This window comes from Jaculus jaculus, chromosome 7 (genome assembly GCF_020740685.1).
Source record: "Jaculus jaculus isolate mJacJac1 chromosome 7, mJacJac1.mat.Y.cur, whole genome shotgun sequence".
NCBI classification, from domain to species: Eukaryota; Metazoa; Chordata; class Mammalia; order Rodentia; family Dipodidae; genus Jaculus; species Jaculus jaculus.
Window position 1 is genome coordinate 155,763,878 of NC_059108.1, and position 286,806 is coordinate 156,050,683.

A 286,806-nucleotide genomic window follows, 5' to 3' on the forward strand; every position below is an offset into this window, starting at 1 on the left:
GTTTCACCTAAAATTCATTTTTATTTTTATTTTTATTTTTGGTTTTTCAAGGTAGGGTCTCACTCTAGCTCAGGCTGACCTGGAATTCACTATGTAGTCTCAGGTTGGCTTTGAACTCAAGGCAATCTTCCTACTTCTGCCTCCCGAGTACTGAGATTAAAGGTATGCGCCACCAAGTGCTGGGATTAAAGGTGTGTGCCATCATGCCTGGCTAAAATTCTATTTTTTAAAAAATTATTTTGAGAAGGGGAGGTGGCGGGAAGATAGAGAATGGGCATGTCAGAGCCTCCAGCCACTGCAAACAAACTCCAGATGCATGTGCCACCTTGTGCATCTGGCTTATGTGGGTCCTGGGCAATTGTACCTGTGTCCTTAGTCTTTGAAGGCAAGTGCCTTAACCGTTAAGCCATCTCTTCAGCCCTAAAATTCATTTTCAAACATTTATTTAAGAGAGAGGGAGAGGGAAAGAATGGATGTGCCAGGGCCTCTAGCCACTGCAAAGGAACTCCAGACTCATGTGCCACCTTGCGCATCTGGCTTATATGGGTCCTGGGGAATTGAAGCTGGGTCCTTAGGCTTTGCAGGTGAGCACCTTAATCTCTAAGCCATCTCTCCAGCTCAGAAATAAAATTCACGCTTGGCATGCAGGTACACATCTTTAATCACAGCATTGAGGAAGTGGAGACAGGAAAATCCCTGCAAGTTTGAGGCTCTCCTGGTCAACATAGTGAGTTCCAGGTCAACCAGGGCTACATTGCAAGACGCTATCTGAAGAAAAAAAATCATAAGAGGAGGAAAAGATGATGACATCAAAGTAACGGAGGGACTGATTGAGATGGGGAGGGGATATGATGGAGAATAGTTTCAAAGGGGAAAGTGGGGGGAGGGAGGGTATTACCATGAGATATATTTTTATAATCATGGAAGTTGTTAATAAAAAATTGAAAAAAAAAGAAAAATAATAAAGACTGTTATTCTGAAAAAAAAAAAAAAAGAAAGAAAAAAAAATCCTGTCCTCTAGAAAAGAACACAAGAAGCTTCCCTGAAGTGGTAGGGGTCATGCAGCAGGGTCTCTCTTGAGCCTTCAGAGGACACAACCGGTTGGCCCCCTATGGTGGCCTCTGCCCCAGAACCATGAGAGAAAGGTTTTTGCTATTCTCAGCTCCTAAGATTGTGGTAATTTGCTCTGCAGTCCCAGGAGACACGCCCTTCCAGAATTAGCACTGAGGCGGCCAGCAGGAGGGCTCTGAGGCATGTGCAGGGAGGCAGGCTGATGCTCAGTCTGGGAGAGGAGAGGAGCTTCCTGTGTAGGGTGGGGTGGGAACGAAGCCTGCATGCTCAGCAGCTCCAGGAGAGAATGGCCAAATGGAAGCTGCTGCCTGAGGCTCCACTCATGGCCCACAGGAAGGGCTTCAGGCTTACTTCAGCAGTGATGTGATGTGACAAGCACAGGGTCTAATGTGCATATAGGAACAGAGACCTTGTCACTAGATGATAATTTCTGCCCATGAGAAATGGGTGTGGGGCAGTCTTTACCATATCCATGGCTACTGAGGAAGGCTCTGCAGAGGGACTTCCTGGGGCTGGAGCACTGGGCTTCCCCTGCGCCAGGCCAACATAGCTCCTGGGTTGCTTCGTGTGTGTGTGTGTGTGTGTGTGTGTGTGTGTGTGTTAGAGAGGGAGAGAGAGAGAGGAGAGAGAGAGGGAGAGAGAGAATTAGCAGGCCATAGTCACTTTTGCTTTGCAAGCATGTCCCTTTAACTGCTGAGCCTTCTCCCCAGCCCTGGATCTCGTTTCTGAAGACTGACATCTTTTTTCATATGTTCCACCTTAGCCTGTACAGAGCTGACTCACGGGCACATTTCCTTTCCTTCTGGCAGAGGCTGATTCTGGCTTGCAGGGCCAGGAAGGTGGGCACCATTAAGACTCATCATGAAGGCTGGAGAGATGGCTTAGTGGTTAAGGTGCTTGCTGGCAAAGCCAAAGGACACAGATTTGATTCCCCAGTACCCATGAAAAGCCACACACACAGGTGGTGCAAGTGTCTAGAGATTGTTTGCAGTGGCTAGAAGCCCTGGTGTTCCCATTCTCTCTCAAATATATTTTAATTTTTTTGTTTATTTTTATTTGTTTATTTGAGAGTGATAGATAGAGACAGAGAGGAGGCAGAGAGAGAGAGAATGGGTGCACCAGGGCCTCCAGCCACTGCAAACAAGAACTGGGGTCATTAGGCTTCACAGGCAAGCGCTGAACTGCTAAACCCTAAATAAAATATTTTTTTTTTTTTTGGTGAGGGTATTACCATGGTTTATTGTCTATAATTATGGAAGTTGACAACAAAATTTCATCCCAGAAAATAAAATCCATTTGGAAAGAATAAAATTACTATGTTTGTGTTTGTGAAGTCACTTTCACTGCCTGCTCCATGCAGCCATCAGCCCAGTGTGCAATGAAAGCCTGGGGAAGGTGGTGGGGGAGGACAAAGGAACATAATCCAGGAGCTAGCCTCCACCTTCAGGGAAGGGTGACTACAAAGACTGTGCAGGCTCTGAATAGCTTTGAGGACAGAGCAGAGAAATGTAGACCAACCACAATTAAACACAAGCCCAGTGAACATGCGTGCCAAAAAGGAAAAGGTTTTCTGGATCCTAATACCAAGTGTGACACAGCTCTGAGTGGTGAACGTTGTCCACAGCTTAGAGACAACGAAAGGAGAAACAACATGGCCCATGCCTCCACAGTGGGAATAGGAGCTAGGTTCAGTCTGTGAAGCCTCTAAAGCTGTAAACCAAAATAAACCCTTTCTCTTTATAAATTGTTTGTTTTTATTTTTTTGAGGTAGAGTCTCAATCCAGTCCAGGCTGACCTGGAATTCACTATGGAGTCTCAGGGTGGCCTTGAACTCACAGCAGTCCTACTTCTGACTCCTGAGTGCTGGGATTAAAGGTGTGCACCCCCATGCCCAGTTTATAAATTTATCTCAGTTGTGTTGCTGTAGTGACAGAAATCTGACCTAAGGGTAAGCAGGAATTTAGAAACAAATCTAGGATGTCAGTGCTTCCAGAGTGAAGCTTTGGTGTCTGGGGCACAGGAGAAGCAGTTCCCGGGACTGCTTGGTGACCACACCAGTTCAGATGAATGGATCTTCTGCTGGACTCTTTGCCCTCCAGATTATCTTCCCCTTGGGCAAACTCAACCAGAGCTGGGCTTGAAAGGAACCTCGGAGACCATGAAGCCAGGTGGAGAGGAGCAGCCTGACACAGAAAAGTCGGAGTGCCACTTTGATTGGGTTTTCTGTTAGATGCAGCCATGTCTCTATACAAATATAGAATTTGGTGCCAGGAATGGGGTATTTGAGGTAGAAAGACTTAACACACAGCATGAGCTGTACTATGGCGGGGGTGCAGGTAGAATGGCAGATGAAAGAAGCCCAGGCACTCAGGGTGGGCAGGGGATGTCAAGCATAGCAGCTGACCCAACCCCAGCCTCTGGTACATGCTGAGGCTGCAGCCCACAGGTGGCCTCTGGTGCTGGTTCCACAATATTTCCGCTTGGTGATTTCTTAGGCACACTAAGAATAGGTGCCCTGCTCTAGCACTTCAAAAAAAAAAACTGGGCATTGGTGATAGCACATGCCTTTAATCCCAGCACTTGGGAGGCAGAGGCAGGAGCATCCCCATGAGTTCAAGGCCACCCTGAGATGACACAGTGAATTCCATGTCAGCCTGGGCTAGAGTGAGACCCTACCTTGAAAAGAAATAAAATAAAAACCTTGTCTCAAAAACAAACAAAAAATAAGGTGGGGCAAGGAAGGCAAGTGCAATACTGCCACTTCATCACAGGGGAGCTCACCCTGGGCGACCCCTTCCTTCCCTTCAGGGTCTCAAGGTTCTCACTTGCTAACATGTACTTTCTCCAGCCTCAGGCCAGGTCACCTTGGGTTTTCTGTATCTGCAGAGCAGACAATGGGGAGGCTTGTTGACAGCAGACTGCTTTCACCTTCACTTTCTCTAGTGAATTTTCTTTTCTTTGGCAGATGATTTTCTAACAGAAGGTGCTAGCACAGGAGGCTGGGCAGAGGCCTGAAGGAACCCACTGTGTGACCCTTGATCCTTGAATGCTTTCTGCAAGTCTAAACACATCCCAAAGCAAAGCTTGTTAGTAAAGCAAAACCAGGGCTGGGAATGTGGTTTGGTTGGTAGAGTGCTTGCCTCAAATGCAGAAAGCCCTGGGCTCAGTTCTAGACACCGAATAACCTGGGTGTGGTGTGGTGCACGCCTCTAATCCCAGCACTCAGAAGGTGGAGGAAGGAGATTCAAAAGTTCAAGTTCTGGGCTGCAGAGACAGCTCAGCAGTTAAGGTATGTGAGGCATGCAAAGACTAATGGTCAGGGTTCGATTCCTCAGGACCCATGAAAAGCTAGATGCACAAAGTGGCACATGCATCTGGAGTTCATTTGCAGTGGCTAGAGGTCCTGGTGTGCCCATACTCTGTCTATCTGTAGCTCTCTGCTTGCAAAAAGAAAAATAAAAAAGGATGGCTTAGTGGTTAAGGTGCTTGCCTGCCAAGCCAAAGGACCTAGGTTCAATTTCTCAGTACCCACGTAAGTCAGATGTACAAGGCAGCACATGCGTTTGGAGTTTGTTTGCAATGGCTAAGGTCCTGGCATGCCCATTCTCTCTCTATTTGCCTCTTTCTCTTAAATAAATAAATAAAAATACTTAAAAAAAATCAAAGGTCAGGGGTGGGAGAGATGGCTTAGTGGTTAAGGCATTTGTCTGAGAAGCCAAAGGACCCAGGTTCAATTCCCCGGACCCACGTAAGTCATATGTACAAAGTGGTGCATGCATCAAGTTTGAGTACATTTACAGTGGCTAAAGGCCCTGGTGTTCCTGGTGTGCCCATTCTCTCTCTCTCTCTCTCTCTCTGCTTCTTTCTTTCTGAAGTAAATAAAATATTAAAAATAAACAAATAAATAAAAAATTAAAGGTCATCCTCAGCTACATAACAAATTTGAGGTCAGCTTGAGCCATATAAGATCCTGTCTCAATAATAATAAGGGCTGGGGAAATAGCTTAGCAGTTAAGGCATTTGCCTGCAAAGTCTAAGGACCTGGGTTCAGTTCCCCAGGACCCATGTAAGCCAGATGCACAAGGGGGCGCACACGTCTGGAGTTTGTTTGCAGTGGCTGGAGGCTAATCATGGTGATTATAGGAGGGTGTGTGAAGTTTGGAGATGGCCAAGAACGTCTGCTCTCGGAGCCCCTGCCTCACTGTGGCTGACCCTTATCACAGATTGTTCTGTATTCTGAAGGCAGCAGCCTTGTATTGGGTAGCTCTGGCTCTGAAAAGGAAAAACACCCTGGAGATCTCAGAAGTTCCATTTTTAGAATTAAAGCATGAGACCAGAAAGAAAGGGTGTGACTTGTAGGCAGAGCATGACAGGACTGAACCCTTATTAGCCCTGGGCCCGGATGCCAGGATGGGTGTGCCTGGTGGTGACTCCTTTCTAAGACTAGCACAGACCAGTTCTGCCTAGGCTAGGAGGGGCCCTGCAAACTGGGAAGGGGGCTGGACACCCCCAGCTGGCCAGTGCATCCCACCCTGCCAGCCACCTCTTGACCTAAACTAAGCACTGCTTCTCAGCCCAACCTCCCAGCAGCCTTCTTTTCTCTTCCCAATTTTTCCTATTCTCTTCCTTCCCTGCTTCCCTCCCCTACCTACCTCTCCCCTCCCCTTTCTGTGGTCTCCCTTTCCCCCCCTTTGTGTGGTGTTTGTGGACTGTATTTTCCATTGCACTGCAGAACCCCTGGGTGTGTGGTGGTGCACACCTTTGATCCCAGCACTGGGGTGGGAGGACACAGAGGTAGGAGGATCCTCGTGAGTTCAAGACCAGCTTGGATCTGGGCTAGAGTGAGACCCTACCTCGAAAACAAACCAATGTACATAAAATAATGACTTCAGTTCCACTTTCTACTAGGCACGTAAGAGTTTGCTTAGTTTGTGATCCTCCTGCCTCTGCCTCCCAAGTGCTGGAAGTGAAGACGTACACCTCCACTCCCAGTTTCCTATTTGTCCTGTTCCTAATTTGTACTAGGAACTACTAGTTGCAGGCTTGAGGCTGGGACGCCAGAGCCAAGGTAGCTGGGCTGGTGAGCAGGCAGCCTTGTGGGCTGGGACAAGAGGACCAGAGTTCACCAGACAGGTAGGAGGGACCACAAGAGGAAAAACACATTAGCACAACCCTACCTCAAAAAAACAAATAAATAAACACATAAATACAAATAAGTGGGCAACACAGTACACCTATGAAGTCTTCTCACCAAAACCACTGAGTCAAGATTCAGCCCAGCCTCTTAAGTCAGCCAGGAAAGGGGTGGACATTGCTGTAGACGCCCCACAGACACACAAGCAGCACTCAGAATTCGGGGTCTGTGGACTAATACTCTGCTTTTCTCAGTCACAGAGGGCAGGATGCACGGGGGAACCTGAGATCTCTGGAGGCTGGAAAGGTCTGTGATGTTCAGTGCATGGGGACCTTAGGTAGTAGAATCACAGTGTTTGCCCTTTTGGGTTCTTTTTTGTCTTTCTTCTTTTCTTCCTCCCTTCTTCCCTTCTTTCTTTCTTTCTGGTTTGTCGAGGTAGGGTCTTACTCTAGTCCAGGCTGACCTGGAATTCACTCTGTAGTCTCAGGGTGGCCTTGAACTCAGAGTGTTCCTCCTACCTCTGCCTCCCCAGTGCCAGGATTAAAGGTGTGCGCCACCATGCCCAGCTTGTTTTTATTTTTTGAGGTAAGGTCCCCAGGGCCCTATTCCTCTAGGATTACAGGGAAGGGCAGATAATGGGTCTGCTGCTGCCCCAAGCAGCCTGCTGAGACATCCTCACTGCAAAGGTCTTAGTTTTTGCAGAAGTCCGGCAGGGTTCTGTTGATTCCTCTCCAGGAGACAACCACAAACCACAGGGCTTGCAGGGCCTTGGCTGCAGCATCTGTAAAATGGGGATGACAGGGCTCCACTAACTGGCTGTGAGGGTCAGAGGATAGAGACTGTGGATATTGTAGGTGCTTGTTTCACAGAGGGGTCCTGGGTAGCAATGATTCACAGACTCCTGTGCTCCAGCTAAGCTACCACTCAGCTGTCCTGCCAAGTATTCAGAGCAACAGAACAGAACATCCATGCTTTTTGCTTTGGACAGCCCCTTGGGGGCCTAACCTCAGATATTAATGGCCCTAAGGATTGGCAGGGATTCCTGGAGGTCATGGCAGAAGTCAGGAAATTAAGGGGTCTGCGAATCTATTTCATGAGATGGGGTGGGGCAAAGGACACTTGGAGAAGGGTCAGCTTGACCTTCCCCTCTTACACTGGCTTCAGCTGTGTGTCTCCCAGCTTTGTGGCAGGTGTGGGCAGGGCTGTGTGTACCAGGACACCAGCTCTTCTTCCCCTGGTGCCATGAGGCCAAGGAGACAGGCAGTGGTGTACTGAGCACAATGTACATTAGGGGGAGGGAGAGGGAGAGTGTGGAGGAGGCATTGTGCAAGCTGGCATTGGCAGGTTAGGCTTCTTGGAGGAAGTGACCTCGCCTGAGTCTTGGGGTAACTGGGGACAAAGAAGGGGGAGAAAATTAGTTGTGGTGTAACTATTTCCTCTGAGACTAACATGACTGTCACCATTATGGAGCAGACTGCCGTGACCTACAGAAGACCGTTGCCCTGCCTGGCAGTGAGATGAGCAAAATGACATGGTGCTTCCTGAGTTTACGGTAAGGAGTCCTTAACACTCCCCAGTAGGAGGATTAGATCTTCTCACCTGACAACCAGCCACTACTGTCTTCTAGCTGCCTGTGGGGTGGGCTTTTCGTGACACAGCTGTTTTGAGTCACCTGTGCTCCTGTAAATAATCCTGATAACTTGTTGGTTCATCAAGGTGGGCTCAGGTGGAATCATTTCTGTAGTCTTGATACCCTATCTGGGATGAACAGGCATTTCTTTATATCTCTCCAGAAAAAGTCATGCCATGTTGTAGACAGGGTGGACACTGCACAGAGTGTGGTGGTGTGGGAAAGCGGAACAAACTTGGATAGGTGACAGCGTTCAGGGACAGGAGAATGGGGGGAAGGTCTGCATTACGAGGTCCTGTTGACCTTGTTGACCATGCTAAAAAGTTTGAACTTAGTGCAGAGAGTAGGTGTCAGGGTTCATGAATGACTTGGTCTTTCTCCCAACACTCCAGGGTCACTCTTGCCTCAGCACTTTTCTGGGGATGTTCTACCTGCTTTGTGGGGTTACTCCCTCCTTCTCGTTCATTTGATTGCCAGCCTCACAGTCAGAGTCCAGTTGTGTACTTTCCTCTCCCCCAGGGTCTGCGTGTTCATTGTCTTACTCTAATTTTTAGCAGGGACAGATACCTCCTTGTGTCTGTAGCTTGCCTCTCACTGGAACGGGAGCCTCAACTGCTCCTCCAAGTATCCAGCTCTTCCCATGAAGACCTTGGGAACTTAGCAGACATTGGCTGAAGGGACACAAGGACCAGGAGATGATAAAGCCCAAGGTGTTATCAGTGAGACAAATGAAACCAACATCCATCAAGGCAGAGTCTTAGCCTCTAAGTGAGGCATGTCAAAGCTCTTGCTGGGGTGACGGGGAGCAGGGGACAGTCGCTGAACACAAAGGTACAGAAAGAAATGGGCTCCTGTTCAACCCACTCTTCTCTTCCTGAGCACCGGGGCAGGAGCAGAAATATGCTTTGCCCTGCCTGCCCTATGGCAGTGGAGAACTGGTACTGCACAACCCAAAGCAGCATTTTGTCTGCAACCACTGACTGAGTGTGCAGGGGTGTGAACTGGCACCCTCCAACCCAAAGCAGAATTTTGTCTGCTACCACTGACTGCAGTGTGGAGGGTGTGAACTAGCCCTGTCCAACCCAAAGCAGCATTTTGTCTACAACCACTGACTGCAGTGTGCAGGGGTATGAACTGGTACTGTTCAACCCAAAGCAGAATTTTGTCTGCAACCACTGACTGAGTGTGGAGGGTGTGAACTGGCATCGTCCAACCCAAAGCAGCATTTTGTCTGCAACCACTGACTGTAGTGTGCAGGGGTGTGAACTGGTAATGTCCAACCCAAAGCAGCGTTTTGTCTGCAATCACTGAATGCAGTGTGGAGGGGTATGTTTGATCCTGACCACACACTATCTGTCTTTAGGCCAATGAACCACGTAAGAACAGCCCCCTCCTCTTAATAGCCCACACTTACATTCCCCTTCCCAAGGTAGGATCTAGCTCTAGCCTAGGTTGACCTGGAATCCACTACGCAGTCTTAGGGTGGTCTCAAACTCAAGTGATCCTCCTATCTCTGCTTCCCCAGTGATGGGACTGAAGACGTGCACCACCACGCCCAGCCCTCCTTTGCAGAGGTCAAAGTAACTGGACCTCCTTGTCAAGACCAGAACGACTGCCTGCCTGGCGCTGGCAGGTATGACTGGAGGGTGGTTCCAGGCTGCCAGGGTGCCTGGTGATACCACTGGAAGAGGGAGGCAGTTCTCAAAGTGGGGAGATTGGCACCTTCTCCGTACTCCTTAGTAATGCCACGAGGCCGCTCTCGGGACTTCTGCAGACACCTGGAGGGTTCCCAACCCAGTGGCAGGCAAGCTGAGCCTTGCCACTGACTCAGCGTACCCAGCAGCTGGCTGCTGAGTCAGGCCTGCCGGTGGGGTGCGGTACGGCAGTGCGGAGCCCAGGAGCTCTCGGACCAGGCAGGCCTGCCCTTCGGCCCGGGCTGGAGGTCGAGACCTGCGTGGGTCCCGGGTGCAAGGTCGGGCGCGGCGGCCGCGGTGCAGGCCGCAGCCAAGAGAGGCAGGGTCTGCGTGCGCGCAGCGGCCGGGTCTGCGGGCTGGGGGTCTCAGTGGCCCCGGAGAGATAGGGGTCCGGGTGGGGCCCAGGCCCTGGGTGACGGAGGACCCCGCACGCCGTAGGTCCAGACCAGGGGCCGTTCCCTCCGCCCGCCGCCTGCGCCGCCCCGGCCGCGCGCACGCGCATCCCCAAGCCGGACCCAGCGCGCGGGCCCCGCCCAGCGCCCCCGCCTCAGTTTCCCCGGAGCCCCGCCCGGCGGCACGAGGCGGTGACGTCACGGCGCGCGGCATTGTGGGGCGGGCTCGGCGCCGGCGACGCCATTTTCGGCGGCGGAGCGGAGCGGGTGACGCGGGGCTGCGGGCGGCGTGGCCGAGGATGCTGCGGGGCGGCCGAGGAGGCGCCGCGCCCCAGTGACCGCGCGACGGAGCGCAGCGCGCGGGACCGGACGGTGAGTGCGGCCCGGACGCCCGCCCGCCGTGGCGCGTGCGGCTCGCGCCCCTGTCCCCCGTCCCGGTCCCCACCCCGCTCCAGGGCTCGCGCCTTCTCGTCCGCAGCCCTCCGGGCTAGGCCCCTGTCCCCCGCCCGCCCGCCCGCATCCCCCGGGCCGAGCTCCTCCCTGCCTCCTCCCCTGGACCACGCTCCATCCCTGGAGCTCGGATCCTTGCTCCGGCCCCACCCTCTCTCCTTCCCTCCTCCGCGTCTGGTCCCTGTCGCCTCCGTTCTGGCGTCCCTGTCCACCCCCTGCGCCCGTGTCCCTCCCTCCAGGTTCACGTCCCGTCCCGGCCTAGGGCCCCGCCCGGCCCTGCATCCTCAGCTCGGCCCTGGCGGGTGGGGACGGCCGTTCCCGCGACAGCTGCGGGCCCCGAGCCGTGCGGCGGGGCCGCCGCTGCTTCCCCCGGCGGGCGGCGGGGTCGGCGGGCCGCGGGACCAGCCGGCTTTGTCCAAGACCTCTCCTCCCTTCCGGCCCCCACCTCTCCCCGGCACCGCCCTGGCCAGCGCGCTGTCATGCTTGTCGTCCGAGGCCGGCGGCCCTTCGCTTTCATTGACTGCGTCCACCGATGGTGCAGCGGCGGCTCGGTCCTGGAGTGTTTTTGCGTGTCACATGTGGTGCCCCTTCCCCAACACAAATTAAAGCGTTAAAAAAGTAAAATTAATGTGTGGTGCAGTGGATGGCTTTATCATCGGTGTTTATAGGCTGCTCCCAGGTAGTTGTGTAAGAATTCTTGCTGCCTGCTTTTGTTTTATTATTTCAATACGTCAAGAATTTACACATTAAGTGATGATCAGGTGTACTTGCAAAAATAGTCTTTTAAAAAGTGTGAGGGCAGAAAAAAATTGAGATACACTATTTAAACTGCTATCTAGGGGGGTAGTTGCGGTTTTCATTCTTTGTGTTAGTTAACTTCTAAGGCTTTTAATACAGCATGACTAAGCCTTTGATCAGAATTAGCTTGGAATACATTGTAATAGGTCAGTGAAAAACCCATTAGGAAATTGGACTGACCTTCAGTCTCCTAATCATATTACAGTTGGGGATTTATTTCTTTCAGGGACTGGCCACAGCCTCAGTTACAGTAGAAGATTTGATTCGCTGTTTGTTATTAAGTATTTGTAAGAATACAGTGAAACTATTCAAAATTTCAGAGTTACAGAGTTATATTTGAGAGAGCAGGCACTTCAGGGCATCAAAGAACACAACATCACGGTGCAGTTGACCCTGCCCCTGGAATAGGGGAAGCTGGGGTGGGACCTGGTGGGGTGGGACCTGGTGGAATCCTCCCTTGTAGCACCAGCTTGTTCACCTGGATTGGCAGTGCCTTATAAAAGCATAATGATAGCTATATAACAAAAGTATAGTCGAGTGTGGTGGCACATACCTGTAGTGTCAGCACTCAGGAGCCGGAGTCAGGAGGATCATGAGTATAAGACCAAACTGGGCTACATAGCAAACATTTTTGCCTCCTAAAATAAAAAGGGGCTGGAGAGATGGCTTAGTGGTTAAGGCGAGACCCTACTTCGAAAAACCAAAAGAAAAAAAAAAAAGAAATGGACCTTGAGCTGGAGACATGGCCCAGCCATTAAAGGGGCTTGCTTGCAAAGCCTGCTGGCCCAAGTTTGGTTCCCTATGTAAAGCCAGAAGCACCATGAGGTGTCCATTCCTTTGCAGCAGCAAGAGGCCCTGGTGCATCCATTCTCTCTCTCCACCTTTTTTCAAGAGTAGAAGCTGGGTGTGGTGGCTCACACTTTTAATTCCAGCACTTGGGAGGCAGAGGTAGGCGGATTGCTGTGAGTTCGAGGCCACTCTGATACTATATAGTGATTCCAGGCCAGCCTGGCCTAGAGTGAAATCCTACCTCAAAAAAAAAAAAAAAAAAAAAGGCATTGAAATACAGCCTGGGCTATAGGAGAGACACCCTGTCAAGGAATAAACAAAACACAAACATGTGCAACTAAGAAAAACATGCTAAAGAGCTCTTGCATCCAAAAGAATAAGAGACTGCTGATTGTGAGCCAGCTGCTAATAACTTTGGATGGGGAAAACACATCCAAGTTATTTTTTAAAAAAATTATTTTTTATTTTAGAGGGAGGGAGGGAGAGTGAATTGGCACATCAGGGCCTCAGCCACTGAAATGGAACTCCAGACTCTTGCACCACCTAGTGGGCATTTGCAACCTTGTACTTGCCTCACCTTTGTGTGTCTGGCTTATGTGGCATCTGGAGAGTGGAACATGGGTCCTTAGGCTTTGCAGACAAGCTCCTTAACCACTAAACCATCCCTCCAGCCCCAAGCTATCTTGAATAATGAATCTTTCACTGTGGGAACAGTAAAACTGACCTTTATAAGAAACAGGAGGGCTGGAGAGAGGGCTCAGTGGTTAAAGGTGCTTGCTTGCAAAGCCAGATTTGATTCTCCAGTACCCACCTACAGCCAGATGCACAAGATGGTGCATACATCTGTAGTGCATTTCCAGTGGCTGGAAGCCCTGATGCGCCCATTCTCTCCATCCCTCCCTCCCTGCCTACCCTCTCCCTCTTCTCTGGACCTGTCAAATTAATAAAGGCTGGAAAGATGGTTCAGTGGTTAAGGCACCTGCCTGCAAAGCTTAAGAACCCTGATTCAGTTCCACAGTACCCATGTAAGCCAGAGGCATAGGGTAGCAGTTTGCAGTGACTAGAGGCCCTGTCACACCTCTCGTTGTTTCTCTCCTAATAAAAAAAAAAAAAAATCTTTTTTAAAAGATTGCCAGGATGGCGGTGCACGGCTTTAATTCCAGCACTCAGGAGGTAGAGGTAGGAGGATCACTGTGAATTCATGGCCATCCTGAGACTACATAGTGAGTTCCAGGTCAGCCTGGGCTAGACTGAGACCCTACCTCAAAAAACCAAGGGGAAAAAAAATAGTTCTTAAACTTGGGTGTGGTGAGCCACACCTTTAATCTCATTGCTCAGGAAGCTGAGGTAGGATTGCTGTGAGTTTGAGGCCAGCCTGGGGCTACACAGTGAGTTCCATTCAGGTTAGCCTGGGCTAGAGTGAGACCTGCCTTGAAAAAAACAAACAAAAATTACTTCTTAGAGCCGGGCCTGGTGGCACACGCCCTTTAATCCCAGCACTTGGGAGCCAAGGTAGGGGGATCACTGTGAGGCAGACATAGGTGGAGTTCAAGGCCGCCCTGAGACTACATAGTGAATTCCAGGTCAGCCTAGTGTGAGACCCTACCTCAGAAAACAAAGAAAGGAAGAGAGAAAGAAAGAACGAAAGAAGCAGTGTATGGTGGCACATGCCTTTAGTCCCAGCCCTTGGGGGCCAAGGTAGGAGGATCACTGTGAGTTTGAGGCCAGCCTGAGACTACATAGTGAGTTCCAAATCAGCCTTGGGCTAGCTTGAGACCCTATGTCCAAAAATAATAAGCCAGGCATGGTGGCACATACATTTAATCCCAGCACTTGGGAGGCAGAGTAGGAAGTTCAAGGCCAGCCTGGGCCTAGAGTGACCCTACCTCGAAAAAATTAAAGAAAGTAATTAATATCCTCAATGAGAGGATCTAGGAAGTTTATATCGAGTTTTAGGGCAGAGAATAAAAATGACTAGCCAAGGGCTGGGAAGATGGCTCAGTGGATAAGAGAGGCTTGCTGGAAGGTTTTAGGTTGCCTGAATTGGATTCCTCAAGACCTACATAAACAGCCAGGTATGAACACATGCCAGTAGCCCCAGTCCTGTTGGGAGCAGGGACCAGAGAATCAATGGGGCTTGCAAAAACTGCTAGTTGATGAGTTGATAGAGACTATAGGAAGTATAGATGAGTGAGAGGAAGAACATATTATCCCCTGCCTCTGCTCAGTTCTACACACATTGGCACATGCACAGTGCACGCTTACCCATACCACAAGTACTACACATGAGAAAAAATGGCCAGCCAGCTGTGGTGACATAAATCTTTAACCATAGCACTCAGAAGGCTGAGGCAGGAGGATTTCCAGTTTGAGGCCAGCCTGGGCTATACAATAAGACCCAGTCTCAAAACAGAAAGAAGCCAGGAGTGGTGGTGCATGCCCGGCCAAGGTAGGGGGATTGCTGTGAGTTTGAGGCCAGCCTGAGACTACATAGAGCAAGATTCTACCTCAAAAAACAAACAGAGGTGGGAGAGATGGCTTAGCCGTTAAGCGCTTTTCTGTGAAGCCTAAGGACCCCAGTTCGAGGCTCAATTCCCCAGGACCCACGTTAGCCAGATGCACAAGGGGGGACACATGTCTGGAGTTCATTTGCAGGAGTCCTGGCGGGCCCATTCTCTCTCTGCCTATTTCTCTCTGTCACTCTTAAATAAAAACAAAACAAATCTTAAAAATTAAAACAAAACAAAAACAGGGCTGAAGACACAGCTTAGTGGTGAAGGTGCTTGCCTGCGAAGCCTAACCTGACTTTAATTCCCCAGTACCCACGCAAGCCCATTCTGTTTATCTATTTGCCCCCCCTCAAAATGAATACATGAAATATTTAAAACAAAACAAAAAACAACCAAAAAGAGCAGACTGGTGGCTCATGCTTTTAATCTCAACACTTAGGTGGCAGAGGTGGGAGGATTGTTGTGACTTCCAAGGGCAGCCTGGGACTACAGAGTGAGTTTCTGGTTAGCCTTGGCTAGAATGAGACTCCCCCTTGAAAAAAACAAACAACAAAAAGAATAAAAATTGGGTGAGAGGGCTCAGTGGGTCAGAGTGCTTCCAAAGCAAGCATGTATTTCCATTCCTAGAACCCATGTAAAAAGCTGGGTGTGGCTATGTGTACTGGTAACCCTAGTCCTGTGGGGAGCAGAGACCATGTTATTGTTGGGAGTGTTGAAAACTAGCTCTGGGAGTGTTTCAAGGAAATATGCAGATGAGTGATGGAGGGGCGTTACCCAGTGTTCTCTGGCTCCTGTGTGTGCCCTCATCATGTGCAATATACCTCACATACCCTTCCCCAAAACACATGCAGAAAAAAAGTCAGCCAGGCATGGTGGCACATGCCTTTAATCCCAGCACTTGGGAGGCAGAGGTAGGAGGATTGCTGTGGGTTGGAGGTCTTGAACTGCCGAGTGAGTTCCAAGTCAGCACGGCTAGGTTGAGACGCTACCTTGGGGTGGGGGGTGATGTCAAGATGGTGTAGAAGTGTGGCCTTAAGGGACCTTGACTGTTTAAAGCCCTGTATGGTGAAGGTACTATGCTACTGGGGATTCAGAGGTAAAATCTGGCAGCCTGGCCAAAGCAGGTCCCACAGAGGAGTTTAGACCTAATCTGAAAAGTGCTGAAGAGGCCATTCCTCAGACACTTGAAGGAAAATGCAAATTGCTTAGTGTTGAATGGCTTTGATGCTGTTGTCCTGAGGAGAGGAAATAAGGCCTGAAAGTGGGGTGTAGAGGGGTGTCCCAGTGAGATGGAGTGAGAGAAGATGGCTTGGGAAGGCTCTGAAGTTCCTGGGAGCTTGTTCCTGTTTTAAGGGTTGAGAGCCGATCAGAGGAGCTAGGTGGCATTTGGGGAGGGCAGGGCCAGTGGTGTGGGTGGTACTGTGAGCTGGATGAGCTAGGCTGGGAAGCATCCTCCCAAATTGAGGCCCGGGAGGCTTGGAATGAGGGCAACGACAGGAATTGCATAGGAGCAGCTGGATCAGGAGGATCTGCTCGGGGTAGGAGAGGGACAGCAGTTGGAGGGTGAGTTTTGAGAGGACTGTAGAATTGTGCTAGATCTTGTAAAAACTCTGTGTGTGGTGATTTGATTCAGGTGTCCCCCATAAACTTAGGTGTTCTGAATGCTAGCTTCCCAGCTGATGGAGATTTGGGAATTAATCCCTCCTGGAGGTGGGCTTATGGGTATTACAGCCAGTTTCCCCTTGCCAGTGTTTGGCACACTCTCTTGTTGCTGTTGTTCACTTTATGTTGGCCAGGGGGTGATATGCACCCTCTGCTCATGCCATCGTTTTCCCTGCCATCGTGAAGCTTCCCCTTGAGCCTGTAAGCCAAAATAAACCTCTTTTTCCCACAAGCAGCTCTTGGTTGGGTGATTTCTACCGGCAGTGTAAACCTGACTGCAACACTTTGTCACTCTGCCACCAAAGTTTTCACTAGGATCCTGTCCTACCCTATCTCCTTTGGCTGCTCTGGACCCATTCAAGCAAACCTAGGTACCTGCTGGGCTTTGAGCCACAGGTCTGCAGTCCTGTTCTGTTTTTCTTGATACTACTTTACTACAAGTGCTGTATTAATATTTTGTTTATTATCTGCTCATGCATTCCTCATCCACAAAGGCAGTATTCCGTCCACTGTGTGTGTTCAGGATCTCTGCCTAGTACATGACAGGCACTTGGTAAATACTGGTTGATGAAATACACCTGGAATGTGGCTTTCTTGTCTTTTGGTAACTCGCCGAATAGTGACAGCATAAAAACATGGAAAATTGGGCTGGAGAAATGGCTTAGAGGTTAAGGCGCTTCCCTGTGAAGCCTAAGGACCTACATAAGCCAGATGCACAGGGTGGCGCATGGGTCTGAAGTTCGTTTACAGTGGCTAGAGGCCCTGGTGCAGCCATTTTCACTTTCTGTCTCCCACTCCTGTCTCTGTCTCTAATAAATCAATAAATAAAAAGAAATAAATCCTTAAAAAAAAAACAGGAAAAATAGGAGGGGGAGATAATGTTTTCTGTGTGTGTTTGTGAGGTGGTAAGAGGACAGTCATTTTCCACTTTGTTTGAGGATTTGTGTCTCTGTCTTCTGCTGCGCTCACCAGGCTAGCTGGTGTTGGAGCTTCTGGGAGCTTCTCATACCATTCTTATCACGGTAGGCACACAGGGTTACAGGTGTTTGCATTATAGCAGCTACCTTTACCTGGGTTTGGGGGTCTGAATTCAGGTGTTCACCTTTGCAGGGCAAGCACTTTATCCATTGAGCCATCCTTCCCCTTCTCCCCTGATGCTTATTCCCCCCCCCCCCCCATTTTCCGAGGTAGTGTCTCAGTCTAGCTCAGGCTGACATGGAATTCACTATGTAGTCTCAGGATGGCCTGAATTGGTGATCCTCCTACCTCTGCCTCCCAAGTTCTAGGATTAAAGGCGTGTGCCACCATGCCTGGCGTTTGCTTTTGTTCATGATAAATCAAAGGTACTTAGTGGAGACCCAGTGGGCAGCTGGAATGTAGGTCCAGAGTCAAGACAAAGAGTGAGTCTGAAAGTGAAGATATGAGAGACCTTATTATGTTGAGGGCCATCAGCATCCTGCTACAACCACCTGATATAGACAGTGGAGTTCTGTGTGGGAAGAATGATTTGGAACTCTAGAGAAAGGAGCTAATTGTCGAGTTGGCTGAGATGTCAGAACAGTTAGGCAGAAAGTCTATTGGATTTAGGTCAAGGTTCAGTTGACTGTTTTCTTGCTCTTAGAGCATTCTTATGTCAAGTTCATGTAGCTTCCTGTTAGTACATATGGATTAGGAACAAATAGTGAAGCTGGGAATGGTGGTGCATGCCTTTAATCCCAGCACTTGGGAGGCAGAGGTAGGAGGATCACTGTGAGTTCGAGGCCACCCTGAGACTACATAGTGAATTCCAGGCCAGCCTGGGCTAAAGAACGATAGCAAAACCCTCCCCTCAAGGAAAAAAAAAAGGAGGTGTTGTAGCCAAGTATGCAGTACATTTCTGTAACTGCAGCTCCCAGGAAGTGGAAGGACCATGTACGTGAGACAAGGGCAGCCTGGGCAGCACGGAAGGACTGTCTCAGGAGGAGGAGGGCTGGGTATGTGGCTCACTGGGAGAATACTTGCCTGGCATGCACAAGGACCTGCGTTTGTCCCTAGTATTGTAAGAAACACAAACAAGTAACAAGTTGTGGTTTTGTTTTAGGTTGTTTTTTTTTTTTCGAGGTAGGGTCTCACTCTAGCTCAGGCTGACCAGGAATTCACTGTGTAGTCTCAGGGTAGCCTTGAACTCACAGCGATCCTCCTACCTCTGCCTCCCGAGTGTGGGGATTAAAGGCATGTGCCACCACACATAAATAAACTTTATTATATTTGTTAGAGAGAGAGAAAAAGAGGCAGATAGAGGGAGAGAGAATGGACGTACCGGGGCCTTCAGCCGCTGCAAATGAACTCCAGACGCATGCGCCACCATGTGCATCTGGCTTATGTGGGTACTAGAGAATCAAGAACCTGGGTCCTTAGGCTTCTCAGGCAAGCCTCTTAACCACTAAGCCATCTCACCAGCCCAATTTCCTTACTTCTAAAATACTCCCATTACCTAAATTTAAATCATGGTTTATCTTCTTTCTTCTGACAGTAGGAGTTGTGGCCATCCTGACTTTTTAAGACTGTGGCACATTAGGGAGGGTAGGCTGTGTTTTTTTTTTTACCCCAAGATAGCTCAAACTGACCTGGAATTTACTATGTAGTCTCAGTGTGGACTTGAACTCACGGTGATCCTCCTGCCTCTGCCTCCCGAGTGCTGGGATTAAAGGCGTGTGCTACCATGCCTGTCTCTGTTACTTTTTTTTTTTTTTTTTGGTTTTTCGAGGTGGGGGGTTCTCACTTTAGCTCAGGTGTTACTATTTTTTTTTGAGGCACGGTCTTGCTTTAGCCCAGACTGACATGGAATTCACTATGTAGTCTCAGGCTGGCCTCTCAACTCACAGCAGTTCTTCTACCTCTGCCTCTTGAGTGCTGCTGGGATTAAAGGCATGCATAGAGACCCACTTTTATTTGATGGACTTTTTTCTTGTTTTTGTGAGGTAGGGGTCTCACTTTGGCCCAGTCCTTGAACTCCCTTGGATCCTCCTACCTCTGCCTCCCGAGTGCTGGGATTAAATGCATGCACTACCCTGGCTGGCTCAGGCCCACATTTTTTTTACGAGAGAGAGAGAATTGGTGTGCTAGGGCCTCAGCCCCTAAAATCAAACTCCAGTTGCCTGTGCCACTTCGTGGGCACGTGTGACCTTGTGCTTGCCTCACCTTTGTGTGTCAGACCCACTTTTAAAGGGAAAGCAAGTGCCTTTAACCACTGAACCATCTTCCCAGCCCCTTATTGTTCAATTTATATCAGTTTTCCTGGGTGGTCTGCTCAAGTCTCAGATGGTACAGTCTCTAGTTCCTTGGCTCTCTGGAGCTCAGGGTGCTCATGAGTATTCTGGTGGTGACAATTCCATTCTGTTGGAGGAAGGACAGTGTGCTCCTTTTCTGTCTAGGTGTCTTCAGGGGTCTGTGCTCCTAGATCTAATTCCATCCTGTTCCCTGGCTCCTCCCATCTTCAGAGCCAAGAGTGGAGACTTCACTGAACTTGCATCTCAAAACTGACTTCCTGTTTCTGACCACCAGACTCACTTTCTGTTTTGTTTGTTTTCTTTTTCAAGGTAGGGTCTCACTCTGGTCCAGGCTGGCCTGGAATTAACTGTGTAGTCTCAGGGTGGCCTCGAACTCACGGTGATCCTCCTACCTCTGCCTCCCGAGTGCTGGGATTAAAGGCGTATGCCACCACGCCGGCTATTTTTTTGTTTGTATTTTTGTTTTTGTTTTTGTTTGTTTTTTGTTTTGCCTGTTTTGTTTTTGGGTTTTTGAGGTAAGATCTCTCTGTAACCCAGGGAGACCTGGAATTCACTCTGTAGTCTCAGGGTGGCCATGAACTCACAACAATCTAAAATCGTGCGCCACCACGCCTGGTGATATTTTATTTTTATATTTTATAAAAAAATTAAAATAAAGGAGAGCTGGGTGTGGTGGCATGTGCCACTATGCCTGGCTTATAATACCATTTTAAAAAAATTACTTGCAAGCAGAGAGAGAAGAGTGACAGACACAAAGAGAATGGGCACACCAGGACCTGTAGTCACTGCAAACAAACTCCAGATGCATGTGCCCTTTGTACATCTGGCTTTCTTGGGTACTGGGGAATTGAACCTGGGTCCTTTGGCTTCACAGGCAAATGCCTTAATGGCTAAGCCATCTCTCCAATCCATAGTACCATTTTTTATTTTTAGCCTTTTTATTTTAGTGTCTTTCAACTCCACGTTTTGTTGTTATCTTTCACAACCTTAGCATTTAGTTGCCCTGTGTGGTCCGTGCACACCAGACATGTTTATTCGTCTGGCTTGTGGTAAGCTCAACCTGCTCTGGCCTTTTAAAAAATATATTTTATTTATTTATTTATTTGAGAGAGAGAAAGAGGCAGAGAGAGAGAATGGGTGTGCGAGGGCCTTCAGCCACTGCAAAGGAACTCCACGTGCATGTGTCATCTTGTGCATTTGGCTTACGTGGGACCTGAAGAATCAGACCTGGGTGCTTAAGCTTCATAGGAAAGCACCTTAACTGCTGAGCTGTCTTTCCAGCCTGTTTTTTTTTTTTCTTTTCTTTTTGAGGCAGGGTATCACTCTAGCCCAGGCTCACCTATAACTCACTATGTAGCTCAGGCTGTCTTTGAACTCATAGTCATCCTATTTCAGCCTCTGGAATGCTGAGATTATAGATGTGAGCTATTGGGTTCAGCAGATACTAAGATTTTAAGCATGCTTTTCAGCCAGTTTGAACAATTACTATCAAGAAACAGGCCGGGTGTGGTGGCACACACCTTTAATCCCAGCACTGTAAGGCAGAAGTAGGAAGATTGCCATGAGTTTGAGGCCAGCCTGAGACTGCATAGTGAATTCCAGGTCAGCCTGGGCCCAGAGCGAAACCCTGCCTCGAAAAAAACAAAACAAAACAAAAAAAGAGCCCAGAAAATCAAGCCCCTTCTCTGTCATCGACCATGCTCCCTCCAGTCAGCCCTGATTTAGTTTCTCTCTACGTAGATTTATTTTTCTTACTTTAGTTATTTATATGAAAGATTACATGACATAGATGTATGTCTGGCCACTGAAAATCTTTAAGGTTTTTTTGGGGAGTGGTGGTGGTGGAATTGGGTCAAAAAAAAAAATCACTGTAGGAATAGAAATGTAGCTTCAAGGTAGAGAACTTGCTTAGCATGTCTGAAGTCCTGGATTCAATCTTAGCTGTCAAAAACAAACAAACCCACCCCTGTATGGGTGTGCTCCACTGCTCCCTCCAGGGCTCAGAATTCACCTCCACAGCCTCCCTATAATTGATTTGACAGAGAAAGAGGGGGAGAGAGAGAGAGAGCAAGATAGATAATGGGCATGCCAGGGCCTCCAGCCACTGCAGTCGAACTCCAGAGGTGTGTGTTCCCTTGTGTATCTGGCTAACCTGGGTCCTTTAGCTTTGCAGGCAAATGTCTGAACCACTAAGCCATCCCTCCAGCCCCCCAACGTAATCTTTTTATCATGTCTTGTGACCCTTGTGGTTTGAGTCAGGTGTTCCTCATAAACTTAGGTGTTCTGAATGCTATGTACCCAGCTGATAGAGATTTGGGAATTAAACCCTCCTGGAGGCAGTGTATTATTGGGGGCAGGTTTATGGGTGTTATAGCCAGCTTCCTTTTGTCAGTGTTTGGCACACTCTCCTGTTGCTATTGCCTACCCGATGTTGGCCAGGAGGTGATGTCCACACTCTGCTCATTCCATCATTTTCCCCTACCATCATGGAGTTTCTATTCGAGTCTGTAACTCATAATAAACCCTTTTCCCCACAAGCTGGTCTTGGTCAGGTGTTTTCTGCCAGAAGTGCAAACCTGACTGCAACAACCCTTAAGAAGGAATCCATGCTGACCAAAAATATACAAAAATCTGTGAAGTGAAACGTATTCAGTACAGTAACAGCTATTCTGAATATGCTTCCATTCTGAACATGTCCAACTACTGAAAACAACAGTGTCCCCTCTGCTTGCCTTTTGGGGCTGTGCTGCAGAGGCTTTTAGAAGCAGAGTGGGGCAGACAGCCTCCAGATGCTTTGATCCTCCAGCTCTACAAAATCTCACCTCACCTGTTTCATGGCGTGCTCATAATAACTCTTAAGCATTTTTTCAGAAATGCAAATGGGGGTGGGGTTCCTCAGTATTTGCTGTACCTCACTTCCCCAAACTAGTTGTCTGGTGCCATCCTCAGCTCTTAGAGGGCTCTTAACCAACCCAGCCAACTACTAGGGTCACTGACTGTACCATGTACCACCTCTTCTCAGAAGTAAAATCTGGTCAAGGTGGTGCACACCTTTAATCCCAGAACTTCGGGAGGTCGAGGTAGGATCGCTTTGAGTTTGAGGTCGGCCTGAGACTACATAGTGAATTCCAGGTCAGTCTGAGCTGGAAAACAATAAGATTTCAAGTATCTCTGGATCCATTCTCTTTATGGTTAAGCTCCCTCTCTGTGCCAGCCCCACCCTCTCCAAACCCATAGAAACATCTCAAGCTGGAAGTCTCCTGGGGAGGTGGCAGAGGGGTACTCAGTGGGTTATGTCCCCAGCCTGGGTTGTGCCGACAGGCAGGTCATTCTGGAGAAGGGTAGGCTGAGACTTTACCTGCAGAAGATGTAGTTTTGGCTGGGATGTGTTAGAGGAGGAATGCCTGATGCCAGCTTTTCTCTGGTACCTGCTACAGCCTGGCATCCCAGGATAGGCACCTGGCTTGAGGCCTGAGACAGTGATACACTTCAGTTGGTGGCCATTGCGTCTGTTGATGTGCTTATTGCAAGACGCCATCTTGTGCTTCTGTGTCTGGGCTGGGCTCCAGCTCTTCCTCCATATGTGTGGGCAACCCCTCCTCGTTGCTGTGCTTCTCCTGGGGTGTGCCTGCCTCAGAAGTTGTGTCCTCTTATGGGTTCCTACCTACCTACTGCCACCACTATCACTGCCGTCATTCTTCTTTTTGCTATCTGTGTCAACCCTTTTCTCTTCAGCAATCTGTTCCAAGTGACCCAACAATGCATTGGTGTTGAAGTTGACCTGTGTCAGTTGTCTTGATAGTCTGCAGCTTTTGAACTTGGTCTTGGCTGAGCCAGCAGTAATGGGTAAAGAGCTTGGAAGGTAGTTTTCACACAATGGATCAAAGAGACACTGACCTGGAGTCATTTCACAGGGAATGTTGTGGGCATTGGCACGGTGACAGGTAACCAGGGTAGTCAAAGAGCCTTGTGTAGCAGGTGCTGCTCTCCTCAGCCTGCAGGCGTGCCAGGCTTAGGCTTTCCAGTCATGTTGATGTCCCGGGTCTACTTGGCCAGCAGCTGCCCATTCTTTGCTAGCACTGCTGCCCTTGCATGCTTGTTGGCATACTAGACAAAGGCAGAGCCCTGTGCACAGTGCAGCTGGCCACATGCCGGGCTTGGAGAAGACGGTCTCCACATCTGCATTCTTCACCAGAGCTGCCTGTGGGCTCCCAGCGCAGACCCAGGCCTTGATGGATTTCACGTTCTGCTTGTTGCTTGCAATGCTTGTCTTCAGTGATGTGGGGTCGACCAGTAGGCTGAGCCTAGCCAGCTATTTCAGCTGTCTAGCAGCAACTATCTTTGGGAACAGGGCTTACCTGTGCCTGGAGGAGCTGGTGACACTGAAGGAGATGCTGTGACCCCATGCGAGCAGGCAGGGTGGAAGAGTAGAGGAAGTCAGGAGGAAGGAGGTCTATATGAGGAACATGAGCACACCCCTAGCTTTCCTTGACTCTGTGCCTCTTCTGATTGGGTGTGCCCCACCCCATTGACCCTCCAGTGATTCTTTTTTTTAAATTTTTTTTTATTTATTTGAGAGCGAGAGGCCGAGAGAGAGGGAGATAATGGGTGCATCAGGGCCTCCAGCCACTGCAAATGAACTCCAGATGTGTGCGCCCCCTTGTGCATTTGGCTAACGTGGGTCCTGGGGAATCAAGCCTCAAACGGGGCCCTTAGGCTTCACAGGCAAGCGCTTAACCGCTAAGTCATCTCTCCAGCCCTCCAGTGATTCTTTTTTGTTTTGTTTTGTTTTATTTTTGTTTTTCATGGTAGGTTCTCACTCTAGCCCAGGCTGACCTGGAATTCACTCTAGTCTCAGGGTGGCCTTGAACTCATGGTGATCCTCCTATCTCTGCCTTCCGAGTGCTGGGATTAAAGGCATGTGCCACCATGTCCGGCTCCTCCAGTAATTCTTAAGAAAGGCTAGGTGGGACTGGAGAAATGGCTTAGCAGTTAAAGATGCTTGCTTGCAAAGCCTCATGGCCTGGACTTGACTCCCCAATACCCACATAAAGTCAGATGCACAAAGTGACATGTGTGGGGTTTGTCTACAGTGATAAGAGGCACTGAAAGTACAAAATCATGAGCCACAAAAAAGCCCCACAAAAGCCTTTAACCTAGTTCTCAGTAGGCACAAGTGCGAGGATTGCTGTGAGTTTGAGGCCAGCTTGAGGCTGGAGTGAATTCCAGGAGAGCCTGGGCTAGAATTAGACCTTGCCTCAAAACAGACAGACAGACATTTCCTCCCCCCTTCAAAACAAGACGAAACAAATGCAGGGCTGCAGATGTAGCTCAGTAGGTAGATGCTTGCCTAGCATCTGTGAAGCCATGGGCTCAATCTCGGCTGTGGTGACTCTCTCCTAGAGTGGAGGCAGGGAGGATCAGGGGTTTGAAGTCAGTTTGGACTACATGAGATCTTGTCTAAAAACAAGCAAACAACCAAAATTTCACAGACTACAGAGATATGTGATACTTGTATATTCAGCCAAAGATGCCATGGTTTGAAAAAGGTTTGGACCCCTCCAGAAGACCTTTTTGGGTTGTTGGTTGTTGGAGTCATTACAAACCTTGACTTTATTGAAGTAAGAAAAGTACAGAGAGCTCCTGTCGTGTAGGGGGGATAGGGAGGGGAGGGGCCTTAGAGAGCCCATGTGGGAGTAAGAGTCCTCTCCCCTTATCCCAGCCCACCTGGGCTGGGCTAGCAGTGCTTACCAGAGTAGGAGCTTGGATGTTCAGGTGTCAGGAGAAAGGAGCAGCCAGAAGAGACCAACCATGTCCACCTGGTAAGCATCTATTTACAATCTATTCAGCTGGGCTTTACTCACACTCAGGTGAGTTCTGGATGAAAGGGATAGGTGTGGACTCTTGGGACCAACTCAGGAAGAGGCCAGCCATGGTACCATATTGATTTTGGGGCTGAGTTCAACCAACCACAATGCCAGGATCAGATTTAAAATTAATTTTTTTTGAGGCAAGCCCAACAGGCTGCCTTAAAATTTTATATATATATATATATATTTTTTTTTTCTTTCTATTTTTAAAACATATTTTATGTGTTTGAGAAAGATAGATAGAGAGAGAATGGGCATACCAGGGCCTCCAGCCACTTCAAACGAACTCCAGCTGCATGCGCCATTGTGTACATCTGGCTTACATGGATCCTTGGGAATAGAACTGGGATCCTATGGCTTTGCAGGCAAATACCTTAACCGCTAAGCCATCTCTCCAGCCTTTTTATTTTTTAAGAGAGAGAGAGAGAGAGAGAGAGAATTGGAGTGGCAGGGCCTCTAGCCATTGTAATTGAACTCCAGATGTGTGTGCCACCTTGTGTGTATGTGTGACCTTGTGCATCACCTTGTGTGTCTGGCTTATGTGGGATCTGGGAAGTGGAACATAGGTCCTTAGGCTTCACAGGCAAGTGCCTTTACTGCTAAGCCATCCTTCCAGCCCTCCTTACTTCTTAATTGTGAAATTGTGATTTTTTTTTGTAATTACTGCCATTTCTGCATAATATGCTTATTTTTCTCAGTTATTGACTCCCTTTGCTTAGTGCTTAGGATCTGCTCCTTTCCCTGCCCTCACGACACCTGTGCTTCCTGGGCCTCTCCTCCATTAATTACTCAAAGTAATTAGCACTGTAATTGAGGATAGATCAGTTTATATCTTTGTGATTCTTCAATGACTGAGTCATGTAATAAACTGGTTATTTCCCACTTAACCTTCTGTTTTCCTTGGAGCTAGTTTTTAGCTCCCTACTTTGTAAGGTTGGTTCCCATTTAGCCATGGAGTCTTTCACCTAGGTCCTCCTTGATGGGTGCTGCATTGACCCCACCCCTGATAACCCTTTTGTGACACGTCTATGTCCTGTAGGGTCTTCCTGATTGTGCATCTCGCTAAAGCATTTTCTGACTGGTCTGTCATTCTACTCTCATGGTTGGTTGAGTTTAGCTGGCTCTAGAATTCTCATGAAAAACAGTTTTCCTGCAGAATCTCTGAGGCATTTAATTGCATTTTCTTTACAGTATTGCTGTTGAGAACTGTAAAGCCATTTTTTTTTTTTTTTTTTTTGAGGTAGGGTCTCACTCTAGCTCAGGCTGACCTGGAATTCACTATGTAGTCTCAGGGTGGCCTCGAACTCATGGCGATCTTCCTACCTCTGCCTCCCAAGTGCTGGGATTAAAGGCGTGCGCCGCCACGCCCGGCTTAAGTCTTTTTTTTTTTTTTTTGGTTTATTTTTATTTATTTATTTGAGAGTGTCAGACAGAGAAAGAGGCAGAGAGAGAGAGAGAGAGAGAGAGAGAGAGAGACAGAGAGAGAGACAGAGAATGGGCACGCCAGAGCCTCCAGCCACTGCAGACGAATTCCAGACACCTGCACCCCCTTGTGCATCTGGCTAACGTGGGTCCTGGGGAATTGAGCCTCGAACCGGGGTCCTTAGGCTTCACAGGCAAGCGCTTAACCGCTAAACCATCTCTCCAGCCCTTAAGTCATTTTTTTAAATGTAAAGCCTTTAAAAAATTTTTTTTACTTTTATTTATTTATTTGAGAGTGACAGAAAGAGGCAGATATATATAGAGAGAAGGGGCACACCAAGGCCTCCAGCCACTGCAAATGAACTTCAGATGCGTGCGCCCCCTTGTGCATCTGGATAATGTGGGTCCTGGGGAATAAAGCCTTGAACTGGGGTCCTTAGGCTTCATAGACAAGTGCTTAACCACTAAGCCATCTCTCCAGCCCTATAAAGCCTTTTTTTGAGGTAGGGTCTCCAGGCTGACCTAGAATTCAATATGTGGTGTCAGTGTGGCCTCAAACTCATGGTGATCCTCTTATCTCTGCCACCCAAGTGCTGGGATTAAAGGCATGCGGCACCATGCTTGGCTCAAGACTGGATTCTAATCTGTACATCAGGCTTGTCGGAAACTCACTCTGTAGCCAATACTTAGGCATTCCCTGTTCAGTTACCATGAAGGTACAAATCCAACCTGGTAAGTATGTTGAAGGATTCATAATACAGAGACAGCTACCTTGTCTGCCGAACAGTTTATACCATCATTCATATATATATATGTATGTATGTATGTATGTATGTATGTATACATACAATGGGTGCTTCCAGGGCCTCCAGCCACTGCAAGTGAACTCCAGATGCATGCGCCCCCTTGTGCATCTGGCTAACATGGGTCTTGGGGAATCCAGCCTTGATCCGGGGTCTGTAGGCTTCACAGGGAAGTGCTTAACCACTAAGTCATCTCTCCAGCCCTATATTTTTAAAAAAATATATTTTATTTTGATCTATTTGTGAGAGAGAGAGGAAAGAGGTGGGGGGGGGGAGAGAATGGCTGCTTCAGGGCTTCTAGCCACTGCAGATGAACTCCAGATGCATGTGCCACCTTGTGTGCATGTGCAACCTTGCATCACCTTGTGCATCTGGCTTACATGGGATCTGGAGAGTTGAAAATTGGTCCTTAGGCATTGCAGGCAAGTGTCTTAACCACTAAGCCATTTCTCCAGCCCTTCTGTTTGTTTTTTTTTTTTGTTGTTGTTGTTTGTTTTTTTAGTTTTTCGAGGTAGGGTCTCACTCTAGTCCAGGCTGACCTGGAATTCACCCTGTAGTCTCAGGGTAGCCTCGAACTCACAGAGATCCTCCAGCTCTGCCTCCCGAGTGCTGGGATTAAGGCAGGCGCCACCATGCCTGGCTCATTTTTGGGTTTTTGAAGTAGGGTCTCACTGTAACCCAGGGAAACCTGGAATTCACTGTGTGATGGTGGTGATTGAACACAGGGCCTTTGCATGCTAGCCAAGCACTTTGACTGAGTCATGCTCCTGGCCCTAAAACCATCATTTTATCATGGCACTTTTGAAGTAAGCAGTGCTTTATGGGTCCTGGATGAGTCTTCAGAGAGAATGTGTATGAAGTGAGGAGCAGAGCTGGAAGCTACCTCCTCCTGCAGTAGCTCCTTCTGTGTGAGCCAGAGCAAGTAAAGTTAGAGTTTGTGAAGAAAAAGATGTTAAGGTCGATGTGGTAATATAATACTGTATTTCCAGCACTGGGAAGGCAGAGTTCAGAGGTCAGTCAGCTAGGACTGCATTGTAAGGCCTTACCATAATCAGTCAAACAAGCAAACAAACAAACAACAACAAAACCAAACCCACAACATGCTGGGCAGGGTAGTGCACACCTTTAATTCCAGCACTCGGGAGGCAGAGATAGGAGGATCTCTGTGAGTTTGAGGCCAGCCTGAGACTACATAGTGAATTCCAGGTCAGCCTGGCCTAGAGAGACCCTACTTTGAAAAAACAAACAAACAAAAAATAACAGGGTTAGAGGGATGGCTTAATGGTTAAGGTGTTTGCCTATGAAGCCTAAGGATCCCTGTTCGAGACTCGATTCCCCAGGTCCCATGTTAGCCAGATGCACTAGGTGGTTCATGCATTTAGAGTTGGTTTGCTGGAGGCCCTGGCGCGCCCATTCTCTTTCTCTCTGTGCCTCTTTCTCGGTCTGTCTGTTGCTCTCAAATAAATAAAAATAAAATATAAAATAAATGAAAATAAACCTAAAGGGGTAAGTGGGGGGGAGGGGGGTATCAATCATGGGGTATTTTTTATAATCATGGAAGTTGTTAATAAAAACATTAAAAATAAATAAACCCAAAATATGTCCAGTGTGGTGGTACATCTAGGGGCTAAAGTTGGAGGATTGTCATGAGTATGAGGCCAGCCTTGGCTACAGAGTTCCTTCCAGGTCAGTCTGGGCTAGAGCGAGATCCTGCCTTACAAAACCAAATCCAACCAACCAAACAAAACCCTCTACAGCACATTTAGAGTTGAGGATGTATGTCAGTGGTACAAGACGTGGTGATGGGTAGGAGTTTGGGAAATTAGAAAAGTTTGTAAACTCTATCCTTTCCTTGTAATTCAGTATTTGAAATGTTCTTGATGGAGTAGAAACATTTTGTGTTCATTTTAATCCATCAATAAATCTGCAAAGGAAAAAAAGAAATAACACATAATGTCATATTCAAGATTGAAAGTTGGAAATGTGCTTATTTATATTTTACATATGAAATAATAAAGTTTTCACTGTAAGGAAATGTCTGATTTTTTTTTCTTTTTGTGTTACAGAATGTATGACAACATGTCCACAATGGTGTACATAAAGGAAGACAAGTTGGAGAAACTTACACAGGATGAAATCATTTCTAAGACAAAGCAAGTAATTCAGGGGCTGGAAGCTCTGAAAAATGAGCACAACTCCATTCTACAGAGTTTGCTGGAGACACTGAAGTGCTTGAAGAAAGATGACGAGAGCAACCTGGTGGAGGAGAAATCCAACATGATCCGAAAGTCCCTGGAGATGCTGGAACTTGGCCTGAGTGAGGCACAGGTATGAGAGCTACTCAGTTATGAGTGGGAACATGAGCTCTGGCCAGCAGAAGGTCAGCCCCGTCCAGGGCCATATTGCTCCGTATGCTTGACTAAAACTGTTTCTGTCATGTTTGACATAGAGTTGAAAAACACTGCTAACACACAGATGTTTTTCCCCCTCATAATTTCTGGGTCTGCCAGTAGACCTTTGGTAAAATTCAGTATTTTGTAACTTCTTTCTTAGCTCTGCAGGTAGGTAGGGTCTCATTCTGGTCAAGGCTGACTTGGAACTCATTCTGTAGTCCCAGACTGGAATCAAACTCACAACAGTTCTCCTACTTTTGCCTTCCTAGTGCTGGGATTAGAAATGTGTGCTGCTGCCTGGAGAGGTGGCTTAGAGGTTAAGGTATTTGCCTGCAAAGCCAAAGGACCAGGTTCCATTCCCTAGGACTCACATAAGCCAGATGCATAAGGTGGCACATGCATCTGGATTTTGTTTGCAGCAGCTGGATGCCCTGGCATGCCCATTCTCTTTCTTTCTGTCAGTAAAATCAGTAAAAACTCTGTATATAAAAGATGAATACTACCTCGGTGGCTCTTTGGTCAACTTCCTGTTTAGTCAATGAATGAAACAGAAGGTGGGCTTATGGCTCATCACTTCTGGCTTTGGTAAAGGAAATAACAGTGTAGACCCCAAGTTGATTGGTTTTTTTGGGGGGGTTATTGAGGTAGGGTTTTGCTCTAGCCCAGGCTGACCTGGAATTCACTATGTACTCTCAGAGTGACCCTGACCCCATGGCAATCCTTCTACCTCTGCCTCCCAAGTGTTGGGGTTAAAGGCGTGCACCATCATGCCCAGCTTAGATCCCAATTTTAAACTGCTTTCATCCTCACTGTGCTATAAACACTAGTCATAATCCTCCAGCTGTTGGATTTAGTTAAGATTTTTTTTTTAAAGTTTTTTGAGGTAGGGTCTCTCTAGCCCAGGCTGATCTGGAATTTACTATGTAGTCTTAGGGTGGCCTCGAACTCAGTGCGATCCTCCTGCCTCTGCCTCTGCCTCCTGAGTGTTGGGAATAAAGGCGTGCGCCTCCACGCCTGGCAAAATTAGATTTTCTTTTTCTTTCTTTCTTTTTAAAATTTAATTAATTTGAGAGAGAGAGGGAGAGAGAGATGCATATAGAGAGAATGGGTGTGCTAGGTCTTCTAGCCACTACAAATTAATTGCAGACGCATGTACTACCTTGTGCATCTAGTTTATGTGGGTACTGGGCAATTAAACCTGGATCCTTAGGCTTTCCAAGCAAAGGCCTTAATCACCAAGCCATCACTCTAGCCTTTTTTTTAAAAATGAGATAGGGTATCACTCCAGCCCAGGCTGACCTCGAATTCACTGTGTAGTCTTTGGGTAGCCTTGAACTCATGGAGATCCTCCTACCTCTGTCTTTGGAGTACTTGGATTAAAGATGTATGCCACCACACTGGGCTTTTTGTTTTTGTTTTTGTTTTTGTTTTTATGAGGGAGAGAAAAAGAGAGAGAGAATTGGTGAACCAGGGTCTCTAGCCACTGCAATCAAACTCCAGACATGTGTGCCACCTTGTTCACATATGCCACCTTGTGCACATGTGTGTCCTTGTGTGCATGCAGTACTTTGTGCATCTGGTTTAAGTAGCTTCTGGAGAGTCAGACATGGGTTATTAGGCTTCAGGCAAGTGCCTTACTGCTGAGCCATTTCTCCAACCCTGGCTTGTTTTTTAAATGTGATTCATTTATTTATTTTTGATTTTTCGAGGTAGGGTCTTACTCTGGCCCAGGCTGACCTGGAATTCACTATGTAGTCTCAGGGTGGCCTTGAACTCATGGTGATCTTCCTACCTCTGCCTCTCCTCCTGAGTGCTGGGAAAAAAGGCATGCACCCACATGCCCAGCTTTATTTGTTTATTTTTTTTAATTTGAGAGGGACAAAATGGGCATGCCAGGGCCTCTAGCCACTGCAAATGAACTCTAGATGCATGTGTCACCTTGTACATTTGGCTCATGTGGGTACTGGGGAATTGAACCTGGGTTCTTAGGCTTCATAGGCAAGCATCTTAATCACTAAGCCATCCCTCCAGTCCTAGATTGGTTTGCCTTGTGAGGAGGAACCCAGGACCTCACATGTGCTAGGCAAGTACTTTACCACTGAGCTACATGTGTACCCCAGCCCCTAGAATTTTTGTTTTGTTTCTTTGTTTTCCAGGTGGGAGCCCACTGTATCCCTGGCTGACCAGGAACTCACTCTGTAGTACCAGGCTGGTCTCAAACTCATAGCAGTCCTCCTACCTGTGCCTCCAAAATGCAGGGATTAAAGGTGTGTGCCACCATGCCTGGCACCCCATAGGCACATTTGCACCACCTATTGCATATGTGCGACTGGGCACACTTGCATCACCTTGTGTCTGGCTTATGTGGGACCTGGAGAGTTGAAAATGGGTCCTTAGGCTTTTTTGCAGGCCAGCGCCTTACCACTAAGCCATCTCTCCAGCCCTATTCAATTAAAAAAAAAAAAAAAATTCTCATTAGAAACAGAGAGAACATGAGTATGCCCTGCTGCTACAAACTTCACACACGGGTGTTACCTAGTGTGTCTGGCTGCAAGTGGATACTGGGAACCTGAACTGGGGCCTTCAGGCCTTGCAAGCAAGTGCCTCCAACCACTGAGCCATCTGTCTAGCCTTAGTATTTTATTTTATTTTGCAGTTTTTGTTTGTGTGCATGTGTGTATATTTATGGGTATGCCAGGGCCTCTTGCTGCTGCAAATGAACACCAGACTCTTGAGCCACTTTATGTGTCTGGCTTATGTGGGTGGCTTAGGAATGAAACCTGAGCCAGCAGGCTTTGAAAGTAAGTCTTTAACCACTGAGCCATATTCCCTGTGCCCTAGTTTCATATTTTTTTAAAATATATTTTATTTTTATTTATTTATTTGACAGAGAAAGAGAATGAGAAAGGGAGGGAGAGAATGGGTAGAATGGGTGTGCCAGGGCCTCCAGCCACTGCATACAAACTCCAGATGCGTGCATCCCCTTGTGCATCTGGCTAACGTGGGTCCTGGGGAATTGAACCTGGGTCCTTTCGCTTTGCAGGCAAACGCCTGAACTGCTAAGCCATCCCTCCAGCCCTAGTTTATATGCCAACCTCCTCCTCAGTCAGAAATATGAACTGTTAATTTGCATAGTGCACTGGCTGAAACACCGTGGCTTCCTCTGCCTCTTTATTTTATTTTTTCTCCAAGGTAGGGTCTCACTCTAACCCAGGCTGACCTGGAATTCACTATGTAGTCTTTCAGGTTGGCCTCAACCTTATAGTGATTCTCCTACCTCTGTTTCCTGAGTGCTAGGATTAAAAGCATGTGCCATCATGCCCAGTTTCTCTTCTGTCTTTCTGCCTTTACACCCTAAGAACTTGCTGGTGGTCTTGGGCAGGTCTTCCCTAGAAGCCAAAGCACAGCACTGGTAGGGCACTGTAACAGTGCATTTGTGGGATAGAGATGGAGAATGTACTAGTGCTTTTAGAGATTTGATGGTAGTTAGATGATTCTTCTGTCTCGGTAGTGAGGAAGGTCTGCATGTTGTCTCCCCAGCTCCACCACTAGCTCCTCACCTAACTATGTGTTGCGCATGCGCACATACACACTCAGATTGGAAAAGACCCTCAAGCTAGGTTTGGCTGTCCATATGGACAGTAAAATGCATCAGAAGAAGAGACGTGTTCATTTCTAGTCCATTCTCTCAGAAGGGTGTACTCTTCTGAGCTAGTGATACTCCTCCTCATAGCCCAGTGTGTAGTCTGTGAAAGAAATTCCTTGTGTAAAGTAGGCCGTACTCATGAGTGTGAGCTGGAGCTGTGGCTCACATGTGTGGACAGGAAGGTTTCCTGCAGTGTGTTCTGTTCTGTTCAGGTGATGATGGCTCTGTCGAATCACCTGAATGCTGTCGAGTCAGAGAAACAGAAACTGCGCGCGCAGGTTCGTCGTCTGTGTCAGGAGAATCAGTGGCTGCGCGATGAACTGGCCAACACACAGCAGAAGTTACAGAAGAGTGAGCAGTCTGTGGCTCAGCTGGAAGAAGAAAAGAAGCACCTGGAATTCATGAACCAACTTAAGAAATACGACGATGACATTTCTCCCTCGGTGAGTGTTTTTTCCTGAGTGTGGTGCCTGCGCTGTGGTCAGGAAGAACTAAGATGGAGCTCTAAGAATGTTTTCTTCCCCAGTGACTGTGTTAAACAGGACCACTGCTGGGGATGTGGTAAATGGGGCCCTGGACAAGACAGCTATTTTTCTGCTGTGTAGTTTGTTTGTTTGTTTCTTTTTTTGTTTTTTCAAGGTAGGGTCTCATTCTAGCCCAGGGTGGCCTCGAACTCAGAGATCCTCCTACCTCTGCTTCCCAAGTGCTGGATTAAAGGTGTGCACCACCACACCTGGCTTAAATTGATTTTTGTTTTGTTTTGTTTTTCAAGGTAGGATCTCTCCCAGGCTGACGTTGAACTCTGTAGTTCCAGCCTGGCCTTAAACTCACAGTGATCCTTCTACCTCTGCCTCCTGAGTGCTAGGATTAAAGGTATGTGCTACCATGACTGGCACAATTATTTTATTGGTTTTTTGAGGTAGGGTGTCTCTCTAGCCCAGGCTGACCTCCTACCTCAGCCTCTTGAGTGCTGGGATTAAAGGTGTGTGTCACCATGCCCAGTCTATGTGTTTTTATTTTTTATTTGTTTATTTTAATAATTTATTTATTTGAGAGAATGAATAAACCAAAATGGGCATGCCAAAGTCCCTTGCCACTGCAAATGAACTACAGATGCATGTGCCACTTTGTGCATCTGGCTTTTTATATGGGTACCTGGGTCATTAGACTTTTTAAGCAAGGTCTTTAATCACTGAGCCATTTCTCCAGCTCCCCTCTACTTTAAAATAAATAAATAAACATATATATATATTTATTTGAGAGTGACAGAGAGAAAGAGGCAGATAGAGACAGACAGAGAATGGGCACGCCAGGGCTTCTAGCCACTGCAAATGAACTCCAGACACGTATGCCCCCTTGTGCGTCTGGCTAATGTGGGTCCTGGGGGATCGAGCCTCGAACCGGGGTCCTTAGGCTTCATAGGCAAGTGCTTTAACTGCTAAGCCATCTCTCCAGCCCTCCCCTCTACTTTTAAAGGCAGGGTCTCATTCTAGCCCAGGTTGACCTGAAACCCCACTGTAGCTCAGGCTGGCTTTGAACTTACAGCTATCTTAACCTTTAGAGTGCTTTTATTATAGATGTGAGCTCTTATTTATTTTTATTTTTTCTCTAGGTAGGGTCTTGTCGTAGCCCAGGGTGACCTGGAATGCACTATGTAGTCTCAGGCTGGCCTCCAACTCATACTGATCCTCCTACCTCTGCTTCCCAAGTACTGGGATTAATGGTACGTTCCACCATATCTGTATTTATTCTTTACTAACCTATTTATCAATAAGCCTTATCATAGATGATCTTCACTTGATCTTAAAGATTGGTGATCTAGGCTGGGTGTGGTGGTACATGCCTCTAATCCCAGCATTTGGGAGGCAGAGGTAGGATAGCTGTGAGTTTGAGGTCACTCTGAGACTACACAGCGAATTCCCGGTCAGCCTGAGTTAGAGTGAAACCCTACCTTAAAAAACAAAATAAATAACAACAAAACAAAAACTGGTGCTCTTAGCTGGGTGCAGCAAATTCCAGGTCAGCCTGGGCTAGAGTGAGACCCTACCTGGAAAACAAACAAACCTAAAAAAGAACAGGGCTGGAGAGATGACTTAGCAGTTAAAGCCCTCACCTAAAAAGCCTGAGAATGCTTGTTCAGTCTCCAGGTCCCACATAGCCACACACACAGTGAAGCAAGCATGCAGTGTTGCACATGTGCCACAAGGGGAATGTGCTTTTGGAGTTCATTCAAGGTGGCTGAAAGGCCCTGGCATGCCCATTCTCTCTCTGCCTCTTTCTCTAATTCTCACTTAAAATAATAAAAAAGAATAAAATATTCAAGCTGGTTATGGTGGCTCATATCTATAATAGTGTAGCAAAGGTTGAGATAGCTGTGAGTTCAAGGCTAGCCTGTGCTATAAGTGGGTTCCAGGTAAGCCTGGGCTAAAGTGAAACCCTGACTCAAAAAGTTAAAACTCAAAAAAAAAAAAAAAAATTAAAACTTGAGCTGGGTGGTGGTGTGCACAACTTTAATCCCAGCACTCGGGAGGCAGAGGTAGGAGGATCACCATGAGTTTGAGGCCACCCTGAGATTACATAGTGAATTCCAGGTCAACCTGGGCTGGAGTGAGACCCTACTTGGAAAAACCATAAATAAATAAACAAACAAAACAAAACAAAAAAACGCACAAAAACTTGAAAACTGAAACAGTACCCCAAGGGGCTGGGGAGATGGCTTAGTAGTTAAATGACCTTGCTTACAAATCCTGTTGGTCCAGGTTTGATTCTCCATCTACAACACAAAGCCTGATGGGCACTCATTGGCAGTAGCAAGAGACTCACACCACACACACACACACACACACACACACACACACGCACGCGCGCGTAAATAGATTAAAAACCTAAAAGAAAGAAAGATATACAAATATATGTTTGTTTGTTTTCAAGCTAGGGTTTCACTTTAGCCCAGGCTGACCTGTAATTCACTGTGTATTCTCAGAGTGGCCTTGAACTCATGGCAATCTTCCTACCTCTTCCTTCCAAGTACTGCGATTAAAGGCATGTGCCACTGTGCTTGGCTTAAAAGATTTTTTTTAAAAATATATTTTTATTTTTATTTACTTATTTGAGAGAGAGAGAAAGAAGTAGGTAGGTAGTAGGTAGATAGACAGACAGACAGACAGGAAGAGAGTGAATGGGTGCACCAGGGCCTCCAGCTATTGCAAGCAAACTCCAGACACATACATCACCTTGTGGTCTGGTTTACATGGGTCCTGGAGAGTTGAACCTGGGTCCTTTGGCTTTGCATGCAAGCGCCTTAACAGCTAAGCCATCTCTCCAGCCCCAAAACCAAAAGATTTTGAGGCAAGATGTGAGATTCTATAGAATGAAAGATGCTCTGGTCTCTCTTGTAGGAGGACAAAGACACTGATTCTGCCAAAGAACCCCTGGATGATCTCTTTCCAAATGATGAGGACGACCCTGGCCAAGGAAGTGAGTGTCAGATGATGGGACTGTGTTGTCATGTGTGGTAGAGCTGTCCCCCCGCAACATGATACACCTCTCAGAGTTGGTAGAGTCAGTGCAGTAGCCTGTCATGCCATGCTGAAGCTCAGCCCAGTAGGATTGCTGCTGACTTCTTCCCACTTCTCCCCCATTCACTCTCACTCTCTTTCAATCATTCACCCATCCATATATTTATTTCACCTATTTGTCATCCTCTTCCTTCCCTTCCTCCCTCCTTCCTGTCTTGCTATAGTCTGGGTTGGGCCAAAACACTTTTTTTGCATGTGAATGCATGTTTGTAAGTGGCTGCTAGAGTGTGTGCATATGTTTGCATGTGTATGTGCAGGCACAGAGGTTGCTCATGCTTAGGTGGCAAGCACTTTACCAACTGAGCTATGTCCCCAAACCCTTGTCCTAGGCCTCCTGAGCGTCCTGCCCAGCTTTCCCAAAGCTGGTAATTACAGGTGCGTGCCACCATCCCCAGCATATTGCCTTTGCTTTAAAGACTTTCAAGTCTGTGTGTGTTGGGAGGTTGTCGTATCTGGCTAGACTCTGGTAAACAGAAGTGGTCTGTGGGTCCTTCCAAGACGAAAGAGGTTAGAGTTACCTTTTCCTTAGTGTCACACCAGCTAAGTCAATGGTAGTGTCAGCCAACAGCACTGCATCTGAACAGGCTGTTGCTCTTCCTCAGCTTGCCCAGGGAGTGCCTGGAAGAGGCTGAATTAGCCTAGGAGCTCACTATGCAAACAAGCTGGTGGGGAAGTTTTGACTGGTGCGCCTGCAGTTGTCCTGATACCCTTGGATGTGCCTTTTCTGTGCAGTCCAGCAGCAGCACAGCAGTGCCGCCGCCGCCGCCCAGCAGGGTGGCTATGAGATCCCAGCACGGCTGCGCACGCTCCACAACCTGGTGATCCAGTATGCTTCACAGGGGCGCTATGAGGTGGCTGTGCCACTCTGCAAGCAAGCCCTGGAGGACCTGGAGAAGACGTCGGGTCATGACCATCCTGATGTGGCCACCATGCTCAACATTCTCGCCCTGGTGTACAGGCCAGTCCTTGGGTCTCTGCACCCAATTGTACCTAGAGACTACTTCTAACCAGCTTTGAATTTTTTTATATTCAAGGTGTAGGGTCTTATTCTAGCCCAGGTTGATCTGGAATTCACTATGGAGTCTCAGGGTGGCCTTGAACTCATCGTGATCCTCCTACCTATGCCTCCCTAGTGCTGGGATTAAAGGCATGCACCACCACACCCGGCATGAAATTTGTTTTATAAGTCTGTATACACTAAGTCCAAAATGATTAGGCAGCTCTGCGGCTGAGATTGCACTGAGCTGGAGCAGGAGCTGCTGAGCCAGTTTGTCTAGAGGAGCCTGTAATCCTTGCATTCCTGCCAACTCAGCACTTTGACCTTTTTTATTTTTTCATTAGACTATGTCCCAAGTTTTTTTGTCCTAGGATTGTATTTCTGCCTTGTCTGTTAGTGTCCTTCTCACCTTTTAAATTTATTTATTTATTTGAGAGAGAAAGGGGCAGATAGAAAGTGGGCGTGCTAGGGACTCTAGCCACTGCAAATGAACTCCAGATGCATGCATCACCATGTGCATCTGGATTACGTGGGTACTGGGGAATAGAATCTGGGTTCTTAGGCTTGTAGGCAAGCGCCTTAGCCTCTAAGCCATCTCTCCAGCCCCTTCCCACCTTTTTTTTTTTGCTTTTTTGAGGTAGGGTTTTGCTGTAGACCAGGTTGACCTGGAATTCACTGTCTAGTCTCAGAGTTGCCTTGAACTCATGACAATCTTCCTACCTCTGCCTTTGGAGTGCTGGGATTAAAGGTGTTCACCACTGTGTCTGGCTCAGATTTTTTGTTTTTAATTTGATTTATTTATTTATTAGAGACAAAAAGCTGGGCATGGGGCTGGAGAGATGGCTTAGCGGTTAAGAACTTGCCTGTGAAGCCTAAGGATCCCAGTTTGAGGCTTGATTCCCCAGGACCCACATTACCCAGATGCACCAGGTGGCGCATGCAACTTGAGTTGGTTTGCAGTGGCTGGAGGCCCTGGCACACCCATTCTCTCTCTCTCTCTGCTTCTTTCTCTCTCTGTCTGTCGTTCGCAAGTTAAAAAAAAAAAAAGCTGGGCATGGTGGTACACACCTTTAATTCCAGCTCTTGGAAGGGAGAGGTAGGAAGATCACTGTGTATTCAATACCAGCCTTTGACTACATAGTGAATTCCAAGTCAGTGTGGGCTATAAAACCCAGAGAGAGGGAGGGAGGGAGAGAGAGAAAAGGAAAAAGAAAGAATAAATAGACTATTCAAAGTAGGTTCTCTCTAGTCCAGGCTGACTGTAGTTCTGGGCTGGTCTTTTTTTGTAACTTTAATTTTAATTTTATTTAATTTTTTTGTTTTTGTTTTGTTTTTTCAAGGTAGGGTCTCACTCTAGCTAGGCTGACCTGGAATTCACTGTGTAGTCTCAGGGTGGCCTTGAACTCATGGTGATCCTCCTCCTCTGCCTCCTGAATGCTGGGATTAATATGCACCACCATGCCCAACCTTAATTTTAATATTTTGTTTTTAGGAGAGAAAGAGAGGAAGAGAATTGGTGCAGCATAGCCTTCAGCCACTGCAGTCAAACTCCAGATGCATGCTTCATCTTGTGCTCTTGTCACCTTGTGCATCTGGCTTATGTGGGACTTGGAGAGTGTAACATGAGTCCTTAGTCTTCGCAGGCAAGCGCCTTCGCCACTAAGGCACATACGTATTTTTTTAGGTGCATAGTTTGGGAGTTTTGGTCATCTGTGTCCTGTGTTCCAAAGTAGGGTCTCACTCTAGCTCAGGCTGACCTGGAATTCCCTCTGTAGTCTCAGGGTGGCCTTGAACACATGGCGATATTCCTACCTCTTCCTCCTGAGTGCTGGGATTAAAGGTGTGTGCCACCACACCTGGCTGTTTTTTACTTATTTATTTTTGTTTTTTTGATGTAGGGTCTCACTCTAGCTCAGGCTGACCTGGAATTCACTCTGTAGTCTCAGGGTGGCCTCGAACTCATGTCGATCCTCCTAGCTCTGCTTCCCCTCCCAAGTGCTGGGATTAAAGGCACATGCCACCATGCCCGGCTTCTTGTCATCTGAATTTTTGAGTTTTTTGGGTTTAGGGCCCACTGTGTTGGTCCCCGATCTCCACACCTCTTGTCTGGATGGATCTGAGCTGCTCTTTTTTTTTTTTTTTTCCTTTGGTTTTTGAAGTAGGGTCTTGCTCTAGTCTGTACTCACTTGGAATTCACTATGTATTCTCACACTGGCCTCAAACTAACAGCGATCACCCTATCTACGCCTCTGAAGTGCTGGAATTAAAGGTGTGCGCTGGTCACCGTGGCTGGCTAGATCTGGGCTTTTGCCGAGTTCTAGTCTAGGTCAGTGGGTCCTGGTGCCCTGCTCAAACATTGATATTCTGTCCAAATCTAGACACAGGTTCTGTCCTTTGCTGGCCGCCTCTGACTCTGGGTAGGAGCTCCCTTCAGGGTGGCAGTGTTGTGCTGTGACCTGCACAGAAGCGCCAAGTGCTGAGCCACCTGGTTTCACCTGCGTGCCGCTTGCTGTGCTTTTATCCTGATGCATTGCCTTACATGCTTCCTTCCCATGTACACAGTTATTTACTTAAAATATTTGGTGGCTGTGGTAGTACACACCTTGAATTCCAGCCCTCTGGAGGCTGAGGTAGGAGGATTATTGTGATTTGAGGGCAACCTGAGACTACAGAGACAATTCCAGGTCAGCCTGGGCCAGAGGAAGACCCTGTCTTGAACCCCCCCCCCCCAAAAAAGAAAGGAAATTCTGAACTTAATATTATTTCTATAATTTGAAATTCCATTTAAAAAGGTATTTAGGAAGCTGTTATAGTTCAGTGGTAGAGCACATGGCTGAGCCCTAGGTTCAATCTCCAATATCAGTAACTAGCTACCTGGCTAGTCTAATGGATTGATTGAATGCTTTCACCTAAACACCTGTGTCTCTTTTGGTTTAGGGATCAGAACAAATACAAAGATGCAGCCAACCTTCTGAACGACGCCTTAGCTATCCGCGAGAAGACCCTGGGGAGAGACCATCCTGCGGTTTGTATAGCTGCTTCCTTCACCCTTACATTTTATTTCCCTCAGTATGTGTTTGTCCAGCTCATTCCAGTGTCGAGTTCAACAGGGAGGGTCTGAGATCCACCTTGTCCCAGATGCCACAGGTAGGACTTCACCTTGGCTAGCATTGACAAGCTTCTGGGGCAGCAGCCATGACGTTCATACACCCGGTCACCACCTCACTGGATCACTGACTGCTCTTTGGCGCCCAAATCAACTTGCATGTCTGTCTCTAGATTTTTTCTCAAGAAGTACATTTATATTTTTAAATTAAAATCGGGATCAGATTCACACAGAAATCTGCTTTGCTTGTTTTTTTTTTTTGTTGTTGTTGTTGTTTCTTTGAGGTAGGATCTCACTCTAGCCTGACCTGGAATTCACTCTGTATTCTCAGGGTGACCTTGAATTTAATGGCAATCCTCCTACCAGTGCCTCCTGAGTGCTGGGGTTAAAGGTGTGTGCTGCTGTGCCCAGCTCTTCCCTTGCTTGTTTTTTGTGGCTTCCAGAGAGGGAAAAAAAGTCAAGATCATGTTGATTTCATTCTAGAGTTCATGTACTACAGAAGTATTTGTTGTGATCTGGTTCTTCGTGAATTGTTTAGTTCTTTTGACCTGAAATCCCATTCTCTCATCCAATGAAGAGTGCTTCACTGTGTGTACAGAATGTGTAGACCTGAGATGTGGGCTGCCTCTTACATTGGATCTTCTGTGGCCTTTTGACTTGGCAGGTAGCAGCAACTCTGAACAACCTTGCTGTACTGTATGGTAAACGAGGGAAATACAAAGAGGCGGAACCGTTGTGTAAAAGAGCCTTGGAGATCAGAGAAAAGGTATGAAACCACAAAGGGTTCTTATCTCCAAGTTTTGAGGAGTGGGCAGTGTGACATGTCACTACCAGGGACACAGCTCAGTGAATAAAGTGCTTGCCTTGTGGCATGAAGACCTTATTTTGATTCCCCAGAACACACGTGAAAATTCTGGGCATGCTTGTAATCCTGTCATTGGGAAGGATCCTTGAGGGCAGCTGGTCTGCTACTGTAGTCTAATTAATGAGTTAATGAGAGACCTTGAGTAAAGTATATGTGGACTGCCTGAGAGGAACCGTTATCTGAGGTGGTCCTCTGGCCTTCCCATGTGTGCATATCACATGCACATGTGTACACACACACACACACACACACACATGCATGCACAAAAGAATAATAAAGATGCACCAAATTTATTCATGTATTTCTTTTTCTTTTTTCTTGAGTAGAACTCAGCGATCTTCATGCCTTTGCCTCCTAGGTGCTGGGATTAAAGGTGTGCACCACCATATCCTGCTCTAGTATTTCTTTCTTTCTTTTTTTTTTTTTGGTTTTTGTGGCAGGGTCTCACTCTAGCCCGGGCTGACCTGGAATTCACTCTGTATTCTCAGGGTGGCCTCGAATTTATGGCAATCCTCCTACCTCTGCCTCCCGAGTGCTGGGATTAAAGGCGTGCGCCACTAATGCCTTGCTTACTCTAGTATTTCTTTAAGAACCCCTTGCTTTGCTAGAGTTTATCCTGGTAGTACAGTTCACGAGAAGACCTAGGGGACCGCAGAACATATCACATGTAGGATAGAACCATGGGAGGGGAGAGCGTGGAGAGTGTTGAGAGTTGTGGCAGCTTTCCAGAAAAGGGCAGTGTTTGAACTGAGTCTTGGTTAGTTGATTTCTGTTTGTGAGGCAGGAAAAGGTAGAGTATGGAAAGAGTGCAGAGGCAGCGTGCTTATGTGTGAAAGGACCAACGCTTGGTCAGATTATGGAAGGAGTGGGTATATTTTTGTTCTCTCCCTGCGCCGGGCACTCTTCTGTGGAGGGCTGTACAGTCAGGTTGCCGGAAGACAGACAAAGCTCTGTCCTTTGGGCTTTTGTTTAGGTGCAGGGGCTGCGTAGTGAAGGATAAAAACAGGGTAGTTTGGGCAAGTGAGACTTGTGGGGAGAAGGATCAGCAGGTGAGGGCTTCTTGTCACGGAGCTCCGGCAAGGGGATGAAATTCCTTCCTCCATGTTGCAGGTTCCTGAAAGGACTTTGGAGGATGAATCTAGATGGTGCATTTGAGAGCGTCCTCTGCTTCCTAGTGTGCGTGAGGGTTACTATAGGAATTAAAGCAGCCAAGGAGAATTGGATGGTGTGGCTCACGTCAGTAATCCCAGTGCTAGGGAGACAGAGGCAAGAAGATCTGAAATTTGAAGTCATACTCAAATAGTCTGGGGTTACAGAGACCATGTATTAAAAAATAACAGTGGGTAAAAAAATAAAAGAAAGAAAAATAACAAAAAGCCCTCTGGGTGTCCAGCACTTGGGAGACCAGTCTGGGACTGCAGCATTTATTCCAGTTCAACGTGGGTTAGATTGAGACCCTACCTCAAAAACAAAAAAACAAACAAACAAACAAACAAAAAAGCCAACAAGCTGGGTGTGGTGGTGCACGCTTTTAATCCCAGCACTTGGGAGGCAGAGTAGGAGGATCCCTATGAGTTCAAAGCCACCCTGACTTTACATAATGAATTCCAGATCAGCCTGGTCCACAGTGAAACCCTACCTTGAAAAACCAAAAACCAAACCAAACTCAAAGAGGCAGCTGTAGATACTGGTTACTCTGTTTGGCATGGGAGCAATTTTGAGGGTTTTAAGCTTTGGGGGGGAGCAATATTTATGTGTTAGAAGGACCCTTATGCCAGAAGGGTGGGCAGTGGATTAGATGGTGGCGACACAGTGTTTCTAATTTCCTGTTTAACTTCAGGTTCTGGGAAAGGATCACCCTGATGTTGCCAAGCAGCTAAATAACTTGGCCTTACTGTGCCAGAACCAGGGCAAGTATGAAGAGGTAGAGTATTACTACCAGAGAGCCCTCGAGATCTACCAGACGAAACTGGGGCCTGATGACCCCAACGTGGCCAAGACGAAAAACAACCTGGTATGTTGGGGTATGCCTAGGGCTGCTTACTCTGAGATCTGAATGCTGTGATTTCACCTGTGCATAAAATACATGCTTTATTTACATGGAAGGACACTAAATATTTTATTTTAAGGCATCCTGTTATCTGAAACAAGGAAAGTTCAAGCAAGCGGAAACCCTGTACAAAGAGATTCTTACTCGTGCACATGAACGGGAGTTTGGTTCTGTGGATGGTAAGAAATGTTGAAATGTTCTGTTTCTAAGCAGATAAAATGGCACATTGTATTGTAGAATGATTTCCAACTTAAACTTGGCAATAATGCCTAAGTTGTCAGAATGTTTCCTAGATAGAAATTTTTTGTGTTTTTTTTTTTTGTTTTAGGGTGTTTTGTTTTGTTTTGTTTTTACCCAGGTAGGGTCTCACTCTAGACCAGGCTGACCTAGAATTCACTATGTAGTCTCAGGGTTGTCTCAAACTCATGGTTATCCTTCTACCTCTGCCTCTTGGATATTGGGATCATTTTTCTCTATATATATTAATTTGAGAGAGATTGGGGGGGGAGAGAAAGGGTGCACCAGGGTCTGTAGCCACTGTAAACGAACTCCAGACACATGCACTACTTTGTATATCTGGCTTACGTGGGTCTTCGGGAATTGAACCTGGGTCCTTTGGCTCCACAGGCAAAATACCTTAACCACTAAGATCTCTCCAGCTCCAGTTTTCTAGAGTTTTGAGTTGTTCATTAAATCTAGGTCACCCCACACCATACAACTTGTCTGTCAAGGTTTACAGCAGTTTTCCCAGTTCTGAGAGGACTGATCGTTTCTGAGTCCTGAGTGTAACTTGGGCAGTGTTGTTGGAGTGCAGCTGTTTGTTGTCCCAGTGACACTCTGTGGGCATTAGCCAGGACATACATGCACCAGGGTATGATGCTGACAGAAGAGGGTTTATGTTTTCTTCTGTAGAAGGAGCTTTCACCAGCATCCTTTGTTTCTGTCAGTTCGTGGAGGGCTGTGTCTCACTGTGAGGATGTGGTAGGCCTGGGGCTGCCTTTCTGAGGGTCTGATGCAGCCGGGCTGCAGACGTTCCCAGTTGGCAGAACTCTCAGACTTACCCACTGTGAGAAGCTTTGCTGACTTTATTAGAGGTTCCAGGCTATCTCCGAATGCTTCTTTTAAAACAAAACTATTCCTGGGGCATTGCAGTTTATGTTTCTGTCTGTCCAGAATAGTGCTGTGATGAACAGTTAACTGGGTTTACTATGCTTGGATTTGTCCTTCATGCAAATGCCTAAATACACACTAGAAAGGAACTTTTTTAAAAGATATTTTATTTTTATTTATTTATTTCTTTATTTTGGTTTTTCGAGATAGGGTCTCACTTTAGCCCAGACTGACCTGGAACTCACTATGTCATCTCAGGGTGGCTTTGAACTCACGGTGATCCTTCTACCTCTGCCTCTGAGTGCTGGGATTAAAGGCGTGTGCCACCATGCCTGGCTTTAAGTATTTTATTTATTTATTTAAGAGAGGAAGAGGCACATAGAGAAAGATGGACACACAAACGAATTCCAGATGCATGTACATCTGGCTTACATGGGTCCTGGGGAATCAAAGCTGGGTCTTTTGGCTTTGCAGGCAAGCACCTTAACTGCTAAGTCATCTCTCCAGCCTGAAAGGAACTTTTAAAAATTTATTTATTTATTTATTTAATTTTTTGGGTTTTCAAGGTAAGGTCTTGCGCTAGCCCAGGCTGACCTGGAATTTACTATGTAGTCTCAGGGTAGCTTTTTAAAAAAAAAATTTTTTTTTTGGTTCATTTTTATTTATTTATTTAAGAGTGACAGAGAAAGAGATAATGGGCGTGCCAGGGCCTCCGGCCACTGCAAAGGAACTCCAGATGCTTGCGCCCCCTTGTGCATCTGGCTAACGTGGGTCCTGGGGAATCGAGCCTCGAACCAGAGTCCTTAGGCTTCACAGGCAAGCGCTTAACCGCTAAGCTATCTCTCCAGCCCTCAGGGTAGCTTTGAACTCATTGATCCTTCTACCACTGCTTCCCAAGTGCTGGCATTAAAGGCATGTGCTACCATACCTGGTATTTAAGTTTTATTATTTGTTTGTTTGTTTCTCTTTTCTCTTTTTTTTTGAGATAGGGTCTTACTATAGCCTAGGCTGACCTGGAATTCACTATGTAGTCTCAGGCTGGTCTTGAACTCACATCAATTTTCCTACCTCTGCCTCCCAAGGGCTGAGATTAAAGGCATGCACCACTGTGCCTGACCTTTTTTAAATTATTAAATATTTTATTTTTTAAAATTCATTTATTTGAGAGAGAGAGGGAGGGAGGGCCAGATAGAAAGAGAGAATGGGTACACCAGGACCTTCAGCCACTGCAAACGAACTCCAGATGCATGTGCCCCTTGTGCATTTGGCTTACATGGGTCCTGAGAATTGAACTGGGGTCCTTAGACTTCGCAGGCAAATGCCTTAACTGCTAAGCCACTTCATCAGCCCTAATATTTTATCTTTATCTAGTTATTTGAGAGAGAGAATGAGGCAGAGGAAGAGAGTGTGAGGAGGGGGGAGAGAGAATGGACACACCAGGGCCTCCAACCACCGCAAATGAACTCCAGGTGCATGTGCCATTGTACATCTGGCTTACGTGGGTCTTGGGGAATCAAACTGAGGTCCTTTGGCTTTGCGGGCAAGTGCCTTAACCACTAAGCCATCTCTCCAGCCCCTCTTTTGGTTTTTCAAAGTAGTGTCTTGCTCTAGCCCAGGTTGACCTATTACTATGCAGTCTCAGACTGGCCTCTACAGCAATCCTTCTACCTCTGCTTATCAAGGGTTGGGATTAAAGGCATGGGCTACCTATCATACCTGGGAGAGTGGGGATGGGGAGGGAGAGAGGGACAGTGGATACCCTCCAGCTGCTGTAAACAAACTCCAGATATATGGGTCACTTTGTGCATCTGGCTCCATGTGGGTACTGGGGAAACGAACTCAGGTTGTTAGGCTTTGCAGGCAAGCACCTTAACTGCTGAACCATCTCTTCAACCCAGGTTATAAAGGAATTTTTCTTTTTAGGTAAGACTTATCATATCATACATATCAAAATATTCTTGAAGAGCTGGGAAGATGGCGTAGATAGTAAAGGCTTGCTGTGTATGCGTGAGAACCTAAGTTTGGATCCCAAGTACCCAGATAAAAGTCAGGTGTGGCAGCATGTGTCTGTAATCCCAGCACTGGGGAGGCAGAGACATAAGGATCCTTTAGGGTTTGCTAGCTAGCTAGTCAGCCCAAACTAGTTTCAGCAAAGAAATCCTGTCCCAAAAAATAAGGTGGTGAGTGAGAAAGACATCTGACATTGACTTCTGTCCTCCACATGCATGTGCATATGAACACACCAGAAAATTTTTTTTTTTAGAAGATTCCTTTTTTTTTTTTCATGGCAGGGGTTTCTTGGTTGCCTAGTAGAATGTGCTAGTGTGTTGAAAACTTAAGACTGTTAGTATTTGAGAGTGGAGCATTGTGGGGCTATGTTCTTTAGTCTGTCCCAGCAATCAGGAGGCAGAGGCAGGATTGTGAGTCTGAGACAGCTTGGGCTGCAGAGTGAGAGCCTGCCTCTGAAAATTATGTTGAATGGTGTCCTTTATTTATTTTTATTTTTGCTTATTTATTTGAGAGTGACAGAGAAAGAGGCAAATAGAGAATGGGCGCACCAGGGCCTCTAGCCACTGCAAACGAACTCCAGATGCATGCGCCACCTTGTGCATCTGGCTTATGTGGGTCCTGGGGAATTGTGCCTTGAACCAGGGTCCTCAAGTTTCATAGGCAAGTGCTTAACCACTAAGCCATCTTTCCAGCCTGAATGGTGGTGTCCTTACTTTGTTCCATGATCCAATTAATTTTTCTTTTTAAATTTTTATTAACATTTTCCATGATTATAAAAAAATATCCCATGGTAATTCCCTCCCTCCCCTATTAATTTTTCTTAAGCTAGCTAATGTTGCTCAAATTCTAAATAACTTAAAGGGTTTTTTTTTTTTTTTTTTGTTTGTTTGTTTTTCGAGGTAGGGTCTCATACTAGCCCAGGCTGAACTGGAATTCAGTATGCAGTCTCAGGGTGGCCTCGAACTCACAGCGATCCTCCTACCTCTGCCTCCCGAGTGCTGGGATTAAAGGTGTGCACCACCATGCCGAGCTTTAAATAACTTCAAGGTTTAAGTGAGAAAAATTACATTACAAGGTCTGGCACCTGGCTAGCTGGGTTGCTTCTTGCATCTGACACCCTCAGTGCTAGACATGAATGACTGTCTCCTTCCTGCGCCTCCCATGGGCTTCCCGTCTACATAAACTCGATCTGTCCACGTTGTAAAACTTTACAGTTATTGATACCCGGCTGCTCAGTGGCTCCCTTCTTACAACTCTGATGTGTGAAATGTTGCTTTTTCTTCCCTAGATGAGAACAAGCCCATTTGGATGCATGCTGAAGAGAGAGAAGAGTGCAAAGTAAGGCTGCTCTGTTTGAGGGTTCTAAGTTGGGTACACTGCAGTTGGAATCTTTATTTATATGAAATTGTCTATTTAGGGAAAGCAGAAGGATGGGACATCTTTTGGAGAGTATGGTGGCTGGTACAAAGCCTGCAAAGTCGACAGGTAGGTCTTTTTAGCCAAAACATCAGAAAGCAGGGTAAGGTGACAGGACTCTAGGGTACCTAAAGACAGGACTTTCCTGGGCCTGGGAAGATAGCTAAGTGGGTAAAGTGGCCTTGCAAACATCAAAGACCTGAATTTGATCCCTAGAACTCACATGACAAAGCCAGGCATGGTGGCCCATGCCTGTAAGCCCAGTGCTGGAGAGGCAGAGACAGGTGGATCCCTGGAGCTTGCTGGCTAGCTAGTGAATTCCAGGCCAGTGAGAGACTCAGAAACTATGGACAGCACCTGAGGAACAGTGCTTGAGATTGTTCTCTGGCGTACCACACACACATAGACTTTCCATGGTATTGTGCTTCCTAGTCCTCGACTTTACTCAAGTTCCAGTGTAAAAACTTGACCATTTTTGTAAATGAGATCATTTGCATACATGCAGCCCACTAAGATAAAATGGATTCTGACCATTAACACTCATCAAGGGACAACTTCCCCATTAGCACTTGTTAAGGGCAGCTCCCTGGACAAAGGCAAAGGAGACATTCCTGAGGAAAGCAGCCTTCAGGCAGTTTACAGCACTCAGAATAAACATGCAGCAGGCTTTGAAAAGCCAGCCTGCAACCATTCCTTGACACACTTGTCACTGTGACCCCTTCTTTGCAGCTTTTTTTTGGGGGGAAGTGTGGGCTGCTGAGTTTGAGCTCCCCCCACACCCATGGCTGTGGCCCTGTCCTGAGACCACACGCCCCTGCTGTTTCTTGAGACCCAGGTCCTTTACTCATCTATTTCAGGAAAACTTGCTCATGTGTTTCTGTAACATAATATAACCATTAGATATGAAATATATATTCTTTCTTTCACTGTTGTTCCCTTGTCTCAGAGACATGCAGGACACCTTCTTTATTTCTATACCCAGGATGCCTATCGTAAGTGAGGGGAAAACACACCTCTTAAGTGCAGATCTGTACTAAAATAAATACCTTTTTTTAAAATAAATTATCTTATTGTTACTTATTTGACAGAAAGAGAGAGAGAGGGAGGGAGGGAGGGAGGGAGGGGGGGAGGGATAGGGGGAGAATGGGCTCGCTAGGGCCTCCAGCCACTCCAAGGCTTGCAACCCCTTGTGCATCTGGCTAATGTGGGTCCTGGGGAATCAAACCTGGGTCCTTTGGCTCTGCAGGCAAACACCTTAACCACTAAGCCATCCCTCCAGCCCTTTTTTTTCCTTTCTTTCTTTTCTTTTTTTTTTTTTTGAGGTAGGGCTTTACTGAAGTCCAGGCTGACCTGGAATTCACTATGTAGTCTTAGGGTGGCCTTGAACTCATGGTGATCCTCCTACCTCTGCCTCCAGAGTGCTGGGATTAAAGGTGTGTACCACCATGCCCCGTTAGATCTGACTTTTTTTTTCCAAGGTAGGGTCTCACTCTAGCTCAGGCTGACCTGGAATTAACTGTATTCTCAGGGTGGCCTCAAACTCACTGCAATCCTCTGACCTCTGCCTCCCCAGTGCTGGGATTAAAGGCTTGCGCTACCATGCCTGGCTCAGATCTGACTTCTTATCACTTCCCTTGATCTAGTTTTCCACAATCAACCTGGAACCCTCCTGGGAGGACTTCTTTCCTAGGATTTTTTGTTTTCTTCTTCTTCTTCTTCTTTTTTTTTTTTTGGTTTCTCGAGGTAGGGTTTACTCTAGCTCAGGCTGTCCTGGAATTAACTGTAGTCTCAGGGTGGCCTCAAACTCATCGTGATTCTCCTACCTCTGCCTCCCGAGTGCTGGGATTAAAGGCATGCGCCACCACGCCCGGCAGCCCTGGGTTTTTAGAGGTAGGGTCTTACTCTAGTTCAGGCTGATTTGGGATTCACTATGTAGTCTCAGTGCTGGGATTAGAGAAAGGCCTGTGCCACCACACCCAGCTGTTACTAATTCTTTTATTATTACTTTTTTTAGAGTCAGACCCTTGCTGTGTAACCCAGCCTGTCTGGTTTGTAGTCTTCTTGTCTTGCCTCCTTGCCGGGTCTGCGCGGCACACTAGCACACTCAGCTGTTTCTGACTTCTTAGCAAGACGTTTCTGTCAAGAGCGCAGCCCACTCTCATCCTGTCTCTAATTTCTTGTTTCTTTCTTTCTGGTTTTTTTTTAATTTAATTTTTATTAACATTTTCCATGATTATAAAAAAATCCCATGGTAATACCCTCCCTTCCCCCCCACACTTTCCCCTTTGACATTCTATTCTCCATCATATTACCTCCCCATCTCAATCATTGTACTTACATATACACAATACCAACCTATTAAGTGCCCTCCTCCCTTCCTTTCTCTTCCCTTTATGTCTCCTTTTTAACTTACTGGCCTCTGCTACTAAGTATTTTCCTTCTTACGTAGATGCCCAATCATCTGTAGCTAGGATCCACATATGAGGGAGAACATGTGGCACTTGGCTTTCTGGTCCTGGGTTACCTTACTTAGTATAATTCTTTCCAGATCTTTCTGGTTTTTTTTTTTTTTGAGGTAGGGTTTCACTCTAACCCAGGCTGACCTGGAACTCACTATGTAGTCTCAGGCTGGCTTGGAACTCATGAGGATCCTCTCTCTGCACTCAGGAGGCTGAGGTAGGAGGATCGCCATGAGTTCAAGGCTACCCTGAGACTACATAGTGAATTCCAGGTCAGCCTGAGGTAGAGTGAGACTCCATCTTGGAAAAAAAAAGGGGGGGGGGGAGGGGAAGGGAAAAACATAAAGCAGAAAATGAAGGACCATGGAAAGTTCACAGGTTGTCACCAAAACACGTCTGACAGAGCTGCTGTGCTGTTAGTGGTGGTGGCTGCCTCACCGTTCTGAATGTTCTGATTCTTGCAGTCCAACTGTTACAACCACTTTAAAAAACCTTGGAGCACTTTACCGCAGGCAAGGGAAATTTGAAGCTGCAGAGACATTGGAAGAAGCTGCCATGAGGTCACGTAAACAGGTGAGTCTGATTGATCCCTTGTTTCACTCATTAGACCTGTGTCGCAGGCTCTCATTGAAAGCTTGATTTAGAAATAGAATGTTCTGGGCTTGAGCTGTAGCCTAGTGGTACAGCATTTTCTTTGTCTACATAAGACATGCAGTTTGATCTTTGGCACTGTAGGGGAAAAATTATTTATTTATTTATTTATTTTATTTGTCTTTTTGAGGTAAGGCCTCACTCTAGCCCACGTTGACCTGGAATTCACTATGTATGTGGTCTCAGGGTGGCCTTGACTTCACGGCAATCCTCCTTCCTTTGCCTCCTGAGTGCTTGGATTAAAGGCATGTGCTAGCACACCCAGCTTTGATTTTTTTTTTCCTTTTTTGAGATCATCTAGCTACACACCCCTGGCTTGCCTGATAATCAGTATATGTAGCTCAAGCTGACTTTGAGTTTATGGCAGCTTTCCTGCCTAAGCCACCTGCATGCTAGGATTATAGACAGGTGCCTGTGTAAGAAGCTGAGGTCAATGTTACTGAATTAGTGTGCATTCAACAAGATGTTTACAATGGAATCACATGTAAGCCAGTGTAATCCAGTGTGTATGGCAGGTTTACAGAGTGTGACTACCTCAGCAGTGACAAAGTGCTGATTGTTCTAAGTATCTACAGTATGTTCTGTTGGATAAGGTTAGGGTTTTTGCATCTGAAAAATACCCCAAGCCTTTTTTTTTTTTTTTTTTTAATGTGGCGGAGAAGGAGAGAATATTGGTGTGCCAGGGCCTCCAGCCACTGTAATCAGACTGCACATGTGTGCGCCTCCTAGTGCGCATGTGCAACCTTATGCACTTGCGTCACCTTGTGTGTCTGGCTTATATGGGATTTGAAGAGTTGAACATGAGTCTTAGGCTTTGCAGGCAAGCACCTTAAGTGCTAAGCTTTCTTCCTAGCCCTTTTTTCTTTTTTTCTTCTTCTTTTCTTTTTTTTTTTTCAAATCCCACATTGTAAAGGTTTAGTTTCAGACTGGAGATATCGCTCAATGGTTAAATGTACTTCCTATACAAACACAAAGACCTTATTTATTTATTAGAGAGAGGGAAGGAGAGAGGCAGATAAGAGTGGATATGCCAGGTCTGCTAGCCACTGCACACTAACTCCAGATGCATGTGGATACTGGGGAATTGAACCTGGGTCCTTAGGCTTTGCAGGCAGTTGCCTTAACCACTAACCCGTCTCTCCAGCCCAACCTTGAGCTTCTGATTGTCTACGTCTCCTGAGGCTGGTGTTACACATCCAGTCGTATGTTTCAGGTTGGGAGTGTTAGACTCACGTTTTTCTGGATGAGTGCCGGTAAGTTATTTTGCTAGTTCATAACTACTTTAGGCTACTATTAAAAATGACTTACATGTTGGGTGTGGTGGTGCACGCCTTTAATCCCAGCACTTGGGAGGCAGAGGTAGGAGGATTGCCGTGAGTTTGAGGCCACTCTGAGACTCCATAGTGAATTCCAGGTCAGCCTGGGCTAGAATGAGACCCTACCTCGAAAAACAGAACAAAACAAAATGACTTTCATATATCTTGGAACTTTTCTGTCTTGCTTGCTTATGTCTTTCTTTCTTCCTTCCCCTCCCTCTCTTGAAGTAGGTCTCACTCTAGGTCAGGCCTAAACCTGGAACTCACTCTGTAGCTGAGGCTAGCCTCAAACCCATGTGATCGTCCTACCTCAGTCTACTGAGTGCTGGGATTAAAAGCATAGGCCACCAAACCCAATGTACTTATTTTTTCAACAGTCTCCCAGGGTGATGATTAGAGAAGAGTAATGAATCACAGGTGATGTTCTTGAGCCCCTGGCCCTGGGCAGAAGGTCTCTTCCAGACCCTCTTTAAGCAGGGCCAGCTCCTGAGCCCTCCCACTTTAAGCTGCTGTGTGGCATGCTTCCAAGGTAGAGCGGGCTCTTTTGGGCCCAGGATGCTGCTCCTTGGTTCAAGTGATGGGCACTGTGTGCTGTGCCTAGGGGGTCTGCGTCTCAGGCTTTCCTGTAGATTCCAGGTTGGGTTATAGCAGGGTGATCTGCAGCAGTTGTCCAGGTCCACTGAAAAGGGCTTGTGACTTCCAGGAAGAAACTGTAGAGTAGATGCTGCACCCACAGGAGGCCGTCACACCCCTGCAGTGTAGTCTCCACAAGAACATTCTGCATGGTTTTTCTGAAGGTGACGGTGGTGGTTTGATTCCGGTGTCCCACATAAACTTCGGTGTTCTGAATGCTAGGTTCCCAGCTGATGGGGAATTGGGAATTAAGGCCTCCTGGAGGCAGTGTGTTGTTGGGGCGGGCTTATGGGTAGTATAGGCAGTGTCTCCTTGCCCAGTGTTTGGCACACTCTCCTGTTGCTATTGTCTGTGTTATATTGGCCAACGGGTGATGTCCACCCTCTGTTCGTGCCATTGTTTTCCCTGCCATCATGGAGCTGCCCCTCGAGTCTGCAAGCCAAAACAAACTTTTTTTTTTTCCCCCCAAAGCTGCTAGTGGTTGGATGATTTCTGCCAGTAGTGCGAACCTGATGGCAATAGTGACATTTAGAAAGATTTCAGTAGGGATTTTAGAAATGCAGCTTACGGCATGTAAGAGAAACATAGAGGAAATAGTACAGAGCTCCTGCCCACGAGGAGGCAGGAACAGGGTTCCTGGAAATGGGAAGGTCTAGAGACTCGGATTTGGGTCTTAGAATTGAAGAGAAGGCAGGCAGGCAAAACTAAAACAGAGCCAGGTGTAGTGACGTGCACTTTAATCCCAGCACTCAGAAGGCGGAGGTAGGAGGATCACTGTGAGTTTGAGGCCAGCCTGAAACTACATAGTGAATTCCACGTCAGCCTCTGTTAGAGTGAGACCCAACCTTGAAAAACCGAAAAGAAGAAAAACAAACCTGTAAAACCGAATATCCCCTCCCCCGTTTTTTTTTTGAAACAGGGGCTTATGAATGGCAGGCTGTCCTCATACTCTTAAAATGATCTTGAATTTCTTTTTTTCTTTTGGTTTCGAGGTAGGTTCTCACTTTAGCCCAGGCCAACCAGAATTCTCTTTGTAGTTTCAGGGTGGCCTGGAACTCAAGGCGATCCTCCTACCTCTACCTCCCAAGTGCTGGGATTAAAGGCGTGTACCACCACGCCTTGTTGTTACATTATTTTTGAGAGAGTCAGGCAGAGAGAGAGAGAGAATGGGTGTCCCAGGACCTTTGAGTCACTGTGAATGAATTCCAGAAGCGCCCCCTGGTGCGTATGTGTGACATTGCCTGCTTGCGTTGTGTGTCTGGCTAGATGGGACCTGGATATTAGAACATGCATTCTTAGGCTTTGCAAGTAGTCCTTTAACCACTAAGCCATCTCTCCAGCCCTCTTCTTTTAAAAATTATATATTTAGCCGGGTGTGGTGGCACATGCCTTTAATCCCAGCAGTCAGGAGGCAGAGGAAGGAGGATCGTCATGAGTTTGAGACTACATACAAGCAGAGAGAGAGAAAATATGAGTGAATGGGAGCACCAGAACCTCCAGCCTCTGCAAATGAACTCCAGATGCCTGTGCCACTTTGTGCATCTGGTTTTAGGTGGATACTGAGGAATCAAACCCAGGTCATTAGGCTTTGCAGGCAAGTTCCTTAACTGCTGAGCCATCTGTCCAGCCCTTATGTCCTTTTTCTAATGCAGTGTGATTGATCTGTTATTGTTGCTTGTCTTGCTCTAGCCCAGACTGACCTGGAATTCATTATATCTCAGGCTGGCCTTAAACTCAACAGCAATCCCTCCTACCTCTGCCTCCAAAGTGCTGGGATTAAAGGTGTGTGCCACCATGCCTGGTGATTGACCTTTTTTTTAAAAAAAAAAAATTACTTATTTATTACTGAGAGAGAAAGGGGCAGAGAGACAGACTGACTGGGCACGCCAGGGCCTCTAGCCACTGCAAACCAACTCCAGACGCATGCGCCCCCTTGTGCATCTAGCTTACGTGGGTCCTGGGGAGTTGAACTGGGGTCCTTAGGCAACTGCCTTAACTGCTAAACTATTTCCCCAGCCCCAGTGATTGACTTTTATTAAAATCACATATCCGCCAGGCATGGTGGTGCACACCTTTAATCCCAGCACCTGGGAGGCAGAGGTAGGAGGATCACTGTGAGTTCAGGCCACCCTGAGACTACATAGTGAGACCCTACCTTGAAAAAACCAAACCAAAACAAAACAAAAAAACACATATCCACTTAAATTAGAGCAATAGAGTATTTTCTCTCCCTCTCTCTTTCTGTTGAGATAGGGTAGCACTCTAGCCCAGGCTGACCTGGGACTCACTCTAATCACAGGCTGGTCTTGAAGGATCAAGTGCTAAGTGCTGGGGTCAAAGGTGTGCACCACCACGCCCCCTGCAGGACGACCTTGAATTTTGATCCGCCTGCAGAGTGCCGGGAGTACAGGCCTGTGCCACTGTCCCAGCTTGCTCGCACCTCTTCAAGGTGCACATTTACATGGAGGAAGTGTGCAGTCTGTGTGGATTTTTTGAGTTTTAGTAGTGGGGATATTGTGTAACCCAAACCTCTCACAAACCTCTCACTGATGAGCTAGCAAGTCTAGCCCATCAGCGCCCCAAGGAACTACTGATCCAGTTTTGTCCTGGTATTCTTAGGTAGGTAGGGCACCTACAGAATGAGTCCAGGCCAGCTTGTGCTAGAGTGAGACCTGCCTCAAAACCCAACCAATCAAAAGCAAAACCTGTCCTTGGACTGGCACCTTGCTCAGTGGTTACAGCGCTTGCTTGCAAAGCCTGACTACCTGGGTTAGATTCCCCAGTACTCACATAACACCAGATGCACAAGTGGTGCATCCATCTGGAGTTCATTTGTGGTGGCAAGAAGCCCTATTGTGCCCATTTCCTCCCTCTTACCCTCTCTTTCTTTCTCTCTCTGTTCATCTCTCTGTTACAAAATATATATATATATATATGTATGTATGTATGTATGTATGTATGTATGTGTGTGTGTGTATGTCTGTGTGTGTGTGTGTGTGTGTGTGTGTGTATATATATATATTTTTTTTAAAGAACTGGTGTTCTTGTCCCTGGTGAAGCTGGGGTATGTGAGAAGCCCCTTCTGAGCTGTAAGTGCTAATGGGTCAAAACGTTCTTCCCCTGCCTGGCTCACAGGGTCTTGACACTGTTCACAAACAGAGAGTGGCTGAAGTGCTAAATGACCCTGAGAACATGGAGAAGCGAAGGAGTCGTGAGAGCCTCAATGTGGACGTGGTCAAGTACGAGAGTGGCCCTGATGGAGGGGAGGAAGTGAGTATGAGCGTAGAGTGGAACGGGGTAAGTACAGTACGCAGCTGGCCTCGCTGGGGCGGCCTGTTCACCCCCTGGCAGCACTTGCCAGCTGTTTGTCTTTTGCTAGACCCTCCACTTCTCTCAAGTGCCAGGGAAGCTTTCTGTAAGTTCCTAACTTCTGCTAATACTGAAGGCTGTATTGCTTGGAGTAGTTTTCTTTAGGAACCTATGAAAGCTGCCTGGCCTCCTGCTGAGCCCGTGCATGCTGATTGAGTGTCCTGGCTTTGTGAAATACAGTCCATACTCTGGTTTTGTGTTCCTCTAGGGATCAGTGTGGCTGACAACTAACTTGCTTCTCTAACTTGCCCATTTCACTGCTAACTCAGTGCTTCTAACTCCACTGAGCAAGCCGCCCTAGGGCTGTTAGCGAGTACCTTCAGAGGAGATGGATTAAGTGGAACTGCTTTCCCCTTAAGAACCATTCAGGTGGAAGCTCTTCCCTCATTCCTCTGCCTCAGGCCTAAACACCAGTTCCACTCAGTTCAGCCTTGCTGGTCAGAACCACTGTTTATGAAACGAGCAGAGCCCCAAGAGGCTGTGTGGGCCTTGCCTGCTCCCCCAGCTTGCTCTGGGAAGTCTCACCACCGCTATCTAGCTGGGGTTGTAGAGTGTGTGGCCTTCAAGTGGGTACAGTGAGCCAGTGTGGTTGGAAAGGCTGTCATCAGTGAGACGCACACGCAGCACTTAGCCAGCCAGGTGCACCATTGGCACTCTGAAGTTGTGGGGGTGCAGTAGAGTTAGTTGTCATGTGCAGTTTGGTCCAGTTGTAGTTTGGGACTTTCTTATAGTCACTCCCACTCTGAATGGATATACTCTTTAGAATTTGCTATAGCTGTTGTAGTTTGGGAGGAGCTAGAATCCTGACTAAACATTGTGTTAAAAAGTAAAGAAAAAAGCTGGGTGTGGTGGCGCACACCTTTAATCCCAGCACTTGGGAGGCAGAGGTAGGAGGATCTCTGTGAGTTCAAGGCCACCCTGAAACTACATAGTGAATTCCATGTCATCCTGAGCTAGAGCAAGACCCTACCACAAAAAGAACAACCCCCCCCCCAAAAAAAAAAAAGTTAGTAGCCAGATTTCAGGGGAAACACTCTTTCCACTGTGTATTTGGCAGCTTTCTTGCTTTGTATTTTTCTATGCCAAGACAGCCAATCAGCATTTGCTTTGATCACTCAAGCCCAGTTGGGCAGTGGTCCCAAACCTGCCCGTACCCCGTCCTGTCAGAGCCATATACTGTACTGTGGTTGGCCCGCTCTCATACCTGCATGCTTTCCAGAGGACCTGCCCTGCTTGGCCAGAGGCCTGCTTGCACATTTTAACTCTTGAATGAAGTTCTGGAGGAACTTGCTCTTGAGACAGTATTTCTAGGTCTGTAGTTAACATGAGTCCTGTGACAGTGAGATTGTCCACAGCCTAGTGTCCCCACCTACCTTGAGAGCACATGGGAAGGGAGTGTGCTTTTGTCTGCAGGCTGTGTGCGTGCGTGGGACTGTCTTGGCAGGCTGGGGTGGGCAGTGCGTGTGCTGTGTGCTGCTTCCCTCCATGCTCCCTCCCTCTCTCCTTTCCTCCTTTATGTTTTAACATTGTTGAGGCTAGAACTCAGGGCCTTGACATTCTAGGCAATTGCTGTACCTCTGACCTACATAGGCAGCCCTTTTTATTTTGAGGTATACTCTGTATATAGCCTAGTGGAATCCTCATGCCTCAGACTGCTTAGTGCTAAGTTACAGGCATGCACCACCATGCCTGGTTTCAAGTCACATTTTTCTAATTTGTTTCTTTGTTTATGGTACTGGTGACAAACATAGGGCCTCACATCTGCTCGGCAAGTGCTGTGTTACTGGCTGACACCCACAGCTTAGGCTTGCATTGTGTACTTCTGTTTCTGTGAAGCTCATGCAGCTTAGACTGCTCTTGCTGCGTAGCGGAAGATGACTTTGAACTCACAATCCTCCACTTCCCAAGTGCTGAGATTATAAGTGTGCACCTCATACCTACCTCATGATTGTAATTGTTATTAATTATATTTTTTCCAAGATAGGGTGTCACTCTAGCCCAGGCTCTCTTGGAACTCTCTCTGTAGTCCCAGCTGGGCTGGCCTCGAACTCACAGCGATCCTCCTGCCTCTGCCTCCCAAGTGCTGGGATTAAAGGCATGCACCACCACACCTGTGTAATTATTATTTTTATTTCTATTTATTTGTGGGTGGGAGTTGAGGAGAGAGAATAGGCATGCCAGGGTCTCAAGCCACTCCAGATAGCATGTACCACTTTGTCCATCTGCCTGGGTCCTTTGGCTTTGTAGGTAAGTGCCTTAACTGCAGGGAGAGAGTAAATGAGAATGGGCATGCCCGGGCCTCCTGGTGCAAATGAACTCCAGATGAAAGTGCCACTTTGTACACCTGGCTCTACGTGGGTCCTGGGGAATTTGGGGAATGGAACCCAGGCTGTCCGGCCTTACCAGCAAGTACTTTAATCTGAGCCCTCTCAGCCCATGTTTGTAATTTTTAACGTTTTTTTAAAATTTATTCATTTATTTGAGAGACAAAGAGGAAGAGGCAGATGGACAGAGAGAATGGGTACACCAGGGCCTCCAGCCGCATGCATCGCCTTGTGCAGCTGGCTTATGTGGGTACTGGGGAATCAAACCTGGGTCCTTAGGCATCACAGGCAAGTGTCTTAATCACTAAGCCATTTCTACAGTCCCTATGTTTGGTGGTTATTTTATTTATTTATTTATTTATTTATTTTGAAGTAGGGTCTCGCTGTAGCTCAGGATGACTCACTATATAGTCTCAGGGTGGCCTTGAAGTCATGGTGATCATCCCACCCCTGCCTCCTGAATGCTGGGATTAGAGGTGTGCACTACCACGCCCGACCCATGTTTGTAATTTTTAAAGAGGGTTTTAGTCGTCTTTCAATTGTTGACATTGATACTTCAGGAAAAGCCTTTGTTTTCTTTGGCATTCACAGCTTCAGCTGAAGTGATTGATCATGGGGTGAATGTGATGGTGATTGATTAAATCATAGCAGCCATTCACATCAAATACAAAACTTTTTTCTTTTTTGGTGGTAGGGTCTCACTCTAGCCCAGGCTGACCTGGAATTCACTATGTAGTCTTAGGGTGGCCTTGAACTCAAGGCGGTCCTCCTACCTCTGCCTCCCAAGTGCTGGGATTAAAGGCGTGTGCCACCACGTCCATCTTATTTATTTATTTGAGAGAGAGAGGGGGAGAATGGGCATGCCAAGGCCTCAAGCCCCTGTGAATGAATTCCAGACACCTGCACCTCCTTGTGCATCTGGGTTACATGGGTCCTGGGAACTCGACCATGGATCCTTAGGCTTCACAGGCAAGTGCCTTAACCACTATGCCATCTTCCAGCCTCTTAGCATTCTTAAATGCCATTTACAACAAATAAATGTGACTAAAGACAAGGTCTACTACAGTGTGATGTAGTTGAAGGCAAGGCCCACTGGGAACTGACTGTTGGCGTGTAGATGCTGGCCTGTTAGCTGTGTAGGCATGTGTGTCAGGAGAGGAGAGGAAAAGCAAGAGCAAGGGCATGTGGAGGGCTACAGGCCGCCTGGAAATGGACAGTCCTGTCCTCGTTAGTGCACTGTGACGATGCTGAGCACACTACTTGGGCTCACGTGGGTGGGACGTCTGGCTCTGGTAGGCCCCATCACAGCAAGTCTTTCAACGTTAGGATCCACTTCTGAGAATGCAGGTGCTTTGTGTTCATCTATCCTTTTTTTTTTTTTTAAATATATTCAATTAATTGACTTATTTGAAATAGAAAGAGAGAGAGAGAGAATGGGCGCGCCAGGGCCTCTAGCCACTATAAACAAACCCAGACGTGTTCGCCCCCTTGTGCATCTGACTTAAGTGGGTCCTTGAGAGTCAAACCTGGATCCTTTGGCTTTGCAGGCAAACGCCTTAACTGCTAAGCCATCTCTCCAGCCCTCAGCTCTCTTTTTTATAGGTAAAAGTGAATTTCCTTGGCCTTTATCTATGTGGTTTTGTGTCTGCTGGTGGTTTACAAGTGTCAGTCCTAGGCACTGGGTCCCCATGGATATGGTCATACTGTGCTGGCTACCTGTGTGGTCAGTGTTGGCGGCTGTCCTGCAGGTCACATAGGCAGCAGCATACGACTTAGGTCCTCGAGCTCAGCCTCCCATTGTTGTAGCCCTCTTCCCATGCTCAGGTTCTGAGTTTGTCCTGGGGTCCCTTAGAAGTAGTCTCCTGCCCAGTTCCCCACCCTCCGTGTGTGTGTGTGTGTGTGTGTGTGTGTGTGTCACTGATGGTTGAAGCACGCACATGCCGGCAATGCTGTGGCACTGAGCCCCAGCCTGTTGCTGCTTTGTTTTTTTGAGGCAGGGTAAACCTCAGGCAGAATTGGAACTCATTCTATAGCCCAGGCTGATCTTGAACTCAGGGTGATCCTCCTACCACAGCCTCCTGAGTGCTGAGATAATAGATATGAACCACCATGCCTGGCTCAGAATAGATTTTTTTTCTTTTTTTTTGGTAAAATTATACTAGGAAAACAACTAGAGTAAACCTAAAAAAAACCTACCTGTCATCCTATTTTGTGCATATAAAATAAACTAAGAAAAGAAATACCTACCACCCTGTTATGTGAAGATAATAATTACCTCAGATCATTTTAAAATCAGTACCTTATACATCTCATTTGTGTTCAGAAAGCCACTTTCCATATGACTACCTTTCCTGTTAGTGTGAAGGAGTGTCAGGATGCACGGGCTTCCCAGGCCCTTAGCCATGTTGACGGAGATCTGTCTGCCTGAGTTCTAGGCAGCTGTCATCCTTCCTTTAGACTCTTGGGTCCAAGTCTCAGGTGGCAAGTGCGAAGTAGACCTGCCTGCCACTTTTAGCTAGGCAAGGGCCTGACACAGAGACCAGCTGCCTGTACCAATTCGAGGCATGCTCAACTCACCTGTCACCTCGGTACTGAGAGAGCAGGAGTGACCTATGGAACCCATTTGGAACCTGAGGGTGGGGAGGAGTGGAACGTCCCTGCCCAGTGACAGGTGAGCACCCTGAGTGGAGCACCGCACCAGAGGACAGCAGCAGGATCTTGCTGTGCGGGGGCTTTGTGGCACTTAGCACCCTTGTGAAGAGGAGCGGGAACTGATGTGTTTTTGTCCTCAGCATTCATGAGGCATTGATAACAAGTTTTATTTTTCCATTTTAAAGATGAGAAAGATGAAGCTCGGGCTGGTTAAATGACTTGCTCAGCGTTCCATGGTGAGTGACTGGGCGGGGACAGGCCCAGATGTCTGCACTCCATTCCAGATGTCAGCTGCCACTCAGGCAGGACCCAGGAGTCATTGCTATTTGTGGAAACTCATTTTATTTGGATTGCCAACTGCATGTTTAAAATATGCTGTCAACTTTTGAAGTCACTGGGTCTTAATGTTTTTGAACTGCCTAAGATGTTAGTGTTTTTATGATGGAAGTCAAGCCTGATTTTACGAAGAATGTTACAGGGAAATACTAGGACAGAAGAAGGCTATATGGATGTGTCTTCCATATGTTGCCTTTATTTTGTTCCCAGTGTTGCTCACTGCCAAGTTTCCCGTATGTACAGTACTCATGACACCATTTACAGTAAGTATGAAGGAGATTGCTAAAGTGATGCGAGCCCATGCTCCAAAAGCGTTTACTTTCTCTGTGATGACTAGCAGCTGCAAATAGCCTAGATTCTCTAAGAGGCGTTCACGCACGCCTGTCATACGGCCTGGTGAGGCAGAGCAGGCAGAGCACAGGAGGAAGTCCCCAGGACTGAAGCCGCACACAGTGCTGCTCAGAGCTGTGACCTAGAAATACTGTGGCGGGGCTTGGGGGGCCGCGCGGTGCGCCTGGCTCACGTGGTTCTCTCCTTTCTGTCTGACAGGCCTAGCGCCGGCGCCTCCCTCGGCTCCTGCACGCCCGGGGCGGCGCCTCCGGCCCCTCCAGTGCCGCCCGCTGTGTCTAGCAGCCCCTGGGAGCTTGTCAGCTGCACCTCTGGGACTGGCCATTCCTTTTCGGTGCTGCTGTCCCTTTGGGGTTCCTGGTTTCTGGATACTTGTAGCTTTGCCAGATATGTACTTAGTAATATCAACTGTATTAATAAAACCCATTTACTGTGTAACACAAGTTTTAACAGTTAAGAGCGATTAACAGGTAGTTAGAGTGTCACACAGGTTTCTTACAGTGGCATGACAGTGGCCTGTGGACAGTCACTGAGCTGTTAGGAGTAAGGCATGTGCTGCACGTCCCTGTTGTCCTTAGAGACCAGCCAGTGCCCCGCCTGGGGTCGGTCCGGACATGCTGAAGTAGATCTGCTCTGTAGTCTCGGTGTGGAATTTTGGCAATTCTGCTTTTCTCTACTAATCTTTAAGTGCTCTGTGATGTGTGTATTTGTGTCTTTCTAACTTCTAATAAACTCACTCCAACTGACCTGTGTCTCGTCTGTCTCCTTGGCACACTGCTCACTCTCCTGTGAGACGCAGCACTGCGTGGACTCCAGCATTCAGGGGTTTCTGGGACTCCTCCCGAGGGCCTTCTCCGGGTAGACATCGTTGCACACACCTTCCCACTCTTCGATCCTGCCGGTGTTTCATTATTGTCTTAAGTGGTGATAGGGACATTTGGCTCCTCTTTTTACTTGCTTCCTACAGATGCCTCAGGATTTTTAGTTATTTGAGTAAAAATGAGGATTTTATTCAAAAATTTCCAGCCATAATTAAGTTGACATTGAATGAAGCCATCCTGTTAAATTTACTGAAGACACATCTGTTTAAGCACTTTCTTTGATGAAACTGTCCAGAGAAAGATGCCTCAGTGGATCTGAGGTCCCATGCTGACACCCTGGCCAGACATGCACATACTTACTGAATTCTGTTTTCTGACATTCCTGGACCTGCCCTCATTTCTCTTGTGACTGTGCAGTGTCCTTTGCCTCCCCCCAAATAGCAGTCAACTTAATTCTTTGGGAATGTGATTGTTTCTGTTTGAATGGACATCTTCCTGTCACATTTTCATGAACACTTGGCTGTCTTTAATGACATTAAAATGGATAGATTTTTCATGTGGCATCCTGGTGATGTCAGTAGGACTCAGTTGCTAGCAAATCCTTGGTGGCAGGTGGGGTCACCGGGCTGGAACTTCTTTGTAGCCAACTGAGTTCTAGGGCGGGAGGGGCGCCTGCAGCTTCACCTTTGTTCACGTGTTTTGCAGGATGGCACTGGATCTTTAAAGCGCAGTGGTTCCTTTAGCAAACTCCGGGCTTCCATTAGACGCAGCAGTGAGAAGCTGGTTAGGAAGCTGAAGGGAGGAAGTTCACGAGACAGTGAGCCGAGGAACCCTGGGTAACTATCTCTCCAGCTTGCCCTTTTCCCATCAGCATGCCTCACTGGCCTGAGATGACGTCAGCTCTGGGAAGTGTGTGACATTTTCTAGGACAGGTTGAGAAACAACTCGGAAACTGCCCAATAGTGGCTAAAAGGGTTGATGCTTCAAAAGAAATTGCCTCAGGCTGGGTATGGTGGCACACATCTTTAGTCCCAGTACTAGGAAGGCTGAAATAGGAGGCACATGGTGAGTTCAAGGCCACCCTGGGGCAGCAGAGTGAGATCCAGGTCATCCTGGGCTAGAGTGATACCCTACGTCCAAACAAACCAACCAACCCTTAAGCCTTTCAAAGTGAGATTTTAGCTATGTCCACAGTAGATCTCATACAGGTGTTCCTACTGGGAAAAGAACGATTTTAAATTTTACAACTTTATCATGAGGAGTTTCAAGACCTTAGGTTTCTATGTGCTTTCAGAAGGTCTAGGTTACAGGTCTTGGAGACGTCTCAGATATGACATGTCCATGTTGTCAAAGGGAGTGTCTACAAGGTGGGTCACTGGTTGGGCTCTTTCTCTCTTAATCCTGTAACCAGCCACCCAGAACCTGTTCCTTTGTGATACCACCTGCCCTGTCTGATAATTCTATAGAATCTTTTCATGCCATACGTTCTGGATGGTCCCAACTCATTAGAAATTCTTAGGGAAACCTGTTTTTCAAAGTTACTATCATTCCATGGATGAGAATTTGAATCAACTCAGGGCTGTGAATTCACCAGATGCTTATGGAAATATAAGTGATGTGTCTTTTCCAGTTGCTTTGTTTGTTACTTCTGTTTTTTTTTTTTGCTTTTTGAGGTAGGGTCTCCCTCTAGCCCAGGCTGACCTGGAATTGACTACATAGTCTCCGGTTGACCTTGAACCCACAGCGATCCTCCTACCTCTGCCTGCCCAGTGCTGGGATCAAAGGCATGTTTGTTTGTTTTGTAGGTAGGGTTTCACTTCTAGCCTAGGTTGACCTGGAATTCACTATGTAGTCTCAGGGTAGCCTAAAACTCACAGCGTACTGTGATTAAAGCCTGGCTTTGTTTATTACTTCTGAAAGCATGTCCACTTTCATCCCTTTGGTGTCACTTAATTTAGGACCTACACCTGAGGACATGTGTGGTCTCAGCTTGGTGTAGAGCTTTAAGGGCCCTAGGCCTGTCCTGCGCGCGCACGCACGTGTGTGTGTGTGTGTGTGTGTGTGTGTGTGTGTGTGTGTGTGCGCGCATGCGTGCATGATACTCTTGGCCACTGTGTCCCTCCAGGATCTCTGTGGTTTCTCTCAGTGGCTTTTGGGAGATAAATGGTCCTGAGGCAAGGGAAGCAATTTGGTTTTTTATAAGTAGTAGTTGTTTGTGCACAACTGCTTACCAACTGATTCTGTAGAGGGAGTCTGGGTTGCTCTTGATGTCCTAAAATGTGGAGAATCCAGAGTCTGAATTCTGCCTGTGGGGCTACGTGCAATTGTCTCCTGCTGGGCAGGTGCCACATGGCTGCCTGTTGAGGGAAGACAGGTGCTAGCTTGCCTGTGGGGTGACGTGCTATGACTGTGCCATGCTTATAGACCTCCAGACACATGTGCCACCTTGTGCGCATGCGTGATCTTGCGCTTGCATCACTGTGCATTTGGCTTATGTGGGATCTGGAGAGTCCAACGTAGGTCCTTAGGCTTCGCAGGCAGGTGCCTTAACTGCTAAGCCATTTCTCCAGCCCTGTATACTTCGTTCCTGAATAGGCCTAGGTAGAAAACACGTAAGAACCTCAGCAACATTTGGCTGTGCTTTGTTGAGCTGCTTCCAGTACACACAGTGCCCACTGTGTGTGTGTGTGTGTGTGTGTGTGTGTGTGTGTGTGCGCGCGCGCGCGCGTGTGCACTTCACTTCTAGAACTATAGATCTGCTGCCAATAGATTAATGACCCTCAGCATGACTTGTCTCAACTTGGTAGGGTCTGTAGCCCAGGTGGACGTGGAACTCACTCTAATCCCAGGCTGGCCTCAAACTTACAGTGATCCTTCTATCCCTGACTCCTGAGTGCTATGATTAAAGCATGTGCCACCACACCCAGCTCAGTAAAACAAAAAAGGGACCTGGTCTCAGTGGTTAAAGGTACTTGCAAAACCTGCTGACCTGGGTTCAATTCCCAAGCCACACATGTAATCCAGATTAAAAAAATGGTGTGAGCCTTTGGTGGTACTTACAGAGGCAAGATACCCCAGTATGCTCATACCTATACACACAGATTAAAGAAATGTGAGTTGGGCATGGCGGTGCACGCTTTTAATCCCAGCACTTGGAAGGCAGAGTTAGGAGGGATTGCTGTAAAATTGAGGCCAGCCTGAGATTCATAGTGAATTCCAGGTCAGCCTGGACTAGAGTTGAAATCCTACCTTGAGAAACAAAACAGAACAAAACAAAAATGATCTGGGTGTGGAAGCACACGCCTTTAATCCTAGCACTCAGGAGGCAGAGATAATCACCATGAGTTCGAGGCCACCCTGAGACTACATAGTGAATTATTGCAGGGCTTGGGCTAGAGTGAAACCCTACTTTGGAACCCCTCCCCCCAAAAAAGGTGCTTTATATGTGTATGTGTCTGTGGTCATAATTACTTTTAAAAATTTTTAAATATTTACTTGAGAGATACAGAAATAGGCAGGTAGAGAGAGAGAAAATGGGCATGCCAGGGCCTCCAGCCACTGCAAACAAACTCCAGATGCTTGCACTGCCTTGTGCATCTGGCTTACGTGGGTCCTGAGGAGTCAAATCTGGGTCCTTTGGCTTTGCAGGCAAACACCTTAACTGCTAAATCATCTCTCCAGCCCTGTGGTCATAATTATTAATTAAAGTGATTTTTAAGAATCTTCATGATTGAAGTTTAGGTCACAGTTATCAATAGGTCCTTCCATCAAGCAATTATTAATTTTTTTTTTTTTTAATTTTAGAGGGAGAGAGAGGAAATTGGCACACCAGGACCTTAGCTACTGTGATCAAGGTCCAGACACTTGCACCACCTAGTGGGCATGTGTGACCTTGTGCTTGCCTCACTTTTGTGCATCTGGCTAATGTGGGATCTGGAGAGTTGAACATGGGTCCTTAGGCTTCACAGGCAAGTGCCTTAACCACTAAGCCATCTCTCTCTATCCCTCATCAAGTACTTTAGATATCACTGAAAAGAAAAAAAGCAAATGTGTAAATCCTCATTTCTTTATATGTTATATATTTTTAAAAAATATATTTTTATTAGTTGAGTGTGGTGGTGCACGCCTTTAATCCCAGCACTTGGGAGGTAGAGGTAGGATCGCCAATGAATTTAAGGTCACCCTAAGTATACAATGTGAATTCCAGGTGAGCCTGGGCTAGAGTGAGACCCCACCTGGAAAAAAACACATATACATACATATATACATTCATCCACACACAAACATTTTAATTAATTTTTTTCGTTTATTTATTTGAGAGGCAGATAGAGAGAATGGGTATGTCAAAGCCTCTAGCCACTGTAAATGAACTACAGACATGCTCCCCTTGTGCAAATGGCTTATGTGGCTACAGGGGAATTGAACCTGGGTCCTTAGGCTTTACAGGCAAGATCATCTCTCTAGGCCAATATATTTCTTAATTTATTTATGAGAGAGAGTATGGACACGCCAGGGCCTCTGGCCACTACAAACCAGCTTCACATGCAGTGCTTCTGGCTTTACATGCTTACTGGGAAATCAAACCTAGGTCAGCAGGCTTTGCAGGCAAGCACCTTTAACCACTGAGCCATCTCCCTAGCCCTCTGTTTAAGCCATGGACTAGTCCATGCTGGCCTCAAATTCATAACCTGTTTCAGCCTCCAATATGCCAGGATCATGACTGTGTGCCACCATGCTTAGACCGTGCTCAGTTCTAAATTTTAGGTTTCTTCTTCTTCTTTTTTTTTTTTTTCCTCAAGGTAAAGTCTCACTCTAGCTCAGGCTGACCTGGAATTCACTATGAAGTCTCAGAGTGGCCTCAAACTCACAGTGATCCTCCTACCTCTGCCTCCCAAGTGCTGGGTTTAAAGGTGTGTGTCACTATGCCCAGTTTAAGTTTTAGGTTTCTAAGTAGAGAAATTATCTTGCTAATGATAAAATTGCTTTTCCTTACTATCAAGACTAAGAAAGACAGAATATATGTGTTCTTGTGGCCTTCACAATGAGCCTGGAGTGTCTCACTTGAGTGTTAGATCTGCCCCACTCACCTGATGAGGCAGCAAAGCCTTCCAGCCCTGGCTGCAGGTTCAGAAGAGGGAGGCAGGACCAGGCTGTTTTTGTATGGGCCATGTTAAGACATGCCAAAATTACACTGCAAAAGGTGCAGAGGAACTGAGAGTTGCTTTTGCCTCCTCAGACCCGTGGTCCTCATTACAACCCTCCCTCCCATAGCAACAGAGCCTTTGTGTTTCCTGTTTCTGGTTGACAATGTGCTGACCATTTGTCCTTGCATGTCTGCGTCCGGGTCTCAGCTTGAAGCGTGCCAGCTCTCTGAATGTTCTTAATGCGGGTGGCAAAGCCTCAGAAGATCGTTTCCAAGTAAGGAGCCTGCCCTGTTTGTGCCCTGGCAACTAGGCTGAGCAGGGCACCACACTGACAGCCTCTGCACTTGTGGTCTTGTGCTGTGCATACCCTCAGAACACCAGATGACTGATCACGTGATTAAAGAGTAGTGTGACCTCCTTCACTGAGATAGTGACGGCACCATTTGACTGGCTTTTGTTGCATATTTGCCTCTAGTAAGTTTACAACTAATCCAGTCCAGTTAAGCTGCTATCCGGTGCTTTAAGTGTTAAGACCTGAAGACCCTTGTTCCCGTGTCCAAGTCTCACACAGATGTGTCACAATGAGTTTATTTCACCTTTGCATTAAACATTTGGTCTCCCTTCTCCACCAAAAGTGGCCTTTCAGGCTGCAGACATGGCTCAGTGGTTTGGAACACTTGCTTGAGTTTGATTCCTCAGCAACTGTGTAAACAGCTGGGATGGCCCTGCATGCTTGTAACCCCAGTTCTATGGGGAGTAAAAATGGGAGAGTAGTTGGGGCTCATGAGGATGTCAGCTACAGGTTCAGATAGACTCAAGGAGACGCAGACGAGTGATACCTAGTTCTCCTCAGGCCTCCACACAGGTGTGTATGGGACACTCATCTGCACATAAATGCATAGACCCACACCATACCACACCACACACATGCACTTGTGTCCAAAAAATAAATAAAGCCCTTTCTAGTTTTCCCTCCTATTAAACATCTGGTATGGCCAGCGGATGTTGTCATCCCCTTGGTGATTGTAAAGCCTGACCCAGCAGATCGAGTAGCTCTGACTTCAGGCTGTCAGTGTCTGTGCAGCACTTAAAAGCTCGTCCAGCAGTGACAGACTCTGGTCACACCTGCTGAGGCAGTGCTCTCATAGTGGTCCTAAATCCCACTAATAAGATGTCCCCAGCCCCCTAGCAGAGAAGGCTTCCAGACACTGAAGACTCTGGGTGGTATGCTGTAGACACACCTGGTATGGAGGTGCTGGGAACAGACCGGGGCCTTGAGCCTGCTCAGGCATACACTGTAGAGCTTTACCCCCAATTTTGAGCTACATTTGTAGCCTCCAGACTGAGTTCGTTTTAGAGATCAGTGGTTGGCACATCTTTTTACTCTTAAGTGCCCCATGTTTCCATGTGCATAGTTGAGCACTGAGGGTAAGGTGACTTGAGGCTGGCATTCTTGCAAGTACTGGTTACAAATAATTTTTCCATTTGTTTTCTCACGCAGGAACGAAATAATTGTCTGGCAGACTCGAGAGCACTGAGTGCTAGCCACACTGACTTGGCCACTGAGGGCTGAGACAGAGCTAGATAGGACCCAAGAGTTACGGAACCCTGACGCCCTCGCAGCCCTCCAGCCTCCCAGGAGGGAGCTCGCCTCTGGCAGAACGGGCTTTCTTTCTAGATGGTGACGTCCACCAACATCTGGAGGCTTTAAAAACATTATGGGCTGCATGCCCTATAATTCAGTCTGCATGGAGCACCAAGGAGCTGCTGGTACCCCAGGGCCAGCAGGTGCCTTGGCGCAGGCAGGCGGGTGTGGTGGCTCAGGCGTGTTTGGATCGGCTGCTGCACGTGGACACTCTTGGCATTTATGCTAGCCACTCTTCTGCCATGACACTTCAAACTATTTAAAATTTTAATACTGTAATAAGGGAGCCAAGAATCAGAAACAAATTATTTCCAGACAAGGAGTCTGAAGTGTGTGGGTTAGAGATGGAGCAGTGTGTTGTGCACTGTGCCAGTGGTCTGGAATCCCAGCCCTTACCTTTGTAGCGAGCTTTATCTTTCCTCCTGTTGTCTCCTGTATGCCAAGCAGATAGCAGCAGCTTGAAAGCAGGGTGGGTTTTGACAGTTTCAGATCAATAGATCAATCCCAAGGCCATATGCAAGATTAACTTGCAGGCTGAGAAGATTCAGAACAGACGAGGTGAGTAGCGCCCACACGAGCCGGGCGAGAAGCCTGGAAGGTGGCAGGCTGCTCCATCTCCCTCGTCTGAACTCTGAACAGCTGGTCAAATGTGTTGCTTTGTATTAACAATGTAAGCGGTGTCACAGCAAAGCACTTCATTTTTGTTTACTTCCAGCCACACTGCAGTGTGGCCTTGGGGGCGGGGTCAGGGTTTGCTCACCAGACACCCATGTTAGTGCCCCCACTTTCTCCAGGCCCAGCAGGAGCATAAAGATAATACATGTAAAGATGGTGTTATCTGGGGTTTGTCATACATAGAACGTTAAACTGAGGTGTCCTAATGGCTCATGTAACAGTGTCATTACCCACAGTACTGGGGAGAGGCCTAAGCCTGCTCTGTGCCAGCAGTGTGGGCCCTAAGGGCTCAGGCCAGCTCCAGACTGACACTTTCCTCCCTGTAGGTCTCTGGAGGCTACTGATTCTGTATTAATTCTGTGGCTGATGGAACTTATCTTCCAAATTCTGTCTTCTACGGGTATTTAAGACAACCTGTGCCTATGTGTGTGCTCGAAGCAGGTCAGGAGTGCCCTTGTGTCCCGTCAGACGGCACAGCTCCCACCACTCCAGGCCAGGCCCTGCTTATTCCAGTCAGAAGCTGGAGCTGTTAAAACTTTTTTACTTTCTGGAAAAAGGGCCCACAGGAAATAAACCTGGTGCTGTCTGTGGACTTAAAGCTCCCAGATTGCTAGAGCAGAGGAACCTGGGTGGGGTCCCTGGGGAAACGGCCTCAGCCTGAAGTCCTGTGGGTTGAGGACGTGGAGGCCAGACAGCCTTCTGAAACCAGGGCACATGGGCGCTTCTGCAAAGGTGAGCTGTGCTTGGGAATTTGTGTGTCGTCTCCACCAGGTGGTTCTTTTAATGTTTCCAGGAGAGAAGTGGGGGTCCTGACCCTTCTCAATCTTTTCTTTTTCTTTTAATTTAAAGAAGATAAAGACTTCTAATTCATTTCTTTTTCTTTTTAATTTTTTATTTATTTATTTGAGAGCGACAGACAGACAAAGACAGATAGAGGGAGAGAGAGAATGGGCGTGACAGGGCTTCCAGCCTCTGCAAACGAACTCCAGATGCGTGCACCCCCTTGTGCATCTGGCTAACGTGGGACCTGGGGAACCGAGCCTCGAACTGGGGTCCTTAGGCTTCACAGGCAAGCGCTTAACCGCTAAGCCATCTCTCCAGCCCTCAATCTTTTCTTTGTGGCACTGTGACCACAAGTGAGAGTCACACCTGTTTCTTCATAGTTCATATCAAACCTAAGTTAAGTTTCCTACCAGTGCCAGTCGATGCACATGGCTCTCTGCCAGTGGTAGACATCAGGAAAACAGATGGGTGGTGAACACATGCCCAGCAGATGCTTCCTGCTGAGTGGGTGTACAGCGGAGGGGTTGGGATCCATTTTCTGGACATTGGTCAGAGAGCTGCTGTGACCATCAGGTCATTAGAAAGTTAATGTTGACAGGAATTAATGATCACCAGGGTGCATGTTTTCAGTTCCGATTCTCTGCAGTCGTGACCTCATGGACCCTTCTTTGGAAGCACGTGAGCTTGATGTCTGCTCCATGCCTGTCTGCACTTGATTGTGAGCAGTCTGTATTAACCAGAGCTGAGCCCTGGAAGGCAGGCAGGTGGGCCCTGCCCGCTGAGCACAGCCTCGTTTGTAGTCCAGACTGACTTCCTAAGCAGCTTCCAGCACCGGGCAAGAGTTTGCATGGTTTTTAGCATTTTAAAAGGTGATGAGAAGCCAGATGTGGTGGTGCATGCCTTTAATCTCAGTACTGAGAGGCAGAGGTAGGAGGATTGCTGTAAGTTCGAGGCCAGCCTGGGCTACAGTGAGCCCCTTGAAAAACAAGGAAAAGGGTGGTGAGGAAATACTACTTGGGCATTTCTTCGGTGAGCTGCTGGCAGAGGAGGCCCTGCAGTCTTGGGCCTGCCAGGAAGGATGGGCGCTTAGAGGATACATGATGGGGTGGCCCCTAAGCACACCCCTCAGTCTGATGGGGGCATGTGGGGCCTCTTCTAAGTGTGCCTATTTTGGAGCTGTCTTTTCTAATTGTCAACACACCTTGGGATTTAGAACTGTTACAAAAATAAAATATTTTATTTCCTGTTATAAAGTCCCTCTAGTTTTGCAGAAAAGATGTTTTATAAAAACCAATCCTGAACAGCTCTTTCCATCTTTGTGCCAGGGCTAACCTTTTGGGGCCACAGGTGGCTTTGAAGGTTGGGGCGGGGGGAGGTATAGTACAGGCTCCAGGCTCATGCTAGCCACTCCACCTTGAACAGATGTCTGCCTGTTTCCTGCCTTAATAGGGACAGTTATGCTGTTGAATACTCACCATGGGGCCACACTTGGTGAGGATGCACTGAGAATCCTTTTTCTTGTGTCCTTGTCATTACTTGCTTGAAGCTGCATGTGCCCTGGGGCTGGCCAAGGCAACTAGGTCAAGGCCAGCCCACTTCCTTCTCTGACTCTTGGAGTCTAAAGCCTGAGGTCAATTTGACATGTCTCTTCCATCTTGCTCCAAAATGAGGTTGTTTTGGGTCAGAGTATATATTTGGGGCCAAAGAGATGCCTCACAGTGGCCTGAGCAGCAGGGGAGGGCAACCACCAGGAGGGCTGCCTGTGCTTCTGCGGCTCCCAGGGAGTGACCAGAGACACATCACTGCCAGGTTCTGCTGGTGCAAGGGCCAGTGTAGGGCCAAAAGGCAGGGTGGGTGAGACCCATGGCGAGGAGAGGTGTCAGCAGGTGTTGGTGAGGAAAGTTTTGTCAGGACGTTCTTGGGACCTGGCCAGGCTGTTATAGGTGCCATCACATTAGCAGGATAGTCCCTGGCATCCCTCGAACACCTTCCTCATTGACTGTGTAGCAGCAAGAGGATGGGGGCAAATGGGGGGCGAAGAGTACCCGCAGAGTCCGAGCTGGGCCATTAGGCAAGCCCAGGGTGGCGTCCTCTTCACGGACCCTGCTGACCATCACCCTCATCAGAAGCTGGTTGGCCCAGGTGATGCCAAGGGCTGGAGACAGGTGCTCGTCCCAGGCCCTGAGAGGCAGACAAAATGGTTATTGCTGCCTCTGACCCCACCCCCCACCCTGCCATTTGTGCCCAGAACATTGGGAAGCCTACACGTACCCCAGTGATCCAGGTGCAGATTCCTGCTCCTTTACAGTTTCTGTGACCTGGAAGAGCCAAGTGGGATCAGCTGCAGCTCAGCCTCGCTGTCCCCAGGCTCACAGGGCAAACCACCGGCGGCCTCACCCACCTGGTTGATGCACAGCACAGGGCTCTGGAAAGTACTACTCAGCCGCCGCAGCGCAGCCCCCAGCGTCTGCAGGCGCTGGGCCCGAAGGGCTGAGGCCTGGCCATCAAACTCACAGCGGAATGGGGCTGCCACGGAGTCCACCACCACCAGTCGGGCCATGCCCTTCGACAGCAGAATGGGGACCTTCTTACTCACACACTCCAGCAAAGCATCCTGCAGGAGCCAGGGGACATATAGTTTCCACTAACCAGTGGCCCCCAGACCCCTTCTAGATGTCACAACCTTGCCTTGCAGCTTTTTGACAATGCATCCTGGCTACTTGGGGTGCAGACACCATACCCAGACCTTTCAGCCTGACTCGGTACTCTCTTCGTAAGTCCCCAATAGACACCCTTTCTGTGTGCTCAGCCTTCATCTCCTGAATTCTGGGTGGTCTGGCGTACCCCACCCAGCTGTAGTTCAGGCAAGCCTGGAGCAGCTCTGCTCCCCCAGTCTGAGTGTCCTTCAGGCTGTTGTGTGGATGAGCAGGGGCCAGCTTATTTCTGCTGGTGGGATGGGGCAGGAGTCTTAGGGTGTTCAGCACACAGCATATATCATCCTTGGTATGACGGGGTGGGGATAACCCTGACCCCAAGCCCCCTGCTGCCCCAGACCAGGGTGGAATGTGCCACAGCCTGCTTGGTACTGGGGTCAAGTGAGCCTTGATGTGGTAAGCGGCCTGACTGCAGAGACTCAGGTGAGGGTGCAGTGTGTGAGGCAAAGGGGCTATGGAGCAGGCAGGGGCCTTTCTGGTAGCCATGGGTCCACAGAGGGGAGCAGGTCTGAGGTGCTGCCAGGCCCTCTAAACCACCCCTAAGTTCAGGGTCTTCAGGCAGTCTTATCTAGTCAGAACGCTCATCCAACACCAGCTGTCATGTTTACACCTCTGAAGAGCTGCTGAGAGTCTGGTGTCTAGCCCTGAGTGAAATTCAGTCTGTACTTCTCTCCAGGGCATCCCCAGCAGAGCCTCTTTGTGTGGAAAACGACAGCAGCAGCCTAGAAGACGCTAGCACCAACGTGAGTCTCCACTCCTCCCCAGCCTGGGCACCTGGGGGCAGGAGGTGATGGCTGAGCACACAAGTTGCAGGTTGGGGCCTCATGGCCATATGTGTGCAAGGGGGAACAGGCATGACTCCCAGGGCTCTGCCTGTGTAGGACAGGGGAAGCTCTGTTTCCTAAAATCAAAGATACAGGGCCCCATGCCTTGAGTCCCAAGGAAAGAGGCACTGAGCCAACTCCATCTCTAAGTGGCTCCTGGGGCAGGAGAGGGAGGCCTCCCCAGAGCTGCTGCCAAATGGCAGCCTGGCTTGACCTGGCCTGACCTGCAGCCTTCTTTTGCAGTGACCCAAGCCTAGAACATCAGGATGCTGCTGTTGAGTGTGGCTCCGGAGCTGGTCCTGGGATGGCCAGGACAGGCTGGGCAGGCCCTCAGCTAGGAGCCTGCGGTGCAACTTGGTTCCCTGAGCACATGCTGTGGAGCACATACTAACACCACCACCACCAGGAAGGGCCTGGAGAGCACTGCTCATCCAGCTGGTGACCTGGCCAGCCCTGAAAATACAGCGCTCAGGTGTGGCCTGTCACCTTCTCAGGAGGAAACATCTGGGTCCCTCTGGCACTTCTCATGTTAATTTGCTGTGTTGTGTGTGGTGATGTATTTTACTGTACATTTTTTCAAGATTAAAAGTTTATATGCCTTCCTTTTTCTTGAATGAGTTTTTTCAAAAATTTAAAAAGTGGGTTCTAGGGGCTAGGGAAAAGATTCAGAGTGTTTTTTTTTTTAATTAATTAATTAATTGAGAGAGAATGGGTGAGCCAGGGCCTCTAGCCACTGCAAATGAACTCCAGATGCATGCGCCTCCTTGTGCACCTGGCTTGCATGGGTCCTGGGGAATCAAACTGGGGTCCTTTGGCTTTACAGGCAAACGCCTTAATCACTAAGCCATCTCTCCAGCCCAGAAGTTTTTTTTTTTTTTTTTTTTAAGTTTCATTTTGCTTTTCAAGGTAGGGTTTCACTCTAGTCCAGGCTGACCTCCTGGACCTCACTCTCTAGTCTCAGACAATTCACCTACCTCTGCCTTCTGCGTGCTGCGATTCAAGGCAGCCACCACTGTGCCCAGCATAGTAGTTTTAGGCACTTGCTTCCAAAGCCTGCTGGCTGGGGTTATTCCGTAGTACCACATAAAGACCAGATGCAAAGTGGCACATACATGCATCTGCGATCTCAATTCTCTGTGCCAATGAAAGGTGGAGCCAGGAGAACCTGAAGCTTGAGGACCAGGTAATTTCATGTTCCCTTGGAGTCTAGCAGTTTATTTGCAGAAGCAAGAAACTGTCTCCAAGAAGGTAGAGGACAGAAACCTGTGAGCTGTCCTCTGACTCTACATATGTGCCGAGTATCCACACCAATACACATACACACAAATGTTTTTAAAAAGTGGCTGTGCCCAACCAGTAACTCCTGGGTGGTTGTGGACAGAGGTGCTCCTTATACCCAAGCCACTATGTCATATCTGTATGTAGGTTACAGCTTTTATCCCACCTGCTCTTCTCTCCTGATTCGTCTGCACTTGTCACTCATCCCTGTTTGGTACAAAGACCTCTCTAAATTGACAGACTGTCCAGGGTATGACCTTGCTTCCTGCTGTTAATACCACTGGACCTGGTAAGCCTCTCCTGCCTGCCTCTCTGGCATCAGGACAGCACCAGGTCCCGGGCAGGGAGAGAGGTCTGAAGTGCTTGTCCAGGTTGGTTTCTGGCAGGCATGGGAGCCCTAGTCTCCCACGTGGGAAGACTTCCCTCAGAGGCAGAAGGCACATTCCACAGGCTCCTCAGATAGGTAAGTGGTTATTCTTTGGGCCCTGGTAACTAGAGGCCAGCAGCCATGTGAGGGGGCAGGAGCAGAAGGTAAGGAGCCCAGAGAATATTCTCACTAAATGCCTGGGGCACTCTTCCCCACTTTTCTCCAAAGTACGTTGACAGTTAACATAGGGCCAGTTACATTTAGATTATGACCTATTGAGTGTTGGACAGAGTATGGGGCAGACATAACATCATTTGACTTGTTACCGACTGAAATTCCCACATACTGAGGTGTCCTGGGAAGTGTGCTTAGCCCACAGGCAGCTCAGCTTCCTGCTAAGTCTTTAGAAAGAACCCGCCCTGCCCTTGCCATGTGTCACAGTGGGTACTTCGTCCTCCGTGTGGAGGCTGGTCTCTAGCCCCTTGTCGAAGTGGTTGTCCTGAATCCTGCAGTGATGAGACTCAGCTCAGGGGACCCAGCAGGCTCACTACCTGGGTCTTGCACTGGCAACAGCCTTGGCTGAGTCACTGGTCCAGTTGTGAACAGAAACATCTACTCACCACATCAGCCACATGCTCGATGAAGATCTGGTTGCTGAACCTGACCTTCTGGACCACTTCTCTTGGCACATCTGACCGAAGCTGCTGGTGCCGAGCGATGAGCTGCTGCAGCCGGGTGCTGGGGAAGACGCCTTCTGTGCAGATACAGACAGCCCCTAGGAAGCCAGAGAGCCCCACGTACGTGGAAGGCCAGAGACAGGCTCCTGGGCACCACTCCTTGATCCCTCACAGGCCCTTCACCTATGGCTGCAGGAGTGCAGCAGGCTGAGGCTAATGTCATCCCATCTGTGGCCACTTTACTGGTTCCTCAGATAGAGGCTGGGTCTCCAGTCTGACACATCCTCTGTCCTAGGCCAGAATGACCTGGGTGGGCTGCCCCATTGCTCGCTTCTGCTCTCGTGTCCTGTTGGGTGAGATTGGCAGGGCAGGAAGTAGATAACCAGAGCCAAGGGACTGCCAGAAATGTCACTCACATGCAGAATAACTGTCACATACTCTCATGAACAAAAGTTTCCTCTGTTCCACTCTCTTTTTCAAAAAAATTTATTTATTTGCAAGCAGAGAGAGAGATAAAAGACAGATGAATGGGCATGCTGCAAACTCCAGATGCATGCTCCACTTTGTACGTCTGGCTGTACCTGGTTGGGTTTTGCAGGTGGGCACATTAACTGCTGAGCCACTGCTCCAGTCCCCTCTGTTCTACTCTTCAGGGCCCATAATCTAGGGATACTTGGTGATGCCAGCACTTTTGTAGTAACTAGAAACAGTTATGAGCAACCGGGACACCGAGGGCTTGAACAGCCCCTGGGCAATGTGCTGTGAAGGCCCAGAACCTAAACCAGAGGGTGCAGAAAGCTGGGCTTTCTGCAGGAAACCCTATGCTTTTGAGCAATGGATTTCTAACAAAGATGCTAGGATGATTCAAAGGAAAAGATTTGTCTTTGCAGATATGCATAAACACGACTGAAAATGAGTCAAAATGAACCAAAGGGGAGCTCTAGGAAAATTCACAACTGGGCTGCAGAGATGGTCCAGTGGTTAAGGCACTTGCTTACAAAGCCTAACAACCCGGGCTCCATTCCCCAGTACCCATGTAAAGCCAGATGCTCAAAGTGGCGCATGTGCTATGCCCATTCTTTCTTCTCTCTCTCTCTGCTTGTAAATAAATACATATTAAAAAAAAAACAGCCGGGCGTGGTGGCGCACGCCTTTAATCCCAACACTTGGGAGGCAGAGGTAGGAGGATCGCTGTGAGTTCAAGGCCACCCTGAGACTCCATAGTGAATTCCAGATCAGCCTGGGCTAGAGTGAGACCCTACCTCGAAAAACCAAAAAAAAAAAAAAGAAAAAAAACAGCTGAGCGTGGTGGTACATGCCTTTAATCTCAGCATTTGGGAGGCAGAGGTAGGAGGATCTCCATGAGTTAGAGGCCACCCTGAGACTGCATAGTGAATTCCAGGTCAGCCTGGACCAGAGAGAGACCCTACTTTGAAAAAACAAACAAAAAAGAAACTTCACAAGTAATCTTGCTGATCTTGGCTTAAGCAGCGGTTTGCACATGACACCAAATCACAAGTAACGAAAGAAACATACCTTGTAATATGAAATACTACAAAACAATTTATGAAAGGAGCAACATATAGAGAATGGGCACTTTTTCTGCTGAGAATGAACTCCAGACACATGCACCACTTTGGTATCTGGCTTTACATGGGTCTTGGGGAGTCTAACCCAGGCCAACGGGCTGTGCAAGCAAGTGCTTCAGGCAAGTGCCTTTAACAACGAAGCCCTTTCTCCAGCTCCAGGTTATATAATGATTCTGGTAAGGGTTGAGACAAGATATTAATGTGATGCCCAGATAGCCTGGAACTCTGTGTAGCCCCAGCTGGCTTTGAACTTGCAGTGGTTCTTCCCAGTGCTGGGATTATAGGCACATGCCACACCCAGGTGAGAAGTAAAAAAAAATTTTAAAGTGGCACAGGATCTAAGCCAGGCGTGGTGGCATACGCCTTTAATCCCAGCACTTGGTAGGCAGAAGTAGGAGGATCAGCCGTGAATTTGATGCCACCCTGAGACTACATAGTGAATTCCAGGTCAGCCTGGGTTAGAGTGAGACCCTACCTCAAAAAACAAAACAAAAAACAAAATAAATAAAAGCACAGGACCCAACAGACCTGTCTCCCAGAAAGATACATCAGAGGCCAGTAACACAGAAGTGACAGTAACACAGAAATGCAAGCTGAAGCCCCAAGGAGAGGCTGCCTCACCCCCATCGGGAGTGGCACTGATGAGGATGCGGGAGTCAGAGCCTTCACTCCTTGCTTTTGGGATGGAAGCTAACATAAAGTGGTGCTGGGATGGGGGCCAGCAGAACAAGGTCAAGCTCAGAAGTCACTTAATGGTATCGCCAAACCTGCTCGAACACATCATGGGCACTGAGCCTCAGGAAGCCCTACCTTTCTGGTTCTGTGGGCTAAGTGTGCTGCAGGTGACGTAGGTGCAAGGCACTCACAGCTGTGTGGCAACCCCTACTGCCTCCTTCCTACAGTGTAAATCTAGTCTCATTTCCCCCCCCCATTCATTTCTTAAAAGTATTTGAGAAAGAAAGAATGGGCACACCAGGGACTCTAGCCACTGCCAACAAACTCCAGATGCATGTATAACCTTGTGCATCTGGCTTTATGTGGGTACTGGGGAATCAAACCTGGGTCCTCAGTTGCATGCAAGTACCTTAACTACTGAGCCATCTCTCCACCCCCCCCCCCCCTTCTTCTAGAAGGAGGAAGTCGGGAATCACAGGAAGGAAACATCCACTAGGTAGCTGCTAGTCTACCTGAGTGAAAAGTAGCCCAAGAATAGGCACATCCCCCCCCCCCCCCGTGCTCCTTGGCTGGGCACTGCTTTCCCCATCTCTCAAGAAGGGGCAGCCACTCACCAGTCTCCAGGCCTCCGTACTGTCGTGGGAGCTGCACAGTCAGGCAGAGCTGTAGTGCCAGTTGGGTCTTCCCTGCTGAGCTGCAACCAGCCAATTCAGTGATACCCTCCAGAGGCAGGCCACCACCCAGGATCCGGTCCAGGACGGGGCAGCCCAGGCTCAGGCGCCTGTGCTGCCCGGGGAAGTGCTCACTCTCCTGGAACAGGCGCAGAGCTGCGGGGCAGCGTGGGGTCAGGCCATGCTTCCTGCCTGGGGCTCTTCAGTGCTGGCTGGACCCCCAGGATACAGCAGGTCTGGAGGACCAGTGCCCTGGCCAAACAGCTGGATGTAGCAGATACAGAAAACCAGCTCCCACATGGAAGGCATGCCTGCAGCGACAAGACCTCTCAAAGCCACCCCCACAGGGGGTCTTGTCCCAGCAGTTCATGCCTCTGCTGGTCATTGCTGACAGATACTGCTCTGTGTGGGTGGGACAAGCTACTTGGTACCTGCCTCTTGGACACTTGTCCCTGGGGGAGTCTCAGGGTGGCACTCAGCCAATGCCACCCAGGCACCTGAGTGCTGTGGAAAGTGTGAGAGGAGCTGCCCAGCCCAGGTGCAGTATAGTGATTAGCAGGTGGCCTGTGGCTCCAGGATGACTATACAAGGCATGCTAGCCTTGTGTCCAGTGGGCCATCTGCAACGGAGGGACACTGCCTGGCGGGGTGCACTGGGAGCTGGTAACCAGATGTCCCTGTTAACAGGAACCAGTCCTAATGATGCCCATGTTTTCTGCACGTGCCACTGGGGTCCCATTAGGCCCCTCTGCTGTCTCAACATCTCTCTGGGTGTAATGCCTGCAGAAGGGTGACACCACAGCCTTGTCCCTTCTCTGATCCAAGAAAAGGCCCTGATGCCCTTCACCCATTTCCCCCAATATGTCATTTCATGGGACACTGACCATAATCCCCAAGGTATCAACAGCCAGAACCCCTGGGCTCAGGTTAGCTGCCAGAGGTCATTCCCTATGTGGAGCGTGGAGCCCAAGGAGCAAGATAACCACCCAGCCAGTGCCTGGTGCCAGCCAGCACGAATATCCCGCTCACCTGTGAGGACATGGCTGCCCTGGAGGTGAAGGGAGGCTGCTTTCAGCAAGTGTCGCACGTCAGGACTGGACAGGCCAGTGAGTCTCTCCAAGTCTGGGCCCGAGCAACACAGAACCTCCTTGACTGATCTCAGTCCGCCTGCAATTAGTGAACAACGGTAGTCAGGCAGGTGGCAAGAGCAGAGGGTGGCCACAGAGCTGTGCTTCCAGGTCCAAGGACATCAGAGGCAGTGACTAAATCTTGGCTAGTGTGACAAGTGGATGGCAAGAGAAATGAAGGGCCTGCTGGAGGCACCAGCTGCTTCTGCCCTGCATCCTTGTGACCTGTGCCTTGGGTTCTCACATCAACAACAGCAGAAGCCAAAGATGAGGTCAGTCCCAGGTGCTGAGAGGAGGATATGACCATCACCCACCTTTTGGAAGTCTCCCAAGAAAGAGGTAGTGTGGTAAACTTTTTTTTTTTTTTTAATATTTGACAAAGAGGAGAGTGTGGGAATGGGCACGCCAGGACCTCCAGCCACTGCAAAGGAACTCCAGATATATACGACCCCTTGTACATCTGGTTAATGTGGGTCCTGGGGAATCAAACCTGTGTCCTTTAGCTTTGCAGGCAAATGCCTTAACCACTAAGCCATCACTCCAGCCCTTTTCAGGGTTTTTGAGGTAGGGTTTCACTCTAGCCCAAGCTGACTTGGAATTCACTCTGTAGTCTCAGGGTGGCCTCAAACTCACGTTGATCCTCCTGGGTCTGCCTCCTGAGTGCTGGGATTAAAGACGTGCGCCACCATGCCCAGCAACTCATGTGTTTTGAGTAACTGGTTCCCAGCTGATTACAATTTGGGACATGAAGCCTTGCCAGTGTGTTGTTGGGGTTGGGCTTAGGGGTGTTATAGCCAACTCACCTTTGCTGGTTTGGATCTCTCCTGTTGCAGTTGTCCCCATGATGCTGGCAAGGAGCTGATATCCAGCCTCTGCTCTAATCAATCTTTCCCTGCCATCATGAAGCTTCCCCTCAAGACTTTCCTCCCATCAGCTGCTTTGTCCCAGCAATGAGAAGGGAACAACAGAAAACTGGTACTAGAGTGGGGTCATTACTGCTAGAAACCAATGTGGCTTTTGGAACTGATTTGTGGGAATGTGGAAGGGTTTGAAACCTTGGTCTAAGAGACGAAGGCAAGGCAGTACTGTAAGCTGTTTGATGGACTATGCTGGTTAGAGTTGAAAGACCCAAATGCAGAACTGTGGGCTTTGACCTATGAGGGGAAGAGCGAGCTTTGCCTGGACTGGCCTAGAAGCAGTTTGTGTGAAAGACTTGCTGCATTCTTCCTGTGAGCAGGGTAGAGTTTAGAAGACATGGACTGGTGTGGGCAGAAGGATGTGGCACAGAAAGAAATGTTTCCAGGTTGGGCTGGAGATATGGTTTAGCGGTTAAGGTGCTCACCTGCAAAGCCTAAAGACTCGGGTTCAAATTCCCACAACCCGCGTAAGCCAGATGCACAAGATGAGCCATGCACACAAGATGGCACACATGCCTAGAGCTCTACTGCAGTGGCTAGAGGCCCTGACATGAGCATAATCTCTCTCTCTCACATAAAAATACAATTTTTTTTAAAAGAAAGTTTCAGCAGAGCATGGTGGTGTATACTGTTAATGCCAGCACTTGGGAGGCAGAGGTAGGAGGATCACCATGAGTTCAAGGCCACCCTGAGAATACAGAGTGAATTCCAGGTCAGTCTGGGCTAGAGTGAGACTCTACCTTGAAACAACACTAACAAAAAAATAAGTTTCAGGCTTAAGAACATGCCTGTGCAGCTGAGATTGGACCAGCTGTTCTGTACTGGGACCGCAGGAAAAATGCTGACTCTTGAAATTAGGGGGTCTGAATGCTGAAGGAATTTTCCTGCTTTTCAAAGTCAGCTTTATTCCCTCCTGGATTAACAAATGTGAAAGCCAACTGGTACTATGGGAGTCTAACAAATGCACAAAAGAGGAGTTCATTAGATTTGTAATGCAGGCTTTTGGAAATGGCCACTGAATAGTTTGAGGCAGACTTGTTGGAATGCCTGAGTGGAGGTCCAGTGGAGCCATGAGGATGAACTGTGGGTTGCAGTGGAGACTCCAGATGCCAGGACTGTGGGATGGCTGCCAAGAAGAGCTGCTGGCTTGGAGTGGACTGTTCTCCAGGCTATCAGCAACTCAGCTAGGACAAAACTGGAATCCCAGAACTTCATCACTGGTTACAGATGTTGGACTTGAAGCTACAGGATTTGATGTGCTCTGTTTGTTTCAGATCTTTTAAGAGTTAAGAGACCTTGTACTATAGGGATGTTTGAACAGTGTTGGGATTGATAAAAACTATGGATTTAAATTTTATTTTTAAAATTTATTTATTTATTTGAGATTGAGAAAGAGGCAGAGAGGGTAAGAGAATGGGTGCACCAGGGCCTCCAGCCACTGCAAACAAACTCCAGATGCCATGTGCCCCCTTGTGTATCTGGCTTACGTGGGTCCTGGGGAACTGAACCAAGATCTTTTGGCTTTGCAGGCAACTGCCTTAACTGCTAAGCCATCTCTCCAGCCCTGAAAACAATGGCAACTTTGAAAGTTGCACTGAATGTGTTGCATTTTACATCAAGGATGGCTGAGTTTATTATGGGTGCCACGGGTAGAATGTGGTGGTCTGAGTAAAATGTTCCCATAAACTCCTATGTTTGCATGCACGTTTTTTTTTGTTTGTTTGTTTAAAACCAGAAGTGTACATGTACAGACATCCACTTCACAAGTACTGGTCTACAAAACTGAAATGTAACTACACCTTTCTTAACTGCAGCCATAATTCTAGGATTCAAGTCCAGCTGATCCAGATCCATGCTCTTAATGGCTTCACCACCAGGACGCATACTTCTGAGGGATGGACAGAGCGATGGTCACAAATTCCAACCTGTTTGTTGTCAACTCAGACCAGCTGTGGAAGTGAGTGAACATAACAAAAGTGACCTGCCTGGTCATGCAATCCTGTGACTGTACTCTGAGCACCACCACAGCAAGGTCTCTGAGGGCAGAAAAGAATCACCACCATTCTGGAAATATTCTGTGTCTAAGCCTATAATATTATGTTTCTGTCTGTCCACTTACTCTAAGAATGATTAAGTGAGCTGGGTGTGGTGGTGCACACCTTGAATCCCAACACTCAGCAGGCAGAGGCAGGAGGACCACTGTGTTGTGAGTAGCAGGTCAGTCTGGGCTAGAGTGAGAGCCTGCCTCTGGGGAGTGGGGAGGAAGGACTGACTGGTTCAGAAACCTGGGCTCACTCTGAACACTGACGCTGCCCCCGGCGTTCTGAAGGCAATGGTACTGGAGACTGAGCCTGGAGAGGAAGCTGATGCTCTCTGTACCACTCACCTCTCTCAAGCTACGTGCAGTACCAAGTCTGCAAGGGGCTCCCTCAGCTGAAGCGCCCCCAGCAGTCTCCAGTTTAATATCCCTCAAGTGTGTCTTCATGGCGACGCTGGAACTAGGGAGTTTACAAGCTGCTAGGAAAATTTGCAGAGAACAATGAAGGGGAAGGGCTGCCAAGTGGGGCTAGAGCCTCACTTTATCAAGCATTGGGTGCCCCTCCCGCCCTGGTTCACACAAGCCCTGTCCAGCAACACATAACTGTCCTCTGCAGCGTTCCAAATGGCAATGCCAAGAAGTGCTGAAAGCAGTTGTCACAGGCGTGTTGAAATCGGGCCCAGTGTTATGCATGGGGCCTAGTGATCTGGGAATAACTCAGCTGAGTGAAGCTGGCAGCTGCGAAAGTGAAGGCTCCCTGCAGTGCTCTGGGTGCACTGAGTCCTGTGCAAGCTCCGAGAATCGGGCCTTGCATTTCACACCCTCCCAGGCTGCAGGGAGACATGAACCGGCAACAGCAGCACTAGCAAAGCCAAAGCTGAGAACGGGTTGGGGCACACCATGCTGGTCACAGCAACCCATAAGGCAGCTGCAGGACAGGAAGGAAGCCGGGGCTTGAAGGCATGTTTCCTGACACAAAGCTCATGAAGCCCACAGCCTATGGGCTTCCTAAGCCACCAAGGGTACCATGACCCCAATTCCATGAACAGCCCCACTTGGCTCCCTGTCTTCCTGCCTCCCCCAAGGGCAGGAGCTAGGGACGTTGCTCAGTTGTTGGAGTGTGTGCCTAACATGAAGCCCCAGGTTGGGTGACTCACTGTTGTAATCCCAGCACCTGGGAGGTAGAGACCGTGTGATAAGGATTCCTCACAAAGCAGGAAGCTCATAAATTCAAGGAATCCTTGGCAATACAGCTAGTTCAAGGCTAGCCTGGGCTACCAAGAAAAAGTCACAGGTAAGGCTCAATAGCGACAGGTGGCACAGTGGCTGGCATCCTAGGTCCTGCGCTCGGCGTCTGTTAAAGGGAATCATGTCGCCTCAACCCCGCAAAGCTGTACCGAGAGGCTGAAGGCGTGAGGAGCCGGGGCTTCGCGGGGAGCTCAGGGCGGCCCAGGCTGAAGGCCCCAACACACCCGCGCCCCCGGAAGCCCAGTTCTCTCTCACCGGCCCGCGCGAGGGCGCGCTTCTCCAGAGCCGCGCAGCTTGGCACGGCCGCTGCCCCTCCGGCCGCCTTCTCTTCCCGCCACAGGCCCGCAGGTCCACCTCGGCCGCTCGGCAGGACGCCGGGCTGCAGGTCGCACTGCACCGGCCTCTCCGCTCCGCTCAGGTCCCGCGGGCGGCGGCTCTCACCCCGCGCGCGCGTCCCGCTCTGGTCTCCGGGGCCCACCCTTTCGGCCTTCTCTCCCAATGAGCGGACACTGCTCGGGCAAGCGGCTGCGACGTGGCCTATTCATCGACCAATCCAAAGTCGCGATCTCCCCAGAGAGGGGCGGAGCACGTCCACCAGTCGTCGCTTCGATTGGTGAGCTAGGAGGGCGGGCCCTCGCGTTGATTGGTCAGAAAGCTCCTATGGGCGGGGGCGGTGCTCCGATTGGCCCGTGTTCCGTGCGTGGCTGACAATTGGGCTCCGGCGCTGTCAGCGGCGTATGGGCGGGGCGGGGCGGTGCCCCCAGGCTTAGGGCGGAGTACAGACCCTCCGCGGCGTGAGGGGCTGAAGTGGCGACATGTCCTCGGGGGTGGCGGCGCCTTGCGACGCCAAGAAGCTGGTGCGCTCTCCCAGCGGCCTGCGCATGGTGCCGGAGCACCGCGCCTTCGGAAGCCCGTTTGGCCTGGAGGAACCGCAGTGGGTCCCGGACAAGGAGGTGCGTCCCGTCCCCGTCCCCGGGGGCTCCCGAGCCTCTGCCCCCAGGTCCTACCGGCCCGAGTTTGGTTCCGGCCACCACTCTTCCCCTCCGCCCTGCGGCCGACGCGCACCTGTGAGGCGCTCCTCCGCGGGAGCTCGCGGCTCTCGGGACGGTCGGTCGGGCTGAGGCCCGGGAGTTTGCCTCTCCGGAGTTGTGCAGTCAGTTAATTATGGCCAAGAGGCATCCAAGTACTGATGACTTTCGTAAATTCCTTAAGTTCTAATCCCCGTCACGAATTCTGAATTCTGAGCAGCTGCGCTGCGCTGCGCCTCTCTGGGGAGCTCTACGGCTGGCAGGTGGGCCTGCAGCTCCTCGCAGAGCGCCCACCCGTCACCCACAAGCTGCCGCCCCTACTGTGCCTCACCTCTTTTCAGCTCCGAGAAGAGAAGGTGCTTATCAGCTCTCAGTCCCCGGAGGAAAAGTGTCTGGGCCAGTCCTGAGCTGTATCCTGGACCTTCGGGCACTTTTTCTCTGCCTGGGGTTTAGTGGACACGGGACTGTACCTTTGGTATTGCTTTTTGAGCTCACCCTCTGCCTAGTGCTGTAAAGGTAATTGAGCACAATACTGAGTGCCCCCCCCCCTTTGGCGTGCGTATGTGGGTGCTAGGATTACAGCCATGCACCCCCATGCCCAGCTTTTATGTGGTGCTGGAGATCATACTCAGGTCCGTATGCTTGCTTTTGTGGCAAGCACTTCACCCGCGGGGCCATCTTTCCAGTCCCAACACCGAGATGTTCTTAGTAACCCCGAACTGTGAGTTTAGGAATGGATAGCGTGGGGGGTCCAGCATGGTGGTGCACATCTCTATTCCTAGCCCTCAGAAGAGTGAGAATGGATGGAAGGTAAGAGTTTGAGACCAGCCTGGGCTACATGGGCCTTGTCTCCACATAGATCCCTACCCTATCCTGAGGGGAAAAGATGTTTTGTTTTTCAGACAGGCTTTCTTATAGCCTAGGCTGGCCCGAGTGCTACCACCATACGTAGTTTTTGTGGCACTGGGGATCATGGCTTTGTACATGGTAGGGAAGCACTCCACTGAGCATCCCTCCTTCCTCTTTGTTTAAAGAAAAGGTAACATATGGACAGAAGTCATCACATTAAAGATTTAACTCACCTAGAAACTGACAGGTTGTAGGAAAGGCCAATAGAGCACATGTAGAAATAGGTTCAATGTAGGGCAGGTTGAGGCTGGTGGTTGGGGAAGCTGTCTCAGGGGAGCAGGGCAATCTGGGGGTTGTGGGAAAGTATTCCTCTCAGTAGCTCTAGATGAGTAGGTCTAGACTAGCTTTCTCACCATTTTCTCTGGTTGCTCCCAAGGAGCCAGTGAAATCTTGACACAAAACGAAAACTTTGACAAGTAAAACTGGCTATTTACAGTGCATCCTAGTAAAGTATCACATGTCAGAATCGCTCCATGTCACTACCAGGGGAGGGAGGGTTATCAGACTGGATGACCACATGAGGAGGGCCGTGAGCTCTGTGGTGTCTCACTGGTCAGGATTTTCTTTGCAGTGACCAGAGCACCACAATGAGATGGTATGGGCCATGGCAGGTGGTAGGCTTCAACAGTAGGTGAGATGGAGCCATTTGGGTGGCCCAGAGCCTGGGAAGGAGAGAAGCTGCTCTGCAGTCCAGGCAGGAATCGGGCCTTTGCTCTACTTGTCCCTGAGGACCTAATTCAGCCAGTGCTTTATGGGGTAAAGAATGGGGATTTAGAGCGCCTGCCAAACCTGGCCTGTGTTGAACTGGGTGGTGGGGGTTGGTGGGGGATGCCTATGATCTTAGTTGGTCTTGAGGGGAAGGGTGACTCCTGGCAGGATAGGCAGGGCTGGGGGATTTCACTGTTGTTTTATAGGATCATAGGGTAAAGTTCATCTTGTTACAGTAGCCTTAGGTGAGGCCTGGGGCTCTGAGAGCTTTTATGAAGTTAGTGACTTAAAGCAAGATTTCCTGGTACTCTTCCAGGCTGTGATTACAGCTTCTCCTCCTTCCTTGTCTTTGAGCTGTTCAACAGCTAACTTGGTAGCAGTGTACTTGGTTGTAGTCCCTGGGCTGCAGATGAAGTTTACCTCTCCTCTCTCATCCCCACCCCCTTTCACCACCACCCCTGCCAGAGAAGCTAGCTTCACGTCTGCCAAATCCATTCCTCCAGCTCTCAAGGCCAGTGTGCGTGCTGTGCATTTCCTTTGAACTGGCTTTAATGAAGAGTCTTTCACTTAGACTCATTTGTAGTAGCAGGAATTGTGCTTTTGCCCTTGAGAAACAATTCTTTCACTAATGGTACTTTGAAATCAGGAATGGTAGTGCCTTTCTTTAATCCTAGCACTCGGGAGGGAGGCTGAGGTAGGAGGTTTGCTGTGAGTCCAAGGCCAGCCTCTTGAACAACCAAAAAAAAAAAAAAAAAAACAAACAAGGGTGTTTTGAGACACAGGTGTTTTTGTTTGTTTAGTCCAAGCTGACCTGGAATTCATTATGTAGTCTCAGGGTGGCCTTGAACTCAGGGCAATCTTCCTACCTCTGCCTCCTGAGTGCTAGGATTAAAGGCGTGTGTCACCACACCCAGCCATATGTAAGTTTTTTAGAATTACTTCTTGCAGTATTACAGATTGCCAGGGCCTGTGTGATAGGCAGGTGCTCTGCCACTAAGCTGTATCCCATAGTCTGTTGTAGTTCCTGAGGTAGGTTCTTGGTGAGTTGTCCAGGATGGCCTTGAGTCCACTCTGTAGCCCAGGCAGGCAACATGTGATCCTCCTGCTTCAGCTCCTCAGTAGCTGCAATTACAGGCCTTTGCTACCAGGCCCCACTAATGTGATTGATCTTTGAAGAATTAAGACATTAACTGTAATCCTGGTGGACAGTACTGGGCAGGGTCTGTCTATCCATCCTCAAGGGGAGGTAGGCATGTGTCCTAAATCCGTGTTGTTCTTCTTTTTTTTTTTTTTTTTTTGAGGTAGGGTCTCACTGTAGCCCAGGCTGACCTGGAATTTACTATGTAATCTCAGGGTGGCCTTGATTTCACAGTGTTCCTCCTATCTCTGCCTCTTGAGCCACCTCACCCGGCTGTTGTACATTTAAAAAATATATTTTATTTATGAAAGAGAAAGAGACAGAAAGGAGAGAATGGGCACGCCAGGGCCTGTAGCCACTGCATATGAACTCCAGACACATGTGCCCGCTTGTACATCTGGCTTACGTGGGTCCTGGGGAATCGAACCTGGATCTTTTGCAGGCAAATGCTGAAACCGCTAAGCCATTTCCCCTAGCCCCCATTTTTTTCTTTAATTGGGTAAAAAGAAAGAAAAAGAAGAAAGCTGGTGCATTAGGTCTGCATCCCAGAGTTCAGTTTCTCAGGATACAGCCTTGAACTGTTCAGCATTTATTGGAATTAACCACATGTTGTTTATAGTAAAAAAAGGATCAGGCATTAAACCACAAAATTACATACTGTTAAACAAGGGTAGCTATTATAAGAAGTCACAAGGTTACATAGGTCACATAGGTGGAATTGGGGCAAGAAACATCCTATGCTATGTAATCTCAAAGATACTTAGAAACAAAGAGATACAGGGAGGTCATGGTACATTTCACTGAGGGATCATTCCATTCCTTTCACATTCCATTTTCCATTTCCCCCTCTGATATGACAACACTAAGTCAAATCCCTGACTGTGAAGAACAGGATCTAGGGTGTTTTCATCTAAGGGGGTGTATTGTGTCCACAATACCATGAGTTTAACAGACTTTATTCTATTCTCTATATATCTACTTAGAGCATTAATAATGCAGGGTCCTATGGTAAGGCCTAAGAGCAGTAGTATTAGGGGACCAGCAACAGAAGAGAAAAGGGAAGTTAGCCATGGAGACCAACTAAACATAGACTGAAACCAATTACTAGTGGCCTGTCTAAAGTTCTTTTTCTTTGAGATTTTCTCCCACTAAAGCCAGTGTATTTCAGATTGTTCCTGACTGATTGGCATAAAAGTAACAAGTTTTACCTAGTCCATACATAGGCCCCCTCTTGTTTCATGAAAAGTAAGTCTAATCCTCTTTATTTTGTACCCTCCACTTTCATGGCTGTTGGAGTAGTTAGGATGACCCGGTGGGGGCCCTTCCAAAGTCCCAATATGGTGTATCCATGTATCCAAACTTTCTAGCTAAGCTGAAAGAGATGGGGGCAAACAGGGTGTGTCTGAAAAAGTGGACTCCTGGACTCTTTGTAAGACTTGGATAGAAAGAAGCCTTTCATAGGTAAAGTCAGTTATCTGTTCAAGACTCTTGGAGCAGATGGGGGGAGGGGTTCCATACATAATTTTAAATGGAGTGTTTTTACATAAGGGATATGCCTGGCACTTAACAGGGCAAAGGGAAGGAGTCTCGCCTCGCCCATCATTTGCAGGTCTCTAGTGTTAATTTAGTTAAAGTCTCCTTTAAGGTCTGGTTCATCCTTTCTACCTGTTCTGAACTTTGGGGGTGATAGGTGCAATGTAATTTCCAATTAATCCCCAATGTCTTGGTCAATTCCCTAGTGATTTTTAAAAATATTATTATTTATTTATTTGACAGAGAAAGAATGGGCACACCAGGGCCTCCAACCACTGCAGACGTGTGTGCCTCCTTGTTCATCTGGCTACGGGGATTCTGGGGAATTGAACCTGGGTCCTTTGGCTTTGCAGGCAAACACGCCTTAACCGCTAAGCCATCTGTCTCCCTAGCCCTGTTGTACATTTTCTTACTGTTGAGTCTTTATCTTGTGACATTGAAAAATTGGGCACACAGAGGACAGTGAATAAAGCAAAGGAGACTTGTTGAGAAAACTGTAAGAAGCAAACGATTAGGATTGTGGCTGGTATCTAATAAAGAGATAGAAAGGGGGAAGGGCCAGGCTGGTGTGGTGGTGCACGCCTTTAATCCCAGCATTCTGGAGGCAGAGGTAGGAGGATCACCATAAGTTCGAGGCCACCCTGAGACTACCCAGTTACAGGTCGGCTTGGACTAGAGTGAAACCCTACCTTGAAAAACAAAAACCAAAAAAAAAGGGGGGGGGGAGGAAAAGTTACACTTTTTGAGTTATAACCCAGAAAGGCTTAGTAGTGAAGATCTGCAAGCAGCTACATGGAAGGTTTAAATGCATTATCTCAGTAAGGAGGTCATTTTACCTCCCATCTCCTTTTCTCCTGGCCAGGTGATTGACTGGCCCAGTTGGATTAACTCTTTAAGGGAGGGGACAGCAGTATGTCTTTGTAATCTGTTTTTGTTTGTTTTGTATGTCTTAGAATATCAGGTCTCCACCAGGGCCAGAGGTGGAACTCAGATTCTTTTCTTTGACCAGGAGGAACTTCCCTTAATGGACCTCAATAAAGCTGGGGTACCTCCAGCCCTTCTCCCTTCATAAATCTTTGTTGTTGTTGTTTTGTTTTGCTTTTTCATGGTTGGATCTTTTTTTGGCCTAGGCTGTCCTGGAATTCACTCTGTCATGTCAGGGTGGCTTTAAACTCACAGCTATCTGCCTACCTCTGCCACCACTCCCAGCAAGTCTTTTTTTTAACTTCTGGTCTCCCTCTATTCCTATGCCATTGTCACGCCCAGTGGCCCTCACTAAGCTGCTGGCTGGTTGTCTCTCAGGGTTCTTGGTGGCCTTACTTCTCCTGGGGGTGAGCCCTGCTGTGGACCCCTCTTCCTCCACTTGGTAAGATGGATGAGTCACAGCAGGTTTCTTGATGTCCTGAAATAGCTGTGTCACCCACGGCAGAGGCTGCAAGACCCAGCCTAGGGAAGAGCTGGCAGCCTTCTCTGGTGCTCTTTCCTCTGCAGGCTCCTCACAGTAGTTTTGCTGCTTACTTTCCTACTCTCTTGTCTTGCCAAATTGCTGTGCTGATAATTTGAAAAAATTCTTTACATTAATAAAATCAACAGAAAAGTTATTGTGTTAAAAAATCTCCATTTTCTGAATAAGCTCTTTGTTTGTTTTTTTTTTTTTCCTTTTGGGCATGTGTTTGTGTGTGTGGCATTCAGATGTGTGTGTAGTGTACATGTGTGTTCAGATGTATGTGTGTAGTGTGGATGTGCATGTGTGTAGTCTTCAGATGTGTGTGTAGTGTGGATGTGCGTGGGTGTATCAGATGTGTGTGTAGCATAGATGTGTGGTGTTCAAATGTGCGTATGTGGTGAAGATGTGTGTGTTTAGCTTGCAGATGGGTGTACTATGTAGATGTGTGTATACAGTGATGGGGATAGCAGTGTTCAGATGTGTGGGTGCATGTATGCTTGCATGTGGGTGGAGGGAGGCCAGAGGCTGCCATCAGGTGTCTTCCTCTGCTGCTCTCCACCTTGTTCTCTGAGACGGGATCTCTCACCAGTTCACTGAGGGTAGTTAGTTAGGAAGCCCTATGGATCTGCCTCTGCCCCCCCCCCCAACACTGGGATTTCAAGCATGCACCATCATGCCCTGCATTTTATGTGGGTGCTGGGGATCTGAACTCAGGTCCTCATGCTTGCACAGCAAGCACTTTGTCAACTGAGCCATCTTCTCAGCCCCAGTTTTGGTTTCTTAAGGCAGGATGTCACTTTGTAGCCCAGGCTGGCCTGTGGTAAGCCTAAGATTGCAGATGTGCACCAAAGCCACCTAGCTCGTGGATTATTTAGTCACAGAGCACTTCCTGGTCACTTATGATCTATAGAGAGTAGGAACACATTCTAGTCTTGGGCTTAGAAGTTGGTCTTAGTTGGCCTGAATGTGTCCACTGTATCATGCAGAGCTGTTCTCTCCTGGCCATGCCCATACACCTCAAGCCAGTCCACTTCTGCCATCATGGTTGCTTGCTGCATCATGACTGAGGTGAGGGTGGCCACCTAGAGATGGCAGCAGCTCCTGTCACACTGACATTGTAGTATGTTGATTCACTCTCACTACTTGTAACCACTGTGTAGCTTCTTCTAGTATATTCTAGTGGATTCTGCAACTGACAAGTGAGTCGAAGAACAAGTGGCATGGACATATGGAGCACTCCAAAACTGACAAGAGTTTGAGGGCTAAAGGCAATTCAGGCAGTTCCTTGCTGGACAGGTTGCTCTTAAAGGCCCTTTCCAGGGCTGGAGAAATGTTCAGTGGTTAAGGTACTTGCCTTCAAAGGCCCCTGCTGTTCCACAGTAAAGGGACATGTGAGCCATAGGTGTCAGACCACCTTCCAGAGGTACCAGAGTCCCTAGCACCACCTGCCTCTATCTTGGGCCAACTGAGCAAGTGGGCCCTCAGCATCTAATAGGAATTTTCTCAAAGCAGCCTACGCATTTGCATGAGTTTTGTGGAGCATACACTCACCAGCCTGGTGCTGAGAACACTACTGGCAGTGCTTCACCTTCCTGAGGGAAGCTGCTGCCTCTGAGGAGCCACAGGCTCTTAGGTGATGGTGGCCCAGTGTCCTGAGCCACTTCCCACGCTGGCATTTTCTGGGCCTTTTGGCTAGTGCTCAGAAGAGGCCAGGTTCCCAGAGGAGGAGTATACAGCAGGAAAGGCAATGTGTTCAGGGACGGGATGAGTTGAGATGCTGGCTGACCAGAGTGAAGGTGTCAGGTGACAGCCACTACAGACACTGAAGATGAGGTGCTACTCTGTGTATTCCCTGGTCCGTCCAGACCCTTGGCCTGTGCTGCAGAAGGTGGCTAGCAGCTATGGCAGTCTCATGTTCCTGACTTGGCCCTGTTGCCATAGAAGAAAGCCAAGCCTATCCAGGCAGCACTGCAGCCACGCTGTGTCAGGCCTGTGACTGGCTCAGTGTGCTTGCCATTGGAGCCAGGGATTCATGTAGAATAGCTGTCCTGCCCAGATGGTGAGCATGCAGAGCCTTGTCAGGCTGCACAACTCCGTTAGTGGTGGTGAGATAGATAGATCAAGAGGTCTTATCAAGCTGCACAGCCCCTGCCAGTCAGTGTCGGTAAGGTAAAGAGGTCCTCCTCATTCATAATATGGCTCTTGCCAGCCCCATCTCTTTTATGAGCTCTGAGCCATTTCTGGACTCTCTGAGAACTTTGTTTCCTCCCGGAAGGGAAATTAAGTTCTCTGAAGGAATCTTTCATACCTAACATGGATGGTTCTAAATAAATATTCAGCCTAGTCCTTAGTCACCAATTTAGAAAGGCCCTCTGTCTCACCAGGAAGCCTCTTTTTTGTTTTGTTTTTTTCAAGGTAGGGTCTTGAAGTAGCCTAGGCTGACCTGGAATTCACTGATTCACTGTGTAGTCTCAGGGTGGCCTTGAACTCACGGCAATCCTCTTACCTCTGCTGGGATTAAAGGTGTGTGCCACCACGCCCGGCCAGAAAGCCTCTTTTTGATCACACTGTTTAGTTACTTACTGTTTTTTTTTTTTTTTTTAATTTAATTTTTTAAAGTTTATTTTATTTGAGGGAGAGAGAGGCACAGAGAGAGAGAATGGGCACACCAGGGCCTTCAGCCACTGCAAATGAACTCCAGATGCATGTGCCACCTTGTGCATTTGGCTTACATGGGTCCTGGTGAATTGAACCTGAATCCTTTGGCTTTGTAGACAGGCACCTTAACCGGTAAGCCACCTTTCCAGCCTCACTTACTGGTTTTCTTTTCTTTTTAATTTTTATTTGAGAGAGAAAGAGTGAGTGGGTGTGCCAGGGCCTCCAGCCACTGCAAATGAATTCCAGGTGCATGTGCCACCTTGTGTATCTGGCTTATATGGGTCCTGGGGAATTCAACCTAGGTCCTTTGGCTTTGCAGGCAAGCACTTTCGCTGCTAAGCCATCCCTCCAGCCCCATGTACTGTTTTTTAACCCTCCATTGTTTTCAAGTCACCATCTGCTGCCAGGGCTGATGCCCTGACATGGACAAAGGGTCCCAGAAGCTCTGCTCACAGTGGGATGTGTCTGTCACCTGTTTCACCAAGAGGCTGTGGCCCCCAGCTTCACTGGCACTCTCTTGTTTAGGCCTTACAGAGAGAGGCCAGAGGAAGTCTGTCCTCCAGAGCTGTGGGTGGCCCTGGAGCTGGAAGCATCAGTACACAGTACTTAAGGAAAAGTCTGCCATGGCTCATCATTTTCATGGCAAAAGTCTTCCATGAACTAAAAGATTATAGTAGTTACAGTTCCTCAGGAGCTGGTGTGTCCATATGCACCTCTCTGGCATGCACAGAGGCTCATGTGCGTTCTACCACGAAAGGCTTTACTAGTGGTATTATTCCAGACCACCTGTAAATGCATTCATAGTTCCTTTCCTCCACAACACGTAAGAGACCAGTTTAGGGCAAAACCTTCCCCTGGACTGGGAGTTCTGGGCTTTTGGAGCTGACTGCCCTGTGTTCACCTGGGCTTTTGTGCCAGGAAAACTGCCTAAGTGTTGAATACATCCCATTTGCTGTTTCATGTAGGTACTGCAGACATCTGGGATTGGCAGTTTCCAGTAGGCTCGGAGGTGGATGTAGATGAGTAGGAGGCTCATTGGGCAGCACTCTCGCCTGGGAGAAGATATGGGAAGCTGGGCTTTGACCAATTCCCATGTTTCTTCAGCCCTAAGGAAATCTCAGAGGTGTCTGAATAGCCCAGACTGCCCATGGTGTGCATGATCGCAGGCATGTAGCCTCTTTAATGATGGCTCTTAGAGAGGGCTGCTAGAGACTACTACACAGGACTAGACAGGCCTCAGTCCCATGGGGAACCTGGGCAGACAGCCACAGGACACCAGCCACATATATAGTGAGGTGGCTGGGAGTGACTTCTCTGCTGTGATCCCTTCAGCTATGCCTCCTTAGCTGCCGCTCTGACTCTCTGCTGTATCTGTCCTTGCACATGACAGGCAAAGCCTCCCCTCGGCACCACTAGCACTCGGTCCTGGGCTTGTGTCCTATTCATCCAGGTGGCATGTTTTCTTTCAGTCATGCAGGACGTGATGGCTTTTGCTGCTTGGGTCCAGCAGCCTTGCCAGTATGGACCAAGTCATTGTACTGCCTCTGTTCTTTCGTTGGTAGCAGTGGCTCTCATGGGTTGTTCACAGTGTTATAAAAAGAATGTCCTTTCTTACAATTGTGGTGGTCCTGGTGGTGCCTGGCAGGTGGCTGCAGGATTGAAGTCCTAGAATATCTGTGTTTTGGAGCCACCTAGAAAGAGAGAATGCTTGTTTTCTACTCTGGCTATCACTATGAAGTTACTCTTTTGGACAGGACTTACATGTAGGCTGAGGCTCTGCCTTGAAGAAAATGAACTGTGATTCAGACTCAGCACACAGGATGAAGAACGGCAGAAGGAGGAAGCAAGCTCAGTGAGAGTGGGGTCAGCCATATTCAATGGATGGCCTTGGTCTTGTTTGCTGACCACTTTGGTGAAGTGGACCCTGCCAGCCACAACCACCCAGTCCTTAGATTTGTGTTGAAATCTTCTGAGTCCTGGCCTGTGGGTCCCAGACCATCCCCTCATCACTTCTGCTTGAGGAAGCATCTTCAGGCTTTTTCAGGTCTGCCATCCAACCACATTGGACCTCTCTCAACCAATGCTCTGCTGTAGCTTCTTCAAATCCTTTCTCCTAAGCCCTGACCAGAACACATACTCAGAGATTCAAACTCACAGAGTCAACCTTATGTCTCAACTATTTTTGGGCTTCTATCAGTTTGAGCCTTGTGTCATTAGCAGATTTCCTAGCAGGTTGATGTATCCTTTCTGTGTGTGGTACAGGGTAGTTCCTGCTGTGGAATGTTATGATCGTTTCATGGCTCCGAACTTTCTGGATAGGGCCCGAGGGAAGCAGCAAGGGTAAGATATCCAGAGATAGAATGACCCAAAGCACCGTGATGTGGTTGTCAGCTGCAGGAAAGTCAGACCACACCTGGCTACTAGGCCCTCAGGACAGGCTCCAGCAGAGGGGGTTCACAGGCTTCGGAGTCACCCTGACCTCACTTGGAGCCATGGGCTGCACTAGACACTGAGCTCAGGTGTGCTGGCCTGTCTTGATGGACCAGAAACTGCCCCTGTACAGGCTGCTTCTGATATAGGCAGGTTGGTTTTCTCTGAAGCCTTTCTCAGTGCTTCTCTATCAGCCACAAAACACCTGGATTTTAATGCTTTGCTGCATTCTCTCCTAGTGTCCAAGATGTATGCACTGTGATGCCAAGTTTGACTTCATCACCAGAAAAGTGAGTGGAGGTGGGGGGGCAGAGGCATGGGGGACAGTGAGCTTTTTTATGGGGAAAGGCCAGTTCCTCTGAGGACATGGATATTGCAGGATCTTTTTTTTTTGAGGGTGGGTCTCACTCTAGCCCAGGCTGACCTGGAACTCTATGTAGTCTCAGGGTGGCCTTGAACTCATGGTGATCCTCCTACCTCTGCCTCCCAAGTGCTGGGATTAAAGGCTTGCATCACCATGCCCAGTTTGTTAGGATCATTTTGAATGCAAATGATACTCATTTTGGTGGGTACTATTGATGGTTAATGGTGTAGCTCATATACCTGTGGGACCCTTCAGAGCCATCCCCACACAGGGAGCACTCTGCTTCCAGAGGTATAGAGGCAGGTCATGATGGGCAGCAGAATCTGACAGTTACATGAGTTGAAGGCTGGTTGTGTGGCTGTGGGGTGCTTGCCAGCATGCATGAGGCCCTACCATCTCAAAATATTTGCCAAGCAGCTCTTCTGAACTAATTTTTCCAACTGGGGCAGCGCCCTGCTGCGTGAGCAAGGCCCTCATTGGGTTTATGTGGAGAGGCATATTTAGGGGTGGTCTCAGGAGTGCTGGTCAGAGGGGCAGGCCTGGAACATCCACACCGGCCCTGCTCACTGCTCACCCTCCATCCTCACCAGCACCACTGTCGCCGCTGTGGAAAGTGTTTCTGTGACCGGTGCTGCAGCCAGAAGGTGCCGCTTCGGCGTATGTGCTTTGTGGACCCAGTGCGGCAATGTGCCGAGTGTGCCCTGGTGTCCCACCGGGAGGCCGAGTTCTATGACAAGCAGCTCAAGGTGCTCCTAAGTGGTAAGCCTGGCAGGGAACTCTGTCTCTTTGTAACTGCTGTAGCTGGTGCATCTCACCCTCCTCCCCCACTTCCTTCTGCATGTTTAGAAGCAGCTGTGGAACCAGTCAGTGCTTCATGATGGAAATGCCAGTCTGACTTCACTGGTACTGACATCAGATGGATGCCAAGCCTGGCCCAGCAGCACCTTCAGGTGGAAGGCTGCCACTAGTAGTCTTTGTGACCAGGGCAATCCGAGAAGAGGCCTAAGATTACAGATGCAGCAGATCCAAACACTGGTTCTGAACTACATTTCTGAGGGTCGGTCTGCCTCCAGAGCTCTGAGAACAACTAGGCCTGTGTCTGCCCCACAAGCCAGGGACCGGCTTCCGTCTCTACCTCTTGGCACCTGTCTCAAGTCAGTTTCTGGAGGATGGTGTCCTCTAGTTTGGGACTTTGTGATAGCTCCCCTACCTGCTTTCTTTGAAGGTTGTAAAGAAACACACAGCTTTGTAAGCATGTAAAATATATAGCCTTTAAGCTTGAGATCCCCCCTAATCCACTGATGCCTTTTTGTTGAACTGAAGGGACCCTTAGCACAAAGTTGTGGTTTCTTTTAGGCTGTCCTCCCCAACTGCTTGTTGGGGACGGGGAAGCAGGGGTTAAAGCAGATTATGTGTACATGTGGTTTTGTCTCCCCAGGAGCTACTTTCCTTGTGACTTTTGGAAATTCAGAGCAATCTGAAGCCATGGTTTGTCGTCTTTCTAACAATCAGAGGTAAGAGTAAGAATCCTACTTGGCACTGGGCTTTGCTGTCATAGATTGTAGACTCCATCACCTAACTCTCACCCTTTTGTTTGCTATAGATGCTTGATTCTGGATGGGGACAGCCATCATGAAATTGAGATTGCACACATCTGTACCGTGCAGATTCTCACAGAAGGCTTTGCTCCTGGAGGTACATGGCCATGCCCTCCTAAGCAGAAGGGTCTGGTACATGGGTGTGGGACAGGAGGCACATGCACTTGGCCCCCAGATGGCGTGCTGTCCTCTTCTGTAGGGCTTTTGTTCAGTCAGTGGCTTTAGAACCCAGCAGGTGAGTGGAGAGGGATGAGAGGGCGATTTGCTTGGGTCTGTCCAGGGTTCTGTTATGCAGATAATCTCCCTTACTGTTTGGTGGTGCTCTAAATGCCATGACCAAGGTTCCCAGACAGATCTGGAGTGGTGGCTGATTGGGAGCGGACATCGGTGTCTGTTGTCACTGTCTCCCCCACAGCCTTTTGTGTGGCTGGGGTCCTATTTGGCTTGTGCCTCCATGAGTTTGTAGTTTTAGCTCAGTCTGACCTTGTCGGCTGAACTGCACAACACATTCTGAACCTGAAGATGGCGCTGCAGCACCTACCTGACCAAACCCATCTTGCTTTCCATTTTCTGACTGGCTTTTGGTTGTTTTTTCTTTCCACTGCCTGCCTACCTTCTTGAAGTAGAAAGAGATATTCACACTTACACCAGTCTCCTGGGGAGCCAGTCTGCTTCTGAAGGTCAGCCTCATCCTCTGTGGGCTACTCCCTCAGCATGCTATGGGCCCTGTAACTCCTGTGTTCCCTTTGCTTCTGTCCATAGGGGTGGGCCATGCCAAGGCTCCTTGTGAAACTCTGGGTTACCTTTTATGGTTAAGGAAGATAGTGGGTCTAGTATATGGGTCTACTAAACAAATGAAAATCTCCAAGCAGGAGAAAATAAGTTTGCTCAGTCCATCTCAAGAAGATGCATTGCTCCATAGTTACCTGCCAGCCCCCAGTAGGCCCAGGCTAGGGCTGCCTCCTGGCCATATGGATTGGGCAGCAGCCGTGTCCTACCACTACCCCTCACAGCCTGGCTTGCTCTATCTCCTATGGCCTCTGGGATTCCTTGGCTCCTGACCACTCCATCTCAGGCTCCTAAGTGAGTAAGCAAGAAGTGCCAGACTAGAAGCACAATAGTCTCCCACAAACACAGGAGGGTGTCTGGGCACCAAGCTGACTAAAGATACCCTGATACCAAGGGTAGAGTCTGGGAAGCTGTGGGTCAGCTCAGACAGATGACTGATGCCAGGTAGGTGCCACCCTACTCTTGTCAAGTGACATTCTCTAGACATTACCCAGGATCAGCCCCACCTCTTGTGTGCCTCCTGTCGGGGAGTCTGAAACTCAGATATCTCACTGAAGTCTCCCCACCCCAAGGAAAAGATGTCTAGCACAGGGATGACCCAACTTCCTTTGAGCAGGCTGAGCTGCTGGCACAATGTGCTTTGGGAGTATTTTCTAGGCTTTGCTGTAAGGCCAAGTCTTTTCTTAGACCCCTTAAAACCTCAGAAGCTTGTCTTGTGTGGATTGGGGTAGAGATAGTGAACTACTAATTGAGCAGAATGGCCTGAGGAGCCGCCCACCAGCCTAGGCCATAGCACAAGGACAGGATGCTGGTACTGTCTAGGGCCTGACAAATCTTTGCTGGGCACATAAATCACAAAAGCATTTCTAGACAGCGGTGGTCATGGCTACATACCAGTAAGCCTGTATTGGACAGAAGCCAGGGGAAGCTCCTGCAGTGATCTGGGCTAGGCCAGGCAGCTCAGTTTGAGCTTTCTAGCGGGATCTCTGGACTTTGGAAAGAGAATGCAGTTCAGCAAGCCTTTGGGCTGGCCCAGCATTCCAGCAGTAGATGGCTCTTCCTAAGTGCCATCTGTACTCACCCCTGACCAGTAGGGTTGAGGCTCAAACTGTTTCCCTCCTTGTCACTAGGTAGAAGGCTAGGTAAAACTGTACAAGGCTGCATGATGGCCCTAAAAGTTGATCTGTTCTTTAAGGGGTTTGTTCCTAAACTCTAATAAACTGCTCAGGGCAGCTGGTCACAGCTTAGAGATAGGGCTGTGTCCTGGCAAGCTGACCTTCCAGCATGGGCTCCAAGGGATCCATAAGGTCTAGGAGAATGCCACTTGATAGGGTGGCATTGCTTAGTTTCATTGATCTACTCAGTTTTGGCCCTGGGGATGGCTGTGACCTCTGACCTCTAGGTGTGGGGTCAGCTTGTATGTGATGATCTGCTTGGCCTGTCTCCTGACGACCAAGACACTTCTCTTAGGTTGGCTGCCTTAGCCATGGATGGTGGGGGCAGGTGATTCTCTGAAGGCAGGAATGGAGATGCCATGGGACATAGAAGGCTTGGCAGTTTTTGAATTGTCTGAGAATAGTGTTCCATTGAGCTTGGTGAAATCCCGAGAGTACCCAAGACATTGGGGTTCCCTCTGGGCTACCTAATCCTGTCTTTCCTCCACAGGCAGCACTAGAGCCACGGGCATGTTCCTGCAGTACACAGTGCCGGGTGCAGAGGGTGTGATCCCGCTGAGGCTGATGGCTGGAGAGGATGCGCATGGCAGTAGGAGGCAGGCAGGAGCATGGCTTGCAGCCATGCACAAGGTACCAGGGTAGGGCTGTTTCAATCCATGGGTTTAGAAAAGGCCTTGTCTTTCCCAGGCATCCGCCACCTACTTGTGGTGCCCATAGCAGCTCTGCTACAAGGCACATAGGTTCAGCCTCAATATGCTTTGTTGTGTTCTGCAGGCTGCCAAGCTCCTCTATGAATCTCGAGACCAGTAACTCCAAGTGAACCAAGAGCACATCAAATTACCAGCTGCTTGTCCCTGCCTGAGCACTCAGGACCTTGCTCCACTTGTGCTGGGAAATACAATTCAAGTATCTGGAAGCAAAGTATCAAGAAATGAAGTGTTCACTTACCTAGTGCAATATGGACACAGCTTATTAACAGTTTAAACAGCTTCATGCTTATGTTTGTGTGTTAGCTCAGCACTTAATGGGAATAGAAGTCTGAGCTACACCACTGTAAACCAGTTTTAATGAGCCCAGAACCACATTTCTATGAGTTCCCAGGTGTGTGAGAAGATTCTGGCCTTCATGTTCATTACTTCTCCCACAGAAACAATTTGTGTGGTGATCACTGAGGTCTCTGATCTTCAAGAATAGCCTTACTACTACATCTGCCATAGCCTGTTTATAGACTGTCCATTCACTTTGTTGCTAATTTGGGTGCAATGAACAATGCTTAATACTTCACTAAGGGGAAGGTGCCAGCTGTTTTTTCTACTCTTCACTTACTATCTCACTATTAAGATGACTGTACAGCAATTTGTATATAAAGTATATGATTAAAAGATATTTTGAAAGTACATGCCAGGCTCTGGCCTCATTCTGTATAGATATCCCATGTCTGAGCCCCTGCTGTTCTGCCTCTAGAACATAAGACTCGCAGCCACCCGGGTGTGAGACAGCAGTTTATTGTGCACATTACAGGGCATCAGTAGTGTTGGGATGGATGAGGCTGCTCCACAGGGCATCACTTCTCAGTGCCATCGTACACTCAATGCTCAAAGATAGCTGATTACAGCACTGTGCCCATGAGTCTATACATGGATTTATACACAGTATGCACAAGACTCATGAAAAATAAAGCCTAAGGGCCTGTGTTTTAATGAGGAAAAAAACATTTCCAACACAATTCTGGTAGTTTTGGATGATCTACTCCAAAAATAATCTTGGTGTATCAAAAGCCTGTCTACACAGTTCGAGCTCCTGGGCAAAGAGTTCTTCACTTGGAACTGGGGCCAAGGTGACTGCATTCCAGTCTGCCAGGGTGGCTCTACTGAACTGGACCCTGCTCCGCCCAGCATAGCCCACCCTAACATTGACTTCTTGTTCAGGCTTCAGTGTCTACCTGTACTCGGAGTAGAAATAAACTCAAGCCACAAGGGGGATAAGAGCCATACTATAGCCAGAGGCCAAAGGAATCAGAGGACCCTATGTGCTGAGGCACCAAAGTCCAGCAGGAAGGAGAACACCCTAAACTGCCCCCATAGGGGCTCCTGCAGGGACACACATTGGACAGTTTCCAAACGGGCTCCTCTGGTAGTGAAGGACCAAGTGGGGAATGTCAGAGGAGGGCAGGGCTGTAGCAGGAGCCATCTGGTAGCAGCTTGCTTTTGCTGAAGGTGAAAGACATGTAGTATGAGAGGTGGCCTTGGGGCCAAGTCATTCAGAGTTTTGTCTTCATTGGCAGCCTTCGGAGGTCATCATAATTACAGGGCTTCTTACTGGCAATAAGGGTGGATGTTCTGAACACAATTTACAGTAATTGGCAAAAACGTAGTCCTCTGGAGGCAAAAGTACCTCTCCCAGTTACCACAGACTGGAGAAGGGCCTCACCTGGGAAGTGTTGGATTCACATTGTGGATGCTGTCTGCTAAGTAAGCACCATGAGACTGTCATAGCTTTTCTGAGGCAGCAGAATCACCTCCAGCTAGTGCTCCAGAAGAAGCTCAGGCGAGTGTTCGCTGCCTGGGCTTGATCCGGGGGTACAACTGTGAAGCAAGATACAAGTTAGTAAGATGACTGAGCAGGAATTGGTCTCAAGGTGCCTCTGCTGTCTACCTCAGCACTCTGTGCTCAGAAAGAGTGAGACTTGTCCTGAGGCCTAAACAACCAAGGGTGTGTGTTTGGTTTTTCAAGGTAGGGTCTCACTCTAGCTCAGGCTGACCGGGAATTCACTATGTAGTCTCAGGGTGGCCTCAAACTCATGACAATCCTCCTATCTCTGCCTCCCAAGTGCTGGGATTAAAGGCATGCACCACCACACTTGGCATAAGCCCAGTTTTTAAAAGGTTCATGACTCCTTGGGCTGGAGAGATGGCTTAGTGATTAAAGTGCTTATTTGCCAAGCCTAGGAATCCAAGTTTGATTCCCTAGTACCTACATAAACTAGATGCACAAGATGGCACATGCATATGGAGTTGGATAAAGGTTAGAGGCCCTGGTCCACTCATTCTCTGCCTCTTGCATTACATCTCATGATGGCTGGAGAGGAAGCCATAGAAGTAGAAAGCAGAGGCAGTACTATTGTCAAAGGACAGATGCTGTCGTTAAAGCAACATAGCTAACAACCTGTGTATTCCAGCCTCTACACTCCTTTTTTATTTTTGAGGCTGACCTTGAATATATACAACATTATCTTCCTGCCTCAGCCTCCTATGTACTTGGATTCCAGTGTGCACCACCACACCTAGCGGTGGAGAATTCCCGGTAGGGAGTAGTCTATGCAGGAGGTCTGGTGCTTGTCAAGGTTCACCATAAGCAAAGCACCCAGATACTGACAGTGCCCTCAGCCTCCACAGGCTCCAGCCACTCCCAGGGTGTGGTACAGCTATGTACCTCCAAGGGCTGCCTGAATCTTGTGCTGCCCCACTTTGCAAATCAAGCTTGCCTATGTATAAAACAGGCTGTGGGGCTTTAAGAAGGGTGGTCTGTTTTCAGCTCTGGTTCCAGCAGAATTGGATCCCACACCACTAGTGGTGTTTTGTGACTTTTACACAAGAAAACAAGGCCAGGGGCTGAAAAGATGGCTTAGTGGTTAAGGTGTTTGCCTACAAAGCCTAAGGAGGACCCAGGTTTGATTGCCCAGTAATCATGTAAGCCTGATGCACATGGTGGCACATGAGTCTGGAGTTCATTTGCAGTGGCTAGAGGTTCGGTACACCCATTCTCTCTCTCTCATTAATAAAAATAAAATATTAAAAAAATATTTAATTTTTAAAAATTTAATTTAAAAATATTTTAAATATTTTAAAAAACATTAAAACAAAAGGAAGAAAACAAGGCCAGCTGACTTCCCAATACATAACCTCTAAATGCTTTGAGTGCTTACCCCCAGCAGGTTTTTGGGCACATAGCCCTCCCGGTCCCCAAGGCGAGCCCACCACCACTCAGTCTCATTTTCATCTTTGCGCTTCAGGATGGTGATGGCATCCCCTTCGTGGAAGGACAGCTCATCACTGTTTTGGGCCTCATAGTCCCACAAGGCGTACACAGTTCCTTTGTTCATCACTCCCAGTTTCTCCTGCACCCCTGGGACCAGAAAACAAGAGTTAGGCCTCAATAGTGGGTGGTCTACAGAGTTCAAGTCAGTTGTCAAAATCTGTAGGGGATGGTTCTGTGGCCCTGTAGATAACAAAGTCCATAGATGCTCAGGTCCCTTTGATAAGATGACATGTGTTTTCATATAGCCTATGTCCACCCTCCCAGTCTCTCTAGATGACATACTAAGTGTTAGGTTGATGGCTGATGAACTACGCTAAGGAATATCAAGAGTACATATTCGGTTTATTTCTGAATGTTTCATTCTGCAAGTAGTTGAAGCCATAGATGTGCCATCTATGAATGCAAAAGACCAACTGAACCATCTTATACAAAGGTCTCCACACATGAAGCCAAGGGGCAGCAGCTCAGGCCTGAGGAAGCTTTGGGTAGAGTGGCCCTAGTTTGTAACCTTGGCTACCAGAAGCACCAGACATGCTTCTAATGGTATTTAAGCTACAACTTGAAACTTACACCTGTAACAAACTTGCAGAAGTCAGTAGATAAGAGCTCTGACTACTGTTGAATGGCACTGAGCCAGTTGCACACAGGGTCTACACTGGCTACTGAGGATACCATCACATAGCTCCTCCAGGTGCCCTGAAAAAGGACTTTCTGCCGAAGCCTTCTTCCATCAGCAATCAAGTGCTCATGTGACTTTCGCTTCCATCCTCTGTGGGCTGGACTCACTCAGAGCTCTTGGACCTACCCAGCCCCATTAAGTGCTTGAGAGCTTATTGCCTGGCTGTACTGTACAAGCTCAGTGTGTAGGCTGGTTGTTTATCACTACACCTCCAAGTCTATCATAGGGATAGACACACCACAGCTTTTCTAGTTGTGTGTGTAATAAATGGTTTGTGACTCTAGTAAAGGACATGGTCCAGCTCTGGGAAAATGTGACCCTGGCCCAATTAGGATATGTGCTTTGCTTTATTCATCAAATGCTGACTCACTGACAGTCCAAGGTTGAAGCGGGCCTGCTTAGAGTCCTATGCATCCCACAGCAAGTATACAGATCAGTGCTGCTCAGCTACCCACACTTTCCATTCTTATGTCCCCAGGGAACTACCTACACCAAGTAGTGAGGGCAGTGTTTTGTTTTTGAGTAAAGGTTTCACTTTATAGCTCTGGGCTGGCCTCAAGCTTGTGATCCTTCTATGTTAGCTCCCAAGTGCTAAGATTATAGGTGTGTACCAAATTTTCAACTGTCTGCAGAGTGAAGGAAGGGACAGTGAGTACTGAAGTATGAGCCACATAGTCAGACCATCTGGACCAGGACCATGGCCATAGTGCTACTTGGCTAGAGGAGCACTGTCTCCCTACATACCATACAGAAACTGGGAGCACTGGATGTATCCCTCTTCCATCTCTTCACATTTGTCTGCAGCAGTCTCAATGTCGCTGATGGTGGAGGCAAAGATGGCAGCTCCACTTTCTACCAGCTGCTTACAGAGGTGAACACTGTTGCAAGAGGCGGCACAGTGCAGCGGTGTCCTAGAACCACAGGGGTTAGGCGGGACATGGAGGTTTGGTGCCACACAGAGCTGCCTGGCACTTGTGTGACACAACTCTCCAAGGAATTTTCATGAAGGTGCTATGTCTTTATGCCAGGCAAGGTTCTAATATTTAAAGGCATGATTTCTACAGATTGTTTTGGATCATGTACATATCTTTGGAGAAAGGAGACAGGGAGTAGATTACAGCATGACCTATAGATAGAGTTGCTCACGGTACAGTGATGCCAATGTACACAAGATACCTAAATGTACTTTTACAATGGCTAAGATGGTAAATCTCATGTGTATATTACCACAATTTAAGAAAATCATTAAGAGCTGTCTGGAGTTGAAAACAACCTATAGCAGACCAGTAACTTGCACAGTGGCAAAGGCTTGATCCTGAGGGCAAATGGAAACAGTTTTACAACACACAAATGTCAAACAAAGGGGACTTTTTGAGTTTTTTTTTTTCATAATCATATGTAAATACAGAACCCAGGGATTTGGAACATCTGAAGAGGAAGAATAAATAATTAGCAGAATGCTTAATTACAGTGCTAATAAAGCAAAGCAAACATACCTATGAAACAAAATAAAAGGAAGACATACAAAATTTATCTTCTGGGGATGAAATGATAGTTATTCTTTGGTCTCTGCTTCTTCCTTATACTTCCCAATTTCCTAGAACATGCATGTTTTCCTTTTGTAAGGTGGGGGAAAGTGAATCTTTGAGTTGCACACCCCTGCTCTCTCACCATCCATCACTGTCAGCAGCATTCACGTTGACACCAAAGTCCAGCAGGAACTTTACAATGTGATGATGGCCGGCACAGACGGCATTGTGCAAAGGGGTGATTCCTTCGTCATTAGGCTTACTGGGGTCTTCCACCTAGGACACAGGGCATGTGAGAGCCAGCCCCCCCCCAACTTCCAGCAGCACAGATGGGGTATGGCTCACCTCATATATGATCCTCTGCACCAGATCAAACTCTCCTTCCAGAGAAGCATCTAGAAGCAGTGCCAGGGGGTTGAAGCGTACTCTCAGCCCATGCCCTGTACGCTCTGAGTTAGGCTTCTTTAGGTTGGTCCGTTTGCTCTGTAGGGAAGGAAGTGTACTTTCAGTATACAAGTGACCTAACAAGGTGAGGACCAGTCCAACTCTTCCTGTGGGAATGGCAAGAACTAAACCCATAGGCAACAAGTCTCCAAGAGCCACCCCACAAGGGTCCAGCCATCTGTGAAAAGCATCACTCAGAGCCTGATCTCTGGTTGGCTCATAGAGGGGAATGGCTGGGTGGAGCTGCTAGTCACTCCATGGAAGACCCGTGGTTTATGAAAGCCATGCTGCTGAGCCAGAGATATCAGCCTCAAGATAGTCAAAAGCTCACCCCTGTGAACAAGGGACAGGGCTCTTCCCACTAAGAAAGCCTTGTTGACAGTCCCAAGATGGCCCTGATGCCTCTCTGCTGTGTCAAAACTGATCTCCCTAGGGCCTTTTGGCTAGGTGCTTCCCCCTCTGCCTGTCTGTCAAGGTTTCAGGGGTAGCTCACCAGGGCACTGTGCTCTCATTTGGGCCCTTACTCTGTATGATCATTTGACTGCTTTCTCCCCAGGCCTAACTCTTTGTGGCAGGGACATGTGTGACTTTGGTTTAGTACAGACCCCCACCACAGAAGCTGCTGGAGGGTGGATGACAGGAGGTAGAAGTGCTGGAAGAGGAATCTGCTCCTCCCCTGGAGATGGGGCCTCAGCCACAGGACTTGGAATCTGCTCTGTGGAGGGGACCACAGCCACGTTGTTATTGTTGTCCTCTGCAGGCTCAGCAGTTTGGTGGGTGATTTGGGGACAGATGAGCTTCTCTGGCTCAGGGGAAGGTAACTCATTATCATTGGCATCTGAAGATGGGGCAGGCTCATCAGGAAGTGGAGCTGTGGGCTGGGCAGGACTAGACTCATCCAGGTTGCCATTGGCATTGGTATTTCCATTGTCTACATCAGCTAAAGTGCCCACAAAGTCCTGTGAAGGGCTGGGCTGGTAGAAGGGGGTGCCTTCCATGCCACCAGCCAGGGTGTTAAATCGCTGGTACAGCAACTTTTGGATGTTGGGCCCACCAGGGCCCTCTGGCTCGGTGATGGAGCTGCGCTTCTTCAGAGGCCGGGGTGCATTTGCCAGCTTCCTGCGGAGGGCCTCCAGGTCTGCATCACTCTGATAACGAAGCGGTGAGTGCACAATGGGAGTAAGCTTGGTGGGGCTGAGTGGCCGTGGCAGGCTCTCCACTGTGCTGCTTTCTCCAGGTGCAGCAGGGCCCTCTTGTTCTGGCTCTTTCTCAGCACACTCTGAAGGTGGCTGTGGCTGTGCCGTGCCTGTGCCTGTGCCCAGTGACCCATGAAGAAAAGGTAAGGGTGATGGAGATGCTGACCCCGATGGTAGCACAGGTTTGCCGTACACTGAAGAAGAAACAAGGGATAGAACAATTTCAACATGGCTGTTGTAATGGGCATAGTCCCCCACTGACAACATGAGACAAGAGCTTCCACTGGTGCTGAGTTTGACTTTTAAATCCCTAGCATACCTCTTACAAGACCCTACTCTAGCTCCTCCTAGAGGGTTCAGGTTTTTTTTTTTTTAATTGACAACTTCGATGATTATAAACAATATCCCATGGTAATTCCCTCCCTCCCACTTTCCCCTCTGAAATTCCACTCTCTACCATGTCCCCTTCCCCTCTTAGTCTTTCTTTTATTTTGATGTCATGATCTTTTCCTCTTATTAAGATGGTCTTGTATAGGTAGTGTCAGGCACTGTGAGGTCATGGGTATCCAGGCCATTTTGTGTCTGGAGCAGCACGTTGTAAGGAGTCCTACCCTTCCTTTGGCTCTTACGTTCTTTCTGCCACCTCTTCTGCAATGGAGAGGGTTCAGTTTTATATTTGGATTCCAGATCTCTGGGCTCTCTCTTAAGAAAAAAAATTATATATATATTTGCAATGAGAGACAGACAATGAATGAATGAATATGAACACACCAGGGCCTCTTGCTGCTGCAAATGAACAGATTCATGCTCTACTGTGTGCATCAGGCTTTATGTGGGTACTTTGCAAGCAAGCACCTTTAATGGCTGAGCCATCTTTCCAGCCCCTGAACCGGGCTCTTTCAAAAGAAGTAAAGGTAGTTGACCTGACTTTCCCTGCTCCAAACAAGCCTGCCTTATCTTGTGGCCAAAGTGCCAGAAACACTAAGCCTGCATCTGAGCCCAAGACTGGCTCATGAAATGTGAAGACACTCATCTCCTTGGAGCAAGACAACTTTGACCTGGTGGCCCAGGAGCTTCTCCCATGGACAGAACTCTGCCCACAGGTAACAATGTACATCACCTGGGAGATCTCTAGCAAGGGATAGCCCAGAATTCCCAGGGACCCCTAAACTACAGGTCTGGATGCTATTGCCAAGTGCAAGAATGTCTGAGGAGACCACATCCCAGTCCTCTGGCAAGGGCAAGAATCACCTTTGGCTTCTGTGGGATGTGTGGAACTAAGCTTCACCTTCTCATGTGCCTTCCTAAAACAGCCTCCACTCCGTTATCCAGCCTGGGCTCTGCTCCCTGCAGCTAGCTATTGGAGATTCTTGAGCAGCACATGTCCTTACACTGCCTATGCCTAGGGCTCTGGCTCAGCCATGGCTAGCAGGCCTAGAGTTCAAGGCCTACCTTAGCTTACTGGATAGCTGATGGTATAAGTTACCATAAAAAAGGAGAAAAATGCAGTCTCCAGAATCTCATCTTTCTTTCTTTTTTTGTCTGTGCCTGAGAACCACTGCTGCATGTTTTTTTTTATGTTGTACTGAAATATTAATTGAAGCTTTAAAAGCATAAATGAAATGTATCAATCTGGATATATAGTAAAATACATTGTTGACTATTGGTGTTTTCTGGAAGTTTGTTGTGTAATTTGTACAACTTAATCAGGATTAAGAAATGACATTGTGTAGGATATGCTATCTATTTGAATTTGATATAAAATGTTTCTTAAATGCATATCTCAAATACTTCCTGCCTGACATATATAAGCTTCCGTCAGTACTTCCAAGTTAACTAATTGTCTTGGATCTTTTTCTTCTTATCATACTTTATATAAATTCTGTTTTTATTTTTATTTTTTGGTTTATTTTTATTTATTTATTTGAGAGCAACAGACAGAGAAAGAGGCAGAGAGACAGAGAGACAGAGAGAGAGAATGGGCATGCCAGGGCTTCCAGCCACTGCAGACAAATTCCAGATGCATGTGCCCCCTTGTGCATCTGGCTAACGTGGGTCCTGGGGAATCAAGCCTCAAACCGGAGTCCTTAGGCTTCACAGGCAAGCGCTTAACCGCTAAGCCATCTCTCCAGCCCTAAATTCTGTTTTTAAACACTAAGATTTCTTTTTTCAAGGTAGGTTCTCACTCTAGCCCAGGCTGACCTGGAATTTATATGCAGTCCTTGAACTCACAGAAATCCTCGTACCTTGGCCTCCTGTGTGCTAGGATTAAAGGCACGTGCCACCACACCTGGGTATATTAAGATTTTTTTTTAATTTTTATTTATTTATTTATTTATTTGAGAGTGACAGACACAGAGAGAAAGACAGACAGAGGGAGAGAGAGAGAATGGGCGCACCAGGGCTTCCAGCCTCTGCAAACGAACTCCAGACGCGTGCGCCCCCTTGTGCATCTGGCTAACGTGGGACCTGGGGAACCGAGCCTTGAACCAGGGTCCTTAGGCTTCACAGGCAAGCGCTTAACCGCTAAGCCATCTCTCCAGCCCAAGATTTTTTTTTAAAAGAAAAAAATAGCCTAATTCTTAAAGAAAGGTCATAGAACTGTATCATAGCCCAACTATGTATTTACTTTTATTTTTATTTTTTCTTTAAACAGGATCTTATGCTAGCCCAGCTGACCTGGAACTCATTTTGTAACCCAGGTTGGCCTTGAACTCATAGCTATCTGTCTACTGCAGTCTTCTGACTCCTGGCATTAAAGGAGTGCCACAATGCCGGTTCAACCATGTATTTTTTTTTTTTTTTAACCATGTATTTCTATCCCCTTAGTATCCAAAAATATTTGCAAAGTAAAAAAACAACAAAACAAAAGCCTACTTAAAATGTATGTGTGTGGTGTGCCTGTGTGTATGCCTTTCTTTCTTTTGAAAGAACAGGGTCTGGTTATGTTACTTAGGTTGGCCTGAACTCTTAGGTTCAAGTAACCCTCTCTCTCACCTTAGCCTTCAAGTAGTAGATGGGACTACAGGTACACACCATAGCACCTGGTGAAAACAACTTTGAATGTTCAACCTCCAGCACTGGGAGGGAGGTGTAGGACTCTTACTTTAGAAAGGTTTGGGATGCTGAGTTTGGGAGAGAATAAATCCTTTCTGGCCTATGAAGAATCTCATCTTTCTTAATGCTAGATTTACCAAGTGGTACAGGAAGGTAGATATTCAGATGGGAAGTCAGAGCTGTGATCAGTCTGCAAAACTGCATTTTACTCCCATCCTGTACTGACATTCTATACTCTAAGTGAGAATTATGTTTATCTTAAGTAGCACATGGCCCAAGCACAAGGATCTGTATTTTCTTTTTTTTTCTCAATTTTTATTAACATTTTTCATGATTATAAAAAGTATCCCATGGTATTACCCCCCCCCCATGTATTTTCTTAATTAGAATGTAGTTTCCTATTCCTAACAGGAAAATATACACCCAGCATACCTGCTTTAACTGACTTGTTTAAGGCGCCATGAACTGCAGGCTGATAATTCTTAGGTGGTGTGGCTTGTTGGAGGTACATGGAATATATGGAACTTGAATTTACTGTCTGGGGTCCTTTCCTGGGAGACTGTGGCCTTGACCCTTTATCAGCCAGAAAGGGCCTAATGGCCACCGTCAGTGGAAGCTCAGGTTTTCCATCTCCAGCCGGAAATGGCCCCACTGGGGGGTATGTAGGACTTGGTGGCACAGAAATCCTCTGCTGAATCTGCTGTGATGTGCCAGGCTGAGGGGTGCTGCCTGCTGGTGGCAGTGGAGCAGGTTTCTGACGACCTGATGGGCCTGCACTGGATCTGGGCAGGCTGCCTTCTTTCCTCCTCTCCAGGGAGTTTGTTGATCCTGGGCCCAGAGGTGCAGAACTTGGGTATGTCCCATAGCTTGGAGGCAGTGGCTTGCCTACACCAGGGATGGGTGGTGGCCCTTTACCAATCTCGATGCCCTAAATTTAGATGTTAAGAAGAAACACAAAGTCATCCTTTGAAACATTAAGCATGTTTCTATCCATAGTTGCAAGAGAAAACACAGGAGGATCTATAAGCCCTTGAAACTGGCTCATGAGGACACAGGGCACACTATTAGGCTCATCATCTGTCAGCACTTGTGCATCATATTCAGGCACCTACAGGACTCTGGGTGTAGGGTGTGGACATGTACAGGATTAACTTGCCTCATGACACTGCACACTGCTGAAGTATGAAGGGCTGAAGGGGAATTCAAGGCTCTGTGGTAAGGAAAGATGACCTACCAGCTTCTCTGTGGCTCCCAGTGCTGACAAGGGCAAAGGCTGGCTTGAAATTGCACCCTGCTTTAGGGGCCCCTCCATGCTGGAGTCCTTCCAGTCTGCACTGGCCATCTGTGCTGACTTCACTGAAGAGCCAGAATTCTGCTTTAATGTTGGCCAGTTTCCATCATTAGCTTGAGAAGAACACAGAATTTAAGTCAATTTTTTCTTGAGTTAGTTGAGCTACCCTAAGAATTGTACCCTGACAAAAGAGGATATAGCATTGGGACTTCACATTTGGAGGGAGTTCCATTAACCAAGCAGTTGGTATACACCTGTTTGAACACCCACAAATAAACCCAAGGGGCAATCTTGGCCAGCTCTCAATAGGGTCAACTGTGCAACACAGGGTCTTACCATGCTGGATAACAGAAAAGTTCATTTAATCCACACCACAGAACACAGCCGGTACTTACTTTTTAGACACCATTTATCAACACAATCACTGAACAATACAAAAACTTATCATTGACTTTGGAACAGACCTGATGTGTATACTATGATTAAAATACAATTTCCTTAATGTGAGGAATTCCTTCTCTCCAAAATAATCTATGACCACAGGGCTAGTGTATGTTCCCTCTGATTGGATAGGAGAAGTAGCTAAAATTCTATTGCAGATATCAGAAAGCCAGTAATCAACCCCAGGGTACCGGGAAAACCACTGCAAATTTAAGTCTTTTTTTTTCTTCCCACAGAGCATTTTCCAAACTGCAAAAGGGGTCATATGCAATAACCTGAACCTTCTAGGACACCTGTGCTTCAGGTGTGTGCTGCCCTGACTTGGGTCCTTGATTTTTTTTTCTTTTTTTTTCGAGGTAGGGTCTCACTCTAGCTCAGGCTGTCCTGGAATTCGCTGTGTAGTCTCAGAGTAGTCTCAAACTCTTGGCAATCCTCCTACCTCTGCTTCCTGAGTGCTGTGATTAAAGACATGTGCCACCATGCCAGCTAGGTCCTTGATTCTTTTCAATAGGCTTATGTGTTGAGCTGCTTTGAATAGACCACTTTCAGCTCACAGCAGCTAGGCATGGATAAGAATTAGCACAGGCAGGGCTGGAGCGATGGCTTAGTGGTTAAGCGCTTGCCTGTGAAGCCTAAGGACCCCGGTTCGAGGCTTGGTTCCCCAGGTCCCACGTTAGCCAGATGGACAAGGGGGAGCACGCGTTTGGAGCTCATTTGCAGAGGGCGCGCCCATTCTCTCTCTCCCCCTCTATCTGTCTTTCTCTCTGTGTCTGTCGCTCTCAAATAAATAAGTAAATAAATTAAAAAAAAAAAAAAGAATTAGCACAGGCAGCAGCAGGGAAATCATGTCTACACAACGACGCTTCAATATGTTCTGAGGCATACGCATGCGCTACAATGCTATACTGCTGTCCATCCTGACTGGCCTGTGGCTGCAGCAGTCAGTCTGATCTGCTGTGGTGGCAGCCCTGGACCAGGCTGTGCTCATTGCAGCACATTCTACTACAATGCTAATTCCGTTCCCCATGACAAGGCTCCAGAGTAATGCCAGCCCAGACAGATGGCCCCAGGCATTTCAAGGTCAGCAGACTCATCTTGCTCTCCTTGGCCTACCACCCTCCAACTAGCTGCAAGTCTGCATTTTCACACCTCATGGCTGACTCTTGGACTGGATGTAGGGTGGGTTAAAAAAAACTCACCAGAGACACTGACATGAAAACTCAGCTGACTGCAAAAGGAGGCCTAGGGTGTGGACAGGTGGGCTGACTGAGATTTCCTGCCATCTCTCATGATCACCAGGAATATGGCTGCTCAGTAGTTTCTGAAGTTCCACAGCAAAGGGAAGTTTTATGGAAAATAGCCACAGGGGGACTGAGAAACAATCTTTCTTTTTAGGACAAGGTAGGTGTAAAAGAAAGGCCACTTATTTCTATTACAAAAGAAAGGACAATTGTCTTCCATTACGATGGAAAATAATCTGGATAAAGAAATTGAAAAAAATCACCACTGTTTTATTTCATTCAAAAAAAAATTGGGGGGGGGGGTTGAGGTAGGGTCTCACTCACTCTAGCCCAGGCTGACCTGGAATTCACTATGTAGTCTCAGGGTGTCCTCGAACTCACAGCAATCCTCCTACCTGTGCCTCCTGAGTGCTGGGATTAAAGGCATGTGGTACCACGCCTGGCTTTTCTTTTCTTTTCTTTCTTTTTTTTTGAGGTAGGGTCTCATTCTAGCCCAGGCTGACCTGGAATTCACTATGTAGTCTCAGGGTGGCCTAGAACTCATGGTGATACTCCTACCTCTGCCTCCTGAATGTTGGTAGTAAAGGCGTGCACTACTATGCCCAGCTTTCATTTTTTAATTTTAATTTTATTTTGAGGTAGAGGCTTACTCTAGCCCTGGTGGCCTACAATTCACTCTGGCTGGCCTTCAATTGAACTCAGCAATACTTCTACCTTGGCCTTCCAAGTGCTAGGATTAAAGATGTGTACTACCATATCTGGTCACCTGTATTTTTGAAATAGGGTCTCACTATATAGGCCAGGCTGGACTCAAATTTGCCATGCCTTAGCTTCCCAGTGTGTTTCACCATACCCAGCAGTTCATTTTAACTTCTGAAAAACAAAAATCTCCCCCTAAACAAAACCGTTGCTGTGCTGGCACCTGCCATCTGGTATCCTGTTAGTTCTGTGTATAATCATGTATGCACCCACCTTAGCCCCATAACTGGGTTAGAAAAGGACATGGTACTGTTTTCAAGTCCAGATGTAATGAGCAACCCTTTGTCAGTGTGGAAAAACTACTGATTATTGGATTTTGATTCAGTCGTGTTACAGATCCAAAGTGACTAAGCCTGTTAGCCAACATATAGTTTGTAAGTGGACTTGCACAGTGCCATGAGGAACCAGAGTCAGGCCCGACGTCCAGGTCTGACACGACCCATGTGCTGGTCACTCGATCTACTGTGGCCATCTATGCGACACAGAACTGGGATAGCCAATAGCAAGGGGTTAGAGTCCCACTGGGGGACTTCACAGTCCAGTTGTGCTAATTTCCTGCCACTGAAACCACCACACATTCACTTCTACCATAAACAGGTTATTTAACCAGAAGTGACAGCTTATCAAAGAATGCTTCAATGAGAAGTTCAAGCTGACCACACACCCCAAGCGGCTGCTGAGACATGGCCATAAAGAGATCTGAGTGGGATTCTGGCTTGTGAAGGTAAGGGAGTCTTCCTCTTGTTAGTTAGAACAAGCCAGAGCAGCAGACGTGCTGCTGGGATAGTAGGTGTCAATCAAGAGAAAGCAGCACAAAGACCAGCACAGACTGCTCACCAATCCTGAAAAGAGCAAAGACTGTTCAAAATACCAGCCGATGGTAGGAAAGAAACCCCATTTCACAAATGAAGGGATTGCCGGGTATGGTGGCACACACCTTTAATCCCAGCACTTGAGAGGCAGAGGTAGGAGGATTGCTGTGAGTTTGAGGCTACCCTGAGACTACATATTCAATTCCAGGTCAGCCTGGGCTAGAGTGAGACCCTACCTCAAAAAACAAAAACAAACAAAAAAAATGAAGGGATGGATCAGGATATGGATCCCTATCACTGTGTGTGCAGGTAAATGAACCAACCTAGTCATGGAAGTCTTATCCTAAGGAAGCCCAAGTGATCACTAGCTTGCTTTCTCCTCTCTTTCTTTTTTTGTAGTCTCCCTATGTAGGCCTGGTTGGCCTCTGGAACTTACTACATAGAGCAGGCTGGCCTTGAAACTGCAGCAATCTACAAGTCTGTCTCTGCTTCCTGAGTACTAGGATTACAAGTGTATGTCCCCATGCCCTGTAACCCTAACTTCTTTATCTGTTGGTTTAAAGAAAAATCACATGCTACATGTACAGAGTGCTATGCATGGCATTCTAACCAGGAAGTCTGAGCCATCATACTACCTAAGTATACAAAAACAAAGTAATGGTTTGCAGATTGTTAAAAATATTTTTATTAATTTATTTGAAAGGAGAGAGAGAAAGGCAGAGAGATAGAGAATGGGCACTCCAAGGGCCTCCAGCCACTGCAAACAAACTCCAGATGCATGTGCCACTATGTGTATCTGGCTTACGTGAATACTGGGGAATCAAACCCAGGTTGTTAGGCTTTCAGGCAAGTGCCTCAACCACTGAGCAATCTCTCCAGCCTTTGTAGATCTGTTTGTTTGTTTGTTTGTTTTGAGGTAGGGTTCCAGGCTGACCTAGAACTCAGTGATCCTCCTACCTCTGCCACCTGAGTGCTGGGACTAAAGATGTGCACCATGCCTGGCCTGGTTTGTGGATTTTTCCACTGTTTTCTCTCAGTGCTGGAAATCAAACCCAGGACCTTGTACATGCTAGGCCAGTACTGTATTACTCAGCTACACCCTCAACCCAAGGTTTGTGGATTTTCTGACTGATGAAGATTGTGTTGAGTGAGGGATAAGACAGGCTAAAGCGCTTGATCTTTACAGAGGCAGCCCCTATCTCCACTGTACCAAACCTGCAGCACACCTGAGTCTAGCCAATGAGGCATCCAGCTGGATGCTGAGTATCCTTGGGCCAGCAAACCTGTAACATGTGTGGCACTGTAATTCACATCTGTATTCTGAAAAGCCACAGCAGAGACATTTGGATTATGAATTTGTTCTTGTTTTAGGGCTACAGTTACTTTGGCAACCAGGCACCTCAGGAAGAGCCTGAGCCTGGGTCTGATCTAGGGGTTGAAGCTGCTGCTACCTCCATGCCCCTCCTCTCCCTAGAGACCTAGGCAACTTACCAGACTTAGATCTTCCATGAGCAGCACTTGAGGCAATGGTGAGCGACTGGGGCTTTATAGGATCCCCCGGGATAGGGTAGCCCCCAGCACTAGGAACCTGGATATAAGGACCCACAGCAGCAACCCTACCAGATGTACTCAGGGGCGATTGAGGTGACGAAGTACCATTCACACGGTTCAGCTGCAGATTAGGAAGAAATGAGAGTCAAGATTCTCTTAAAAGAAACAGTAGAGCTGGGTGTGGTGGCACACACCTTTAATCCCAGCATTTGGGAGGCAGAGGTAGGATCATTGTGAGTTCGAGGCCACCTTGAGACTACATAGTGAATTCCAGGTCAGCCTGTGCTAGTATGAAACCCTACCTTGAAAAAAACAAAAAACAACAACAAAAAAACCCTCTGGGCCCAGTGAAAGACTTCTTGCTCAAACATACACTGTTCTCTTGACAGTTTATAACTTGGAAGCACCTCACTTGCCAAGACTAGCATCTAGAAGAGGAAGCTTTCAGAGGACTGACCCATGAGCTACACAATTTCCATTGCCCTCCACACTAGCTCCCTCACCATGATGGACACAGGCACTAGTCAAAACCTGTGTTCTGAACATGGCTTCAAATCCTGTTCTACCACTTTTTTTTTAAATTATTTATTTATTTATTTATTTGAGAGCGACAGACACAGAGAGAAAGACAGATAGAGGGAGAGAGAGAGAATGGGCGCACCAGAACTTCCAGCCTCTGCAAACGAACTCCAGATGCATGCGCCCCCTTGTGCATCTGGCTAACGTGGGACCTGGGGAACCGAGCCTTGAACCGGGGTCCTTAGGCTTCATAGGAAAGCGCTTAACCGCTAAGCCATCTCTCCAGCCCATGTTCTACCACTTTTTGTGCCATCTTTTGCCAGTGACTTATCCTAAGCCTCTGTGCCTACGTCTATAGTCAGGATAACAGGTGCTGCAGGATGCAGGGCAAGGTGCCCAGGTGATGCTAGTCCTAATGATGACCATCGTTTCCTGAGGGCAGTTTTGCCTGTATAAGCAAGGACATAGCCTCAGATGAACACTGCCACACACTGTTGACCAAGACAAAAGGCATGTAAAGGAATTTAACTAGAGAACTGCAGGTTCCTCAGGGTCCCTAGCTAGGCAGGCTCTAAATGGGGATCCACTGCCTCCTACAACTGTATGTAATATTCTGCATGACTCCATAAGGTAGGTCTCATGCAATCAGTGGAAGGCCATGTCAGGAAGAGTAGACTCTACAATAGACAGCCTTTGATTCAGCTATTGGGTTTCTAGGCCACATAGGTCAGCCTTGCCAGCCTCCATAACACATGAGTCAACCTTTCATCCACCAACATCCTGCCTCTACACACACACCTCTCTCTCTCTCTCCTAATTCTGCTTTTCTGATGAACCCTGACCGCTTCACTACTGCTACATATGGAAAGTAAAAACGTTACATAAATAGGCATGGAGAGTATGTGTATATGGTATCTTTCATGGCATCTATGTTGTTAATCTTGAGGAAAAAAAGGATAAACCTCACCTGAAATCATAGTGAAACAAACCACTGACCTTTGCACTCTTGTTAAAAGAGATCTGTAAGAGACTAACTGTTAGGGCCCATGGAGGTAGCATCATCTTCCATCATCCTCTAAATCCACCTCACCTGGGCAAAGCCCTGAAGCCCACACTTAGAGCATCATTCAGAGCAGAGTGCCAAAGGCTGTCAAGGGGACATTTCTGTTACTTTACTGTGAGAATACCAGTATCTGAGCATATGCATGGGAACTTTGGGAGGACGGCCTTACTGGTGAGCACCTGCTCTGTTCTCCCACCATGAGGACAGAGTGCAATCAGCTCTACAGGAAGGCTGGATGCCACACCCAACCAAGGCACAGGGCACAGTGGACCCTCCTCTGTGCAGGCATTCAGTGCGCATTCTCTTCCATGCACTAAGGGGCAGCAAGACTCGGCATGGTAGAGGGAGGCAGGTCCTGTCCCATAGTATAGTATATAAGTATTACAGAATGAGGTTAGTGACCAGAAAGACAGCCAAGTGCATGGGGAAAAAACAAAACAAGAGACTAATCATTACAATCCCATTTCCAGTTAAAATTAAAGAATTAAAGAATAAAGACCTTTTGGGGCTGAAGAGATGACTTAGTGGTTAAGGCACTTGGCTGCAAAGCCCAAGGACCCAGGTTCAATTCCCTAGGACTCCCATAAGCCAGATGCACATGCAGTGGCTGGAGGCCCTGGTACATCTATTCTCTCTCTTCTTCTTTAACTCTTTCCCTTCCTCTCAAATAAATAAAAATAAAATATTTAAATTTTTTTTTACCTTTCTGTATCTTTGTGTCTGAATTAAGCAAAAGATCAGAACCATTAACAACTGTCACTTCTGAATAACAGTAAGACAGGTTTGTTACATTTTCCTTTTAACTATTTCTGTACTGCTTCAATTTTTTTTCTTCAAGGTAGGGTTTCACTATAGCCTAGGCTGACTTAGAATAGACTCTAGTCCCAGGCTGGCCTCCAACTCACAGCAATCCTCCTACCTCTGCCTCCCAAGTACTGGGATTAAAGGCATGCACCACCATGTCTGGCTCACAGTTTCTGTTTTTAAAAGCAGTATTTAGGGCTAGGGAGATAGGTCAGTGGCTAAGGTACTTGCCTGCAAAGCTTAACAACCTGGGCTCAATTCCCCAGTTCCCAAGTAAAGCCAGATGGACAAAGTGATGCATGCATCTGGAGTTCATTTGCAGAGGCAAGGGGCCCTGGCATGCCCACTCTGTTTCTCCTTACAAATAAATTAAAAACAAACAGTATTTACTATCTTTGAAATTCAGAATACCAAGATTTTTAAAGCAGAATGCCTTATACACATTTACAGATGAGTTTTTTGTTGTTTTTTTTTTTTTTCTTTTTGGCTTTTTGAGGTAGGGTTTTGCTCTAGCCCAGGGTGACCTTCGAATTCACAGTGATCCTTCTCCTACCTCTGCCTCCCAAGTGCTGGGATTAAAGGCATGTGTCACCACGCCTGGCGCACACTCTCTCTCTTTTAAAATTTAAATACTTTATTTATTTGTGGTGGGGGAGATGAAAGAGAAAGAAGACAGAGAAAATATAGGCACACCAGGGCCTCTTGCCACTACAAATGAATTCCAGATACATCTGCCACTTTGTGCATCTGGCTTTAGATGAGTACTGGAGAACTGAACACAGGCTGTCAACCTTTGCAAGCAAGCAGCTTTAACTGCTCAGCCATCTTTCCAGCTTGCAGATAAATTACTTCTAAGAATCCTTACACCACCCCCTGTGGCAGGGACAACAGATCCCTTTATAGCAAGGACTTGAGGCTACAAAGGTCAAGCAGTTTGCCCAGATGTAAAAAACATTGACATAACCAGGGCCTACAACTCCAAAGGCATTTTCCACTGCATAAAGGAGGGATGGCCCCAGAGATGAAGGAAGCTGAGCTTAAGCAAGGCAGGGCTCTGACCCCTGGGGAGAGGATGCAACAGAATAGCTGGGACACTGAATTTATGTCTACTCTCATTTGGTTTATACAATCATGTGGAGGTGGTTTAGGAGGCTTATGGTCATTTATGTTCTGTCAGCTGTGACAGATGGGAGCAGCATAGGCCACTCAGTGACATAAGGACTTTCAGGGTTTCTGATTTCTTTTTTTTCTTAAGGGCAGGGTGTCATTCTAGCCCAGGCTGGCCTTAAACAAGATCACAATCCTCCTGCCTCCACCTCCCAAGTGCTGGGATTTCAGTGCGTGCCACCAGGCCCAGCAACAAGATAAACCACTGATAGCAGTTTAGCTCATAGACATTTTCTCTTACACATGCCTGAACTTTCTTGCCATAAAGGCGCTCACGTAGCTCATTGATTCGCTTATCCATCATGGCCACCTCCATGTTGCGCTTATTTAATAGCTCCTTCTGCTGCTGGAGCTTGGAATTCTGTTCCTGGTTAAGCTGGTTACGAATCTGAAAAATAGAAAAGACAACTTTCAAGATTTGCATTAATAGCTAGGAAGGCAGCTCAGTTGGTAGAATGCTTGTCTTGCAACCGTGAGAACTTGGGTTTGATTTCTAGTGCTCACATAACAATGACCACGTTTATTTTATTCTTGAGCAATCAGTCTCAGTCAAGGTTTCACTTAATTGTTTCATTTCTGGTATATTAAGTTCATTGCTTATAGAGATATTGACACTTAAAACATGTTTCCTGCCCTAAAAAAAAATCTTAAGTTGCTGTTCTACTTCTAGTGTTGGGTGTTATTGATACTTGAATTGGTATACAGACTAGCCAAAGTTGTTTTCAAACACAGATGCCAAGTTTTTATACTGTCTTGCCTGTTTCCTGGCATACAATTTCTAGGTTAAATCAATTGCCTTAAAGTTATTGATTAATAAAATACTGTTTTCAGGGCTACTAAACTGTTCTGCCTATACTTATAACTGACAGATGCTTAAAAGATAGAATGTATATGCTTTCTATGTCTCAGATATAGCTGACACTGTCACCTGACAACTAAACAAATATTAATGATTTTAAACTATTGTGTCATTCTCTAACCAGATCTACTTTGCTAACCAGATATGTTCTACACCCTTTTGACTAATCTGTTTTGCTAATCAGATATGTATAGTCTCTCTGATTAGTAACCATATGTAAAAGCCAAAATCAATTGGAAACACTGGAGTTAAAAGGATAATGAATCTTGGGCTGGAGGGATGGCTTAGCAGTTAAGCGCTTGCCTGTGAAGCCTAAAAACCCCGGTTCGAGGCTCCATTCCCCAGGACACACGTTAGCCAGATGCACAAGGGGGCACACGCATCTGGAGTTCGTTTGCAGTGGCTGGAAGCCCTGGTGCTCCCATTCTCTCTCACTCTCTCTCTTTCTCTCTCTCCCTCCTTCTCTCTGTAACTCTCAAATAAATAAAAATAAACAAACAAAAAAATTTTTTAAAAAAAAGGATAATAAATCTTTTGGTTCTTGCTCCCAGGTCAAAAGGCCACAGGCGATATGGGACCCTTGAACCTCTAGCCTCTGGTAAGTTACCTGTCTTCTTAATCAGAGAGGATGTGGAGACCCAAAAATGAATTCTAAGTCAGTGTATCTGCAACAGGAGAGTCACGCTGCAGGAAAATCAGTCCTCCAGGCTTCCCAAAAGAGAGAGGGACACTTGGTCAGCACAGCCTTTTGACTTATCCTAGCAGATGACATGTAGAGAGTCACAGAACACCTCACATGTCCCTAAAAGTACCTCCTACAGCATCATTATTGACATCCAAAATATGCAGTTAATTCTGGCAGCCTACATGGTCTTACTCACCCAATGAGAAAAATATAACTACAATATAAACAATGATTAGGACTAATTGGTTCCCCTGTCTGATGCTGACTTACAATACTAGCCTCTGCCAGTCCTGAATTAACTTCACCCAGCCTGAACCCAGCTCCTCCTACTTGCCTTAGCCAGAATCAGAGCTATTCCTCTGGGCCCCTCTTTCCTTAGCCCTTACCCTATCTCATCCACTCCAATGGACACTCTCAAACTTAAACTCTCTTGTGTTCCTACTTTTTCCCTGATCCCAAAATGCACCTGTGCCTCCTCTTGTCCCAAGCCCTCTATCTCTCACCTCTGAATGCTCATCCACCCTTTACACCTGGTGTTTTGACAAGCTCCTTTATTCTCCCTTCTGTCTTCTCATGGGGTGCACAGAGCCCATCTCCCTCACCTTCGCTATAACAGGTATCTGCCAGTGACTGCCCTGAAGCCAGGTCAGTACAGCCATGGTATGAGAGAAGTCTCTGCTTTGCTCAGGACCAAGTCATAACAACATGCTACAATGGTGCTATTAATCTCACCATTCTGCCACCTCTAGCCACCACGAAACTGCATTAACAAAAGGCTGGAATGTTAGGTCAGTACAAAATGGAGTCACAGCAGGATGGCAAGAGAGACATAATGAAGTGGGTCATCCACATTCCTCAAGGAGCCATCCAGCCATTTTCCTTTTCTTGCCTAACAATGTCCCAGGTCTAGGTTTCCAGCCCCCCCCTTATCTTGTTCCCTTATCTCTCAGGTCACCTGGTCACTGTTCTAGTCTTACACCCTAGCTATTTCCCTTCCTCACCTTCCCTCAACTGAAGAGCTCTATATAGTTCACTATCTGTAATCTCAAAATTGACTGCTCTGCTCTGCTCTTCAGATCCAGTCCTGGCAGCTTGTATTTTTCCAGAATAAAAGCTTCCATCTTTGACTCAGAGTAGTCTCCATGGTCTTGGTCAATCCTGAACCTTACAGGCACATATCCTAAGGACTTGTCTCACTACCTTAGAGATACTTGCACATCCATGTTTATTGTTGCTCTAGTCACAATAGCTAACAAATGGAACCACCCTAGATGTCCCTCAACTGATGAATGGATAATGAAGATGTGGTACATTTATACAATGGAATTCTATTCAGTGGTAAAGAAAAAAAAAAAACAAAAGTATAAAATTTTCAGGAAAATGAATGGATCTATAAAGGATTGTACTAAGTGAAGTAACCCAGGCCAGAAAGCCAAATACCACATGTTTTCTCTTATATGTGGATCCTAGCTACAAATGTTTATACTTGAATGTGAGCTGGAGTGAAAACTGGTAGCAGAGGCCAGTAAGCTGGAAAGGGGCTATAAGGCAGGGAGGAGAGGGGAGGACTTAAGAGGATGCTATTGTATATATGTACGTAGAAGAACAGATTACTGGGGGTGGAATGGCCTAAGTGAAGTCAGGGTAAGAGATTGAGTAAAGGAAGGGAAGAGGTAGGGTTAATGAAAACTTAAGAGGGCCCGGACATGGTGGTGTATGCCTTTAATCCCAGCATTTGGTAGGCAGAGTTATGAGGATCACTGTGAGTTTGAGGCCACCCTGAGAGTACATAGTGAATTCCAGGTCAGCCTGAGCTAGAGTGAGACCCTACCTCGAAAAACCAAAATAATAATAATAATAATAATAATAATAATAATAATAGGGTATGAATAAGTCATATGGAAGCCTACTTTTTTGGACAATGGCACACCCGGAAGCCATAGACTGTTACTATAAAAATTTCAGTGCCAGGGATGGTATACCTTCCAGTGAGTTCTTGGCCAGGGAGGTCACTGATGCCCTGAAAACATAACAGGCCGTTGCTGAGGCTCTTGGTTTCCCACCAGGAATAGATGGTAAGACTTTACTGCTGGAGACTCCACATGCTTGGGCTGCAAGGTCGCTGAGAAAACAATCTGGAGCTGAGCTAAAACTCTCCTCCCTTGTAAGACCAGCTGACAGAAAGTTGGAAAAAGCTATCCTGCACGCAGCCATATGGGAGAGAGAAGTCATCAGTGGAAATAAACAACAGCAGACACTGTAAGCCTTAACTTTGGCCAGCCAGGCCAAATGATTGCATGGGTATAATAGTGCCATATCTATTATGGGGAAAACCAACTGCTCTCTAATTGGATTAGAGACCCACTCCATGGGAGGAAATGCATGCCTGGTACTGAAAACCTAGTCAAAAGCCTATGACAGGGGAGGTCATGAGCCTTAGGGGAGTAACACCTGCTGGTGTCTGGCTAAATGCATATATTCCGCTCACCAAACTGCCCTGTAAGCACTTTTCTTAACGTTCCTACCCATATATTAATGCCACTCTCAATTTTGGCTAGAGAAGCTTCTCTTTTCAGATAGTGGTGACCTCTGGGATGACTGAAAGGCACCACAGTGCTGAGAAGAAGTGACTGAGGAGTGTTGGGCACTGAAACATCTCTATCATACCTTCCAAGGCTCAGAGTCCATTGCAGAAGAGGTGGTAGAAAGAATGTAAGAGCCAAAGGAAGGGTAGGACTGCTTACAATGCAATCTTCCAGCACAAAATGGCTAGATATCCATGACCTCATGGTACCTGGTACTACCTACACAAGACCCACATAAACAGGAGAAAAAGATGACATCAAAATAAAAGAAACACTAATTGAGAGGGAAGGGATATGATGGAGTGGATTTGTGGAGGAGAAAGTAGGGGAGGGAAAGTAATTATTATGTTTTTTTGGTCTATAATTGTTAAAGTTGTTAATAAAAAATGTTAAAAAGTAAGCCAGGTATGGTGGTACCTTTAATCCCAGCACTTGGGAGGCAGAGCTAGGAGGATCACCATGAGTTCAAGGCTATTCTGAGACTACATAGGGAATTCTAGGTCAGCCTAAGCTAGAGTGAGACCCTACCTCGAAAAACAAAAAACAAACAAACAAAAAAGTTAAAAAAAATAAGTCAATTATATATTGTAAGAATTACATCTCATTAAATCCTCTTAAAATTATTTTGCACTGGCTGGGCGTGGTGGTGACTGTCTTTAATCCCTGTAATTGAGAGGCAGAGACAGAAGGATTGCTGTGAGTTCAAGGCCACCCTGAGATTACATAGTGAGTATCAGGTTATCCTGGGCTACAGCGAGACCCTACCTTGCAAAACACTGAACAGAATTTGTGCCTACTATTAAATTAGAACCTATTGATTTATTTTCAGTACTCACTATAGAGAAAGCCAAAAAGTGAGGAACATTTTGATATAACTATTTCCCAGGCCCAGACAAGTTACCTGTAGCTCTTGGTAGAGTCTTTTTAATTCCACTGCTGCTGGTCCTGTCAATTTGCCATTATAAGACTGGAACCCGTTCAGTTTTCCTTTCTTTAAATCTTCCAATTGTTGACTAAGCTGATCAACTCTTAAAATCGCAGTCTGTACCTCCTGCTTCTTTTCCTGGAACATGGCACTGAACCTTTCTATTTCAGCAGCTGTAAGTACCCAAGAGAACAAAGTCATTTAACTGATACTCTGTCTTCATTTTCTATACACTACACTTAATTCAGTTATTATTTAGCACCAGCCTTGGATTAAAGTGTATGCATGAAAAACCAAAATAAAATAAAAAGATAAAAATGTACGTGCACAACCCATAAACACATCTGTTAATCTCCAAAGTGCTAAAGATGAGGAACCCACAGCCTTGTGCTTGCTAGGGAAGTATCCCCTACCCAGACCCAACACACATTTCAATAAATTTTTGAAACACATGATATGACTATTTAAAGAGCAAATAATTCTATTTGTTATGCTCCTGAATATTCTTTAGGGCAATAAATTCCAAAGCTAGTTCTGTTAAGACATTTCAGGCAGTAACAGATCAAAGGCCTTTCCGACTACTGTAACATCAAGTAGGCACTGACAGAATTGATTTACAAACAAATCAGGACTGAAGAGATAGCTCAGTTGTTAAAGGCACTTGCTTGCAAAGTCTGCTGGCCAGGGTTTGACTGCCCAGCACTCACCTAAGGCAAGATGCAAAATGGTGTTATGTTCAGTGTCATTTGTAGTGGCAAGACCACACACACAGAAAACTTATTAAAATTCAGGGTTCACCCTACCTCGGAAAAAAAAAAAAATTAAAAAAAAGCCGGGTGTGGTGGCGCACACCTTTAATCCCAGCACTAGGGAGGCAGAGGTAGGAGGATCGCCGTGAGTTCAAGGCCACCCTGAGACTACATAGTGAATTCCAGGTCAGCCTGAGCCAGAGTGAGACCCTACCTCGAAAAACAAAAAACAAAAAACAAACAAACAAAAAAATTCAGGGTTCACACAGAAACAAAAGTGTGCACCTGTGAGGAATATCTTCTTCTCTTTCTCTCTTTTAGCATGTATGCATGTGGAAGCCACTTCTTTGTTTGTTTGAAGGAGACATTATGTAACACTAGCTGGCCTGGAACTCACTATGTAGACCAGGCTAGCCTCCAAATTGCAGGGATCTTCCTGCTTCTGTCTCCCAAGTGTTGAGATTACAGGTATGAACCACCACACTCATACTACTATCTTTTTAAAAAAATATTCATTTGGAATTTTATTTATTTATTTACTTTAGTTTTTTGAGGTAGGGTCTTGCTCTAGCCCATGCTGATTTGGAATTCACTATATAGTCTTAGGCTGGCTTCTAACTCACAGTGATCCTCCTAACTCGGCCTCCTGTGCTGGGATTAAAGGCGTGTGCCACTATGCCCTGCAAGGACAGAGAGAATGGATGCACTAGAGCCTTTAGCTGTTGCAAATGAACTCCAGACACATGTACTACTGTGTGCATCTGGCTTTATGTGGGTACTAGAGAATCAAACTTGGGTAGTTAGGCTTTACAAGCAAGTGCTTTTAACTGCTGAGCCATCTCACTAGCCTTCAGATGTCACATCTTTCTAAGACAGGGTCTCTCATTGGACTGGGGCTTGCCAATTAGGCTAAATGGCTGTCTCGGGGATCCTCTTGTCTCTGCCTTCCCAGCACTACAATTATAAGCACATGCTACCATGCCCAGCATTTTTTTTTTTTTTTTTCGAGGTAGGGTTTCACTCTAGCCCAGGCTGACCTGTAATTCACTATGGAGTCTCAGAGTGGCCTTGAACTCACAGCGATACTCCTACCTCTGCCTCCCAGTGCTGGGATTAAAGGTGTGTGCCACCATGCCCGGCAATGCCCAGCATTTTGTTTTTTTCCCAGGTAGGGTCTCACTCTAGCTCAGGCTGACCTGAAATTCACTATGTAGTCTCAGGGTGGCCTCAAACTCACGGAGATCCTCCTACCTCTGCCTCCTGAGTGCTGGGATTAAAGGCATGTGCCACCACGCCTGGCTATGTCCAGCATTTTTTTTTTTTTTTTTGTGGGAAAAAGAGGTTTATTTTGGCTTACAGACTTGAGGGGAAGCTCCACGATGGCAGGGGAAAGTGATGGCATGAGCAGAGGGTAGACATCACCCCCTGGCCAACATCAGGTGGACAACAGGAACAGGAGAGTATGCCAAACACTGGCAAAGGGAAGCTGGTTATAACATCCCACCCCCAATAATACACTCCCTCCAGGAGGCTTTAATTTCCAATTGCCATCTGCTGGGGAACCTAACATCCAGAACACCTAAGTTTATGGGGGACACCAGAACCAAACCACCACATTCTGCCCCTGGCCCCCATAAACTGATAACCATACATGATGTAAAATGCAATACATTCATCCAACTTTAAAAGTGCCCATATAGTTCTTATCAATTCCAATGATGTTCATATATCCCCATAATCCAAGGTCTTTTAACCATAATACCAAAAGTAACCTCAAAAAAACCCATAATGGCACAGAATAAACATTCACACTGCAAAAGATGGTATCAGTATGCCCAGCATTTTTATTGGTACTTGCCACCAAACTCAGATCCTCATGCTTGGGAGGCAAGCACTTTCCTGACTGAGCTACTTCCCCAAACTATTTGTTTTTCTGAGACAGGGTCTTACTCTGTAGCCCTGACTCACTTAGCACTTGTTATGTAGCTCAGGCTAGCCTTGAACATGCAACAATACTACTGACTTTGCTTCCTGAGTACTGGAATTACAAGTCTGAGTGCATCACCATGCTTGTCTTTTTTTTTTTTTTTCTTTTTCTTTTTTGAGGCAGGGTCTATTCCAGGCTGACTTGGAACTCACTCTGTAGTCTCAGGCTGATTTTGAACTCATAGCAATTTTCCGACCTCAGTTTCATTAGTGCTGGGATGTATGGTCTCTGTGAAAATTTAAATAGTTTAATAAAAACAGACTTTCAATGGCCAAGTCCAATCCAACCCAAGGGCTGCTATAACCAATATTAAAGGAAGGATCTCTCAACTGTATGACTAGGGCTATGCTGAAATGTGCAATATGGTATAACTATGTGACATTATAATGTACTAATCAAAACAATTTTTAATATTTTATTATCTGAGAGAGAGAATAGGCATGCCAGGGCCTCTCAGCCACTGCAAAGGAACTCCAGATGCATGCATACCTTGTACATCTGGCTTACATGGGTACTGGGCAATCAAACTTGGGACCTAAGGTTTCACAGGCAAAGCATCTCTTGCAGTCAGGTTCGCATTGCTGGTAAAAATCACCCAACCAAGAATAGCTTGTGGGAGAAAAGAGGTTTACTTTGGCTTACAGGCTTGAGGGGACATTCCATAATGGCAGGGAAAACAATGGCATGAGCAGAGGGTGGACATCACTTCCTGGCCAACATCAGGTGAACAACAGGAACAGGAGAGTGTACCAAACACTAGTAAGGGGGAGCTGGCTATAATACCCATAAGCCTACCCCCAATAATACACTGCCTCCAGGAGACATTAATTCCCAAATCTCCATCATCTGGGAACCTAGCATCCAGAACACTTAAGTTTAATCAAATCACCACAGCACCTTAACTATTAAACCATCTCTCCAGCCCCCCCACCCCAAAGTTTTGTTTAATTCAAGGAGACAGAAGTACTAAACCAGGCATGGTGGCTCACACTTTTAATCTCAGCACTCAGGAGATTGAGGTAACAGGATTGCTATGAGTCAAACCAGAAAATTGATTTTAGTACAATACCATTAACCAGAACATAACCTAATTTTGACTTTACTAGTTTTATGCAACTTTTTTAGAGGGAGGAGACTGGGAGTGGGGTTTAGTTAAAATAAAAATCAGGAACTGGGCATGCTCGGGAGGCAGAGAGGAGGATCCCTGTGAGTTCAAGGCCACCCTGAGATTACATAGTGAATTCCAGGTCAGCCTGAGTTAGAGTGAGACCTTACCTGATCTCTCTCTCTCTCTCTCTCTCTATTCTCTATCTGTCTGTCTGTCTATCTACCTAGTAAACTAACCCTATCCTCCTAGCTGCAGCTAGCTGAGTGTTCACATTATATTTACTATTTATATAATATAGTTTGTTGTATTTCCTATAGCAAAACTCCACAAGGACTTATGACTGAAACTGTCAGGCTACTGGAATGACTTGACTCAGCCTGAGTACAGATGCAATGGACAGTGGGCACATACACAGATTGCCGTTCATAATTTTGCTGTAGTCAACTTGTCCTCGCATGGCACGGATTTTCTTCAGCTTGTTTTCCTGGGCTTCTACTCGTTCTTTCAATTTCTGAAGCTTTTCATTTTCTGAGACAGATTGCTGCTGGCGGCGCTCCTGTTGCTTTAGAAAATGTAAACGCTGCTCCTAATAAAGGAGAAAGAGAATTTACAAAACAGAAATACAGCTACCTCTATATACTGAAGGGGGATTAGGTGGAGCCCACCATGTTGCCCAACTTAGTGGATAGTAGAGAACAGCATCTTGCATGTGTTAGTCTATACATTTGCATTTCTGGACATACATATATTTGAGATGGAATGAGTTTGGGAATTTTTTAATGAATGATTGAGTTTATTTAGGGAGAAATCATAATTTGTGAGGTTATTATGAGGAAATTGGTAGCCCAAAAAAGCTGGGGCAGGTCCACTAACATATGGGAGATTGAACACAGAAGCCCTTCAGAAAGGATTAAGAAATAGTGAAGGGCCCCCAACACCTCAGCACTGAAGCAGACCAAAAATGAACCCAACATGGCTCAGGGAAATCTTGTGGAAGAGGGGGCGGAAAGAATGTCAGAGTTACATGTTGGGTTATGATTTGCAGAGACATTTATCATACTAATAACTGGGGGCTAACTCCACAATGCACGACCCATTTTCATTAACAAGGAGGGCCTAATGGGAGGGGGTAGATCACAGATGAGCCTAAATAATGGTACCAAACTGCCTGTATTCACTGAAAAGAAAACTAATAAATTAGATTAAAAAATAAAAAAATAAAAGTGTGTGCCACCAAAAAAAAAAAAGAAAAAGAAATAGTGAAGGACTCAGAGATCAATATGTAATATTGTATGATATTATGTAAATAAATCTTTTTTTATTATGTAGATAAATCTTACATATAACCAAAGGGAGAGGGTGCCCCCAAAGCATGACACAGATAGAAGGCAAGAAGAAAAATTCCCAAGCCAAGGTGAGTAATACCCCCACCCTTCCCAGCCTTCATGGCTTCATGGCTGGGAAGGAGGGACAGACTCACACGGATGCTCAGATCTGGTAACAAAAGGAAGCGGCGGGGGATGGGGTGGGGTGGGGTGGGTGGGAAGAGATTAATTGAGATTTTTAAAGGGGACCTGACTATACACAGTAATCTGCATGTTCAGCTAATGCTGATACCATTGCAGAATGATCACAGTAGGGAGCATGCACCCACTGTCAAACTCCCCTGCATTCTATCAAGTCCCACCAGGCTTGTTTCCGGCCACTATAGAGTACTTCAAGAATCCCTTACTCAATCTCCTAAACTCAAAGGAACATTGACCAGCAGACAGCTTTACATGAAAAGACAAAAGATCACTCAGGAGAGACCTCCAACTGGTAACTGACACTAGCAGCTAAGGAAGTGTTTGTTTTTCATTCATAAACAGTAAAACATTTTAGCACAGGACAATCCTTAAACAAAAAGTACAAGTAATACTCTTCAATAGTTTTCTTCTGTATCCATGTGAAAACACACCTTAAAAGATAAGCTAATATTAAATGTGTATGGCCCCATCTGTGTTCATAAAATACACCTGATCTACAATTCTTGGGAATGACTATGCACACTTTACATACCACATGCTAAGATGAAGAATCACATGTTCAGATATTTCAGATTTAGCATTAACTCGGGGCTTTCACTTCTTGAAAAATCTGTGACTTTGTGGGGGGGGGCAGGGTCTCACTCTAGCCCAGGCTAACCTGGAACTCATTCTGTAGCCCAGACTGGACTCAAACTCATGGCAATACTACTACCTCAGCTTCCCCAGTGCTGGGATTAAAGATGTGGATCACTATGCCTAACTGATGGTAGCTTTTATTTTTATTTATTTATTTTGATTTTTCGAGGTAGGGTCTCACTCTAGCCCAGGCAGACCTGGAATTCATCATGGAGTCTCAGGGTGGCCTCGAACTCACAGCAATCCTCCTACCTCTGCCTCCCGAGTGCTGGGATTAAAGGCATGCGCCACCACCCTGACGAGTTTTTATTTTTTAAAATAGTTTATTTATTTATGGGGGAGGGAGAGAGAGAGTAAATGAGCGAGGGAGGGAGGGAGGGAGGGAGAACAGACATGCAAGGGACTCTAGCCACTGCAAACAAACTCCAGATGCATGTGCCACCTTATACACGTGGCTATACAGGGATACTAGGGAATCAAACTTAAGTCCTTAGGCTTTGTAGGCAAGCGCCTTAACCACTGAGTCATCTCTCTAGCACTAATGGGAGTAACCCCTTCTCCAGTAGGGTCTCACTCTAGCCCAGGCTGACCTGGAATTCACTATGTAGTCTCAGGCTGGCCTCCAACTCACTGTGATCCTCCTACCTCTGCCTCCCAAGTACTGGGATTAAAGACAACACCTGGTGAAATACTTTCTAATTTTAACAATACTGTGTTTTAGTTTTCTAAGTCTAATAAATTTTGAGACATTTTAACAACTGTCTGAAATTTCTATCAGTGTTTTTGAAGAGAGCAGGGCAAGGCCTCAAATTGTTTTAAATGCTGCTCTGGGGCTGGAGAGATGGCTTAGTGGTTGAGGTACTTGCCTGCTAAGTGTAAGGACCCAGGTTCAATTCCCCTGGCACCTGCGTAAGCCCGCTGCACAAGGTGGTGCATGCATTTGGAGTTCATTTGCAGTGGCTAGAGGCCTTGATACACCCATTCTCTGTCTATTTACCTCTTTCTCTCTCTTAAAAGTGTATGTGTGTGTGTGTGTGTATTTATTTATTTATTTATATTTAAAGGCTGCTTTGGTAAGTTCTGTTGGAATGACAGGGTCACTGCAGACCCACGCATGCCACAGGCTTACTAGAAACTCTTTTAACATAAGTCAAACCAATTATTACTTATAACTACACAGTCATTCAATAAATACAACAGACTTGATTGGTTATGTGGCCACTGAAGAATGTTCTCTACAAAAGAGGACAACAAGAACCAAGCCGAAATGTAGAGCTGTTCTCTCTCCCTCCTCCCACCCCACCCCCCGAGGTAGGGTCTTACTCTAGCCCAGACTGACCTGGAACTCACTCTGCAGCCCAGGCTGGCCTTAAACTCACAGTGATTCTCCTATCTCAGCCTCTGGTGTGAGTCACCACACTGGGGCTCAGGTTCTCTTTAAAGCCTTTTTAAAAGCCTATTTAGAACAGTTTAGGACCTTTTTACAGCAAGAATCATTTCCAACAGGCATGGATATTTTTTTTTTTTTTTTTTTTTTTTTTAGTTATTAAAGCATGACTAAACCATGACTTAGAAAAACTCCACCTTACTCTGGATTTTCCATAAAAGCAGAAGTTGTTCAATATATTAAGAACTAACTGCTCTGCACTATAAGAACTCCAACATGTTCAGCACAGAGTGACTCTAGGGAAGCCTACTAAACAGCTGTCAAGCCTCCAGAGTCTTGTGAAAGCTTTCACCACACTGCCAGTCTCCTCTAGGAAACTAACACTAATTGCATGGCAGAATACATGCCTGGGAACATGAGGTGACAACAAAAAGTGTCTGATTTGGATAGGACCAACCACTGCCTGGTCTGTGGTATTTATGTGTTTCAAGGACCAAAGGCTCTTGCTCTGATGCCACTCCAATGCCTCGAACCTATAAGCACACATGCTATTATAAAGGAAGAAACAGAAAGACTTGTGTTTATGGGCTGGAGAGATGGCTTAGCAGTTAAGCGCTTGCCTGTGAAGCCTAAGGACCCTGGTTTGAGGCTCAGTTCCCCAGGACCCACGTTAGCCAGATGCACAAGGTGGCACACGTGCCTGGAGTTTGTTTGCAGTGGCTGGAGACCCTGGCGCGCCCATTCTCTCTCTCTCTCTAACTGCCTCTTTCTCTCTCTGTCACTCTCAAATAAATAAATAAAAATACACAAAATATTTTAAAAAAAAGAAAGACTTGTGTTTAGTGCAGCTTCATCTCAGGAGCACCTGTGAAGATAACCTCAATCTGAAAGGATTGCCAAAAGAACACACATTTTAAACAGTGTTTCTCTTTCAGCTTACCTTGGCAACCAGCATCTGCTGCTGGTTTTCAATCTGTTGCTGTTGCCTAGCTGCCATATCTTGGAGCTCTGAGAGAGTAAGCTCGACACGTGGATTCCCAACCTAGAGAACAAAACGTACTTGTTGGTATGCACACTCCTCTGCACAATCAATACTTCTAGTGTCAGAACTCATATATATCTGGGTTTTAGAAAAAGGTTCCCTGTAAGTTAGAATAAAAGTTTATTACTAATAAGAACTTTTCCTAACTAATGACTACTTTAAAACTTTTTTTTTTTTTTTTTTTTGAAGGCAAGGTCTCACTCTAGCTCAAGCTGACCTAGAACTCATTCTGTAGCCCTGACTAACCTCAATCTCAAGACATTCCTCTCCTACCTCAGCTTCCTGAGTGTTGGGAAGATAGGCAGGCACCACCACACTTGGCTTTACTTATTAAATGTAAATAACAGACTTAATTTTTTTCTAAGTAACAGCTTTAACCTAATGTGCAAACATCAGATAGTACATTAATTTTTTTAAAATTTATTTGCAAGTAGAGAGGGATAAGAGGGGGGAGAGAAGGAGGGAGGGAAGCACACCAGGGTCTCTAGTTGCTCCATCAGACTCCAGATGCCTGCGCCACCCTGTGCATCTGGCTAATGTGGGTACTGGTGAATCAAACCTGGGTCCTTAACTGCTAAGCCATCTCTCCAGCCCCAGATACTACATTTAATAAGGGGCTCAACATCATCATGCAACCATTTGAAAATGTGTATTATTGGCCTGGAGAGATGGCTTAGTGGTTAAGACGTTTGCCTACAAAGCCAAAGGATCCTGGTTTGATTCCCCACAACCCATGTAAGTCAGATGCACAAGGGGGCGCATGTGTCTGGAATTTGTTTGCAGTGACTGGAGGCCCTGGTGTGCCCATTCTCTCTCTTTCTCTCTCTCTCTGCCTCTTTCTCTCTCAAATAAGTAAATAAATAAATAAAAATGTGTATTACTGGCATTCTTCTGTTTGGACCAGGGATTTAATTGGCATATTTGAGCAAATGGGACCGTTAAGGGTTTAAGAATACACAGAAAAAATGGAAACCTCCTCTCCCTTCCCCAGAACCCACTGGACCCCACTTAGACCTGTCCAGCCCTAGTATTATGCCCTTCTACTTACATATCTCTTACATATGTACTGTACTTCCCCTTAAGCCACTTTCTAGCTTCTAGGCCTATACTACTGACTCTCACTTTTTTCTTTCTCCTCCCCTTTCCTCCCCCTCCCCTTCTCTTCTCTCTCTCTCCCTCCCTCCCTCCTTCCTTCCTTCTTTCTTTCTTTCTGAGGTAGGGTCTCACTCTGCCCCAGGCTGACTTGGAATTCACTATTTAGTCTCAAGGTGGCCTTGAGCTCACAGCGATCCTCCTACCCCTGCCTCCCGAGTGCTGGGATTAAAGGTGTGTGCCACCATGCCCAGCTCACTTTTTCTTTACAGCTGGATTAAGACTCTTTTGTGTATATGCACCATATCTTCATTATCCAGTCATCAGTAAATAGACATCTAGGCTGATTACATTTCCTAGCTAGTGTGAATAAAGCAGCAATAAACATGGATGAGCATTAGTAAAGTGTAGAGTCCTTAGTGCATATACCCCTGGGGGTATAGCTGGGTCATATGATGGATATATTTTTTGAGGCAAGCCAACAGACTGCCTTTTTTATGAGAGAGAAAGAGAGAATTGGGCCAGGTGTGGTGGCACACGCCTTTAATCCCAGCACTCGGGAGGCAGAGGTAGGAGGATCACTGTGAGTTCAAGGGCAACCAGAGACTCCATAGTGAATTCCAGGGCAGCCTGGGCTAGAGTGAGACCCTACCTCGGAAAATAGAAAAAAGAGAGAGAGAGAGAGAGAGAGAGAGAGAAAATTGGCACACTAGGCCCTCCAGCCACTGCTATCAAACTCCAGATTGTGTACCCCCTTGTGTACATGTGCTATCTTGTGCATTTGTCAGTGTGCATCTGGCTTATATGGGACCTGGAGAGTCGAACATGAGTCTTTAGGCTTTGAAAGCCAGTACCTTAACTGCTTAGCCATCCCTCTAGCCCTATTTTTAGCTGTCTCAGAAACCTCCACAATGAGTTCTGTAATGGCTGCACTGGTTTATACTCCCATCAATAATGGATAAGAGTTTCTTTTTCCCCACACCCTCACCAGCATTTGCTGCCATTTGATGTCTCTGTTAAAAATACATTTATTTATGTGAGAAAGAAAATAGTAATACAAGGGTACCTTGTGGCTGCAAATGAACTCCATATGAACATGCTATTTTGTGCATCTGGTTTTGCATGGGTACTGGAGAACTGAGTATCGCTTGGTAGGCTTTGCAAGCAAGTGCCTCTCTCAGGCCCTCACTTGACTCCTTTTTGTTGTTTTTTCCCCTTACTTAATGGGTATGCCAGGACCTCCAGCCATTGCAAACTCCAGACACATGCACCATCTTATGCATCTGGTCTACATGGGTCCTGGAGAACTGAACCTAAGTCCTTCGGCTTTGCAGGCAAGTGCCTTAACCACTAAGCCCTCTCTCCAGCCCTTATTCCTACCCCCCACCCCAGGTAAGGTTTCACTCTAGCTCAGGCTAGAATGAATTAAATATGTATTCTCAGGCTGGCCTTGAACTCACAATGATTCTCCTATCTTGGCTTCCCAAGTGCTGGGATTAAAGGCATGTGCCACCATGCCAGGCTCCTTTTTAAAATATATATTTATTTGAGAGAGAAAGGAGGGGAGAGAGAGAATAGGCGCACCAGGGCCTCCAGCTGCTGCAAATGAACCCAAGATGCCAATACCACCTTGTGTATCTGGCTTATGTGGGTACTGGGGGAATCGAACCTGGGTCCTTAGGCTTTGCAGGCAAGTACCATAGCCACTAAGCAATCTCTCCAGCCCTTATTTGATTTCTTTTCTTTTCTTTCTTTTTTTTTTTTTTTGGTTTTTCAAGGTAGGGTCTTACTCTAGCCCAGGCTGACCTGGAATTCACTATGGAGTCTCAGGGTGGCCTCGAACTCACGGCGATCCTCCTACCTCTGCCTCCCAAGTGCTGGGATTAAAGGCATGTACCACCACGCCCAGCTCTCATTTGATTTCTTGATGATAACCCTTCCAACTTGGGTAAGATGCAATCTCAAACCAGTTTTAATTTGCATTTTCCTGGTAGTTAAAGGAATTTTTTTTTCACGGTCTTGCTGTAGCCCAGGCTGACCTGGAATTCACTATGTAGTCTCAGGCTGGCCTCAAACTCATAGTTATTCTCCTACCCCTGCTTCCCGAGTACTGGGAATTAAAGGCCTGCACCATCATGCCTGGTTGGAACATTAAAAAAAAAATCTATTGGCCATCTGCATTTCTTCTTTTGAAAATTCTCTATTTAGTACTATAAGCCCATGATTTAAATATTTTATTTATTTGGGAGAGAAAGAGGCAGATAGAGAGAATGCGCATGTCAGGGATCCAGCCACTGCAAACAAACTCCAGATGCATGTACCACTCTGTGCATCTGGCTTATGTGGGCACTGGGGAATAGAACCTGGGTCTTTAGGCTTTGTAGGCTAGTGCCTTAACCACTAAGCAATCTTTCCAGCCCTAGTCTATGATTTGATTGGGTTGTTTTATTTCTTTGTTTGTTTTTTGAGGTAGGGTCTCACTCTTGGGTTGTTTTATTTCTTATTATTTAGTTGAGTTCTTTTGTAGACCCTAGACATTAACCCTCTGTCTGATGTATATCTGGCAAAGATTTTCTCCCATCTTTAGGTTGCTTCTTTGTTCAATTAACAGTGTCCTTTGCTATACAACACCTTTTTAATTTCATGAGATCCCACTGTTTGGTCATTGGTTTTATTTCCTGAATGACTAGCTCCTCTTACAACTCTTTCTTCTTGAGGTAGGGTCTTACTCTAGCCAAGGCTGACCTGAAACTCACTCTAGATCCAGGCTGGCCTCCAACTCACAGCAATCCTCCTACCTTGGCCTTCCAAGTGCTGGGATTAAAGGTGTGTACCACCATGCCCAGTCCTTATAACTCTTAATGGTTAGTTCTAATCCCTCTTGTACTAAACTTTTAGGATACTTCAAAAATTTTTTTTTATGTTGTGGTGGTGCATGCCTTTAGTCCTAGCATTTGGGAGGTAGAGGTAGGAGGATCGCTGCGAGTTCAAGGCCAGCCTCGGACTACAGAGTGAGTTCCAGGTTAGTATGGGCTAGAGCAAGACCCTATCTTGAAAAACCAAATATATGTATGTATGTGTGTGTGTATATATGTACATATACGTATATGTATACACACACACACACATATTTATTTATTTATTGGAGAATGAAAGAATTGACATGCTAGGGCCTTATCCACTGCAACTGAATGCCAGATGAGTGTGCCACCTTGTGCACATGCGTCTCCTTGTACATCTGGCTTATGTGGGTTCTGGAGGTCAACCTAGGTCGTTAGGCTTTGCAGGAAAGTGCCTTAACCACTAAGAAATCTCTTCAGTCCCTAAAAATATGTATTTTTAATTTTTTAAATTTATTTACTTATTTCAGGGAGACAGAGAGAGAGAGAATGAAAATGAGAATAGGCACACCAGGGCTCTAGCCACTGCAAACCAACTCCAGATAACATGTGCCACCATTTGCATCTGGCTTACACAGGATCTTAGGAATTGAACCTGGGTCCTTAGACTTCAAAGGCAAGTGCCTAAACCAGTTGGCCATCTCTCCAGCTCTAAAAATATTTTTATGAGGGAGAGAGGGAGGGAGAAAACAAAGGAGAGAAAGAGAACGAGTATGTCAGGCCTTTTGCCATGGAAACACAATCCAGATATATGAGTCACTTTGTCCATCTGGCGTTATAGGGTTCTAGGGAATCAGATGTCTAGCATCTCTATGTTCCCCAGGGGTCTCTGGATCCCCTCAGCATCTCCTGATCCATTACTGTCCCACCGGTCTTCCACATCTGCAAGCTGTTCACACATTACCACCTTTCCCTCACCCTGCCAGGGCCCCTAATGCACCTACCAAATGACAGTATGTTATATGGTGCAGTCTGAAACTGTTCAAGGTTCCTTGATCAACCCAGAATGTCCATTCTGCTTTGTATACACACCAAATGACCACAGAGGGCTGCATCAAGTCCCTAGCACTTCTGATCTACTGTACACAAGTCACAAGTGCTGATTCTTGCTTTAAAATGCTCTCTTGTAGGCGTTTTGTTGTTTTTGAGGTAGGGTCTCACTTTAGCCCAGGATGGCCTCAAACTCACAGCAATCCTCCAACCTCTGACTCCTGAGTACTGGTATAAAAGGTATGAGCTACCAAGCCTGGCTATTGTTAGCTTTTGTTACCTTCAAGATGCTTTCTTGTCCTTTAGCGATTTTTTTTTTTTGTTTTGTTTTTGTTTCTCGAGGTAGGGTCTCACTCTGGTGTAGGCTGACCTAGAATTAATTATGTAGTATCAGGGTAGCCTCAAACTCATGGCAATCCTCCTACCTCTGCCTCCCAAGTGTTGGGATTAAAGGCATGCACCACCATGCCCGGTTCCTTTAACTATTTTTAAGTTAAGTTTGGGTGCAATATCCCCAAAATATTTAATACTGGTATAGAAAATGATGCAAAAGGATGTATCAGAGCTGGGGAGATATTTATCAGTTAAAGGCACTTGCAGGCAAAGCCTGATGACCCAGCTTTCAATTCTCAAGTACCCATATAAAGACTGACATACAAAGTGGCACAAGCATTTGGGGTTTGTTTACAGCAGCAAGAGGCCCTTGGGTGCTCATACTCACTCTCTACCTATCTCTCAAATAAATAAAATATAAAAATATTTTTTTAAAGGATGAAATGGGGCTGGAGAGATGGCTTAGCTGTTAAGGCACTTGCCTGCGAAGACTAAGGACCCATGTTCAACTACCCAGGTCCCATGTAAGCCAGATGCACAAGATGACACAAGTGTGCAAGACTGTACATGCACACAAGGTGATGCATACATCTGTAGTTCAACTGCAGTAGCTAGAGACCCTGGCATGCCAATTCTCTCTCCCTCTCCTAAAAAAATATTACAAAGAAGGATGAAGCGGTGCACAGCTTTAATTCCAGTACTCAGGAGGCAGAGGCAGGAGGATTGCTGTGAGTTTGAGGCTACCCTGAGACTACATAATGAATGCCTGGGCTAGAGTGAAACTTTACTTCAAAAAACCAAAAATAAATAAAAAGAAAAAGAAAATAAATAAGTCAATAACAAATCACATTTTGAGATGCTGAAGTCATTCTAAGGAATGATCCCTTGCATCTCATTTCTACCAGCTGGCTGTATTTGGAAGTACTGCTTTGTACTTTGGCAAGCACAGCTGACTTCACGTATGGCATTTGTTATACCATCTGTATGTGTATGTTGCTACTTTCATAAACATGTTTTCCTTCACATGTTTGGTATGTATGAACTGCTAGTACTGTCTTTTTATTTTCTTCTAGTACTAGGTAGTGATTCAGTTCAGAGCCTTCTAACACTGAGCTACATCCATAGAGACTACCTTTTTTTTTAAATTCCTTCACAACATTCTCACTTTGTTGCCCAGAATGGTCTAGAACTCATGGGCCCATGATCCTCTCACCTTAGCTTTGGGTAGTCAGGACTTCAGGTGTGCATCACACACCCCCTCACCCAACAACAGTGTACCTTTATTCATGTTTTCATTGGTCTATGTTTTTATATTTGTGAAAATAATTTGGGACTGAACAGTCCACCTTTATTCATCTCACAATTCAGTTAGGGAGTGAGGATATTTCTCAGTGATAGAACACAACTTTAGGAGGCTTGAAGTTTTGGATTTGATCCCTAGCACCAAAATAAATAAATAAATAACAAGTAAAATGAGGATACAATTAGATGTGTCAGTATTCCACCACTTGGAATACTACAGAATACTATTTCTGTTTGTCTGTGTCTCTCTGTCTCCCTTGCAGTGCTGGGATTGGACCTAGGACCTTGCACATGCTAAGCAAGCCCTCTGCCACTAAGCCATATCCCCAGCCCCAGAATGCTATCTTATTCTATAACTATGAATTACTCTTATGATTAAAACTCACAGATAACAGCCGGGTGTGGTGGCACATTTCCTTAATCCCAGAACTTGGGAGGCAGAGGTAGGAGGATCACCGTGAGTTTAAAGCCAGCCTAAGACTACATAGTGAATTCCAGGTCAGTCTGGGATAGAGAGAGACTCTACCTTGAAAAACAACCCCCAAACAAAACTCGCAGATACCAATTTAGTTCAGTTCAACACATGTTACACCCAAGGTGAAATTCTAGGAGCAACTAGGGCTAGAAAGACTAGCATAAAAACAAGGTTATCAAAGTGCAAGACAGCATATTGCTTCTTGACATTTTGGCCAAGATCAAGTGTAATATCTGTTTTTATCAGTTTAATATCTAACATGTCCTCTATCAAAGGACAATATAATAAACAGATTTTTGTAATAAGGAGTTGGAATAGGAGCTTGCTCCATCCATTCCACACATCGACCTAGTATTCTAATACCTTCAGGAAAGGTACACACACACACACACACACACACACACACACACACAAAAGTGCAGAACAAAGTCCATGTTCTTTTGATGACAACTATAAACAACCCCCCATAGGAACTATTCCAAAGAGCATGGCTCACAGATATCCCTAAGTACACTGAAGTTAACAAGAGATGAAAACATCTGAGCCAACAGACAAAAGAGAGGAGAGCCTTGGGCAACAAAGGAGTACCAAAGTTGGCATCTGCCCATCTTAGACACTTGCTCTGTGGCGGCTGCTGAGACCATGCATGCACAACACTGCTTTCTTTCTCTGGTGTAGATACTCAGGAGTAGAACCACTAACTTATAAAACGTTTATGTTGACTTTCATAAGAAACTACCAAACTGCTCTGCAGACTATAGAATCTTCTATTCCCATCAGCAACGCACAAGAGCTCCTGTATCTTCTTTCCTTACCAGTATCTGCTATGATCAGTCAACACTCACTCCTTGTATAGTGAGAATAAACCTATGTGTCTTTACAGTACAGGTCAAGTCACCACACAGGTCAGTCTCTTAATGACCTGCAATTTACAGAGAATGGAACTTTTCCAGCCTCTTGCCTTAGCAACTGCTAATAGGCATGAGTCACACCAACTTGGCATTCTTCCCTTCTCTTCCAACCCACACACTCTTCCTCCCTCACAGCTGCTGTTTGATCTGTTCTACCTTGTCTCAGCCCACAAGGAAGAACGTTTCCTATACAATTATTCTATCCAGGACATACACAAAAACCATCTTAGGAAAAGATATTTTTAACATCTTATTAATTTTAAAATGCACGCAGAAGTGTTTTATAGACAACATAATGTTTAGAAGGCTTAAAAGGCAGGTGTGCATGTCACAGAATATAGTAAAACATTATTGATGCAACGCTTCCAGCACAAAATGAGTCCAACAGATGAGCTCTCAAACCATCTTCTTCTTTTTTTTTTTTTTTTTTTACATTTTTAAAAAGCTTTATTTTTATTTATTTGAGAGAGAGAGAGAGAGAATGGGCGTACCAGGACCTCCGGCCACTGGAAACAAACTCCAGATGAATGTGCCCCCTTGTGCATCTAGCTTACATGGATCCTGGGGAACTGAACCTGGGCCCTTTGGGTTTGCAGGCAAATGCCTTAACTGCTAAGCCATCTCTCCAGCCCCCACAATATATTTTCAAACCTTCTTCTAATTACAAGCTCTTATAATATAAAGGGCACAAGCACTCTCTTAATTTTGGTTTCAAGTCTAAGTTTGTTGCTCTTAAAATGTACACAATCTCCATGTTAATAAAAAATCAAATTTCTTTTAGTTGGGAGATTATTGATAACTGCTCGGATCTCCATGTTTGTTATAGGTCTATTTAAGTGATTAATCTCATTTTGATTTAATTTAGGTAGGTCATATAGATCAAGGAAATCATCCATTTCTTTCAGATTTTCATACTTTGTGGAGTATATGCTTTTATAGTATGTCCCTATAATTTTTTGAATTTCTCTGGAATCTGTTGTGATGTTACCTTGTTCATCTCTGATTTTATTAATTTGTGTCTCTTCTCTCTTTCTTTTGGTCAGATTTGCTAAGGGTTTATCAATCTTGTTTATCCTTTCAAAGAACCAACTCTTTGTTTCATTAATTCTTTGGATTGTTCTTTTTGTTTCTATTTCATTAATTTCTGCCCTAATCTTTATTATTTCTTCCCGTCTACTACTTTTTGGTTTGCCTTGTTCTTCTTTTTCCAAGGCTTTAAGGCGAAGCATTAGGTCGTTTACTTGCGACCTTTCTAATTTCTTAATATAGGCACTTAAGGCTATAAATTTACCTCTTAGAACTGCCTTCATTGTGTCCCAGAGATTCTCGCCATGCACAAGAATTAAGTCCAAATGGATTAAAGACCTTAACATCAGACCGGAAACTTTGAAACTGCTAGAGGAAAAAGTAGGGGAAACCCTTCAACATATTGGTCTTGGCAAAGACTTTCTGAATACAACCCCAATTGCTCAGGCAATAAAACCACAGATTAACCACTGGGACCTAATGAAATTACAAAGATTTTGCACCGCAAAGGACACAGTGAAAAAAGCAAAGAGGCAACCTACAGAATGGGAAAAAATCTTCGCCAGCTATATATCTGATAGAGGATTAATATCTAGGATATACAAAGAACTCAAAAAGTTAACTAATAAGGAATCAAACAGGCCAATCAAAAAATGGGCTAAGGAGCTAAATAGAGAGTTCTCAAAGGAAGAAATACGAATGGCATATAAGCACCTAAAAAAATGTTCTACGTCACTAGTCATCAGGGAAATGCAGATTAAAACTACATTGAGATTCCATCTCACTCCTGTCAGATTGGCCACCATCATGAAAACAAATGATCATAAATGTTGGCGGGGATGTGGAAAAAAAGGAACCCTTCTGCACTGCTGGTGGGAATGCAATCTGGTCCAGCCATTGTGGAAAACAGTGTGGAGGTTCCTAAAGCAGCTAGAGATTGATCTACCATATGACCCAGCTATAGCACTCCTAGGCATATATCCAAAGGACTCATCTCATTTCCTTAGAAGTACATGCTCAACCATGTTTATTGCTGCTCAATTTATAATAGCTGGGAAATGGAACCAGCCTAGATGTCCCTCAACAGATGAGTGGATAATGAAGATGTGGTACATTTATACAATGGAGTTCTACTCAGCGGTAAAGAAAAATGAAGTTATGAAATTTGCAGAAAAATGGATGGACCTGGAAAGTATTATACTAAGTCAGGTAACCCAGGCCCAGAAAGCCAAGCGCCACATGTTCTCCCTCATATGGGGATCCTAGCTACAGATGACTGGGCTTCTGTGTGAGAATGAAAATACTTAGTAGCAGAGGCCAGTAAGTTGAAAAGGAGACATAAAGGGTGGAGAAAGGAAGGGAGGAAGATACTTAATAGGTTGATATTGTATATATGTAATTACAATGATTGTAATGGGGAGGTAATATGATTGAGAATGGAATTTCAAACGGGAAAGTGTGGGGGTGGGGAGGGAGGGAATTACCATGGGATATATTTTATAATCATGGAAAATGTTAATAAAAATTTAAAAAAAAAAATCAAATTTCATCAAGGAAGAAATCATCACAGATCTGCTATATTAAGATTAGGTACCATTGGGATATTTCCTTCTGAGCCCCCTCCAACTATCATACACATATTCCACCCTCAACAACATGTTCTTAATATATTTACATTGTCATCCTTGAGGCTCAAATTACAGCAAACTTAAAAACTTAAAAAGGAGGGGCTAGTCGGGTGTGGTGGTGCGAGCCTTTAATCCCAGCACTTGGGAGGCAGAGGTAGGAGGATCACCATGAGTTTGAGGGCCCCCTGAGACTACATAGTGAATTCCAGGTCAGCCTAGACTACAGAAACGCTACTTCAAAAAACAAAAACAAAAAAAGGAGGGGCTAAACGGGTACAATAGTGGAATGTCTGTTATGGGGGAAACCAACTGCCCTCTAATTGGACTGGAGGCCTGCTCCATGGGAGGGGATATCCCTTATACTGAAAACCTACAACAGGAGTAGTCATGAGTCCGAGGGGTGTAACATCTGCTGCTGCCTGGCTAAATGTATATACTATGCTCATCAAACTGCCCAGTAAGCACTTCTCTTAATGCTCATACGCATATATTAATGCTACTCTCACTTTTGATTAAAGAACCTTCTTTTCTCAGATGGCAGTGACCTTGGGATGACTCCGAAGGCACCATGGTACTGAAAAGATATGACAGAGGAGTGCTCAGCACTAAAATATGTCTATCACACCTTCCAAGGCTCAGGGTCCATTGTGGAAGAGGTGGCGGGAAGAATGTAAGAGCCAAAGGAAGAGGTATCCATGTCCTCACAGTGCCTCACACTACCTACACAAGACGATTATAACTGGAGGAAAAGATCATGACATCCAAATAAAAGGGAGACTGATTGATGGGGGAGAGGATATGATGGAGAGTGGAGTTTCAGAAGGGAAAGTGGGGGGAGGGAGGGAATTGCCATGGGACATTGTTTATAATCATGGAAATTGTCAATAAAAAAAGGAGGGGCTGGAAATTGCTCAGTGATTAAAGGCATTTGCTTTCAAAGTCTGATGGTTTGAGTTTGATTCCCAGTACCCATGTAAAGCCAGATGCACAAAGTGGTACATGTGTCTAGAGAGTTTACTTTCAGTGGAAGGAAGCTCTGGCACATCCATTCTCATTCATTCTCTCTCTCTCTCTGCTTGCAAATAAAATATTTTATTTAGGTACATTATTTGAGGGAGGAGAGGAACAGAAAGGGGGAAGGGAGAGGGAGAAAGGACATGCAGGGCAAACAAACTCCAGATGCATGAGCCACATTGTGCATCTGGCTTATCATTTATGGGTACTGGGAAATTGAACCTGAGTCCTTAGGCTTCCCTGGCCAGGTGCCTTAAAGGCTAAGCCATCTCTCCAGCCCAAGTAAAATATTTTTAAATACTTAAGAGCTAGAGAGATGGCTCAGTGGTTAAGGCACTAGCCTGGGAAGCCTAAGGACCCAGATTCCACTCTCCAGATCCCATGTAAGCCAGATGCACAAGGCAACACAAATGCACAAGGTCGCACATGTGTACAAGGTGACACAAACATCTGGAGTTTGATTGCAGTGGCTAGATGTCCTAGCTTGACAATTCTCTCTCTCTTAAAAAATTACAAAAATACTTTAAAAGGATCTTCAAATTCTTTTATTTATTTTAGAGAGACAGAGAAAGAGATGGGGTGGGGTGGGCAGAATGAGTGTACCAGGGCCCCCAGCCATTGCAAATAAACCCCAGACACATGTGCCACCTTGTGTATCTGATTACATGGGTACTGGGGTCCTTAGGCTTCACATGCTCATTCTTTCTTTCTTTCTTTCTTTTTTTTTTAGTTCCCCTTGCCTTTTCTTTTTTAAAATTTTTTTATTAACAACTTCCATGATTATAAAAAAACACCCCATGGTGATACCCTCCCTCCCCCCACTTACCCCTTTGAAACTCCACTCTCTTTCATACCCCCTCCCCATCTCAATCAGTCTTTCTTTTACTTTTGATGTCTTGATCTTTTCCTCCTCTTATGGCGGTCTTATGCAGGCAGTATCAGGCACTGTGAGGCCATGGATATCCACGCCATTTTGTGTCTGGAGGGTGACTGCTCATTCTTTTAAAGCATACCAGCATTTCTAAAAAAGAAGCAGCCCATGTCTTTCTCAAAGTAATGTTTGACCCACTCTCTCTCTACCTCTGCACAGTGATAAAGGAAGTCAACCGTTCAGAAGCTTTGACCCTCCACCACATTGTCTTCTATAGTGACAGAACGACTAGAACAGCAATACTGAAGGCACACGAAGTCAGTCTGTCTGTTCAACTCTTACTCCAGAGACTGAGCGCTCTGCCTTGACACATAGCTCCCCACTCCAGGACAGGAAGTAGGAAGCACATAGAGGGCAGACAGAAGAGAAGGCCCAGCTTTGATAGAGACTCCTGGATCAAGGATCATACTGTAATGGGCAAAACCACTCAGGGAATGCTGTATGCATGCATGCCTGTAATGTGTATATGTATATAATACACATACATTGTCTCTCTACGTAGTGCAGGCTTGGCCCTGAACTAGAGGTTCTCTTGTCTTCGCCTTGTGTGAACTAGAATTACAGGCATGAGCACCATGTCCAGTGAACTGTTTCTTTATAACTTTGTAAAATATTTTGAAATACTCAATAGAAATGTTTATTTCTACCCCTAAAATAATTCTTGTTTTATTCTATTTATTTATCAAGAGACAGCAGGAAATAGAAAGAGGGGGGGAAGGAGAGAATATGGTCATGCCAGGGTCTTTAGCCACTGCAAACAAACTCCAGACACATGTACCACCCTGTGCATCTGGCTTATGTGGGTCCCAGGGAATTTTTTTTGGCTTTGCAGGCAAGTGCCTTAACTGTTAAGCCATCTTTCCAGCCAAAAATAATTCTTTTTATTTATTATTCACTTATTTTTATTTATTATCAAGAGAAAAGAGACAGAGAATGAGTGTGTATGAGTGCTCTAGGGCCTTTTGCTACTGCAAATGAACTCCAGACACATGTGTCATTTTTGTGCTTCTGGCTTTAGATGGGTACTGAGGAGTAAGCAACTTTAACTACTGAGCCATCTCTCCAGCCCACCTAAAATAATTCTTTATAAATAACCCAAATTAAGAGCTGAGCATGATGGCACATGCCTTTAATCCTAGCACTTGGGAGGCAGAGGATCACTGTTGAATTTGAGGCCACCCTGAAACTACATAGTGAATTCCATGTCAGCCTGGGCTAGAGTGAGACCCTATCTAAAAAAAAAAAAAAAAAAAAAAAAATCAATTTAAGGAGCTGGGGAGATGGCTCAGTCGGTGAAGTGCTTGCAATGCCAGCATGAGGACCTAAGTTCAGATCCCTAGCACCTGTGTAAAAATATGGGCACAGCAGTGCATAATAATCTCAGCACTGGGGAGGCAGAGACAGGTGTGTGGTGGTTTGATTCAGGTGTCCCTCATAAACTTAGATGTTCTTTTTTTTTTTTTTTTTTTTTTTTTTGGTTTTTCAAGGTAGGGTCTCACTCTAGCCCAGGCTGACCTGGAGTTCACTATGGAGTCTCAGGGTGGCCCCGAACTCATGGTGATCCTCCTACCTCTGCCTCCCAAATGTTGGGATTAAAGGCGTGCACCACCACACCCAGCAATTTAGGTGTTCTTAATGCTAGGTTCCCCAGCTGATGGAGATTTGGGAATTAACGCCTCCTGGAGGCAGTGTATTTTTGAGGTAGGCATATGGGTATTATAGCCAGTGGCCCCTTGCCAGTGTTTGGCACACTCTTTCTTCTGTTCCTGTTGTCCATCTAATGTTGGTCACTAAGTGATGTCCACCCTCTGCTCATGCCATCATTTTCCCCTGCTACCTTGGAGCTTCCCCTTGAGGCCAAAATAAACCCTTTTGTTTTCCCCAAAAGCAGCTGTTGGTGGGGTGATTCTGCCAACAATGTGAACCTGACTGCCAAAAGATGGATCCCTGGACTTGCTGGATAATTAGTTTAGCCAAATCACTAAGCCCCAATGAGAGACTTTATGTCAAAAAAATAAAGTGGAGCCAGGCATGGTGGCACACATCTTCAATCCCCAGCACTGAGGAGGCAGAAGTAGGAGGATCACTATGAATTTCAGTCAGCCTGGGACTACAGAGTGAGTTCCATGTCAGCCTGGGCTAGAGTGAGACCCTAACCTCAGAAAAGAAATAATAAAATTATTAAAAAGTGGAGAGTAACTGAGGTAGACACCTAATGTCAGTTTGTGGCTTACACACACACATGCATGCACACTTTTGTACCCACACATATAAATACACATACAAACATGTAAAATTCATGACTTACCCCATTTTCAGTACGCTTTTCTCCTGGTACATTTATTATATTTCTCTGAGTTCGTTGCTCTTGGTTCTGCCGGCCACCTAAAGATATGAAAGGACCAAGTTTACTGTGATGTTAATCTTCATTGTCAGGCCGGAGAGATGGCTTAGCAATTAAGGCATTTGCCTGCAAAGTCCAAGGACCCAGGTTCAATTCCCCAGGACCCATGTAAGCCAGATGCACAAAGTGGCACATATGTCTGGAGTTCATTTGCAGTGGCTGAAGGCCCTGGCATGCCCATTCTCTCTCTCTTGTAAATAATTTTTTTTTTTTAAACTTCACTGTCAACTTGACTGGATTTACAATCACTATAGAAACACAACTGGGTATGTTTATGAGGGTATGTCCAGAAAGGTTTAACAGAGGAGGGAACAACCACCCTGAATGTAGGATGCACCATTCCATGAGCTAGGGTTTTTAACTGAATAAAAGGAGGACTCTAGTTAAGCATATTCAGCTAGCATTCATCTCGCTGCTTGTTTTTTGTTTTTTTGTTTTTCCTTTTCAAGGTAGGGTCTTGCTGTAGCCCAGGCTGACCTGGAATTCACTATGTACTCCCAGAATGGTTTTGAACTCACAGTGATCCTCCTACTTCTACTATACCCAGCAATCTCTGTGATTTTTAAAAATATTTAGTTTATTTATTTATTTGAGGGGAAAAGGAAGAGGGAGAGAATGGGCACACTGGGGCCTCTAGCCACAGCAATCTAACTCCAGATACAGGTGCTACCTTGTGCATCTGGCTTTACATGGGCAGTGGGAAAACAAATCCAGGTCCTTAGGCTTTGCAGGCAAGTGCCTTAACTGCTGAGCCATCGCTCCAGCCAAGACAAACCCTCCTTTCCTTAAGTGGCTTTACTCAGGTATTTTATCAAAGCAATGAGAAGAGTAACTGATATGCTTACAAATTCTCCCATTTCTTCACCTACTGAATTCTGTTGCCTACAAGTGTGAAATACAGTCTGAGAAATCCAAGACTTAGTAGAGTTAAAAACTGTCTTGCAGGGCTGGAGAGAGGTTAAGGCACTTGCCTGCAAAGCCTGAGGATCCAAGTTCGATTCCCTAGAACCCACGTAGCCAGATGTACATAGTGATACATGTGTCTGGAGTTCCATTTGCAGTGGCTAGAGTCCCTGGAGCACCCATTCTCATTCATTAACCGCCCCACTTGTATAAATAAATAAGTAAATAAAAAAACTTTTGTGGGCTGGAGAAATGCTGAATGGTTAAGGCACTTTACTACAAAGCCTAATGCCTTCGGTTTGATTTTTTAGTACCCATGTAAGCTGGCTACACAAAGTGGTACATGCACATGGAGCTTGTTTGCAGTGGCTAGAGGCCCTGGCATGCCCATTTTCTCTCTCCCCCCTCTTGCTCTGACTTTATTTCTTTGCTTTCAAATAAATAAATTTAAAAAAAAAACTTCTGTTTTCATCTGGGTGGGGGATGGATAGGTGGATAAAGCACTTCCCATGCAAACAATGAGTACCCAAATTCAGATCTACAGACTCCACATTAAAACAAAAAGAACTTTATTTATTTATTGGGATGGGGCTTATGTAGGCCAGCTGGCCTCCAACTGACTATGTATCTGAGGATGGCCTTGAACTTCTGGTCTTTCTGCTTCCCCAATGCTATGATGACAGGCATGTACCACACTTGGTTTATTCAGTGGTAGGGATTGAAACCATGGCCTCAAGCATAGACAAGCACTCTACCAACTGGGCTACATCTCAGCCTGTGAGCATCATTCTATGTAGGACTCCTTTTCCATGGCCTGAAGTAAGTACAAATGAGAGCACAGGTGGACACATGTCCACATTCCTCCACAATAGCCAGTGTAGCATCTAACCTTAAAAAACTGCTTTACAGCCGGGCGTGGTGGCACACGCCTTTAATCCCAGCACTCGGGAGGCAGAGGTAGGAGGATTGCCATGAGTTCAAGGCCACCCTGAGACTACAGAGTTAATTCCAGGTCAGCCTGGACCAGAGTGAGACCCTACATCGAAAAACAAAAACAAAAACAAAAACAAAAACAAACTGCTTTACAATCAATCTTACATATAGATTCCATTTTCAATATTTATTTATAAACATACAGAGAAAGAGAAAGAGATGGAGAGGGAGAGAGAGACAGAGAAAGCGAGATAGAGCGTGAGAAAGAGAATGGGCATGCCAGGGCCTGTAACCACTGCAAACAAGCTCCAGATGTATGTGCCACTTTGTGCATCTGGCTTTACGTGGGTACTGGGGAATTGAACCAGGGCTGTCAGGCACTGCAAGCAAGCATTTTAACCACTGAGATATCTCTACAGTGCTGTTTCTTATATTTTTTGTTTTTCTTTAATGAGAAAAAGTATGAGAGAGAGAGAGAGAAAGGGGGGGGGGAGAATTTGCACACCAACACTTCCAGTCTCTATAATCGAACTCCCGACTGTGCACCATGTTGTGTGTCTGGCTTGTGTGGGTTCTGGAGAGTTAAACATGAGCCCTTAGACTTTGCAGCCAAGTGTCTTAACTGCTAAGCTGTATCTCCAGACCTGTTTCTTTTATTTTAATGAAATCTTTTGTTTATACTCTATCTCAGAATCTTCTTATTATTATTATTACTTTTGTTTTGTTTTTCAAGGTAGGGTCTCATTCTAGCTTAGACCTGTGCCTCCTGAGTGCTAAGATTAAAGGCATGTGCCACCACGCCCGGCTACCTTTTTTTTTTTTTTTTTTTGAGGTAGGGGTCTTGCTCTAGCACAGACTGACCTGGAATTCACTATGTAGTCTCAGGGTGGCCTTGAACACATGACGATCCTCCTACCTCTGCCTTTCAAATGCTGGGATTAAGGGCATTTGCCACCACACCCAGCTTCTCAGAATCTTAAAGTTGACTTGTCATCAAGCATTTTGACATTTAAAAAGAGCAAAGATGGGGCTGGAGAGATGGCTTAGTGGTTAAGCGCTTGCCTGTGAAGCCTAAGGACCCCGGTTCGAGGCTCGGCTCCCCAGGTCCCACTTTAGCCAGATGCACAAGGGGGCGCACGCATCTGGAGTTCGTTTGCAGAGGCTGGAAGCCCTGGCGCGCCCATTCTCTCTCTCTTCCTCTATCTGTCTTTCTCTCTGTGTCTGTCGCTCTCAAATAAATAAATAAAAAATGAACAAAAAAAAAAAGAGCAAAGATGGAAAATTTTATGGAATGCATATCTGTCACAACTAAAAAATGTTACTTTTTCATATTGGGTATGATGGTATATGCCTATAATCCCAGTACTCAGGAGGTTATAATAAGAGGATTTTGAGTTTGAGGCTAGACTAAGTTACATAGTGAGATCTTCCTAAAAGGCTTTTAAATTTTAGATGAGATTAGCCAGGTGTGGTAGTGCACACCTTTAATCCCCGCACTTGGGAGGTACAGGTAGGAGGCAGAGGATTGCCATGAGTACGGGGCCACTCTAAGAGACTACATAGTAAGTTACAGGTCCGCCTTGGCTAGAGTGAAACCCTACCTTGAAAAACCAAAAATAAATAAATAAAATAAGTTTTAGATGAGATTAAAATAGAAATTATCCAGTATGAGAAAAATGTGAAAAAACTGACCTTCACTAGTGGGGTTAAATATTATTAATTCCTTTTTGTTCTTCAAAAATTAAAATTTTATCTAATAAACTCATCAAGGGCTGGAGAGATTGCTAAGTGGTTAAGGCACTTGCCTATGAATCATAAGGACCTAGGTTCAATTCCCCAGTACTCACACAAAAACTAGATGTACAAGGTGGTGCACACACATGGAATTCATTTCCAGTGGCTACAGGCCCTGATGAGTCCATTCTTCCTCTATCTATCTACTTCTTTCTGTCAAACAAATAAAATATTTTTAAAAAAGAGCATCGAAGCCAGGCATGATAGCTCAACTCTGTAATCCCAACACTTAGGAGGCTAAGGCAGGGGGATCACCATGAGTTTGAAGTCATCCTATAGAGTGAGTTCCAGTTCACCTTAGGCTAGAGTAAGACCTTGCTTCAAAAAAGCTCACCAAAACAAAAACAAACTAAAAAAGAAAGGAAGAAAGAAAAAAACCCAAAAAACAACCAACCAAAGCCCATTAATGTAAACTAGAAAACTTCTGGTTATCTTGTCATAGTCTTTGAAAAAGTAGTGTGGTGAGGGTTGTGCAGGAGATTGCAGAGCACAAACCTGAGGTGCTATGTTGTGGAGAATGGCCACTCCAGACCCTGCCCAGAGTGTACATGACCTCAAAGGTAAGCAGGATGCAGAAAGAAATTAGTTTTCCTCATGTTTCTTTCCTAGTATTCCCTATCAATTGAAAGATTAAAGAAAAATCTTACCTACTTCATGTTCAGCCATGCATTCTCAAAGATTAAAAGGTTCAGATGTGCACGCCTTTAATCCCAGCACTCAGGAGGCAGAGGTAGGAGGATTGCCATGAGTTCAAGGACATCCTGAGATGTCAGAGTTAATTCCAGGTCAGCCTGGACCACAGTGAGACCCTACCTCGAAAAACAAACAAACAAAAAGAATAGGTTCCAAGAGGGCAGAAATCTAGAGTTTAGAGAACCTATTAAGAGTTAAGACAGCCTAAGTGAGGTCAGGGGAAGAGACTGAGTAAAGGAAAGATGAAGGGAGGGCTAATCAAAATCTAAGAGGATATAAATAAATCATATGGAAACCTACTCAATGGAACACTCAGGAGACATAGATGGTTATTAGAAAATTTTCAGCGCCAGGGATGGGATACCTTCTAGTGAGTTGTTGGCCAGGGAGGTCCCTGATGCCACCAAAACATTACAGGCCATTGCTGAGGCCCACCAGGAATAGATGGTAAGACCCTATTGCTGAAGACTCCACATACTTGGGCTGCAAGGTCACTAAGAAATCTTGCTGGAACTGAGCTGAAAATCTCCTCCACGTAGACCAGTTGACAGAAAGCTGGAAAAAGCCACACTGCATGCAGTTCAATGGGAGAGAAAGAAATCACAGTGAAGATACTCCACAGTGGACACTGCAAGCCTTGTATTTGGCCAGCTAGGCAAAATGAGCCAATGGGTGAAATAATGGCACGTCTGTTATGGTGGAAACCAACTGCCCTCTAATTGGAGTGGAGGCCTGCTCCATGGGAGGGAATGCATCCTTGATACTGAAAACCTACAACAGGGGTAGTCATGAGCCCTAGGGGTGTAACATCTGCTGCTGTGTGGATAAATGTATATACTATGCTCACCAAACTGCCCAATAAGAATTTCTCTTAATGTTCATACCCATATATTATTGCTACTCTCATTTTTCTTAAATAATTTTTTAAAATTATTTATTTATTTATTTGAGAGCGACAGACACAGAGAGAAAGACAGATAGAGGGAGAGAGAGAGAATGGGTGCACCAGGGCTTCCAGCCTCTGCAAACGAACTCCAGACGCGTGCGCCCCCTTGCGCATCTGGCTAACGTGGGACCTGGGGAACCAAGCCTCGAACCGGGGTCCTTAAGCTTCACAGGCAAGTGCTTAACCGCTAAGCCATCTCTCCAGCCCTACTCTCATTTTTTTGTTAGAGAACTTTTTCTTTTCATATGGCTGTGACCTTGGGATGACTCAGAAGGCATTATGGTGCTGAGAAGAAGTGACAGAGAGAGGACTGCTCAGCACTGCAGTATCTCTATTATACCTTCCATAGCTCAGGGTCCATTGCAGGAGAGGTAGCAGAAAGAATGTAAGAACTAAAGGAAGGGTAGGACTCCTTACAAAATGCTCCTCCAGACACAAAATGATCTGGATACCCATGACCTCACAGTGCCTGACACTACCTATACAAGACCATCATAATAGGAAGAAAAGATCATGACATCAAAATAAGAGAGAGAGTAGGGGCTGGAGAGATGGCTTAGCAGTTAAGGCACTTGCCTGCAAAGCTAAAGGATCCAGGTTCGACTCCCCAAACCCATATAAGCCAGATGCACAAGGAGGCACTCACATCTGGAGTTTGTTAATGTGGCTGGAGGCCTTGACATGCCCATTCTCTCTCTCTCTACCTGCCTATTTCTATATATCTCCCTCTCTCAAATAAATAAAAATTAAAAAAGAGACTGATTGAAGAGGGGGAGGGGATATGATGGAGAGTGAAGTTTCAAAGGGGAAAGTAGGGAGAGGGAGGGAATTACCAATCATGGAAGTTGTTAATTATAAAAAATAAATAAATAAAGAGTTAAGACAACCTCCCTGTTTTTATGTACAAAGCAAAAATGCTTAGTATATGAATGTACAGACAATATATCTGATGGGAATAAATGGAACAGCAAGTAAGAATGTAATGTCATGTCATGTCCTGTCCAAAATGCCTCCCTAACTGAGCACTAAAAGAGATCATGAGATATCATTTATCAGTTTATAGGGTTAGTTATTTTTAGTATTTAAAATATTTATTTATGAGAGAGAGAATAAGGATGCCAGGGCCTTCAGCCACTGCAAATGAACTTGACACATATGCCACCTTGTGTATCTGGTTTACATGGGTACCGGGGAATCAAACCTGGGTCTTCAGGCTTGACAGGCAAGAGTCTTAACAGCTAAAGCCATCTCTCCAACCCTATTTTTTAAAAATATTTTTATTTATATTTATTTATTTATTAGAGACAAAGAGAGGAAGAGAGTATGGGCATGCCAGGGCCTCTAGCCACTGCAAATGAATTCCAGATGCATGTGCCATCATTGTGCATCCGGCTTACGTGGGACCTGGAGAATCAAACCTGGGTCCTTAGGCTTCACAGGCAAGTGCCTTAACTGCTAAGCTATCTCTCCAGCCTCTATTTTTTTTTAATTTTGTTCATTTTTTATTGATTTAGTTGAGAGCGACAGACAAAGAGGCAGATAGAGAGAGAGAATGGGCACGCCAACATGGCCTCCAGCCACTGCAAACGAACTCCAGATGCATGCGCCCCCTTGTGCATCTGGCTAATGTGGGTCCTGGGGAATGGAACCTTGAACCGGGGTCCTTAGGCTTCACAGGTAAGCGCTTAACTGCTAAGCAATCTCTCCAGCCCTCCAGCCCCTATTTTTAATATTTTAAAGAACAAGACAATACAGTTAAAGTATGTGTCTCAATCTTCCTACTTATGCCTTCCCAGTGTTGTGATTACAGAAGTGCAACACCATATCTGGCCAATTAATTTAACTTATTTAATTGCTACCTTGTCAAAGCAGCACACCATCAAGAAATTACATTGTTATAAACACAACATTAAAATTATACTAGGTGCCACTTAATCTTTGATAGTAAAGAAGAAACTCAATCTTATATTTGAGTCAAAAATAATGGATAAACATTTAGTGAACCCTTTTCATGTTCTAAGCCCCTTCAAAACACTTCAAAGTAAATATCATGAACCCTCACAATTCCCTAAGGCACTGTGTACCATAAAGGTTTAGGAAGTGAAGTTACCTGTCAACAGTCAACATCTCACTCTAAGTGAATGGCAAAACTGAAATTCAGTTGTCTGGATCCTAACTATACCCCACAACCCTCCCTACCCTGTCCTGCAGCCACCCCAACTCCCTTCTGCCCAAGCTAACACTACCAGATATTCACATGCCCTTCTAAAGACAGTTTTTGAAGTAAGGTCTCGTTCTAGCCCAAGCTGACCTGGAATTCACTATGTAGTCGAAGGCTTGCCTCAAACTCACAGCAATCCAAGTGCTGTGATTAAAGGTGTGTGCCACTATGCCCAGCAGGAAGAGAGAATGGGCATGTCAAGGCCTCTAGTTGCTGCAAATGAACTGCAGATGTATGTGCCACTCTGAGCATCTGGCTTTCCATGGGTACTAGGGAATCAAACTTGGGTTATTAGGCTTTGCAGGCAAGTGCCTTAACTGCTGAGCCATCTCTCCAGCTCAAACTCAAGACAATCCTCCTACTTGCCTCCCAAGAACTGGAATTAAAGGTGTGCACCACCATGCCTGGCCCAGTTTTATCTTTTATTGTGTAATGTTACACCCAGAAAGACTTTCACCACTCTAAAAATGGAAACAATTCTCATACTTTGCTTTCTAGTAATTTCATAGTATTATTTAAAAATCTGTACATTTGACCTATTTGGTATTTATCAAAAACAATCCCTTTAAACATCAAGTCCTTTCATGTGCCTGAGTGCATTATCTGAGATTCTTGGTGTACTAACAGGAAGTAAGGGCCAGTGATTACAAGGTGGGGTATGTCATAACCTATAATAACAGGAGGCAAAAGCACATGAAACTCCATCCTCCCTCTTACCACTTGTGAGAGAATGAGGAAAATGTGTGAATAACTATTTTCTTAAATTATGAAATATTCTAAAATTAATTTGTATGACAAAAGTTAACAAATGAGGAAGAAAGCATTTATCTACCTTGTTCACTGCTCTCAGTTGGGGAGTCCTCATGTCGAAGGAAAAATTTCACTTCTTCCCTGCGGGGCCCCCACTTCTGAAGGTGCTCATACATCATGTGGTCATAGGGGATGGGGCGCTCTAGGAAAAAGACCACATCTTACAACAGAAACAAAGACAATGCTATGTCAAAAGAATCTTTTTTTTTTTTTTTTTAAATCTTAAAGGGATGTACACAATGCATGTACACAGTACAACTCAGGGCCATCCCAAGCACTGAACTTTAGCTTTAATGAGCAAAAGGAAGACTGTGAGTAGGAAGTGGGCAATAAGAAGACAACATATAAACACAAGAAGTACACATAAAAGTAACTTTGCACCATTCAGTAAGAAACATGTTTTTCAAGATAGTTACTTATCACAAAGCAGTACCTTACATCTTCAAATAACTAAAACAAACTTGCCACACCATTTTATAAATTAAAATGTTACACACAGCAATGGATGTGCAAAGGTTGACCAGAGCACTTCCTGGCAATTCAGACCACATAACTGTGAAGTTTGCCAGCATTTGCACAGACTAAAATTCTCCAAGTTGGTAATAAAAATGAAATTTGGTAGTATTAAATGGATTTCAAACATTTCTTTCTCCTTTTTTGTGTGTGTGTGTTTTTTGAGGTAGGGTCTCATTCTAGCCCAGGCTGACCAGGAATTCATTATGGAGTCTCAGGGTGGCCTCAAAATCACAGCGATCCTCTTACCTCCGCCTCCCGAGTGCTGGGATTAAAGGCGTGCACCACCATGCCCAGCTGATTACAAACATTTCTAAAAGCAAAGCTCATTAACAGAATATCTCTTTACCAACTGCTTAAGACCACTAAGATTTTCTACTTAACTAACCAACTGTTTCAGCAGCATTCAACAACTACTACTGTTTATTAAGTGAGTGAATTTAGTAAATCATTCCCCTCATGAAGCTGAGTTCCAAAGCATTTTAGCATCACTTGGCCTTTTGCTTTCAAATGTTTCTTAGCAGCAATCTACCAGAATCCTATTTCTGTATGTGTGTGTGTGAGAGAGGGGGGGGGAGGGAGGGAGGGAGGGAGGGATGAATATTGGCATGGCAGGGTCTCTAGCCACTGCAATTGGACTCCAGATACATGTGTTACCTTGTGCACATGAGTGACCTTGTGTGCATGTGTCACCTTGTGCATCTGGCTTACATGGGTTCTGAGGAGTGGAACCTGGGTCCTTAGGCTCAGTAGGCAAGAGCCTTAACTGCTTAGCCATCTCTCCAGCCCAGAATCCTATTTTTTTTAAAGGCAAGGTCTGTCTGTCTATCAATCAATCATCTATCTATCTATCTATCTATCTATCTATCTATCTATCTATCTATCTATCTATCTATCTATCTTTGTGTGTTCGTATGTGTATGGATACAAATTTGTGTGCATGTATGTGTATGGTAGCCAGAGATGGACATTAGGTGTCTCCCTCAATTACACTCCACTTTATTTATTGAGACACTTTAGTGGAGGATTCAAATTCAGGTCCTTGTGCTTGTGCATTACGCACTTTACTGACTGAGCCATCTCCCCAGCTCTAAAAGGCAAGATGTTGTGGTACTGAGTTTTGTGCCATGAACATGACTGTGCACCTCCACTCTGCTGTTTGCATTGACTGATGTTCTTCAATGATGTTTCTAAGTCTCACCATATAGGTCTTGAGCACTGCAACTTTACTGTACAGTGGTTCTTTTGTCTCTTTAAAAATTTTTTTGTTTTGTACATGCACACAAATATGCCTGTGTGCATATGTTTGTGATACACGTCTCTTGCCACTACAAAAGAATACCAGATGCTTGCACCTTTATTTATTTATTTGCTTTTTATTTTATTTGCAAGCAGAGAAAGAGAGAGGGAGGAAGGGAGGGAGGGAGGGAGGACACAGAGGGAGAATGGGTGCGCCAGGGCCTCTAGCCACTGCAAATGAACTCCAGGTGCATGTGCCCCCTTGTATATCTGACTTACGTGGGTCCTGGGGAATTGAACCTGGGCCCTTTGGCTTCACAGGCAAGCACCTTAACCACTAAGCCATCTCTCCAGCCCCTTGCACCTTTATTTTTATTTTATTTTTGCATTTGGCTTACATGGTTCACCCAGGCCAGCAGTTTTGCTAACAAGTGTTTTTAATCACTGAGCCATCTTCCTAGCCCTTAAGAGGTATCCTTTGTCTACAAATCTCTCAGGCACTTCATCACTATCCTCCAGCCACTACAAACAAACTCCAGATGCATGTGCCATCTTATGCATCTGGCTTATGTGGGTACTGGGAAATTGAACCTTGGTCTTAAGCTTTGCAGACAATCACCTTAACCACTAAGCCAATATTCCAGCCCTTTAGCACTATCTTTAATTCCACATAAGCCAGATGTACAAGGTGTCACGCAAGCTTCTGGAGTTTGTTTGCAGTTGCTAGAGGTCCTACTGTACCTATTCTCTCTCTCTCTCTGCCTCTCTTAAATAAATAAAATATTTAAAAATTGTTATTCAGGGCTGGAGAGATTGCTCAGTGGGGTTAAGGTGCTTGCCTGCAAAACCTAATGACCCAAGTTCAATTCCCCAGTATAAACCTAACACCAGATGCACAAAGGGGCACATGCATCTGGAACTTGTTTACAGTAGCTAGAGGTCCTGATATGCCCATTCTCTCTCTGTTTGAAAACAAATAAAAATATTTTAAAATTGTTATTTATGGGCTTGGGGAGATGGCTCAGGTGTTAAAAAGGCACTTGCTTATAAAACCTGCCAGCCTGGGTTCAATTTCCCAGTACCCATGTAAAACCAGATGAACAATGTGGCACATGTGTCTGTAGTTCTTTTGCAGTGGCAAGATGCCCTGGTGTGACCATACTCTCTCTCTTAAACAAACAAACAAACAAAAATTTTAAGGTAGGGTCTTGCTCCGGCCCAGGCTGACCTAGAATTCACTATGTAGTCTCAAGGTGGCCTTGAACTCATGACGATCCTCCTACTTCTGCCTCTCGAGTGATGGGACTAAAGGTGTGCACCACCATGCCTTCTTCTTCTTCCTTTTTTTTTTTTTTTTTTTGAGGTAGGGTCTCACTCTAGCCCAGGCTGACCTGGAATTCACTATGTATTCTCAGGGTGGCCTTGAACTCATGGCGATCCTCCTACCCCTGCCTCCCGAATGCTGGGATTAAAGGTGTGCACCACCACACCTGGCTCTTTCACTCCATATTCTTAGGGTGGCCCCAAACTTATGGTGATCCTCCTACCTCAGCCTCCTGAGTGCTGGAATTAAAAGGTGTACGCCACTATGCCTGGCTCTAAAATTGTTCTTTATATATTTTTTCCACTGATAAGTACTGGTATATGACAATGACAGATATGTGACCTATTGGATTTAATGAATTCCTTTGAAAAGTTCATGTGTTTGCTGCAGACAAAGATGGAGGTGACAAATGTGGACAGTTTAACTCTTCTTTTCCAACTCCTTTTCTCCCTTGGGGGATAGAACCTCTAAGCACAAGGTTGAACAAACAGTGAGGTATGCACCTTTTTCTTCCTCCTGCCTTTAACAAGTAAGCTTATATTATTTAAGAGCCAAGTGTCAGCTTTGCTGAAGGCTTCTGAAAGGGCTCACTGAATTAAGGAGAACTTGTTGCATTCTATTTTACTGTACTAAAATGGTAACGTTGCTCTTCACTCTAATGCAGCCTGTGGATAGATTTGAGTTGGAACCAAGTACATTCTATTTATATTCTAAAACTAGACTATTTGGCCAACATGCTGATGAAATGGATTAGCTGGTATTTTACTTATGATTTTTGCAACTATGTTTAAAGGTTGATCTATTTTTGTACTCTTACTCAGCTTTTTTTTTCTGTTTTGGTTTTTTTTCAAGGTAGGGTCTCACTCTAGCCCAGGATGACCTGGAATTCACTATGTAGTTTCAAACTCATGGCAATTCTCTTACCTCTGCATCCCAAGTACTGGGATTAATGGCATGTATCACTATGCCTGCCTTACTCAGTTTTGATATAAAATGAACTCAATGGACATCTCTCTTTTTCTATTTCACAATTTTTAAAATATAAATTAGGAATAATCTGTTCTTTGAACATGGGTTTGAAGTTTTTGGGAAAAGAACAGTCTCAATTCAACTGATTTTATATGATTAAGTTTCTTCTTTAATCATTTTGAACAAAGGCAATATTCCTCTATTATTTTCTTTACAGAGTATTTATCACTTACAACATACTGCAGTTAATTTGCCATTTGCTTCCTTTACCTCCCAGCTAGAACACATGCTCCATGTAAATATGAATGTTGGTCCTTGCTAACATACCTCCCAGAGTCAAACACTGTGTCCAGCATAGAGTAAGTACTTAATAAGTATTTGCTAATGAATCTTGGTAATTTCCATTTACAGTTCATCTAAAGCAATGGAATTCACTGATAAGTTATTATAAAGTGTTTACCTTACAAGTATGAGGGTCTGAGTTTGGTCCCTAGGACCCATGTAGAAATGCCAGGTATCATGGCACATACCAGTAATCCCAGCACTGGGGAGGCAGAGACAGGAGAATCCCTGGAGCTCATTGGTTAGCCAGTCTAGCCTAATTAGTAAGCTTTGGGCCAGTGAGAGATCCTGTCTCAAATTAGGTGGACACACAAGGACAATACCTGAGATTGTTCTCTGGCCTCCACCTGCACACACATGTACACATACAAAAGAAAGCTTGGCAGAAAAATGAGAAAAATAAATGAGTAGTTCACAGAAAAGGAAATCTATGTGCTCTGCCTCCCGAGTGCTGGGACTAAAGGCATGTGCCAACATGCCTGGCTTGCCTACATTTCTCACTCCATATCCTCGAGTGGTCTTAGTAGAATAATGTGTTCATTTTTTTCCACTTCATTCACATACTTTCCCTTACTCAGAATACCCTAGCCTATCTAAATTCGACTACTTCTTTCTTTTCTTTATTAATATTTTATTTATTTGCAAGAATAATTTATTTGTGAAGTGAAATAGAAAGAAAGGGAATATCAAAGAATGAATATGGGAGCACCAGAGCCTCTAGCCACTGCAAATGAACTCCAGATGCATGTGTGCCACTTTGAGCATCTAGTACATAGGTACTAGGGAGTTGAACTAGGCTGTGTAAGCAGTACCTTTAACTGCTGGGCCATCTCTACAGCTCTTTTTTATTTTATTTATTTATTTGACTATATATATTCACATATATATGTATGTATTAATATATATGTATGGGTATCTCTAGAGAGCAAAAGAGATGATTGACAGGCAGACAGATAGACAAACAGGGTATCAATATGTAGCCTTAGCTGACCTGTTACACACTATGTAGACCAGGATAGTCTCAAATCTGCAGAGATCCTTCTGTCTTGCCTTTGACCTTGAGCCCCCATTTTTTCCAGTTTATTTGTCTTATTTATTGATTTTGGGGGTTACACAGTTTTGTTTGTTTGCTTTTGAGGTAGAGTCTCATTCCAGCCAAGGCTGACCTGGCTAGAATGAGACCTCGCAGTGAGTTCGAGGCCACCCTGAGAATACCGAGTGAATTCCAGTTCAGCCTGGGCTAGTGTGAGACTCTACCTCAAAAACCCAGGGGGAAAAAAATTATTTACTTATTTGAAGAAAGGAATGGTGACACATGCCTTTAATCCCAGCAATGAGAAGGCAGAAGTAGGAAGATCACTGTGATCAGACCAAGGCCAGTCTGAGACTACATAGTGAATTCCAGGTTAGCCTGGGCTACCTCTAGCCACTACAAAGTAACGAGCTCTGGACAAATGTGCCACCATGTGCATCTAGCATATGTGAGTCTTGGGGAATCAAACCTGGGTTCTTAGGCTTCACAGGCAAACACCTTAACCACTAAGCCATCTCACCAGCCCTGGTGTACATTTTTTTTCTCAATTTTTATTAACATTTTCCATGATTATAAAAAATATCCCATGGTAATACCTCCACATACTTTCCCTTTGAAATTCCATTCTCCCCATCTCAATCATTGTGCTTAGATATATATAATACCAACCTATTAAGTACCCTCCTCCCTTCCTTTCTCTTCCCTTTATATCTCCTTTTTAACTTACTGGCCTCTGCTACTGAGTTTTTTCCTTCCATGCAGGCGGCCAATCATCTGTAGCTAGGATCCACATATGAGGGAGAACATGTGGCACTTGGCTTTCTGGGCCTGGTTTGAACCCCCATTTTTAAGACAGGGTCTCATATATCCCAGGCTGCTCTCAAATTCACTATGTAGGTAAGGATAACCTTGAACTCCTGATCCTTCTGCCTCCACCTCCCCAGTCCTGGAAATTACAGTCATGTGCTATCATACATAGTTAAAACCCTTTCTTTAGAGTGCATATTTTGTAGAATTTCCTTTCTTTTGTAATCATAGTATCTCTGAGAATATTCTGTACCCTACTTGCTGACAAATTCCTTCTCTATAAGACCAGAGGTTTATTCAGTTTATTACTATTCATTTATGGAAGATCTGCTTCTTATAGGGTTTTACAAATGAAACACCAAGACATTTCTGCTTTCCTGATATTATCAGAAGGGCAAAGAAAAGCTGCTATACAAAGACTGGGGTATTGCTCAATGACAGACTGTGTGCTTAGAATGTATACGACCCTGGGTTCAACCCCCAGAACAAAATGAGAATAAATAAGTAAAATTATTAAGAGTCGTTGGGTGTGATATGTCCCAATGAGTTGTTGGTCAGGGAGGTTGCTGAGGAGCCCCCAAATAATACAGGCTGTTACCAAGGCTCTTGCTTACTTACCAGAGCTAGTAAGATCCTACTGTGGAAGACACCACATGCTTTGGTTGCAAAACACTGAGAAATAAAGCTGGAACTGGGCTAGAAGCTTCTTCTCCCTTGCTAGCTATCTAGCTGTCATAGTACTAAAAAGTGCTATACAGTCTATCTGGAGGAAAGTCGTCTTAATCAGCAATGGCTCTTGCAAGATAACTGGCCAGCAAAGCAAGATGTGCCCACTGTTACAATAGTGGCATGTCAGTTACAGGGATAACCAAATGTTCTCTGGAGTTAAAGCCTGCTTCAAGGAAGGGAATTCATGCCTAGTACTGAAAACCTAGTCAAAAACTTGTGACTAGGGAGGTAGTAGGCCCTAGAGGGAAAGGTGCTACTGCTGTTTGGCTAAATAGGTATGTTATATCCATCAAATTGCTATTTATGCCCATAGATTAGAGCTACTCTCACTTTTGGTAAAGATGCTTCTTTTTGCAGATGGTAGTAACTACTGGGTAAACTCAAAACTCATCAAAGTGCTGAAAATAGGTGACTATTGAGTGTTCAGTACTAAGTGAAGCATCTCTATTACACCCTCCAAAGCTCAAGAAATATTGTGGAAGAGATGGTGGAAAGAATGTAAGAGCCAGGAAATAGGAAGGAGTGCTTTGAAACCTTATTTTCTATACACAAAGTGGCCACTACATTCATGACCTCACAGCAGCTGTCATTATCTACACAAGACCTGTGCAATATTGTGCCCATCAACATGTCATCATGGATGATAAAGGAGGGGGGAAAAAAAACATCAAAATATAAGGAGGACTAGTTGGAAAGGAGGAGGGGCTCAGTGAAAAAGATTCAGTGGAAGGGAGTATAAAATAAGATAATGGGAGGAGATTATGACCACAATACCTAAGTACACGAATAAATATTGCCAATAAAAAGTTTTAAAAGGTCAGGCATGGTGGCACAAGCCTTTAATACCAGCATTCAAGAGGCTGAGGTAGGAGATCAACATGCATTTGAGGTCAGCCTGAGACTACATAGTAAATTCCAGATCAGCCTTAGCTAGAGTAAAACCCATCTTGAAAAACAAAGAGAGTTCTGATCAGCTCAACGTAAGTTAGATCAAGTAATTCAAGGCTCAGAGGACTTAAGCTCTCAGGTGCAGGTGGTGACATGAAAAGAGACTCCCAAAAGAGCCGGACACATACACCTTCCATGCTTATGGTAAATGGCCACAGTATAAGTCAAACTGCACATTACTGTTTAACAAACATCATTTTATAGTATCCTATCCCCATGTAATACCATTTTTAATTACTCAAGTCCTTACTACTACAAATAACTAAAAATCACAAATAATATTTTCTATGTGCTTACTGTTGTGATCTATGTACCCATCATTAGAAAGTCTAACATACCACTTCCCCTCCACACTTCAGCTAGGTGGCAACCACCCTCTCCAGGCTCCTTGCAGAATTCTACGACATCTCGACAGGTAGTTTCTGGTGTTATAGGAACTTCTGTTAAAATCTGTTCATTATTGCTCAAGAACACGGTTAATATCATCTGTAACAGAAAAGATTAAAATCACATTTAGATTCCTTAGCAAAAAGAGGTTACTTTGTAAATTTATTATTTTTTACTTAACTTTAAGTTAGTATACAGTGTAACAGATTTCATAATCACATTTTTATACATATGCAACATCAGGCTTTGTTCCAATTCATCCTACTCTGCACATTTAAAATGATTCTTCCAACAATTCCCTCCTTAAATGCATACAAAATAGCTTCTAAAACATATAAGCAGAGTCTAAAGTTGATATGAACAATGAAGAAAGGATCTGGGGACATGGGTCAGCAGTTAAAGGTGCTTGCTTACAAAGAATGTCAATACAAGTTCGATTCCCAAATACCCATGTAAAGGAGGAGACAAAGTGACACATGCTTATACCACTGACATAGTCTGGCATTATTTTGTACTGGCAAAAGATTCTGTCTCCAAGGTAGAATAAGAGTACAGATACCCTGTGGTTATCGTCTTACCTCCACATGAGCTTTGTGGCACACGTGTGTTCAAACACACACACACACACACACACACACACACACACACACACACAAATAAAATAAATAAAAGTAAGTCAAGTTAGGAGAATTCTGAGAAAGAAGAACATTAGAAAAGAACCACAGCCAGAGTTGGTGGTGCACACTTTTAATCCTAGCACTTGGGAGGCAAAGGTAGGAGGATCACTATGAGTTTGAGGCCAGCCTGGACTACAGCATGAGTGGTCTGCTAGACTAGAATAAAACCCTGCTTGAAAAACAAAACACTAAAAAAGAAAAGAACCAGAACAGCCAGGTATTAACTTAGAGTACACAGGGTACAAATGGGATAAGCTGATATCCCACAATCAGACCCTATTCACAGAAAAAAATGATCAATGATAATGTGCTTCAAAATCAAGACGAGGGCTGAGGAGATGGCTCAGTGGTTAAAGGAGCTTGTTTGTAAAACCTGCTAGTCCAGGTTTGATTTCCCACTACCCACATAAAGCCAGATGTACAAAGTGGTGCCTGCATCTGGAGTTTGTCTGCAACTCTGGAGTTCATTTGTAGCAGCAAGAGACCCTGACATACCCATTCATTCTCATCCATATTCCCTCTCTCCCCCAAATAATAAAAAATAATTTTCTTTTAAAAAGTCAAGCAGGGGATGGACAGATTTCTTAGCAGTTAAGGCACTTGCCTGTGAAGCCTAATGACCCAGATTAGATTCCCAGTGTCCATGTAAAGCCAGATATAGAAAGTGGCACATGTGTCTGGAGCTTGTTTGCAGTGGCTAGAGGCCCTCAATATGCCCTTTCTTTCTCTCCACTACCCTCTCACCTGTCTCTCTCTGCTTACAAATAAGTAAATAAATATTTTTTAAAAAGTCAAGCAGAGAAAAGGATATATAACAGGGGAATCAGCAGGCTCAGCTCTCTTCAGGGTCTCTTTTATTGCTCCCTCCTTAACCTTCTGCCCACATGCATACCCTAAGGATGGTTCTATGAGCTTCTAAAATGTTTACACAATCATCTGCATGAACACAGCTTAGCATGCCTTGTAATGAAAAGGCACTTTAAGTCTTTAAGTTGGGATCCTCAACACTTATTTAAAAAAAAAAAAAGAGCTCTATAACAACTTATCTAAGTCACTAAATATTACTTCATTTTTACAATCTATCTTACAGGTTTTAAAAATATTTACATATTTATTTATTTATTTGAGAGAGGGAAAGGGGGGAGGGAGAGAATGGGAGCGTCAGGGCCTCCAACCACTACAAATGGATTCCAGATGCATGTGCCCCATTGTGCATCTGGCTTGTGTGGGTCCTGGAGAGTTGAACCGGGGTCCTTTGGCTTTGCAGTCAAACACCTTAACCACTAAGCCATCTCTCCAGCTCCCCCCCCAAATATTTTATTTATTTGAGAGACAGACAGGGAGGGGGAAGGCAAAAGAATGTGCATATCAACCCTCCTTTAGTTTTTTTTTGTTTTTGTTGTTTTTTGAGATAGGGTCTCACTCTAGCCCAGGCTGACCTGGAATGCAGTATGTACTCTCAGGATGGCCTTGAACTCACGGCGATCCTCCTACCTCTACCTCCAAAGTGGTGGGATTAAAGGTGTGCATCACCATGCCCAGCCCTCCTATAGTTTTTAACAGACCTCATCTGTGGTGATTTGATTCAGGTGTTCCCCATAAACTTCGGTGTTCTGGACACTAGGTTCCCAGCTGATGGCAATTGGAAATTAAAGCCTCCTGGAGGCGGTGTATTGATGGGGGTGGGCTTATCGCTGTTATGGCCAGTTTCCCCTTGCTAATGTTTGGCACACTCTCCTGTTGCTATTGTCCACTTTATGTTGGCCGGGGGGTGAAGTCCACCCTCTGCTCATGCCATCATTTTCCCCTGTCATAGTGGAGCGTCCCCTCAAGCCTGTAAGCCAAAATAAACATCTTTTTCCCAGAAGCTGCTCTTGGTTGGGTGATTTCTACCAGCAATGCAAACCTGACTGCAACAGTAAAGTGGTACTGAGGAGTGGGATTGCTGCTAGACACCTGACTATGTAGGTGGCTTTGGCCTTTTGGAGCTGATTTTCAAGAGGAATGTGAAAGGATTTGAAACCATGGCCTAAGAGACACCTTGCAGTACTGCAAATACAGCTTGATGGACTATTTTGGTCAGAGTTGAAAGACCTGAATGCATTAAGAACTATGGACTGTGAGGTTTGGCTTATGAGGGAGAGAAGGAGCTTTGCTTGGACTGGGCTAGCAGTTCGTGTGAAAAGCTTGCTGTTATGTCTGTCCTGAGAAATTGTGCAGGGTTGCTCTGCATAGAAACGAACTGGTGTGAGCAGAGGAATATAGCACAGAAAGAAAAATCTGGGTGAACTGCTGCCTGCTCAGCTGCAATTGAGAGATTACAATCTTTGAGATTGGGCCAGTTGATCTGCACTGAGGCAACAGGAAGAATGTAGACTCTTGAAGGGGTCTGAGTGCTTAAGGAGTGTCCTGTTCTTCAAAATCTACTTTATTCACCCCCCCTTACCCCCTGGATTAACAAACTGACACCCTACCTGGTATTGTGGAGTATAAGAAATGTGGCAGAGGGCCACTGAGTTTGCAACACTATCTTGTGTTTTGGAAATGACAATGGGCGGTGTAAAGCAGGTTTGCTGGATGCCTGCATGGAGACCCCATGGGGCTATGAGGCTGAACTGTGGATTGCAGTAGAGACCCAGTGTCAATGCCAGGACCAAGAGATGGCTGCTAAGGAAAGCTGCCAGCTCTGATGAAGTTTTTCAGGACTGTGAATAGCTTAGCTGGAGGGGGCAGAATTGGAATGCCAGAGACTTGTTGCTGGTTAGAATTATTGGACGTGGAGCTACAGAGTTTGGTGTTTGCCCTGTTTAAATCATGTATTGCTTGAATATTTCTTTGCTATGCCTAATGCCATCTTTTGCAGTGTGAATGTTTATTCTGTGCCATTATTTTTTTTTTTATGGTCTGTAGTTACAGGACATGTTTTATTTATTTCTACTTTATAACATGAGTGTTTTAATGTACAGCATGGATATATACAAAACAGTAGAATGATAGGTGGATTTTTTGTACTATATAACTGTTTCTTTCATGACTATTTTATTTTTTATTAATTAGTTTTGTACTCAGTGAATACAGTCAAGTTGGTAGCATTGTTAGGCTCTTCCATGTCCTATCCCCTCCCCCCGCCCCTCCTTGTTGAAGTATATGGGTCATGCATTGTGGAGTTAGCCCACAGTTATGGGTAGGAAAAATGTCTCTGTGTATCATGACCCAATGAGTGGCTCTGACATTCTTTCTGCCCCCTCTTCTGCAAAATTTCCCTGAGCCATGTTGGGTTCATTTTTGGTCAGCTTCAGTGATGAGGTGTTGGGGGCCTCTGGGTTTCTGGATATCTGATTTGGTAAGAGTTGATTGTTCTCTGTGTCGATCTCCTTCACCCTTATGCTGGTACCTGCTTTACCAAGAAAACATCACCCTTTCTTGGTTTGCCAATTATTCTTAGTTTCAGCTAGGGCCCTTCTGAGGCATGATGGGGTAGTTCTCTTCTTAGGATCTGCACCTATCTTTTCTTTCCCTGAGGCTGTGCAGCGCAGTTAGGCAGACGCCATCTTGGCTGGAAGTCCCCATTATGGATTTTTTTGGGGGGGGGAGTTTTTGGTATTATGGTTGAAAGACCTTGGACTATAGGGATATATGAACATCATTGGGATTGAGAAAAACTATGGGGACTTTTAAAGTTGGACTGGACACATTGCATTTTACATCTTGGATGTTTATCAGTTTATGGGGACCAAGGGCAGAATGTAGTGGTTTGATTCAGGTGTTCCCCATAAACTTAGGTGTTCTGGACACTAGGTTCCCAGCTGATGGCAATTGGAAATTAAAGCCTCCTAGAGGTGGTGTATTGATGGGGGTGGGCTTATCGCTGTTATGGCCAGTTTCCCCTTGCCAATGTTTGGCACACTCTCCTGTTGCTATTGTCCACCTTAAGTTGGCCAGGAGGTGATGTCCACCCTCTGCTCATGCCATCATTTTTCCCTGCCATCGTGGAGCTTCCCCCTCAAGCCTGTAAGCCAAAATAAACATCTTTTTCCCAGAAGCTGCTTTTGGATGGGTGATTTCTACCAGCAATGCGAACCCGACTACAACATCATCCTTCCTAATTTTAGCAAAAATCACTTTCCCTAATTACTACTTAAATTTTTTTTTGTTTTATTTTTATTTATTTATTTGAGAGTGATAAAGAGAGAACAAGGCAGAGAGAGAATAGGCACTCCAGGGCCTCCAGCCACTGCAAACAAACTCCAGATGCATGTGCCACCTTGTGCATCTGGCTTATGTGGGTCCTGGGGAATCGAGCCTTGAATTGGGTCCTTAGGCTTCACAGGCAAGCACTTAACAGCTAAGCCATTTCTCTAGGCCCCCAATTACTACTTTTAAAAAGATAATTTCATTATAGTGATGATTTAAAAGCTTATTTGGGGCCTGGAGAGATGGCTTAGTAGTTAAGGCACTTGCCTGCAAAGCCAAAGTACCAAAGTTCAATTCCCTAGTACCCACAAAAGCCAGATGTACAAGGTGGCACATGCATCTGGAGTTCGTTTGCAGTGGCTGGAGGCCCTGTTGCACCCATTCTCTATTTGCCCCCCCCCCACACAAATAATTTTTTTTTGTTTTGTTTTCTGAGTTGGGTCTCACTGTAGCCCAGGCTGACCTGGAATTCAATATGTAGTCTCAGGGTGGCCTTGAACTCATGCAATTCTCCTACCTCTGCCTCCTGAGTGCTGGGATTAAAGGAATGTGCCACCATGTCTGGCAATAAAATATTTTTTAAAAATAGGGCTAGAGGGATAGATGGTTTAGCTGTTAAGGCACTTGCCTGTGAAGCCTAAGAACTATGTTCAAATCTCCAAGTCCCACGTAGTCACACACACACAGTGATGCAAGCACACAATGTCGCACATGTGCAACAAGGGGGCACATGAGTCTAGAGTTTGTTCGCAGTAGGCTGAAGGTTCTGGCATGCCACCGTGGGCTATATAAAATAAGTATGAGGCCATTCTGTGCTACATAGCAAGATCCTGTCTCAAAAGACTAACCAGCTAACCAACCAACCAACCAAACAAACAAACAAACAAAAAACCATACTCAGTCTCTGGCATGTCTCCACTGCTGTGCTCTAGGACAAGCCACTGCCTGGAAAGGCAACAGTCAGTCTGTTTGCACTTGCATCCTTCAGATAGATCACTTTGTTTTAACTCTCATCTGGGAATCCAAAGTCATAATTACTGCACAAGGCTGCATGACCTTCACACTGTTCTACTATTACTGATGGTGGCACTCTTCATTTCCCTGCTGTAGCCAAACTGCCATTTTCATCCTTTCTCCAAGAGAGCAGCCCATTCCTGCCTTAGGGCCTTTATACTTGCTTTGTTCTGTTGGGACTACTCCATTCAGTTACTCCTACAGCTGTATTAGCCTCTTCCCTTAGCACTCCCAAGGTAATTTTCCCTAATCAAACTAAAAATGGCACCGTTTTGTCACTCTCTGCCTTACCTTTCCCACTTACTACCACCTGATATAGGTTATCTATTTACTTATTTATCCTTGGCTCCTGCCATTACAACAGCAGTGCTGAAAGCTGAGATTACAGTTAACTGCTATGTCCCTGATGCCTGTATCAGTACCGGGCACATAGTATGCAGTCCACAAATTGTCCCAATTGTGTGTCTTTTCATAGTAGGACTTTTGAATCTTAAAGGGTAAGATGCTTGCATGCCTTTTCATCTTCAAAATCTCTTTTCAAAAAGGTGGCAAACTCTTTATACCTCCACCTACTTAGTCCATCCCAGAGAGAAGAAAACATCTGGGGGGAAATGTTAGTGTGAAAGTCAGAAGCCATCAAAAACAACTCTTGATACTTGGCAGATCTCTCCCTCCCACCTACACTTTCTGTCCCCTGCCAAGACCCCCCTCTTCCACAAGGTGGCGCTGTATGACAGCACAGTAGTCCCGCCTGTACATTTGAGGAAAGAGAACTGAAGAAGAGGTAAACTGTCATGGTGAAGCACTTGAGAGGTGGAGGCAGGAGGATTAGTTCAAGACCAACCTTAGCTACACAGAATTTGAGGTCTGCTTGGGAAAGACTCTCCCAATAAACACCCTGTTCTCAATAAACAAAAAGGTATAACTTAATAGGATTGTATTAAGTTCAACTTCTATGATTAGAATGTGATTGTTTTGAAAGGATGTAGAATTATCCTTAGGAGCCAAAGAAATCTTTCTAAATAAATAAGAGCTTAAGTGTGCAGAGGTACACATTTCATGAACCTCTGCAGAGGACAGGAATATTTAAATATCTGAGTAGCATAAATGTTAAATGGCCATAAAATTGGACCCTCAACAGTCATAAATTCTGATACAAGTCACTATTTATTTGCCTTAGTAAGTTAATATTAAAAATATATCCCATGCTTGGTATAGTGGCACATGCCTGTGATCCCAATACTCGGAAAGCAGAGATTCTGGAGCTCAAGGTCATCATTGGCTGCCTAATGATCTTGAGGCCATCCCAGGCGACATGAGACCCTATCTGAAATATATATGTATATACATACATACATACATATATATACATATATATGTATGCATATACATACATATACATACATACATACATATATAAAAAAGTGTATATATATATGTATGTATATATGTTAAATCATATAAAAATCCCCTTTTACCAATGTGAACTGGCAAAATCTGGTGATACATTATTCCTGGGAATACAACATTAATAATGTAGCTTCCTTCACCTTATGCACTTAGTTTCTACATACAGTTTGAGAGAATCATGTAAAACCTTGTAGGAATGCCACACACATACAGCTTTCCATATATGCCCAGATGTGTCACAACAAGAATGAAACTTTAGAGAATATTCTACACTATAAAAGGGGCATGTATAGGTATGGTGACACACGCCTTTAATCCCAGCACTTGGGAGGCTAAAGTAGGTAGATTGCCATGAGTTCCAGCTTAGCCTTGGCTAGAGTGAGACCTTGCTTCAAAATTTTGGCACCCCTACTTACCAATGTTGGGAAAGTTCACCTGAAATGACAGTTATTTTACCGACATCGTCCACATGGTGTTAAGAAGCAGGACAGAATGAAGCATGGTAGTGCATGCCTTTAATCCTAGCATTTGGGAAGCAGAAGTAGGGCATCACCATGAGTCCAAGGCCACCCTGAGACTACATAGCAAATTCCAGGTCAGCCTGGGCTAGAGTGAGACCCTACCTTGAAACACCTTTCCTCCCACCTTCCCCCCAAAAACGAAGAAGCAGGACAGATACTAAGTAAGGAATTATGGCTACCAGTGAGCTGTGAAATCAATGTGTATCAGGACCACTTTATTTGTTTTAATACTTAAATCATTTTTATTTATTTATTTGAGAGTGACGGGGGGGAGAGAAGGGAGGGAGGGAGGGAGGGAGGGAGGGAGGGAGGGAGGGAGGGAGGGAGGGAGGGAGAGAATGGGTGCACCAGGGCCTCCAGCCACTGCAAATGAACTCCAGATGCGCATGCCCCTTTGTGCATCTGGCTAACGTGGGTCCTGGGGAATTGAGCCTCGAACTGGGGTCCTTAGGCTTCACAGGCAAGCGCTTAACTGCTAAGCCATCTCTCCAGGCCCCACTTTATTTTTTTAAAGATCATTTTATTTAAGAGAGAGAGAGGAAGAGAATGAATATGGGCATGCCAGGGCCTGAAGCTGCTGTAAATAAACTCCAGACTCATGCAGCCTCTTGTGTATCTGGCTTACATGGGTACTGGGGAATTGAACCTGCTAAGACATCTATCCAGGCCCTAGTTTGTTATTATTTTTTAGTTACAAAATGTTTCTCTATAAAACTAACATTTTAAAATATGTATATTGTACTTTTTCCATATTCATCCCCATTAACCTCTCTTGCCACCTTTCTCTCCTACTGCCTCCTCCTTCCCCCAAATAGTCTCTTTCTGCTTTTATGTCATACATACATGTACATATAAATCTACATTTTGCATGAGAAGACATGCAATAACTATCTTCCTGATTACCTTCTTCCATTAGTCCCCTTCCTCCCCACAAATAGTCCCTCTTCTAGTAACAACATAAAGCAGCATTAAGAAATGAAAAGACTGGCTGGAAAGATGGCTTAGCAGTTAAGGCATTTGTCTGCAAAGCCAAAGGACCTCAGTTCGATTCCCCAGGACCCATGTAAGCCAGATGCATAAGGTGGCGCATGCATCTGGAGTTCTTTTGCAGTGGCTGGAGGTCCTGGTGTGCTCATTCTCTTCCTCTGTCTCTCTTTGCTTCTTTCTTTCTCAAATAAATAAATAAAATATTTTTTAAAAAAGAAAAGACAAGCCTCAGACTGGGAGAAGGTATCCACATATATAGTGATAAAGGACTTGTACAATCCAATTAAATATTTTTTAATTTTTAGTTTTTATTTATTTGAGAGAGGGAAAGAGGCAGAGAAAGGGGGGAAGGAGGGAGAGAGGAAGGGAGGGAGAGAGAATATGAATATGGGCGCACCAGGGCCTTCAGCCACTGCAAACAAACTTCAGACACATATGCCACCATGTGCATCTGGCTTATGTGGGTCCTGAGGAATCAAATCTGGGTCCTTTGGCTTTGGAAGCAAGCACTTAACTACTAAGCCATCTCTCCAGCCCCCAAACCAATTTTTGAAATGGGCAAATGACTTGAACAGATAACTGGCCAGAATGGCACACAAATAGCAAACAAGCATCCATACAGATCAGGTCACCAGGGAACTGCTATTAAAACAGCAAGATATACTATTCTACTCATTGCAACAGCCAAATCCACAGTGCTGGCACACCACGTGTTAGAGAGCCTATGGAACAAGAGACCTGGGTGACCTTCTCAGGACACTCCTGTTTCTTTCTCTCTCTCTCTCTCAAACACACACAAAGATATACCATTCTACTCACTCACTGCAACAGCCAAATCCAGAACACTGGTGCACCAAATGCTAGTGAGCCTATGGAATGACCAGGTCTTACCTGGGCAACCCACCTGCGATCCTCCTGCTTCACAGCAGCTTTGAGTTCTGAAACAGTAAATGCTTTCTAAACTTAAATGAATGATCTGGTGCTGGAGAGATGGCTCAACGGTTAAAAGCTCTTGCTTGCAAAGCCCTCCAGCCCAAGTTCAATTCCCCAGAACCCACATAAAAGCTACATACAAAAAGCAGTGCAAGCATTTGGCAGCAAGATACCCTGTTGTAACCATATACACAAACACACACATTAGTGCAAACAAATACATACAATTTTTTTTTTGGGGGGGAGGGATTGAGTTAGAGTCTTGCTCTAGCCCAGGCTGACCTGGAATTAGACTTAGGCTGGCCTTGAACTCACAGTGATCCTTCTACCTCACTCTCCCAAGTGCTGGGATTAAAGGCATGAGCCACTGCACCTGGCAGGTGTGTGTGTGTGGGGGGGAGAATATGAATATGGGTGTGCCTGGGCCTATAGCCACTGCAAACAACCTCCAGATGCATGCACCACTTTGTACATCTGGCTTTACATGGGTACTGGGGTTCAAATCTGGGTCACTAGGCTTTGCAGGCACTGATCATTCTGTCCAGCCCACAAAAAAACTTTTTAAAAGGATTTTATCAATCTGGGTGTGGTTGTGCACACCTTTAATCCCAGCACTTGGGAGACAGAGGTAGAAAGGTCATTGTCTTGAGTTCAAGGCCACCCTGAGACTACCTACATACCTCTGCCTCCAGAGTGCTGGGATTAAAGGCATGTGCCACCATGCCCAACACATTTCCTGTTTTTAAAATTTATTTACAAGCAGAGAGAGGAGAGAGAGAGAAAAAAAATGAGAATGAGCATGGGCATGTCAGGGCCTCTTGCCACTGCAAATGAAATCCAGATGCATGAGCCACTTTGGGCATCTGGCTTTACATGGGTCTGGGGATTTGAACTGGAGCCATCAGGCTTTGTAAGCAAGCATCTTCAGCCATCTCTCCAGCCCCATGATTTTAATTATATGAGATTCTTGTAAAGCAAAGCAATGGAACCAAATCACTGAAGGCAGGAGGGGAGGGTGAGCTGCACAGGGGTACATGGGCTTTCAGGGCAACATGGCTCATATGAACAACACTAAAATGGTGGCCACATCTCCTTACATACTTGTTAAAATCCACAGAAATGTACACTGGCATAGGCTAAGGACTTTAGCCCAACAAAATGTATTATTATAGGTCCATGAACTGAAACAGATGTCCCAAACTAATGTACTGTATTAGCAACAGGGGGAAGCAAGGAACAGCAGGAAAGGGGGGGGGGGGGAGAATATTTTCTGCTCCATTTTTTTTTGTGTGTGTCTAAAACTGCTATAAAACAGTTTATTAACAAAAAATCAGTATACTACATTTAGCAAGAGCACATGTATACATTCTGACTACCTGTACAGGTATTGGTGGGGGGGTGCTGTGCATAAGAACTGAGTCACCTTGCAAGTCAAACAGCATGAATCAGGATCCATCCAAAACATGAGTAGGGCCTCATGCAAGCCAGAAGTCACTGCACTAGGAGACCATCTCCTCTGCTTTTCAACATCCCTTAATAGTGCTGTGACATACATGTCACATTAAGTCTCAGGCTGATTTTGTAAAGCAGCTACTACTCCTCAATTAAGACAGGGAAAAGAGGCTTGGAGAGGCTAAACAACTTACCAAGGCTACAGAGTTAAGAAATACCAGAGGGCTGGAGAGATGGCTTAGCGGTTTAGGGCTTGCCTGTGAAGCCTAAGGACCCCAGTTCGAGGCTCAGTTCCCCAGGTCCCACGTTAGCCAGATGCACAAGGGGGCGCACGTGTCTGGAGTTTGCTGGCAGAGGCTGGAAGCCCTGGCACGCCCATTCTCTCTCTCTCCCTCTATCTGTCTTTCTCTCTGTGTCTGTCGCTCTCAAATAAATAAATAAATAAATAAATAAAATAAAAGAAATACCAGAGACAGGATTTGACCCCTCTCTCTGACTTTGACACTCTGAACCACTTCTCAAAACTGTTTCAAAATAAGAAGAGAAAGCCGGGCGTGATGGCGCACACCTTTAATCCCAGCACTGGGAGGCAAAGAAAGGAGGGTCACTGCGAGTTTGGGGCCACCCTGATACTCCATAGTGAATTCCAGGTCAGCCTGGGCTAGAGTGAGACCCTACCTCGAAAAAAAAAAAAGTAAGTAGGCAGCAAAAGTTTTAGTAATACTTCCCTTACTACATACAACGCACCCCTCCATTACGTGTTAACATTACAACTGGCCAAGTTTTGTCTAGTATTTTTGTTTTATTTTGTTTTTCTGCCACCACGCCCAGCTCTTAGCCAAACAATTTTTATGTTTCATTGTTAGGATTAATTTTTTTAAATGCCATGGCTCTTTGTTCTGGTTCAAACTTTCTTACTGATGACACGAAGAAAGTTCTTGTATATACTTGACAATTTGAAATAAAAATGCTAGTGCCGATGTGGTGGCACACACCTTTAATACCAGCACTTGGGAGGCAGAGGTAGGAGGATTGTCATGAGTTCGAAAAACCAAAAAAAAAAAAAATTGTTTGGCTAAAATCATCATTCCTCTAATCAAGTTTTCTTGAGTTTTCAAAAACCTGCATTAGGTATGCCAACAATATTCAGAATAAGACGACCTCTTTCTACATACTGCTTTGTAAAATTCAAGAAAACATATTCTTGGGTGTTTCTGTTATTGTTAAGACAAGGTTTCTTACTGAGACTGTTTTCCATCTTGCTGGCACAAATGAACCTCCTATCTCAGCATCTCAAGGTACAGAGACTACAGGTAAGCGTCTCCTTTCCCAGGCCTATGCCTTTATTTTTTTCCCAGAGGTACTGGGGATGGAACCCAGGGCTCATGCAAGGCAAGTTCATGTCCAGCCCTCAATATGGGTTTTTATCTGCTCATATCCATTTGTCCAAGAGAATCAGTAATACACAATTACACTGAAACCTGAAAACAGACCTTCACAGCAGCATTATTCATAACAGTCAAATGTAGAAACTGCCCAAAGTGATAAACAGCTGAACAAAATGTGATATGCTCATGTCACTAGAATATTATTTGGCCATAAAAAAGAATGGAGCGAAAGTTACAACAGACACTCCTAGGAAGCAGAATGAATGAAGTCAGTTACAAAAGGTCACACACTGAATGTTTCCATTTATATGAAAGTCTAGAACAGGAGACCAATGGAGACAGAAAAGAGTGTATGTTAACCAGAGCTGGGGATGAGAGCTACTGAGCGATGCTGATAAACACAGTTTATCTTTTTGGAATGATGAAAATATTGTACAGTTAGATCATGGTAATGGATGCATAACTGAAAATACTAACAACCACTGAAATGTACACTTTAAAATGATGAATCTTATGGTATGTATATCATTAAAACTTACTAAAAACATTACCTAGTTATGCTAATTCAACCTATACAGACAGTAAACTATTTTCTCACTCAACGTAACTTAAATATCATGCTTGTAATCCCAGTGACAAGGAGGGTGAAGCAGGAGAATTTCAAGTTTGAGGCCAATCTGGGCTACATACTAAGACTTGTTCTCAAACAACAAAATGTATTAATTTCCTTGTACATATTTTTTCTCTTCTCTGATAACAAGCATTTACAGTTGCACAAATCCTATTTTGTCATGTCTGCAAATACCAAAGTTCACCACTAATTCTTTTGCTAGCAGGAAAACAGGGCTTAACACAAAGACAATCAGGCTTGGGATACAGCTCAGTGGTAGACTGCTTGCCTAGCATACATGAGGACCTAGCTTAAATACTCAGTACTAGCAAAAAGAGAAAGATTACCAAAACAATGTCCCCACAGAATACCTTTACATAATTAGTGTCCTATCTTTTTACAAGTGTCATCCACTTTCTCTTTCAGATGTATATCAACTCTTGCAAGCCATGCTGCTACTTTGAATTTGCTTACAAAGCTCTGGTTACTGTTTTCAAAATGTTTCTCATTATTGGAAAACCAAGCAAAGGCACATGTGGAACAGAGACATGCTGCACCTGGAGATCATCTATGCCACTTACAAAGGGAAAATACTTGAACAGATGACTCAGAGACCTTCAGGAATCTAAATGTGGCACTAATGACAGGACCGTGATAAGACGCTTAATGAAACAAGACAGACCCACCACTGTTACAACAGAATGACAGGGTAAAGTTTCACCTAATTAGGTGAGCTACAAGAGATTTCAGTGTTAGCACATGTGAGTGGGATCAAAACGAAGGCCAAATACAAATGTACTAGTCTCACTTATAAAGCCTCTTAAATAGCAAAATAAATAAATAAAATAAAGCCTTCTGTAAGTCTGGTTACCAACTTAAAAATGAAACTCAGAAGCTTTGAAGTGTTTCGTAATAAATATTTTATGTTCATGAAAACTGTTTAGAATAGGGTATAAGGGTATATACAGAACTACAAACTTTCTTTTTTCTTCAAATTTTGCTAATACTGACATAATGTTTATAGTTAGAATAAATTTTATAAGGTTTCTAACACTTGCAGCTGAAATGGTCTGCAGTCTCTGGACCTGAGACCTGAAATCTGTACCAAACCTCACATTTTTTCACATTCTATGGTCTATACTTTCCTTTGCCAAACACATCCATCTATTAATTTTAAATTCAACTTTGCTCAAATTCTAAGGACACAGGAACTTTTCTCATTTATTAATATTGAAAATATTATTTTGGTATTTAATGAAAGGGATGGGCACCCCTTTCCTAAGTACATTGTATCATTTTAATTCTCACATCAGCCTGTGAGCTGGGTGCTAGGACCATCTCATTCCACCTGCAGCCCAGAATATCCAAGGTCACAAGAGGAAAGAGCCAGGGAAGAAGACTTCATTCAAGATGGTCTACTCCCAAGCTCACGCTTCTGCATAAGTAGTAGGAACAGAACATGAACATGGATTCATGATCGATTTAAAATCAACCTGGACAGGCATAGTGGCAATGCCTTTAATCCCAGCACTGAGGAGGCTAAGATAAGAAGATCACTGTGAATTCAAGGCCACCCTGAGACTACATAGTGAATTCCAGGTCAGCCTGGCCTGACCATACCTCAAAACACATTCACACACACAGTCAACCTGGGGAGCTGGCTCAGTGGTTAAAGGTGCTTTCCTGAAAGCTTGACAGCCCAGGTCCAACTCACTAGTACCCATGCAAAGTCAGATGCACAAAGTGACCCATGTGTCTGAAGTTTACCTGCAGTGGCAGGAAGGCCCTGGTGAGCCCATGCACACACACACTTTCCCAACCCCCATTTATTTATCTCTCAGATAGTTAAATAAATGTATAAAATAAAATAAAATAGGTCAAGTTCATCTCCACAACACTGTAGAAAATAAAGTTTTATCCAAAAGTTACCAAATAGGAACAGAAACTCAAGCTTTTTTTAAATGAAAAACTCACTTCATACGTATGTGTATATACCTTTGAACAAAAGCAAAACATTGTGCCGGGCGTGGTGGCGCATGCCTTTAATCCCAGCACTCGGGAGGCAGAGGTAGGAGGATCACTGTGAGTTCTAGGCCACCCTGAGATTCCATAGCGAATTCCAGGTCAGCCTGGGGCTAGAGTGAGACCCTACCTCGGAAAAAAAAAAAAAAGAAAAAAAAAAAGGAAAACATTGTTACCAAACAGCAAATGAGTATTCACTGTGAAATCCCAAGATGAATATACTCAGCAGCCCATACTGCCTCCAGGCAAAGAGCTGCCTAGTGAGGAATAGAACCAAGGCAAAGCCTTTTAGCACCTTTCAACTCTGAATTCACTTTAAAAAAAGTTAACTTAAAAATTTAATTAAAAAATAATTTAAAATTTTTAATTAAATGCATGAATTATTTCAGAGCTAGTAAGCAAGAGAATGAGGACAGCAGGGCCTCTTCCTGCAAATTACAGATGCATGCACCACTTTATGCATCTGGCTTTACAAAGGTACTGGGGAAGTGAACTTGGGCTTGCAAGCTTTATAAGTAAGTGCCTTTAACTGAGCTACCTCCTCAGCTCCAGACTTTTTTCAATACAGAGGATTGAACCGAGGGTCCTGTACACACTAGCCAAGTGCTCTACCAATGAGTGTATATATCTCTAGTCATTTCTTTTAACTCCTAAATCAGTGTCTAAGATGCACAGGTGGCCTTGAACTATACTCCTTCTGCCTTCACCTTTCAAGAAGCTGGGAATACAAGCCTGTATCCCACCAAGCCCACCGTGGACTCATCTATATGAACCTGGCTTGGGGAACCTCATAAAAATTCATGCACAATTTGCAGGATTTTATCATTATTCCCTTTGAAGAGAGGACTATATATTCTACATCTTAGTAAAACCTGTGACTACATATGAGTTTCATCTTATTATGTGGATTTATTTCTACTTTTCTGAACAACAAGTTGTATCAAGACTGTCTTAACTGCTGGATAGCCAGGCAGCCATGTTTTCAAAGGGAGAAAATAAACATTTCTCAGCATCTATAGGACAATGAGACACATTTAGTCTTCAAAAGCAACACTGGAGGGCTGGAGAGATGGCTTAGCGGTTAAGTGCTTGCCTGTGAAGCCTAAGGACCCCGGTTCAAGGCTCCATTCCCCAGGACCCATGTTAGCCAGATGCACAAGGGGGCGCACGAATCTGGAGTTTGTTTGCAGTGGCTGGAGGCCCTGGTGTGCCCATTCTCTTTCTCTCTCTCTCTGTTGCTCTCAACTAAATAAATAAAAATGAACAACAAAAAAAATTTAAAAAAAAAAAAAAGCAACACTGGAGAGGTTAACTGGGATGCCTTCACATGGCAACCTTTCCCCCTGTGCTCTGGGGCTCAGTCCCAAGGTTCATGCTTATTCTACATGGTGCATTCCTCTTGCCATTGCTGGGTCAATTAAGATACCTGAAAAATCTTCCTCATTCCACCAGCATTATGACAGCCTTTATGTGCGGGAAACTACAATTGATGAAATAAGTAATGTTCCTGCCCTTGAGCAGTTTGATCACAGGTGGAGAAAAGACACAAAGTAAACAGGTAAAACATAATGGATGGTAACTTACACTATGGAGAAATATACATCAGGCAAAAGATAATGGCAAAGGGGTAATTTGGGAAGGTGCATATTTATGTGTATATGTTTGTATGTGTGGAAATACACATTTATGTAAGTACGTGTGGAGGCCAGAGTGGATATCAAGTGTCTTCCTCAGTTGTTCTTCACCTAGAGCTCACCAATTCAGCTAGAGTAGCTAGCAGCAGTCCCCAGGGACCCTCTTGTCTCCATTTCATCAGAGCCCTGGAATTACAGGTATGTATCACCATGTGTGGTGGTTCAGAGTAAAATGTTCCTCATAGCCTGATGAGTTTGTGATTAGGCCTCCTACTCAATACCCAGCTTGTGGCACTGTTTGGGAAGTAGGTAGAGACTTTGGGGGGTAGAGTTTGCTGGAGGTGGTTTGTCACTGAGGTCAGACCTTGGTGTGTGGCACAGCCAGCCATGCTTGCCAGAGTTAGCTCACTCACTCTCTTTCCCTGCTGATGAGATATGACATCCAGCTGTTTGTCCCCATCATGATAAACCTTAACCCTTGAAACTATAAGCCATAAATAAACCCTTTCCTTCCATAAGCTGCTTCTGATTGTTTTGTGACAGCAATGAGAAGGTAACTGCTACAGAAAATTGCTACTGGGAATGGGGCCATTACTGTGATAACCATGTGGCTTTTAGTCTTTTGGAATTTTAACTAGAGAAGCTTTACAATGCTATAAACAGAGCTTACTGGACCATTTTGATGAGAGTTTCAAAGACCAAAATTCAGAGAAAAGTATGGACTGTAGAGGTAAGGTTTCAGAGAGTAGGGAAAAGGCCTGGCAAGAACTGGGCAAGAGGCATTTTGTGTGATAAGTCTGGCAAAGAGGCTTGGTGTGTTCTGCCTGTGTCCTTAGAATTTGAGCAAAGTTGAATTTAAAATTAATAGACTGGTGTGTTTGGCAAAGGAAAGTATAGACCATAAGAATGTGAAAAAATGTGAGGTTTAATACAGATTTCAGGTCTCAAGTCCAGAGACTGCAGCCCATTTCAGCTGCAATTGCTTAAGAGATTACCACCACTGAGGATCAGCTAGCTGCTCTGCACTGGGACAGTCAGAAGAGTACAGATTACCTTTGGAAGGAGGGCCCTGGAAGAGTTTCCTGCTCATCAAGGTCAGGTTTCATCCTCCAGAAAAAAAAAAAAAAAAAAAAAAAATTGGCAAAGTTGCCCACCTGATTTTGGAAGCATTAAGAGCAGGAAATACAGGATCATGTGCATAAAGGTTCCAGGGATTTCCCACCACCCCCTGAGGTTGGGCAGTGTGAGGTAGGGTTGAAGTCCCTGCAAGGAGGTACCATGTAGTTTGTGGTAGAAACCTCAGAGATGCCAGGACTACGAGACAGCTGCCAGAGACAGCTGGTGGTTCAAGTTAATCCTGCTCAAGAGAGGGTCTGCCAACAGCAGTGCTGGAGGGGAAAAGCTGCCCAAGCCTTTTGCAGCCCAGATGATTTCATTGCAAGTATCAGGTGGTGGACATGGAGTTACAGGATTGCAGTTTCCCTGCTGGTTTTCTATCTTGCATTGGTCTAATCTTTCTTTGTTATGCCACACTGCTGGGATAAGCCTCCAAACCAGGCATAGTTATGGAAGGAAAGAATTTGTTTGAAGCTTACAGATCCAGGGGAAGTTCCATAATGGCAGAAGATGAAATAAATCATGACCATGCAGTGTAGGTTTCTTCCTTTCAGTCAACTCCTTTCCAAAGAGTTTGTATTTCCATCATTCAGTCTTTCCTCAGGCATCCTTTCCCTTGTTGAAATGTAAAAGAACTTGGGCCATCTTCCTTCCAAATGCTGATGAATTTGACAATAGCAGCTTCATAAACCTGTCTCAGGGTCCCTGATTTTAAACTTGTTTGAGTTTTTCTAATTTTACATCTTAACTTTCTCAGTTCCATATCTTTAATTAAGCACATATGTCCATTACAAATTTAACATTGGTGGGCTGGAGAGATGGCTTAGCGGTTAAGCGCTTGCCTGTGAAGCCTAAGGACCCCGGTTCGAGGCCCGGTTCCCCAGGTCCCACGTTAGCCAGATGCACAAGGGGGCGCATGCGTCTGGAGTTCGTTTGCAGTGGCTGGAAGCCCTGGCGCGCCCATTCTCTCTCTCTCCCTCTATCTGTCTTTCTTTCTGTCTGTCACTCTCAAATAAATAAATAAAAATTGAACAAACTTAACATTGATCAAACTGTCTGGGGATAGGCAGCAGAACACAGCCAGCACTTACGTCAGTAGCAGTTCCAATAAAGTTCTCTACAATCTTTCCTTCCCCTTAAGAAAGTTCATAAGCAAAGCCTCCAAATACAATTCTCTCTGCACTTAGCATTTTCAAACTCTCACCAGAATAACCCATAAAACTTGGCTTACTACTGTAAGACATCTTTAGTTCCAAGTACCAAGTCCATGCTCATTCTTCCAAAACAAAAGTTCCAAAAGACTAAAATCTACATGGTCAGATTCATCACCAAACAACACCCCATTCCTGGTACCAATTCTGTAGTAGATAGCTACACTTTGCTGAGATGAACCTCCAGTCAGGCACAGTTATGTGAGGAAGGACTTTATTTGAAGCTTGTAGATCCAGGGGAAGTTCCATAATGGCAGAAGGAGCTGGTCCCCTTTCACAGGCCCACACAGAGAGAAACATCACCAGCAGCACCATAAGCAAGCATACCCCAGAAACCCCAGGAAGAGCTCAAGCACTCTGCCTATGGTAGGCTGGAATTCCAGATACACCCCACACTTAAGGCTGGACCTTAGGAACCATGCAGTGACACCAAGTCATAAGCTTGAATAAAACTCCTGAATCTATTGGAGGACATCCATTCAAACTACTATAGCCCCATTCATCCTTACTCTGTGCCATTATGTAACTTGTAGGTTGATTTTACAGAGCTTATGGTTAAGAAACTATACTGAGCTTCAGATGAGACTTTGGATTTTAGAACAATGTTGAGACTGATAAAAATCTATGGGGACTTTAAAAGTTGGACTTAACGAATTTTGTTAATGAACCTATGAAGACCAGGGGAAGAATGTGGTGGCTTGAATGTAAAATGATAATTTCATATGTTTGTGATTAAGCATCATACATAACTCACAGCAGGGGGAACCTTTTGGAGCTGGAGGCTTACTACAGGTGTGATGCTGGGGAGAGGCACTGGAGTGTTATGGCCTAGTTATGCTTAGTAGATTTAGCTTATTTCCTCCTTCCTCTCAAGTGATGTGGAGATGAAATGCCAGGCTGTCTGCTCTGGTCATGCTTTCCCAGCCATGAAGAAACTTCCCTTGAAACTGTAAGCCAGAAATAAACCTTTCCTTCCATAAACTGCTCCTGGGCTGGATGTATTTTCCCAGAAATGAGAAGATAACTGCTACATCATACCTGAATTTTACATGGGTGTGGGAATCTAGACTCAGGCATTCAGGTTTGTGTGGCAAACACTTTGTATCCATTGAGCTACTTCCCCAGTTCTGGGTAATTTTATTTATTTATTTGAGAGACAGAGAGAGAGAAGGGGAGGGAGGGAGATGGAGAGAGAATGAGCATGCCAGGGCCTCTAGCCACTGCAAATGAACTCCAGATGCATGTGCTACCTTGCACATCTGGCTTACATGGGTCCCAGGGACTTGAATCTGGGTCCTTTGGTTTTGCAGGCAAGCACCGTAACTGTGAAGCCATCTCTTCAGCCCTTCTAGGTAATTTTAGAAAAGAATCACTGAGGCAGGAACGGGGACCCACACCTACAATCCTAGCATTCCAGATGTGGAAGCAGGAGGAAAATGAGTTCAGGGCCAGCCTGGGCTCTATTAGACCCTGTCTCATAAAGTCTCTCTAGGGGCAGGAGAGATGGTTCAGTAGTTAAGACACTTTCCTGCAAAGCCTAATGACCCAGGTTTTATTCCCCAGTACTTACATAAAGCCAGATACACAAAGTAGTGCATGCATCTGGAGTTCATTTGCAGAAGCTAGAAGCCCTGACATGTCCATATTCTTATTCTCTCTCTGTCTCTGTCTCTCTCTTTGGAAATAAATAAAAAATAAAACAAAACAAAAACGTCACTAAAGGAGGGACTCACTCTTGTGAGTCTTGACAACAGTCTGAAAGAATAGCATTCAGGTAAAGGGCACAAACATGAAATATGAGATAGACAGAAAGAAGACCTTGCAATAGTGAGATGCCATAAGTAGTCTAACTTTGTTGAAGCCAAAAAGCAAGGGGAGAAAAGTATGAGAGATGTGCTGCTAGTCAGCTTTTTCTTAGGGGACTCTGATCTAAGAAGTGGCATGTTCTAACAGGGGATACTAAGATGACTTGCTGCTGTGCTGAGAAGACTGATGGGAAACAGGCACAACATACGAAAACTCCTTAGGAGAGAGAGCTAGAAAGACAAGGAGCATGGGCATGCCAGGACCACTTGCCAATGAACTCCAGGCACCTGCAACACTTTGTACATCTGATTTTATGTGGGTAGTGGGAAACTGAACCTGAGTCAGCAGACTTTGCAACTAAGTGACTTAGCCATCTTCCCAGCTCCAATGATCCATATTTTAACACAATATTTCTCCCCTAAATTGAACTCATACTAGTTCTACTAAGAGAAAAGCATATTTTAACCAGTAAGTTGACTTTTTTTTTTTTTTTGGTTTGTTTTTGTTTTTTGAGGTAGGGTCTCACTCTATCTAGGCTGACCTGGAATTCACTATGTAGTTTCAGGGTAGCCTCGAACTCACAGTGATCCTCCTACCTCTGCCTCCCGAGTGCTGGGATTAAAGGCATGTGCCACCACACCCAGCTATTCATTTATTTTGAGGTAGGGTCTCACTCTCACTCAGGCTGATCTGGAATTCACTGTGTAGTCTCAGGATAGCTTCGAACTCACAGTGATCCTTCTACCTCTGCCTCCTGAGTGCTGCAATTAAGGATGTACGCTACCACGCCAGGCCCTTCTTAATCCTTTTAAGAGTATTCAATTCAAAGAGATACTGAGAAATCAGTCATAAAATTCTAGTGCCAAACTAACACCTTTTCCCCACTTTATTAGCAAGGGGACAGAAGGACACCCAGAAGAGCTTAAACCTTTTCAGTAACAAAATCAAGCCTGTAACCTAGGTTTCTTGATCCTTAGCCCAGCATGTTTCTTCCTCTTCACATCTACATACCATGATTCCTTGTTTACTTACTATTAAATGCTAAGGTCTGTGAAATGTTTAGCACAAAGCCTGACATACAATATCCTCTGAAAATGGACACGGTAGTATAACACTGTAATTCCAGCACTAGTGATGTTTAGGCAAAAAGCAAATTTGGGGAAGGAAATGGCTCACAGGGTAAAGGGCTTAGTGTGCGAACATGAAGATCTGAGTTTAGATTCCCAGCACTCACATAAAATAGTAGGCATGGTGGTGTACACCTATAATCCCAGTGCTGGGGAAGTGGAGACATGAGGATCCTGGGTCTGGCTGGCTAGCTTGTGTAGTCAGTGAGCTCTGGGCTTAGTGAAAGACCCTGGCAAGGTCTTTTTTTTTTTTTTAATATTTTGTGTGTGTGTGTATGTGTGTGTGTGTGTGTGTGTGTGTGTGTGAGAGAGAGAGAGAGAGAGAGAGAGAGAGAGAGAAAGACAGGGAGGGAAAGAGAATGGGCATGCTAGAGCTTCTTGTCACTGCAAACTCCAGACACATGTGCTACTTTGTACATTTGGCTTTATGTGGATACTGAGGAATTGAACTCAGTTCTTCAGGCTTTGCAAGCAGGTGCCTTTAACCACTAAAGTATGTCTCCAGCTGAAACTTAACTACTTTTGACTTTAATGTTAAAAATATAAGCAGGAGCTGTGAAGATAACTCGGCAGTTAAAGGTGTTTGTTTCCAAAGCTACCAACCTGGGATAGATTCCCTAGTACCCATGTAAAACAAGACACATAATGACACATGTCTGGTGTTTGTTGGCAGCATCAAGAGGACCCTGGTGTGACAACATGCACATGCACACAAACTAATGAAATGTTTTTAAAAAGCAGGACTGGTGGTGCACACCTTTAAGAAAAATAAGCAAAAGCTTTTACTATTATTTTTTTTTAACTCCCATTCTCCTCTCCTAGTTACCCCACACAGACATAAATATCTGGTTCCTAACAAGTCTCAAAAAGAACAGGAAACCAAATGGACCATAAGCTCTCTATTAGCAGAGCTCTTTGAAGGTATGTCCAATTCTAGAGGCAAATAACCATGAAAAGAGATTTAATTTCAACTCTTGGGTTGGATTTCTTGTCACTTTATGACAAGACACTGCAGTACAATAAACAGGAAAAGCTAAACCCCACAGCAAGAAGCAAACCACTACTTTACAGATGACATCAACTAGATACATTACAGGATCACTTATTCATTCATTTGGGAAATTTTTATTGAGCCTAATCTTGGCTCTGGACCAGACTCTAGGCATATAAGGTCAATAATACTGGCCCAAGTCTTATGTCCTCACTAGACTAGGTTCACAGACCTAAGATACACCAGAAAACTACACTACAGAGCAACAGAACATCATGAGATCCCACAGGAGGGCTTCAAGTTCTCCTGTCCAAGGCTAAGAACGACTTCCCAAAGGAAGAAACACGCTGGACAAGATATGCATTAGCTGTGGACAGAAATAGGGGGTTGGGTAGACCATGCTTCAAGTTAAAATAGCAATTTAACATTTTTCTTCACCTGTAAAAACTTGTTTTGTAGGTGCCTATCGAAAGCAGTCTCCAAAGAAAAATGTCTTTGAAATGCACAAAGCTATTCTGTAGAGCTTGCTGTATTCCAGGTCTTGGGGTTCTTTCTACAATAACAACTCAATCTTCACAAAACCTGACAAGGTAAACAGTGTTATATGAGATCTTCATTTTACAGATGAGGATACTGAGACACATAGATATTTACACACATCCAACACCACACTGTTAGGAATGAGAGCTGTGATTTAAACCCAAATAGTCCTCCCCAAAATCTGTGTTTCTTCATTACTGCACTACCCTGCCTCTTAATAGTTTTACAGACACCAAAGCAAATGCTAGAAACTGAAAGACACCACACACACAAATGTCTATGTATAACTCTTGAGGCATGAATTCTGTCAGGGCTTATGACACTCTGCAAACCTGGGGCTTTAACCCCTTCACCTGAGTAGTCAAAATCTGAACCAGCCATCTGCTAGAAACTGAGAGCTTAACATGTGGCTAACATGAACTGAGATGGGTTAAGTATGTGCCAGATCTAGAGAGACTCTGAGAAAAGGAATTTAGAACATATCATTGATAACATGTTAATACAACATGTTGAAATACTTTATATATAATGGATTAAACCATATACTTTACTTTTCTATATGGCTCCTGGAAATGTTTAAATTTTAATTATTTATTTGTATGCATGCATATGTATTGATATGCCTGGGCCTGCTGCCCTGACAAATGAACACCAGATGTTTGCATCACTTTTTGTGTCCAGCTTACATGAGTGTCTTGGGAGTTGAACCTGGGCCAGCAGGCTTTGCAAGCAAGCACCTTTAAACAACTGAGCTGGGGAGATGTTCCCAGTCCCCAGGCTCCTGGAGATTTTTAAACTGCATTTGTGGGTCCAGTTGTCTGCTGCACACAGTCATCTACAATGTACCCAGCAGCTGTATACATCACTGATAGAATATATTCCTTTCTGATGACTCAGGCATCACGAGGAACTTTAACTATATCTTGTGTGTGATCTGTAATTGTGATACCTCAGTACTGACAAGTCAATTTACCGGTACCCTCCCCCAGATTACAATCTCCCAGCATGTTGAAGCTGTTTCTTTGTATGATTTCCAGCCTGAAATGGAACTCTCCAACTGTCTATCTGCCCACAGCTGCATCTCCCTAGCACCTCTGCATGTAGCACCCAAGCCTGAAAAACTACGTAAGCTTGAGCTATGTGATACACAGAAATGAAGAAACTATGAGAGCTTAAGGGCTTGTCTACTAGTTGATCTTTATTTCAGTGTTCAGGTTCTTTTGACAACACATTTGACTGCCGAAATCCTATTCTGCAGCTAGGTGTGGGGCGCACACCTTAACCCCAGCACTTAGGAGGCCGAGGTAGGTGGACTGCCATGAGTTAGAGGCCACTCTGAAACTACACAGTAAATTCTAGGTCAGCCTGGGCTAGAAAGAGACCCTACCTCAAAAAAAAAAAAATTCCTATTCTGCCTCTATTACTGAACGGGTTTTCTCAGCAACATCAACTGAAATGCCTTCCATTCAGCTTCAAGCTGTTCACTGCAGTTTCAGCATGAGGGGATACTAACATGTAGACAGATACATGCAGAGGAAGGCAGCAGCTGTGGGACAATGTGAATACACTCACTCCCACACAACTGTAAATCAAAGGGTAGCTTTTATGTCACAACAACATAACTTTTAAGTCATAAACAACAACAACAACAATAATAATAAAAGATCCTTCATCAGTTTCATGTTTTCCTTAGGGTCAAGTTCAAACTGTAGTGCAGGTTATACCTGGCCCTGAGATTCTAACCTCTACCTACTTTTTTCCTCATCCCCTCCCTCCTGCCTCACATTCCAGATCTTTCTTCAGCACACTATGCCAATTACAACCTTAGTCTTCTGCCTTGCCAACTTCTCTACCTACCAGCACCACTCCATCACCTCCACCCTCTGTTCCCCATCCTTCTAAGCTACGCCCAATGCCATCTGCAGTGAGACTTCATGCATCTGAAGGTTGTCAAGACCCTTGTTGCCACTGTGTTCTGCTATAGCTGGTACTTTGCCATTTTAATCTTTGAAATAGCATTTTCTGTTTACATCCTCTATGAGCTCACTGCGAGCAGGGACAGATCCACCATATAATTAATGTATCCTAAATGCTTGTTGAGCTCATTCAGTAAACATGTACTTACTGAATGCCTACCAAGGGCATGAAATGTCCTCAGCACCCAGAATACTGCAATGGAAAAGGAAAACAAAACCCTGCTTTCACAGTGTGCCCACAGACAAATGCCAGGCAGACACTACACTATAAAAGGCAAAATAAAGCACAGTGAGGGAAGGGGCATTTCCTAAAGGTAGTCTGGGAGGTACGATCTACCAGCTTCCTTACAGAAACCTGGGTAAAGTATACTGGTCTGGTTCTGAACAATAAACTTTAACCATTATCTCTGTCCTATCAGCTCAACAGATTTTGCAGTTCCATTCTAGCTTCTCTCAACACAAAGAGCAGAAGCATATTGCAATTGCATCCTGTCTGCCATGAAGGCTTATGGTTGCTCCAGAAGGTATAAGATCAATGATTTTTATTTATTTATTTATTTGAGAGCAACAGACAGAGAGTGAAAGAATCAGAGAAAGACAGAGAGAATGGGTGCACTAGGGCCTCCAGCCACTGCAAACAAACTCCAGATGCGTGCACTCCCTTATGCATCTGGCTAACGTGGGTCCTGGGGAATCGAGCCTCAAACTGGGGTCTTTAGGCCTCACAGGGAAGCGCTAAACTGCTAAGCCATCTCTCCAGCCCAGATCAATGATTTTTGAGTGCTTTATTACACATATCAATACTCACTTCTCTAAACATTAGACAAGCCATGCAAACACCTTGGAAACACACTGTCATTAAATTCATTTTAAAGGAAAGGAAGATAAAGCACAAAGAGGTCATATTATTATCCAAGACTTACAGAGTGGGAGATGACAAATCCAGAATCTCTATGTCTGTATTTGTATTTTCCCACTGAGTATACAAGCTCAAGGTCAGCCTGGATTACAGATCAAATTCCAACCTAACTTGGGATACATAGTAAGAGCTTATATTAAAAAAAAAAAAAACAACAACAACAACAACAAAAAAAAAAAAAACGGTGCTGGGGAGATGGCTCAGCACTTAAAAGGCACTTGCTTGTAACTCTGCTGGCCCAAGTTGGACTCTCCAGTAGCCAAGCAAAGTTGGGTGCAAAGTAGCACATGCATGATCTCAACAAGCTTATGGCACTGGAAGGCAGAGCTAGGAAAATCTGAAAGCCTTGGCCAGCAAGACTGGCACCTAGGAAGCAAAGCAGCAAAAACAAAATAATAATCATCATGATAAGGGAGACCCTGTCTCAAGCAAGGTGGAAGGAGAGGACAAACACTCCCAAGGTTGTCCTCAGAGCTCTATATGTGTACCATGGCATGCACATGCCCCACCCCCATATCCACATGTACATAGAGATACACACACTAAAAAACAATAATTTATATTTCCTACCACAAAATATTTTCTTTTCAAAAATACTTTATTTATTTGAGAAAGAGGCAGATAAAAAGAGACTACACCGCCTTGTGTATCTGGCTTACCTGGGTCCTAGGGAATTGAACTTGAGTCCTTAGGCTTCATAGGCAAGTGCCTTAACTGCTAAGCCACTTCTCCAGCCTATTTTTTTTTTATTAATCCTAAAGCTGTCAAATTTTACTTCATCTTTCTTCATAATTTGAAAAGACCTCAATCCTTATTTCTAGTTCTACCATAAAAATTTATCTATACTTTGGTTGTTTGTGATGCTGTACTGTTTATTGGTATTAGTTTTGAGGGTTTCATGAGACAGAAAAAGAAAGATACGAGTTAGTGGAGCAAAAGGAAGAACACAAACCATTGGTGCAAATATAAATTACACATCTCTAAAAACTATACAAAGAAGCTGGAGAGATGACTTAGTGGTTAAGGCGCTTATGTGCAAAGCCAAAGGACCCAGGTTTGATTCTCCAGTACCCATGTAAAGCCATATGTACAAGGTGGCACATGAGTTAAGTTTGCAGTGGCTAGAGGCCCTGGCATGCTCTCTCTGCCAAATAAATAGTTTTTTTTTAAAAATAAAAAGTATACACAGAAACTCTGCCAGCATCTTTAATACCATAATAGAGGAGGTCCAGATCAGCCACTGCCTGAGAAGCAGGCTCAAGGGGAAGTTGGCCATGCAAACTGACAAGCATCGGGTGATGTGGTTGGTGTACTATCGATACTCAGGCAGCAACTCAGCATACCTAAAACATGTTAAAAGTCAATAAATGTATGGCAAAATATTTGCATTTACTTGCTATGTTTATCCTTCAGATTTCCTTCAGATTTAAGAGTAACATATTTCAGGACATAGCCAGCATCTCAAATAGCCAACCAAAAACTCATTATTCTCCTCACAGCCCTTCACAGTATTCCTTCAATTATTCTCTATCTTAAAGGAAAGCCAAGCCCAGTGCTGAAGCAATAAACCTGTTATCCCCAACTCCAGCCACTGTACCTCCTTCCTCTCTCACACATACACTCAAGACAAACTGTCAGATTTTACCATCTGCCAACAGAAATATCCCTTTTTTCAGGTCCTCAAGGCCTGTACCTAACTGATTTAGTTTCTTTTTATCTCTTTCTCTACACACCTACTTTGCATGGAATTTCTTTCTTCATTCAACCAGTGTTTACTGAGTACCAACTCTGTGCTAGTCATTAGGATAGTCAGTGCTACCAGAAGGGCAAATAAAGACAGAGGTCCTGCTCACTGAAAGGAGGAGGACTACAGGAAAGGACAAGCAACAATGATGAATCTCTCACATACATGTACATGTTTACAACTACAGCAGCTATAGGCTGAGCACCCTAATTCAAACACCTAAAATCCAAAGTACTCCGAAATTCTCTGAGCACCAACATGAAACCACAAGTGGAAGATGCCACACCTGATTTATGTAACAGGTCACAGTCAAAATATTGCATAAAATGACCTTCAGGCTATGTGCATAAGATGTATACAAACAAATGAATTCTGTGTTTAGACACGGGTCTAACCCCTAAGAAATCTCCTTTTATATATATGTAGATATTCTAAAATTCCAAGAGGAAAAAAGTAAAATGTGAAATATTGGACACAAGGATTTCAGACAAGGGATACACACCAGGTAAAGTATTCTGAAATTAGACAGTTGCTATGGCAACTAAAAACGCAATGAATTATAATGTTAAAAAGGTAGATTTTGTGGTATGTAAATTATACTCCCTCTCAAATGGGGATGAGGGTTATAGACTGCAAGCTAAGTGCCTCTAATGCTGGACTGGGCCAAGGCAGAGATGGTAAAAGCTTTCCAGAGACAAGGATACTTATTACAAATAACATTTACTTAGCCTTTATATGCCAGGTACCTTTTAGGCTAAGTCCAGGAGATCCTCCTACAACCTCTAAAAAGTTACTATACTCATCATCAATTTAAGACTGAGGGGTCAAGTAACTTTACCAAGGTCAGAAAGCTTCTAAATGGTAACACCAGGGTCTCAACAGTGACCTACTCCAGTGCTACTTAGAAGTACTTTGATGTGCCAGCTGTGGTGGCACATGCAGGTAGGAAACTGCTGAAGAGACTGAGACAGGAGGATCAGAAGTACTTAAGGTACAACAAAGAGACCACCATGTTTCATTTCTTGTAACAGAAATCTTCTTCCTGGGCTGGAGAGAGGGCTCAGCAGTAAGGTGCTTGCCTGCAAAGCTAAAGGACCCAGGTTCTATTCTCCAGGACCCATGTAAGGTGGTGCACAAGGTGGCACATGCATCTGGAGTTTGCAGTGGCTACAGACCCTGGCACACCCATTCTCTCTCTCTCTCTCAAATAAATAAATAAAAATAGTTTTTAAAAGAAATCTCCCCCACCCTTTTTTGTTTTGTTTTGTTTTTCGAGGTAGGGTCTCACTCTAGCCCATGCTGACCTGGAATTCACTATGGAGTCTCAGGGTGGCCTCAAACTCACAACAATCCTCCTACCTCTGCCTCCCAGTGCTGGGATTAAAGGTGTGTGTCACTATACCCAGCTTTGTTTTGTTTTGTTTTGTTTTCTCCCCCCACCCTTTTTTTTTCAAGGTAGGGTCTCACTCTAGCCCAGGCTGAACTGAAATTCACCATGTAGTCTCAGGGTGGCCTCGAACTCATGGTGATCCTACCTCTGCCACGAGTGCTGGGATTAAAGGTATGAGCCAACATGTCTGGCTCTTCCACCTTAAATTTAAGACCCTACCAGACCAATTATATCATCTAATTCCAGCCCCTCATGTACTCCCACCTGATGCCACACCACTATCTTTCTGACCTCATCTAATCCATCCTCTCCTTTCCACATACCTCTACTTTGCATCTGCTTGAGCTATGATGGAATAAACTATGATTCTGCCAAACCTTCAGCTAACATTTTATTCTAACACAACAATGCCACTAACAAGATCCTGTATAAATCTCATGCTAATATTTCAAATACCATTTATTAATTTTAATGACCATGGCCTCATTTTTCTTTTATTATTCCTCATGATGTTACTCTACAGATTTTTTATTTTGTAAGATGTAATAACAGCAGCTTTTGCTTACCAATTAGCAAGATCAACATTCATAAAGTGATCTTTGCAACCAAACAAAGCAAAGCAGCAAAGCCAAGAAAGTGTCACAATAGAACCTGACTACCACTGTCCTCGGGCCCCAGACGTACAGTCTGTGAAATAGCTATGGCAACAGCACTTCAAGGCACCCAAATCTCACCACACTTTTGCTGAGAAACTATTCTCCATCTGGACAAACATACAGAAAAAGTAGTTATGTAATTGCAACATAATAACCCTGTATTTTAAGCTCCCTTTATCCTAAAAATCCTAGTTAACTATTAAGCACACATGCCGGCACCCACTGTTCAAAAGTAGGATGCTGCAAAAGGGAAGACGACACAATTAGGCATGAATGCAAGGTGGGGGGAACTGTCACTTATCAAGATTTAGCTTGGAGCTGAAGAGATGGCTTAGCAGTTAAGGCACTTGCCTGCAAAGCCTAAGGACCCTGGTTAGATTCCCCAGTACCAATGTTAGCCAGATGCACTAGGTGGCACATGCATCTGGAGTTCATTTTCAGTGGCTAAAGGCCCTGGTGTGCCTATTTTCTCTCTCTCTCAAATAAGTATTTTCTTTAAAACGTAAAGATTTAGCTTGGGATTCCTTGAAATATTCAGCCCCATTTGACATGAGCATAAAGGAAAAATCTTGCCGAATTTAATTTACCAACACTTCTAGCAACTTGCTTTGACTACAGCAAGCTCCCCAGTGACTGGTATAAAGGCTCAGAGCAAAGGCCTCTGAGTCAAACCCTTTGTTTGCAAACCTCTCTCACTACTTATTAGCAGGAGAACTTGACCAAGTTTCTTTACCTCTTAAACCTTGGTTTTCCACACAGAGACATCACCACAAAGTCTGTAACCCACTGCCTTAGCACACAAGAACAAATACCACTTGCTGAGTGCTCACTGTTACCAAATTGAATTGTTGGAAGCTGAAGGGCTGCAAAGCTTTAGGGCTGAACTGTATCCTTAAGAAGAGTTCAGCAGCTAGACTACTTATGTTCAGGAAAACTACAACAGAAGCATTTATAGCTATATCTGTATATTACCAAGGCCTTGCTTTTGAGAAATCTCTGGGCCCCAAACTGACTACCTTAAGTGATAATATATATTAATTTTTATTTGAAAGAAAACTAGAATTAAAAAAAAAACTTTCCTGGGCTGGAGAGATGGCTTAGTGGTTAAACGCTTGCCTGTGAAGCCTAAGGACCCCGGTTTGAGGCTCGATTCTCCAGGACCCACGTTAGCCAGATGCACAAGGGGGTGCATGTGTCTGGAGTTCATTTGCAATAGCTGGAGGCCCTTGCATGCCCATTCTCTCTCTCTCTCTCTCTCTCTCTCTCTCTGTCTCTTTCTCTCTCTCTGTCCATTGCTTTCAAATATATAAATAAAAATAAACAAAGAAAATTTAAAAATGTTCCCAATCTTTAGTGTTCTATATACTTAATTCTAAATGCAAAATCAAGTTAATTAAGTGACTGAATTATTAATTAAAGAGCACACATTTATTGAGCTATTCCTATCTTCCCTATCATGTGAAACTGCTTGGGCCATAAGCTTACCACAAGGCTGACATACAAGCCTCTACTTTTTTAAAAAAGTTTTTATTTATTTTAAAGCGAGAAAGATACAGAAATAGGCAGGTAGAGAGACAGAGAGAGAATGGACGTGCCAGGGCCTACAGCCACTACAAATGCACTGGAGATGTGTGCGGCCCCTTGTACATCTGGCTTACGTGGGTCCTGGGGAGTTAAACCTGGGGCCTTTGGCTTTGCAGGCAAGCGCTTTAACCACTAAGCCATCTCTCCAGTCCCAAGCCTCTTCTTTTGAGTTAACCAATATGATGTTACCTTCAGGAAAGTACCTGCTCTAAACCAGCTCCCAGACCAATCACAAACACCTGGAAATCACCAAGTCCAACTCACTTTACAGATGAGAAGCTGAGGCCCAAAGAGGTTTAATACAAAGGCCACACAGATACTAACAATTACAGGGCTAAAATCCAAGTCTCTCTATCTCCCATTCAGTTTTCTGTCAAGTGTATGACAATTGATAGTTTAAAAGGAGCACCAGACTTGGTGACTCATATCTACAATCTCAGCACTCTGGAGGCTAAGCTAGAGGACATCCAAATGTGCCCTTTGCTAAAAAAAAAAAACAAAAAACCTGGGGGCTGGGAGAGATGGCTTAGTGGTTAAGGTATTTGCCTGCAAAAACAAAGGACCTTGGTTCAATTCCCTAGGACCCACATAAATTAGATGCACAAGGTGGCACATGCATCTGGAGTTCATTTGCAGTGGCTGGAGGCCCTGGTGTGCTGATTCATATTCTCTCTCTCTCTCAAATAATTTTTTTTTTTTTAAAGTCTATTCTGGGCTGGAGAAATGGCTTACCCATTAAGGCGCTTGCCTGTGAAGCCTAAGGACCCATGTTCTACTTTCTAGGTCCCACATAAACCAGACACACAGTCATGTAAGCAAACAAGGTCACACATGTGCACAATGGGGGGTACACACCTGGAGTTTGATTGCAGTGGCCGGAGGCCTTGGCATACCAAGTCATTCCCATTCTCTCTCTCACACATTAAAAAAAAAGGCAATCTGTTGGGCTTGCCTCAAAAAAAAAAAAAAATCCGTTCTATGCTCTGAAGCAGGCTTTCCATTTTTATTAAAAATTCTTGGGCTGGGTGTGCCTTTAATCCCTGTACTTGGGAGGCAGAGGTAGGAGGATCACCATGAGTCTGAGGCCACCCTGAGACTATATAGTGAATTCCAGGTCAGCCTGGACCAGAGTGAAACCCTACCTTGAAAAATTAAACTAAAAAAAAAAAAATCTTGGGCTGGAGATATGGCTCAGCAGTAAAGGCACTTACCTGCAAAGCCAAAGAACCTAGGTTTGATTCCCCAGGATCCATGTCAGCCAGATGCACAAGGTAGTGCATGCATTCATTTGTAGTGGCTGAAAGCCCTGGAGCATCCATTCTCTCTCTACCTGTTTCTTTCTCTCAAATAAATAAATAAATATGTAAATAAAAATAAAATAAAAACATTCTTATTTCTCTGGGGAGGAGTCATTTTTTTTCAGTGGTGAAGCCACTCATAAGTTGTCCATGCTCCTATGCATGCAAGCAACATAATTTTTTTTAAGTTTTTATTTATTTGAGAGCAACAGACAGAGAGAAAGAGGGAGAGAGAAAGAGAATGGGTGTGCCAGGGCCTCCAGCCACTGCAAACAAACTCCAGATGCATGCATCCCCTTGTACATCTGGCTAACATGGTTCCTGGGGAATCGAGCCTCGAACTGGAGTCCTTAGGCTTCACAGGCAAGTGCTTAACCACTAAGCCATGTCTCCAGCCCAAGCAACCTAATTTAACTCAATGGGTCAAAAAGAAAAAAGGGGGAACTAGAGAAATGATTTAGCAGATAAGGTGTTTGCCTGCAAAGCCCAAGGACCCAGGTTCAATTCCCCATGACCCACAAAAGCCAGATGCACAAGATGGTGCATGCATCTAGAGTTTGTTTACAGTGACTGAAGGCTCTGGAATGCTCATTCTCTCTCTCTATGCCTCTTTTCCTTTCTCTCAAATAACTAAAATAAAACATGAAATAAAAATTTCAGTGCTGGAGAGATGGATTAGCAGTTAAGGAGTTTGCCTGAGAAGCCCAAGATCCATGTTCCACTCTTCAGATCCTACATAAGCCAGACATGCAAGGTTGCACATGTGCACAAAGTAGCCTATGCATCTGGAGTTCAATTACAGTGACTGGAGGCCCTGACACATCAATATTCATTCATTCTCTTGTACTCCCTCTTTCTCTCTTGCATAAAAAAGGGCCAGTCTGTCAGGCTTACCTCAAAACTTTTTTTAAAAAACTAAAAATTGGGCTGGAGAAGATGGCTTAGTGGTTAAAGCATTTGCCTTCAAAGCCAAAAGAACCTCGATTTGATTCCCCAGGACCCACATAAGCCAGATCCACAAGGAGGCGCATGTGTCTGGAGTTTGTTTGCAGTGGCTGGAGGCCCTGGTGTGCCCATTCTCTCTCTCTCAAATAAATAAATAAAATGTATTTAAAAACTAAATATTTAAAAAAGCAGACATTAAAGTAAGAAGACAACTAGTTGTGAAGGGATTAAACAGAAGTGCGGGGGTTAAAGGAAAGTACTGAAGGTATGATCAAAATACATTACATACATGCATGAAACTGTCAATAAACAAACATGTTTTAAAATTCTTAGTTCTACTAAGTTCTACAGTTATAAACTAAAGTAATCAGACCCAAGTCTTAGGGGCTGACCAAAGACTATTCTCTTTCAAAACCCCTTTTCTCTTGGGCCAACATGCTTAAAGGGTCATATACTGACAAAAAGATGAATAACTACAGATAACAGATGTAATACTGTCTTCATAAAGGAAAATTTCAAGATATAATTTTGTTTAAAAGTAAAAGGACATGGAACTTCATATAACAAACATGTGACTTTTACAAAGATTATTATGTCAAATGAGAACACATTTATTTATTTCTGTTGGCCGCATTTGAAATTCTACTGCAGTGGTGGAAGGCCCTGGCTATACCCATTCATATTCATTCATTCATTCTCTCTCAATTTCTCCTCTCTCTGCTTGCAAATAAATAATAACAAAAATTAACAGACACTATGTCTTCGCTGCTAATTTCAAATAAATAAACTCTAAAGTTGTATTGTCTAGTATGGTAATCACTATCTACATAAGAGCTATTAATGTCAATCCAGACATGGTGACTTATGTCTATCAGCACAGCACTAGGGATGATGAGGTAGGAAGATTACCATGAGTTTGAGACCAGTGAAGATTATAAAGTGAGTTCCAGGTCAGTTTGGGCTAGAGTAAGACTCTGTATCAAAAAAATGGGGTCTTAGCCAGACGTGGTGGCACACGCCTTTAATCCCAGCACTTGGGAGGCAGAGGTAGGAGGATCACCGTGAGTTCAAGGCCACCCTGAGACTCCATAGTGAATTCCAGGTCAGCCTGGGCTAGAGTAAGACCCTACCTCGAAAAAACAAAAAAAAAAAAGGGGGGGTGCTGGAGGGATGGCTTAGTAGTTAAGGCATTTGCCTGCAAAGCCAAAGGACCCTGGTTTGATTCACCAGGACCCACATCAGCCAGATGCACAAAGTGGCACAAGCATCTGGAGTTCGTTTGCAGTGGCTGGAAGCCCTGGTGCACCCATTCTCTCTCTCTTTCTCTTTCTTTCTCTCTTTCTTTCTCTCTCTCTCTCTCTCTCCCTCCCTCTTTCTATGCCAAATAAATAAATAAAAATTTTTTTAAAAAAGAAAGGCATTTGCCTATGAAGCCAAAGGACCCAGGTTCAATTCTCTAGGTCTCACGTAAGCCAGATGCAAATGGCAGAGCATGTGTCTAGAGTTTGTTTGCAGTGGCTACCGGCCCCCGTGTGCCCATTCTCTCTCTGTCTCTTTAATAAATAAAATAAAAATAAAATCTTTCAAAAAACAAACATAGTGAATTCCAGGTTAGCCTAAGCTAGAGTGAAACCCTATCTTGAAAAACCAAAAAAAAAAAAAAAAAACAAAAGGTTTAGTTCAGAAAAGGTGAACTACCACAGTGATTTATTTATTTGCAAGGAGAGAGAGAGAGAAGAGGGAGAATATGATTATGGGCACACCAGGGCCTCTAGCCACTGCAAATGAACTCCAGATGCATGTGCCACTTCATGCATCTGGCTTTACATGAGTACTACCTCAGCCTTCTGAGTGCTGGGATTGAAGGGGTGTGCCATCACACCCAGCAATATTATTTTTCAAATTTTTTGCTTAATTTAATTTACTTACTGAGGAGGGGGGAGGGAGGGAGGGAGATTGAGAAAGAGAGAATGGGCACACCAGGTTCTCTAGCCTCTGCAAATGAACTCCAGATGCATGTACCACCTTGTACATCTGGCTTATGTGGGTCCTGGAGAATTGAACCTGGGTTCTTTTGCTTTGCAAGCAAGTGCCTTCACCACTAAGCCATCTCTCCAGCCCAATATTATTTTTAAATGTAAAAATTTGAATTACATTCATGGGTTGCACTACATCTGTATTAAACAGTACAGCTTATACAAACTATAAAATAAATCCCATCAGGCTAGAGATACAGTTCAGTAGTTAAGGCACTTGCTTGCAAAGACTAACAACCCTGGTATGATTCCCCAGTATCCATGTAAAGCCAGATGCACAGCGTGATGTCTGCAGTGGCTAAAGGCCCTGGTGTGCCCATTCTCCCCTCCTCCTTGCACATAAATAAACAAAAATATTTTTTAGAAAATACCTCCCATCTCTCCCTTTGACGATTCATCATGATGATGAACATTGTGAACACAAATATCCAATGAAGCCAGAAAAATCTCATTTGGACTTTGGATACATAGCTTGGATAAGATACCAACATGGAAGAATGGCATGTTCTAAAAACTTCTATTAAATTTACAACCATCTCCAACTCTAAACAGGGTAAGGAATCATTCCTACAAGTAATATTTTTAGGGATCAAGAAAAAATACAAAAGTAAAAGCCACAAAAGAGATAGAGAAGTACTATCTGTCAAACAAAAGCATTAAAACAAAAGGTTAAAAAGTTGATGATAGAGCTAGAGATGGATTAGTGGTTAAGGCACTTGTCTATGAATCCTAAAGACCCAAAGTCAATCTCCCAGATCACACATAAGCCAGATGCACAATTTGTCGCATGTGCAAGGCCGCACACGAACACAATGTGGTATATGTGTCTAGAGTTTGTATACAGTGGCTGGAGGTCCTAGTGCACCAATTCTCATTCCCCCCCCTTCTCTCTCATTCATTCATTCATATTCTCTCTCTCTCTCTCTCTCTCTCTCTCACACACACACACACACACACACACACACACAAAGCTGACAATAGACATGGTGGCTCCTGCTTTTAATGCCAGCACTTGGGAGGCAAAGGTAGGGAGGATGATTGTGAGTTTGAGGCCAACCTGAGAGTACATAGTGAATTCCAGGTCAGCTTGGGCTAGAGCAAGACCCTACCTCAAAAAAAAAAAAAAAAAGTGGCTGAGATTGCTTAGCGGTTAAGGCACTTGCCTGCAAATCCTAAGGACCCAAGTTCAATTCCCCAGACCTATGTAAGCCAGATGCACATGGTGATGCATGTGTCTGGAATTTGTTTGCAGTGGTTAGAGGCTCTAGCGTGCCCATTCTCTCTCCCTCTCTCTAGTCAATAAATAAAATATTTTCTTAAAAAATTTAAAAGATAATAGGACTGTGGAGATAGCTCATTGTTTTAAGGCAAAGCCTGCTGGTCCAGGTTCAATTCCCCCATAACCAAATAAAGTCAGACACCCAAAATTGTACATGCATCTGAAGTTTGTTTGCAGCAGTTAGCTCATTCATCCATTCATTCTTTCTCTCTCTCTCTCTCAAATAAATATTTAAAAACATTAAAGTTGATAATAAAACTCCTTAAAAAAACACAATTTATTTTGAGTAAGTTGAATAAATTTCCCAATTCCCAGCCAAATAAACTTCTTAAACAGGAAACTGGTGAAGGCAGAGTGGAAACTAATCACTAAACTACCATATGAAAAATGTAATCCAAGTTTCTTAGTACGGCATATATAAACATCACACAACAATAAAATCTGTCAAATTTTTGACAGATAACCTTCAATATTACTATAGTATAAATACATTGGTAACTAGCACAAGATTTAACTCAAGCTGCTTTCAAAATCCCAAAATATCACAATACCCTTTCAATATTGAGCCAGTGAGAATTGGAAACACTTGCTAGAAGTTAAAATTAGAAATTGAAAATTCAAAGCTATGTTAACAATATATGGCAAACCGTTTGACCGACACTTGAAAACACCATCCTATTTGAGCCTCAAGATAGCTTCGAATGGTAATCACTATCTCTTGTTTTAGAAGTAAATTCAAGCTCAGATCTTGAGTTGCTCAAGGTCACATAGCTAAAATGTAGCAGAATTATTACTTGACCCCAGATCTTCTGATGCTCAACCAATACCATTACAAGACAATCATTCACTTAAAACCTTGTTTAGAATCCAGTAAGCTTACTGCCAAAGAAGGATGTAAAGATCAAGTAGGTCAAACCTTACAACTCCACAAACACCAGGGGTTGGAATCAGTTCAAAGAGAAGACAGACAGACAAACACTCACACTCGGAATTGTTTGAAAGGTCTCGGGGAGAGGGGATATAATCTAAATGTCTTTGGGTACAACACAGCAGACCAACAGTATTCAAATATAAAATGCAAATAAACCGTACTTTCTCTCTAAAGAATGATCATTTAATGTAGTTGTCGGCTTAAAAAAAAAAGAACCAGACTTGTTACTTAACTATACATGCTTGAGATTTTTACTTAATAGACAAAAAAAAAAAAGTATGTCTAATCGGGTATGATCAGTCCCACGATTTTTTTTTTTTTAAGCTACGACGTTTACTTAGAAAATCTGGATCACAGGTAAAGGAAACGAAGATGTCAACCCCAACGGCCAGAGTCTTTCGGTCCCAAGCCATCCCGGAGGGCAGGACAAAGGCGTCCAACCGCACTGTCGACCCCGCTCCGCCTCCGGGACGCGGCGACAACACGCAGGTGGAGCAGAATGTAACGAAGGGGGCGCCTCGGGAGGGCACGGGCTCCTAAAATGGCTCTCTGAATCCATGTATGCACCGAGTGCATTCCACAGGACAAGCGAATTCCAAATCGGCCAGGGGAAATGTGGGTTCCGGGCGTGGGAAGGCCACACGGGGGTGCCATCGCGGCCAGCTGCCGAGACGCCGCTGGGAAATCGAGGCAGGGTCGCAGATGCGCAGCCGGACGGGTCCCGAGGGACATCCCGCCGGGACCCACGCGCCGACCACCCCCTCGGGCTTCGTCCCGGCTCTCCCGGCCAAGCTCCGCAGCCCCGGCCTGCGGGAGGCCGCCCTGACAGTCCGTCCGTCCGACCCCCGACCTTGGACCCCGCCCACCCGACTTCCCCAGCCTCCACCCGGGCGCCGCTGACAGCCGGCGCCGCCCCCACCTGCCCGCCCCGGGGCCGCGAGGCCAGGCGCACCCGCCAGGCCACTTCCTTCCCCGCCCGCACGTCCGCTCGCGGGGGAAGGAGGCGCGGCCCGCGGAGGAAGCACCGCCGCCGCCCGCACCCACCGGCATCATCGCGGCGCAGTCCACGGCGCCCTCGGCCGCCTGACAGGACGCTGGCGCGGCGCCGCGCCTCACCCGCCGCCTCACAGGCCGCGCGCCCGCCGCGGCGCTCTGCGGCCGGTCTGCGGCGAGGAGGCGGCTGCGGCGGGCTGCGGAGACCTAGTCCGTCCGGTCGCTCCGCCCGCGTGCTGCGACGCCGTCCCGGACCCGCCGCCTCCGCAGCCTCCCCTGAAGCCGGCCGCCTCCCGCCGCCAGCCGGGCTCACCCCGCAGGCTGCGTAAGCCCCGCCCCGCGCGTCGCCCCCCCGCGGGCCTGCGCCTACGATGATTGGTCCGGAGACGTTGGGGGCGGGACAAGAGGGCGGAGCTTCTCCGGCGCCGGCCAGGTGAGAACGCGCTCGTGCGCGTCCGCGCTCTCGGCTGCGGGGGAGGGGCGCGCTCTGCGGACACCGGGCCCACGCCCCCGCTCCCGCGAGCTGCCCACGAGCCAGACTGACGACCTCTTCTGCGAGAATTCATGCACGGACGGAAGACGCAGGCCAGAGAAGGAAGGGCCGACACCGGTTCCGCAGAGAGCCAAATTGTAGGGGACTCGAACCGCAGACCCGGAGGCGGGGGCACGTCTGCTCTGACCGCAGTCTGAGCACCGGGTTCCCGGCGCCCGGTAAGCCTGCAGGCCCGAACTCGTCGGGAGGGCAGAGGGTGCCCCCGACGTGATCACATGATCTGGCTCCACAGTGCCAGCATGAACCCAGGAACCGGCTGAACAGCCGGGCCGCTAAACACCTGACCCCCAGCCCTGCATCCACTGTGGCGCGCTTGCGCCACGTCGGCTTTTCTGGAGGCGGCACACATGGCTCTCACTCAACCCCTGCCTTTCATGCGAGCCATCCCCCGCCTAGAGGGTTCATGCCCACCTGTACCAGCGTCCTTCGAGGTCCGGCTTCAACATCCCAGGGCAGGGTCCAGTCCGTATCTAGAAGGTCCAAGTCTGTCCTAAAAACCTTCTCTCCTGTGTCACCGCGCCATCTAGCCTGGGTGCCTGGATGGCACAGACCACGGCAGGCCCCAGAGCAGACCCTCAGCAAAGGCTGCGGACTGGGCAAGCACCCTTTCTGAGCATTCCACATTGTGTCATTAGCCTGAATCCTTACAGATGAAGGCCAGGGCTAATGAACTGCACAGCTCTTAAAAGCCCATGAGCTTCGAGAAACATGTAAACCTGTGGGGTCGCCCAAAACACCAGGTTGGGGGCAAGGAGCACTCCGCTCCTGGTGAGAGCCTCAAGTGTAGGTCAGGGAGAGATGTAGCCTGTCTGGCGCTCTGAGAGACTGGAGGCTACTACCAAGTGGGGGCAGAGCGAGGGAGGAGGGCAGAGAGAGGGAGGAGGGCAGAGAGAGGGAGGAGGGCAGGGAGTTAAACTGGTCCCCTTCGTGGGCAACCACGCCTGTACTTAGGAGGCCACGGGAGTTAGTGGTTGAGAGCGCGGACTTTCCAGTTGAACAGACTTGATTCAGCACCACCTCTGCCGCACCCTCACTAAGTGATTGGCAAGCAAGCCACATAGGGATAGAGTGTCTTGCGTGGCAGCTCATGTGTGATGTATGAAATGCTCTTAGTACAGTGTTTGGCATAGAGTAGTAATGGTACCAACAACATAAAGGTTCAGTGTGTGGGATTTTTAAACTCCTGCACATGAGACATAAGTAGCTAATGACACATCTCTTCTGGGAGCAGGGTTTAGAGGAAGTTTAGGTAATGAGTGATTCTAGGCCAGATGTCGAGACACCTGGGCTCTATTTCCAGCTCTCCTTGACTCCCTGTGGGGCCTCAAGTAACTTGCTCCTCTGGGCCTTGGATTTCCCATCTGAAACAGGAGTGGCGTCGGGGGTGTTACATTCTGTAGTCTCTGAGGGCCTCCCAGCTCTGACAAACTAATATGAGCTATGCAGGGTTAGATGCTAGCCTACTAAACCTGACAAAGGACAGGCTTTGCCAGGGCATTGAGAGAGGTTCCATCTGAGGTAAGGTGGTCCAAATGAGTTCACTCTTCTAAGATGGAAAGCCTTGACCACAGGTTCCTACTCTTTAGTTTCAGGATTTATGGGTACAGACAGGAGCAGCTACCTTGCCCCCACAGTGAGGTCCCTAGTTTCCTCCAGGATTACCTCCAGGCCAGTATCTGTTAAGCCAGACTGGCCAGTGTCTCCTCTCTAGCTGGTCTTCCTCCTCTATATTTTGCATGCCCCATCACCTTGTACCTCAATCAAGGTCCTTCCTGCTCCATCCTCCAAGCTCCAGCCAATTCCAACAGTTCCTGGAACACACACACACAAAACTCTCAGTGTCTCCCATTACCCGTACTAAAGTTCACAAGAGGCCCATCCAGAATCCTGTTAATGGTAGAATACAGGTATTAGGGTTATATAAGATGCCCATGTTGTTCAGAGATTCATCCCAGCATATGTGAATTTTCTTTTTCTTTTTTAATTTTTTATTAGCATTTTCCATGATGAATTTTCTTTGACACAATATGCAGAGAAAGCAAGGCAGTTAGGAAGAGCTGCAGCATAAATGGCAAATTCTCAGTAATTGAGTCTTGGTGATGGGTCTATGGAGTGCACTGTACTTCCTTCTCTACCTTGTATATTTCAAGTAGTATATATTAAAACTGATTATTCTTCAAAGCAAGTAAAAACACCCTTGAAGAAAATCAGTGTGCATTCATATTCGCATAATGAGCCTCTGGGAGGATCCACAGAACACTAGTATAGTAATGAGTGCAGGTGAGAATAGGAATTGAGTGTATAAGTGACAGAAGTTAGAGGAAGATTTTTCACTTAAAAAAATAGTGGTGGTAGGGGTCTGGAAAGATGCCTCATTAATTAAAAGGGGCTTGCTTGTAAAGCCTGCTGGCCTGGTTCAATTCCCAAACCACCTGTGTAAGCCAGATGCAATAAGTGGCACAAGTGTCTGGTGTTCATTTGCAGTGGCAAGAGGCCTTGGCATGCCCATACACATGCATATGCACATGCAACTAAATAAAAATAAAAATTAGGGGAGGGCTGGGTATAGTAGTGCATACCTTTAATCCCAGCACTTGGGAGGCTAAGTAGGATCACCATGAGTTCAAGGCCAGCCTGAGACTACCTAGTGAATTCTGGGTCAGCTTGGGCTAGAGTGAGATCCTATCTCATAACCCAGGCCCAGAAAGCCAAGTGCCACATGTTCTCTCTCATATGTGGATCCTAGCTACAGATGATTGGGCTTCTGTGTGAGAATGAAAATACCTAGTAGCAGAGGCCAATAAGTTAAAAAGGAGACATAAAGGGAAGAGAAAGGAAGGGAGGAGGGTACTTAATAGATTGATATTGTATATATGTAAGTACAATGATTGTGATGGGGAGGTAATATGATGGAGAATGGAATTTCAAATGTTTAAAATGTTAAAAAAAAATGTTTAAAATTTTGAGGGGGAGGGAGGGAATTACCATGGGATTTTTTTATAATCATGGAAAATGCTAATAAAAATTAAAAAAAATAAAAATAAATAAAAAATAACAAAAAAAAAATAAATCGGGCTAGGGGCTAGAGAGATGGTTCAGTGGGCAAAGTGCTTGCTACACAAGCTTGAGGACCTGAGTTTGGAATCCCAGCATCTACGTAAAAGTGAGGTATGGCAGTAATCCCTGTGCTGGAGAGGTGAGGACAGGAGGATCCCTAAGGTTTGCTGGCCAGCTAGTCTAGCCAAACTGGGGAGTAATGGGTTCATTAAGAAACCCTGTCTCATAAAAATCAGGTGATTGGGGAATACCCCCAGTGTCAACCCCTGGCCATCACATGCACACACATGCAAACAAAACATTTTTTAAAAAATCTCTTTGAAACCTAAACAAAGGTACCAAACTGCCTGTATTTGCTGAAAAGAAAACTAATAAATTAAAATTAAAAAAAAATCTATTTGAGAGAGAGAGAGAGAGAGAGAACAAGGCAGATAGAATGGGCGCGCCAGGGCCTCCAGCCATTGGAAAAAAAAAAAAAACAACCAAAAATCAAAAACTCCAGATGCATGTGCCATCTTGTACAACTGGCTTACATGGGTACTGGGGAATTGAACCTAGGTCCTTTGGCTTTGCAGGAAAGTGCCTTAACTACTAAGCCATCTCTTCAGCCCCAAACAACTTTTTTTTAAAAAAAATAAGGTGTAGGCCTAGGGAGATGGCTCAACAGGTAAGGTGCTTGCCTGCAAAGCTTAAAGACCTGGGTTTGATTCCCCAGTGCCCACCTAAAGCCTGATGCACAGTGGCACATGTGTCTGAAGTTCATTTGCAGCAGCTGGAGGCCCTGGTGCGCCCATTCTCTCTGTCTCTCTTCTCTCTCTCTCTGCTTACAATTAAATAAATATGTATATGTTTTAAAAAATAGGATGCAGTGGTGGCACATTCTATAATCCCAACACTTGGGAGGTGGGGGCAGGAGAATCAGAAGATTAAGGCCAGCCTGTACTACATTAGTCCCATCCATGAGACCCTGAAAGAAAGAAAAAGAAAGGAACAAAAAGGGACAGAGAGATGGCTTAGTGGTTAAGGCACTTGACTGCAAAGCCTAATAAGCTGAGTTTGATTCCCACCTAAAGCCAAATGCACAAAGTGCATTCTAGTATGCCCATTCACTCTGTCTTCTCTATCTCTTTCTGCTTGCAAATAAATAAGTAAAAATTTAAAAAAAGAAAGGGAGAAAATGAAGGAAGGGACGTTGGTTGAGAGAAAGGAAGGAAGGAAAAGAAATTATGAGATTAATAAAACTGGGTGTGGTGCATGCCTTGAGCTCCAGCACTTAGGAGGCTGAGGTAGGAGGATCACCATGTATTCAAGTCCAGCCTGGGGCTACAGCATCAGCCTGGGCTAGAGTGAGACCCTTCTCCCCCCCAAAGAAAATTTGTGGCGTGTGCCTTTAATCCCAGCACTCTAGAGGCAGAGATAGGAAGATCACTGTGAGGCCACCCATAGACTATATAGCAAATTCCAGGTGAGCCTGGGCTAGACTGAGACCCTATCTCAGAAAAACAAAAACAAAACAAAAAAGCTATTTTTAGAACAGATTTAGATTTGCAGAGCAACTGCAAAGATACTATAGAGGTTTCACACTTACAAATTTACAAATGCTTCCCACTTGTGACAGGATTGTATTCCAATAAACATATTAAAGTGGGAAATATATGTGGAGGGCTGAAGAGATGGCTTAGCCGTAAAGGCGCTTGCCTACAAAGCCAAAGGATCCCAGTTCAATTTCCAGGACCCACATAAGCCAGATGCACAAGGGGGTGCATGCATCTGGAGTACATTTTCAGTGGCTGGAGGGCCTAGTGTGCCCATTATCTCTCTCTCTCAAATAAATAAATTAATTGAAATATATTTTAAAAATATGTGGAAGCTGGTTGTGGTACACACACCTTTAATCCTAGCACTCAGGGGGCAGAGGTAGGAGGATTGCCATGAGTTCGAGGCCACTCTGAGATAACACAGTGAATTCCAGGTCAGCCTGGGCTATAGTGAGACCCTACCTTGAAAAACCAAAACCAAAACCAAACAAAAATGTGGAAAATGCAGTCAATACCTGCAACCTACCTAACATTTTAGCAGTAATCTACAGAATACTAGTATCCTTCCCCTGGCAATAGTGTAAATGGAGTGAATGAAGCAAATATTGGTAGCCCAGGAAGATACAAAATTTAAAATACAGGTCTGGAGAGATTGCTCAGTGGTTAAGGCACTTGCCTGAAAAGCCCAGTGACCTAGGTTCAATTCCCCAGTACCCATGTAAAGCCAGATGCACATGGTGGCATGGTGGTGCATGCATCTGGAGTGAGTTTGCAGTGGCTGGAAGCCCTGGAATACCCATTCTCTCTGTCTCTCTTCTCTCTTTCTGCTTGCAAATAAAAATATTTTTTAGGCTAGAGAGACAGCTTAGTGGTTAAGGCACTTGCTTGTGAAGCCTAAAGACCAGGTTTGATTCCCTAGTACCCACATAAGCTAGATGCGCATGGTAGCCCATGCCTCTGGAGTTCATTTGCATTGGTTAGAGGTCCTGGCATGCCCATTTTTTTTTTTCTCTCTCTCTAGTAAATAAACAAATAATAAAATATTTTTTAAAAATTTTGAGATATGGTTTCTACTGAATTCATATCACTTTTTTTATATTTTAATTTATTTGACAGAAAGAGTCAGGGAGAAAGAAAGAGAGAGAGAACCAGCACACCAGGACCTCCAGCCCTGCTGCTGCAAATGAACTCCAGAGGCATGCACCACCTTGTGCATCTGGTTTATGTGGATCCTGGGAAATCGAACCTGGTTCTTTTGGCTTTTCAGGCAAGCGCCTTAACCACTAAGCTATCCCTTTAGCCCTCATTCACTTTTTAAAAAAAAATTTTTTTTTTGTTCATTTTTTATTTATTTATTTGAGAGCGACAGACACAGGGAGAAAGACAGATAGAGGGAGAGAGATAGAATGGGCGCCAGGGCTTCCAGCCACTGCAAACGAACCCCAGACGCGTGCGCCCCCTTGTGCATCTGGCTAACGTGGGACCTGGGGCACCAAGCCTTGAACCGGGGTCCTTAGGCTTCACAGGCAAGCGCTTAACCGCTAAGCCATCTCTCCAGCCCCTCATTCACTTTTGTACCATTATAAAGTTAAAAAAAAAAAATCTTCAGTGCAGCCACTGCAAGTGCTGGCCCTCTATATACCTTCCCTGTCCCGTTTCCTCCAAGTGTTACCATGTCTTACTAATACACCCACAACAAAGCTCCACTACTGACTGAACTACACACGTTCTCCATGATCCTAGTTTCCTGTAATGAACTCTGTGCTAAGACTTCAACTTACATTTAAATGTCTCTTTAGGCACCTCATGGCTGTGATAGTTTCTCAGAACTTTCCATGTTTTTATGGCTTTGATGGTTTTGGGGAGTACTGTTGGGTGTTCTGTGGAATGTTCCTCATTGAGTTGTATGTGATAGGACTATTTTCTCAGAATGAGACTGAGGTTAGAGTATTTGTAACTATATTTATTTATTTGCAGGCAGAGAGATATAGAAGAGAGACAGACAGAATGGATGTGCCAGGGCCTTTAGCTGCTGCAAATGGACTCCTGATACATGCACTACTTTGTGCATTTGGTTTTATGTGGGTACTGGGGAATCAAACTTGGGTCCTTGGGCTTTGCAGGCAAGCGCCTTAACCACTGAGCAATCTTTTCAGCTCCTAGAGTTTTATTTTGAAGGAAGACCACAGAGGTAGAGGTCATTTTCATCAAACACATACTGCCACCAGAATTAATCTTTGGTGGTCTTTATCACTTCGTTACTATCACATTTTTACGTTTTATTTTGAATCTGATGATAAATTACTATATTAAAATAAACTTAAGACAAATATAGTGTTCTGGGATCACCATAGCAAAATGCCACAGTCAGGATTGAGACAACATAGATAAATTTTCTCACAGTTCTGGAGGTTAGAAGTCCAAAGTTAAGGTCCTGGCAGAGTGGGTTCTTCCAAGGCTTCTCTCCTGTCTTTGCAGATGGCTAACTTTTGCTGGCTCTTCCCCAGTCTTCTTTTTTGTGTGTTCACTTATCTCCTACCTTCTTCTTACCAGTCATACTGGATTGGGGCCCCAACCACAGGACATCTAACCTTAATTTCCTTTCTAAAGATTCTGCAATCACAGTCATATTCTGAGGTATGCTGAGGTTAGGTCTGAGGTTACATATGAATGAGGGGGGTACAATTTAGTCCATTTTAAGACCTTTCACTGCCTACCTCCAACTTAACCTCTTCAATTCCACTCCCATACACCCAGCAGCCCCATACGGAGATCTTGTACCCAAGTTATCCCAAACCCTCACCCTTCCTTCTTCCAAGACCTTGCTCGCCACCTCCCTAAGTGTGAGGAAGCACTTGACTTTGGCTCTGCTTTGGTCACAGCTTAAACCCTTTTTCTTTCAGGTTTCCCCAGATGCTACAGGGAGGACTTATCTCTCACCATTTTCTCCAAGAGTGCTAAGTCTAGGGTTACCCATCATAACCTGCCACCTTAGACCTGTCAAAATATTCCTGTCACCCCCAGGGCCCAGCGAGCCAACTCAGCTAACATCTGTCCTATGTGCCAGGCTCAGGTCATCCAACCTTCAGCAAGATAGATAAGGTCATTCTGGTGGAGTTTGTATTCTGGTTGGGGGTAGGGGAAAGAGGAAAAGCCCATAACCGCTATCAAATGTGTTCTGAAATGCAAAGGGCAGATAATGATAGCTTCTACCAGTAGAAGATGGCACTGGAGTTGGGACCTGAATTCTGAGGATACAGCCCTGTGCAGTTCCAGTCAAGGAGCACAAGGGAAAGGAAGAAGCTGGTGAGAAGGGAAGATGCCAGACTGGTGTGCTCAGAGTTCAGGGCCCCTGTGGAGCAGTCAGGGGAGAATGGGAGACTTGAGCAAGGTGAGCTCAAGTTGGGATTTATGTGCTATGGCAGGTCTGGATTTGTCCTGAGGAGTTTCCAGGGGAGTAGATAGATCTGACTTATGTTTTCTAATGTCTGGTGGCCAGGTTGGGGAGGCTGGCTGATCTGCCACAGGAGTGGAGGACTTGGAAGGACTAAAGTAGACAGGGTGGAAATGGAGAAGCGAGTCCTTTCTGGGATGTGGTTTGAAGGTGCGACTTGAGGAGGAAGAAAGGGACATCAGGATGGCTGCAGGCTTCTGTGACTGAGGACTGGTATTAGCAGGTATGTGCCAGTTGGTTCAGTTCTTTGCCAGCCTCTCCTGAGAGGGCTGTATTTCAGGACTCCCCTTCTGTGTCCAGCCTGGCGGGCATCCCCCTCTACAGTCCATTCTACACTTCCTCTGTAAGCCAGCATAGGCGCTGCCCGCCTCCAGCTGCTTCCCATCCCAGCTACCCCCTGCCTCTCAGCTCTCACCAATCTGGTTTACGATTTAGCTTACCTGGGCCAGAAAGGGGCTTCTAACCAAAAATAACAAACCCAGGCACCCTATACCTCCCATAGTCCTTGGAGCCAGGGATTGCTTTTATTTATGTATTTATCTAATTCTACATATATAATTAAATATATATAATATATAAACATATACATACATATATATAGTAAGACAAAGATTTATTGAGAAAAAGGTGGGAAAGCCCCAAAGTGTCAGGGCAGGCAAGTTTAGGACTTCAGCTGGCAACTAAAGAAGAGAAATGAAAGAAGAAAATGAAAAGATAAGCTTTTTTAGTTAGAACTCAGAAAAGCAGGTAGACTCCATAGTCTGAGTCTGTCTGTGAGCAACTGTTCAGGGTAGCTTTAATTAACTGATTATTTTTTCGGGGTGGCTTTTAAAATCCTGGGCGCCCAAGTCTTCTGGTCTCCAGCCTCCTCTTTCCCCCAACTATGGACAGTTCCCCTACCTCACCAGTACCAAGCTGCCTCGGCCAGTAGCAGCTATGGGGGTGGGGCAGAGGAACCAAGGGGATGGGAGTCTCACTTTCTGCTCAGTGCTCCTGGGGAAACCTGTTTTCACAACTGTAGGTTGTGAACCAGTTGAGGTTCCACCGCTCCTCTGGGACGTTAAGGGTTAGTTATCAAGATTAGAAAAGCTGGCGTCGATACGCCAAGCGATCTGTCTGTTGAGGGTTTGTGCAGGTGTATCTCGGTGTGTAGCCATTGGATCCCAGCGCCCGCACAGGGGAGCATGTGGTGCAGTGTACTGCTCCTCCACCAAAGAAGACGCGGCTGAAAACCCACAAGCACCAGCGGGGACCGAGTGTTGGCAGAGTGCTCCTGCCGGGGAATCAGACACGACTCTCCTGTTCTCGTGCCTGCAAGCAGGCCCGATGCAGCCACGCTGCGGCATCCCCAGGGGTGGAGTCTGCAGGCTCAGCAGCCTCTTCTCAGGCAAGTCCCAGGGCAGCGAGGTGTTCTCCGGAGCCCAGGGCACAATGAGTGCACAATGGCTAGGAACAGGTTCGAACCTACAGCCCAGACTGGGCTCCGCCTTCCTCCGCGCACGGCCTCTGGGAATCAGCACCGCGCAGGCTCCGCCCCGGGGAAGGGTCCTCTGGGATCTCAGACGCGTTCTCCCCACATCCTGGGATCCGTCTGCATCTGTCAGTTCGCGGGTTCAGGACTTCTACGCCCGGGGCTCGCAGGCCCTGCCACGAGCAGCGTCCCACCAGCAGGTCGTGCCATCCACGCTGCTGCTTTCTGCCCACTCTGCCGCCTCCATTCCTTAACCTTCTCCTCTCCTCCCACCAGCAGCTGCACCCACGTCGCCCCGCACCAAGTGCCTCCCGTTTCCTCTGTTATTCACACGCTGTCTCATCATTCAGGGTCCCGAGGGAAACAGATGGCTTCCGTAAACTAGGGAAATTCCAGTTGGGTTCTTCACAAAGGGGGGTGGGGAACGGAGAGAGGGCGGAGATGTGGGACCTGCGTCCGGGAAATCGGTTCCACTCTGGAGCTGGAGGGAAAAGGGCGGAGGTCCCCAGCCAATGAAAAGAGTAGAGTAGCACCGAGGCCTGGCCTTGAAAACAGTGATATTTGCTCAAATAACATGGAGCCGCTGTGAGGGTCCGTCGATTTCCTGACCTCACTCCCCAGCCTGGCTCTGACTTCAACTGGGCTACCTCTCTGGATACCCCGTGGATTTGGAGCTGAGCCCCCCCGTGGTGCAGTCCAGGAGACCTGAGAGGATGGAAAGGAAGGAGTTCTGCAGGCTACCCAACAGTGATTTCCTGAGCCAGTCTTTTTGGTTCACAAATGCAATTGGATTTTATTTTACTTTTTTACTTCCATAATTACAGACGATAAACCAAGATCATTACCTCCCACTTTCCCTTTCTCAAATCCACTCTTCATTATATCCCCTCCCTTTCTCCATTACTTTTTTATTTTGATGTCATCATCTTTTCCTCCTATTATGAAGGTCTTGTGCAGGTAGTGCCAGGCAATGCCAAGTTATGGATATGGAGGCCAATTTCTGTCTGGACGATTGCATTGTAAGCGGTCGTACCCTTCCTGTGGCTCTTCCGGCCACCTCTTCCGCAATGGACCCTGAGCCTTGGAAGCTGTGATAGAGATGTTTCAGTGCTGAGTACTCCTCTGTCACATCTTCTCAGCACTATGGTGACTTTTGGGTCATCTCAGTGGTCAGCACCATCTAAAAAGAGAAGGTTCTCTAACCGAAAGTGAGAGTAGGGCTAGAGGAATGGCTTAGCCATTAAGGTGCTTGCCTGCAAAGCCAAGTGACCCAGATTTGATTTCCCAAGACCCACATGAGCCAGATGCACAAGGTGGTGCATGGGTCTGGAGTTTGTTTGCAGCCACTGAAGGCCCTGGCACACCCATCCTCTCTCTCTCTCCTGCCTTTTTCTCTCTCAACTTTAAATGAATAAATAAGAGAGGAACTTTTTTTTTTTTTTTTTTTGAGGTAGGGTCTCACTGTAGCCCAGGCTGACTTGAAATTCACTCTGTAGTCTCAGGGTGGCCTAAAATTCACTGCCATCCTCCTACTTCAGCCTCCCGAGTGCTGGGGTTAAAGGCATGTGCCACCACACCCAGCTTGAATTATTATATTTTTTTAGGCAGGGTTTTACTCTAGTTGAGGCTAACCTGGAAATCACTCTTAACCCAGGCTTGCCCACTCATGGCAATCCTCCTACCTTAACCTCCTGAGTGCTGGGATTATAGGTGACAGCCACCATGCCTAGCTTTTTGCAACTACATTTTAACAAGGCTCAAAAATATGTCACTCCTTTGCTGAGACCATACCGTGGTATCATCAATGCCTGTCACATAGCAGTCACACCTGGTAGCCTCGCCTGCACAAACTACACAGAGCAGTCTTGGCCCAGTGTCCCACACCCTGCAAGCCAGCGGGCAGGGCTCTCTGCCTCACCTGGAGTCTGGGCTGTGGCTCTCAATGGACCCTCTCTTCTCTTCAAATGTGCCTACTGAAACTGGGCTGTGTTAGTGAGCGCTCTGCTGCTGTGACAATATAAAGAAAAGCAAACTTAAAGATGAATTTTGACTCGCAATTTCAAAGGTTTCAATCCATCATCACTTGGCCCAGCTGAGGGCCTGATGGAGACATACAGGACACAGAGGAAAGGGCCAGGTTGAGGTTCAAATAAAACCAGTAAAGACCTACTTCCTCCACGTAGGCCATGCCTTCTAATGTTTCTACAACCTTCCACTAGCACCACCAGCTGAGGTCCTAGCTTCAACACATGAGTTGAGGGACTTTTTGTATCCAAACTATAATATTATTTGCAGCAAGTTCTACTTTGCTAGCTCAAGTATGGTCAGTATTGTCTCCATTATGGACTGACTACTTGTGTCCACAAAAAATTCATATTGAAATTCTACGTCCCTAGGTAATGGTATTTATGTGGGGCCTTTGGGAAGTGGTTAAATTGTCAGACCTCATGGATGGTAGGATTACTGCCCTTGTAAGACAGGCTGGAGAGAGGCCACTGAACCCTTCTGTTGAGTAAGGATGCAGTGAAAAGATACTGTGCTCTAGAAAGCAGGCACACATCAGACACCTTGATATTGAACTTCTCAGACTCCAGAACTATGGGAGATCAATTTCTGCTATGGCTAAGTCACCCAATTTATGGAATTTTTTTTTTGTTGTTGTTGGTTGTGGTGTTTTGTTCTGTTCTGAGACAGGGTCTCACTATGTAGCCCAGTTGTTAGGCTTTGCAAGCACGTGCCTTAACCACTGGGATATATCTCCAGACCTCTATCAAATTTATATATATATATATATAAATTATATATACATACACACACTTTTAGCACGTGTCTTAACTACTGGGATATATCTCCAGACCTCTATCAAATATATATATATATATATATATATATATATATATATATAAATTATATATACATACACACACTTTTTTTGGTTTTTTGAGGTAGGGTCTCACTCTGGTCCAGGGTTTGATTCCTCAGTACCCACATAAAGCCAGAGGCACAAAGTGGCACATGCATCTGGAATTCATTTGCAATGGCTGGAGGCCCTGGCACACCCTATTCTCTCTGTCTCTCTTCTCTATATCTCATTCTGCTTACAAATAAATAAATAATTAATTAAAAATTATTTGATAGACTGGGCATGGTGGCACATAACTTTAATCCCAGCACGTAGGAGGCTGAGGTAGGAGAGTCACTGTGAGTTTGAAGCCAGCCTAGACTACAGAGAGTTCCAGGTCAGCTTGAGCTAGAGTGACACCCTGCTCCAAAGAAAAAAAGCCCAAAAGCACAATGAGAGAGAGAGAGAGAGGGAGAGAGAAAGGGTGAGAGAGAGAGAGAATATGAGAATTGCATGCCAGGGCCTCTTGCCACTGCAAATGAACTCCAGATGCAAGTACTGCTTTTATTTTGTTTTGTTTTTAACTTTTTTTGAGGCAAGCCCAACAGACTGGACTTTTTTTTTAATGTGAGACAGCGAGAAAGAGAGAGAGAGAGAAAGAGAGAGAAAGAGAGAGAGAGAGAGAATTGGCATGCCAGGGCATCCAGACACTGTAATTAAACTCCAGATATGTATGTATGTATGTATGTATCACCTAGTGCACATGTGTGACCTTGCACCTGCCTCACCTTTGTGTGTCTGGCTTACATGGGACCTGGAGGGTCAAATATGGGTCCTTAGGCTTCTCGGGCAAGTGCCTTAACCACTAAGCCACCTCTCCAGATTGCCCCCCTTTTTTTTGAGCTTTTATGTAAGCAGAACTCCCTGCCTCCACTTCCCAAGTGCTGGGATTATAGGCATGAGACACCACACCTGGCTTGCTACTTTGTTTTAGCAACTTAGCTATGACATTCCCCGAGCCTACCCATGCAAACCAGTTCCACATGCCCTGTGTGAGATGTGAGCAGCACCTTCTCATTCCACGAAACCAGTCCTCCTCTGTTCTTAGCACTCAGAAGCCTCTGAATGTTGGGCTCAGTCTTAGTAGATTGACCTAGGAAGTTCCAGTCTGACAATCTGCATTTCTAACTAGTTACCAGGGGACCCTAGGACCACACTTTGATCCATCTGGCAGCACCTGGGGGCCAAGGAAGAGAGCCCAGTATGGTCCTCACAATGACTGCTCGGAGCAAGGAAGTAGTTGACTCTATTTTTTTTCTACAACACTGATGCCTTCTAGTACAGAATATTATTTTTTATTTTTTTTTTTAACTTCTTGGTTCTTTGATCTTTTCTCTCTAGTTTTTGTTTATTTTTATTTATTTATTTGAGAGCGACAGAGAGAAAGAGGCAGATAGAGAAAGAGAAAGAGAGAGAGAGAGTGAGAGAGAGAGAGGGTGCACCAGGGCCTCTAGCCACTGCAAACGAACTCCAGATGCATGCGCCCCCTTGTGCATCTGGCTAATGTGGGTCCTGGGGGATTAAGCCTCAAACCGGGGCCCTTAGGCTTCACAGGCAAGCACTTAGCTGCTAAGCCATCTCTCCAGACCCTAATATAACATTTTAATTTGCAAATTTATCATATGTATTGCTTATTGCCTTTTTCTCCATTAGAATATAAGTGGTAGGAGGGCAACGATGTCTATTTCCCAAGACTCAGTATAGTATCCAGCACATAGATGGCACTCAGTAATGACTACTGGATCAATGAACGAATAGGCGAGTGAACACCAGAGCCAGCAGGATTGGGACAGATGTGGGCCTCTCTGGCACCTGTTCCCAGGAACCTCTGCAGGGGTTTTACAAATATTGGAGTGAAGCTGGTGGAAGTAATCAGAAAAATTAGGGAGGAGATGGGAGACATTCAAGAAGAGGGTACGCTTCTTAAACTGGCTGTCCACCTCCTGGGGAACCATCCCTTGGTGTTAATCCTGGCCACCTCATGTGTGACTAAGGAACAGAGGGGAGTTGCTGGCACTGCCCAGGGAAACTGCTGACTACTGTTTCTGCTCTTCCATCTTCTGCTGCTTGTGCCTTTGCCAGTGTCCAGGCTCTGAGCCCTCATCTCCACCCCCACCTAGCCTCCATGTACTCCCCTGAGTGGCACCAGAGCCCATCTCCACCCTGCTCTCTATCACACTCCCTCTTCCTGGACTGTCTGGAAGGCAGATCTGCTCCTCCTCCTGTCCCAGAGGCCCACTGCTGGGGAGGAAGTGGAAGTGGAGGTCTGGGGAGAAGGAATGAGCCTCAAGCCCGCTCTGCCTGCTCCAGATGGATATCTGCTGTCATATCCCCCTTGGCTTCTCGTCCTGAGGACAATGTCCCTCCATCATCTTAAGCCTCAGTGCTGATTCCATCCTGACTGATAGAAGAAATGGTTCTCAAAGCTTCCTGGACCTTCCTGCATGTCCTGGCCTGGGAACTTCTCACCTGGTTCATCTGGGGTGTGCTTTCCAGATGACTGAACTCAGTACCTCTGAGGACTCTTCAACTGATTTTGTTTGTTAGTTTTTTTTTTGTTTTTTGTTTTTTTCGAGGCAGGGTTTTACTCTAGCTCAGGCTGACCTGGAATTCAATTCACTATGTATTCTCAGGATGGCCTCAAACTCACGGCTATCCTCCTACCTCTGCCTCCAGAATGCTGGGATTAAAGGCACCACCATGCCCAGCTTTCTTTGACTAATTTTTATGTTCAGTTTTAACTTTGAGTTAAAAAATTATGTGTGTACTCCTACCCAGGAGAACACACATAGACACATTAAAAATGTCATTGTGTTGTTCCCAGGTGTTTGGGAAGATTTTATATCATTTGTGTGCCATTGTGACCTTGTGAAAGAGGTAGTATTTTATTTATTATGTGCTTATTTATTTCCAAGTAGAGAGAGGGAGAGAGAGAGATACAGATATATGGCATGGGACACCAGGGCCTATTGCCACTGCAAACTAACTCCAGATGCATGTGCCACTTTGTGCATCCAGCTCCATGTGAGTACTAGGGAATGGAACCCGGGCCCCAGACTCTGAGCCTAGCATTTTCCCTTTTGGTATAGGAGATGGAGGTTTTGTGAGTGCCCTACCAAGTTTCAAATTCAGCTCAGACAATAATCTGTTGTTCACATGCCACATTGCTTTATGAGCTCTGCTCAGGGCAGATTTGTAATAACTATCTGGATATTTTAAACTATTTTATTTTATTTATTTACTTAAGAGAGAGAGACAGACACAAAGAGAGAGAGACAGAAAAAGAGAGAATGGGCATACTAAGACCCCTTGCCACTATAAACAAACTAGATGCATGTGCCACCTTGTGTATCTGGCTTATGTTGGTCCTGTGGAATTAAACCTGGGTTCTTTGGCTTTGCAGGTAAGTGCCTTAACTGCTAAGTCATCTCTCCAGTCCTACCTGAATATTTTAAATCAAGAAATAATCAAGCCTGGTATGGTGGCTCATACCCATAATCACAGTGCTTGGGAAGTTGAAGCAGGAGAATCACAAGTTCAAGGCTAGCTTAGGCTGCATAGGAAGGCCTGGTCTCCAAAATAAATAATAAAATAAAAAGAAAGACAGAAAAAAATTTACCAAAATGTGCTTTTACAGAGTATCTGTGATCTTAGATTAAGGAATGAGACCATCTGCTACTGAGTTCAAGCTGTACTATTTTGGGCAACTTACGTAACTCTTCTGTGCTTCAGTTTGCTCACTATTAAGTGGGGGTAACAACAGTGCCTATCTGGAGGATTTTTTTTTTTTTGTCAGAATCATGAAATGATGGTGTGAACCATAGTAAGAATGCACAGGATTTTTCTGTCTCCCTGCACTACAGGGGAAGGACCAGGTCTCTACTGTCACCACATTTATGTGTAGTCATGAACCTGGTCTTGAACAGCATCATCTGAGTCCCTCCATGGCACACACCTGTGTCCCCACACAGACACAAGCACCGACAGGAACAAAGTGATCAGTCCTTTTTATAAAAAATTATATATATATATATATATGTATGTATCGCAAGCAGAAAGAGATAGAGAGAAGAGAGACAGACAGACTGGGGACACCAGGACCTCCAGCCACTGCAAACAAATCCAAACGCATGGGCCACTTTGTGCATCTGGCTTTATGTAAGTCCTGGGGAATTGAGTCTTAACCCTAACCAGTGAGCAATCTCTCCAGCCCAGTGACCATGCTAGTTGGCAGCTGGCCTAGCTGGCACCTGGAGGCGGTGGGACTGGCTGCTGCTGCACACCTCTGAGCCCAGGAAGGAGTGCTTTCAGCTAATGAGGGGTGACATAGCTGAGGTCCTGTAGGGGTCTGATGGACAACACTGTTCTGAACAATGTGCTACAGTTAACATGCACATACACTGATATGGGGGGCAAGGTACCACTTGCTTCATGCTACAGCCAAGTTGACTTTGGTTGCTCTTTATTGGTAACATAGCATTTGGAGTCAGAAATGTCTGGAGTCAGATTTCCGGTTCAAAAATTTAACTGCCCCAAATAGTTGTGGATAGACAAAATATCTTTGTTTTATGTTTAGAATCAAATCCTTTAAAAAATTTTTTCCTCTGAAAAATATAAGTGCAGAAGCTAGGTAAACAGTGTCATACTTTTATGAATTAGTCTTTTTAAATTTTTTTAATTTAATTTTTTCTCAATTTTTAAAACATTTTTCATTATTATAAATTTGAAATTCCATTCTCCATCATATCTCCTCCCCATCTCAATAAGTCTCTCTTTTATTTTGATGTCATGATCTTTCCCTCCTCTTATGATGGTCTTGTGTAGGTAGTGTCAGGCACTATGAGGTCATGGATATTGAGGCCATTTTATGTCTGGAGGGAGCACGTTGTAAGGAGCCCTACCCTTCTTTTGGCTCTTGCATTCTTTCCACCACCTGTTCCGCACTAGACCCTGAGTTTTGGAAGGTGTGATTGAGATGTTACTCGGTACTTCAGTCACTTCTTTCCAGCACCATGATACCTTCTGAGTTGTCCCAAGGTCACTGCCATCTGAAAAGAGAAGATTCTTTACACAAAGTGAGAATAGTATTAATATAAGGGTACAAATATAAGAGAAGTGCTTACCGGGCAGTTTGATAAGCATAGTATATGCACTTATCCAGACATCAGCAGATGTTACACCCCTAGGGCTCATGACTACCCCTGTTTTAAGTTTTCAGTATGAGGGATGTATTCCCTCCCTTGAAGCAGGCCTCTAGTCCAATTAGAGGGCAGTTGGTTTCCACCATGACAGACGTGCCACTATTGCACCTATTGGCTCATTTAGGCTGGCTGGCCAATTATAAGGCTTGCAGTGTCCACTGTTGAGTATCTTCACTGGTGGTATCTCTTTCTCCCATTGAACTGCATGTAGAATGGCTTCTTCCAGCTTTCTGTCAGCTGGTCTACATGGGGGAGGTTATCAGCTCAGTTCCAGCAGGATTTCTCAGTGACCTTGCAGCCCAAGTATGTGCAGTCTTCAGCAATAGGGTCTTACCATCGATTCTTGGTGGGAAACCAAGGGCCTTGGCAATGGCCTATAATGTTTTGGGGCATCAGAGACCTCCCTGGCCAACAACTTAAAATTATTTTTAATATTTTATTTATTTATTTGAGAGAGAGAAAGTAGTAGTAGTAGTAGAGAGAATGGGCACATCAGGGTCTCCAGCTGCTGCAAATGAACTCCAGACACATGCGCTGCCTTGTGCATCTGGCTTACATGGGTCCTGGGGAATCGAACCTAGGTCCTTTGGCTTTGCAGGCAAGCACCTTAACCGCTAAGCCATCTTTCCAGCCCCCTTTAAAATTTTTCTAAAATATTTTTAAATATTTTATTTATTTGAGAGAGAGAAATAAGCAGGTAGAGAGAAAGAGATAGAGAATGGGTATACCAGGGCGTCCAGCCACTGCAAATGAACTATAGACACATGTGCCCCCTGGTGCTTCTGGCTTACATGGATCCTGGGAAATCGAACCTGGGTCCTTTGGCTTTGCAGGCAAGTGATTTAACTGCTAAGCCATCTCTCCAGCCCTCATGAATTAGTCTTTAACAAATATTTGAAAAATCAATCTGACAATAGTCAATTAAATTTTATAATTTATCAGAAAAATATCCACTGTTTCACCTTAAAATGTAATGTGCAAGTCCTTAGAAAAGAAAAAATCATCCTATTAGTAAATGGGAAAAGCAAGCAGTTTTTTAAGAAGAAGGACAAGAAGAATGGAAGAAATGAACATTAAGTGATCTCATAAATCAAGTTAGGTTATTCAAATTTTTTAAAAATATTTTTAAAGCAAGCCAAAATGCCAAAATCCTCACAGAAAAGCCTTCTTTCTTCATGAAAGGAAAATGTGTAACCATACCTACTCTCTTCTGTTTATTGGGAGGCTGAGGCTAGATATCGAGAAAATAAGGAAGATGCTGAAATACTATGCTTGCTTTTTTTTTTAAAAAATTTTTTTTTTGGCAGGGCATGGTGGCTCATGCCTTTAATCCCAGCACTTGAGAGGCAGAGGTAGGAGGATCGCTGTGAGTTCAAGGCCACCCCGAGACTCCATAGTGAATTCTAGGTCAGCCTTGGCTAGAGTGAGACCTTACCTCGAAAAAAAAAATTGTTTATTTGAGAAAGACAGAGAGAGAGAGAGGGGGAGAGAGAGAGAGAGAGAATGGGTGTACTAGAGCCTCCTGCCACTGCAAACAAAGTCCAGATGTATGAGCCACTTTGTGCATCTGGCTATACATGGGTACTGGGGAATTGAATTCAGGCCATTCAGGCTTTGCAAATAAGTGCATTTAACTTCTGGGCCAACTCTCCAGCCCTATGCTTGCTTTTGATTGATAAAGAAAGCTACTTCTAGTTTTCGGTTAGTGTTTTGTTTTGAATTATGTTGTTTGTGGACAGTCTCACCTTAGAGCTCACTATATAGCCCAAGCTGGCCTTGAACTCCCAGTCCTCCTGCCTTAGCCTCCTGCATGCTGGAATAACAGGCATGAGCCCCCATCCCTAGATACCTTGTATTTTCAATGCTGGTGAAACCACTCTCTCTTGAAGGTAAAATGTCTTCAACGATCTCCATCTCCAGGGATGAAGCACAAGCCCCAGGGCTCAAGCTACCAAGGAGGCAGCCTTTGAGTAATCGGTACTGAAGCCTGAGGAGAAATGACTGTGCCAGTGTTTTTATTGGTGTCATTGTTTTTATTCGGGCTCTTGTTACAAAGTTCCAAAACACAAACCTAATTAAGGACTTGTATCCAGAACATAGAAAGAACATTTGTAATTCAGTAATAGGACAAACAACCCAATAAAATGAGCAAAAATCATAAATGAACTGAACAGATCCATGCAGACGACATACAAGCATGCAAGGGGACCACCATTCATCAGTGTCCCTACAATTAAGGCTAGAATCAATAAGACTTTGACATAGCGGCGTGAAGATGCTGAGCCCCTTGAACTCTCAGTGCTGAGACAGGTGGGAATGCAATGAATGAAAACAGGTATTTTCTTGTGAAATTGTGTTTGTGTGTGTATACAGTCCCACTTCTAGTCATTTACTCTCTTGAGAGGCAGAGGTAGAAGGATCACCAAGAGTTCGAGGCCACCCTGAGCTTAAGTAGTGAATTCCAACTTGCCTGGGCTAGAGTGAAACCCTACCTAAAAAAACAACAACCCATAAACAACAACAACAACAAAAACATGTTCACTTAAAGACCTATATATTCATAGCAACTTTAGCCATAACAATCTCAAACTAGAAACAATCCATTGTGAGCTGTGTGTGGTGGTGCACACCTGTAATCCAGGAACTTGTGATGCAGAAGCAGGGGTATTGCCACAAGTTTAAGACTAACCAGGGCTACACAGAGAGAGCCTGTCTCAAGGGCAATGTGGAATATCTATGTAATGGAACATGTCTCAGCAATAAATAGGAATAATCTGATACAGAAAAATGGACATCAGAAGTGGGATGCTGTGCTGGTGATGTAGCTCCGAGTGTTTGCCTATCATGAATGAGTCCCAGCAAGGCATAAACTGGTGTGGTGGTGGTGCAGACCTGTAGTCCTATACTTACGAGGTAGAGCCTGGATAATCAGAAGTTCAAGGTCTTCCATGGATACATACAGTTTTAGGCCAGCCTGGGTGAGAGACTATCTTAAGAAAGAAAGAAGGAAAGGAAGCAAGCAAGCAAGGAAGCAAGCATGCAGGGCTGGAGAGATGGTTTAGCATTTAAGGCATTTGCCTGCAAAGCCTAAGAACCAAGATTCGATTCCCCAGTACCCACATAAAGTCAAGATGGTACATGCATCTGGAGTTTTTTTTTGTTTGTTTGTTTTGTTTTGTTTTGTTTTGTTTTTTGCAGTGATCAGAGGCCCTTGCATGCACATTTTCTCTATCTATCTGTCTCTAGCTCTCTTAAATAAATACATAAATGCAGTACACTAATGAATAAAATAGGGGCAGGTATTATTGATCAGCAGTTGTTGGAAAATGAGGGGGATTGATGACAATGGGCTTTAAGGAAACTTATTTTGGGAGAGGAGTAGGATCTCTTGTAGCTCAGGTTGGCCTTGAACTCAAACTTGATAAGTAGCTGATAAGATGATCTTGAACTCCTGATCTTCTTGCCTCCACCTTAGGAGTATTAGGATTATGGTGTGAGCCACTAGGCCCAGCTAAGAAGATACAATTTTTCTAGCCATCAGGGAAATGCAAATTAAACTGCTTTGAGATTCCAACTCATTCCTGTCAGAATGGCTCTCATCAGAAAACAAATGACAATAAATGCTAGTGAGGATATGGAAAAAGAGGAACCCTTCTACACTGTAGGTGGGAATGTAAACTTGTACAGCCATTGTAGAAATCAGTATGGAGATTCCTGAGACAACTAAAAATAGATTTACCATATGACCCAGCTATACCTCTCCTAGGTGTATATCCTAAGGACTAGTCTCACTACCTTAGAAATACTTGCTCAACCATATTTATTACCACTTTATTCACAATAGCTAGGAAATGGAACCAGCCTAGATGTCCCTCAACTGATGAGTGGATAATGAAGATGTGGCACATTTATACAATGGAGTTCTACTCAAGGGTAAAGAAAAATGAAATGATGAAATTTGCAGAAAATGGATAGATCTGGAAAGGATTACACTTAGTGAGGTGACCCAGGCCCAGAAAGCCAAACATCACATGATCTCTCTCATATGTGGAACCTAGCTACAAATGATTGGAATTCTATGTGAGTTGGAATAAAACTCAGTAACAGAGGCCAGTAAGTTAGAAAGGGAGCTATAAAGGGAATAAAAAGGAAGGGAGAGGGCTGGAGAGATGGCTTAGCAGTTAAGCGCTCGCCTATGAAGCCTAAGGACCCCAGTTCGAGGCTCAATTCCCCAGGTCCCACGTTAGCCAGATGCACAAGGGGGCACACACGTCTGGAGTTAGTTTGCAGTGGCTGGAGGCCCTGGCACGCACATTCTCTCTCTCTATCTGCCTCTTTCTCTGTATGTCACTTTCAAATAAATTAAAAAAAAAAAAAAGGAAGGGAGAGAGGACTTAATAGGATGGTATTGTATATATGTAAGTAGAAAAACAGATTAACGGGGGTGAAATGGCCTAAGGGTAAGATATTGAGTAAAGGAAAGATGGGAGGAGGGCTAATCAAAATCTAAGACGGTATGAATAAGTCATATGGAAATCTACTTTTTTGGACAATGGAACACCCAGAAACCATAGATTGTTACTAGAAAATTTTCAGTGTCAGGGATGGGATACCTTCCAGTGAGGTTTTGGCCAGGGAGATACCTGATGCCCCCAAAACATTACAAGCCATTGCCGAGGCCCTTGGTTTTCCACCAGGAATAGATGGTAAGACCCTATTGCTGAAGATTGAGGTTTGAAGATTGAAGTTTGAGGCCATCCTGAGACTATATAGTGAATTCTAGGTCAGTCTGGGCTAGATTGGCAATTCTCTTACCTCTGCCTCTTGAGTGCTGGGATTAAAGGTGTGTGCCCCCACGCCCGGCCCAACATAAGATTTTTTTTAAAATTATTTATTTATTTATTTGAGAGTGACAGACACAGAGAGAAAGACAGATAGAGGGAGAGAGAGAATGGGCGCGCCAGGGCTTCCAGCCTCTGCAAACGAACTCCAGACGCGTGCGCCCCCTTGTGCATCTGGCTAACGTGGGACCTGGGGAACTGAGCCTCGAACTGGGGTCCTTAGGCTTCACATGCAAGTGCTTAACCACTAAGCCATCTCTCCAGCCCCAAGATAAGATTTTTTAAGAGACATATATATTCAATAATGTCAGCACATCTTCATTTTGGTTACATTTTCTTTCTACTAGAATAGTTTTGACCTTCTAGGAGTGATGCCTGCCCAAACCTGGACAGGTTGCTCTCTCCAGCTTACAGCATGACTGCTGCTCCAGGATTTTCCTCCATGAAGCTTCTTTGCCTCCATGTTTCCTAATCCTTCATCTTCTGTGGAGTTGGCATCTTCCTGTCAGAGAACATCTTGCAGTGCTATTCTGAGACAGGGTGCATGGGAGGCAAGCTTTCTAAGATCTTGTACCCTGAAAGCTTCTTTAGGGCTGGTTATTTAGTTCAGTGTCTGGTCGCCATGTATAGCGAATTGGGTATAAACCTCAACACAACAACAAAGTACATGAAAGCATCTCACAATTTGGCTAGGTATAAAACTCTGGGTTGAGTTGGCCTGTTACCCAAACTGCTTAGGAGGCTGAGGGGATGACAAGTTTAAGGCCAGCCTGGATAGCTCAGAGACATTCCCCACCCCCAACCCAATCTCAGCAAAAAAATAAGGAACACTAGTTAGAAATCATTGTCTAGACACTTTCTTCTGTTGTGTTAATATTATTTATTTATTTATTTGCAAGGAGAAAGAGAGAGAGAGAGAGAGGGAGGGAGAGAATGGGTACACCAGGGCCTCTAGCCACTGCAAATGAATTCCAGATGATTTGCTACTTTGTGCATTTGGCTTTCCGAGGGTACTGGGGAATCACACCCAGGTTTTTAGGCTTCAAAGGCAAGTGCCTTAACTGCTGGGCCATCTCTCCAACTCATTTTTTAAAAAAAAATATTTATTTTTTTCTATTTTTTAAAAATTTATTGTATGTATTTGAGAAAGAGAGACAGACAGAGAGAGAATGGGTGTGCCAGGGCCTCTAGCCACTGCAAATGAACTCCAGGTGCATTGCACCACCTTGTGCATCTGGCTTATGTGGGTACTGGAGAATCAAACCAGTATCCTTTGTCTTTGTAGGCAAATGCCTTAACTGCTGAGCCATCTCTCTAGCCCTCCAACTCTTTTTTTTTTTTTTTAAGCAGGGTCACACTCTAGTCCAGTTGACCTGAAACTTGCTCAGTAGCTCAGGATGACCTCAAACTCAAGGGTATCCTTCTACCTCAGCTTCCCAAATGCTGGGATTAAAGGTGTGTGTATAAGTTTACCCTTGGATGTCTTTAAGAATGATCCTTCCGGGCTGGAGAGATGGTTTAGCGGTTAAGCGCTTGCCTGTGAAGCCTAAGGACCCTGGTGTGAGGCTCGATTCCCCAGGACCCATGTTAGCCAGATGCACAAGGGGGCGCACACATCTGGAATTTGTCTGCAGTGGCTGGAAGCCCTGGCGCGCCCATTTTCTCCCTCTCTCTCTCTCTCTCTCTCTCTCTCTCTCTCTCTCTCTCTCTCTCTCTCTCTCTCTCTGCCTCGGTCTCTGTCTGTTGCTCTCAAATAAATAAATAAAAATAGACCAAAAAAAAAAATTAAAAAAAAGAATAATCCTTCCTCCTTAAGATGCCTGGGATATTAGTCCCCAGTACCACAAACATAAAGGAATGAATAAATAGGAAGGTGAAAATGTACATTAAATGTACTGAAATACAAGATGCTTCCTTGTCTTCCAAAGCTGAGTGAGCAAATGAATGTCTGCACAGGCTTTCCTCTGCTGGTGCCCTTTGTAGCACGTGAGTCCTGGCACCCTCAGACCTGCTTCACCCCCTGCCTGCCACTGAAAACTGTTCCCACTCTCTGGGCACTGTTTCCTCCTAGTCTCTGCCCCTGAGACTCACTGGTATTTGATGTTGTGGAGTTTCCAGAGGCAGTTGCCTCTGTCCACTGTAACCAGGCTTCTTGCGCTACTGCAGCCCTGCTTCCTCCTTGAAAAGGCACTTTGTTAGCTTTGCCTGGGGTCTTGACTCCCTTCCCAGGTCTTACCAACTTGGAAAACCCTCCTGATCATGCCAAACGAAAGACGGATTGGCACTCTTACTCTTTAGGTGAGTGAATAGAATCAGAGACTTTAAGTAACTTTCCCAAGGCTACACAGCTGCCAAATGGGGTGGGGTGGGGACTTGAACCTGTGCCAGTGACCCTAAAGCTATGGCTCTAATAGTTCTCATGCTCCTGGCTGGTTTTGTCCAAGCTTGAGATGGCAGTAGAAGTGCCCGCCCAGCAAGCCTTCTGCTGGAAGTCTACTTTGCAGTGTTTCCTGTAATTAGGCCTCAGGGTGGGGCTGAGTGCCTTGCCAAGTGCTTTTGGGGCTGTTGACAGGAACTTGGAACTTGCTCCTCTTTCCTGGCATCTTCTAGAGCCAATGCTGCCTTCTTTATCCCAGAGAAAGCAGCCTGAAGGCGGCACTTTGGAAAGGACAGGGAAGGTGTCCCAGGGGTGTGGGCTGCAGAGCGACTCAAGGGGCACTCTGGCAAGAAGCAAGGCTGCAGGACACGTGCAGGTAACCTTCTTCTCTGGGTTCATTGGCCATGCCTGGCACTGGGTGCCACAGATGATCCAGTCTCCAAATCCCGGGAATATACAGCAGTGCCCAAGGAGGCCAGAAGACGCAAGCCTGCCTCACAGAAGACAGGGAGGGAGTAGGCTATGCCCCAGGTAGGGCCTAGAGGCCATCTTTGGGGGAACATCAAGAGCATTCATACACGGCCTGCATTTCAAAACCTTCCTCTTGGAAGCCTGGATACCCCGTGCCTTGTGACCTCCTTAAAGGCTGTGTGGACTTGTCAGGTAGACCCACAATGTTGAGGTATGCTGCCTCCCTGGCTGTGGGCTCCCTGAGGGCACTTTGCATCTTTGTCCAGACTGTAGCCTCTCTGATGGGCACTATTGCCATTACACTTGGTCACGAGGACGCCCAGTCCGAGATGTTCCCCAGCCTGCCTCCTGAAGCCGCACAGCTCCATGGGGCTCACTTCCAGGGTCTCCATGATTGGCACCTCGGTTCCTCCATCAAAGCAGCCTGGCCTGGAGCCCACAGAGTGGCGCGTGCCAGGCAGTGTTGGTGGGAGGTGGGCTGCGGACACGCTCATGCTGGGGCTGCAGGCTCTGGCACGGGGCCCGCTGGCCTGGAAAGAGCAAACTGTCTGGCAGCCGTCAGGCTGGGTGTTTCTCTCCCTAGAGGGGCAGGAGTAAGGAGAGGCTAATGATGGGACTGACTCCTTTGGTTCTCCCTGGAGTAGGGTCCTAGAGTCAGCCTTGGCTTCCCTGTCCCCCTCCTGCTCCTGCCACACTGATGGGCGGGGCTCTACCTGGGTCATTGTGGCCCTGGGAGGGCTGGTCCTGCAGGCTAACAAAGTGAAGTGCGGATCACTCCTCCCCTGGACCCAGCTCCCCTGCCCAGGTCTGCTTCAGAGCCCCCTACAGGGTTCCAAAGTGGGAGGGGTCTGTGGCTGCTTGCCCTTGCACTTGGTTTCTAATCGCACTGACCTCCATTCCAGTTCAAGAGTCTGGCCCTGTCACCCGCAGGGTCCCCATCACTCCCTCGATTGCCCCTACCCCAAACTGTTCTTCTGCTGTTGCCCAACCCCAGGAACCCTAGCACATGTCCTTTCTCATTAATATCAACTTGGCCTTCAGGGCCTAACCTAGGCAACTCTCCCAAGTATCCATCCTTGGCTCACCCTGGTTCAGGGATTTCTGCCTGACCCAAACTTCCTGCTGTGAACAGGGGAGGCTGGTGGGGAAGGGTGTAGGCTGGGCCCGGGGCACTGAGGTAAAGGGGCTGGTCAGCAGAGGCTTTACTGTAAGAGGTCCTCAGGACTTGGCTGTACCAAGGCTCTGGATGGAAACACTTGGCTGTCCAAACTTCCAGAGAGGATTTCTTGGCACTCTGCCTACCTTGGACACCCAGGGCCTACGTTCCTACCCACCCTGCATAGCTACTCACGTACTGCCCATGATTAACACCACTCTGACCCCTAGTCTCCTCATTTGTAGATTGGGGATGAGACTAATGCCTGGTGCAGGTTGTAGCATGTCAGATTTCTGTAACTTACACCTATTGGGAGCTATGCACTGGTAGCTACTACTAACAACTTAATCCACTCAATCATGCCTAAGGGGTCTAGGTGACAGAAGATGAGGAGGCTGTGTGAATCCCAGCTCTGCTCTTGCCCATTTGTCAAGTACCCACTATGACGTCCCTCCTTTGATACCCTCCCTCAACCTTCCTCTCTGCCATCCCCATGGTCAGATGCACCATCTTCCCTGCATACATCTGTTGTTCCACTCTGTTGTACTTCCTAGGACCCTGCCACTCTGAAGGACCTGGCACTCAGTGATGTATAGGGGCAAGGGTGACAAAGGACCTCTGAGCCCTTCTGCCTCCTCTCATTTGCAGACGGTGTAGCTGAGGCCCAGAAAGCTAGCCCAAGGTCACAGGAAGGTCAGGATCAGCAGGCAGCAAGGGATGGTCAACCCAGTCTTTGGTTTCATTGCCTGTGAGATCTGGGTACCTGAAGGTTCCGGGAGTTGTAGCTACAGGTGAATTTCTAGACCAGTGTGTGAGGCATCCTGGGGACACAATGTGGCCCACAGCTGGCCTTACTTGAACTCAGCTGTCGAGGGATCCGTAACAGTCTGGGCAGAAGACAGCAGAGGCGCTGCTCTCCACAGAGGGATTCTGGGAAATTGAGTGATACCCCTTGTGCTGGATATTCCAGGAGACAATGGGGCCCACGAGCCATGGTGGCATGACCCTTCCCTGCTATGGATCCTGGGCTGCATGACTGATACCTCAGCTTTCCTTGGATCCGGCTTCTTTGCTGTATCATCTTGGTCCTTACCTAGCCCAGGCCCCTACATCCCTTTTTCTGGACATCAATGCCATTCTTTGGGCTTTCTGTCTCTGTTGCAGTCTTCCCAAATGTCCACACAGTGGTCTGCCAAACCCTAATCTGATCAGGCCATCTTGAAACCTTCTGCTTCCTAACTGCCTGCAGGATAAAGTCTGACCTCTGCTGTGCTCCTTTTAGGCTCTACCACTGATACCTGAACCACCTTCAGAGAAGAAAATGGTCACAGGTAGGAAGCAGCTGCACCAAGTCCAGATGTGGGACTTCAAAGGCTCTACATGTCATCCTCCACCCCTAGCCTGCCTTAGAGACTCACAAGAAGGATCTGGAGTTTGGTCAGAATAACCAGGTGGTCAGCCAGTGGCAGCTATATGAGGCTCTAAACTGGGCTTCTTGGGCTGGAGAGATGGTTTAGCAGTTAAGGACTTGCCTGCAAAGCCACTGGACCCAGGTTCAATTCCCCAGGACCCACATAAGCCAGATACACAAAGGACTCATGCATTTGGAGTTCGTTTGCAGTGGCTAGAGGCCCTGGTGTGCCCATTCTCTCTGTCTCTCTTATCTCTCTCCTTGCAAATAAATAAATAACATTTAAAAATAAATAAACTGGGCTTCTGAGCCTGGTAGATGGAGTCTTGGGCCTGTCCTGGCTCGGTACCCCAGGGTCATTGGAGGCACTGTTTGGTCCTTGACTTCCTACCCCCTGCCTGTCTCCAGGGGCTCAGCTGAATGTGAGGTGGGAGGGCTTGGCCAGATGGGTCCCTGCCCTGCAGCTCAGCACAGAACCCTTTCCTATGCTCTACAGCCCAGGACTTTTGACACCAGTCATGTTGCCCTTCTGCCCCAAGCCCTGTGCAGGCCCTGGAGATACGGCCTTGTTCTAGGTTTCAGTCCCTGGCCACCCTTTGACTTGCCCTCCCTGACATACATGACTGTACTTCCTAACAGCCCCACATGCCTGTGGCTGACTGATCTTTGACTAGACAGGTCTTGCTGCCATCCTCCCTGGGCAGTGAAATCAGCTGTCAGTGAAGCAAAGCCCCCAATGTGTGTAGGCTGCTGTGGGAGCCATCGGGATGGCTGTGGCTGGTGTTCACATCCTGTGTAGGCAGCTGTCTCTGGCTCCACCATTCAGTGCTTCCCGCTCTGAGGGGTCTGTATGAAAGTTGCCGAGACTTTTTCCTCTAGATAGAGCCTTCTGCTGGATAGAAAGTCCTCATCCCTCAGACCTGTTGTCCTGCTGGCCATACCTGGCCATGTGCTCCAGCATGGTCCAGCAGATGCCCTCGGCAAGAAGAATCAGGTTGTGTGGCATGGCCATCACTCTGCAGAGGCTGGGAAGCCTCCTCAGGCAGTGAAGAGAGGGAGGAAGGGGCGCCCATGGGATGTGCAAAGAACCAGGCCAAGACCACGAGGACACACTTCCCTGAATGGCATGAGGAAGTTAAGGGCCAAAGTCATGTTTCCCAGGCGCCCTGGGGTCTGCTCTGGCACCCAGCAGCTCAGGGCTGGGACCTGGAGTGTGGCCTTTAAGGATGTGAGCAGTGTGGGCGTGTCCTGCTCGGGAGAGGCCAGCTCCCAGGCTCCCTTTCCTGAGCCCAGTGGCCCTTCCCATTGGCCAGGCCTCCTATTCTTTTCTTCGCCATCCTGCTGTAATTCAGAGGCACCCCTCTGCCTTTGACCCCCCTGTTATGGACTGGGAGATGGCAGCTATATGAACAAGGAGAGCTTGGGCTTTTCTTGCAGCACTTGACTCTTTCCCTGTTACTCACTAGAGTATGGACCCAGTGTCCTACCTGGACCACTTTTTACCCAGCTGCTGACCCCTTGGCTCAGCTCTCCTTGCAGCCCATTCCCTAGTCCCTCAGCAGATCTTCTCCCTTGTGGAGGATTCAGCTGAACTTGTTTCTCTCTATGTCTTACCTTTCTACCCCTCTGCAATAGAACCTGTGGCTTGGGAGCAGATGGACTCAGGGAGATGGAAGGGCCTCAGGCCAGGCGTCAGGGTTTTATGGAAGAAGGCCTAGTGTGGGGGACAGTGCACTGGCCCTGAGTGGGCACTCTGGGTCTGTCAGATGTGCCATCACCGATGGTGGTCAGTAGGGTCCTTCAACAGTGGCCACTAACAACAACATGGACCAGAAGCTACAAGATTTATAAGACCCAAGGTGGACTCCTCCCACATATAGCAGTTCATTCCCAATGGGGAGACTGATAAGAATGGGTAAGAAAGGCTGGGGAGACAGCTCAGCAGCTAAAAACACTTGCTGCCAAAGCCTGCCCGCCCAAGTTCAACCTCCAGTACTCATGGAAAGCCAGATACACAAAGTGGTGCATATAAATTGCAGAGGGGTGGGGCCTCTGGACTCAGGAAAGGGAGTCTGGGAGCTGGCCACTCCTGAGCAGGACATGTCTACACGGGTCACACCCATGAAGGCTGCCGCGCTGCAGGCCCCAGCCCTGAGACGCACCTAGAGCTCCTCTGCAGTGGCCAGAGGGCCTGGCGCTCTCATACACTCACGCTGTCCCTCTCTTTCCTCACAAATGAATAAAGAAAGAAGTCCAAAATTTGTTTTGTTTGTTTTTTCCATGTAGGGTTTCAGTCTAGGCCAGGAATTCACTATGTACTCCCAGGCTGGCCTTGACCTCACAGCAATCCTCCTACCTCAGTCTCCTGAGTGCTGGGATTAAAGGTGTGAGCCACCATGCCTGGCCAGATTTTTTTGAAACAACAACAAAAAAAAATTAAGCCGGGCAAGGTGGTGCACTCCATAGTGAATTTCAGGTCAGCCTGGGCTAGAATGAGACCCTACCTTGAAAAACAAAAACAAAAACAAAACGTGTGTGTGTGTGTGTGTGTGTGTGTGTGTGTGTGTGTGTGTATAATTTTCAAGAGTCAGAGAAGAGAGACAGAATGGGCATGCCAGGGCCTCCAGCCATTGCAAATGAACTTCAGATGCATGCACCACTCTGTGCATATGGCTTTATATGGGTACTGGGAATTGAACCTAGGTTGTTCTGCTTTGCAGGCAAGCACCTCTACCACTGAGGTATCCCTCCAGCCCAAAGTCCAGATTTTACTTGAAGGGAGGAGACCTCTAGGATCACAGCCCATGGCAGGAGGGCTCCAGCATAATCTGCAAGCACACAGTAGAAAGAGTGAACCTGGGGTGCCTGGCATGGTGGCACATGCCTTTAATCCCAGCACTCAGGAAGCAGAGGTAGGAGGATCTCCATGAGATTGAGGCCGCCCTGAGACTACATAGTGAGTTCCAAGTAAGCCTGGGCTACCTCGAAAAAAAAAGGAAAAGGAAGATTGGGGCTCCTAGCCCCTGTCCAGGGGGAGCCAAGCCTAAGCCTTGTGGGTAGAGTGCTCCATGGAATCTACTGCTGCTGCAGGTGCTGACACTTGATGTGGACAGTGACACCTGAGCGCCTTGCTCAATGCACACTGACTACTCAGAGGAAATTTACATAACATATGTTGTCCTTAGACCTTTAAAATTTATAGGTACTTCAGGGGGAGGGGAGGCGAGGCAGGAGAAGGATAAACAAAAACAGTATGTATGAAATGATGTAATGAAATCCATTACTTTGCATATTAATTTTTTAAAACTAATAAAAAAGATTTAGAGGCTGGGGAGATGACTCAGTAGTTAAAGGCACTTTCCAGCAAAGCTTGACAATCTGGGTTCCATTCCCCAATATCCATGTAAAGGCAGATGCACAACGTGGAACATAAGTCTGGAGTTCATTTGAAGTAGCAAGAGGCCCTGGCACACCATATTTTCTCTCTCAAATAAATAGAATTAAAAAAAAATTATGGGTACTTTTATTTCTTCTGCCTCCCCCCACCAAAACAGGGTTTCTTGTAGCCCAGGCCAGCCTTAATTTCACTATGTAGCTTGCACTTCTGAGCCTCCAGCCTCCAAGAGCTGGGATCACGGGGATGGGCGACCAAGCCTGGCACCCACATTTGCTCCTTTACAAGAGCTGCCCCCACACACTGGGTCATCCACTGTCTACGAGAAAATCCCTTGGTGCAGAGGAAAGTAGGGGAGGCAAGACCTGTCCTAGGCCTTCATCCTGTCCATCAGGTGGGTGCAACCCGGGCTCTGAGCATGACGTGCTCCATGGCAGACAAAGGGAAGCCTGTCTCCCCTCCTGGAGTGTGCCAGCGAGCCAGACCTAGACAATATTTGGCTTTCCCTTCATGGAGGAACATCCCTGCCCCCATTGGGCAGGACCGGTTCTTGTAGAGCTGGGCCCCTGCCAGGACCTTGGGGGAGGGGTCTCCTCTCAGGGCTACTCCAGGCCTCTGTGTGTGTGGGGGCAACCCCAGAGGTTTAATCATTAATGGGCACATTTACCTTTGGTTACAGGCTGGAATGTGGGATCTGCGCCCAGGAGCAATTATCTTGGACACATTATTTTGAGTCCAATCACTTTTAGCTGATAAAGCTGAACTAAAAAGAGGTCCATTAACCAGTCTTAGCCTCTTGGTGTCTGGGGTTCCCTGTAACATCACCAAAGAGGTTGCTTTCAGGTCAGTGAAGAAGCTTCTAGAACCCATGCTTAAAGCTGGCATGCTTAAAGCACTGCAGAGGCTTACTGTGTCTCAGACTCTCCACGTGCAATGTCATCCCCATCTGTGGTTTGGGGTGTTGGCAGTGTGCCCTGGAGATATGCCCACTGTGCAGATTCATCAGGGGTTAGGAAAAGTGTACTCTTTGTTCTGGGGTTCCTGAATAAGTCGTGGACCCCCTACCCTCAATCCAAGCTTGGGGTCCAGGCAGTGATGGGAGGAGGGGCTCACCTTGACGCTTTGACGGGGGAGTGAGCACTCTGCTGGCAGCATCCCAGAAGCCAGGGCTGTCTTAGCTGCCGCTCCCGCCCTCAGCACGGGTACCCCAGCCCAGCCCTCTTCTCCACGCCCCTTCTCTGCCTGACTTCTGAGGCAGCTGGCCAGACGCCTACCCCTTCCCAGAACTCAGGCCTGTCAGATCCAGCAGTAGCTTTTGGGGGTGTCATGAAAAGGCCCTCATGGGAGGATGATGGTGGTTCTCCTGGTCTTCTCTATGGCTTCTCCCTTCCATCCTGGGTTCCTGGGCTCTCTTCTGTTCCAGCTCCCAGGTCAGCCCCTACCTCTCTTTGAGATCTGCCTCTCCCCATAGCCCACTTGCAATGTTTGTTAACTGCCCAGCACCCCAAGGAAACTCTCCCAGCTTCCCTGTGGAGACAGCTGTCACTGAACATCTGTCCATCTTCCTGCTCTCCTACATTTTTGTCCCTTCAGTCTTGTTTTCTAAGCTGAGGTTGGGACCCTGTGCTGCTAATTCCTCTGGAGGCTGGCTGTGTCCACTGCCCTGTGGGTGTGCTTTAGCACCGGTCAGCACAGTCTTGCTCAGGATGACTGCTTAGTGGGCTGTGTACCACCCACGACCCTTGGGAGGTTGGCAGTGGAAGTCCAGCCTGGAGGTTAGTCAGCCAGAAGAACTCAGACAGGAAGGGACCAAAAGGGGTCCAGGCCACATGGAGGGTCTGGGGCCAGGGTCTGGGTTGACACTAGTCACTGCCTGTTTTCCCAAAATAGTCCTGGGGCCTCTTCCCTCCTTGGGTCTGAAGTGACTCCACCATCCCCAGGCCTCATTTCCTGCTCTTCTGTGAGGCTTGAGCCTGTGTGACCTCTGGGGCCTGCCAGCCCCCAACTCCGGATGGCCAGATGCACTCTCAGAAACTCCGCCCAGCTTCATGTAGTCAGGACTTACCGGAAGGGCTGACTAGAGCTGCCGGATGGGCACACCTCTGATTGGGGCTTGCCTGATGCACCCCCCCCCCCAGTCTTCCCAGAATCCAGGAAACTGGAAATTGAGAGGATCTCAGGCAGGAAACTGCTGGAGAGCCCAGCGATCCTACCTCTTCCCGGTGTAGGACTTGGGCCTGTTTTGGATCTTAACCAGACCTGCTGTCCCAGGGCAACACTGAAGGGCACTCAGGAGAGATGACGGAATGTCACTGAAAATAGTATGTCTTGTGAGTCCCTTCTTCTCTGGCACCACTGTCACCTTTCCCAGGTGTGGCACAGGACAGTGGCTGCATAGCCTGGTCTCCCTCTTTGGCTCTTGCACACTGCCTTTTAAAAAATATATTTTATTTATTTGAGAGAGAGAGAGAGAGAGAAATAAAGAAGCAGACAGGGAATAGGTGTGCCAGGGCTTCAACCACTGCAAATGCATGTAGGGAATCAAACCTGGATCCTTTTGTCTTTATTGGCAAGCACCTTAACCACTAAGCCATCCCTCCAGCCCTCACTGCCGTTTTTGGTTTATTTTTATTTATTTATTTGAAAGCGAGAGAGAGAGAGAGAGAAAGAGAGGGAGGGAGAGAGAAAATGGGCGTGCCAGGTCCTCTAGGCACTTCAAACAAACTCCAGATGTGTGCACCACCTTGCACATCTGGCTTATGTGGGTCCTGGGGAATTGAGCCTCGAACCAGGGGCCTTAGGCTTCACAGGCAAGTGCTTAACTGCTAAGCCATCTCTCCAGGCCCCCTCACTGCCTTTTAGAAACCTTTTTTTTTTTTTTTTTTTTTTTTTTTAAGGTTGGGTCTCTAGTCCAGGCTGTCTTAGAAACTCTCTCTGTAGTCCCAGGCTGGCCTCAAACTCATAACAGTCTGCCTAACAAGTACTGGGATTAAAGACATATGCCACCATGCCCAGCTTTGAAAAAATGATTGGCAACTTTCATAAATATAGACAATACACCATGATCATAGTTCCATTCTACCATGCTCCCTTTCCTCTATCCCAATTCCTCCTCCTCTGAATCCCTTCTTCTTTCCAACTTGTCTTTCTTCTGTTCTGATGTCATTATGTTTTCCTCCTCTAGTGGAGGTAGTGTCAGCCACTGTGAGGTCATAAATGTCAAGGCCACTTTGTGTCTAGAAGACAGAGTGGAAGCGCCCCTCCCTTTCCTTTGACTCACATTCTTTCCACCAGCTCTTTTGCAATGGTCCCTGAGTCTTGGAGGGTGGAAACTCACTTTGTGTTGAACACTCCACTGTCACTATCACCCTAGTGTTCACTGCCAAACGAAAAGAGAAGCTTCTGTAACCAAAAGTGAGGATATGGGGCTGGAGGGATGGCTTAACGGTTAAGGTGCCTCTCTGCAAAGCCTAAGGACCCGGGTTAGAGTCCCCAGTATGCATGTAAAGCCAGATGCACAGGTGGTACATGCACCTGGAATTCGTTTGCAGTGGTTATAGGCCCTGGTGCACCTGTTTTTTTCCTTTATCTACCTCTTTCTTTCTCTCTCATAAATAAATAAATAATTTAAAAAATAATCTTAAAAAGTGAGAGTAGGGGCTGGAGAGATGGCTCATCAGTTGAAGTGCCTGCCTGCAAAGCCTAAGGACCCAGGTGCAATTCCCCAGGACCCATGTTAGCCAGATGCACATGGTGGTGCTTGTGTCTGGTGTTTTTTTTTTAATATTTTTTTATTTTTATTTATTTACTTGAGAGAGAGAGAGATACAGAAATAGGCAGGTAGACAGAGAGAATGGGCGCGCCAGGGCCTCCAGCCACTGCAAACAAACTCCAGATGCATGCGCCCCCTTGTGCATCTGGCTAACGTGGGACCTGGGGAACCGAGCCTTGAACCGGGGTCCTTAGGCTTCACAGGCAAGCGCTTAACTGCTAAACCATCTCTCCAGCCCGTGTCTGGTGTTTGTTTGCAGTGGCTAGAGGCCCTCGTGCATCTAAATTCAATCTCTCTCTCTCATAAATACATAAAAATAAATACATATATGTATATATATAATAAATTTAAAACGTGAGAGTAGCATTGGTATATGGGTATAAACATAAGTACTCAGAGGGCAGTTTGGTGAGCATAATATATCTATTTAGCCAGACAACAGTAGTAGTTGCTCAGTGCCTTTCTGAGATAGTCTTATGTAGCCCACACTGGTCTGGAACTTACTATGTAGCTGAGGATGATCTTGAACTCCTGATCCTCTTGCCTCTACCTCCCAAGTGCTGGGATTACAAGTGTGTACCACCATGTCCAGCTTCCATCCTAAAATCTTGGCAGACTTGACCCATAAAGAGAAGGCTCTTCAGATCAGTGGACATTCTGTAAACAGGGTTTGGACAATTCTCGAGAGCCCTGAACAGGTTATTCAAGAGTTTCATTCCACACTGTTCACAGAGGCTCAAGCTAGAGCACTCCCGGCAGCCTGAAGCCTTAGAACACATTCTTAGTGTGGGCAACCGAGAAGGGCGTCAGTCTTGGGGGAGAGGAACCACTGCAAACACACTAGGAGGTAAAGACAGAGGGCTCTCGACATGACGGGGGATGTTATCTCGGCATGCATGGGAGAGGCAGGTGATGTTTTCCAGATGTTCAAGGAGTAGCTCCCACCCCAGCTGTGCCTGGGCCAAGCTCCTCCTGCACACTTTATGTGTGTGCGCCAAATGGTAATGTCTGGGCTCCAGGGCAGAATGGAATAGTCTGGATGGGGTCCATGGCACCCTGCAAACCCTGGCAGATAGGCCCATGAGAACCTCATCTAGGGATAGGTTGATGTAGCCTGCTCCAGTACAGTACCACGTTTGACTGGCTTCATTGGGCTAGGGAGCATTGTAGGGAGGTGGGTGACACCCTCTCCCACCCACTGCCAGCCTGTCCCTAGACCCCTGGTAGTCCTAGTACCTGGCTGGTTTGAACTAGGTATGCCCTCACGCTGAGTTTATCTCCAGAGACCAAGTGGAACTCTGCCTGCATTAGCTGAGAGATAAACTGATTGGCGTGAGGCATTAGAAGCCACAGACAGTCCTGCCTGTCCTCTCCCTGCTTTTTCTCAGTAGTTTTGTGATTTCTGATTCCCAGAGTCTTGATTTCCTCACTTGCCTCAAGGTTCCTGTGAAGCACCTTAGATGTTCCCGTGCTTAAGACGAGGTCCTGAGTGTGTCCCCATGCACAGTGAACACAGAGGTGGGGCCAGGGGCTCCATCTGGCCAGGCAGGCATCCCTCATCTGCCCTGTTGGTGGGGACCGACATCATGGACCATAGCGCCTGGTAGAGTGCACAGGACTTAGGGACACTCCAGGCCCATCAAGCCAGAGGTTCTCAGGAGACAGCTGTGGGTCAGGCTAGGAGGGTCTCCAGCCTGAACTTCCTCCTGGGTTAAGGCCTGAGAGCTTCATTTCATTTCAAGATCCCAAGATGTCCCTGAGGGACCTCTGGCATGTACCCAATAGCCAGGGTTCAGTAAATGCTGGTTTGAGAATGTGACATCTCTGGTCCTCCCCTACCTCCCGCCTCACAGCCGTGCTGACACTGGGCATGGCAGGGGTGTGTTTTTCTTTGAGGAAGGGGTCAAGGCTCAAAGAAGAGCCCCCTAGAATCCATGATTGGTCCCGGCATGCTCTTCCTGAGAGTGGCTGTGGTTTGCATCCTCACAGTGTGTTGCTAGGTTAACTATTTCCCCTCTCTGGGCCTCAGCTCCCCCATTTACAAGATGATGATGTATTATGAACTCCCTTCTGTCTTGGACAGCTCCATGAGTTCCAATAATGTAATTTAGCTTTTTCACTGTTGATCTTCTTGGCTGGTACCTGAAGGGGTTTCTGAGAAAATTCTCCCCATTCAGAGAGTTGTCACTCAGCACCTGAGTGACATGCCAGCCTGGGATTTCTGTCCTCCTCCTGCAGACTCTGGGCAGCGGGCTGGCATTCAGGACCATGTGCAACTAATCTGGAATTGCCTGATGAGGTCAAAGAGGACCCATGAAAGGGCCAGTGATGATGGGCCCCTCTTACACTGTATCTCAAACCCCTTTGCACAGAGTGCCCTTTCCCCTGCCTTTTCCTTTCCGCCAGAAGCTTCCAGGATGTGGTGGCCTCATGCAGGTAGTCCCTCAGGGTATCCCTATGGCTGTCCAGCCAAGGCTGTGGCGGCCATGTGGATGACCTTGAAAGTGGTCCTGGTCATAGTGGTGTCTGCTGGGTTTTCTGGGGGTAGCCAGTCAGAAGCCTGCCCGTAACCCCAACTTCCTGTACACTGGAGCTGCTGTCTGTATCTACCACCAGATGCTCATCTTTGAAAGGGCAGGGGGAAGTGATTACATGGAGATAGGAGATACTAATGACAGTCACCACAGGACACCATAACCGTCTCATGGCTCCTAGACACCCCGTTTTCCAGGAATTCCCTTTACCTGCGGCTGATCAATGGCCAAGTCTGGAAATATCAGCTTGTCCTACCAGCTTCAGTTGAATGACCCCCACCCCCTGCATCAGCTGACCAATTGGAAACTCCCTCTTGGAAAGCGGCCCCTGGATTGGCCCATCAAGGAGCCAAGGAGTTTTGGAGACCACTCTCGAAACCAGCCACACAGCATTGGTATTGTCAAAACTCCACAGGCTGGGGATGAAGAGATGGCTTAGCAGTTAAGGTGCTTGCCTACGAAGCCTAAGAACTCATTTTTGACCCTCCAGGTCCTGCCTGAGCCAGACGCACAAGGTGACCCAAGCACACAAGGTTGCACATGTGCACAAAATGGCACATGTGTCTGGAGTTTATTGTAGTAGCTGGAGGCCATGGCACACCAATTCTCTCTTGCTTGCTCTTGCTGTTACACTTGCTCTCACTCTTTTGTATTAAAAAAAAAGGGGGGGGGGCTAGTCTGTTGGGCTTGCCTCAAAAAAAAAAAAAAAAGATGGGCTGGAGAGATTGCATAGTGATTAAGGCACTTGCCTGCAAAGCTAAAGGACCCAGGTTCAATTCCCTAGGACCCACATAAGCCAAATGCATAAAGTGACACATGCATCTGGAGTTCATTGACAGCAGCTGGAGGCCCTGGCATGCCCATTCTCTCTCTCTCAAATAAATAAATAAACAAAATATTTTTAAAAAATCCAAAGTCAGTGGGCTGGGGAAATGGCTTAGTGGTTAAGACACTTGTGAAGCCTAAAGACCCCAGTTCGATTCCCCAGGACCCATATAAGCCAGATGCACAAGGGGACACATGTGTCTGGAGTTCTTTTGCAGTGGCTGGAGGCCCTGGCATACCAATTTTCTCTTTCTGCCTCTTCCTCTCTCTCTCTCTCAAATCAATAAATAAAATATTTTTAAAAAATCCAAAGTCACAACAAATTTAATATAAAGATGTTAATTGGCCTTCTTTTCAGATCTAGAATGAAATAGTACTTCCTTACATATAATAACATAAGTATTCCAATGGCCTGGTTTCAAGGATAGAGGAAGGCTGGCAGAAGCAGAAGCAAAAACAAGAAACAGACTCATCACTTCACAGTGTGCATGTAGAGGAAAGTAGGGAGAGGAGCCAGAGTCAGTGTCTGGTCACTGAGGTCAGGTAACAGGGTGCTTTGGGCTTGACGCATGTGAGGACCTCCACTGTGACTTTCAGTCTGTTCTTCCCGGAGCCGTCTAGATTTTGTATTTGGCAGCATGAAGATTAATGTACCAGTATTAAGCATCAAACCATTTCCCTCAACCTGAAAATTTATTTTCTGTTGATTTCTTTGGGCACTGCCATGGGCTGTTGTGCCTCTTGGGGAGTCAGCCTGCTTCAAGGTAGTCCCCATGGGTGGACTTCCCCTTAGGCCTGACCACCTCTTGTCTTCCAATAGAAGTCCTTTAGGGCTTTCCCAGCACTTGTGGCAGTGCTGTGACTGGCAGTCATAACCACCTTCCACCATGGCCGGCCCTGGCCTGTGGAGGAAGCTCACCCCAGAGACCTCTTGGCGCCCCTTCTAGTTGTACACCCTCTGTAGAACTACAGCTAGGGGAGAGGCCAGGCCCAGCTGACTTCCTAACTAAGGTGGCCTGAGCCAGATCTTCACCTCAGATCCTCTCCCTGGAGTGACAGATACATTCCAGGCCTGTTGGGGACAACGCACTCCGGTGACAATCCCTGATTCCCTTTGTCCTCATCCACTGGAGTTGCACTTCCTTCCTTACCTCTGCCTGCTCCGTCCTTTCCTGCCACGGGTGTTACACCAGAGTCCTGCACAGCTGTGGTCACACGGCTCTCCTGTCCAGCAGGAACTCTGCACTCTCTCCTCTGGCCTTGACCTATCCATCTGCAAGGGCACTGAATGCCACCAGGAGGTCAGAGATCCAATCATGCAGACCCCTACCAAACATCTGTACCCGGTGCCTGTTTCCTTATGCCCTAGGAACCCTAGCTCTTGCTGCACCTCTATGAGACAATGGGGCTGGGCTGTGCAAACTGGAGTGCCCCCCACTACAGGAAGAAGTTCTCCCTGTCAGCCAGCGGGAGACGCTCCTGCCAGCCTGGTCACAGACCAGGCTCACCTCCTGCTCTCAGGTCCTCTAGGAGGCCTTCTTCCCTGAGTCCCCACCAAAACCGCGGCTCAGTGATGACCCCAGGAGCAGGAGCCAGTGAATCACTTCACCCTGGCAAGGAACAGGAAGTGATTGTAGCCAGAACCATAGCCACGGAGGTGCAGGGTTGGAACGTGACATCACAGCAGTCACCTCACCAGCAGATGCAGAAAGCACTTGCCATCTCTCCAGCAGCCAAGCCTGGGCTCCACCGCCCCTCTGCCTACCCTCTGTGCCGTGGCCTGCGTGGCTGAGAGCGGCAGGGCGAGGCCTTGTCCAGGCTCTCAGGAATCACAGTGGACTGGGCGGGGCCAGGTGGGCTGAGCAGCAGGCCTGGAGGCCAAGAGGTAGGGCTGGAGCCTGGACCACTGTCATGACAGGCCTCACTGTGAGCTGTCAGCACTGTCCACTGGGGCCTTGTGTGCTCTGGGCCCGAAAAGACTGCCCCGTGAATGTAAGCTTTTGTGAATGCTGAAGCTTTGAAACTCTGATTTGGCTATGTTTTTCCTTTTCTTTTTTAAAAATTTTTTTTGTTATTTTTATGTATTTGAGAGAGAGAGAGAGAGAGAGAGAGAGAGAGGGGCAGAGAGCAAGAAATGGGCATGCCAGGGCTTCCAGCCACTGCAAATGAACTCCAGATGCATGTGCCCCCTTGTGCATCTGGCTAACGTGGGTCTTGGGGAATCGAGCCTCAAACTGGGGTCCTTAGGCTTCATAGGCAAGTGCTTAACCACTAAGCCATCTCTCCAGCCCTTTCCTTTTCTTTTTAATCCAACTACTCATTCAATGGAAGTGGCCCTGGCCTTGGAGGCCCTTAGGAAGTCCCTTAGAGGGTCCAGGTTTTCAGGTTGGAAGCACAGTGCAACAAGCCAATCTCCAGGGGTATGAGGGAGGGCGTTGCAGTCACGTTCACATTGCTGGCAGAAAACACCTGGCCAAGAGCAGCCTGTGGGAAAAAAGAGGTTTATCTTGGCTCATAGACTCGAGGGGAAGCTCTGTGATGACAGGGAGAAATGATGGCTTGAGCAGAACATAGACATTACCTCCTGGCCAACGTCAGATGGACCATAGCAACAGGAGAATGTGCCACACACTGGCTTGGGGAAACTGGATATAACACCCATAAGCCCACCAATAATGCACTCATTCCAGGAGGTATTAATTTCCAAATCTTCATCAGCCGGGGACCTAGCATTCAGAACACCTAAGTTTATGGGGGAGACCTGAATCAAACCACCACAGAGGGTGGTGAGAGCTGGCACACTGGTGGGCACCTAGAGTCAGCTTGTTTTGTATGGTTCTCTGGACATGACACTTCCGCACTCTGGTTCCAGCTCTGTAAACTCCTTTGGGTACTGAATCAAAGAGAGAAGGCCACTGGTGCCTTCCACCTCGGGGGAGGGGTCAGAGGCACTGTTTAGTGGAGTTTGGTATGGCAGCTGCCCTGGGACCTAACCTGTTTGCATCACGGGACACACCAAGGACAGCATAAGCAGCAGGGTCTGCTTCATGACGTGAGAACATCTGTTATAGGGCAGTAGAAAGGTATTTTGCTGAGTTATTCTGCAGCCTACCTTTCGGCCCCTGGGCCAGCCGTCAGGAGTCTTCGCCTGGGAACAGCCTGGAGCGCTTGGAGCTGGAAGCATGCCCAGCCCTCACCCCCAGCCCGGGACCCAGTGGCAGGAAGCAGCTGGGGACACAAGATAGGCGGCATGCCAGGTGGTCAGAGCGGCCTGGGAACGATGGGCCAGCAGCTCTCTTGCCCTACTCCTGCCTGACCTACCCTGCTGTCCAGAAAATGCCATGTTGTGGGTGAAATTAGGCTGGGAGGGACTGGGGTTCCCTGTGTCTTTCTGCCATGGTCTTACATGAGTCGTGATTCTAAGGAACTGGGATTGAGCAAGTCACCCTCATGGTGAGCTGCTGCTGACACCACCACCCACGCCCACATGCTTAGAGGCCTGTATCCTGAGTGCATCCTCCCCCGTGACCAGGAAATAACAACAGGGCTTTGCAAAACCAATAAAAGGACAGTCCCCAAGCCCAGCGGGCAGCAGGTGACAGGAACGCGTCAGAGCAGGGCTGAACTCCCAGGCAGGTCAGTGTCCATGTGCCAGAGGCCACCAGCTACTATGATGCTATATGGGTGTTGTGACCTTGGTGGCCTAGTTCCACTGGCCTCCAGTGAGGCTGTTGGGTGACTCATCCTCTCCCTATAGTCCAGTAATAGGTGACCTCATTCCACACTGAGGCTGTGTGAAACTGCTTCTGCCAGGAAGTAGTCTTCCTTCCATCCTTCTTTCCTTCCTTTCTTCCTTCCTTCTTCCCTCCCTCCCTCCCTCTCTCTCTCTCTCTTTCTTTCTTTTATTTCTGGTTTTTCAAGGTAGAGTCTCACTCTAGCCCAGGCTGACCTGGAATTCACTGTGTAGTTTCAGGGTGGCCTTGGACTGACAGTGATCCTCCTACCTCTGCCTCCGAGTGCTGAGGTCAAAGGCGTGCACCATCAGTCCTGGCTAACAGGAAGTAGTTTTAATTGGCCCAGAGCACACAAGGCCCCAGTGGACAGTGCTGACAGCTCACAGTGAGGTCTTTCCTGACAGTGGCCCAGGCTCCAATTCCACCTCCTGGCCCCCAGGCCTGCTGCTCAGCCTGTCTGGCCCCGCCCAGTCCACTGTGATTCCTGAGAGCCTGGACAAGGCCTCCCCCTGCCGCTCTCAGCCACGCAGGCCACGGCACAGAGGGTGGGCAGAGGGGCGGTGGAGCCCAGGCTTGGCTGCTGGAGAGATGGTAAGTGCTTCCTACATCTGCTGGTGAGGTGACTGCTGTGATGTCACGTTCCAACTCTCTAGTGTGGCTCTGGTTCTAGCAATAATTACTTCCTGCTCCTTGCTAAGGTGAGGTAACTCTCTGGCTCCTGCTTCTGGGGTCATCACTGAGCCATTAGGTGGGTGGGGACTCATGGAAGAAAGCCTCCTAGAGGACCTAAGAGCAGGAGGTGAGCCTGGTCTGTGGCCAGCCTGGCAGGAGCGTCCCCTGCTGGCTGACAGGGAGACCTTTTTCCTGAAGGGGGGCACTCCAGTTTGCACAGCCCAGCCCCATTTTCTCCTCTGGAAAGCCCAGGGTATCAGCCTAGGAGTCTTGTTTGTCTTGTCCCTGATTTTAGGTTGACTGTCAATCACTGGCTCTCCAGCCATCTCAAGGTGCTTGCCTGAAAAGCCTAAGGACTCGTATTCAATTCTTCAGATCCCACACAAGCCACACACATAGGGTGATGTAAGCACATAAGGTTGCACATGTGTACAAGCTGGTGTACGCATCTGGAGTTGTAAGCACATAAGGTTGCACATGTGTACAAGCTGGTGTACGCATCTGGAGTTGGATTACAGTGGCCCTGGTCCACCAATTCCCTCTCTCTCTAGCCCTAGCTCTCTCTCATAAAAAATAAATGAAAAATTTAAATAAATAAAATGTAAAGGGCACAATTTTGCAAGTCTGTAGGGAGAATGACACCTTATGAGCTTAATAAAGGCCAACCCTGGCTGCCCTGGCTTCTTCCATTTCTGAGCCTCCAGCCAAGGTCATTTATTCACTGACCTATTCTTCTGACTAGGTGTTGGCTTGCCACTTGCCAACCAGAAATCAACAAAGACTCAGGCAGAGGGCACGAGGAGGTGTCCCATCCTCTCAGAGGCCTGGGTTTGGTCTGAGGGTCGCTTCTATTGCTCAGCTAGCCATGTGGCTAGACTACCTGCACTCCCACAAGAGCCCCTGAGCTCAGCACCCATGGTCTGCTATGGAGACCAGACAGAGCCCTGGGTGCCAAAGGAATGGCCGTGGGTCATCCTTACTGCCTGAACCTGCATCCCTACTTCATAACCTCAGGCCCATCAAATTTCACCAGGGACCTTCTCAGTCTGCAGACCAGCATCTTTTGAGGTGCATTCAAAAACAACAACAAAAACCCCACAAAACAAAACACTTTCATTAAGGAAGATGTCAAATTTTGTTGGCAGTTTTCATACTAAGCTTTTTCAGAACAGCAGTCAGAACTTAAAATGACCTTCCATGCAGCCATCAATTATCAACTCAGGGCCTCTTGTCTTCAGTGTCCTTCATCTCATCTTATTCTGAAGCTACCCAAGGGGCTTTTTGTCACAATACATGAGTGCCATACTCACTCCAGAGTGAAGCCCTCCAAAAAGGTGTGCCTGTGCCAGGTTCTCTGGAAGGTTTGGAACAGCAGCCAAGGCTGAAGGCTGGGGACACGTCAAGACCTCAGGGGAGTGGAAGGGATGGGCCAGGACCCACTTGGTGTCACCAGTACTTTTCCTCAAGACAGGCAGAGAAACTGCTGCCAAGGAAGAGGATCCTCTTGGTGCCGCTCCTTTCCCTCTTCCCCATGGAGTCCTGGAAGGGAGACACTGACATCTTCCTTTCTCCTGGATGGGGTGCCACCCTTAGCAATCCCTCACTTCAGGGAGGGAAAAGACCTGCTGGATGAGCCAGGCCACCTGGGCCAGTGATCGGTGTGACCATGAGGCTAACATTCCCCAGGGCTGAGCCAGTGGGTTCCTCTCAAACAGGAGCCTGGAGCTGGTGCAGCCAGCAGACAGAGGGTGCTTTGTTCACCCCTAGAATCAACACTTCCCCTGGATGTTTACTCCCAGGCTCGAGTGTAATATGGGTGTAAGTTACTCTTTAACAGGCAACTGGATCCAGGCCATGGAGCTCTCCTGGACTAATTTCCTGGAGGGAAGGCATTACCATGCTGGCCTAAGTAATGATTAGCTAACTCTTCAGTGGCCCAGAAATGGCTGGGGCTGGCTGTCACTAGTCCCCTGAGAACCAAGCATGCTGGCCACTCCAGTCAGCCTTCCTCAGGAGCTGGAGAGAGGCTGATGAAGAAGAGGCCCAGTGAAGGGTGGGTGAGGCACTTGTCCATCACTCCTCCCTTCCCCACTGGCCACTTTGGGGGAGACCAGTCAAGGAGAATTCCTGGTGGGGAGGAGCTGACAATGTTATGACACCCAGCCCAAGGCCCCTACATCACAGCCAGTGTTACACAAACCTAGACCTCAAGGTCAGGGTCAATGGCTGACAACATGACCTGCCAAGTTTCAGAAATAAACAAATCTGCATGGAGACTAGGGTGGGGCTCAGGGGCAGAGCCCTTGCCCAGCGTGCGGCAGGACTTGGGTTCCTTCCCCAGCACTGCAGGAATAAATTAATATAGACAAATAATACTGTAAAAGTTGGGAGCTTTGCCAGTCAAATTTTAAAAATATACATGGGAGCTGGAGAGATGGCTCAGCAGTTAAGGCGCTTGGGTGCTAAGCCTAAGGACCCAAGTTTGATTCCCCAGGACCCACGTAAAGCCAGATGTAAAAGGTGGCGCATGTGTCTGGAGTTTGTTCATTGTAGTAGCTAGAAACCCTGGCATGCCCATATTCTCTCTCTCTTTCTCTCCCTGTCTCATGTTCTTTCTCTCAAGTAAGTAAATAAATAAATATTTTAAAAAATCTAGATGGAAACTGGTATGGTGGCTAATGTGTGTGATTCCAGCACTTGGAAGGCTGAAGTAGGAGGATGGCTGTGAGTGCATTGCAAGCCTGAGTCTCACAGAAGGAATTCCAGGCCAACCCAAGATAGAGTGAGACCATGCCTCAAAATAACAACCACAAATAAACATAAAATAAAAACCTAGATGGGACGGCCAGGCGTGGTGGTGCATGCCTTTAATCCCAGCACTTGAGAGACAGACGTAGGAGGACTGCCAAGTTAAAGGTCACCCTGAGACTACATAGTGAATTCCAGGTCAGCCTGGGCTAGAGCAAGTCGTTATCTTGAAAAACCAAAACATAAAAAAATAAAACCCCTAGATGGAGGATGTCAATAGTAAACAGAGTTGGAGGAAAAAGAAGCTGTCTCCCTCCCTACCAGCTGCTCTAATTAGGTCAGAGGAGGAACTCTGGCCCCAGGGCAGCTTGTCCACAGCTGGCTAGAGACCTATAGCTTGGCACAAAAAGATAAGCAGGGCCAATTGTATGTCCCTATCCAGGCATTTGCACCAGAAAGAGAAGAGAGGACATCCTTGCAGAAGGGCAATGATGCCACTCCATAGGCATGCACAAGAGAGGAGCAGGGGACAGGCATGAGGAAGTGGTGGTGTGACAAGGAACATGCCAGAAGGCCCCAAGGTGACAAAAAGCCACCCTCTCCTTGACCTTGACATGTGCTTGGGGCCCCTAGCTTCCTCTGGCCCTCTGGTCCTGTCAGTGGGTCTGGGCTTCTTGAACCCTCTACTAAGACCAAATGTGGGTCCTGGTGTCTGCTCTTTCCAGGCCTCTGGCTGACTTTGTTGCCAGGTGGGGAAATGAAGAGGGCCAGGACTGGGGTCAAGTCCATGCACAAGTGTGAGGGCATCCTATGTGGTGAGTCTAGGATCCATCCATTATCTATCTCTGGTTAAATTAAGTAAACCGGGGCTGGAGAGATGGCGTAGCGGTTAAGCGCTTGCCTGTGAAGCCTAAGGACCCCGGTTCGAGGCTCGGTTCCCCAGGTCCCACGTTAGCCAGATGCACAAGGGGGCGCACGCGTCTGGAGTTCGTTTGCAGAGGCTGGAAGCCCTGGCGCGCCCATTCTCTCTCTCTTCCTCTATCTGTCTTTCTCTCTGTGTCTGTCGCTCTCAAATAAATACATAAAAAATTTAAAAAAAATTATTAATAAAAAAAAAATTAAGTAAACCGGTATTGGGTCAACTGCTGAGTATGCTGGGATACTATGTACAGTTGACTGGATGAACAGTGAACGGACCTGAGCCTGGCTCCTAAAGAGATTGGCAACCTGCCTAAGGGGCCAAGTTAATGCAGAGATAGCTGTAGTGGGCAGGGGTGCTCAAAGGGTGTTCTGACCAGCTACATCTTTACTGGTATATATATATGTGTGTGTGTGTGTGTGTGTGTGTGTGTGTGTGTGTGTGTGTGAGACAGTACTCCTGACTATCTATGAGGGTTGGTTCTAGGCCCCTTACGGATACCCAAATCCCCAGAGTACACAGGAGGGGGGGCTGGGGAAGGCAGAGCAGTTGTCCAGGTGAGCAGCCCTGGATCTGCAGCTGTTTTCTTCAGGAGGCCTGGATGCTAGGAGGCTTTTTAAAGCACCTTGGATTAGAGAAGGCTTCCTGGCCAACATCTGCTCCATTAATCAGGTCTTGAACTTAGGTGCATACATTTGAATCTTCTTGGAGGTTCTGCAGAGCACAGGCTCTGTGTCCTCCCCAGGACCTGATGCAGCAGGTTTGCACTACTGATAGGTTCCCGGGTCCCCAGAACTTCACCTGAGAGCTGCTGTTGAGGGGCTGCAGGCCAGCGCAGATGGGGTTTGACTTGCAAGCATTCTCTGAAGCGAGTGTTCAGAAGAAACCCTCTCCACCGCCCAGTTCTCTGGTGCTTGGGTTAGAGGAGCAGCAGCTGGTATGGAGGCTAAGCCCCCGCATTCCCGCGGGAAGGCAGAGTGGGGAGCTGTCTGCAGTGTGACTTGTTGAGGCTATCCAGAGTGCCTGGGAGCCCATCCCAGTGTGACAAGTGGCTGACCCAGGCTCTGAGGCAGCAGTACCTCTGCAAATGGGTGAGTTTGGGAACTACCCTGACTCCCTGGGTGGGTGCATGGAAGGCTACTGGTGCAAGTTTCAGCAGAGAAGCCACTTGGTTTCAAGACTAGAATGGGGACAAAGCACAAGCTCCCTCTCTGTACCCTTTTCAATAGAGAGAAAGCTTGCATTACTATAGCAGAGCGTCTTCATTGCAGCCCCGAGAACCTGAGCCTGTCAGGACAGGCAGCACCTCTGTGTGGCTCCTCACTGTCCCACAGCAGTCCCTTTGTGGGGCAGGAAAGGGTGGGCCTCCTGCCAGTCTCCTGGATACTTGAGGACATGGGTAGGTTCATCAAGATGTTCCCAAGTCTCACTTTGTGACTATCAGGTCACCCAAAGACAGATAGTAGGAAGGGAAGAGGAGGGTACAGATGAAACCTGTGTGTAGACTGTGTGCTCCCCACTCCACTCTGTTTCTGGCTATGCTCATTCAGGTGTCTAGAGTCCCAGGGTAGGCTATCAGAAGGCAAACTCAGTCTGGGGAGATGACTTGGCAGTTAAAAGCACTTGTTTACAAAGCCTGCAGCCCCAGGTTCAGTTCCCCAGTCTCCATGTAAAACCAAGTGCACAAAGTGGCATATGCATCTGGAGTTCATTGGCAGACGTGTGGGGATGAACTATAAGAAGAAACCAAAGCTGGAGAGATGGCTCAGCGGTTAAGACACTTGCCTGCAGAGCCTAACGACCCGGGTTTGTTCCCCAGTCCCCATGTAAAGCCAGATGCACAAAGTGGCACATACATCTGGAGTTCATTGGCAGTGGCTGGATGTCCTGGCATGCTCATTTTCTCTGTCCTTGCAAATAAAATATTTTTTAAAAGAACAAATTGTGGGAATGAACTATGAGAAAGAATTGTGGGAATACTTTTTATGGACCTTACAAATAGTTTTTGTAATATTATTGCTCTGAGATGCTAAATTCCTTACTTGTAATTTGCCCTAAAGTTAATCTTGCATCTGTGTAATCTATCCACTTAAAGCAATGTGACTCTGTTTCTTCCACCTTGGGGTTCCTTAGTCCTGAACAGCACAGATGACCAATATTGATAAGCAATGTTTAGAGAAGCTGACTGATCTTAAGCTTGCTCTTTTCCTCAGTGGCCTGGTTGGACTCTCTACTCAGAACAAACATATATGCATAAGAAGTTCTGATCACAGTGTGAAGACAAAGAGGTCAGTAACTATGGGCCCACAGATCTGTTGAAGGCAACAGGTAGGTTCAATGCGGTCACATTTTTTTTTTTTTTTTTTGGTTTTTCAAGGTAGGGTCTCATTCTAGCCCAGGCTGACCTGGAATTCACTATGGAGTCTCAGGGTGGCCTTGAACTCACAGCGATCCTCCTACCTCTGCCTCCCAAGTGCTGGGATTAAAGGCGTGCGCTACCACGCCCGGCGCGGTCACATTTTTGTTTTGTTTTGTTTTGTTAGCTCAGGTGATTACATTTTTGATCAGAATATATGTGTGTCCTGGATTAGCAGATCCAGCAAGTCATACTCCTAAATCCCTTCCTTTGACAATGCATATCCAAAGTCAAAAGTTCCTTACCCTTTGCTCATGCGTACCTGTTCAAGGATTGTCATTGTTCAATAAAGTGCTAATGAGGCCTGCCTGCAGAGGAAGCCATCAACCCAGGAACATCAGAGCAGCAGTGACAGCAGATGCCGTCTAATGCCTTAAACTAAACTTCTCTTCAGTTTCCTTTCTCCTCAGGCTGCTGCGGGAGGCAGCTAGCCCATGTCTGGGCTGGGTGTACCAGGCATTAGCTCTCCCACCTCAGGCTCTGCCCCTAGAAGCAGTTTGCCCACTTCTGGATAAGAAAGTTCCAGAGGTCAGTCTTCCCTCTGTTCAGGGCTGTGCCCCTCAAATGGGGCATTGTGGCAAGAAACTCTGGCACGTCCATAAACTCTCCTTTTCCCTCTACCACTTTCTTTCTTTCCTTCCTTCCTTCTTTCTTTTCAAAAAAAAATTTTTTAAAATTTTTATTTATTTATTTGACAGTGACAGAGAAAGAGACAGAGAGAGAGAGAGAGAGAGAGGAGAATGGGCGCGCCAGGGCTTCTAGCCACTGCAAACGAACTCCAGACGCGTGCGCCCTCTTGTGCATCTGGCTAACGTGGGTCCTGGAGAATCAAGCCTCGAACCGGGGTCCTTAGGCTTCACAGGCAAGTGCTTAACCACTAAGCCATCTCTCCAGCCCCCCCCAAAAATTTTTTATTAACAACTTCCATGACTGTAAACAATATCCCATGATAATGCCCTCCCTCCCCGACTTTCCCCTTTGAAACTACATTCTCCATATATCCCCTCCTCCTCTCAATCAGTCTCTCTTTTATTTTGATGTCATCATCTTTTCCTCCTATTATGATGGTCTTGTGTAGGTAGTGTCAGGCACTGTGAGGTCATGGATATCCAGGCCACTTTGTGTCTGGAGGATCACAATGTAAGGAGTCCTACCCTTCTTTTGGCTCTTACATTCTTTCTGCCACCTCTTCCGCAATGGACCCTGAGCCTTGGAAGGTGTGATAGAGATATTGCAGTGCTGAGCACTCTGGTCACTTCTTCCCAGCACCATGATACCTTCTGAGTCATCCCAAGGTCACTGCCCTCTGAAAAGAGAAGATTCTCAAGCAAAAGTGAGAGTAGTATTAATATAAGGGTATGAACATTAAGAGTAGTGCTTACTAGGCAGTTTGATGAGCATAGTATATACATTTAGCCAGACAGCAGCAGACATTACACCCCTAGGGCTCATGACTACCCCTTTTTTAGGTTTTCAGTATCAGGGATGTATTCCCTCCCATGGAGCGGGCCTCCAGTCCAATTAGAGGGCAGTTGGTTTCCACCATGACAGACGTGCCACTATTGCACTGGTTGGCTCATTTGGCTTGGCTGGCCAAATGTAAGGCTTGCAGTGTGCACTGTTGAGTATCTTCACTGATGATTTCTCTCTCACACTTCCTTCTTTCTTTTCTCCTCCCCCTTTCTTCTTCTCCCCTTATGAATAAATTTTAAACAGAGGGCAACTACCAGATAAGGGTTCATGTGAGATGCCGTGTTGGGACAAGAGGAGGGGAGCTGGCTTCTAAATGCTAGTGGGGGCAGTAGGAGCCAATCTGGGGCAGGAGGGGGGACTTCTCGCTAAAGTCTCACTGCGGAAGTGGTGGTCTGTCCTAGTCTGGTCTGGACAGCCAGTGGTGACAAGGTACTCTTGAGGGACATATGCCTCCTCCCCAATACCTTGGCTCTGCTCTGAGGAGACCAGCACAGTCAGCAGAGTGCTTAGAAATTGAGAGTGACCCCAGGGAGCTAGGATCAGGATAGTCCACTCCACCTGAGTCCTTCTTATTTCTCCAAGCTGGACAGGGAACCATTCTTGAAAACTTTCAGCCAGGGAAGATGTGTAATGAATTTTGTGTCACCAGACAGGTGGGTGGCTGAGAGCTGGAGTCCTGTATTCTGTCCTGGCTCCAGGCTCAGGAAGAGTTGGAACTCCCAGCCTTGGGACACCAGCATGCTAGTGTGCATCAGGAATGACTGGCTTCAAGTGACATTCATCTGTAATACTCTGGGTAGAACCTACTTTTGCCTCCTGCAGGAGAGCACCTGGCAGCTGGTGTACATTTCCATGGTTTGTCCCACAGGGGGCTCCACTCCTGAAGCCTGCCTCCTTCCTGGCCCAGTGCAGGGTCATGGGAGTTGAATTTAGGACCCCAAGCTTTGCATACGTGACTATTACAGAAGTCTGCCTTACTCACTGAAGAGAAAGTTGTATAAAACTGAGGGGAGGAATCATATATATATATATATATATATATATATATATATATATATATATATATATATATATATTTGAGAGAGAAAGAGGTAGAGAGTGAGAGATAGAGAGAGAATGGGCATGCTAGGGCCTCCAGCCACTGTAATCGAACTCCAGATGCATGTGCTCCCTTGTGCATCTGGCTTATGTGGGTCCTGGAGAATCAAACCAGGATCCTAGGGTTCACAGGCAAATGCCTTAACCTCTAAACCCTATTTTTAAAATTTAATTTATTTATGAGAGAAATAGAAGAGAGAGACGGAGAGACAAGATGGAAGTGCCAGGGCCCCAGCCACTACAAACGAACTCCAGATGCATGTGCCACAATGTGCATCTGGCTCACGTGGGTTCTGGGGAGTTGAACTTGGGTCCTTGAGCTTCACAGGCAAATGCCTTAGCCACTAAGACATCTCTCCAGCCCAGAAATTATTTTTAAAATAAGGCATATTGAAGAGCTGGAGAGATGGCTCAGCAGTTAAGGCACTTGCTTGCCAAGCCCAACACCAGAGTTTAAGTCCCAGTACTCACATAAAGCTTGATGTACAGAGTGGCACATCCATCTGGAGTTTGCCCATTTTTCTCTCTACTTACAAATAAATAAAAAATTTAAAAACAAGGCATATGATGATTCATTTAGTCCTTATGAGGAACGTTGATGCTTTTAAGTTCCTAGACTCCCCTAGGGAGATCCCTACACGGGAATGGTATACAATCACCACCTCACTTCTTTACTTGAGCATGTTCTCTGCTCAATGCCTGAGAATACTTTAGAACTTCACATTACTTACATTTAGGACCAACTTAATATTACTCCTGTATTCTCCCCACCCAGATCACACTAAATTTCTCTATTCAGAAATCATTTGCTCAAATAAATGTAATCTCCCACCCAGAAATTATTATTGGTTTTAATTAATTTTTGTTTGTTCTGAGACAGGGTTTTACTATCCAGCCTTGGCTGGCCTGGAACTTGGCTATGTAGACCTTGAACTTGGAGCAATCCTCCTACTTCTGCCTCCAGAGTGCTGGGTTTTCTCTTTCTTTCTTTAATATTTATTTGTGAGCAGAGAGGTTAGTGTGGGTACACCAGGGCCTCCTGCCACCACAAATAACTTCCAGATGCATGCGCCACTTCATGCATCTGGCTTTATGTGAGTACTGGGAAATCCAACCCAGGCAGCAGGCGTTGTAAGCAAGTACCTTTAGCTGCTGCAATGTCTCTCCAGCCCCCCTTTTATTTATTTATTTGTGGGTTTTTTTTTTTTTTTTTTTGAGGCAGGGTCTTACTCTAGTCCAGGCTCATCTGGAACTCATTCAGTAGCCCCAGCCTGGTTTGTAATTCACTGTGATCCTCCTATCTCAGCCTCTGAAGTGCTGGGATTGTAGGTGTGCACCACCATACCTATTTTTATATCAGTATAAGCAAGCCTCAGAATCCTTGGGGAATGTTATCTCCTGATTTGAAAGAAATTGTGTATAATTGGTCTTATTTTATTCTTAAATGTTTGGTAGAATTCACCAGTGAAGCCATTTGGTCCTCAAGTTTTCTTTGTGGTAAAGCTTGGTAATGAAGTGTTGAAAGCTTATGTGTTGAAGGCCTGCGCCCTAGCTGGCAGTGCTATTGAGAGGTGATTGGATCATGATGATGCTAATGCAGTCAGTGGATGAATCCCTTGATCAGCTCATGGCTGAAGAGTGTTAGGAGGCAGTAGTTCACAGCGGGTGTGTCTCTGAAGCAGACAACTTGCATCTGCAGCTTCTACTTCCTGGTATTCTTAAAAAACAGCTTTGGTATTCATTGATCTTTCTCCATTGTGTTTATGTCTTGCACTTCATTGGAGTATTTCTTTTTTTGGTTTTTTGAAATAGGGTCTCTGTGGTGGTTTGATTCAGGTGTCCCCCATAAAGTTAGGTGTTCTGAATGCTAGGTTCCCAGCTGATGGAGATTCGGGAATTAATGCCTCCTGGAGGGAGTGTATTGTTGGGGGCGGGCTTATGGGTGTTATAGCCAGTTTCCCCTTGCCAGTGCGTGGCACATTCTCCTGTTGCTATTGTCCACCTTATGTTGGCCAGGGGGTGATGTCCACCCTCTGCTTCATGCCATTATTTTCCCCTGCCATCAAGGAGCTTCCCCTCGAGCCTGGAAGCCAAAATCAACCTCTTTTTTCCCCAAGCTGCTCTTGGTTGGGTGATTAATACCAGCAATGTGAACCTGACTGCAACAGTAAAGTGGTACTGAGGAGCGGGGTTGCTGCTAGACACCTGGCTGTGTGGCTTTGGCCTCTTGGAGCTGATTTTCAAAAGGAATGTGGAAGGATTTGAAACCTTGTCTTAAGACACTCCTTGTAGTGTTGTAAGTACAGCTTGATGGACTATTCTGGTGAGAGTTGAAAGAACTGAATGTAGTAAGAACAATGGACTGTGAGGTTTGGTTTATGAGGGTGAGAAAGAGCTTTGCTTGGACCAGGCTAGCAGTTTGTGTGAGAAGCTTGCTCTTATGCCCATGTCCTGAGAAGTTGTGCAGGGTTGCTTGGCATAGAAATGAACTGGTATGAGCAGAGGGATATGGCATAGGAAAAATAAAATCTTTAGGTGAATTGCTGCCATTCAGCTGCAATTAAGAGATTACAACCTTTGAGATTGTGCCAGCTGACCTGGACTGGGGCAACAGGAAGAATGCACTCTTTTGAAGGGGCCTGAGTGCTTAAGGAGTGTCCTATTCTTCAAAGTGTTTTATTCCCCACTGGATTTACAAATTGGCACCCTACCTGGTATTGTGGAGTATAAGAAATGCGGGAAAGAGAAGGTCATTGAGTTTGCAACACAGTCCTGTGTTTTGGAGACGTCCAAGGGCAGTGTGAAGCAGGTTTGCTGGATGCCTGCATGGAGACCCCATAGGGCCATGAGGATGAGCTGTGGGTTGCAGTGGAGACCCAGTGGAGATGCCACAACCAAGATGGCTACTGAAGAAAACTGCTGGCCAGAAGAAGTTTCCAAGGACTGTGAGTAGCCTAGCTGGAGGGGCAGAATTGGAGTTCCAGAGACTTATTGCTGGTTAGTATTGGACTTGGAGATTTGTCACTGGCTAGAGTTGTTGGACTTGGTGTTACAGAGTTTGATGTTTGTCCTGTTTGAATCTTGTATTAGTTGAATGTTTCTTTGCTATGCCTAATGCCATCTTCTGCAGTGTGAATATTATTTCTGCATCATTATGGTTTTTTTGGGGGGGGATTTTTTTGGTATTATGGCTCAGTTAGAAGATCTTGGACTATGAGTGTGTATGCACATCATTGGAATTGATAAAAACTATGGGGACTTTTAAAGTTGGATGAATTCATTATATTTTACATCATGGATGGTTATCAGTTTATGGGGTCAGGGGCAGAATGTGGTGGTTTATTCAGGTCTCCTCCATAAACTTAGGTGTTCTGAATGCCAAGTTCCAAGCTGATGGAAATTTGGGAATTAATACTTCCTGTGGGGAGTCTATTGTTGGGGGCAAGCTTAAGAGTGTTATAGCCAGTTTCCCCTTGCCAGTGTTTGGCACACTCTCCTGTTGCTTTTATCTACCTTATGTTGGCTGGGGATGATGTCCCCTCTGCCATCATTTTTCTCTGCCATCATAGAACTTCCCCTCAAGTCTGTAAGCCAAAATAAATCCCTTTTTCCCCACAAGCTGCTCTTGGTTGGGTGATTTCTGCCAGCAAGTGAACCTGACTACAACAAGGAGCTTGCTGGCAAAGCCAAAGGACCAAGGAATGATTCCCCAGTAGTACTGAAGTAAAGCTGATGCACAAAGTGGTGGATGTATCTGGAATTTGCAGTGGCTAAGTGCCATGGTGTGCCCATTCTCTCTCTCTGCCTCTTTCACAATTAATAAAAAATAAATACAAATTTTTAAATATATTTTTTTGGGTGGCTTAGTGGTTAAGGTGCTTGCCTATGAAGCCTAAAGACCCAGGTTCAATTCCCTAGTGCCCACATAAGCCAGATGCATATGGTGGCACCTGAGTCTGGAGTTTGTTTGCAGTGGCTGATAGCCATGGTATGCCCATTATCTGCCTCTCCCTCTCTCAAACAAATAATAAAATATTTAAAGAAAAGGTTTTGCTCCTAGAGTTCTATGAAGCCCACAGTGGCCTAGGACTTGAGATCCTCCTGCCTTAGTCTCTCCCCCATAGGCCTCCTTCGTTAACTCAGGCCTGCACCGAAGAGGGAAGCCCATAGTGACATGAGACTCGAGATCCTCCTGCCTCAGTCTCGCCCCTGTAGGCCTCCTTCATTAACTTGGGCCTCCACTGAATAGGGAAGCAGGTATGAAGGCTAATTTCTGCCATTTTGTCACCGAGAGCCACATGGTTACATTTGAAATCCACTCAAGTTCCGAGTTTTCTAACCTGTGTATGCAAATTATACTTAATGATGGGTTTCATTATTACATTTTTCTGACTGGGCTTTTTGTTGTTATTATTTTGAGATAGGCTGATGTATCCACTGCCTCCTCCAGAATGAGTGCTGGAATTGCAGGTGTGAATGGCCACAACTGGCAGTTCACAGCTGCAGAGGTGCTTCTCAAATCCGTGTCTTACTGACAAAGGCTTTGGTTGATAAAGGCTTGGCTTTGCCTTTGTTCTTAAGTTTTAAAAGCTTTTCAGAAGGAAGTTTAAACAAGTGTCAAGGTAGAGACTCATGGTACACCTTCATACTTCATGTGTTAGTTTCAATATATGTCCCCTATGGCCCCATAGACTCAGGCTTGAATTTCGAGTCTCCAGTGGGCGGAGCTCTACTGGAGAAGAGGTGTCACTGAGGGCTGATCCCAGAGATTTCAGCCCTACTACCTGTGTTCAGAGTTTTTATTTATTTTTTATTTTTAGAGAGACAGAGATACTTGACATGCCAGGGCTTCAGCCCCTGCAATCTAGACACTTGTGCCACCTAGTGAGCATGTGTGACTTTGCGCTTGCCTCACATTTATGCATCTGGCTTACATGGGATCTGGAGAGTCAATCAGGGGTCCTTAGGCTTTGCAGGCAAGTGCCTTAACTGCTGACTCCTCTCTCTAACACCAGAGTTTTTTCCTAATATTTAATTAATTTATTCATGGGAGACAGATAGGCAGAGAGATGGAGAGAGAAGGGGCACACCAGGGCCTCCAGCCACATGCCACTTTGTGCCTCTGGCTTTATGTGGCTACTGGGGAATTGATCCTGAGTCCTTAGACTTTGCAGGCAAGTGTCTCAACCACTGAGCCATCTCTCCAGTCCATGTTCAAGAGTTTTGAGCTCTGGCAGTTTGTGCTTACTGGTATTGGTGTTTGCTTGGTGCAGTTGTTTCTCTGTTTGTATCTATGAGAAAGAACCAGGTACTTCTGCCATTGATAGAATTTCCCCTGGATTTTGTAAACCTGAAATAATCCTCTTCCTCCCATAAACTGGTTCTGGTTGGAGGCTCGTCCCAGCAACAAGAAGCTGACTGCAACAATTCAGTTCTCCAATTTCTCATTTTATGTATCACCCCAATGTATTATATTATCTGTAATGCTATGATAAAATTTAGGACCTTGCACATGCCAGGCAAGAACTCTATCACTGAGCAATAATCCCAGGCCCCAGTCTTTTTTAGTTGGCTAGTGTTGGTGATGTATTTGAAGTATGTATGTATCGACGGTTGACTTTCCATCTCTGTGACTGAAGACAATTTCTTCATGACCACAGACCACTGTTAGCAGTTCTGTGCATCACTCAACTCCCAATCCATGTCAGATTTTCCTGACTACACCAGAATGCCTGGTGTTTCTGAAGAAGGACCTCAGCCAGGTCTGTGCAGCCAAGCTGACTGCTGAGGAGATGCTGTGCTTCACATGCAGCTGACATGCCAAAGTTCTGACACTTGTGTTGCCCTAGCAACTGGCTGCCACAGCACACATGTCCAGTGCTGTGACACAGCACTGCCATGACCAAGTCACACATCTGTTTTCTAAACATCAGGCATGAAGGGATTGTGTGTTAATTGTCCTTATAGTCCTGGTAGCAACCATGGCTCAGTGTTGATGAGGAAACTCCCTGAAGTCAGACCAAATCCTGATTCTGAACCTTAGGCTAGCTTTGAACTCACAGTGATCCTACTACTTTATACTTCAGCCTCCTGCATGTGACTAGAGTTTGAAGTCTGGCTCTATAGCTAACTAGCTGATTTGCTGTGTGGTTATCTTCTAATGCAGGCTAGTGACCCTGGGTCTCTAGGGCCTTGAACTCGGGACCTGGTAGTTTGGGAGGGCATCAGGAAACACACCTTTCAAGGTCTCCAACTAAGGGGCATGTATGCTGGGATACCCTGTGGCAAGTTGAAACAAAGTGTTTCCTCTAGAAACTCACTTGATACTTCATCTAAGCTATGTATCAGTTGGGCACTGTGGTGCCTGTTAGGAATCCCAGCACTTGGGAGGCCAAGGGAAAGGCTAGTGTTCAAGGCCAGCCTAGGTTTCATAGTAGATCATCTCCAAAAACTGCACCTGGGGGCTGGAGAGATGGCTCAACAGTTAAATCACTTGTCTGGAAAGCCTAACAATCTCGTTTGGATACCCCAGTACTCACAGAAAGCCAGATGTACAAAGTGGCACATATGTCTGGAGTTTGTCTGCAGTGGCTAGGTGCTGTGATGCACCCATTCTTTCTCTCTGCTTGAAAACAATTTTTTAAAAAGGTTACAAAAAAAAAAAAAAAAAAAAAAAAAAAAAACTACATCTGGGCTGGGGAGATGCTTTCTTACAAAGCCTGTAGGCCCTGGTTCATTTTCCCAGTACCCATGTAAAGCCAGTTCAAAGTGGTGCATGAATCTGGAACTTTAAAAATATTTTTTATTTATTTGAGAGTGAGCCAGGTGTGCTGGTACAGAATTTTAATCCCACCAGAGGTAGGAAGATTGTTGTGTTTGAGGCTACCCTGGGACTACAGGGTGAGTTCCAGGTCAGCCTAGACTACAGTGAGATCCTACCTTGAAAAAACCAGAGATACTGCACTCGGGAGGCAGAGGTAGGAGAATTTCCATGAGTTCAAGGCCACCCTGAGACTATATAGTGAAGTCCAGGTCAGCCTGGACTTCAGTGAGACACTACCTTGAAAAAACAAAACAAAACAAAATAATAGTAATTAAAAACAAAACAAAACAAAACAGAGAGCTGGAGAGTTGGTTTAGCAAGTAAGGTGCTTGCTGGCAAAGCCAAAGGACCCAGGTTTGACTTCCCAGTACCCACATAAAGCAAATGCACAAGGTGGCACATGCATCTGGAGTTCTCTTGCAGTGGCTAGAAGCCCTGGCGTGCCCATTCTTTCTCTCTAATATTAAAAAAAGAGAAAGAAAATAGATGTTTGAGGCCAGCCTGGCCTACATAACGTAACTGTCTTAAAAAACAATAGAAACCTACTCCTGTTGTCACCTGGGACCCATTTCTTCCTTCCCCTATTCCTTTAGTTACTCTGCAGTACATTTTGGAAAGCTTTGGAGCATGTGTGCACCTTTGGAATTCCTTCCTGAGGTTGGCTCTTTTCTCCTCTGTGGGAGGTGGAAGTCTATAGCTTTATGTACACACATTTCCTCCATGGATCCTTCTTTGAGTGAGGATGCATTTTTCTCTGCCTCCCCAGGGCCCAGTACAGTTCCAGGGTTACAGTCAACTATGGCCCTAGCCCACAGTGCAGTGATCAAGTGAACATGTTTTGGCTCCACCTACAGGCAACTTTGAGTACAAGATTTGTGGTTTAAAGTCCTGGGGACTCAGAATGTGTTTTCTTTATACAGACAGCCTGACCTGGACTGCAAATTAAAAAAAATGTTGGGTGTGGTAGTGCAGGTCTTTAATCCCAGCACTCAGGAGGCAGAGGTAGGAGGATTGCTGTGAGTTCAAGGCCATCCTGAGATTACCTAGTGAATTCCAGGTCAGCCTGGGCTGAAGTAAGACCCTACCTCAAAATACAAAACAAAACAAAACAAAAAAGACATTATATACACACACACACACACATATGTATACATATACATATGTATACATATATAACCAGAGTCTCACAATACAGCTTAGGCTGACCTCCAACCTCTGATCCTAACTGCCTGAGTGCTGGGATTGTAAGTGTGCCACCACAACAGGCTTAGCAAATCCAATTCTCTCATCCAGTTCTGCAGACATGGTGTAGGCTCAGGTCCATGATGGGATTCTGAACAGCCCCACATGGACAGAACTGACATACCCTGATAGCTATTACTGAAGGAAGCTTTAGGTAGTAAATCGAGAAGAGCAATCACGCAGCTTGTGGGATACACTTTGGAGACAGACGTAGCCCATCTGCTTCCACCCAGTCCTATTTCACCTCCTCCCTCCCTCTCCACGAGCTCGGCTTCCAAAGTCCTAGCCTAGGGCTCACTACCTGTTTCCCTTCTGTTCCATCTATATACCTCACTAACTTCTAAGGACAACCGAAGGTGCTGAGCTGCAAGGCACAGGCCTGCTGCCCGGGCCCCTTCCTCTGATCAGCAGGGATGTATTTGCCAAGGCAAGGCTACAAGGCTGTTCCTCATATGCTATTTCCAAGGCTTTGTCCTGGGCATTAGTGTATCCTGGGAATGTTAGAAATACAAGTTGTGAGGCTCCTTCCCAGTCCAATGGAATGAGATACATGCCAATGGCCTTTGGGTGATTCTGACATATACTCTGGCTTGAGAACTGATGCAGATCAGCATTTTTTTAAACATGTGTATGCATGTGGGTGCACATGCAAGCAGGTGTGTGTGGAGGCCAGAGGTTGGTGTCACATCTTCCTTGATTGTTCTCCATTTGATTTACTGAGGCAGGGTCTCTTGGATGAACCCAGGGCTAGCTGACTCTGCTTGGAGTGCTGGGATTAAAGACAGGCTACCACACCCACCTGGCATTGACATGGGTGCTGGTGATCCAGACACCAGTCTTGTGTGGCCAATACACTGAACCATCTATCTCTCCAGCCCAAGATGAGTACTTTTTTAAAAAGTTTTTTTAAACATTTATTTATTTATGAGAGCAAAATGAAAATGAAAGAGGCAGAGACAGAATGGACATGCCAGGGCCACCAGCCACTGCAAACAAACTCCAGATGCATGTGGCCCCTTGTACATCAGGCTTACGTGGGTCCTGGAGAATTGAACCAGGGTCATTTGACTTTGCAGGCAAACACCCTAACCACTAAGTCTTATCTCCAGCCCAAGATCAGTACTTTTGATAGGCTTTTATGCAATTTGGGCTGGGCCCAACTCTGTGCAGCAAAGGATGACCCACTGCCTGCACCTCCTGTTGTGCACCACCCACAGGGCTGCAGTCGTTTTTACCTTTTTTTCTTCAAGGTAGGGTCTCACTCTAGCTCAGGCTGACCTGGAATTCACTATGTAGTCTCAGGATGGCCTTCAACTATGGTGAGCCTCCTACTTCTGCCTCCCAAGTGTTGGGATTAAAGGCATGCACCATCACGACAAGTTCAGTTGTTTTTCTTATTTTTTTTTTTTTTTTGAGATAGGGCCTTACTGTCAACTTTTAAATATATTTATTTGTGGGAAGGGGGTGGGGGAGAGAGAAAATGGGCAGACCTGGGCCTCCAGCCACTGCAAGCAAACTCCAGATGCTTGTGTCCCCTTGCACATCTGGCTTATGTGAGTCCTGGGGAATCGAATCTGGGTCCTTTGGCTTTGCAGGCAAACACCTTAACTGCTAAGCTACTTTCCAGCTTTCAATTGGCTTTTTAAAAAAAAAAATTATACAAATATATTAGGAAATACATATTCTTTTAAAGAATATTTTATTTTTTTTTTATTTGACAGAGAGAGAGAGAGAGAGAGAGAGAGAGAGCGAGACAATGGGTGAGCCAGGGCCTCCTGCCACTGCAAACCAACTCTAGATGCTTGTGCCCCCTTGTGCATCTGGCTAACGTGGGTCCTGGGGAATTAAATCTGGGTCCTTTGGCTTTGCAGGCAAGCACCTTAACCACTGAGCCATCCCTCCAGCCCCTCAAATGGCTTCTAAAGATACTGTTTACTTATCTTGTGATTACTTGGATAAAATTTTGTGCTAGAGCTTATAATTCTGCATATGATGTGATCTAATCCCTGCCCTCCTCTTTTTTTTTTTTTTTTTTTAGTTTTTTGAGGTAGGGTCTCACTCTAGCCCAGGCTGACCCGTCCTCCTTTTTAAATCTCATGATGGAAGTCAAGCTGGAACTTATGATGCAAGCCATGACAGCCTCCTTCTTCAGTTAGGATTAAACGCATGAGCCACCAGGCCTAACTTATGCTTATTCCTAAACCATTCCACAACTTAAATTTCTTCTTCCTTCTCTGACCCTTGTAATAATTTTAAGTAGGTGCTTAATATAACCAGCTTCTTTCTCCAAATACGAAACAAGAATCAAAGGCATCAAATGATAAACAACACAGAACCATTTAGCACACATTTACTGGACAATGGAATGGGAGTGAACACCTAGATGGTGACCACCCACCCTGTCAATAACATTCCACATCCTTCAGGTCTCCTAAGGGGCGGCTCAGTGACACTGTGATGTTGCTGCTGTGTTACAAAGGAGCCATGGGGGAATGGGTAGAGGACGGGGACACTCAGTAGTACCCACACGGTAGTACACCTCAGGTACGTTTATTCACATGGCAAATGGAACTCAGACAAATGTACAGCAAAGTTCAACATCCCCATCTAACACAGCGTGCTTAAATCTACAGGCTGATGGACACTTCGTCTCCAGTGGACTCGGGGAGCTGGTTAGTGATGACCATGGGCAGCTGCAGGACTGGAGCCTGTGTAGAAGATGCAGAGGAGACAATAAAGAAGCAGCAGAGGAAGTGTACTGTGCAAACATCAGCTATCTCAAATGTACAGGAGGGGGACACCTGCGTGGAACACTGAGCGTGCTTCAGTCTGTGCAAGGATGCTGGTGCAGCAGTTCACCTGGAGTGGCAAGGGAAGGTCTCTTTCCCAGAGTCCATGTAGCCGGATCTGGGCTTGTGTAAGTCTCAGATGGCTACAATTTCACTGTCATTGGGAAAATAAAGCGAAGAACACCTAACACTTGGTCATACATTTATGAGGTGTGCTTTTCCATTTCACAGGGCAGCATGTGCACACAGCTAATCTGTGCTTTCCTACTGGTGGCATTAGCTTCTCCCCTTTCTATCATTCCTGGAAGCCTTTCTGGACCCAAAGGTCAAGATGATGTTTTTCTTCCTCTCCCTTATCACCCAGATTATAAAAAAGCAGAACTGGAATTTCAGCAGACATTGCCTGCTTCTCAGAATGGACATAACGCATCTTAAAAGGTATGATGAGGGCTGGAGACACAGCTTAGCGGTTAAGGCATTTGCCTGCGAAGCCTAAGAACTCATGTTAGAATCTCCAGGTCCCATGTAGCCAGACACAGTGATGCAAAGTGTGCAATGTTGCATATGCACACTAGGGGGTGCACATGTCTGACGTTTGTTCACAGCTGCTGAAGGCCCTGACATGCCCATTCTCTCTCTCAAAATAAGTAATTTAAAAAAAAAAGGCACGATGAGGGGTTAAGGAGATGGCTGTCAGTGATGAGCACCTGCTGCCTAAGTATAAAGGCTTGGGAGAGCCTGAGACCACCCGAGTTCAACTCCCAGGACCCACATATAAAGTCGGGTGAGGACTGGAGAGATGGCTTAGCAGCTAAGGTGTTTGCTTGCAAAGCCAAAGGATCCTGGTTCAACTCGCCAGGACCCATGTAAGCCAGATGCACAAGAGGGGCAGGCGTCTGGAGTTTGTTTGCAGTGACTGGTAGCCCTGGTGTGCCCATTCTCCATCACCCCTCAAATAAATAAATAAAGTGTTTAAAAAGAATTTAAAGTTGGGTGAGGTCACACACATCTGTAACCCCAGTCAATAGGGTTGGGGTGGGTCGTGGAGATCAATCACTGGGACTCACTGACAAAAAAAGGCAAACCAGGTATGGTGGTGCACGCCTTTAATCCCAGCACTTGGGAGGCAGAGGTAGGAGGACTGCCAAGAGTTTGAGGCCACCTGAGACCACATAGTGAATTCCAGGTCAGCCTGGGCTAGAGTGAGACCCTATCTTGAACAACCAATAAAAGGCAGGAGAGATAGCTTAGTGGTTAAGGTGCTTGCCTACGGACCCAGGTTTGATACCCCAGAACCCATGTAAACCAGACACACAAGGTGGCACATGCATCTGGAGTCCAACTGCAGTGGCAAGAGGCCCTTATGCACCAATTCTCTCTCTCTCATTAAAAAACAACAACCCTGAGGTGACCTCAGGGTTGAGAGAGAGAGACACCATCTCAAGGACATACATACACAAGTGAGCAATAGAGAAGGGCCTCCGAAGTTCTCTGTGCTCCATGCACACATAATACAGCATGCACATGCAGAAAGAGGAACAAACTGACATGATGTTGTTTTTCTTTAACTCCTTTCAGAAGCAAAAATCTTACCTTTCAAAGCTTTACTTCTTTTATCTGAAATGAAAGAAAAAAAAATTAAGTCATCTCAATACCTTAAAAAAATGATATTAGATAGTGCATTGTCAAAATCAACACTTGCAGAAGCTAGGAAGATGGCTCAACAGGTCAGAATGCTTGCTGTGCAGGCATGAGAATGTGCAGCCTGTGCTCAATCCTCAGCATTCATAGAAAAAGCCAGGTGTGGTCAAGCATGACTGTAACACCAGTGCTGAGGGGCAGACAAAAAACAGGATTGCTGAGGTTCACTAGCTATTCAGTCCAAACACAGATTAACATTAAAAAAAAAAAAAAATCAACATTTGGTTGAGGGCTTCATAGCATAGGTAAGGCACTATAACAAGCTTTTAGAAAACAGTGATGGTATTGTCACTGTAATGGTAATGTCACAGCCAGAAAATGGTAGGTTCTCTCTTTAAAAAATTAGCTGGGTGTGGTGGTACACACCTTTAATCCCAGCACTCTGAAGTCTGAGGTAGGAGGATTTCTGTGAATTCGAGGCCACCCTGAGACTATATAGTGAATTCCAGGTCAGCCTGGGCTAGAGTGAAACCCTACCTCAAAAAAAAAAAAGAGAGAAATTAGAAAAACAGGGCTGGAGAGATGGCTTAGCGGTTAAGGCATTTGCCTGTGAAGCCAAAGGACCCAGGTTTGATTTCCCAGATACACATGGTGGTGCATGTGTCTGGAGTTTGTTTGCAGTGGTTAGAGGCCATGGTGTGTCCATTCTCTCCCTCTCGCTGATAAATGAAAATATTTATTAAAAATCAGCAAAGTAATGGTTTCATTATGAATTTTTGTGTATGCATATGTTTGCTCATATTCATCTCCCCAGTACCCTTTTGCTTACCACTTCTGCCAATCCTATTCCATCCCCTAATCTCCCTTCTACTTTCATGTTAAATATGTATACACCCACACCCACGTGCACATGTGATTCTACATATGAGAGAAAATATTTAATACTTGTCTGAGACTGGCTTACTTCACTTAACATGATGATCCTCAGTTCCACCTATTTTCTTGCAAATGCCGTAATTTGTTTTATGGCAGAATAAAATTCCATTGTGCATATACACTTTTATTTAGCTACCTGTTGACAGACATCTAGGCTGGTTCGATACCTTGACTATTCTGAATATTGCTACAAAAAACAAAAATATGCAAGTTTAGGGCTACAGATATGACTCAGAAATTAAAGGTGCTTGCATGTGAAGTATGATAGCCTGGGTTTGATTCCCCAGTAGACATGTAAAACCAGATGCACAAAGTGGCACATGCATCTGAAGTTTTTTTTTTTACAGTGGCAATAGGCCCTAGTGTCTGCCTCTTTTTGTCCCAAATAAATAAATTTTTGTTTTTGTTTTTCAAGGTAGGGTATCACTCTAGCCCAGGCTAACCTGGAATTCACTATATATTCTCAGGGTGTCCTTGAACTCACAGCGATCCTCCTACCTCTACCTTCCAAGTGCTGGGATTAAAGGCATGTGCTACCATGCCGGGCAAAGTAAAAACATTTAAAAAAAAGAATAAGCTGGGGAGATGGTGCACTTTAATCCCAGTACTCGGGAGGCAGAGGTAGGAGGTTCACTGTGAGTGAGATACCACCATGAGATGACATAGTGAATTCAAGGTCAGCCTGGGCTAGGGTGAGACCCTACCTCAAAAAACCAACAAAACCAACTCCCCCCTCCAAAAGAATACACAAGTATACCATGATGTATCATCATTTACATTACACACACATATCCAGAAGTGGTGTAGTTGACCCACAGTGGCTGCATTCGTGTACATTCCACAGAAGTGCTTTTTTTGCCTTACGTCCTTGCTAGCTTTGCTGCTTGCTTTCTTGATGGTAACCATTCTGACTGGGGTGAGATAGAATCTTAAGTGTATTTTGTTGTTTTGTTTCGAGGTAGTTTCACTTTAACCCAGGCTGACCTGGAACTCACTCTGTGGTCGCAGGACGGCCTCAAACTCACAGTGATCCTCCTCCTTTTGCTTGACTGATAAAGGTGTGTGCCTCAGCAGTTCATTTTACTTATTTATTTTTTTGGTTCACTACTCATTCTCAGGGTGACCTTGAACTCATGGTGATCCTCCTACCTCTGCCTCCTGAGTGCTGGTATTAAAGGTGTGCGCCACCACACCAGGCTCAGTGTAGTTTTGTTTTGTTTTGTTTTTCAAGGTAGGGTCTCCCTCTACCACGGACTGACCTAGAATTCATTATGCAGTCTTAGGCTGGCCTCGAACTCAAAGCAATCCTCCTTTCAGTGTAGTTTTGATTTGCATTTCCCCAAAGGCTAGTGTTGAACATTAAAAATTCTGTTTTATTTGAGAAAGAGGCAGATAAAGAGACAGAATGGGCGCACCAAGGCCTCTAGCCACTGCAAACAAACTCCAGACAGAAGCGCTCCCTTGTACATCTGGCTTATGTGGGTGCTGGAGAATTGAACGGGGTCCTTAGTCTTTAACCACTAAGCCAGTTCCCCAGCCCTTGAACATTTTTTCATACTTACTGGCCATTTCTAGAGAAATGGTAGATTATATCATGAACAGTACAGAGCTTCCCATTTCCTATACTACTCTCAACTGCAATCTTGCTCTCCTTCCTTTTTCACATGGCTGTGTCTATGAGTGTATGTGTTTTTGTGGAGGCCGGAGGTTGTAGTTGGGTGTCTTCCTTTACAGCTCTCCACCTTATGGACACAAATCTCTCACAGAACCTCTAGTTTAGTGATTTGGTTAGACTACATTGCCAGCAAGCCCCAAGGATCCAGTCTCTGGCCCCTCAGCGTGGGATGGCAGGTGTACCTGCTGCACCTGGCCTTTATGTGGGTGGTGTGGATCTTAAAACAGGTCCTTACCTTTGCACAGTAAGTAGATAAACCTTCTCCCTAACCACTTGCTTTCTTTCTTAACTGATAATTTAATAATACGCAACTGGGCCTTACCTCTGCTCTACTGAGAACCAAATGGTTATTCTTCACCTCCAAATTTCATTATGAAGAGCTTTCAAATACTCAGAACAGTTAAAACAGCACCATAGGTCAGATGTGATGGCTTATGCCTTTAATCCCAGCACTTGGGAGGCAGAGGTAGGAGGACTGCTGTGTGTTCAAGGGCAACCTGGGACTACAGAGTGAGCTCCAGGTTAGCCTGGGGTAAAGTGAGACCCTACCTCAAAAACAACAAAAAAGCACTACAAACCATGACACTATATATTTCTAAGTACTATAGCCTCTGATTTTTTTTTTTTTAGGAAGGGCCTCACTCTAGCCCAGGCTGACCTAGAATTCACTATGTAGTCTCAGGATGGATGGCCTTGAACTCACAGCAATCCTTCTACTTTGGCCTCCTGAGTGTTGGGATTAAAGGCCTGTGCTAGAACCTCTGACTTTTAATGCCACTGTCACACTTACGACAACTCAAAATCTCTGGTATCAAGGTCTTGCTCAGTACTTCCCTCCCCAAAGCCTTTTATAGCTGGCTTGCATTCTCACAAAGAACCCGTGTGGATCTGTGGAAATGCTGTCAAAAGCCGCAATCCTTAATAGAAGAAATATGATTTTGTATAAAAACAAATTTCTTCCCAACCTCAGATAAATCAAATAAACTTACCAGCACTCCTGATTTTATAAACGATCACGGACATCAACCCTACTCCTACCCAAATTTCTTGATAAACCTGGGTATAGTAGGGCTTCAGAGGGACCCACACATTCTTAATAAGGCTTTGAAACATCTGAAAATGAACAGTGACAAACATAACAATGACTACTGCTCTATACCCAACTGGTAAGATCTTTTCATTTATTCAGTAAGTTTGATCCAATTACCCTGACAGGCTGCTGCTCTTGTGTTGTTATTATTTTACTCCCCATAAGGACCAGGTCTGGAGGTTTTTAGACTCCTGTCAGCATCCCAACACTCTGGAGCTCCACCAGTATGGTCTCCATCACTGAGCCTACCTTCTGCCACTAATGCTATACCTCAAGTCATAGTATTACTCTTTTTGACATTTAAGTGGGAATATCAGTTTCATCCTCATGATGAGAACATTTAGCATTTGAAGCTGAAAAGAACAAGGCTAGGGTATGGTGATTTCCTTGGGAGACCAATACTCAGACCTGGGCAGTTTAACCAGCTGTAGCCCAGTCCTGAGGTCCACTGCTGAATATTGGTAGAACAGATGCTTAAATCAAAGGCCCATATATGATGCTACTGAATGAGTAAAAACATTGAACTAATTACTGAAACTGACTGAAAGAGCCATTTAATTCTGAACATTCAGTTTGCTTTAGGGTGTAGGTCTCAAAGTAATCCTAATGGGCTACTTTTACAATTCAGTCTAGATGCTCCTATTTTCAACTTAAGAGGTTGGGAAACATCTGCTGTGTTAAAATAACAGCTGTCAGAAATGACTAGCCCTAAACACTTCCTATTTCACTTAGAAACTCTGTCTTGGCTACAGTTAGGATCTTGCCTTGCAGGCCCACTCCTTACATCACTACTGTACACAGAACTCCACTTCTTCCTGCCACATTTCCCAGCTGTGTGCCAATTTTATAACACCAGGACTTTCCGAAGCAACCTAGTCAAATGTAAACGGTGGTCCTTACATTATTGGCACCTGGATCATTCAGTCATTTATTCACTAGTGAAGTGAGCATGTGCCAGGAGACAGCCTGGGATTTTGGTGTGGGTTCAAATCGTGTTGCACCCCCTTAGCCTAAAGCCTTCGAAATGCAGTAACTCGGAGGAAACTTGAAGCATAAAGCAGAGGAAGCACTTGAAGAGCCCAAACCAAAGTACCACCATGACAGACTTTAATTATATTAATAGGCCTAGGTTTCTGTTGCCCTGCAGGGTCCAAATTACTGACACAGCACTTTGCAGTTACTGGGAAAAACAACCACAAACTGCTCAGTACCCAAAATAATCCCTGTAACGGGCCAATCAGGAAGGAACAAGTAAATATTATACATTCCTGGGGCTCTGGTGACTACAGATAGGTTTGCTTAAAGTTTCTCAGCTACTATGTAACCAATCAGCTTGCAACATATATGCTCTTGCTAAATACCAACCAATCATGTAACTGGCCCCTACTTCTTTGTTCAAATCCCTATATTAAAAAAAAAACCTGCCCTCCTGTTACTCAAGGCTCTTGTAGGGATCCACTACGTTGGTGAAATCAAGAGTCCGAGCTTAAGCCCGAGATAAAGCTCTTTGCAGTTGCTTAAGTGTCTGACTCTCTTGGTGGTCTTTGGGGACTCCGTGATCTGGGCATAACACACTAACTTTGGGGTGAGCATTCTCGGCCCGACTTCTAGCTGCGTCCCTCGTTGTGTAACCTTGGGGAGGTGACAGGACGTACGGAGCGGAGGCGCCCGCTGCTCGCCAAACCCACGGTCGGCGTCAGTGGCAGGGAGAAGGGCAGAAGGTTGACCCCCAGGAGCTCCCGTCGCAGCCCGCCGGGGCCAACCTCGGACCCCGCCCGGGAAGTCCAGGACAGTCGTACCCCACGGTCCCGGGCACCGACGCCCCGCGCCCTCCCCGCCGGCTGACCCAAGGTCACGGGACCAGAGCGCGCAGCCCTTCTGACCTGCTCCCCCGGTCCTGCCGCCCGCCGAGTCCCCTCCTCGGTCCCAGTGCGAACCGAACCGCTCTCACCTTGGCAACACCTAAGGCTCAGGTGGCGCGGGACCCGCACGAGCAGCCAAAGGTCACCGAGCACGCAGGCGTCGCGCGGGGCCTGCCGGGAAGGCGGAAGGCGCACTGGCGCCTGCGCGCCACAGCGCCCCTGGTGGCCACTCTGGCGGCGCGGGAAGGGAACCGGTCAGCACAAGGCTTGGGAGGGGCTGCATGTGTTGCCGGTGTCTTAACCTGGTGACACATGGAGTTCCCAGGGCTGATGGTCTTCCCGACATGGGATTTTCATTACCCAAACGGGAAAGTTCTGGATAATCCCCTTAAAAAACAGACCTTCCAGCACTCGGGAGGCAGAGGTAGGAGGATCGCTGTCAGTTCGAGGTCACCCTGAGACTACATAGTGAATTCCAGGTCAACTTGGGCTAGAGTGAGACCCTGCCTTGACAAACAAAAACAAAAACAAAACAAAAAAACCGCCAAAAAACAAAACCAAAACCAAACAACCAAAAAGGACCCTCAAGCTGGGCCACGCCTTTAATCCCAGTATTTGGGAGAGGCAGAGGTAGGAAGATGTCTGTGAGTTTAAGGCCACTCTGAGGCTACATACTGAATTCCAAGTTAACCTAGGCAAGAGCAAGACCCTACCTCGAAAAAACAAAAACAAAAAGGTGAGGGAGAGGCTCTCTTTCCAAGACTTGTGCCTGAAATCCTAGCATTTGAGAGGCAGAGGCCAGAGGATCGCTACAAATTCGACTTGAAGGACAACCAGAGCTACAGTGGCCCTGTCTCAAAAACCAAACCAACCAAACAGGCAACAATAAAAAGGGGGCAGGGAACCCTCTTGATTTGCTAAAGGAAGTCTTCCATCTTACTGGTATTTCTTGCCATGTCCCTATCAATCTCTCTCTCTCTCTCTCTCCATATGTATGTGTGTGTGTGTGTGTGTGTGTGTATATATATATATATATATATATATATATATATATATATATATACATACATACATACATATATATATATATATATATATATATATATATATATATATATATACACACATATATATATATTTTTTTTCAAAGTAGAGCCTTGGTCTAGGCCAGGCTGACCTGGAATTCACTATGTAGTCTTAGGCTGGCCTCAAACTGACTTCCTACTTAACCTCAAGCGCTGGGATTGAAAGGCATGCATCACTCCCCTTTTATTACCTCTTTATTTTTTTAAATTTATTTGCATGCATGTATGAGTGCATGGTGCACCATGGTCACATGCCATTGCAATCTAATGCCTGCCTGGCTTTATGTGAGTGGCTAGAGAATTGCACCCCTGGCTGGAGTGCTTTGCAAGCAAGCACCTTTAACAGCTGATCGATCTCTGCAGGCTCTAATTTATTGCCTCTTTGCCCTGAATATAATTATGTAGCAACAATATACATAGCATTTTTAAAGTTTTTTTTATTGACAACTTCCATAATTATAGATAATAAACCATGATAATTCTCTCTTCCCTCATGTTTCCAACTCAACTCTCCATCATATATCCCCTCCCCCCTTAGTCTCTTTTTTATTTTGATGTCATCTTTTTCTCCTATTATGAGAGCTTTGTGTAGGTAGTGCCAGGCCTTGCAATGTCATGGATATCCAGGCTATTTGTGTCTGAACGAATGCATTGTAAGGCATCCTACCCTTCCCTTGATGCTTATGTTCTTTTTGCCTCCTCTTCTGCAATGGACCTTGAGCCTTGGAAGGTGTGATAGAGATGTTTCAATGCTGAATACTCCTCTGTCACTTCTCAGCACTATATGCCTTTTGAGTTATCCCAGAGGTCACTACCACCTGAAAAGAGAAATTTTTCTTTTTCTTTTTTTTGATTTTTTAAAAAATTTTTATTAACATTTTCCATGATTATAAAATATATCCCATGGTAATTCCCTCCTTCCCCACCCCCACACTTTCCCGTTTGAAATTCCATTCTCCATCATATTACCTCCCCATTACAATCATTATAACTACATATATACAATATCAACCTATTAAGTATCCTCCTCCCTTCCTTTCTCCACCCTTTATGTCTCCTTTTCAACTTACTGGCCTCTGCTACTAAGTATTTTCATTCTCACGCAGAAGCCCAGTCATCTGTAGCTAGGATCCACATATGAGAGAGAACATGTGGCGCTTGGCTTTCTGGGCCTGGGTTACCTCACTTAGTATAATACTTTCCAGGTCCATCCATTTTTCTGCAAATTTCATAAATTCATTTTTCTTTACCGCTGAGTAGAACTCCATTGTATAAATGTACCACATCTTCATTATCCACTCATCTGTTGAGGGACATCTAGGCTGGTTCCATTTCCCAGCTATTATAAATTGAGCAGCAATAAACATGGTTGAGCATGTACTTCTAAGGAAATGAGATGAGTCCTTTGGATATATGCCTAGGAGCGCTATAGCTGGGTCATATGGTAGATCAATCTCTAGCTGCTTTAGGAACCTCCACACTATTTTCCACAATGGCTGGACCAGATTGCATTCCCACCAGCAGTGCAGAAGGGTTCCTTTTTTTCCACATCCCCGCCAACATTTATGATCATTTGTTTTCATGATGGTGGCCAATCTGACAGGAGTGAGATGGAATCTCAATGTAGTTTTAATCTGCATTTCCCTGATGACTAGTGACGTAGAACATTTTTTTAGATGCTTATATGCCATTCGTATTTCTTCCTTTGAGAACTCTCTATTTAGCTCCATAGCCCATTTTTTGATTGGCTTGTTTGATTCCTTATTATTTAACTTTTTGAGTTCTTTGTATATCCTAGATATTAATCCTCTATCAGATATATAGCTGGCGAAGATTTTTTCCCATTCTGTAGGTTGCCTCTTTGCTTTTTTCACTGTGTCCTTTGCGGTGCAAAATCTTTGTAATTTCATTAGGTCCCAGTGGTTAATCTGTGGTTTTATTGCCTGAGCAATTGGGGTTGTATTCAGAAAGTCTTTGCCAAGACCAATATGTTGAAGGGTTCCCCCTACTTTTTCCTCTAGCAGTTTCAAAGTTTCCGATCTGATGTTAAGGTCTTTAATCCATTTGGACTTAATTCTTGTGCATGGCGAGAGAGAAGAATCTATTTTCATCCTTCTGCAGATATTTATCCAGTTTTCAAAACACCATTTGCTGAAGAGGCTGTCTCTTCTCCAATGAGTATTTTTGGCATTTTTATCGAATATCAGGTGGCTATAGCTACTTGGGCTTACATCTGGGTCCTCTATTCTGTTCCACTGATCTACATGTCTGTTTTTGTGCCAGTACCATGCTGTTTTTGTTACTATGGCTCTGTAGTATAGGTTAAAATCAGGTATGGTGATACCACCAGCCTCTTTTTTGTTGCTCAGTATTATTTTAGATATTCGAGGTTTTTTGTGATTCCAAATGAATTTTTGGGTTGTTTTTTCTATTTCCATGAAGAAAGCCTTTGAAATTTTGATAGGGATTGCATTAAATGTGTAGATTGCTTTAGGTAAGATTGCCATTTTCACGATATTGATTCTTCCAATCCAGGAACAAGGGATGTTTCTCCACTTTCTAGTGTCTTCTGCAATTTCTCGCTTGAGTGTTTTAAAGTTCTCATTGTATAGATTCTTTACTTCCTTGGTTAGGTTTATTCCAAGGTATTTTATTTTTTTTGATGCAATTGTGAATGGGAGTGATTCTCTGATTTCATCCTCTGTGTGTTTGTTGTTAGCATATATGAAGGGTACTGATTTCTGTGTATTTATTTTGTATCCTGCTACATTGCTGTAGGTTTTGATCAGCTCTAACAGCTTGCTAGTAGAGTCTTTAGGGTCCTTTATGTATAGAATCATGTCATCTGCAAATAATGATAACTTGATTTCTTTCTTTCCAATTTGTATCCCTTTTATGTGTGTCTCTTGCCTTATTGTTATGGCTAAGACTTCCAAAACTATATTAAATAGAAGTGGGGACAGTGGACACCCTTATCTTGTTCCTGATTTTAGTGGAAAAGCTTCCAGTTTTTCCCCATTTAGTAATATGTTGGCTGTAGGCTTGTCATAAATAGCCTTTATTATATTGAGATATGTTCCTTCTATTCCCAGTCTCTGTAGGACTTTTATCATGAAGGGATGTTGGATTTTGTCAAATGCTTTCTCTACATCTAATGAGATGATCATGTGACTTTTGTCCTTCAACCCGTTTATGTAATGTATTACATTTATAGATTTGCGTATGTTGAACCATCCCTACATCTCTGGGATAAAGCCTACTTGGTCAGGGTGAATGAATGATCTTTTTGATATACTCTTGTATTCTGTTTGCCAATATTTTGTTGAGAATTTTTGCATCTATGTTCATGAGGGAGATTGGTCTGTAATTTTCTTTTTTTGTTCTATCTTTGCCTGGTTTTGGTATCAGGGTGATGCTGGCCTCATAGAAGGAGTTTGGTAGAATTCCTTCTTTTTCTATTTCCTGGAAAAGCTTAAGAAGCAATGGTGTTAGCTCTTCCTTAAAAGTCTGGTAAAATTCAGCAGTGAATCCATCTGGGCCTGGGCTTTTTTTAGTTGGGAGATTATTGATAATTGTTCGGATCTCCATGTTTGTTATAGGTCTATTTAAGTGATTAATATCATTTTGATTTAATTTAGGTAGGTCATATAGATCAAGGAAATCATCCATTTCTTTCAGATTTTCATACTTTGTGGAGTATATGCTTTTATAGTATGTCCCTATGATTTTTTGAATTTCTCTGGAATCTGTTGTGATGTTACCTTGTTCATCTCTGATTTTATTAATTTGTGTCTCTTCTCTCTTTCTTTTGGTCAGATTTGCTAAGGGTTTATCAATCTTGTTTATACTTTCAAAGAACCAACTCTTTGTTTCATTAATTCTTTGGTTTGTTCTTTTTGTTTCTATTTCATTAATTTCTGCCCTAATCTTTGTTATTTCTTCCCGTCTACTAATTTTTGGTTTGCCTTGTTCTTCTTTTTCCAAGGCTTTAAGGCGAAGCATTAGGTCGTTTACTTGCGACCTTTCTAATTTCTTAATATAGGCACTTAAGGCTATAAATTTACCTCTTAGATCTGCCTTCATTGTGTCCCAGAGATTTTGGTATGTTGTGTTCTCATTATCATTTGACTCTATAAATTTTTTGATTTCCTTTTTGATTTTTTCATTGACCCACTCATCATTTAGTAGTGTATTGTTTAGTTTCCATGATTTTGTGTATGCTCTGTAGCCTTTCTTGCTACTGATTTGTAGTTTAATTCCATTGTGGTCAGATAGAATGCAAGGAATTATTTCAATTTTCCTGAATTTGTTAAGATTTGCTTTGTGTCCTAATATATGGTCTATTTTAGAGAATGTTCCATGTGCTGCTGAAAAGAATGTATATTCTGCAGCCTTTGGATGAAATGTCCTGTATATATCTGTTAGGTCCATTCCTTCTATGACCTCATTTAGTCCAGATGCCTCTCTGTTTATTCTTTCCCTGGATGACCTGTCAATTGATGAGAGTGGGGTGTTAAAGTCACCCACCACCACTGTGTTTGGTGTTATCTGTGACCTTAGTTCTAGTAGTGTTTGTTTGACGAATTTGAGAGCCCCCATGTTAGGTGCATATATGTTTAGGATTGTAATGTCCTCCTGTTGGAGTGTGCCCTTAATCAATATAAAGTGACCTACCTTATCTTTCTTGACTAACGTCAGACTAAAGTCTACCCTGTCTGATATTAGGATAGCAACCCCTGCTTGTTTTCTAGGCCCATTTGCTTGAAACACCGTCTTCCAACCTTTCACCCTAAGATAATTGTAGAAAGGTGAGTTTCTTGGAGACAACAAATTGTAGGATCCTGCTTTTTAACCCAGTCTGCAAATCTATGTCTTTTCGTTGGGGCATTGAGACCGTTGATATTAAGAGATATTATTGAAAGGTGTGTATTTATGTTTGCCATTTTTTTTTGTGTGTGTGTGTTACTGGTTCTACCTGTGCTCTCTTCTGTTAACTGGTATTTGAGTATAGCTTGTTTTTTCTAGGTTCCTTATATGTGTGCTTTTCCTTTTGTTCAGCATGGAGGATTCTATCAAGTATTTTCTGTAGAGCTTGTTTTGTCTTCAAATACTCCTTTAACCTGCTTTTGTCATGGAATGTCTTTATTTTTCCATCTATTTGAATGGATAACTTTGCAGGATAAAGTAACCTTGGTTGACAGTTGTTATCTTTCAGAACTTGGAATATATCACTCCAAGCCCTTCTGGCTTTAAAAGTTTGTGTTGAATAATCTGCTGTAATCCTGATGGGCTTGCTTTTGTAGGTAACTTGATTTTTCTCTCTAACTGCTTTCAATATTTTTTCTTTGGTTTGTGTGTTTGGAAGTTTGATTATAATATGGCGAGGAGAGGTTCTTTCTGGGTTTTGTCTGGCTGGGGTTCTAAAGGCTTCCTGTAACTGTATTGGCACCTCTTTCCCAATTTGGGGGAAATTTTCCTCTATGATTTTGTTGAAGATGCCTACTATGCCTCTGGAGTGGAGTTCTTCTCCTTCTACTATGCCCTGAATTCTTATATTGGATCTTTTCATAGTGTCCCGAATATCTTGAAATTCCCACTCATACTTTTCTATAAGTTTGTCTTTCTCTTTGTTGGACTGCATTAGGTCTGCCACCTGGTCTTCTAGCTTAGATATTCTGTCCTCTCCCTCATCCATCCTACTGGTGAGATTTTCTACAGAGTTTTTTATTTCATTAACTGTGTTCTTCATTGCTAGTAATTCTGACTGGTTTTTCTTTATTATTTCTATTTCCCTATTTATGTCTTGTATTGCCTTCTATATTTCATTAAATTGGTGTCCTGCCTCTTCTTTGATTCCTTTGATTTCCTCTTTGATTTCCTCTTTGATTTCTTCTTTGATTGTTTTCATGTGTTCTTTGACCTCTTTGAACATATTTATAATTATTCTTTTGAACTCTTTCTCAGGCATTTCCTCTAACTCTTTCTCACTGGAGGACATTTCTGATGCATTAAAACTTTTAGGTGGATTTATATCGTCTTGATTTTTAGTGTTTCTTGTGTTATAATGTATATATTTTTGCATCTTGGATTAAGTTAATGCTTGGATTTTCTAGCTAGCTGTGTATTCTTAGCTGTATCAATTGATTTGATGTAATATATTTTCAGGGTAGGACCTTAAGGTATTAGGTGTGGCTCTTAAGACTCTCAGAGTATCTACAAAGATGTTCTTAGGTGTTGAGTTTCCCTGCTATAGGAGTATTCAAGCAGGCTGAGTGGAATAAAATACAGGTAGATTCTAAAATTTAACTAAACACTGTACACATTCAATCAAAAACAGCCCCGAGTATGTATGCAAGAGTAGTTATTATAATGACCAGATCCTCTATCAACAAAGAGGTTTAGATTTCTGGTCTGTTGAGGGATCCAAGTCAGCTTGTGACCAAGTGAGACCCTTCCCTGGTGCAATCCCAGTTACCTTGGGTGATTTTGGTCTCAGTCAAGTTGCTGCCTGGGTCGTCGGGCTGCTGTTCTGATTTCTGGAGCTGGGCACTTGCTTTTCTTACGGTGCAATCCAAACCACTGCTGCTGCCTCTGCTGCTGCCGTAGCTGCCACCACCGGAGCCACCACCGCTGCTGAAGCTGCCGCTGCCGTGTCCACCGCCGCTGCTCCCCCCGAAGCCGCTGCTGCGGGATCTGCCGCCGCTGCCGCTCCTGGGTCCGCTGCTGCTGGGGCCGCTGGTACCGGTGCTGGAGCCGCTGAAGTTGCTGCCGAACTCTGCTCCTGCTTGGGTCCCGCTGTCAGCCCAAGTTGGCGCGGCCCACTCCCGGGCCGCTGCTGTGTTCGCTGGAGCTGGGTTCAGGCGGTGGGGGAGGGGAGGGAGCCGCGGCTGCTCCGGTTCTCTCGCTGCTCCATGTGTTCTTCTACCTCGTGGTCTTCTCCCCCGCTGCTCGCTGCCGCTCTCCCCTCACGTTTCCCGAGTTGCGGAGAGCGCGGTGTGAGGGGAAGCACCCGCACCTGGCTTTTCCTGCGGCTCGAGCTGAGAGTCTGGCGGCTTTCTGCTGCGCCGCGGCCGAGCTGCCGGAGCCGCTTTTCCCGCCTGTGCAGGCTCTGGATGCTCTATAACTCTTCTACTTCTCTGTTGCGCCTCAATTTCCTATACACCTCACTTTTTAGTAAAAGTGTGTATTTTGCTGAGTTTTTTTGGTCTTTTTCCCCCCTAGGCTGCTTTGGCGTGGTACCTACGCCGCCATCTTAACCGGAAGTCTCAAGAGACATTTTTCTAACCAAAAGTGAGAGTAGCCTTAAAATATGATTGTGAACATTAAGAGAAGTGCTTACAAAGCAGTTTGGTGAGCACAATATATGTATTTAGCCAGACACCAGCAGGCTTTACACCCCTAGGGCTCATGACCTTCCCCACCATAGGTTTTCAGTGCCAGGAATGCATTCCTCCAGTGGAGCAGGCTTCAAGTCCAATTAGAGAGTGATTGATTTCCCCTACAACAGACATGGCAATATTGCACCCATTGGCTCCTTTTGGCCTGGCTGGCCAAACTTAAGGCTTACAGTGTGCACTGTTGTTTATCTTCACTGATGACTTCCTTTCTGGAGTTGCATGCAGCATAGTGTTTTCCCACTTTCTGTAAGCTCGTTTACAGAGAAGAGGTTTTCAGGTAAGCTCCAGCTTGATTTATCAGTGAACTTGCAGCTCAAGAATATAGAGTCTTCAGCAATAAAGTCTTACCATCTATTCCTGGTGGGAAACCAAGAGCCTTGGCAAGGCCTGTGATGTTTTGGAGACATCAGGGATCTCCCTGGCCAACAACTCACTGGAAGGTATCCCATCCATGGCACTGAAAATTTTCTATTAGCAATTGATGGCTTCTAGGTGCACCATTGTCCAAAAAAAAAAAGTAGGTTTCCATATGGTTTATTTGTACCCTCTTAAATTTTGATTAATCCTTTCCTCAATCTCTTTCCCTGACCTCACTTAGGCCTTTCCACCCAGTAATCTGTTCTTCTACTTACATATACACAATACCATCTCCTGAATTCTTCCTCTCTCCTCCCTCCTTTATAGCCTCTTTCTAACTTACTGGCCTCTGCTACCAAGTTTTATTCCAATTCACATACAAGTACAAACATTTGTAGCTAAGGATCCACATATGAGAGAGAACATGTGGTGCTTGGCTTTCTGGGTCTGGGTTACCTCATCCTTTCTAGGTCCATCCACTTCCCTGCAAATTTCATAATTTTGTTTTGCTTCACCAATGAATAGAACTCTATTTTTAAAACTTTTTATTTAATTATTTGAGAGAGAAAGACAGAGAAAGAGGCAGATAGAAAGAGAATGGGCATTCCAGGGCCTCTAGCTACTGCAAACAAACTCCAGATGCATGTGTCCCCTTGTGCATCTGGTTTATGTGGGTCTTGGGGAATCTAACCTTGTCCTCTTAGGCTTCACAGGCAAATGCTTTAACTGCTAAGCCATTTCCCCAGCCCTGTATTTTTTTAAACTTTATTTTTATTTATTTATTTGAGAGGGAGAGAGAAAGAAGTACAGAGAGGGAAAGAGAGAGTGCCAGGGCCTCCAGCCACTGCAAATGAACTCCAGATACATGGGCCCCCTTAGGCATCTGGCTTATGTGGGTCCTGGGGAATCAAATTGAGGTCCTTGGGCTTTGGAGGCAAATGCCTTAATCCCTAAGCCATCTCTCCAACCCTATTTTTTTTTTTTTTTTGAAGTAGGGTCTTACTCTGGCCCAAGCTGACCTGGTACTCACTCTGTAGCCCCCAAGTTGGCTTTAAACTCATAGTGATCCTCCTACCTCAGCCTTCCTCCTGAGTGCTGGATTAAAGGCA

At 45.8% G+C, this 286,806-nt stretch overlaps 5 protein-coding genes and 1 non-coding gene across 36 annotated transcripts; 3 read left to right on the plus strand and 3 right to left on the minus strand.

The window, feature by feature from the left end:
* The first annotated feature begins 10,176 nt into the window (after positions 1 to 10,176).
* On the plus strand, positions 10,177 to 75,961 carry Klc1 (kinesin light chain 1). Of its 20 annotated transcripts, none has more exons than XM_045155329.1 (16): positions 10,177 to 10,293; positions 29,561 to 29,822; positions 33,746 to 33,976; positions 36,932 to 37,010; positions 37,844 to 38,069; positions 41,046 to 41,133; positions 41,879 to 41,980; positions 43,920 to 44,093; positions 44,209 to 44,308; positions 48,538 to 48,587; positions 48,667 to 48,734; positions 51,589 to 51,697; positions 56,860 to 57,021; positions 64,280 to 64,410; positions 75,212 to 75,278; positions 75,603 to 75,961. In XM_045155329.1, the coding sequence occupies exons 2-16, from the start codon at positions 29,562 to 29,564 to the stop codon at positions 75,603 to 75,605; spliced, it is 1,851 nt and encodes a 616-aa protein (XP_045011264.1). In that variant the 5' UTR covers positions 10,177 to 10,293; position 29,561; the 3' UTR covers positions 75,606 to 75,961. The 20 variants fall into 20 exon arrangements, 18 of the variants coding, with proteins under 18 accessions (XP_045011264.1, XP_045011266.1, XP_045011265.1 ...); XM_045155331.1 differs by having other exon boundaries at positions 56,860 to 56,994; XM_045155330.1 differs by having other exon boundaries at positions 56,884 to 57,021.
* On the minus strand, positions 72,027 to 87,321 carry Xrcc3 (X-ray repair cross complementing 3). 5 transcript variants are annotated; one of them, XM_045155345.1, is made up of 9 exons: positions 86,201 to 86,298; positions 85,046 to 85,173; positions 84,459 to 84,608; positions 81,645 to 81,782; positions 80,560 to 80,772; positions 77,625 to 77,779; positions 74,223 to 74,435; positions 74,093 to 74,139; positions 72,027 to 74,002 (listed from the first exon to the last, which is right to left on the minus strand). In XM_045155345.1, the coding sequence occupies exons 3-9, from the start codon at positions 84,541 to 84,543 to the stop codon at positions 73,771 to 73,773; spliced, it is 1,083 nt and encodes a 360-aa protein (XP_045011280.1). In that variant the 5' UTR covers positions 84,544 to 84,608; positions 85,046 to 85,173; positions 86,201 to 86,298; the 3' UTR covers positions 72,027 to 73,770. The 5 variants fall into 5 exon arrangements, with proteins under 5 accessions (XP_045011280.1, XP_045011279.1, XP_045011281.1 ...); XM_045155344.1 differs by lacking the exon at positions 86,201 to 86,298 and adding an exon at positions 85,855 to 86,183; XM_045155346.1 differs by lacking the exons at positions 85,046 to 85,173; positions 86,201 to 86,298 and adding an exon at positions 87,305 to 87,321.
* On the plus strand, positions 86,721 to 103,119 carry Zfyve21 (zinc finger FYVE-type containing 21). 3 transcript variants are annotated; one of them, XM_045155349.1, is made up of 8 exons: positions 86,721 to 86,898; positions 98,036 to 98,086; positions 98,751 to 98,919; positions 99,599 to 99,674; positions 99,764 to 99,855; positions 100,382 to 100,438; positions 102,213 to 102,352; positions 102,497 to 103,119. In XM_045155349.1, exons 1-8 carry the CDS (start codon positions 86,761 to 86,763, stop codon positions 102,530 to 102,532), a joined length of 759 nt encoding a protein of 252 aa, XP_045011284.1. In that variant the 5' UTR covers positions 86,721 to 86,760; the 3' UTR covers positions 102,533 to 103,119. The 3 variants fall into 3 exon arrangements, with proteins under 3 accessions (XP_045011284.1, XP_004665690.1, XP_045011285.1); XM_004665633.2 differs by having other exon boundaries at positions 100,385 to 100,438; XM_045155350.1 differs by lacking the exon at positions 100,382 to 100,438 and having other exon boundaries at positions 86,724 to 86,898.
* Positions 103,120 to 103,211: 92 nt separating this feature from the next.
* Ppp1r13b (protein phosphatase 1 regulatory subunit 13B) lies at positions 103,212 to 206,904 on the minus strand. 6 transcript variants are annotated; one of them, XM_045154742.1, is made up of 17 exons: positions 206,835 to 206,904; positions 167,351 to 167,498; positions 159,131 to 159,250; positions 150,713 to 150,789; positions 135,701 to 135,802; positions 131,623 to 131,797; positions 127,344 to 127,540; positions 122,561 to 122,701; positions 118,701 to 118,881; positions 113,900 to 114,069; positions 113,098 to 113,593; positions 109,024 to 109,802; positions 108,314 to 108,451; positions 108,111 to 108,244; positions 107,184 to 107,350; positions 105,648 to 105,847; positions 103,212 to 104,307 (listed from the first exon to the last, which is right to left on the minus strand). In XM_045154742.1, the coding sequence occupies exons 1-17, from the start codon at positions 206,841 to 206,843 to the stop codon at positions 104,266 to 104,268; spliced, it is 3,276 nt and encodes a 1,091-aa protein (XP_045010677.1). In that variant the 5' UTR covers positions 206,844 to 206,904; the 3' UTR covers positions 103,212 to 104,265. The 6 variants fall into 6 exon arrangements, with proteins under 6 accessions (XP_045010677.1, XP_045010675.1, XP_045010676.1 ...); XM_045154740.1 differs by having other exon boundaries at positions 109,018 to 109,802; XM_045154741.1 differs by having other exon boundaries at positions 122,555 to 122,701.
* Positions 143,089 to 143,279, plus strand: LOC123462387. Its single transcript, XR_006638216.1, has one exon. It is a non-coding gene; the product is annotated as a U2 spliceosomal RNA (small nuclear RNA).
* A 62,295-nt stretch (positions 206,905 to 269,199) lies between the features above and the next one.
* On the minus strand, positions 269,200 to 277,053 carry Atp5mj (ATP synthase membrane subunit j). Its single transcript, XM_004665637.2, has 4 exons — positions 276,948 to 277,053; positions 274,896 to 275,019; positions 271,248 to 271,271; positions 269,200 to 269,573 (listed from the first exon to the last, which is right to left on the minus strand). The coding sequence occupies exons 2-4, from the start codon at positions 275,017 to 275,019 to the stop codon at positions 269,539 to 269,541; spliced, it is 183 nt and encodes a 60-aa protein (XP_004665694.1). The 5' UTR covers positions 276,948 to 277,053; the 3' UTR covers positions 269,200 to 269,538.
* Between the last annotated feature and the right edge of the window lie 9,753 nt (positions 277,054 to 286,806).

Bases quoted from the DNA above. Each gene is read 5' to 3' on its own strand.
- Klc1 (XM_045155325.1), top strand. From the start codon at position 29,562: ATGTATGACAACATGTCCACAATGGTGTACATAAAGGAAGACAAGTTG. The intron at 41,981-43,919 runs GTATGAAACCAC...GTTTAACTTCAG, and splicing joins CCTTGGAGATCAGAGAAAAG to GTTCTGGGAAAGGATCACCC. The intron at 44,309-48,537 runs GTAAGAAATGTT...TTTCTTCCCTAG, and splicing joins GGAGTTTGGTTCTGTGGATG to ATGAGAACAAGCCCATTTGG.
- Xrcc3 (XM_045155346.1), bottom strand. From the start codon at position 84,543: ATGCGTCCTGGTGGTGAAGCCATTAAGAGCATGGATCTGGATCAGCTG. The intron at 77,780-80,559 runs GTGAGTGGCTGC...CTGGCTTCCTAG, and splicing joins GTACGGAGGCCTGGAGACTG to GGGCTGTCTGTATCTGCACA. The intron at 74,140-74,222 runs GTGGGTGAGGCC...TGGCTCTTCCAG, and splicing joins CTGTGCTGTGCATCAACCAG to GTCACAGAAACTGTAAAGGA.
- Zfyve21 (XM_045155349.1), top strand. From the start codon at position 86,761: ATGTCCTCGGGGGTGGCGGCGCCTTGCGACGCCAAGAAGCTGGTGCGC. The intron at 99,675-99,763 runs GTAAGAGTAAGA...TGTTTGCTATAG, and splicing joins CGTCTTTCTAACAATCAGAG to ATGCTTGATTCTGGATGGGG. The intron at 102,353-102,496 runs GTACCAGGGTAG...TGTGTTCTGCAG, and splicing joins GGCTTGCAGCCATGCACAAG to GCTGCCAAGCTCCTCTATGA.
- Ppp1r13b (XM_045154739.1), bottom strand. The intron at 114,070-118,700 runs GTAAGTTGCCTA...GTTCTTCTCAAG, and splicing joins TCATGGAAGATCTAAGTCTG to CTAATGATGGAAACTGGCCA. The intron at 105,848-107,183 runs GTATGTAGGGAG...TTCTGGTCCCAG, and splicing joins GTGCTCCCAGTTTCTGTATG to GGGTGCAGGAGAAACTGGGA.
- Atp5mj (XM_004665637.2), bottom strand. From the start codon at position 275,019: ATGTTTCAAAGCCTTATTAAGAATGTGTGGGTCCCTCTGAAGCCCTAC. The intron at 271,272-274,895 runs GTAAGTTTATTT...CTTTCATTTCAG, and splicing joins TTATAAAATCAGGAGTGCTG to ATAAAAGAAGTAAAGCTTTG. The intron at 269,574-271,247 runs GTAAGATTTTTG...TCTTCTACACAG, and splicing joins AAGAAGTAAAGCTTTGAAAG to GCTCCAGTCCTGCAGCTGCC.